General features: G+C 42.6%; 12 protein-coding genes and 1 long non-coding RNA gene across 39 annotated transcripts; 6 read left to right on the forward strand and 7 right to left on the reverse strand.

The window, feature by feature from the left end:
* Positions 1 to 16,304: 16,304 nt before the first annotated feature.
* Positions 16,305 to 26,048, reverse strand: dusp10 (dual specificity phosphatase 10). Of its 2 annotated transcripts, none has more exons than XM_076988141.1 (4): positions 25,800 to 26,048; positions 24,233 to 25,083; positions 20,592 to 20,960; positions 16,305 to 20,255 (listed from the first exon to the last, which is right to left on the reverse strand). In XM_076988141.1, the coding sequence occupies exons 2-4, from the start codon at positions 25,029 to 25,031 to the stop codon at positions 19,990 to 19,992; spliced, it is 1,434 nt and encodes a 477-aa protein (XP_076844256.1). In that variant the 5' UTR covers positions 25,032 to 25,083; positions 25,800 to 26,048; the 3' UTR covers positions 16,305 to 19,989. The 2 variants fall into 2 exon arrangements, with proteins under 2 accessions (XP_076844256.1, XP_076844255.1); XM_076988140.1 differs by having other exon boundaries at positions 25,692 to 26,047.
* A 2,963-nt stretch (positions 26,049 to 29,011) lies between these two features.
* On the reverse strand, positions 29,012 to 41,252 carry taf1a (TATA box binding protein (TBP)-associated factor, RNA polymerase I, A). 2 transcript variants are annotated; one of them, XM_076988088.1, is made up of 11 exons: positions 41,133 to 41,252; positions 38,105 to 38,233; positions 37,798 to 37,961; positions 37,389 to 37,502; positions 35,636 to 35,834; positions 31,607 to 31,731; positions 31,365 to 31,523; positions 31,133 to 31,199; positions 30,645 to 30,768; positions 30,110 to 30,264; positions 29,012 to 29,750 (listed from the first exon to the last, which is right to left on the reverse strand). In XM_076988088.1, exons 2-11 carry the CDS (start codon positions 38,229 to 38,231, stop codon positions 29,641 to 29,643), a joined length of 1,344 nt encoding a protein of 447 aa, XP_076844203.1. In that variant the 5' UTR covers positions 38,232 to 38,233; positions 41,133 to 41,252; the 3' UTR covers positions 29,012 to 29,640. The 2 variants fall into 2 exon arrangements, with proteins under 2 accessions (XP_076844203.1, XP_076844202.1); XM_076988087.1 differs by lacking the exon at positions 41,133 to 41,252 and having other exon boundaries at positions 38,105 to 38,535.
* mia3 (MIA SH3 domain ER export factor 3) lies at positions 39,593 to 60,167 on the forward strand. Of its 8 annotated transcripts, none has more exons than XM_076988082.1 (29): positions 39,593 to 39,802; positions 41,188 to 41,321; positions 41,581 to 41,667; positions 42,801 to 43,049; positions 43,104 to 45,930; positions 46,720 to 47,007; positions 47,080 to 47,213; positions 48,551 to 48,682; positions 48,780 to 48,801; positions 49,067 to 49,155; positions 49,256 to 49,333; positions 49,819 to 49,929; positions 50,042 to 50,113; positions 50,255 to 50,359; positions 50,455 to 50,577; positions 50,679 to 50,778; positions 50,866 to 50,921; positions 51,000 to 51,090; positions 51,717 to 51,855; positions 52,591 to 52,753; positions 54,708 to 54,743; positions 54,835 to 54,902; positions 54,977 to 55,068; positions 55,286 to 55,393; positions 56,113 to 56,175; positions 56,375 to 56,421; positions 57,926 to 57,991; positions 58,380 to 58,674; positions 58,753 to 60,167. In XM_076988082.1, exons 1-29 carry the CDS (start codon positions 39,682 to 39,684, stop codon positions 59,100 to 59,102), a joined length of 6,246 nt encoding a protein of 2,081 aa, XP_076844197.1. In that variant the 5' UTR covers positions 39,593 to 39,681; the 3' UTR covers positions 59,103 to 60,167. The 8 variants fall into 8 exon arrangements, with proteins under 8 accessions (XP_076844197.1, XP_076844195.1, XP_076844199.1 ...); XM_076988081.1 differs by having other exon boundaries at positions 39,594 to 39,802; positions 42,801 to 43,616; positions 43,671 to 45,930; XM_076988085.1 differs by having other exon boundaries at positions 39,594 to 39,802; positions 42,801 to 43,514; positions 43,671 to 45,930.
* Positions 60,168 to 60,435: 268 nt separating this feature from the next.
* On the reverse strand, positions 60,436 to 65,386 carry aida (axin interactor, dorsalization associated). Of its 4 annotated transcripts, none has more exons than XM_076988093.1 (10): positions 65,246 to 65,386; positions 64,593 to 64,659; positions 64,358 to 64,411; positions 63,848 to 63,902; positions 63,241 to 63,304; positions 62,957 to 63,057; positions 62,647 to 62,742; positions 62,375 to 62,497; positions 61,799 to 61,916; positions 60,436 to 61,603 (listed from the first exon to the last, which is right to left on the reverse strand). In XM_076988093.1, exons 1-10 carry the CDS (start codon positions 65,350 to 65,352, stop codon positions 61,507 to 61,509), a joined length of 882 nt encoding a protein of 293 aa, XP_076844208.1. In that variant the 5' UTR covers positions 65,353 to 65,386; the 3' UTR covers positions 60,436 to 61,506. The 4 variants fall into 4 exon arrangements, with proteins under 4 accessions (XP_076844208.1, XP_076844206.1, XP_076844207.1 ...); XM_076988091.1 differs by having other exon boundaries at positions 62,647 to 62,769; XM_076988092.1 differs by having other exon boundaries at positions 60,436 to 61,597; positions 62,647 to 62,769; positions 62,954 to 63,057.
* A 2,456-nt stretch (positions 65,387 to 67,842) lies between these two features.
* Positions 67,843 to 81,154, forward strand: brox (BRO1 domain and CAAX motif containing). Of its 3 annotated transcripts, none has more exons than XM_076988094.1 (13): positions 67,843 to 67,965; positions 72,811 to 72,945; positions 73,089 to 73,195; positions 73,584 to 73,680; positions 73,859 to 73,954; positions 74,067 to 74,139; positions 74,260 to 74,365; positions 74,457 to 74,546; positions 74,738 to 74,823; positions 75,570 to 75,651; positions 75,906 to 76,056; positions 78,763 to 78,922; positions 79,061 to 81,154. In XM_076988094.1, the coding sequence occupies exons 2-13, from the start codon at positions 72,845 to 72,847 to the stop codon at positions 79,151 to 79,153; spliced, it is 1,242 nt and encodes a 413-aa protein (XP_076844209.1). In that variant the 5' UTR covers positions 67,843 to 67,965; positions 72,811 to 72,844; the 3' UTR covers positions 79,154 to 81,154. The 3 variants fall into 3 exon arrangements, with proteins under 3 accessions (XP_076844209.1, XP_076844210.1, XP_076844211.1); XM_076988095.1 differs by having other exon boundaries at positions 67,878 to 67,977; XM_076988096.1 differs by lacking the exon at positions 67,843 to 67,965 and adding an exon at positions 67,975 to 68,103.
* Positions 81,155 to 81,799: 645 nt separating this feature from the next.
* Positions 81,800 to 84,993, forward strand: LOC143489255 (protein FAM177A1). Its single transcript, XM_076988144.1, has 4 exons — positions 81,800 to 82,094; positions 82,182 to 82,248; positions 82,420 to 82,514; positions 82,611 to 84,993. The coding sequence occupies exons 1-4, from the start codon at positions 81,957 to 81,959 to the stop codon at positions 82,743 to 82,745; spliced, it is 435 nt and encodes a 144-aa protein (XP_076844259.1). The 5' UTR covers positions 81,800 to 81,956; the 3' UTR covers positions 82,746 to 84,993.
* Positions 84,994 to 86,201: 1,208 nt separating this feature from the next.
* Positions 86,202 to 88,912, forward strand: LOC143489257 (uncharacterized). The gene is made up of 2 exons (XM_076988148.1): positions 86,202 to 86,456; positions 87,388 to 88,912. The coding sequence occupies exons 1-2, from the start codon at positions 86,327 to 86,329 to the stop codon at positions 87,870 to 87,872; spliced, it is 615 nt and encodes a 204-aa protein (XP_076844263.1). The 5' UTR covers positions 86,202 to 86,326; the 3' UTR covers positions 87,873 to 88,912.
* A 1,450-nt stretch (positions 88,913 to 90,362) lies between these two features.
* Positions 90,363 to 146,619, forward strand: disp1 (dispatched homolog 1 (Drosophila)). 6 transcript variants are annotated; one of them, XM_076988238.1, is made up of 9 exons: positions 126,984 to 127,308; positions 127,795 to 127,845; positions 128,895 to 129,401; positions 138,029 to 138,058; positions 139,696 to 139,819; positions 139,957 to 140,084; positions 141,119 to 141,216; positions 141,309 to 141,406; positions 141,761 to 146,616. In XM_076988238.1, the coding sequence occupies exons 3-9, from the start codon at positions 128,899 to 128,901 to the stop codon at positions 145,406 to 145,408; spliced, it is 4,629 nt and encodes a 1,542-aa protein (XP_076844353.1). In that variant the 5' UTR covers positions 126,984 to 127,308; positions 127,795 to 127,845; positions 128,895 to 128,898; the 3' UTR covers positions 145,409 to 146,616. The 6 variants fall into 6 exon arrangements, with proteins under 6 accessions (XP_076844352.1, XP_076844349.1, XP_076844348.1 ...); XM_076988237.1 differs by lacking the exons at positions 126,984 to 127,308; positions 127,795 to 127,845 and adding an exon at positions 90,363 to 90,514 and having other exon boundaries at positions 141,761 to 146,615; XM_076988234.1 differs by lacking the exons at positions 126,984 to 127,308; positions 127,795 to 127,845 and adding an exon at positions 103,802 to 103,852 and having other exon boundaries at positions 141,761 to 146,617.
* A 986-nt stretch (positions 146,620 to 147,605) lies between these two features.
* On the reverse strand, positions 147,606 to 152,658 carry LOC143489312 (toll-like receptor 5). Of its 3 annotated transcripts, none has more exons than XM_076988239.1 (2): positions 152,496 to 152,658; positions 147,606 to 151,576 (listed from the first exon to the last, which is right to left on the reverse strand). In XM_076988239.1, the coding sequence occupies exons 1-2, from the start codon at positions 152,549 to 152,551 to the stop codon at positions 148,930 to 148,932; spliced, it is 2,703 nt and encodes a 900-aa protein (XP_076844354.1). In that variant the 5' UTR covers positions 152,552 to 152,658; the 3' UTR covers positions 147,606 to 148,929. The 3 variants fall into 3 exon arrangements, with proteins under 3 accessions (XP_076844354.1, XP_076844357.1, XP_076844355.1); XM_076988242.1 differs by lacking the exon at positions 152,496 to 152,658 and adding an exon at positions 151,963 to 152,185; XM_076988240.1 differs by lacking the exon at positions 152,496 to 152,658 and adding an exon at positions 151,995 to 152,184.
* Positions 152,659 to 158,553: 5,895 nt separating this feature from the next.
* On the reverse strand, positions 158,554 to 161,125 carry thbd (thrombomodulin). Its single transcript, XM_076988221.1, has 2 exons — positions 158,971 to 161,125; positions 158,554 to 158,932 (listed from the first exon to the last, which is right to left on the reverse strand). Exon 1 carries the CDS (start codon positions 160,899 to 160,901, stop codon positions 159,273 to 159,275), a length of 1,629 nt encoding a protein of 542 aa, XP_076844336.1. The 5' UTR covers positions 160,902 to 161,125; the 3' UTR covers positions 158,554 to 158,932; positions 158,971 to 159,272.
* Positions 161,126 to 161,293: 168 nt separating this feature from the next.
* LOC143489302 (uncharacterized) lies at positions 161,294 to 198,651 on the forward strand. Of its 6 annotated transcripts, none has more exons than XM_076988226.1 (6): positions 161,294 to 161,368; positions 192,170 to 193,062; positions 193,167 to 193,232; positions 193,319 to 193,354; positions 193,452 to 193,721; positions 193,808 to 198,651. In XM_076988226.1, the coding sequence occupies exons 2-6, from the start codon at positions 192,861 to 192,863 to the stop codon at positions 194,032 to 194,034; spliced, it is 801 nt and encodes a 266-aa protein (XP_076844341.1). In that variant the 5' UTR covers positions 161,294 to 161,368; positions 192,170 to 192,860; the 3' UTR covers positions 194,035 to 198,651. The 6 variants fall into 6 exon arrangements, with proteins under 6 accessions (XP_076844341.1, XP_076844337.1, XP_076844340.1 ...); XM_076988222.1 differs by lacking the exon at positions 161,294 to 161,368 and adding an exon at positions 170,374 to 170,636 and having other exon boundaries at positions 189,838 to 193,062; XM_076988225.1 differs by lacking the exon at positions 161,294 to 161,368 and adding an exon at positions 170,374 to 170,636.
* A 9,289-nt stretch (positions 198,652 to 207,940) lies between these two features.
* LOC143489198 (FH2 domain-containing protein 1-like) lies at positions 207,941 to 211,229 on the reverse strand. The gene is made up of 6 exons (XM_076988049.1): positions 211,135 to 211,229; positions 210,708 to 210,778; positions 209,060 to 209,177; positions 208,782 to 208,946; positions 208,451 to 208,671; positions 207,941 to 207,953 (listed from the first exon to the last, which is right to left on the reverse strand). Exons 1-6 carry the CDS (start codon positions 211,159 to 211,161, stop codon positions 207,941 to 207,943), a joined length of 615 nt encoding a protein of 204 aa, XP_076844164.1. The 5' UTR covers positions 211,162 to 211,229.
* Positions 211,230 to 211,806: 577 nt separating this feature from the next.
* Positions 211,807 to 234,947, reverse strand: LOC143489304 (uncharacterized). The gene is made up of 3 exons (XR_013124644.1): positions 234,925 to 234,947; positions 218,776 to 218,878; positions 211,807 to 211,892 (listed from the first exon to the last, which is right to left on the reverse strand). It is a non-coding gene; the product is annotated as an uncharacterized LOC143489304 (long non-coding RNA).
* Positions 234,948 to 265,440: the final 30,493 nt, after the last annotated feature.

The raw sequence follows: 265,440 nt of genomic DNA on the forward strand, positions 1-265,440 counted from the left end.
TCTCCACCTAGCCCACTGATCTCCACCTAGTCCACTGTCCTCCACCTAGCCCACTGATCTCCACCTAGTCCACTGTTCTCCATCTAGTCCCATTGCTAAATTTCCTTTGGGATCAATAAAGTGTCTGTCTGTCTGTCTGTCCGTCTGTCTGTCTGTCTGGCTCACTGATCTCTACCTAGTCTACTGACCCATATACTGCCAGAGAAACTAAACTTATACTTAGCCTGATTGTGTGATTTGTTTGTGACTTGTGTATTCGTCTGTATAATTTGTTTTTGTGTAATTTGTGTGTTAATAGGCCGCCCAATGGAGGATGGGTTCCCTTTTGAGTCTTGGTCCTCCCAAGGTTTCTTCCTAATCCCCACCATCATAGGGAGTTTTTCCTTGCGACTGTCGCCTTTGGCTTGCTCATTAGGGATTTGGACCCATAGTATTGTTAACCTTGTAAATCCTGTAAAGCGCTTTGTGTTGTGAAAATATATTTGATTTGATTTGATTTGATATTTGAGAAGATCTAAAATCTACAGAAAAGTAAAAGAATAGAATAGAAAAGTAGAAAAGTAATAGAAAAGTATAATTGACCAGTTTAAGATTATTAAGAACCATTCATTAGATTCTTTCTTCACTACACCATTTCCTTTTCTTAAGAAAAGTAAGACAATCAGAATCACACTACAGAGATTCTTCATATTATTTGATGTACAACACTGAAAATCAGGCAGCAACACACATTTTATAGTGTTTGCACTCAAATAAAACAATCTAATAACCGTGTCGAGGTTCTGTCTCGGCCAATCACACAACGTTTATATCCCACACAACAGCTTGACAAGTAATGAGTCTGTTCTCAACAATAACATGCTCGTTTTTCTGTCAGTGTGGAATGTGAGTGTGAGTCAAGCTAATCCAGACCCAACCAATCTGTCTCTAAGTCCACTAAACAACACAGACTCACTCTGGCACACACGGCGTCCAGCAACGGGCTCTTCTATAATAGGCAATGGCGATTTGAATTGTATTTAGAACGGGTGGAAATGACAGTAGTTTTATTGGGTAGATTGGCTGTCCTCAACCCTCCTAGAGGATAAACACGAGCCAAGTCTTCCCAGAGCTGTTTACTGGAGTCAAAGGGAGAGGAGCCATTAGAAAGCTGCCCTGACACTTTAAATGTGTCCAGGCAGCTGTGCAAAGTATAAACCCATTAATCAAAGGTAACACTATTGTTACCAAGCAGTGAGCAGAACGTATTGAATGAGAAGGAACAAGAAGAAGAAGAAGAAGAAGAAGAAGAAGGAGGATGAAGAGAAAACATCGCCACTGCTCACGTCCTGTGCTCACGGCAGGCACGTTTTACTCAAAAGAAGAAATTACCATTTCAAGATAAATTTCATCCCAGTCACTTATGAATACACTTATAAAAGTGTATTGTTGAATTAATTCACGTCCTGACACGATAGTAGTTTTCAATCTGCTCCACAAGATGGCAGCAACGCCTCAATGACATGATCACGCATCGAGAAAGCCCTGAGGGCTCGAGAGCGAAGATTCTTCTGTATTAAGAGATCTTCTCGTGCTGTTCTCCAACTTTGCACTATCATGCTAGCTTGTCATGAAGTAATGCAAGACAAGCAACGTAGCAGGTGGGCCAGTCTATAGTGTGTCATGGATATATTTTTAATTCTCTTAGGCATACAATGCTAATGTCTTTGTTACTGAACAATTTAAAACACCACAGTTGACAAGAGAGTTCGAGTCGATATGACTTCAAGCTCAAGTAGGCATTAAACGAGTCTTTGTTTTTTAAATGCTGCTGGTTTTTCTAACTTAAATTTTCGAGAGCAGTAGGTCACAATAGGTTTATTATTTTTTGCAAATTATTTTTAATATACAAATTTATTTATGTTTTCTGCATTGTCTTGTTGCCATATGAAATAAACCTGTTGACCAAGGATGAGTTTACACATGAGCCAATAATTAGGAGTAGGAATGCCAACACACTTTAATTCAGTGTCATGCACCAAAGCCTAATTTATACTTCTCATGCAACATGATGCAATTGCCATGCAGTCTAGACTAAATAAAAGCCACTCCCCCTGCCCTGACCACCACACCAACAGGGAGCCATTTGAGACTGGTCTCAGACTTGTGTTCAAATACTTTAGACTTGTCCCTCAGAGACATGAGACTTGACTCCAGTTTAAGCTTAAAGGATTAAGGTTTGCCTCAAATGGTCATCAAAATGTAAAACTGAGAACACCTCTCTCCAGAGAAAACTATCACTGAGGATCCCTGGTCAATTCTGTCTTCCAAATGCTTATAACTACAAACCAAAGCAAGACGACATCTTTGATTCAGCAGTGTGTATATCCACTGATTTATTTGTTTTATGTTTTAGCATATGTGTATGTTCATTGGTGATCATTTCGATTTGCCTCTCTCAAGCATAGAAAATTTTGGCCAGGTCTAAATCTTTAGACGAACTAGTCTACTGTCAGTGCTGTCAGGGTACTGGAACCCCAAGGTCCTTGAAATACAACACAGAGCATGCGGTGATCTATTTTTAATGTCTGTGGTTTCGTTCCATAAAACCACTATGCCATCGTCCCTGTGTAAAACTGCCTGTGTAAAAGTGACTGCAAACAGCATAGATATTTAGAAATAAAAACATATTGCTTGTATAAGACTAATCAGTGTTATTAATCAGTGTTATTGATAAGTGTTATTGATCAGTGTTATTAATCAGTGTTATTAATCAAGAAGTATTCTGATATCATACTTTACTAATAATGACTTTTAATAGTGGTCGGAAATTGTAAAATTGTAATTGTAAAAACCTTATGGTTAGATGGTTGTCCAAAAATAAAATCTATTTGTTCATTTTATCCCACCTCGTCTGTAATAATTTGCAATTTGTGTGAACATATCGACTATAAGAAGGTAAAACTAGATTTAGGTAAAATTCAAGAAGGCTATAGAAAGATAGGAATTTGGATAAGAATTGGGATTTTCAAGAAAACCCTCGAAGGATCCACAGTTCTGCACAAGAAGTGTCTGTTCTTTGGCTGCTTGACCTTTGGCCCAAGAATTAGAATCAACCTGCATAATTAGATGTGTGCAGCCATCTGGACACACTCTGGCTGAGACAGCTCAAGGGCGCTAAGGACCAGTGGCCAAAGTCATCTGTCCTGCAGTGACACCAGTGACCCCTGGTGTGGAACAATAAAACTGCAGGGATGACAGCAGGACCCTGGAGCCAGAGCTGCTCACAACAAGGGAAAGGGCTGTGAAAGGAGCAGCCACTTAGGGTAAGGGGGTTACGGTTAGGGGTTAGGGAGTTAGTGTTAGGAGATTAGGGGGTTAGGGCTGGTGTCATTGCCCTCAGACCTCAGGATGGTTAGGGTTAGGGTTAGAGGATTAGGGGTAGAGGATCAGGGAATTAAGTGATTAGGGGTTAGGGTTAGGGGATTAGAGTTAGAGGATTAGGGAATTAAGGGATTAGGGGACTAGGGGGTTAGGGTTAGGACTGGTGTCAGTTCTCAGCATGTTTTGGTGCCTCTTCTTAGTTGTTTTTTAAAGTTATGATGACATCACACAGCTGGGTAATGATGACATCACACAACTGGTAATGATGACATCACACAGCTGGGTTTTCATTTCCACTGGCACATCAGACGCAGTTTACAGTTTTACTTTGGTATATTTAATCCCATTTGGCAGCCCATATTAATTTATTTTTGCATGGAATAAAACTACGTAGAGCAGTTTTACAGTAATTCTATTCCATTTTCATAAAGATAAGTGAAGCAAAGCATTTTCGGGACTAATCAGGATATTGATACTGGTCACAAGCATCTTTGGGAATCTTTCCTAATTCACCCTTCACTACACAAGCACTTTTCAAAGATACCTAGATCTCCAAGATCTCCTGTTGTTCGAATGGCTTGTATTTTGTGATTATTATGAATATATTTTTTGTAAAGAGTCATTTTCCTTTTTTGTGTCTTTTCTACTTTAATTTCCTGAAGTATTAAGAACTACTATAAATGGAGCCCAGTTGTAGCATTCTGAAGTCTTAATGGGACCCGTCATTTAACAACTATGTTATGATGACATTTTAAACCATATGTGTAGAAACGTGAATGCCACTTAATAACAGGATATTGATGCCAGTGAATGGATCGAAAAAGGGAAAAATCTGAGGACTAAAGCTTAGACCAAAGCTTAGACTAAAGTTTAGGCTAAAACTTAGACTAAGCATCTCTTGGCTGGTTACTTACTACTCTATTCAAGAATTTCAGGATAAATTAGCACCTCCAAAATGGCACATGGATTTATAAATAGCTGCTCTAATGTGGTTGTTTCGAATGTCACGCTAAGAATAGACACTGCACAAGTGGTTAGGGCTCAAAAGAACGAGTCTTCACATTACATCTAAAAGCAGAGAGATTTCTAACAGCTATGCAAGGCCAGATATTCATACAAGCTCTCATTTCATTGGAAAAACGCAACCTTTAATCTGCAACCCTGTCTGCAACTACATGTTTACAGTGCAAACAACTGTATTTACAGCACAAGGCAATCAATGCCATAGAGAACATGGTTAAGCTTCTGTACTACACATGATAAAAATCATATTTGTCATTGTAATTTGATATTATTTAAGAGGCACACTATGTTTTCTCAGCCCTTTTACGCAAATTTTAGGCCTTTTTTTAGGGTTACTTCCTCCTGGCATGGTTGTCTGTTAGTTCACCAGCAGCATTTGAGAGTGTGATGTTCTGTCTTCAGTGGGATGACTCCACTGGCCACGTGTTAAACTCTGCAGCTGTTGTTTTTGGAGATGGCTACAGAAATCATGGTAAGTGATTCAAGTGACAGCACACACAGACTTGAGTCTGGGTGTTCAGATCACTCCAGCCCCATCCAAACCAGATGAACACTGACAGAACTGTGCTGATAGTATAGTTTTTATGTGGTTTGTAAATCAAGGAAATCAAGACAGCAGCGGTGCTGGTCTCAGTAAAAGCTGAAAGCTGCCGTAAGATGAAGTGCCATGTGTCTTATTGCTGGGTTAAAACACTTCTAACATTTCTTCTTTTTTTGCTATTGGGGAAAGTCCTTCCTTTGATTCAACCTACAGGTGGAGCCTAGAGGTTTCATAGAGGTTTCCTAGAGGTTTCCTAGAAGTTCCCTTGGGCACAATGTTTTTATGACAGCAAAGGGAAATGTAGAGCATTATTTATACATTTTACAGAAGGGTAGGATTTTTTGTCTAAAAATGATATGTGTGACAGGCACTGAAGAATGCAGAGTACAGCAGAGTAGATTCTAGCAGATTAAACTACAGCAGACTCAACTACAGCAAACTAAACTACAGCATAGTAGACTACAGCAAACTAAACTACAGCAAACTAAACTACAGCAGAGTAGATTACAGCAGACTAAACTACAGTAGACTAAACTACAGAAGAGTAAACTACAGATGGGACATTCAGCCCCGCCCCTGCATGTCAATCAAGTCTCCATCACATGCTGTTGGCCCCTCCTACTCATTTGTTATCCCACCTTCTGTATTACTGTCACCTGTTCCCAGTTTGTTTCCTCATTATCTCCTTTGTATTTATACCCCACGTTTAGTTCAATATCTTGCTAGTTAGTGTTTGTATCCATGCTGTCTGCCTGCTTACTGGTCTGTACTGTAACTATCGTTATTGTTGGGATTGTCTTCTGGTTTTAAGGTAGGCCTTGGATTACTTTACTTTCAGCTTGATTCTGCTAGTCTGTAGTCTACTTGGTATCTATTGTTGTCATTAGTGAAATCAGCTGTGGTTATCTATGGCCCCCTGGATGATATTTAATTACTATTAGAACCGGCCCACAGGCCACAGCCGCCCGCTGGTGTTTTGCACACACAAACACTACATTCCCCACAATGCAACGGTAGCCCGCGAAGTCACTGCAGCGCACAAGCGGCGAGGGTGCGCGCGGGGAAAATTACGTAATCGCAGTGGCTCCGCCCGTGCGCGAGAGTCTCGCGCGCTGTCGATTCGCGAGGTCGTGCACCTCTCGAATTTTGTAACTTCGCGCGCGTCGCGCCTCAGCGCAATGAACAAAGTCATGTTTGCAGGGTTCATACACATTTCTAAGGTGGAATTAACCCTCTATGGTACCTTGTTGCCTCCAGGCAACACAAACTACTTTATCATGCTGAAAGAAAATTAGGCATGCTATATACTTCTCTGTCCACCTTAAGGACTATATGACCCTATATTAACCAATGAAAATGCAAAAAATTGGTCACATGCTCTACAGGTGATCATTTTGCTTCCTTTTTCAGCACATACACACGTCACATGGCACCATTTCTTTCTCTCAGAAAAGTGTGTTTTTCAGCAATTTCCATCCAATTTTACATCTTTAAAAAATCTAAACATTATTTATTGGTTAGTGAAGATGTATTTTCAAGCATTTTACATTAGATGTAATCAAATATATCTCATAAAAATACAAAAAAGTGCATGTTGCCCTGAGGCAACACTGTACTATAATGAAATCACATGGGCACAAATTCTAACTCGAAACAGCTGCAACATTTAGTGCAGGAGTGCAATATTTTTACATTATCTATATAAATTTAATGTATTTTCCAGGAAATTGTTTATCTATTACATTTAGAAGAATTTGTAATTCACATAGTATAGATTTGTACATTTGAATTGAGGAGATGAATCCACAAATTTTCTATGGCAAGTCTAAAAGATCTAGGCTACAGTGCAGGTGGCAATGCCAGTTGACAGTGAGGATGAGGTTTCATATAGTGATGAGGAAGATGAGGTGATAGGTGCAACCCAGCAGTGGGAGAGTGAGAGTGAGGTTGATGATGAGGATGAAAATTACAAACTGAAACGATGCCAAAAGCATCTGCAGCATGGCCAGCAGTACCAGTATGTTTTGATCAGACAGGACACTGGCCTGTTTGGGTGGAACACAAAGTGATATGAAAATACCCAGTTTGTTCAGGAATTATAAAGGTTTACTGCTCATCATGTGCTACCTACCCGTGTGAAGAGGAATTGCTTCCTCACGTTTTACAAACAGTGAGGTGTGAAACAGAGGAAGGAGATGGTGATGTTTATGTGGGTACTTGTATGTTTATGCGGATGGTATGTATGGATGGACATGCTTGTGAATGTAATGAGAAGGAAGGTATTGGTGTTATTTACTGTTTTGAATTTTAAAAAATCCAATGGATTGGATATTTATTTGTATTTCATAAATTGATATGATTACTTAGAAAAAAAATTGTTCCGCAATGATACAATGTTGCCTGAGAGCAACGGCTGAATACATAAACTTACTTATTGTGAAATATGAAATCTATTATGCTTAAAAAAATAATAAAATCTTTTTATTTAAGTATTTGGCAAAAGAAATGTACAATTAGAAGAAATATTCTTAGTTTTTTCTGTATGAAAACATTAAATGTTTAATTTTGTACCTTATGGTACAATGTTGCCTTGAGGCAACAACCTTAAAAATAAGAAATAAATTTTAAAATAATGAAAATGTATATTGATTTTGTTAAAGTGTCCAGTTTTAAGCAAGAAAAACATTACAAATATTTATTTTGCAACTGATATCCTAATGTGTACCATAGAGCACTTGTACGTCACTTTCAAGGTCCATTTCAATATTTCCCAGCACGTTAAACTTAATTAAGTTAAATATTTATACATATACTTGAAATGGTTCGAAAGAAATCTCTTTTTATTCACATTATTTAATGGTTGTTTATTTTCAAAACGCCCAATCTTAATGTCTTCACGTTCTCTCATGTTTCGTCCTGGAATTACAAGAACGTAATACAAGAGAACTATTCAGTCAGACAGATATTTGTTGTGAAACCAAGTAGTTACAATTTCAAGCATTTTCAAGTACTTTAGCCTAAATTCCAGCACTTTTCAAACCTTTATTACTTTATTCATTTAATGTACAGGACATGTTTTCTTTGAAGGAAATTTGTTTTTATCTGTTTGCTTGTTGAAAAATGTTTTTTCTTGAAATTACTGATGGATCCATAAGAAAATATTGCTTTATTCATTTAAGCATTAAATAATATACACTGTGTTAGGTCTTGGTTCAATAGGCTATGAGCAATCATTTCAATATGTTTTAATAAACATTGAACCAGTCCGGCCCTCGGCTTGTAGCAAATTTGGTTTTTTGGCCCTCTGTGTATTTGACTTTGACATCCTTACTGTAGAGGATGGTAGTACTGTAGAGGTGGAGGTACTGTAGTTGTGGTACTGTAGAGGGGTGGTACTGTAGAGGTGGGGGTACTGTAGAGGTGGTACTGTAGTTGTGGGGGTACTGTAGAGGTGGGGGTACTGTAGTTGTGGGGGTACTGTAGAGGTGGAGGTACTGTAGAGGTGGGGGTACTGTAGAGGGGTGGTACTGTAGAGGTGGAGGTACTGTAGAGGTGGGGGTACTGTAGAGGGGTGGTACTGTAGAGGTGGAGGTACTGTAGAGGTGGGGGTACTGTAGAGGTGGGGGTACTGTAGAGGGGTGGTACTGTAGAGGTGGAGGTACTGTAGAGGTGGAGGTACTGTAGAGGTGGGGGTACTGTAGAGGTGGAGGTACTGTAGAGGTGGGGGTACTGTAGAGGGGTGGTACTGTAGAGGTGGGGGTACTGTAGAGGTGGGGGTACTGTAGAGGTGGAGGTACTGTAGAGGTGGGGGTACTGTAGAGGTGGGGGTACTGTAGTTGCGGTACTGTAGAGGTGGGGGTACTGTAGAGGTGGAGGTACTGTAGAAGTGGAGGTACTGTAGTTGCGGTACTGTAGAGGGGTGGTACTGTAGAGGTGGAGGTACTGTAGTTTTTTTGTCGTTAGTTTGACAGTATACAATCCGGGCTGGATAAGGAAGTTTAATTTGATACTGGACAAAACAGAGCCCCGAGTCTCTTTGAATTTTACCGGACTTTGTCACCTGTCTAACACGAGCCCTCGCTGCTCTGCTCCACTCTGTCTGCTACTGTAAGTTGCGAAGCTTTCACTCTCGCAGATTACTAGTCAGTGGTGTAATGTGTCGGACAGGTAGTTTCACCTGCCTCTCCTAGACACAGTTTACGGACTGGTTCAGTGGCTTGCTGGCTAACGTGGTTTTAATTTGACTGCGTGTACAAGTTGCGATGTGTGCCTTAATAAATCTGACAACTCTAGTACTCATTGGATTTCTATATGCTTTGCTCTGTGCGTCTCATATAACGTCTGAGATGCTTTTCTACACGAAATCAGAGCTGCAGAGGTTAAATGCCAAGACTCGCCTCCCTCCCCACGTTTATGAACGATGTGTTATGAGGATAGCCCGACGCCCACGCTACATCCATCGGGGATCCCGTCGTCGCCTGTGTACGTTCGGACATACTGCCGACGATTTTATTCCTTCTATTTACTCAACTTCTCGTCGCAGTTCTGATCAACAAGAGGGCCGAAATCGCGATGTCACTATGAGAAGCCTCCGTCAGCTGGAGTATACATCCCTGAGATCCCCGCTACCTGCTCATGTTAATCAACCTGCTGCAGACTCACCACCAGTCAAGATAGCGCTCGTTAACGCTTTCATACTGAATGACTTCATCGTCTCCCATGGATTGGATTTTCTATTTGTGACTGAAACATGGTTACCTATCAATGACTTAAGCCCACTTGTTGAGATGTCTCCCAGTAACTACATCTACTTCAACACACCTAGAGCCTCTGGTCGAGGTTGAGGTCTTGCAGCTGTTTTTAGAGATCGTTTTAAATGCCGCCTGTTCACGGCGGGAGAGTTCTCAACTTTTGAAGTACAACTGTGTAAAGTGGAGCTGTCATGCTCTGTGCTATGTGCTTTAATATACAGACCCCCAAAGATCAATAAGGACTTTCTTCAGGAATTTTCTGACTTTTTATCAGTTATTTTACCTATGTCAGATAAAATTTTGATTCTTGGTGATTTTAATATCCATGTTTGCTGTCCTTCCAAACCTCTGTCTGCTGAACTTTTACGGCTTTTTGATTCCTTTAAACTGATTCAGTGTATTGCTGGCCCTACACACGAGCTAGGTCACACACTAGACCTTGTTTTGACATACGATTTTTCTGTGTGCAATCCAGAGGTAGCAGATGTATGTTTGTCTGATCACAAACCCATCTTATTTGATGTTACCATTCCCTGTCCTCTTCCTAAGCCGAGTCAGCCTTCATACTATAAACGGGCTATCACACCTCACACAGCCAGTCAGTTTTTAGCTGTCTATCCTACTCTACCTGTAAACCGTAATCAGCCCCGTCGACAGGGGGGGACAACCGGGTCTGTTGTCCCGGGCCCTAGGGCCAGGGGGGCCCATCAAAGAGCCCAGCAATTTATTTTTTATTTAAAGTCTATAATTTTTAAATAATCTTGAAATCTTTCATTAATATAAAATTATGTACTCATAATAAGCTCAATGGTTCAAATATATATGTTTTTTACCTATCTGCATATTTTCCATTAAGTGCATACACCCCCGCCTCCCACTGGAAAATGGTTTGATCCAGCACCGACTGTAGCCGGCCGGTATCGGCCCAACAGCGGGAAATACAGTGGTGGATAGTTAAAGTAAATACAGAAATCTGGAGCGCAGAAAAGAAAGGAAAAACATTTACCTGACGAATTTTAAAGTTGCATTGTGTTCCAGGTTTGAAAAGTGCTGGAATTTAGGGTAAAGTACTTGAAAATGCTTGAAATTGTAACTACTTCGTTTCACAACAAATAGCTGTCTGACTGAACAGTTCTCGTGAAGACGTTAAGATTGGGCGTTTTGAAAATAAACAACCATTAAATAATGTGATAAAAAGCCAATTATTTCGAATCATTTCGAGTATATGTATAAATATTTAACAAGTTTAACGTGGTGGAAAATATTGAAATGGACCTTTAAAGTGACGTACACGTGCATGAATCTTTCTTGTCCCGGGCCCCAGCAAGACTGTCAACGGGCCTGACCGTAATGCTGTGAATTCTTCTCAATGTACTGAAACTGACACTGATATTGATCAGTTAACTACTTTATTTAGTTCTTCATGTACCAAAATTCTGGACTCAATCGCTCCACTAAAACTCCACAAAACTAAAACAAAGTTACAGCCTTGGTTCACTAGTGATGTTTGTGCTCTTAGGCAGAAGTGGAGGAAAGCCGAACGGAAGTGGAAAAAAGACAAGCTTCAAATCGTTGACGCTGGAAATTGTGCTGTTTTAATTCTTTTAGATCTTAGTGCAGCTTTTGACAATGTTGACCATGTTATTTTGCTGGACCGACTGAAGCGTAGTGTTGGCATTCAGGGTACCGTACTAAAATGGTTCATCTCTTACCTGGAAAACAGATCATCTTTTGTTGAAATAGGTCAGTCTTCCTCCTCTTTAACCTCTGTTACTTGTGGGGTGCCCCAGGGTTCTGTCCTGTGACCTGTTCTTTTCTCTTTGTATATGCTGCCCCTTGGATCTATTCTTCAAAAACATCACATCTCATCACTGTTACGCTGATGATACTCAGCTTTACTTTCCACTTAAACCAAGTGATAAGAGAACCCCAGGCAATATATTGGACTGCCTACATGAAATAAAACTTTGGATGTCTGAGAACTTCCTTAAATTAAACGAGGACAAAACAGAGGTTGTTAAATCCTGAACAGGCAACAACCATAGCGAATGAAATGGGGCCGCTACTATCCAACGTGCATAGCGGCGTGAAAAACCTTGGTGTTATCTTTGATTCTGCTCTCACCTTTGAGAAGCAAATAAGCAGCACTGTGAAAAGCAGTTTCTATCACCTGAGAAATACAGCCAAACTTAAGAGCATCCTGCCTTTTAAAACTTCAATCATTCATGCTTTTATCACCTCCCGTATTGATTACTGCAACTCACTGTACCTGGGTATTAGGGCAGTCATGGCCTGGCGGTTAGGGAACTGGTCTTGTGACCGGAGGGTCGTGGGTTCAATTCCCAGACAGGCCATGACTGAGGTGCCCTTGAGCAAGGCACCTAACCCCAACTGCTCCCCGGGCGCCGGGCTAACCCTAACCCTGGATGAACTGATAGTCCTCCTGCAAATAGAGAGAAATGAAAGCTATGACATGGAGAATGGACCTCTGCTATACTTGCTACTGAGAGCATGACCCAGACTTGCGTTTGTTAGACCTCTAAACTCTGTTTTTTCATGTATTTCAAAGGTTAACTCCACATGGGTCTCATTAAACTGTATTCCACTGCATGTATATTAATGTAAAACAAGTTACTCAGACCCCAGTTGAGAGTGTGAATATGTTCCTTGGCAGTGTAGAAAAATATGTAATAATGTTATTAAAACAATGTGTGCAGCATGTCATGAATATGACAATATCGAGAGAAGGAGTCAAAGTGGATGAAACACGAGTGAACCAGGAGCTGGAAAAACAGCCGATTAAATAGTTCGTATTCCTCCAGTTTTCTATGAGGTAGTTTTTATTTTTACATCCTGAGGTCCATCCATCCATAATCTTAACCGCTTAATCACTGGTTCACGGGGGGAGCCTCATGATCCCAATTATAAACAAGGGGCTGGATCTTCAGAGGTTCGAATCTCAAGTCAACTTTGGGGCAGTCATGGCCTGGTGGTAGGGAACTGGTCTTGTGACCGGAGGGTCGTGGGTTTGATTCCCAGGCCTGAGGCCATGACTGAGGTGCCCTTGAGCAAGGCACCTAACCCCAACTGCTCCCCGGGCGCTGGGCTAGGGCTGCCCACCGCTCTGGGCACGTGTGATCCACAGCCCCCTAGATAATCACTAGTGTGTGTGTGTGTGTTCTGACTGCACAGATGGGTTAAAAGCGGAGGACAAATTTCGATTGGGGTGTAAAAATCACAATTGACAAAATATGGCACATTTCATTTCATTTATTAGTCAATCTACTTTGGCACGTCTGCAGCTGGTTCAGAATGCAGCTGCAAGGCTTCTTACTGGTACAAAAAACGGGAAAGCATTACACCTGTACTTGCATCACTACACTGGCTACCGGTAAAATACAGAATCAATTACAAAGTTTTACTATTTGTTTTTAAAGCATTACATGGCCTGGCACCGTGCTACATCTCTGATTTGCTTCACTGCCATTCCACTACTCGATCCCTCCGATCTTCAAACCAGTCACTCCTGGCCGTTCCACGCTCGAGGATGAAGACTAAGGGTGATCGGGCCTTTTCTGTAGCAGCACCGAGACTCTGGAACTGTCTTCCAACCCACATAAAGGAATCCCCTACTGTAGATTAAGTCAAACCTTAAAACATATTTATTCTCTCAGGCGTTTTGTAAAATGCCTGTAGAATTATATATGCTTGATTTTATATTGTTGCTTAACCTCATCTTACTTTATTTTCCTGTACAGCACTTTGGCAGACACTGGCTGTCTTTTTAAATGTGCTATATAAATAAAGTTGATTTGATTTGATTTGACTGTAGAGGTGGGGGTACTGTGGTGGTGGTGGTGGTGGTACTGGTACTTCAGCAATTAAAAAGCACTTTGGACACACACATCTCACAATTTATACTATGACCTCATGTAGATCACTCATTGGAAGGAGGCAGTGGTAACTCCTGAGGTATAAAACTGAAAATAATGTATGAAAAGAAAATGACAGGCCAGGAAAAATTAACTGGGATAGTTGTAAAACCTGAATAAGGTTTCATATGAAATTCTGAGTGATTAGAGAGGTATTTTAGTCTTTTAGTGGAGACTTTCATTTTAAAGTTAATTTGCCCTGTGTATGTGCAATTATAATAATAATAATAATAATCTTTATTTGTATAGCACCTTTCATACATACATGTAACTCAAAGTGCTTTACAGTATAAATAAAAGAAACATTAAAAGGAGATAAGACAAAAAGACAAAAAGAAAATGTTAAAAGAAATTAAAGATAAAAATATTAAAATAACATAAAAAGTAAAAATGTAAAGTAAATAAGATAATAAAAAGTAAAGTAAATAAGATAAAACTATTAAGATAGAGTTTCTTAACTAAAAGCGGATCTAAACAGGAATGTTTTGAGACTGCTCTTAAAACTATGCAGGGATGAAATATGCTGCATAGTTTTAATTCAATTCACAGTGAAGACAAGCAGCAGAGCTCCACCAGGCCTGGTCACCTCAAGTCCCTGTGTCAACTAGAACAGTTTGTAGGATTCTGTCTCGAAATGGCCTCCATGGTCGAATCAGTGCCCAGAAGCCAGCACTAAACATACGGCTAAACGGATGGACACTGGAAAAGTGGCAGAAGGTGGCTTTCTCAGATGAATCTTCAGTTGAATTATACCACAGCCGCCGCAAATACTGCAGGAGACCTACTGGAGCCTGTATGGATCCAAGATTCACCCAGAAAACAGTCAAGTTTGGTGATGGAAAGATCATGGTCTGGGGTTACATTCAGTATGGGGGTGTGCGAAACATTTGCAAGGTGGAAGGCAATATCAATAGCCCAAAATATCAAGAAGTATTAGCTACATCTTACATTCCCAATCATAAAAGGGGTCATATTTTGCAGCAGGATGGTGCTCCATCTCATACATCCATCTCTACATCAAAGTTCCTCAAGGCAAAGAAGATCAAGGTGCTCCAGGACTGGCCAGCCCAATCACCAGACATGAACATCATTGAGCATGTTTGGGGTAGGATGAAAGAGGAAGCTTTGAAGACAAAACCAAAGAATTTTGATGAACTCTGGGAGGCATGTAAGACTGCATTCTTTGCTGTTCTTGATGACTTCATCAATAAATTGTATGAATCATTGTCGAACCGCATTGGATGTGGTCATTCAAGCTCGTGGAAGTCACACAAAATATTAAATATGGCTCTAATGGCACCACAACGTCATTCACCAGTGTTATGAAGCATATATTTGTATATGAAGTGAATTATTTGTTTGATTTTCACCTTACTTTCTGTGGGCGACAACTTTTGTCTTGCCAAAATCTGACCTTTCTGTGTTCATTAAATGATCAATATTTCTGCAGTAAAGCAAATTTATTTTCGTAAATTTAATCTCATTTGGGAGGGTTTCAGCTTTCATATGAGTCATTTCTAAAACCCATCAATGAATTTAAAGTCAGGTTATAAGCTTTTGTTTCCACAACATGGATAAGTAACAGAACTTATGTCAGGGACTGTATGTGTGTGTGTGTGTGTGTGTGTGTGTGTGTGTGTGTGTGTGTGTGTGTGTGTGTGGGAACCACCTCTAGCGTTTCTGCTCTGTGTATTTAGTGGGTGTTTTTCCTAATACGTCCATGAAGTCATCCAGTGTTCAGATCAGCTATTCTAGTGCCGCATACCTGAGTGTTGATGGGACAGAAGTAACACGTCTCTCATCACTCCTAATTAGAAACAACAGTAAAAACTATTTTTGGGCCTTGTTCCTATGGAGAGAATTTGACCGCCGCAAGAGAGGAGTCACTATGAACCCCCACCCCCCCACCCCTCCAAACCAGCCCAGTGGTGGTAAATATAGTCCAATACAACCAGCAGGAAAGTGACATAGGGTTCAGCACCTGCTATAAATAATTTTTAGCAGATTAGGAGATTGGGAGATTGGGTATGAGTTTTGGTTGTGGCTGTGACTTTGTCAGTTCCAGATTGATGAAGCTGGATTGTGATCACGTAAGGCAGCCTAGGGCTAGGGTTAGGTCTAGGCAGGGCCGGAGTGGGACACTTTTTCAGCCCGGGAGTTTCATGCCCAAATCCGGCCCAAAATTATTTTCCCCTCCCAATCGGCCCAAACTAGAGATTGACATGAGCCGGCCCATCGGGAATCCTCCCGAATCTCCCGATTAGCCACTCCGGCTCTGGGTCTAGGACTAGGGCTAGGGCTAAGACTAGGGTTAGGGTTAGGGCTAGAGTGACCAGATTTGGGTTTCTGAAAAGGAGGACACCTTTTACAAATTTATTTTTAGCGGCGTGTGTGTCGATTGTTGACGGGGGGGTGGCTAGGGCAAGGGCTAAGGCTAGGGCTAGCATTAGGGCTAGGGTTACGGCTAAGGCTAGGGCTAGCGTTAAGGTTAGGGCTAAGGCTAGCGATAGGGTTAGGGCTAGCCTTTACTCCTGCTGTAATATAAATAAATGTAAACCTATAAACCATCGCACCCAATAGGTGCAGACAGATCATAGGTCACAGATTCTACCAGACAATACCTGTAAAAATCACAAGAAACTACAACCTGTAAAAATCACACTATAATCCAGTCAAACATTTCTGCTGTTTATTTCCAAACCCACATTAGAAACGACAATGTTTTCACCTTTGATATTAAGGGACAGATCTTGGATCAGCTGTGGAAGGGAAGGATTGTACCAGAGCTGAGAGGTGTGAAAGCCCCTGGGATTATAGCACCTTTACGGCTGTTTAGCTTTTTAACTTTCTTCTTTTTTGAGTCAGTGCAAAAATAAGTTTGATAAATGACAATAGATTTAATGCATAGACAGAAAATAGCAAATAGATATATCTACTCCATCTCATTACATTCATACTGCTGCATGTGTGTGAGATGAATATGAATATATTTTACTCTTTTGTTGTGTCATTCATACAAGGTATTAAATCAACAGAGTGAATAAAACAAACACAGCAGTCCAATTACATAATTACTCCACTAACTGCAAATTACATTTCACTTCAGTTTTGCTTCAGCACAAATATTTGCACCATTTCAGTATATAGGAATATGTTTTACAGAAAAGCTCAGAAGCTGTACATTAATTGAAACATAATAAATGTGCTTTGCGTGTACCTATAGTTATGTTAATGAGGAATACAGTTCTCATAATAGAGCTCAAATTTGGGTAGAAATTTGAGAGGAAGACAGAAAACTTTGGTGCTTTTTGGTTAAGGTCTTAACAATAAATTACCAAATGGTTTTTGTATTTTAGAGGTTTATACGCCCTCAACAAGGTTCAATGTTTAGTATGTCTTATGTTTGCTTACTATTAACAACTAATTTGTGAAAAATGTGGTGATTTTGTGCAAAGGACATTTTGATGTGAGTATTAAAAGAATAAGCTTAATAACACCCAATTTAAGCATTTATCTGGTTTAAAAAAGTTTCAATATTTTGGTTATGTAAACATCATACTTTTAATAAAAAACAATTTTGGAAACAATGCAATTTACTATAGCTGACGGCAAGAAGCACTTTCAGAGAATGTTTTCAGTCAGCTGTAAAACACTTTAAATTCATTCCAAAAGACTGTGTCTTCATACACGACCTTACTTTGAATAAACTGGAACAGAGTTCAAACTGAGAATAGACATTTCTAACATTGTGCTAAGTATTTTTCAATGAAAGTAGCTGAATAGCTCTTTATAAATAGCTCTTTTTAAACAGCTCTAGATGAACAGCTCCCTATAGGGAGTTTTTCCTCGCCACTGTCGCCTTTGGCTTGCTCATTAGGGATCTGGACCAATACGATTGTAAAGCTGCTTTGTGACAACGTTTGTTGTGAAAAGCGCTATATAAATAAATTTGACTTTGACTATAATCAGCTCTCGATAAACAGTTCTAGATACACAGCTCTAGATGAACAGCTGTAGATAAATGGCTCTTTATAAACAGCTCTAGATGAACAGCTGTAGATGAATAGCTGTAGATAAACAGTTCTAGATGAACAACTGTAGATAAATAGCTCTTTATAAACAGGAACAAAAAGCTTATGAAATATAAAATGCATAACACATAAACGCCCTGTTACATAGAAAAATAAGAACGTGTTGCACATGTCAAGAACAATAAAGTCTTCTTTTGTGCACTTTGCATTTGTATATTTTTGACAAGGCCAAGGTTTTATTTCACACCCGTACTTCCAAACTAAATCAGAAATAATTTCAAATAATTCTGACGATAATCTTCATAATGAATGCAAATGTATTCTCAGTTTGTACAACAGCTTAATTGCACTAAGCACAGGGCAAGACTACGGTGCACCCTAGGTGCAGGGCACTTGCAGCTTGGTTTACACTGAAGAATTCAAACAAAGAAAAAAAAGGTTTGTGACAAATTAAGGCATCATTACAGGCACTGTTGTCACTGTGAGTGACTGCAATGTTTGTGTATGCGAAGCTGCATACTATTCATCTTTTAGAGCTAAGGGCCAACATCTACTCCCACTTTACACTCCTGAAACAGTCACTGTCCTGTTTGAACACACCCGTCTGTGTCACAGTCACTGTCCTGTTTGAACACACCCGTCTGTGTCACAGTCACTGTCCTGTTTGAACACACCCGTCTGTGTCACAGTCACTGTCCTGTTTCAACACAGCTCTGTCTCTTTTGGAGACTGTACAGTCAGTTTGAGGTTATGTGAAATCACATCTGTTGGCTCATGTAACATCGGAACTCAACGAAGAGCAAAGAATTACATGGTAACATACTGTGACCTTTTATCCCTATGAAATGAAATGAAATGAATGTTCGATTTATATAGCGCCTTTCAGAATACCCAAGGTGCTTTTTACAATTTAACACAGGTACAAGTCACAGACAACCAATCACACACACCGGCGAGAAGCAGCAGCCAATCACACACAGCGTACTCTCTACCGGGATCCACACCCCCTGGGGGACTGAATGGGGTGCAGGAAGGGGAGAGAGGACAGACCCTAGTGGCAGAGCACCATCCACCACTGGGCATACAAACACACACACATTCATGCACACACACTCAGACAACTGCTTTTTATTGAACAGAGAGACACAGACACACACTCAGGGAGAATTTGTCAGGGACTGCCAATTTACCTAACCTCCATGTCTACACACACACACACACACACACACACACACACACAGTGAATGGTAAAATGGTGAAAACAATCATAAACAGCAGTAATGATCTAATCCAAAATGACACTATATGTCCAAATGCTTTGAACAGTCATGGAACATAAACTTAGTTTATGTGGACTATGAATCTGACTAGCAAGCAAGGGTAAAAATAAAGTGACTGAGACACAAATATACACATTTTACATCTTTCAGGACTTTTTTATCAAAACAAAAATTTGATATGCAGACAAAATAATTAATTTCCATCCAGCTTTTAAAAATAAAAATCTAATAAATATTCATGCCAATGACAGTGTCACCACAAAGCGTAACTGAAATGAATGAACAATGAGAATGATATCAACATATAAACCCTATATATTTATTAATTTATTATATATTTATTATATTTATAATTTTTTGTAAATACAGAGCCAGAGCTGCAAATGTTTTTCTCCCATCACCGATATATACAGATTAATATTAATAAAGACCCTTCGTATTCTACTCAGAAATGATTGCACAGTAAAGCCATTGAAGGCCCATCATGGTCAACTCTTGTATAAAAATAGAGCATAAACACATACACACCAAATAAGTCTTCATCTTTTCGGACAAGCAAAAGACCAGAACCTGGTCAGACCCTGCCCAGACCCTGGTCAGACCCTGGTCAGAACCTTGTCAGACTCTGGTCACAACCTGCCCAGAACCTGGTCAGCACCAATAGCTGAGAGACACAGTATAGGCATAGCACAGTGCTTGTCTCCAACCACAGAGATGGTAGAGCGTGCTGAAAATCTTTAGGGACAAAAGAAGATTCATGCATGTTTCCTTCTTGATTGGATCTCCAAACTCAAGTTCCAACACAGTGAAGGCTGGATGAAGTTCCAACACAGTGAAGGCTGGATGAAGTTCCAACACAGTGAAGGCTGGATGAAGTTCCAACACAGTGAAGGCTGGATGTCTCCAGTATTCCTGGGCCTTCCCATCTAAAAGTGTCTTCCACACTCATAGTCCTTTCTGAAGGCCAGACGTGGACTCTTAAGAGACTCTCTTTTAATGGCATCCGACCCAAGCAGGGTCCAAGGTGTTGGTATTCAGCCTTAACCTCACAGCCCTACAGTCAACATCCTACACGATAGTCTCCACTCCAGTAAGCTTGGGTGTAAGGATGCGAGGGGTAACGCCGTTGTTGAGGTCTTCCTCGAACTCCAGCAGCTGGCCCATGAAGTTGAGGTTGGGAGAGATGATGGGGCGGCGCATCTTCACAAACTTGTAGGCGTCTGTCATGGTCATCCAGGTGTGTTTCATCAGGTAGGCGATGACGATGGTGGCCGAGCGGGATACGCCAGCCTGGCAGTGAATAAGTAGCCCCTTCCCGGCCTGGTGCGCCTCCTCTGTTGATGCAGGGAACAACACGTTCTTTAAAAATATATAATGTGCAGAAAAACATACAAAAAATACAACCAGCACAGGAGCAGAATGTGTAAGTGGTTAAAGGATAAATGAACCCTGAGTGGACCACAGGGCGGTCGTGTCAGTGTCTGCTACAGCCCACACGGCCTCTACGCTTCTCGTACACAGTGGTGCATTATTAATTATCTTAAATTACACTTATCATCCTTTACACAGGCATATTGCAGAGATGAGGACATTATAAACTGACAAAACTGGACTGTAAGACCAATATTGCTCTAAAGGAATGTAGTTCAATCTGAGTACAGGCGCCATACCAATGAACTCAAAGGCCTCTTCAAAGTACTGACGAAGGTTCTGTTTGTTGCTGTCTGTGGCGGGCAAGCGTTTGTAGTTGAAGCCCCCGAGATCGTAGTGGTAGAGCGGAAGGTGAGTGGTGACGTTCAGGATGTATCCGATATTCATCCTCTGCATTTGTTGGAGGTCCTGCGCGTCACGTTCATTGCCCAGGTACAGGAAGGGCAGGATGGGTGTCAGCTCTGCGTTCTCTATGTCAGGGGTGGAGGGTATGGAGTGAGGTAGCGCCCCCGACAGGCTGACAGCAGCACCAGCATCCTGACTCTCCTGCAGATGGAGGGAGTGTTCACACAGGTCCTCATGGCCCTGTCTAAAACTACTGAGACCTCCTGGAACACACACACACACACACACACACACACACGTAAGGAATGGGATACAAAATCAAGCATGACATACAACATTATCATAAACCCATTCAATCCTCAGAGGTTTGGAAAATATTTTTTCAAGTTTGGAAAATTAACACATTAGATCTCACGCTTGTTGTCATAGAAAATAAATTAGTTTTATTCATTCAATTTTTGCAAAATATTTGTGGAGATCATCTGTCAATTTAGGTCACAAATAATAGATAAATAGTCTAGAATGTATTTTTAAAGTCATCGTTCATGGACATGACACAGCTCACTGTTCTCAAATGTTTAAATCAATTTCAGTTTGAACAGCATTCTACATATACCATTAACCACACAGTAAATGCTGTTTCACTTTTACATATACCAATAACCAGTAAATATGCCAATAACCACACAGTAAATAACCAGTAAATATACCAATAACCACACAGTAAATAACCAGTAAATATACCAATAACCACACAGTACATACCGTTTCACTTTTACATATACCAATAACCAGTAAATATGCCAATAACCACACAGTAAATAACCAGTAAATATACCAATAACCACACAGTAAATAACCAGTAACTATACCAATAACCACACAGTAAATACTGTTTATTATAAATACTAAATACTGCCTGTTTCATACTTTCAGAATGAATCACCTAAATATGAAAACTTATTCATAGCTCATTAGGGCACAGAGGTGGGGGGTGTGTAAAAAACATTATTATTGTAAGACAATACCAGGTTTAGTCAGCAGAAAGGTCTGTTCGGAAATGTTAAAATAGCTCATAACGTATTGAAACTGGAGTCTGCAGGAGACATTCAGTTAACATTTGGTTATATAAACATGAAGAAACCCCCTAGAATTCTGCAACTCACAAAAAACTCCCACCAACAAGCCAAGTGAAATGGCACAAAAGACAATGTTTTGTTCCCTCTGTGAACTACGCCGCGTGAGATCACTGTATGGTCTCCCCTAACCATCATCGTCATGGACACCAGCTGAGCGTTATTCATGTTATTCACATTTTCACATTTTTGACTGTTCATGAGTTTTGTTAAAAAAATACAAAATACAAAAATTTATTAAGAAATTAGTAACATGGGTTGTAAGTAATGCCTTTTTATTAAATATTTTAAAGTGGAAATTAATAAAATGGTAAAAAGTTTAAATTGTAAAAAAATATTATTCATGAATCACACATAGTGTGTTATAATATTTCCTTTAATACCATAAACCTTGATTAGTGAACATTCCTGAACACAATCTGTAGGGTGTACATTGTGTCATTAGTACCAGTAGAAAGTAGAAACACTTCTAGCTGTCTCCCAATATCAAGGATCTTACGCCGTGTTGTTCCTCAAACAATAACTTCTCAACGTTAGCCCAGCATGGCTGTTCTTACCTCTGCCTCATACACATTCATTAACCCCCCCCCCCCCCCCCCCATTATAACTCTTTTCCAGCTCTTTGCCTTTCTGACTGTAACACATGCCAAAATGTAAAGATAAATGTTAGTTTACCCACATTCCTAATGAAGTGCTTGTAAAGTACGATGTTCAAGGGTTAGAGTCAATTAGGTGTTAGGGTTAGGTGTTAGGGTTAGAGTCAGGATTTAGGTGTTAGGTTTAGGTGTTAGGGTTAGAGTCAAGGTTAGGTGTTAGGGTTAGTAGCTCTTTGCTCTCTAAAGTAGCTCTTTGACCTATAAAACAAAATAAAATAGCATTTAAAATGACATTCTGCGAGTAAAGGAGCATTTTATAATTGACAGAGTAATTAATAATGTCAGACTGCAATTAAGTGGTTAACATGACAAATGTCAGCATGTGGGCTACTGTGGCCTTTCCTTCCATTAGACTCAAAACATTACTTATATGCAACCTAGATAGTCTATATAATCCTCTGACATGTTAAAGGTTTGATCTTGGTGCAGAACTAACACACCTCCTCAGATTTAGAAGGGAGTGATTACTGCTGTAGCACAAGAGGCCAAAACCCAGTAAGAACAGAGTGAACACAACAGAAGGCCAGTGACAAACACTGCGTTTGCATGCCAGCGAACATATGATGGCCCTAAGAGTCTGGCAGCGTGTCGTCACGGAGACGCGGCGTTCGCCACCGCGGCCAAACGTGAGGGAAATAACAAACATGGCAGAAAACGTGAGACGAGGAGCCTGAACAAAGAACATCACCAAACGTGTACGCCCAAGAACATCACCAAACGTGTACGCCCAAGAACATCACCAAACGTGTACGCCCAAGAACATCACCAAACGTGTACGCCCAAGAACATCACCAAACGTGTACGCCCAAGAACATCACCAAACGTGTACGCCCAAGAACATCACCAAACGTGTACGCCCAAGAACATCACCAAACGTGTACGCCCAAGAACATCACCAAACGTGTACGCCCAAGAACATCACCAAACGTGTACGCCCAAGAACATCACCAAACGTGTACGCCCAAGCCCGACACCACGCCACCCATCACCAGTAAGACCAGCTGAGCAAGATCTGCTCTGTGTTCTGGCAGTCCATATTTAACTTACTGGGAGCGCATAGAAAAAACAAAAAAAAACTTTGAACATTTCCCCAAGTGCCTCGGCAAACCTGGGCCGTAGATGCACAGTCTGTATATGTGACCCTTAAAAGCACAATGTGTTACCTGAAAAGGTGCGAAATCAAACTACCACAAGGGCCGACTGAACTCAGCTCTCAGAGATGTGATCACTGCAGCCCATAAACACACAGTGCAAGATCTTATCAATGACTTACTGTCATGTTTTTAACTTACTCGTAGCATAGAAAATTAAAGGGAAATGTGACAGTATTATTTTTAATCCTTACATGCTCGAGTTACAAGATCACTAGCACCACAGAATAATTTCAGAAACAGACCTAATTACTAAATGAATAAAAAATTGGTTCTTGGTAGCAGAATATCATACATATTAATATATGTATATATTACTTTTAAAAGCATGAAGGGCTGTGATAAACACCTTAAAACAACCAGTGTTGTACTAAGTAGCATCTACAGAGAGAGTAATTGTCATATTTTATGACTACTGTTAGCATGTCTATTTCTCTTTAATAAATAGCGAAAACTACAGGCTAAATTGAGAGGGTATCTGGAGCTCAGTAGGAAAGTGTGTTTAAGTGCAAACTTGCTCCTACGTAACTTCTCAAGCCCAAAGCCAACCACCCCCACCCTCCCAAGATCATAGTCTGAAAGTAGCGCCCACCTCGCAGAACAACAGGGTCTCTCCCCTCCCGCCGCAGAGACTCCAGAACCACGTGGAGGGGCTGGGATAGCGTCAGCCGGCTGGGGTCCACCGTGCTCTCGTCGTAAATGACGATCTCTTTGGAGAAGATCCCCTTAAAGGATTCTTTGCTGTGGCGGCAGGAGATGAGATCCAGCACCGTGATCTTCCCCTGCTGAAGGCGACGGCGACTAATCTTATCCGAGCAGTTGATGTGCACGGCACCCAGGATGTGACTCTTGTTGTAGTCCAAAAAAGGCCTGCAGTCGATGATGAGGGGCACGGGCCCCACGGGGTGACCCATAGGGCAGTGTGTCATCTTCTGGGCCAGCTCGTTTGGGTGGATGACCCGCACGCCGGACCAGGCCGGCGCCGTGCTGAGACTGGGCGCGCTGTGGGTCTCGCTCCGGCCGGCGGCCGGCAGGGGCCCGACGTCTCCATGACTGCCCGAGCTGACTGCGGAGTTCAAGTTGGGGCTGCTTGTACTGACGTGACTCAGGGTCGGGGCCGGGCTGTCCTTCTCGTAGGTCGTCACCGTGCAACAACTAGTACTGCTGCAGCCACAGGTCAGGGAGCGGGCGGACCCGCTGGACGAGGGCATATACGTCAAGGAGGTCAGCTGTACGTTCACCACGGTGGCCCTGCTGATCACGGTGGCCCTGCTGACGGCGCCCACAGTAGCCTCCAGGTAGCTGGTGTCCAGGTGGAGGTGTAGTTCCTGAGGTCGGAGAGGCCTTGGCAACGCCACCACTATTCTGTCGTCGAGGGGAGATGGAGGCATGGGGAGACCACAGGGGAGGGCTGGCAGACCACAGAGAACTCAGGTGTTCAGTCTGGGGGGGGGGGCGAAAAAGTAAGAACTAACGTTTACATATGGCGAAGAAAACGCTTACTCTGAATTCATAACGTAAACTATCAACACTTCTGCACATGTCAATAACCTATAAAAAGCAACTGTAAAATATGCGTCCTCGGACACTGCAGTTCGGTCTACGTGTACACTTCTCCGAAAGGTGTTGCCGTGTGCTGGTTACAGACACGTCCAGGATCTTTTAGATAGGACCAATGTAAAGGTTGTGTGCTTCCCTGCGCATTCGTGAACTACTGAGAGCTGCGAACAGCCTCTTCGCAACGCGGCATGTGGACGTGCTGAGAATCTAATACGAGCAGATCCTGCATCCCCAGATTACATCATTTGTGGTTCATAGTGAAGAAATGCGATATTAACGTACCCGATGTTGTATACAATACATGCGGCAATGCACAAATGTCCATGTTCATTAATAAAAAAAGTTGACTATAGAGCAGGTCTACTGCAACTACTTCATACGGATGGGCAAGAAGCGAAATAAGTCTGTATTGTTGATGATGATGACCGTGTTTCCTCGTAAATAAGTGCTATGAGAGACATAAAGCAGGGGGTGAGGAATTGAAGACATACCTCTATGAAACAGGAGTAGCGGTAGATGAGGGCGGCACTGTGAACGCGGAGCCCGGACTACGGCGGCTGTTCCGCGCCGCGCTCGTTACAGCGGGACACCAAACTCACCTTGGGCGGACTAATGTAGATACGACTCCTCGACAATATTTAAATACGTTTCTTCGGATTTCCAGTTGACGGCTGCCTCCCTTTAGCCAGGACCGGCACCAAGACTTTCACTTTCTGCCTTGATCTGAGAGCAGCTGCAGCCAGGACCAGCAGCGCTCCAGACTGACAGGCGAGGCAGCCAATAGATGTGGTCAGTGATGCAAGAGTCGTAGTGGTCCGTCCCAACATCAGAACCAGCCCAGATAGGGGAGGAGGCTGTGGAGTCAGTGTTGGGGGGCTGTGAGATGCTCAGGGTCCCGTGTGTTGGACCAAAGGGTGATGTCATTGACAACCAATCCAAAAGCTCTGTGGTCAAACCAGGAAAACGAGACACAAGCGTGAACAAACTGGATTGCAAAGGTGTTATACCAAACAGACAAGACCTTCTGATCCACAACAGGACAAAAGATGGTCTTGGTCCAGCAGCCCGTACGATGCCTCCGAGCCTAGAGAAAGCCAAATCTGTGCTCAGAACAGCATAAACCTGACCAGGAGAGAACCGTGTAGGACCGGAGAGACACGCGCTTCACTGAATGAGCTGGACAGTGGAGAGATTCAAATATAAGTTGATTATCGTCTACATCCAAAAGGTTCTAATATTTGCTGTACATATAATTTAGCAATATATCTGATCTTAAATTTTCACGTTTCCCAGAGTTAAAAATACAAACACACACACACACACACACACACACACACACACACACACACACACACACACACACACACACATATATCTATAAGTAACCAGACATAGAGTCCATGTGCTTTGTTCTACTGTAAATAATGCGTTTTGAGATGCCAATTCTCAGTCCCCTGTCATGTTAGAGTTGTTCCTGCCCTCAAACGACAGACTTATTGATTACCCAAGACTTATTGATTACCCAAGCAATCGAATAAGATTTGTTGGCTCACAAAACTGTACCAAAATCTCTGCCGTGAGATTGGTGACAAGGGTGTTAGAGTCTAGTTGCCAGGGCATAGTTTATATGAAATATGAGAACTTTCTGCTGAATTAAATCCTTTTTAGTTTGTAGTTTAGATATATGGAACAACAGACTCTGGAGGTGTGGGAAAAACATTATTTGACTGTTTGAAAATGCATAGTTTTGGGGGAAATGTAATTGGGGTTATGGGCAATATGTTGTTTTAAAATTATGAAAAATGTATTTGAATTTGTGGAAAAAGTGACATTGTGTGGTGTGGTATTCACAACCCACGACACACAGGAAATTAAAAAACCACTTCCTCTCCTGCAGCGGGGGTGCACTTGAAGATGCTTTGAGCATTCTTTACACCTTTTAATTTTTCCTGATAAATTAGTAGAACAAAATAATCCCAACAAGATGCTGCTGACATACACAATTCTGGTTTGGTTGTGTGTCCCTTCCAAACTAAATGATAAATGTCTGATCACATTTAGAAGAATATAGCTAAAGCATGACCTTTCTAATTTGAATCTCAAAGAATTTCTAAAAGTTAAATCAAAAGGCAAAGAAGAAAACTTAATCTTGTAAAAGGATTTCAAAGACACTGCTAGCCAAATATAAACACAATAGAATGAGTTTGGTAATATGTGGTATTGGTAACCAAATCAAGTTTCTCATAAGTGAAAACAAATCCACACCTATCTGAGGGCGTACTCGGTGATTGTGTATGAGTATTAGAGGTGTACAGAACAGACAACACATGAGGACCACAGCAAACAGCACCATCCTGCCCTGAACTTCTGAACTTATTTTGTATGGTCTCAATCTTGGGCTAAACACAGGAACAAATACTCCACTTCAGAGAACTAGTTAAAACACTTGGTACAAGCAAAACTTCACACTTCATTTTGCTCATTCACAAAACGTTTTGAAGTCACACAATAACATCAGTATGTGCATATTGGTTTAGCACTGAAGTTTACACCATTGTCTCTCTGCCTGTCCATCGAACATGGTTCTGTTAACCCTAACCCTAGCTTCCCAAGGTGGTCTGCCACTCTGGTGTAGACAAACATTTTGTAGGGACTTGAAACCATTATACACATTCCATGTTTATTTTATAAAAAGATGTGTAAAAGCATACACATGCTAGAAACAGTATCTTAAGGTTTTCTTCACCTTAAGATCTTAAGGCACTCCACACCTCACATACAAAGGCATCATGGCTCAAGGATGGGGGGGCAACTGGATACTGGACAAATCAACATTACTCCAAAACAGGCCTTGTCCTCGAGCCGAGAAATAAACAGAGTCAGTAAATTAGATGGTTCTATTTTGCTACAAGACGTACAAATGTGGATTATAAATCTATATTCAGATATTTAGAAATGAAAGTGAGATTACCCATTCCTAATTAGATAAATGACAATGAATATTTAAGACACTTCAGTGTTTATCATTATGCTGTGGTTAACAACCTAATATTAGGAAGAGCCTCACCAGCTCCATGACACAACAGGCAGCATTAAACTATTATTATGTGCATGTCTATACACTCTAAGAAGAAATGTGTTAAAATGACACACACTGTGTCGAATTTCAACACATTTAGCAAGTGTGCCTGGAGACACGTTATGTTGATTTAGACACAGTAAGTGCGTCGTCCATTTTTACAGACCAACTTTTTACAAAAGTGTGTTGATCGTGTGTCATCAGCAGGGCCGGAGTGGGCCCCTTTTTCAGTCCAGGAGTTTCATGCCCAAATCCGGCCCAAAATTATTTTCCCTCCCAATCGGCCCAAACTAGAGATTGACATGCGCCGGCCCATCGGGAATCCTCCCGAATCTCCCAATTAGCCACTCCGGCTCTGGTTATCAGGATAATTATGGTTTATTAGAGCAAATTTCCTTTAACAAAACAATGAAGCGTAAAATTAGTAGTCGTTTATTTAAAAGTCGTAGTCGTCATTTTTAAAATAGCAGACCAAATTCATTTTTTAAGTATAAACAGCTTAACGGTACAGGTCAAATGCATTTTCTTCAATATATGAAGCCAAAAGTCCCATACAAGTCTAAACAGCTTTACCAGTAAATGCACTTATAAAACATACAGAAAATCGACACTTTGAATATTCAATAGAATATACTGTAGCATTTAAATTTACAGGTTCACAGAAGGAAGTTTGTGCCCAGGAGACATGACAGCAGCAGCAGCAGCAGCAGCAGCAGCAGCAGGGCACCCCCCCCCCCCAACCATTACATTGTTCTCCTTTAACACATCGTTTCAATTTGGCTTGGCCATTCCTAGATCAACAAGATGTCGCACGATTCTCCGAAACACATTCACAATGACCAACTGATCAGTAGTAAAGATCAATATTGGACACTGGAGAAGGTCAAAGGTTTCACATAACTGATGTAATATATAAACTAATTATTTTTAAAGCTTGAACAAATATGTCTATAGAAAATTTAGCAACAAAGATTGAAAGGTACAGCTATTTAAACTCTGAACACTTTAGTTTATCATTTTTTTACCCATTACATAAAGGACCATTTGAACAGCCTGAATACTTAAGTTATAGACCTTTAAGATACACTTATGCTAGTCATGTTAGGCCCATAATATCAACAAAATCTCAACATTTTGCCCCCAAGTCACACAACAAACAAAAACAAGACTTAAAGTAAAAATAATAAAATAAATGTTAGACACATGAGCAACATTTAATAGCACCAAATAAACTGAATACAGGTCATGAAATAAAACATCTTCAAGCATGCCTTTTTTTTACTGAACAAGGAAACACAGAGTTTATTTCCTAACTTGTCACACTTCCCAGTAGACCTTCACATGTTAGACATCAGTACAACCTAGTGGTCAAATCTAGGAGCACAAAGTCGGGCTGAAGCTCGTCTCTCCTTTTCCTTTTGAAGGAGGAGCGTTTTTGAAACTTGCGTGTGTAGTCTATAGTAGGTGGTTCCTGAGATGGGAAAAGTTCCCTAGTTAGTTTTAAAATGTTAACAAGTTATCACAGATTTAAAAATAACTGATAACATTTCTCAGACATTTTGATCTTTTAATCCATCTAAACACATTATTATTTTTAATAATATAATTTCTTTCTTTCATTATGATGCCTATGAAGCGAAAGTGTTCAACTTAAAACAACAGGAATATTTCAGACAAATATGTTCTCCTTGGAAAATGATGTAGTACTGGTTGTAGGGCTAGTGGAGATGCAGAAGAACAGCGCCCTCTACTGCCTGAAGCATGCACATGTCTAGGTGATGCATTTATTTAGGAAGGTGTTTCAGATGCAAGAGGAACAGTCATACTTACGTTTTGCACCAAGGAGTTTGACTGCTTTGATTTTGAGCTGCACCAGGTCCACGTTCTCTTTAAAATCTTCCATGTAATAGTTCTTCTTGAAATGCAGAGGCAGCCACAGTGATTTCCTCTGCTCCCACTCTCGCTCAATCAGCTGGTTAAGATGTCTGGAGAAACAGAAGCACACAGCAGCCTTGGGTGGAAAAGATCATGTTTGAGGATATACAGCATACAACAACGTGTGTAGATGTGCAGCAAATGCTTATGGAGGCCTACAAAATAAACACCTGATCAAAAACATTATTTTGTACTGTCATTATACCAATACTTAGAGATCATGAACCCAGAACAGCCTAAAATACATGTTATGATGTTATGTTATGGTGTTGTGTTAAGGTTTAGGGGTTAGGGTTAAAGGAACTGTGCAAGCTACGCTATCTGCTGCTCTTTAGCAGTGAGTCAGTTTGTTCCATCTCTTCACAGTGGTATATACATCAAATCCAGAATGCAGCCGTTGATGGAGGAAAGACTCTTCAATCTTACTTACTTCTCTGTGAGCAACTCCAAAACTTTCACCAGGCATTTCCATGCAGACACATCACTCTTCCAGCTGGTATAGTCCAGGAGATTCATGGAAACACCAAGAGCCTCCTGTAGGTCTTCCTGTAACTCTGGAGCAGAAAAAGAGGTTCTAATCTGGAATCACTTATAGCTACTTATAGCACGGGTGCACTATTTTTATGACTCTGAATATCTGTATTCTTTCAAGGAACCTTGAAATCTTATGTAAAACATGTTCTGAATACAATTAAGACACAGGACTATACTGAGTATTTTCCATTTTTGAAGATTTCTCGGGTAGTTTCTTAGTACTGAAGCTCCACACAGTATAATATATAAATAACAGAAAACTGTTTACTAACATGAAAATAGCAAGAACGTTTTAATTGCATGATGCAAGTAATTAAAATTAATCCAAGATTAATTATTGTTAATATGTTAATTATTACAGTGAAACAATAATTTTAAATTTACTTGAGTTTAACAGCAAAGTGCAATATTCCAGCATCAGCTCATGGCTGGAGACCAAAGAGGACAAGACCTGCAACACACACACACACACACACACACACACACACACACACACACACACACACACACACACACACACACACACACACACACACACACACACACACAGAGTTCACTGAGGCTGTTTAGAGTTTCAGAAACTAGAAATCAACTCGTTAACAAGAGTTTGTTCCACCTTTAGAGTTCTGATGAGTTTGTTGTGTGGTGCATTGTGTCTCTTTAGGAACTGGTACAGGTAGACATGAGCGTTGGGGTTTGCAGGATACTCCTCACTGTAAGCATAGTTCTCCAAGACCTTCAACGCCTCTTCTTGATCATTGTAGAATTCAAGCATCTGCCCATGACAGAAGATGATTCATGTCACACACAAAAACATGAGCTCAGAGAGAAATTTAATCCAGCAGGACTTAAACTCACATCAATGTAACTCAGAATGAAAGTGTCCCAAACTCCAGGCTGAGTGAGGATCTCCTGCAGGGTCACGGAGGCTTGTCTGAAGTAGGTGTGTGTCTCTGGGTTACTCACATCACCTTCTGCTCCACCTGGAGTACATGGCAGAATATATTAGCTATCAATCCTCAGCACCCACAGAAGCCACTTCTAATTAGTCAATCTGTGCAGTTCAGTCTTACACATTGCCAACGTTGCATAAATTGAAACATAACAGCCATGAGCTCAAAGACACCAAGACTGCATAACCCCAAGTACTTTGGCCTTATTAAGGAGCAACAGTAAATATACAAAGAGAATACAAGACAGATCACTTAAAATGAATGATTTCCTTTTTAACAGAAATCATCATTGTTATATAAAAACATTTTCTGAAATCTTATTTGAAAAACAAATAATCAAATAATTGATTATTTAAAATTACTTATGTGCTAAATTTTCATGTAACCTTTTTAGTTTTCAGTATTTCGAGATATGTGCAGAACTTCTGTGAATGAAGGATTTAAACATTATTTTGATGAAGCTGGTGTAGGGGGTGTATGTGGTGTAGGGGGTGTATGTGGTGTGGGGGGTGTAGATGGTGTAGGGGGTGTAGATGTTGGGGGTGTAGATGGTGTGGGTGGTGTAGATGGTGTAGGGGGTGTAGATGGTGTAGGGGGTGTAGATGGTGTAGATAGTGTGGGGGTGTGGGGGGTATGTGGTGTGGGTGGTGTAGGGGGTGTATGTGGTGTAGGGGGTGTATGTGGTGTGGGTGGTGTAGGGGGTGTAGATGGTGTGGGTGGTGTAGGGGGTGTAGATGGTGTAGTTGGTGCAGGTGGAGTACAAGTTGGTACAAGTGACTGCTGATCACAAAATAACTGTAGAAGGTTCCCTGGTTATATGAATGGCAAATACAAACCAGGGTTACACACATGAAACAGAAACCAGGTCAAACTCATTTCCTACTGTCCATGGCACAACAGTAGCTCAGAACACAGTTTGCAGTTTATTACTTCTCCTGTGTAGATTCCCTAAAGGATTTTTTTTCCATTCATCCACTCCTTTGAAATACATTTGTATGCAATATAAACTCATTCGGTCCATTACTGAAATGTAAAATTCAATGTCTGCCAATAAAAATGGCTGAAAACTATCAGGCCTGCAGGTGGAGTGTTGGAGGGACAGAGGGGACAGGTGGAGTGTTGAAGGGACAGGTGGAGTGTTGAAGGGACAGGTGGAGTGTTGGATGGGACAGGTGGAGTGTTGGATGGGACAGAGGGGACAGGTGGAGTGTTGGAGGGACAGAGGGGACAGGTGGAGTGTTGGATGGGACAGAGGGGACAGGTGGAGTGTTGGATGGGACAGAGGGGACAGGTGGAGTGTTGGATGGGACGGAGGGGACAGGTGGAGTGTTGGAGGGACGGAGGGGACAGGTGGAGTGTTGGAGGGACGGAGGGGACAGGTGGAGTGCTGGAGGGACAGAGGGGACAGGTGGAGTGCTGAAGGGACAGAGGGGACAGGTGGAGTGCTGAAGGGACAGAGGGGACAGGTGGAGTGCTGAAGGGACAGAGGGGACAGGTGGAGTGTTGAAGGGGACAGGATTAACCCTAACCAGGCAGATTCCAGGAGCCAGTACTGCAGGAACCTTCGTGCAGGAATAATGTTCATGTTCTTCATGAGCGTCTTTCATTAAGGATTTATTTAGCCCTTAATTAAAATTAACGCTAATCTTAATTTTACAGCACACAATGTCACTAGAGAACTGTGATACGTGGCAGTGGATTGGCTGGGGACTGCGAGCCCTGACCAACTCCACATGGAACAGGTGCAGAATGAACTAGTAACCGTACTGTCCTGCGTCAGCGCCTGACATCACTACATCACATCACTAATGTTCTTGTAGATGAACAAAATCCCTGCAGCCATGTTTGAACTTCCAGAGTGAAGAGTGTACAACATTAAAGTACACTGTGTTCCTATTAAGATTTTCCAAAATTACCTGCAATATGAATTGCAGTTATTGTAATTTTCCAGTCATCAACTATTAGAGTACAATTGAAATGTTTCTGAACAAACTGCCAATGATATCAGTATATAAAAATAAACAATAAAACACTCAAAATGCATGTTCCAAAATATTATGCACAGCAGAGTTTAACCTATTCATTTTTATAAAGAACAAAAAAAATTGTCATTTGTGAAATTACAAGCATTAGCAGGTTATTACAAATGATGCTCCAGAGGTTCTCAACAGGGTTGAGTCAGGGGAGCATGGGGGTCACACCATACGTTTGTCCCCTTTTATGCCCATAGCAGCCAGAGATGCAAATGTGTTCTTTGCAGCATGAGACGGTACATTAACACGCATGCATTCTTCTTCTTGAACCATGGCAGGAAGTGCTGTTGGAGACACTCCACATACATTATGGAGGTCATCTTTACCCCTTCAGCGATCCTAAAGGGGCCGACAATCTCTCTCCCCATGATTCCAGCCCATAATATTACTCCACCTCCTCCTTGTTGGTGCCATAGCCTTGTTTGCATGGGGTGTCCATCAACCAGCCATCCTCCACTCCATCCATCCTCCACTCTGGACCATTAAGCGTTGCACAATACTCATCGGTGAACAAAACAGTTTTGAAGTCTTCATGTATTGTTTGGCCCACTGGAGCTGTATCTGCTTGTCTACAGAATGGCTTACGCACAACTGCAAACCTCTGAAGGACCTGCATCTTGTTGTTCAGGGGACGTTGAAGGACCTGCATCTTGTTGTTCAGGGGACGTTGAAGGACCTGCATCTTGTTGTTCAGGGGACGTTGAAGGACCTGCATCTTGTTGTTCAGGGGACGTTGAAGGACCTGCATCTTGTTGTTCGGGGGACGTTGAAGGACCTGCATCTTGTTGTTCGGGGGACGTTGAAGGACCTGCATCTTGTTGTTCGGGGGCCGTTGAAGGACCTGCATCTTGTTGTTCGGGGGCCGTTGAAGGACCTGCATCTTGTTGTTCGGGGGCCGTTGAAGGACCTGCATCTTGTTGTTCGGGGGCCGTTGAAGGACCTGCATCTTGTTGTTCGGGGGCCGTTGAAGGACCTGCATCTTGTTGTTCGGGGGCCGTTGAAGGACCTGCATCTTGTTGTTCGGGGGCCGTTGAAGGACCTGCATCTTGTTGTTCGGGGGACGTTGAAGGACCTGCATCTTGTTGTTCGGGGGACGTTGAAGGACCTGCATCTTGTTGTTCGGGGGACGTTGAAGGACCTGCATCTTGTTGTTCGGGGGACGTTGGAGGCACCAGCAGCTTCATAATCTTGTCTGCTGCTATGACGAGGCATTTTTGCAGCTGCCCCTTTAACCTGACGTAATTCCCTGTTGGAAAGATTCCTCAATTTTCCCTTATCAGCACACACACGTGTGTGCTCTGAATCAGCTACATACTTCTTGATTGTGTGATGATCACGATGAAGTGTCTTGGCAATGTTGATTGTAGTCGTACCTTGACCTAAACACTCCACAATTTGTTGCTTCTCAACATCCTTTTTGGTTCCCATTTTGGCTGAAAATGTAGGCTGCTTAATGTGGGGCAGCCTTCTTAAGTAGTCTTGCCTTTTAATTGCACACACCTGCCAAACTAATTAGCACAGGTGTCTGAAATTGCTTTCAGTGATATGAAGAACCCTGACACACATCACCATCAATGGGTTTAACTGAAAAACAAAACAAATCTTACCTTATCACTCCTAAACACTTTTTGTATAATAATTTGGAACACTGTGTAGAAGTATAAAGACAGGAGCAACTCAACATTACCACTTACACTTTGGGAATAGGACGTTCCACAAATAAGCACAGAAACGGTGTTCAGGCCTGTTTACGTTTTGCTATTGCTCAAAAACAACCCCAGAGTGCTTCAAAGCTCTGCTGCTATGTCTAGTGGAAATACAATCTGCCCCTTTTGACTGCTGCCTGTTTGATCAGTGGCTGTGAGAGTCTACACAAAAGTGAAGGGGCTCACATCCCCTACCTGGTCTGTCCTCACACGACCTCTTCATACACCAGCTGAGGTAATCCAGAAAGCCACAGTATGCGTGGATGAGCTTCAACTGAGGAGATTGTGCTGCAGACTGCCGTCCGTACCTCCAGCTCGCTGCTGCCGACAGCTGCTGTTTGGCCTCATGAACGTGTCCATTCAAAAGCAGATGAAATGAGTGTTCCAGAGAGATCTGGGAACACAAGAACAAACAGGATGGCTTGCTTTATTTGGTATTAAATATAATTTTACAGTTTATAACTGGAATATTTTCCTCATTAGCTTGCTTGTTCGATGATAAGCAGACGTTAACTAATCACCCACTAGTGATATGAACACAGCCATTAGGTTTGTGCACAAGGGTCAGGATCCTGTAGAGCATGGATGTCAAACTCAAATGTGGCCCACCGCGTCATTTTATGTGGCCTATGAGCTCAAAAAGCCTAATTGTCTAAAAAAAAAAAAAATAAGTCAAATACATGCAGTTACCAAAACTACATTTCCCACAATGTTACCCATGAAGTGACGGCATCTCCACACTGCAGTGTTTCCACATAGATGCGATTTTCCCAATAACTGTAATTAATAATAATGATGATAATGATCTTAAAATGTCCAGGAAAAGAAAAATCAATGCAGATGGAAGGATGTGGGAAGAAAGAAGGTAAAGCGAATACATGTTTGTGCTTCAAGGAGAAAAACCGGCGTGTCTTTTGTGTTATGAAGCGGTGGCGTTTGTCAAAAAGTACAATCAACGTTGGCATTTTGAGACCAAACACAGAGCTAAGTAAGTCAAAATTGGGCATCAAGAAAAACAGCAAATTGCCACAGAATTAACTGGCAAACTGCAACCGTAACAGAATGTGATTGCGAAAGCCACAACCACAAACCATGCAGCAGTAAAAGCTGTTTTGTTGTGAAATCTCTGCGCTTCAGTCTTTTTCAGAGGGAGCGTTTTTGAAGCACAATTGCTATTTTCACAGTTATTTGATATTTCAAGTTTAGAACAAAGTAAATGTGATATCTTTGACATTATTCTTTATTCACTTTAGTTTGATCGTTGATTGATGGAGTAATGTGGGTTTCATAACCTAACAAATTAAAATGATTTATGTTCTATTAACAGAGCAACAAGGAAACGTTTTTTCTTTACATCTATGCAAATACATCTGTAATATTTGTATCTTGAATAAGTAATAAATTCAGAGTTATTTAACATAAAGGAGTAGTTACATTTATAAGTTACATATGGCCCTCTGTGGGCAACAATAATGCAGATGGGGCCCGTGGTGAAAATGAGTTTGACACCCCTGCTGTAGAGTACTGGATGTATCAGCAGGTGAAGTTCAGGCTGTATCAGCAGGTGAAGTTCAGGCTGTATCAGCAGGTGAAGTTCAGGCTGTATCAGCAGGTGAAGTTCAGGCTGTATGAGTAGACAGGCTGAAGCTGTTGTACACACACGTCCTGCATTATGAGCCCTAAGAACACTGAACTTACACAACAAAGCTGTGGTTTCTTGTATGAAGTGAGAGGGATGTGTCCTATGAGAATCTCTAATGGTATAACAAAATATTTGACATATTATTCTGTGTATAAATACACTACAACTGAAAGATAAGAATCCTCTTGATAAGTGATTTGCCACTGAGCAAATAAATTACTTGCCACCGATTTACACAACTGAGCTTTTCTAACTGTTAAAGTGGAAAAAATAGGATAATCAAATACCACAAACTTGTAAACATACCTTAGCGTAATTTTTCACCCCAGAGATTTTCATCCGTTCATACAAAGCAGTGAAATCTTCCAATTTGGAGTTGGGATGATGGTAAAGGATCTCAGTACCTATTCTCCAGATAATCTGAAAATTGAGTTAGTATAGAAATACCTCACACTCAAAGTGTAACCAGAAATTCAAACACAGATTAGCTGATAACAGACTCTGCATATGACCTAGTAAAGGTCACAATTATGGTAGATAATTTGTGTCGTTAGGATATAATAAGGTGGACTGACAGTTCAGTGGTTTAGTGCCCACCGTACATCACACCTTTTGCATTGCTGGGTGCAGGACAGATTAAATTTGTCACCCTTCCAACTGTGAGTGTGTATTATCACTTTTTAGGAATAATTTGAATGAATGTCCTTGAATTTACCTCACTAACTGCTGCTCGTTTTTGGGTGGTAGAATCTTCCAGTGACTGACAGTAAGTGGGTAAATATTGGGACGCCTCAGCCCAGCGGTGATGGAGCATGTTTCCTCTCATGGCCTTCAGACATAACCTCATTGATTTATGAAACCCGGTTTCTCTAGAGCGATCTAAAGCACACTGACATTTTAGTGACTGACAAATACACAAAATAAAAACTATGCGGAGAGTACACTGAAAAACTTAACAGCAGTTCAGACACACAGTTGATGGTCACTTGTTAACTGGGACGGTTATACAGGTAGTTACTAACCATTAGTGGGAGACACGTGTAGCAAACTGGGAAGTTTAACTGTCCTCTGAACTCCTTCATCCTCTGAAGACTCAGACTCTTCGTTCAACTGAGGAATATTAAACTCCGCTTCGATATCGTCCATCATTTCTGCTCCAGGACACGAAGAACCAACGTTGGTTTATTTCTTCCTTTATCTCCTACTGGGCCGCGTCCCAAATTCACTTTATAGAAATACTAGTATAATTTAGTATAACGCGTCGGCAGTGATCTCCATTAACTTTATTATTCAGACAAGCCACACGCAACTAAACCGTTATCTCAATCATTATCAAAGTTAATATATGTATATCTTTAAGTTAACATATGTATATCTTTAAGGGAGTAGGGAGCTACTGTCTGGACTAGCCGACACTCAACGATGGCAACACGGCGCCATGAACTTCTTCTTCATTAATCTGTATCTTCTCTCCTACCTAAGGTGCATACTGCCCCCTACCGAATCATGCACACATTGCTCTCTATGTAATGTAGGTTATTATTAGATTAGATTCAACTTTATTGTCATTACACATGTACAAGTACAATGCAACGAAATGTAGTTTAGCATCTAACCAGAAGTGCAATAAAGTAGCAAGTGCAAAATGTACAATATATACAATCTACAGATTTACATTTCGTGCAGTACAATGGCATATGGTTATATGCTGTCATATAACCCCGGGTGCTCCCCGGGTGCCGGGCTAGCGCTGCCCACCACTCTGGGCACGTGTGATCCACAGCCCCCTAGTATTCACTAGTGTGTGTGTTCTAACTGCACAGATGGGTTAATATCCAAATTATGATATCGATGAAGGATAACTGAGAGTGATTCATAAATTCAGCCCTCTTCAAGATAACCTAACTAAACATGCTTCACGGTGTAGTTTGTGAATTTCAACTAATGTCCTCAATAAATTCCATATGCTGAACTCTCTATCTCAGAAATAGTCATACGCCATTTGTTGTATTTCCACCAGTTCCAGGGCAAATCTGCCAATGTTAATTTTAAACCTGCCAAAGTAACCCCATCCTTCCTGTGAGCCAGGAGACAGATAATGATCATTCAAAAGAGTGTTTTCAGGAGGGTAATCCTGAATCTGGTATTTTCAGGAGGGTAATCCTGAATTTGGTGTTTTCAGGGGGGTAATCCTGAATTTGGTGTTTTCAGGGGGGTAATCCTGAATTTGGTGTTTTCAGGGGGGTAATCCTGAATCTGGTGTTTTCAGGAGGGTAATCCTGAATCTGGTGTTTTCTGGGGGGTAATCCTGAATTTGGTGTTTCTGGTGTTTTCAGGGGGTAATCCTGAATCTGGTGTTTTCTGGGGGGTAATCCTGAATCTGGTGTTTTCAGGAGGGTAATCCTGAATCTGGTGTTTTCTGGGGGGTAATCCTGAATCTGGTGTGCCGTTGTCTCTTTAAAAGTTTCTGGATCTTCTGTAACGCGACTCCGTGGTCCTGCCCGACCGGAGCTCTTATCCCCGCCCGCGGCGCTGCTGACGTGTCGGCTCCGCTCGGCGTGTCCGTGCTCAGGCTGCTGCCTCTCAATAACCTGCCAGCATGGCTCGAATAATTTCACATCTTTTTCTTTTTGTTGCGTTTCTCCATGTATGTTCTTCAAAAACGTCGTTGGACCGGCGGTTTTCCGACTTTAAAAGATGCGCCGACGAGGAATGTAGTAGTGAGTGTCCAGTTAAGGGGCATCGGGGTAACTTCGCTCTGTTGAATCGGGCTCGGCGCCACCGCATTAAGAGCTGAAGTACAGCGCTTTAATCCCGCGACCCGTTGCGGTCCACACGGCGGGACGACGCTGGCGGTAGTGGGTATCGGTTATAACGAGACTTGTACCGAACAACAACAACTACCGGCTAGCTCACCTAGCCATGTAGCTAACAAACAAACCGGGGGAGACGGTGCTGTAACGGAGCAGGACGTGTCGGCCCGCGGTTCTGCTCTTGAGGACAACACCGGTTCCTCTACACGGCCGAACTTCCCGTTCTAACGTCGTAGCTTTATAATGTACCGAGACAGCACCGGAACCTCGTTTTAATCTAACTCGCTGACTAGTCCGTTAGACATGTAGTTACCCAGATAGGACATGTACTATTACCCGGATTAGACATGTACTATTACCCGGATTAGACATGTACTATTACCCGGATTAGACATGTACTATTACCCGGATTAGACATGTACTATTACCCAGATTAGTCATGTACTATTACCCGGATTAGTCATGTACTATTACCCGGATTAGTCATGTACTATTACCCGGATTAGTCATGTACTATTACCCGGCTTAGTAATGTACTATTACCCGGTTTAGACATGTACTATTACCCGGATTAGTCATGTACTATTACCCGGATTAGACATGTACTATTACCCGGATTAGACATGTACTATTACCCGGATTAGACATGTACTATTATCCGGCTTAGACATGTACTATTATCCGGCTTAGACATGTACTATTACCCGGCTTAGACATGTACTATTACCCGGATTAGTCATGTACTATTACCCGGATTAGTCATGTACTATTACCCAGATTAGTCATGTACTATTACCCGGATTAGTCATGTACTATTACCCGGATTAGTCATGTACTATTACCCGGATTAGTCATGTACTATTACCCGGATTAGGCATGTACTATTACCCGGATTAGGCATGTACTATTACCCGGATTAGACATGTACTATTACTTGCTTTACACATGTACAGTTACCCTGTTTAGGTATTAACTATTACCCGGTATAGTCATGTACAGTTACCTGGTTTAGGTATGAACTATTACCTGGTTTAGACATGTATTATTGTATCAGCTGTCATCTGTGCATAATTAAGTACCTAACGCCGACTATATTACTTAACGTGTTTATGAAGCAAAATGAAATACAAAATGTGCACTCATCACTTTTCACTCTTAATCTGGTTACTAGATTTACTAGATTTTACTAGATTTTTCAGCTAATGTTCCCAGGCCTGCCTATAAGAAAGTAACTTACCTTATAACTGAGTCGAAAAACATTTTCATCCTAATGTTTTTTGTTCTTCTTTTAGTGCTTCTTTGTCGGGGAAAAGCATCCAGGGATTTCTCTGGACCAGACTGTCGGTTTCTGCCTTTTAAAAAAGGAGAAACTATATATGTGTACTATAAACTCTCAGGCCAGAGGTCGGATATGTGGGCAGGAAGTGTGAGTATGACTGATGTTATCTCGTGGACTATGAGCAATCATTAACAATGTCCACCAGAAATCCTACCACCATATGTAACTGGCCAGACTGCTCTGCAGTATGGTTTTCTCTTGCAAGATAATAATGGTTTTCTCTTGCAAATAATTTACTGTGCAATGACATAATAAATGAAAATTATTCAAATTAATTCAATTATTATTAAAATATTTCTCAAAAACACAGATCATTTGTAAAATAACCCATAACTTTTTTCTGTAGGTTGGCAGTAGCTTTGGCTATTTCCCAAAGGACTTTCTTAACATCAATCACATATATACAGAAGAAGAAGTAGAAGTGCTTGCAGAGGTAAATGTGTTTTGGTGATGTTCATTCATATACTTAAGTGTGTCTGGGTCAGAGGTAAATGTGTTTTGGTGATATCCATTCATATACTTAAGTGTGTCTGGGTCAGAGGTAAATGTGTTTTGGTGATATCCATTCATATACTTAAGTGTGTCTGGGTCAGAGGTAAATGTGTTTTGGTGATATCCATTCATATACTTAAGTGTGTCTGGGTCAGAGGTAAATGGGTTTTGTTGATATCCATTCATATAGGCTACCTAATTGTGTCTGGGTCAGTTCTACATATGCTAACCTGTGAGTGTCAAAAGCTATATGAAAATGCACAACAACCAGTTTGATTACAATGGGGTTGGATTTAGACTTTTTTTTGTCATTGCTCATTTTTAAATCAGCTTAACAATATTCAGAATTTCTCACAAATCAGTACATTTTACAGCTGATATATTTTTATCAAATTAAGTTATGCATAAATCCATGACCACAGTTTTTGACAGTTACTTAACTGACCATTTCTTTTTTTAGATGTGAAGCTTGTCATGAATTATATAACTCTGACTCACACATTCACTCAAGTTTAGCAGCATTGTCCACAAGATGGCACTACAGATCAACACAATGTCTATGTTTACTGTCTTAAGTCAACGTTTTCTTCATTTTACTAAGCAAAAGGACCTGATTAAACCATGTTTAACTTCTAAGGCGGAGAGTTTTCAGTATTGCTGTTACGTATCTACATTTTAAGAAGTCACTTCTAGCCTAATGATATATAGTTGCCTTTTCACATAGATACTAATAATATGTCTTGACAGAAGTAACAATGCTTCAGTATGCTTAGAATAGTTCCAAGGGGAGAGCATCATTAGTAATTTGAGCTAACTTGTTTTAATGATCTAGAGTTAGGGTTAGTCCACTGCATAGACTCCTGTGGACATGCAAGATATGTGATTTCTAGGAACTTTGAAAATCACATTAAATTAGAAGAAAATAGCTTCTATGTTTTAAATCTGCCCAAGGGGAAGGGAACTGATCCAGCATGTTTACTTACACTGTTATGCTGGTGTTTCATATCAAGGACACTGTAGCCATCTTATTTGATCAAAGCAATTTGGTAATATTTTTCTTTCAATGTTTTTCAGGAAACTGACTTTGTCTGCTTTGACACTGGACAGGATAAATTTGAAAGTTATAATATTGATTTGTTATTAAACAACTCACTGTTATTAAATGAAGGCGATAAACAAAATGAGGAGTCAGAAGAAAGAGCTTCAAGTGAAGAAACTGAGGTTACTGCTACAGATGAGACAGTGGATCAACGTCAAACTGATACAGTTGAGGTTACTGCTACAGATGAGACAGTGGATCAGCCTCAAACTGATACAGTTGAGGTTACTGCTACAGATGTGGAGACAGTGGATCAGCCTCAAACTGATACAGTTGAGGTTACTGCTACAGATGAGACAGTGGATCAGCCTCAAACTGATACAGTTGAGGTTACTGCTACAGATGTGGAGACAGTGGATCAGCCTCAAACTGATACAGTTGAGGTTACTGCTACAAATGAGACAGTGGATCAGCCTCAAACTGATACAGTTGAGGTTACTGCTACAGATGAGACAGTGGATCAACATCAAACTGATACAGTTGAGGTTACTGCTACAAATGAGACAGTGGATCAACGTCTAACTGATACAGCTGAGGTTACTGCTACAGATGAGACAGTGGATCAGCCTCAAACTGATACAGCTGAGGTTACTGCTACAGATGAGACAGTGGATCAACGTCTAACTGATACAGCTGAGGTTACTGCTGTAGATGAGACAGTGGATCAGCGTCAAACTGATACAGTTGAGGTTACTGCTACAGATGAGACAGTGGATCAGCGTCAAACTGATACAGTTGAGGTTACTGCTACAGATGAGACAGTGGATCAGCGTCAAACTGATACAGCTGAGGTTACTGCTACAGATGTGGAGACAGTGGATCAGCCTCAAACTGATACAGCTGAGGTTACTGCTACAGATGAGACAGTGGATCAGCCTCAAACTCATACAGCTGAGGTTACTGCTACAGATGTGGAGACAGTGGATCAGCCTCAAACTGATGAAGCTGACGGGGACACTACAGATTCTGAACCATTGCATATAGAAATTGAAGCTGAGAAGGAAGATTATACAGAAGATATCAGTGATGTCAGAAGTGCTGAGCATATTCAACTGGCACTTGAAACAACAGCTTCAGATGCAAAGGATAAAGTGTCTGATGTTGTAAAAGACACCACTGAAAGACACGAGACGATAGCTGAAGGTACAGATTCAGATCTAGAGGAAACATTAACCGATGGCATTCCAGATGAGCCTTTATCTAAAGACGATAGTGTTTTACAGAAAAGTGACCATGTTACACAAGTGGAAGCCATGCCTGATCTTAAAACAACTCTAGGCACAACATTTGATGCTGTTGTTTCTGATAATGAAGACACAATGAAAATAACTCCCTCTTACAATGAACAAGAAAACAATAAATTTGTTGAACAACACAGTGAACAAATGGAAGAAGGTCTGAAGCAGCCAGCCCTGCTTTCTTTTGAGGACCACATGACTGATCCAGCAGAGTCAAAGGGTGAGGATGTCTCCCTACAAACAGAGAAAGAGGCCATGAAGGCAGCTAGGGACAGTATGTGGTCATCCTTAGGAGACACCGTTTTTAAAATTGTGAGTGGAGGCGTGAGAACAGATTTACCTGAAGATCCTATAGATGATGATGATGATGAGGATGACGGGGAGGAGGAAGAGGATGAAACTGAGACAGACACAGGTGAGGGTCAGGAGGAGGAAGAGGAACTAAAACAGTCCTTTAATGATTTAGAAAAGGAGGACCCCAATTCATCAAATGTCACTCAATATATTGAAGTTCCTGAGCAGGATTCCAGAGTATTAAAACATAAGAATGAATCAGAAAAGAATGAGATCAATGGCAAATCAGAGCTCTCGGAAAATATGTTAGGTTTGCATGAAACAGAGAATAGGAACAGTGAAAAATCTGAGATCTCAAAAAAGACTTTGCATTTGGATGAGGCGGAGATTGAAGACAAAGACAGATCAAAGCTCTCAGAAAATACATCAGGTTTGGCTGACACGGAGAATGGGAAGAGTGAAAAACACGACCTCTCAATAGAGAATCTGGATTCAAATGGGAGAGACACTGAGACAACAGAACTTTCAAGAAAGACATTAGATTTGGACGAGCCACCTTCCGATGATGCTATTGCTGAATCTGAACGTGATGCGCCAGTCCAAAAGGTAGAAGGTAAAAAACTGGACAAACCACTCAAAACAGTTTTAGATGCAATCACAAACATAGAGTTACACAAATCTGAGGATCTCCTCAAAGCACATGCTCAAAACTCACCTCAACTTGATGAGAAGAGAGATGAACAGATTGACACAGACATCCATTTATTTGAAGACACACTGAAAACAGAAAGTAAATCTGAAGCTGATGATGACACTGATGTTTATTACAACAATGAGAATATTGAAGAGTTATTAGAGGATGAAAATGCTGTACTCTCCACCAAAACTGAGAGTACAGATGATGGAGAAGAATCCATGGAAAACAGCAAAGTTGGAACTGAATTGGAAACCACAAAATTGGCCCCGCCTATACAACCAACTGGAAATCAACCCAAACAAACAAATGAAAGAATAAAAAAAGAAACTAGTGGAAAGACAAAATCTTTAGACCCTTCAGTCTCGACACTTAATGAAGACACTGATACACAGTCTTCTGAGGTTGATGGTGCAGATGAAATTAAACAGGATCGTTCTCCCAGCGAAGAACCTGAGTACAGTGATGATGTGCTAAGACTCACACTGTTAAGAAACCACTTTACGGATGATGAGATGCAACGTCTTCAGCGGTACCTGGACCTGAAAGACCTCTTCAGAACCGAGGCAATGTTCAGTGAGTTGGATCAGAGGCTAAGATCTACCAGGGAGTCCGAATCAGAGACTGGTGAGGACATGGAGAGGAAACTGGAGAGCATCATTGAGGTTTCTGAAAACTCCATCCTTCATGAAATAGAGAAAATGCTGGATACCCGGGAACAGAAGGACCTTGGTCATCCAGTGGACCCGAATATGTTTGATGATGAAGCTGCCATCTTGGATGATTTTCAGGAGTTTATATTCTATCTACACCAGAAATACTCTGCAGTCAGTGATAGTGTCCCCCTGGTTGAGGAGAGTCATTCTCACTCAGAAATGGGTAAGGCAAGTCCTCATAGTTAACCCATATCTAATCACACTTAAATTACAAGGTACTTAAGTTGACATTTTGTCAATTTTGATTTTCACCTTAATTGAAATTTGTCCTCCGCATTTACCCATCTGTACAGTTAACACACATACACGTGATTACTAGGGGGCTGTGGATCACACGTGCCCAGAGCAGTGGGCAGCCCTAGTTCAGCGCCCGGGGAGCAATTGGGGTTAGGTGCCTTGCTCAATGGCACCTCAGTCATGATTCATTTTGATCAATCCAGTACAGTTTAATATTTAAGCACTTGGTCATGAGGCACAGGTGTGAGCTTGAAAGGTGTGTTTGGTGGTCTTTTGCACTAGATTGCAGGTGCTTGTTATAACACCTGCTGTTGGCTATGGTGGCATAATAATCAGACAGGTCACATGGTATGAGTGGCATTTTCACCTCTAGAAAGTGAAATGGACAGTTATTCTGTATATGGAGTTGACAGCATTGGTGCTTTTATTTAACAAATAGCATGTTAATATAAATTCTCATGTCTTATTGTTAATAGCGGTCTTCTTATTTGAACCCTGGATACTGGATTAAAAGACAATTAAAAAGGAACACAGCTAACATCTCAGTTTACATTCCCTCTTTCTAAGATTTGGAGAACTAGCAGGTCTATGTGGGTGTATGTGTTGCATGTTTTCCAATGGATTAGAAAGCTAATCCTCATTTGCTTGATCAATATGATAATCACAGATTTTGTGAGAGTGTGCTCACTACTCACACTGACATTTTTTGTTCCAGAGAAGCCTCTTGCATCTGAGGAGGATTCAGCAAAAAGTATCCCTGTTCCTGAAGTTACTGAAACTCCTAAGGTCCATAAGATGTCTGAGCAGATTTCCAGTATAAATGGTCAGGAGAATGACCCTCATAGCCAAGACATGAGCCTGGAGGAGGATGGTGGGCACTTCAACAAAAATAAAGACATTCAATCAGGCTTTAAAGACACAGAGGAGATTCAGAGGGGACCACAAGCTATTTTGGAGAATCCTGTGGACATGGCATTTGGCTTTGAGATGCAGCCATCTTCAGGTTGGTGTTTGTTTTATATTTGCGTTGCAATTTTGACTTCTTTATCTAGTGTTTTCTATTTGTAATTTTCAGGTTCATTGGAGTCACCAAGGACTACTGATTTCTTTGACAATGCAAGCTATGATCAAGGGAGTGCTTCAACCTTAGATCACGCTTGGGACTTGCTTGTTCGTGGCTATGGATTCCTAGGGGTTTATTCAGATACTGTGAGTAAACATGTTATGCTACTCTGTTTTATTATTACAAGTCCAGTAATTTGTGTGCTTTAAGAATGGATCGGAACCGTAAGTACGGGTGAGTGAGCCGTAAATGCCGTGAGTCTAAATGAGCCGTTCACATATAGACGATGCGGTGCGACTTTTGGCGCAGATGCGACGCCGTTTGTCCGGCGGCCTTTGTGACTTCGGCCGTGACGCTGCGATGACGCTGCGCGGTGTTGACGTGTTCCTGAGCGCAGGTTGAAGTTCAGACTGACAGGCGAGCGCGGGTCGTTTTGGGCCCAGACGTGTTTATATTAACACCGTTTAACTGCGTTATGTGTTTATATTAACACCGTTTAACTGCGTTATGTGTTTATATTAACACCGTTTAACTGCGTTAGGTGCGAACACGTCGCTCTTTAGTTGCCCACGTTTACAGGTCCGTGACACTACACCGGTGTAGCGGCTAAGCTAGCGCTCTAGCTCCTGGGCTAGTTAGGCTAGCAGCTCGGTGAGTCTCCGGGTGTTTGATATGAAGGAGCTGGGCTAGCGGCGCCGTTCACCCGCCTACACCGGAGCCCTCACAGACGGGACATGGACCCTGACGCGCCTCGTCCTTCTGAACCACCCGGAGCACTTCACCCGGGGACTACCGTAGACGTCGTGTTCATGTGGGGTTTTCAGGAAGTAAGATCATGTAGTGGTTTCCTAGCCCTGCTCCCTGTGTCTGATGGTCATGGCTGAGGTCAGAAATCATCTTCTTGTTTGAGGAAGCGCACAGAAACCGGTGTAGATGGAGTAGGTTCCTCATGAGTGAAGACACGATGCAGCTCTGGATCTAACCTACGTGTGCTAATGTTGGAGTTGACCCTAACACCGTGTCTTACTGCCATCTATCTGCTGAGATAGATGGTTTACTTCAAAGGAAAATGTATATGTGTTTCCTCATTGCGATTGCCTCTTCTCTAAGATGCATGTTTAGGGTTAGTTTACCAACATTTGTTAAGCAATCTAAGGTCACAACATGTAGTTAGACATGAGTGCATCAGGCGCAGGAACCCTAATGTAATGTTTATTTTTTACAGGATTTTTTTATGATGGCTGTCTTACAGTATTTCCTCATGTTCCTTTGAAGTTATTTTATGATTTGGGTGGATTTAATTAGAATTGTACAGGTAGTTTAGATATTTGGCTTAAAAGTAAAAATATCTCCCTGTGTAAAAATACAACAATGAAGAGTATAGTAATTAGAAGCGTTTTTATATGTGGTGTAACATGAATGGCCCTGTTCATTAAGGTTAATGTTTGTAAAGGTTGTGTGGTCTTTGTGGTTCTTTCTCCAGCTGATCGCTGCTTTGCCGGACGAGTGGCGGCCCGGACCCACGTTCCACGGGCTTCCCTGGCACCCTGTGCTCGTCACAGCCTTTGTGGGAATCCTCACGGCTCTAATGATCATCTGGAGGACCGTTCTTACTGTGAGATGTTCTTTTAAGGTCACTATTATTCTTATCCTGTTCTAATAGAAAGGTGAACCTAACATACTTGCTCTCTCTCTCTCTCTCTTAACCCCAGGTCAAAAGCAGAACATATCTATGTAAGTGTCTCTGCAGTTTCTGAATTTGTGTTAGAACAGTACAGAGTTTTACCAACTGTTTTACCAAGCCTTACCTAACCCTACTGTTTTACCAAACCCTAACCCTACTGTTTTACCAAACCCTAACCCTACTGTTTTACCAAACCCTAACCCTACTGTTTTACCAAACCCTAACCCTACTGTTTTACCAAACCCTAACCCTACTGTTTTATCCCACCTTCTTGCTTGTTAGTCTTATGCCTGATGTCTTGTTCTTGTTTGCCAGTAACTGAAAAGCAGCTTGCTGAGAGGATTCAACAGCTTATCAGTGAGAAATCGGATGTCCTTCTCAAAATAACTGAACTGAACAATATGGTAAAAATGTCCTTTTCTTTCAAACTTTGAGTTTTGGACACTAAGGTCAGTAGAGATTTAGTAAATGGACTTGATCAATTTTGAGTTTTTGTCCCTTTAGATCAAGCAACATGAGGAAGAGATAAAGACTTCAGAAAACTCCCAGTCCTCTCTGCAGGAGCAGTATGAAGATCTTAAGGTTAATCTTCACATTTGTTTGTTTGTGGAAGTGACGTAAGCCCTGAGTGAGCAACTGCGTTTACATGCACACCAATGTTCAATATCAGGGGGACTAATTCTGCTATGTGAACTAAGATTGAATCAGCACAGTCAGATTCACCCCTCAAGGTGATTTATGTTCCATTCTTCCAGACCAAGACCATTAGTTGAACTAAGCTTGGATGATGTAAACAGCACAGTCTGACATAAGGTCTGAGCCTAAACTCGGCCAGATTAAAACGCAGTTCATGTCATTTTCACATGTGTGTAAATGCTGTAAACAGGTGTTTACATTTGGAAAGTCAGACTATAGCACTGTATATGTGAATCATCCAGTTCCTTAGGTTGATTAAGAGTTTACTATTGTGTGCATGTGGATGTAGTTTCTTGGTCATATAACTTCTATCCCAACCCTGTACCCCGACCCCGGAACCCCAACCCTGTACACTTTGTTTTGCTTTGCAGGGCCATTACCAAGAGCTCCTTCAACAGAGGGAGGAGCTGTCTGCTGATATTTCTCATCTTGGCCAGAAAATTTCAGATGCACAGGAAGAAAAGAAAACTCTTAATGAAAAGGTTGTTTTTTCTTCCATGTGTTATCTTTCTGCTTTTTAAAATCTTTCATTTAGGAACATTTGTTCTGTAACTGGTCATTTTGAGCATGTTTGTTCGTATGTTTTTATTAAAGATGATCATAATGCAGCAGAGAATTGAGAAGTACCAGAGTACACTAAAGATGTACGACGAAGATCACACAAAGGTTCACGTCGCAGATAAAACCTTGTATTCATTCATTTTGATCAGTTTCTCTTGTACATGATACACCTCCATTTGAATCATAGTTCTCTTTTTTACATGTAATATGCTATAATTTTATTCTGGTCTCTTATCATGAATTTAGGTTCAGGTCCTTATGGATGAGGCTAAACTCAGGGAAGATGCCCTTAAAGCTCAAGTGCTCTCTTTTGAAAAGGACAATGGTGCCTTGAAGGAACAGAAGAAATCTGTACGTAATAACACCAGGACAGCGGCACGTTTCATTGCGTGCATGTCATGACCCTTTATGTACTTTGTCCTGTACTTTATACTTTATCCTTGCAGCTGTTGCGTGATGCCAAAAATTGGAAAGACAAGCACGAGAAGCTGAGTGAGGAGATGGAAGTCTACCATAAAACGCAGAAGGACTTGGAGGACTCCCTTGTGCACAAGGAAAATGAGATCGACGTGAGTTCAGTGGTTTGCTTGAACTCTATCCTACATGTCATTAGATAGCCATGTTCACCCATTATAGGCGTGTCATTTAAAGCACACGGTGTCTGCTGTAGGTGCTGTCTAGCTGCATCGCACAGCTCAAGGGCCTTGAGGGGTGTGACATGCCAGACCTTCAGAAGGGAGATGCTAAAGTAGGCAATGGAGAAATGGCTGGTGAGTGATTCTGAATTGACCCAACACCCCCCCCCCCCCCCCCCCCCCATGTGTTCTAAACTGATATTTGAACCTTTTTCCTTTCAGACAAGAGTGGTGACCCCATTAAAATGCGTCTGAAACAGATGATGGACGTTTCAAGGGTGAGTATAGAACTATATTTTTACAGGATTGATTTTTGTACGTTGTGTTTAAGATTGTTTTTGTTTTGTGTTCCTCAGATCAAGGCCACTCTCTCTGTCATTGAGGATGAACGCAATCGCTATTTTGAGAACTTGTTGACAGAACAGAAAGCGAGACAGGAGCTGGAAGGTAAGTTCATTATATTGTTCATTATATCGACATTATATTGTTCATTATATTGTTCATTATATCGACATATTGTTCATTATATCGACATTATATTGTTCGTTATATTGTTCATTATATTGTTCATTATATCGACATTATATTGTACATTATATTGTTCATTATATCGACATTATATTGTTCATTATATCAACGTTATATTGTTCGTTATATTGTTCGTTATATTGTTCGTTATATTGTTCGTTATATTGTTCATTATATTGTTCATTATATCGACATATTGTTCATTATATCGACATTATATTGTTCATTATATGTTCATTATATCGACATTATATTGTTCATTATATCGACATTATATTGTTCATTATATTGTTCATTTTATCGACATTATATTGTTCATTATATTGTTCATTATATCGACCATTATATCGACCATTATATCGACATTATATCGACATTATATTGTTCATTATATTGTTCATTATATCGACATTATATTGTTCATTATATTGTTCATTATATTGTTCATTATATCGACATTATATTGTTCATTATATCGACTGGTGTGAGCTGCTGTTTGGTCCTGAGCTTCTTCAACTAACATGTTGCACTTTCCATTTTTTCAGAACAATTTCAGAAGGTCGTACATGACCAAACAAATCTCAAAAATGAGAAAATTCACCTGGAAAGTCAGTACAAAAACCTCCAACAGAGGCTGGAAATTACAACTGAATTGTATCAACAGAAAGAAAATGCACTACAGCAGTAAGTGTCACCTGGAGATTTTTCAAGTGTGATGTACTTACAATGAATATAGATTAAAGTTGCATTATTGTACATTACAATCAGCACATTTTACATTTTGTTTCACCGTATGTGTAGTGAACCTGAGTCGAAATACGAGTGAGTCCGAATGTGTAAAAATGAGCTAGAGTTGGAAAGATTTTGTTGTACGAATCATTACCTGATGTATCATCTAAATCAGGGGTGCCCCATGTATTCAGCTTGCGAGCTACTGATAAGATGACCAAGTCAGAAAGATTTACCTATTTATTTTTTAGCGGCGTGTCTCGATCGGTTTTTTTTTTTGGGGGGGTTGCGTGTGTCAAACCCTAGACGTCAGATTGGCTACCATGTATGTCAATCGAAATACAACTGTCAGTGCAGATGGACGACAGCCTGCCATTCATCCACTACTTTATAATGTTATGCGATCTACACACACTTCGCGATCCACCGGTAGATCGCAATCAACGTAATGGGCACCCCTGATCTAGACCCTAAACCCTAAACCCTAACCCTGGTCATAAGGAAAAGCCTCTGTGTAAATTGCCCCATAGACACACGCACTATATATACTATATATATTTTTTCACATATGCACGTACAGCAGGAGCGTGTGTGTGGTGAGCGTGTGTGTGTGTGTGTGTTGGGACGTGCTGTGCTGCTGGGATGCTCAGTGTGTACGTTGGACGCTCAGTGTGTACGTTGGCCTGGCAGGAAGCTGACCCAGGAAGAGCTGGAGAGGCGTCAGAAGGAGAGCAAACTCACCGAGGTGGACGGCCGCGCCCTGCAAGCCGAGGAAGAGCTGAGAGACCTCAGACAGAAAGTGAAGGACATGCAGGAAGAAATGCAGCAAAATGAGCGAACCCTTAAAGCAGAGGTGAGACCCTAAACCCTAAGGCAGATGTAAGGCCCCTTCTGGTTTCTTCTGTGTGGTTAAGCGCTCAAATCAAATCAAATTTTATTTATATAGCGATTTTTACAACAGTTGTTGTCACAAAGCAGCTTTACAAGTGCCGAGTCCTAGCCCCCAGTGAGCAAGCCAAAGGCGACAGTGGCAAGGAAAAACTCCCTAGTTTTTTGCATGAGGAAGAAACCTTGAGAGGAACCAAGACTCAGGGGGGGAACCCATCCTCCTCTGGCCGACACCGGTCACCATGACAACAACAACAGTATAGACAGAATGTAGACAGAATGTAAAAGATGCAATAATGTCCATTTAGACAGAATATAAAAGATGTAATAATGTCCATCATGGTGTAGGCATCCGGTTAGGCAGGAGGTGGCCGGCCCAGGATGGATCGCTTGTCTCTCCTCATCTCATTATTCCTCGAGCAGGCGGGCAGCCATGTGGAGAAATGAAACAGGGAAAATTAGCTCTGTATGAGGACATGTACAGGACAGGTAAAATTATAAACATTTCTGGAGTGTGGCAGCAACTCCGGCACTAAGTTAAATTATTACAGCCTAGCTAAAAAAGGCAGAACCAGAAGGTAACATAGGCTTGGGGGCATTCTGAGACAATGGCATCCGTCCACTGCACTGTCAACAAACTTGAGTGACCACGAGCAGTGACAGGATGACAGCACCAGCACCCCAGTCTACCATAAAACCCTTCGTCTATGAACCCCTGGATCTGTACCTTTATCTAAGGGGGATATTAATTATCAAACGCTAGACTAAATAAGTGGGTTCTCAACCTAGATTTAAAGATTGTGAGTCCCGGACACATTTAGGAAGATTATTCCAAAGCTGGGGGGCCTTATAAGAAAAGGCTCTTCCCCCTGCTGTTACCTTGTTAATTTGTGGAACTAATAACAGACCAGCACCCTGTGATCTTAGTTGACGTGGGGGTTCATAGTAGGAAATAAGTTCCTGGAGGTATTCAGGAGCAAGCCCGTGTAGTGCTTTATATGCTAATAATAGAATTTTTAAATCAATACGAAATTTAACTGGGAGCCAATGCAGGGCTGATAGGACTGGTCTAATATGCTGAAATTTTCTAGTTCTGGTCAGAACTCTAGCTGCGGCATTTTGAACTATTTGAAGTTTATTTAGATTCCTATTTGAACATCCTGACAGTAGTGAATTGCAGTAGTCTAGTCTAGAGCTAACAAAGGCGTGCACCAATTTTTCTGCATCATCCTGTGATAATGCATTTCTTAATTTGGCAATATTGCGGAGATGTAGAAAAGCTATCCTAGTAGTATTATCTATATATTTATCAAATGATAGGTCGGAGTCGAGTATGACGCCTAGGTTTTTGGCTACTGTGCCAGGTGTAATGGGATAGTCTGCAAGATTAAGCATTAAATTTGGAATTTTCTGTCTTGCGGCCTTAGGGCCCACAAGGAGAACTTCTGTTTTGTCCTCATTTAATTGTAGGAAGTTTAGAGACATCCAGCATTTAATATCTCTTACACAGGCCTAAATTTTTCCTAAACTGAGTTTGTCATCGGGTTTGGCTGATATGTAAAGTTGAGTGTCATCCGCATAGCAGTGAAAATTGACACCATGTTTGTTTATAACTGTGCCCAATGGTAGCATATATAATGTAAATAATAGTGGTCCTAAGATGGAGCCTTGCGGGACCCCATATTTAACCATTGTACGTTTGGATGAAATATTATTGAGCTCTACAAACTGATAGCGATTTGTTAAGTAAGACTGAAACCATGAAAGGGCTGTTCCTGAGACTCCAACCCAGCGTTCTAACCTTTCTAGCAAGATCCTATGATCAATTGTGTCGAAAGCTGCACTAAGATGAAGAAGCACGATTACAGCACGATTACAGCTCATGTACTCATATTTGTCCAATAAATGTTTTTAAATAGATTGCTGTCCAGGAGAAGAAGGCTCATGAGAACTGGGTAAGACATGCAGGTTAATGGTGTATTTGGCTGTTACATCATTAGTGTCAAATTCTGAATTTGGATGTTTGTGCCTGTTTGCCCCCCTCAGTTAAAAGCTCGTTCCTCTGAGCGCGCACTGATTGAAGAAAGGAGAGAAAGTGCAAACCTGCGTCAGAAGTAAGTGTGTGCAGATTTGTCCAAGTCATGCGGCCTTGGTGGGTTTGATCTCATGGGCTGGTTTTGTTCCTCAGGATTGTGGAGTGCAGTGACAAAATGGCTGACTTGGAGCATGCTCTGTACAAGCCCGGTCCGTCAGACCGCCACACAAACCCTCTACGGATAGGTAGGAGCTCCACCCGCCCTGTAGTAGTTCTGCGTGTGGTTGGTTTGGACTTCAGTTTTCTTGCACGTCTGGAGAGCTGTAGGCTGTGCATGAGTGTTTTCATTGAAACAAAAACATGAAGCAGGTTTCATCATAATCCGCTTGCTACTCTATTAATAGTTTTAATCAGGTGTGACTGATGTTTGTTGACGACATTGTGCTGGTGTGATCTAAACAGGTGATTCATATGGGCCTTCCCCTGTGAGTGGGGGTGCGCCGTCTCCACCTTTAATGATGGAAGGACGTCCCCCGTCTGCACCTGTGGGACGAAGAAACGACTCTTTTGGTGAGTTGTGCTGGTCTGTGTCGCCAGTAGCTCACCCTTCCTCCTTTCGGGTTCCTCCCTGAACCCTGACGCGTCTCTTGATGGTCTTGTACTAGGGTTAGGGTTCTTGATGGTCTTGTACTAGGGTTAGGGTTCTTGATGGTCTTGTGCTCCCTTGAGTGTCCACCTTTTATCGGTCTTTTCCTTTCATGGTTCCACTTTTATCCACCAGTGGCTTCATCCCTCCTTCCTTCCCCTCACCATAATTCTGTTGTCAAAACGTCTGATCTATTCCATGTTGTCTCTTCCTGTTCTTGGTGCAGGAACTGTAATCGTGTTTGTAATAGTACAGGTGTTTCTGAACACCTGAGTGCTCATCTTTATTTCGGCCTTTTTGCTGTACTGTCTTATTCCGTCTTTGTTGCCAAACAAAATTGTTAATCTCCAGCCTTCTTCCAGCCTTTACACTTGGTGTATATTTAACACACATTTACATGATCTCAGTGATGTGTTTACAGTTAACAGCTATGCATGTATTAATTGCATGGTCTATACATGACAAACATTATTTTAGAACTTGACGTAAGTTTGGATTTGCTTATGTAATATGAATTTGTGAGAAATGCTGTGCCAGCGATTGTGTGGTTTTGAGATGGTGTTCAGATGGTTGAGATGGTGTTCAGATCCTGGTTCTCTGTTGATCACTACACAGCACTTCCATCTTTTTATCTTTGTGGCAGGACCCCGACCTACTGACACTGGACGCTTCTCTGACCTTGGACACCCAGTACCTTCTCGACCAGGTAAACTGTGTCCCTGCTGTTTAGGGGTTGGAGTTGTGGTTTGTGTAAAGACACAAACAGTTGTGTGTCCTTAACTGTTTGGTGTAACTGCTACTGGCTGCTAAATTTCCTTTGGGATCAATAAAGTATGTATCTATCTATCTATCTATCTATCTATCTAAAGTAAAAGTAAGTTGAATTAATCATGTTGTCCTTTCAGAAATGTTTCCTCCTCGCACCTCCTCCCCCTGCGCCCAGGACGGCTCGGTGAGTCCCCGCCCTCACGGTCAGGGTTACCAGGGCTTTGAGGCCTTTCTGTATTTTGAACAAATTTTAAGCCTTCATCACCAGACGTGTGGACTCGAGTCACATGACTTGGACTCGAGTCCGACTCGAGTCACTAAACTGATGACTTTTGACTTGACAACATCACTGAAGATTTGCGACTTGACTTAGACTTTACCTTTACTGACTTGGACTTGGAATCGGACTTGAGCTTTAAGACTTGAAAAGACTTGAAATCCCTATTTTAACTAGGCTGACCAGATTTGGGTTTCTGAAAAGGAGGACACCTTTTACAAATTAATTTTTTAGCGGCGTGTGTGTCGATTGTTGACGGGGGGGGGTTAGCGTGTGTCAAACCCTAGACGTCAGATTGACTACCATGTATGTCAATCAAAATACAACCATCAGTGCAGATGGACGATAGCCTGTCATTCATACAATACTTTTTTAATGTCATGCGATCTACCCACACTTACTTCACAAAATCCCGGACGATTTTGAAATTCCCCCCGGACATTTTTTAGGTCTCAAAAGTAGGATATGTCAGGGAAAAAGAGGACGTCTGGTCACCCTAATTTTAACATAATAAATAAGTAATATAAAATCACATAACTGGATCATTTTGTATTAAATGGTGCCGTAAAATGTAAACTGCTCAGCTCAGTTTATCCGTAACCAATCGGGGAGAGGGGGGGGGGGGGGGGGGGGCAGCAGCGTTGAATTTGTGCGGAGAGGACAAGCAACATGCTCCCAAAAATGATCCTGTTCAATTATGAAGATTATGATGTTGTGAATAAAAGAAGAACTGCTACATGCAAGACATGTGGAGTCAGGATAAGAGATGGAGATGCAACCACTTCAAACTTTGTTCGACATTTGAGGCTGCACAAACAAAAGCAAGTCTCTGTATATTTCGCATAATGCTATAACGGTTAGCTAGCTAGCTGGGATGTGATAACTCAGGGGTCGGAAATTAACTTTTACCAGGGTCCACATGAGCAACTTGACTTGTGTGAGCGGTCCGCGCCAACGATAATTTGAAAGCGGGGACGGGGGTGACACGGACAGACGGACGAAAGTCACTGAGGCGAGGGGAGGGGGGGGCTGTAGGTGACGACGACATCTCACTCAAGCGAACCGAAACACTCAAACGTTAGTTAGTCTGACTAACTTAATATCCTACTAATCAACTGTATCAATTGTGTTAAATATTGAAATTACATCTGGTGACGTGACTAGGACTTGAAGTTTAAGACTTGGGACTTGACTCGAGACTCGCTTGTATTGACTTGGGACTTGACTCGAGACTTGATTGTGAAGACTTGAGACTTACTTGTTACTTGCAACTTAGTGACTTGTTCACATGTCTGTTCATCACCATTCATCTCACTATAGCAGTATTTGCAGGTAATCAGGACTTTCCCCTTGTAGTCATTAAATGTAAATCTCTTCCCGTTTATGCTCCTGTTGTGTTTGCATATAATAGCAGACAGGCCAAGTAGATGCAAAGCCTGAGGAGTCAAAGTCGGCCTGTACCGATAGGCCAGAGGCCGTGAGTACAGTGTTAGGGTGCTGGGGTGTGCGGCAGCTGTGTGGAGGGGTGTACTCTGCTTCTCTGTGGCAGGCTGCTGATTTTGTGGATGCCTCTGTAAACTCATGTAGATGTTAACACACATCTGTACACCTGATGGTCGTACCGTTTTGACTGGGCTGCACGGCACACCTAACACGTTATGTGCACTGGTTGTTCCTGTTCCCTCCGTCAAGAGTTTTTATATTCTTCCCAATCATGGTGCAAGTCTGCATTTCCTGATGTGTGGGATCCCTAACACACAGCGTGGGTGCACATGTGCATGGCTGATGGTGTTTTCCTGAGCTCAGCTTGAGCCGTGAGTCCAGGCTGAGGAAGAGTCCTAACCCTTTACTGTCTCTGGTTTTAGTTTCAACTCTCCAGGTCCCAAAACCAGGGATCATTTCTGCCTTCTCCTATCAGGGAGTCTCCTGCCCCTTCTTCAAATCTTCCTCCAAAAGCTTATGGCTCTCAGCCCATAGTTGGATCACTTGCACCTCCGTCTAACGGACCACTTCCTCCAATGAGCCGACCGCCCAATGGCCATCCGCCCATGATTGGTTCTGGGCCTCCTCTTGGTCCTGACCCCAGGTTCAGACCTCCTCACATGGACTCCTACGCGCTGCCTCCCCTTCGCCCCTTTGGACCCGTCCCTCCAGCTTTTGGTAAGAAATGTCCATCCACTCCACTCAGAGTGCCTGACTAAGCTTGCTGCAGAATCTCACCCGTGCCCCTCTCTTTAGCACGTGGGCTGCCGCTGAGAGACCTCCCTCCCATGGGACCTCCACCGCTGAGAGACCTCCCTCCCATGGGACCTCCACGACCGTTTGGCATGCATGACTTCCCGCCGGACTTTACTGGACCTCGCGACTTGCCTTTCCCACCTCGGCCATTTGCCCCTGGTTCTCTACCCCCTGGAGCCTTGCTGCCCCCTCCGTTCAGTAGCAGGGAGATGCGTGGACCTCTTCCACTCGTATCTCACCCCCCTGGTGACAATGAGGACATCACGCAGGCTTCTCGTCATGCCACAGAAGGCCCAACGCCTCAGGGGGCCACCCAGGACACAACCACCTCTGCAGTGGCTGAACCTTGAGCTAGTGGCTATCAGCAACCAGTAAACAAAGCTCACTACTGGACTTTATCCTTTATTTTTCTATGTTGAACAGCATTTGAAAAACCTTAAATATAATTGACATTACAGCACCAGTAAAAGTCTCAACTTTGTCATGGTTTTTCAACCACATCTTGGTCAGAAGCACAGGGTTCTGTCACTCTTGGTCCAGGCTACTGTGCAATAACATTTCTGTTTTGTTTAGGTGGTAGTGTGTGTGAGGGTTTCTGCTTTTCCTTTATTAGTTTGTGAAAAGGAAAATAACTTTCCTATGGAAACGTTTTAACTTTTTTTGAATGTAAAAACAAAATTTGGCCATATTGTAATGCAGGTGATGTGATTTACTCACTCAGCGCTTTCGCTTCAGTGATTGGACTTGTTATGGATAAATTGTGTGAAATTTTAGAGACTGAATAACTTATTTTAATACATGCCTTGGTTTAATTGAAGATCGCTAGAACCAACTATTGAAATTGTGATGCCCTTGACTGGAAAGAATCTGAAGCCTTCTGCCTGTTTAATGAACAAATGCTCCAGCAGTCTGTTGCTTTCCTTCTTTACAAATGGAATGTTAATTGGTCAATGCATTGAAATGTTAACCAAAATGTGGTTAACAATGAATTATTCATCAGGTCACCTATTTTTGTAATGTTTAATTTAGCATATTCGTTTGATTTCTTTTCCTAGTGAAAAGACACACTTGCTGTCATATTGACAAAATATTTGTCCTCATCTGTGTGTACAATAAAATTATCATGAATCAGAAATGCAGTGCAGCGTGCGAGAGGGTGTGCAGAGGCCTTTACACCAGTTTCTTTCAAAGACATTATTATACAGCGTAGCAATGACCTCACAAAATATTCTTGTACCAGAGCTCATGATATGATTCTGGCTTATCGAAGACAAACTATCAAATGTTATTTTCTGGGAGCATTGTTTTCATGACTGCCACATTAACGTAAATATATTCAGGGAATTAGAAGTGTCTTGGTCAGGAAAACCTGTAGTGAAATGGTATTATTAAATAAAGATTATTGGTTGTGATTATGTAGTGTGTAAATATCTAATTATCCTAAAGTGCTGTTTTCAGCATGTTTCTGTTCTAGATTACAAAGTTACTTCCTTACATGCGTGAATTCGTCATTTGAGGCCAACATTTAATGTTCATATTGAACTCAGAATTTATTCCCATGGCACTATATTCACAATATGATGCAGTATCGAATATTGTGAGTATTGAATATGCAAATACACATTCGATTACTTACTGCTTGTAAACTCCGCCCACTGGTACATTATTGGGTGAATACATTAGTGTCATCAAGCAGCATCATTTATTGTAAATTAAAGCACTCTGAACACTCATGACAGGCATGATTTGAATAATTAAAACTTGTATGAAATACAGAAAAGCAATACATGCACACTGTGCTCACAATGTGTTTCATCATAGACCGCACATCATTATGTCTTGTGTTTTAGAAAATTTTAAAGTACTGAAGTAAGAAAAAGCTAAATGTTAAGATACTTTGAACAAAAAAGTTCACCAAAATAGGTTTGTTAGTTCTGCAATTACTCAAATCAGATAATTATACCCTCAATTGAAGGTGTAATTAAATTACTAACTAATTAACTAATTAAAAGGTATAAATATGTATGAGTAAACAGAAGAAGTCAAAGAAACTTGGAAACATCAACTTAAAATGTAGTGTGAAAAATTATCAAAGGGGCAGTTTCACTGAAATGGGCTCAAGCCCAGATTTGTTCTGACCAAATATTCTGCAGTCATAAAATAGTGTTAATGCAATTTCCATTTTAATATTAAATAGCTGGTATGCAGTTCTATAGCTACACATACGTATATGCAGTGTAGGCTTCTATTGGGAAGTTCAAAAGTGTTTAGTTATTTAGGGTTTGTTGTAATATGAACAGATAAATACTTGCTTACAACAGTTTCTGTTTGAACTCCAAGGACATGTCTCTTCCACAGTGTTAACCCACCACGGGCCATCAGCACTAGGTCATGAGGACACATAGCCAGCACTAAGCTTGGACACCGTGTTAGCCCAACGGCCAAATATAAAAACACCAATGTCCTCTTTGGTTATTCGGCTGTGGCTTTGAAGGACCAAGAGTGTGCTGCTCAAAGCACATGCAGAAGAAATGTGCAGAACACGTACTCTGACTTACGTGTTTATTAGACGTTCACTCGGGTGAAGTGCTGATCCAATCTGAACCCTACGTCTGAACTTCCAAAGCTTAGGTCTGGGATCCGCACTAAGATATTGCTGAGAATGTAGAGGTGATGCACTCTAACCACATAAACAGGTTGATAAATGGGAAATGCGTTCCTTCATGTCAGTGCCATGTTGGCCTGTGTGCTTGCTCAGTCTTTGTGCAGAGTCTGGTGCAGGTGAAGGTAGAGTGGTTTCTTCGTGAGAAGGTTGAGCTTCTTCCTCTTGAAGTCAGTTGGCTTTCTGTACCTTAGATTACAGTTTATGTTCTGATTCAACAACAGCTATTAAAGGAATGTCATTGTAATCAAGAAGTCAGCTATACAGATACTGTTATGAAAACAAGTATTTCAGCGTAGATGTGCACATCTAGGTAATATATAGAGTTATTGTACAGGGCAACACATTTTGAATGTACAATTGTTTGTCTTTTGCAATACTCACAGCTCTATCACAATGGGACCAGGTTTGATCTCATCCATCTCCATGAAAGCAAAACACTTAGTACTTGTGAACCTCTTCTTGGGTTTGTAGTGTTTAAATTCAAAGAAAATAGCTGCACCTACAACAAGAAGCAAACTTTCTGTCACAGTAACCATACAGGAAGGAAGGTCTGAGAGCAGAAGTAATTTTTCTAAATATTTGTGATGATTGATTAGACTCAGGGTTGCCAACTTTTGACGTTCGCTTGGAGTGAGATTTTAACCTGGAGGAGGTGGTGAGTGTAAATTGTTGAGCGGGGGGGACGTAAAATGGACACAAATTAAGTATTATATCGCGATCTGTCGATCGCCGGTGGTTGGCGCCAGAGCGAACTTTCGGCGTGAGATATCGGAAGTGTGGCGTGAGAGCATGTGAAAACGGTCAAATGCGTGTGTCTCACGCTCAATACGTGAGAGTTGGCAACCCTGTAGACTACACTTTTATACGTTATGCTTAACATCTTTATACTTTAATAAACAAAAAACATAAGAGAAGAAATCAGTGTTAAATATTGTCAGTGTTAACTATTATTCTGACCTTTTGGTAGTTTCTCAAGATGTTTCTGGATTTCCACATCAACACTGAAATGAATGTAAGTGTCTTCTTTGTGTGTTGCCACTGGTGTGTCCTGAACAGGGTTCAAATCAACACCATTCAAGTCTGTGGTAGAAAAAAAAACCTATATTCACATTTCAAAGTACGGGAAGCATATTTAACCAGCTGTTTCATCAGCTGTAATTTCATAAAATGTGAAGAAAGAAATCCCACATTTGTCTTGTAAAGTAAAACCTCAAGAATAACAGATCTACCTTTCACACTTATCGTGACGTAAGGGTCGATACACTGTCCAGCATCCTTCAGACCGATCTTCTCGATGTTCAAGGTGAGTAGTGTCATCCCAGGCTCTGATGGAAGCCGTGGTAATAAGGTACCTGTTCGTTACCAAATGAACATCACCAAATTCTGAATGTAAATAAAGAATTGAATGCAAAATGTTTTTTCTGGCAGCTAACAAATGCAATAATTTTCAGTGTCATTAAGTATTTATAGAATTTTCTTTGCTTTGCACCAGCTGTTAATTCGGACAAGTACTAACTGACACTAAAAGAAACAGACCACCTGGCACAGGTGTGTTGAAGGACTGTGAGGAGCCAATCCCAGCGGCCACATCCACCTCCTCATCAAGCAGGTTCTCTTCCTCACCTGGGGCGAGGATTTTCCTAAGATTGGGAAATGCAGAAACAGTTTGGACTCAGACAACAGCTGTTGTAAAAACCGCTATATAAATAAATCTGACTTTGACTTGAATAACATTGACAATGACAACCCCATCACTATACCTCCAGAATACCTAGAGAAAACCATTTAACCATTCACAAAAATGTGACAAAATTGACATTTACCTCAAAGGCACTGGCTGAACATCAAAAGGGAAGTCTTTGTTGTAAGTGAGAATATTTGTGATGACTAAAATAGACAGAATACAGCATGTGAAACAAAAATGCAAAACAAAATGTGTGTTTTATAACATTTTACATTAATAGGAGACAATCCAACTGATACGAAAGCCCTACATACACACAACAGAACAGTTCATCTTTGATCATGACTCCATTCACAGTATTTACATCTGTTCCTTTGTTTCATCACACTGTAAATTAACCAACATAACATACCAAATAATGTATTGAAATGATTATTATACTATTATAATTTTTGATAGGTGCATCTTGAAAGTTGAATGTATCAGAGATGAATAGTCAGCTTCTGAATATTCATATGAATATATTTATGTTAAATGCATTTTATAGAAACTGTAACATGGATACCTACAAAAAAAATAGTACAGACTTTGCAATGAAAAAATGAGTCAATGAACATAAAGTTAGTAAATCAACAAAGACATAATGTTTGTGTTCTGAAGAAATGTCAGTGAATACCACGGGCTCTTGTAGAACAGTGCAGGCTTGTATGCACCTTGTTTCTTGCTGTTGAAAATAAAATACTTACTAGGGTCCAGTTTCTTCATGTCCTCTAACTTAAACTCTTCATGGCACTGAGTGCTCTAACAAAGTAAAACAGAAGAAAGATGGTAAATTATTTTAGCATACTTCTAGTTTCAACATCTAATGTTGTCTGTCATAGCTGTGAAATATTCATCTGGTCAGTAAGATGTCCTGCCCCACAGGGCTACAGGGCCACAGGGTCGCTCTACACCTCCACACCTCTATACTGCAAAAACATATTAGGAAATCATTTGTTTCTGAATAGTGTGTAGCCAAAATGAATGTAAATAAATCCAAACCAAAGTAAAGGCATTTAATATTCAAGTCAAATTATTTCATATCCACCATGGCATATAGCACTCTGGGATACCCTCCCAATTTCTACCAAAACTAAACATGTGTGCTGCACCACACTGTGTCCTCCTATCCGTCCCCTCCTCTGTTATGTCATTATATTTGTGATGTGATGCTAACTTTTGGAAGCCCTGTCGTTTTGTTACTGAAGCAACACTACCTGTAAAGATGTGCTTCGCATTTCAAGACATGTTGCAATCTTTCCCAGGGTTTTCTATGAATAGGAAAAAATATATCAGTATAAAAATAAACTTTGAGAACAGATCTAATATTGTTGCTTCCCTTTTTGTGATTTACATTGCAGATCATCATTTGACTATGAATTGGTCAGTTGCTTTTATTTAATTTCTTATATTTCATTCAGACTCGAAAGAATATATGACTGAAACGCTTACCTTTTGTTCTTCTGTGAAATCATGAGAATTTGAGGACTGGACCTCTTTCTGCAATTGTCTTGCAAGTCTGTCAAACATACAAATAAAAAATTTACGCACACGATGGTTTAGTAGCATTGCCAAGGCTGCCAAAATACCGTTACTGTCTTTTAATTTTGAATATTCATATTTTGAATATTTGAAAGATGTTATATGTAGAACTAATTTTTCCATTTTATATATATTCTATTTTATATATAAACTAAACTCATGCGAGCACAATGTTTAATGACTGTAAGCATCTGATTGTGCAAAGGACCACAAAAGAAATAAGATTAGACGGGGAGGCTCCGCCCACAGGGGAGGGCGTGGCCGCAATTCAGCGATATCTAAGGGGAGAGGGCGGTTATACGGGCTCCGTTCATGTTCGTCAGTGTAGATCAACACGAGATGGGCGTTTTAACGTATCACAATGTTACTTCGTAAGTGATGCTGTTCGTAAGTCGTAACTTCGTTATCGATGTGCAGCTACAAGTTATTATGTTACTTCAAACCGACCGCGAGTTGACAAGACGCACGACGCACAGGATATAAGAAGATATAAGAGTCTACATTAGCGCCCGTCGGAACCACCAGCATGTAGAACACTGCTCCAAGTTCTGGTGCTCACTTACATTTGGTACTCATCTATCGCCTCCACCAACTGCCCCCACGAATCAAAGTCCGTGCCCTTTTTAAAACTGGCATGCCATTTCTGGACGGTCTTGGTGACATCTGACATCTTTTCAGGTTAAACTTGCAGGAGACGTTTCAAGTTAACATTGCTGGTGATAATCCTAGTCCCACCCCGCACTGTTGTGGATCATCTGGGCGTCCAGCAGCTGCAGATGAACCGGTGACCCAGCCCTTGTGTGAATGCAACCCAACACACTACACGACATCATCGGAAGTCCTACTGCTTTCATCGAAGTTATGTACAAGTTAAAAGTCTCAGGACGTATATGCTCCGTCTTGACTCTTTTGTATATTTTCTCCCACGCTGTGAACTACATATACAGGTTTAATCCGTTAATTTTGAAGGCACGATGTCTCGTTCGGGTCAAAAAGAAATAGTTGTAGCTGCCGTGCATAATATGGCTTGCAATTTTAAAATAAAAGTCCTCAGTGACCTGCAAAAAAGTCCGTTACTGGTTGCTAATGTTCGTTTATAATTCGTTTTTTAACAAATGTAGGAGAGACTACGTGAGTATCGTAGCCAACTTCCAGCTGACATCTACATTCATTAAAACCTTTATTTGCAGTAAGTTCCAACAAAGTTTGTGAAGATCAGGCTCTTGTGAACATGTAAGTAATAGATAAGCTGTAGCACGATGTTGACGTTGTGGAGATCTGAGTTATTATATCAGCCTTCTCATAAAATTATTTGCTTTAAAGGAAAGAGGTAATTGAATCTATTAAGGATCCTTAGCATTCCATGTAATTAAAGCTCCTCACTTTCCCCGCTGTCTTCTGAAGTGAACAGCTGTGGTTTTTAAACCATTGTGTCGTGTTCTACCAAGGAAAACCACCATGCGACTTGTCTCTATGCCGTTTATTGCAGAACTGAACATGACTCACCTCTGCCCCTAGAGGCATACATTGGTACAGCTTATAACGTATAGCTAGTCTAACATCAGCCATAGGCTTACACCACACATTGATAGGCTGGTTTATGACATAGTACTTCTAACTCTTCCCCACTGTCTCCTGTAGATGTCTCATTGTTGTTGTATGAATAGGTCTGAACAAGTGCTGAATATCAGCTGAAGTCAATAAAGAGCATTTTCTTTCTTTTCTTAATTTTTTTGATGGTCTTCTGCTCTAAAGATACCAGGTACAGTGCACTCTGTTTGGCACGGTCCCATTCAGTCTATTCATATGTGCCATGACTTAATGTGGGATAGATATGACTGCACCTGTCTGTGAAGTGAGGTCTGAGGTCAGCACTGAGTGCGTCTTGAACTCACCGCTAGGAGGCGCCTATGTTTGTTCATTTTCGTGGTGACTGGATACCACACCAAATTAAAACCTGTTTTAAATATTAAAAGCTAAAAACCACTAATTTACTGCAATTTAATATCAGCCGAATGAAGACAGGACGTAAGAGCACGCTGTAGTTTGAACTGATTTAGCAGCGTCTATGACAGGCCATTTTAACATAAAATGGGCTTCCCCCCACTTACATTCCAGATATCTGTAACTACATTACAGATATCTGTATATTTAATTTAAGATATCTCTAATTATATTTTAACTAGTCAAAAAGTCAATTACAGATATCTCGTTTTTTGTTCTGACTAGTCATTATTCTAATTAAAGATATCTTAAACATACTAATTATTTAAGATATCTTAAACATATTTTTAGATATCTGAAACTAAGATTTGACTAGTGCAAATTAAATATCAGATATCTTGAAAGAAAGGAAGAAACAAAGTTAGGGATATCCAGAACTGTATTTTTGACTTGTCAAAAGTAATTTAAACAGTCCCACCAGGATTTCGCGGGCCTTTTTTGTGATTGTTGCGGGCTAAAATGTTTGATGTTGCGGGTGTTTTTCAAAAAAATTGCGATGGAAGTTGCATCCATCGCATCCATAATGTGTTGTGAAACACATTAGTCTTAACGAGACAAGTGAACACACACACACACACACACACACACACACCAACGGACGTACATATAAAGACACGGACAACATTAACACACGCTCGAAGGGAGGGGTTCGGGGCTGTAGCGTGACAATGTCTTGTTCGTTAATGAAATGTTTTGAAATTTGTGTTTTTAGGCCCAATGGTCAAACTATTATGTACAATTTACAGTTATTTGTTATTGTATTTTGCACATTTTCAGTCAAAATAAATGTTCTATTGATGCCAAAGGATATACAAGACATTTTGAAAAAAACATGGCATGGATTTATTGCGTTTTGCGAAAAAACGAATTGTTTCTTTAAAATAAATCTTTAAATATTAAAATCTTGATTTGATTTGTTTGTGTTTTTTTAACCTTAGTATGGTATTTGAAAGTTTGAAACAGAAAACAGTGGTTTTCAGCCTACCACTTTCTTGCTAAAGAAAACACATTTTTACTCAAATTGATCAAAATGGATTTATAGCGTTTTGGAACCAAACTCTTCATATCCAGAATGTAATTACAGATAGTCAGACGAAGCCCATTTTATGTTAAAACATCCCTCCATACAGCGTCTTCTCCATCGACGGATCTGCGCGCCGTGGCTGGTTTGACGTAATCGGTGACGTAGGCGGACGTGTTTATTTCCGGGTTTGGATTATCGGGAAGGTTTGACACTTCGCTCGAAGATTTGACGTTTACAGACGCGTCTGTGTCTCCGGTGGGTCGCGCTGTGAGTCGGGCTGTGAGTCCGGGGAGGAACGAGCCGCTCCGTGTGGCTTTAGCTAGCGGGTCTGTCTGGGGTTCATGTTCCGTATTCACCGCTAACGACCGTAGTGAGCTCGAGCGGCGCTAACAGGTAGCCGATGAGCTAACGCTAACGTGCTAACGAGCTAACGTGCTAACGAGCTAACGCTAACGTGCTAACGAGCTAACGCTAAAGAGCTAACGTGCTAACGCTACATGATAAACGTGTTTACTAAAGGTGTATCGTCTGAATAACTAGTTAATGTGGGTAACGTGGAGTAGATCAGCGAGCCCGTATGAACACCTAGTTAGTTAATCTATTAGAATAGGCCACGTTCACGTTCCTCCTTCTACATGGTCAGTTGGATTATCTAGATTAGTTGGATTATCTATATTAGTTGGATTATCTAGATTAGTTGGATTATATAGATTCGATAAATTAGATAGATTGTCTAGATTAGCTACATTAGCTAGCTAGGATAATTACTTGGCAAAACGAGCAGATGCATTTGTCTGTTACAACAATACATAATAAGATGTACACATAGCGGTCTAAATAAAACTCGAGTAAATAAGCTTGATACAGGAGAAATCCTGCAGTGTTAGGTTTATACTGCAGTGTTATTTCATGATATCTGTACTAATATACACTTTCTTGTCATGAAGGTTGTGTCCTGGTACCTGTACTAATATGAACTATTGTCATGAAGGTTGTGTCCCAGTACCTGTACTAATATAAACTCTCTTGTCATGAAGGTTGTGTCCTGGTACCTGTACTAATATAAACTACTGTCGTGAAGGTTGTGTCCCAGTACCTGTACTAATATAAACTCTCTTGTCATGAAGGTTGTGTCCCGGTACCTGTACTAATATAAACTCTCTTGTCATGAAGGTTGTGTCCTGGTACCTGTACTAATATAAACTACTGTCGTGAAGGTTGTGTCCCAGTACCTGTACTAATATAAACTCTCTTGTCATGAAGGTTTGTCCCGGTACCTGTACTAATATAAACTCTCTTGTCATGAAGGTTGTGTCCCAGTACCTGTACTAATATAAACTCTTGTCATGAAGGTTGTGTCCTGGTACCTGTACTAATATAAACTCTTGTCATGAAGGTTGTGTCCCAGTACCTGTACTAATATAAACTGTTGTCATGAAGGTTGTGTCCTGGTACCTGTACTAATATAAACTCTCTTGTCATGAAGGTTGTGTCCTGGTACCTGTACTAACATAAACTCTCTTGTCATGAAGGTTGTGTCCCAGTACCTGTACTAATATAAATTCTCTTGTCATGAAGGTTGTGTCCCAGTACCTGTACTAATATAAACTCTCTTGTCATGAAGGTTGTGTCCCAGTACCTGTACTAATATAAACTCTCTTGTCATAAAGGTTGTGTCCTGGTACCTGTACTAATATAAACTCTCTTGTCATGAAGGTTGTGTCCCAGTACCTGTACTAATATAAACTCTCTTGTCATGAAGGTTGTGTCCCAGTACCTGTACTAATATAAACTCTCTTGTCATGAAGGTTGTGTCCTGGTACCTGTACTAATATAAACTCTCTTGTCATGAAGGTTGTGTCCCAGTACCTGTACTAATATAAACTCTCTTGTCATGAAGGTTGTGTCCCAGTACCTGTACTAATATAAACTCTCTTGTCATAAAGGTTGTGTCCCGGTACCTGTACTAATATAAACTCTCTTGTCATGAAGGTTGTGTCCCGGTACCTGTACTAATATAAACTCTCTTGTCATGAAGGTTGTGTCCCGGTACCTGTACTAATATAAACTCTCTTGTCATGAAGGTTGTGTCCCGGTACCTGTACTAATATAAACTCTCTTGTCATGAAGGTTGTGTCCCGGTACCTGTACTAATATAAACTCTCTTGTCATGAAGGTTGTGTCCCGGTACCTGTACTAATATAAACTCTCTTGTCATGAAGGTTGTGTCCCGGTACCTGTACTAATATAAACTCTCTTGTCATGAAGGTTGTGTCCCGGTACCTGTACTAATATAAACTCTCTTGTCATGAAGGTTGTGTCCCAGTACCTGTACTAATATAAACTGTTGTCATGAAAGTTGTGTCCCGGTACCTGTACTAATATAAACTCTTGTCATGAAGGTTGTGTCCCGGTACCTGTACTAATATAAACTCTCTTGTCATGAAGGTTGTGTCCCGGTACCTGTACTAATATAAACTCTCTTGTCATGAAGGTTGTGTCCCGGTACCTGTACTAATATAAACTCTCTTGTCATGAAGGTTGTGTCCCGGTACCTGTACTAATATAAACTCTCTCGTCATGAAGGTTGTGTCCCAGTACCTGTACTAATATAAACTGTTGTCATGAAAGTTGTGTCCTGGTACCTGTACTAATATAAACTCTCTTGTCATGAAGGTTGTGTCCCGGTACCTGTACTAATATAAACTCTCTTGTCATGAAGGTTGTGTCCTGGTACCTGTACTAATATAAACTCTCTTGTCATGAAGGTTGTGTCCCGGTACCTGTACTAATATAAACTCTCTTGTCATGAAGGTTGTGTCCTGGTACCTGTACTAATATAAACTCTCTTGTCATGAAGGTTGTGTCCTGGTACCTGTACTAATATAAACTCTCTTGTCATGAAGGTTGTGTCCTGGTACCTGTACTAGTATAAACTCTCTTGTCATGAAGGTTGTGTCCCGGTACCTGTACTAATATAAACTATTGTCATGAAGGTTGTGTCCTGGTACCTGTACTAATATAAACTCTCTTGTCATGAAGGTTGTGTCCCAGTACCTGTACTAATATAAACTCTCTTGTCATGAAGGTTGTGTCCCAGTACCTGTACTAATATAAACTCTCTTGTCATGAAGGTTGTGTCCTGGTACCTGTACTAATATAAACTCTCTTGTCATGAAGGTTGTGTCCCAGTACCTGTACTAATATAAACTCTCTTGTCATGAAGGTTGTGTCCCAGTACCTGTACTAATATAAACTCTCTTGTCATAAAGGTTGTGTCCCGGTACCTGTACTAATATAAACTCTCTTGTCATGAAGGTTGTGTCCCGGTACCTGTACTAATATAAACTCTCTTGTCATGAAGGTTGTGTCCCGGTACCTGTACTAATATAAACTCTCTTGTCATGAAGGTTGTGTCCCGGTACCTGTACTAATATAAACTCTCTTGTCATGAAGGTTGTGTCCCGGTACCTGTACTAATATAAACTCTCTTGTCATGAAGGTTGTGTCCCGGTACCTGTACTAATATAAACTCTCTTGTCATGAAGGTTGTGTCCCGGTACCTGTACTAATATAAACTCTCTTGTCATGAAGGTTGTGTCCCGGTACCTGTACTAATATAAACTCTCTTGTCATGAAGGTTGTGTCCCAGTACCTGTACTAATATAAACTGTTGTCATGAAAGTTGTGTCCCGGTACCTGTACTAATATAAACTCTTGTCATGAAGGTTGTGTCCCGGTACCTGTACTAATATAAACTCTCTTGTCATGAAGGTTGTGTCCCGGTACCTGTACTAATATAAACTCTCTTGTCATGAAGGTTGTGTCCCGGTACCTGTACTAATATAAACTCTCTTGTCATGAAGGTTGTGTCCCGGTACCTGTACTAATATAAACTCTCTCGTCATGAAGGTTGTGTCCCAGTACCTGTACTAATATAAACTGTTGTCATGAAAGTTGTGTCCTGGTACCTGTACTAATATAAACTCTCTTGTCATGAAGGTTGTGTCCCGGTACCTGTACTAATATAAACTCTCTTGTCATGAAGGTTGTGTCCTGGTACCTGTACTAATATAAACTCTCTTGTCATGAAGGTTGTGTCCCGGTACCTGTACTAATATAAACTCTCTTGTCATGAAGGTTGTGTCCTGGTACCTGTACTAATATAAACTCTCTTGTCATGAAGGTTGTGTCCTGGTACCTGTACTAATATAAACTCTCTTGTCATGAAGGTTGTGTCCTGGTACCTGTACTAGTATAAACTCTCTTGTCATGAAGGTTGTGTCCCGGTACCTGTACTAATATAAACTATTGTCATGAAGGTTGTGTCCTGGTACCTGTACTAATATAAACTCTCTTGTCATGAAGGTTGTGTCCCAGTACCTGTACTAATATAAACTCTCTTGTCATGAAGGTTGTGTCCCGGTACCTGTACTAATATAAACTCTCTTGTCATGAAGGTTGTGTCCCGGTACCTGTACTAATATAAACTCTCTTGTCATGAAGGTTGTGTCCCGGTACCTGTACTAATATAAACTCTCTTGTCATGAAGGTTGTGTCCCGGTACCTGTACTAATATAAACTCTCTTGTCATGAAGGTTGTGTCCTGGTACCTGTACTAATATAAACTCTCTTGTCATGAAGGTTGTGTCCTGGTACCTGTACTAATATAAACTCTCTTGTCATGAAGGTTGTGTCCCAGTACCTGTACTAATATAAACTATTGTCATGAAGGTTGTGTCCCGGTACCTGTACTAATATAAACTGTTGTCATGAAGGTTGTGTCCCAGTACCTGTACTAATATAAACTCTCTTGTCATGAAGGTTGTGTCCCGGTACCTGTACTAATATAAACTCTCTTGTCATGAAGGTTGTGTCCCAGTACCTGTACTAATATAAACTCTCTTGTCATGAAGGTTGTGTCCCAGTACCTGTACTAATATAAACTCTCTTGTCATGAAGGTTGTGTCCTGGTACCTGTACTAATATAAACTCTCTTGTCATGAAGGTTGTGTCCTGGTACCTGTACTAATATAAACTCTCTTGTCATGAAGGTTGTGTCCTGGTACCTGTACTAATATAAACTCTCTTGTCATGAAGGTTGTGTCCTGGTACCTGTACATCCCACTGCAGTATGGCGCACTGGTTCCACCGAAACCCCCTGAAGGCGACAGCTCCCGTCTCATTCAACCTGTACGGAGTCGCCGCCAGTCCCTCTGCCAGTAAAATCTGCAAGTAAGCTTTACTAAGCAATAGATTCTGTCAGTTTGAATGTCTTACAATGTAAAACCCGTACGTGCTTTCTGACATGCCTGCTATTTTTGTATAACTTCATAGGTACGGAGAACTGCTGATGCTTCTGTTTGTTTGTGTTACAGTGACCTCAGAACTACAAGGGCTAGACTTTTGGATATGTTCACAGATGCTACTTGCACTCCAGAGATCATGAAAAAAGCCAGTGATGAATATTTTTCCCTTTTACAGGGTTTGTTTAGATTCTTTTTCATACCTGTTACTAATTGTGTAGGAAATCTAATGTGATATAATTCTATATTTAACACAGACACCAAATTGCAAATAAGTATTCAGATTGAAATATTATACCGTGCACCAACTTATTGGAACATTGTGAGTTTCCTTCTGCGTCTGATTTGATGTCATGATTACTGAATTAATTAATTAGTTAATGAAATTCATTAATTCATGATAACTGGTTTTCAAGGTAGAACCTAGTCTGATGTCACTTGTGTGCCAGTACTACTGAATAATAATAATAATAATAAAAATAATTATGTATATTCAGCGATGTGAGTAATAATGTTTTGTGTTGCTGATATCAGGCTGTTTCTGCTCTCACTGTTTGGCCTGCACAGGGTTCATCGTGTCTCTAGATGGCACCACACAGGAGAACAAGCTGCGTTTCATTCAGAACTTCAAGTGGACTGACACTCTGCAGGGAAACACAGCAACGTAATGAACACAGGAACATAATCCTCACAGTCACAAACACAAGTGTGGCATGTTAACCTGAAGCACGCATATGCGTTACTAAATTAACAGGGAATAAATGTACCACACAGGAACTTATGATTCACTTGTGTACTATGTCAGTTGTGTGTAAATTACTTTACTTTTTTTTTAAATTTAGTTCACAGCAAGATGCAGTGTTTGAACTAGTATCCATGGGATTTAACATTGCTATTTGGCACACCAAATTTGCATCACGGCTTGCTGGGAAGGAAAAGTGGGTACACTGATTTCGTTCACTTTAAGCTGCTTGTGAAAACTGTTAATTTGATTTTAATGTTTGAACCACAAGGTCCCATTGTGAGAACAAAATGTCGTTTTTATTGTAGTATCACTGAAGATGAAGCAAAAGATGTTCATAAGAGTCTCAAAATCGCTGCTGGCATTTTCAAATATCTAAAGGTAAATGTTATTACAGACAGTGTCCATGACACTGACTTGTATTGTGTAGTCTGGTTGAAGGGATGTGGTAACAGCTGGAGATGGTGTGAGATGGTGTGTGAAACCACGTCTTTCTTCTAGGAGACTCAGATACCTCGCCTCATCTCTCCAGTGGAGAAGGGGAGAGACCTGGAGCCCCGGGTCATAGACACCTACATTGTCCAGAGTCAAGCAGAGGCCCAAGAAGGTGTGGGAGATGCATGTACCTTCACCTTCCTGTCCGCTCTGGCTGACCATCAAACGAGCTCCTTGTCTCATGTTCTGCCCTTCTTCTTCAGTGACCATCGCCCGTGCCATTGAACTGAAGCACAATGCGGGCCTTATAGCAGCTTTGGCATTTGAGACGGCAAACTTCTACCAAAAGGCTGGTGAGTTTGGCCCAAATGTGCCTCTGTAGAAGCACATGAGTCTGTCTGGTTCCTGAACTGCACCCTGAGCCCCCTCCTGCCTCTTCGATGCTTCTTATTGACTCTGAAGAATCAGCCTTGTGTGAACTTCATTATTGTACTGCATACATGTTGACTGGTTACAATGAACAACGTGTCCCCGGTTCCTCTAGATCACACTCTGAACACACTGGACCCAGAATACAGCAGCAAGTGGAGAAAGTGCCTGCAGTTGAAGCAGCACTTTTACACAGCGTATGTAAGTCCTCATCTGGGTCAAACATGATGGATTCAACTGAGATTTGGGTTTTTAACATTATTGATTGAATGCATTTGGTAGAACAGGAAGTGTGATGGACCCAAATGCTCAACCACTTCTTGCAGACATATTCAGATTTTATTATAGCATATGATGCACGTATACATTAGCACATATTTGTATGTACACACATAACTACAGATGAGTATACAATAATACTGATTGTATAGATATTCAGAACCCAAAGGTACTGATTACTAAAAATTACAGGAGACATACAGGAGTAGTTGTAACTGCATTGGCCTATACTTTTAGCATCACAGTCTTTAGTTTAGCATCACAGGTATTGCCGCTATTTCTACTATTATTTGTATTTTATTAATCAACTAAATGGACCGGAACCACCAGAAATAGGACTTGCACCATGACTTGTGCTTGCTTGAAAATTGTAGTGGTTGTTGAGTAAAATTGTGGGTTATTTCAGTAATATATTCTTTATATACAAACTACAGAGGTGCTTTTAGTACTTTTAATGTTCACACACTAACCCTATTAATGTTTGATATCTACTTTTATTTGATTTGAATAATGGTGCATTTGATAGGTTGATGTGTCGGAATAGTATTTGAAATGTTGCAATATTGACATTTTAGTTTTTATAAGAAATGTTCTTAAGAATAAAACCTGCTTGACTTCACAATGATCGTTGAGGGGAAAACCTGCATCCTGATTCTTGATTTCCACAGGCACACTGCTACAACGGACAGACGCTCCTCGCTAGTGACAAATGTGGTGAAGCCATTCGTTCACTACAGGAGGCTGAGAAATGTGAGTGTGTACAGAAGAGGATTATAAGACCTGATGGTTCTGTACATGGAGATTGTGTTGGACAAAAACATTGAACTTTTCTTTATCTTTTTGTTTGTTTGTTTTTGTAAAAACACTTTTTGACAAATAATGATTGCCATAACCTGCATACAGAATGGGGGATGAACTCTTCTCCCTTGTGTGTTCATGAATGTCCCTGTGAGGTCCTGTTGTGCTGGGATGACACAGTTGGTGCTTCTGTCTCTCTACTGCAGGCTATTCGCGTGCGGAGGCTCTATGTAAAGAATACCGCCAGACCAAAGGGCCAGGCAGCACCGCCAAGCCCTCTGAGCAGCTCTTCTTCACCAAGCTCGGCAGTCTGATCAAAAACACGCTGGAGAAGTGTCAGAGGGAAAATGGTTTCATGTAAGAGTGTATGCGTATAGACACACAAGCATTTTCCATTTTAGGTCAATTAAGATTACCAAAATTATTTATATTTGTCAAATAAAACAGAAAATGTTTATTCTGATTTCATGTCAGACAGTGTATGTAACCCTAATGTATGGTGTATGTAAACGCATACATACATAAATGTGTGTGTATCTGTAAACGCATCTCTCTCATACACATATATATTACATACTATATAGTATATTGCCAAAAATATTTGCTCACCTTCCTTGACTCACATATGAGCTTAAGTGACATCCCACTCCAAATCCATAGGGTTCAATATGACATTGGTCCACCCTTGGCAGCTAGAACAACTTCAACTCTTCTGGCAAGGCTGTCCACAAGGTTTAGGAGTGTTTATGGGGATTTTTGACCATTCTTCCAGAAGCACATTTGTGAGGTCACATACTGAAGTTGGACGTGAAGGCTCGGCTCTCAGTCTCTGCTCTAATTCATACCAAAGTTCTTTTGTCAGGTTGAGGTCAGGACAGGCCAGTCTAGTTCATCCACACCAGACTCTGCCATTAATGTTTTTATGGACTTTGCTTTGTGCTCTGGTGCACAGTCATGTTGGAAGAGGAAGGGGCCAGCTCCAAACTGTTCCCACAAAGTTGGGAGCATGGAATTGTCCAAAATGTCTTGTGGAAAAACAACCCCACACCATAATCCCCCCTCCACTAAACTTTACACTTGGCACAATGCAGTCAGACAACCGTTCTCCTGGCAACCGCCAAACCCAGACTCATCCATCAGATTGCCTGATGGAGAAGCGTGATTCGTCACTCCAGAGAACGTGTCTCTACTGCTCTAGAGTCCAGTGGCGGTGTGCTTTACACCACTGCAACCGTGAAAACCTATTCCATGAAGCTCTCTGCGCACTGTTCTCAGAGCTAATCTGAAGGCCACATTGGGCAGTCATGGCCTGGTGGTAGGGAACTGGTCTTGTGACCGGAGGGTTGTGGGTTCGATTCCCAGACCTGAGGCCATGACTGAGGTGCCCTTGAGCAAGGCACCTAACCCCAACTGCTCCCCGGGCGCCAGGCTAGGGCTGCTCACCGCTCTGGGCACGTGTGCACTACAACACCCTAGTAAACACTAGTGTATGTGTGTGTTCTAACTGCACAGATGGGTTAAAAGTGGAGGACAAATTTCGTTTGCGGTGAAAATCACACATGACAAAATATGGCACATAATAATAATAATAATAATAATAATAATAATAATAATAAAGTTTGGATGTCTGTAGTGACTCTGCAGAAAGTTGGTGACCTCTTCGCACTATGTGTTTCAGCATCCGCTGACCCGCTCCATCAGTTTACGTGTCCTACCACTTCATGGCCGAGTTGCTGTTGTTCCCAAACACTTCCATGTTCTTATAATACAGGTGATATTTAGGAGCGAGGAAGTTTCACGACTGTATTTGTTGCACAGGTGGCATCATATCACAGTACCACGCTGGAATTCACTGAGCTCCTGAGAGTGACACATTCTTTCACAAATGTTTGTGAAAACAGTCTGCATCTCCTAGGTGCTTAATTTTATACCCCTGTGGTCATGGAAGTGATTGAAACACCTGATTCTGATCATTTGGATGGGTGAGTGAATACTTTTAGCAATATAGTGTGTGTGTATTTTCCATCCATATATAGATCACACACACAATATATTGCCAGTATTTGCTCACACATCTGGGTCTGGCCCCTTAATTCCAGTAAAAGTTACTCTGAATGCTTCAGCATACCATGGCATCGTGACCTCACAAATGCACTTCTGGAAGAATGTTCAAACCTCTCCATAAACACTCCTAAATCTTGTGAACAGCCTTCCTAGAAGAGTTGAAGCTGTTCTAGCTGCAAAAGGTGGAACAATGTCATATTGAACCCTATGGATTAGGAATGGGATGGGAGCAGTCATGGTCTGGTAGTAGGGAACTGGTCTTGTGACCGGAGGGTTGTGGGTTCAATTCCCAGGTCTGAGGCCATGACTGAGGTGCCCTTGAGCAAGGCACCTAACCCCAACTGCTCCCTGGGCGCTGGGCTAGGGCTGCCCACCGCTCTAGGCACGTGTGCACCACAGCCCCCTAGTAATCACTAGTGTGTGTGTGTGTGTGTGTTCTAACTGCACAGAGGGGTTAAATGCGGAGGACAAATTTCGATTGCGGTGAAAAATCACAATTGGCAAATATAGCACATTTCATTTTTACATGTCACTTAAGCTCATATGAGAGTCAAAGAAGTTGAGCGAATACTTTTGGCCATGGAGTGTATATGTTGTGTTAGGACCTTGTCTAGTACTCCAGACCATAACAGGGTGTGTATAGGGACAGGGACACTGGGCACAAGGGTTCCAGTATTTACAAAGTCGGTGTATTACTATGTACAATATGGTATTTGCATAGAGAGAACACATGAGGTAGATACCCTACTGGTTTTAGAGCTATAAAGCAGTAAGAGACTGTTAATACTGTGAATTAGTTATGGATAATTCAAAGTTAATTAAACATTCATTCTCAATTATTCATTCATTTATTAAAATTCTATCATAGAAACCACTTGACCCAAGTGAGCAGTCTTCTGCAGTGTTTTGAAACTTGGAGAATGTCTTGGACTAACTATAAGGTCTATAAAATGTTGATGTAAGCTTATTTGAACCTGATGACATAAAGGTGTTTGACAGATACTTCCATAAAGTGCCAGCAGAAGCTCCAGTTCTGGAGCTGAAGGCCACGTACGGTCTGGCGGAGCCGCTTGTCTTCGAGCTCCCTGCCCTGAGCAGCCAGTGCACACCAGACGTCTACAGCACCTTTGATCTCACCAGAGGGCCGAAAGACGACAAGGTAGAAGTTGAGCAGCTTTACCCTTAATTACCCCAAAGGCACCAGGACCAGACGCTCTGGCGAACTGTACATCAAACGTGTGATTAGGTGAATCCTCAATCTGTTAACATATCAAATGTGAAATATGATTTTTCTTAGGCGAAGGCGAACCCCAGACCAGAGGAAGAGATTAAGCCCATGAAGGAACCTGATCTCAGGCCTCAGAGAGACACAGGATGTGTCATGTCTTAAACCCTGGAGTCGTCTGCATCTCTGCCTGTGCTCTTTAGTGAGGGAGTCCAGAACATTTTCCTTTTCTTTAAAGCTCAACGTGAATAATCTTTTCCCCAGTGTTTCCAATCAGACAAGCTCACAAGCAGAGCTGGAACACCATATATTACAGTAATGAGTAGTTTTCGTTCATTATTCTAGATTTATTATTCTGGATTTTCCTTTTCTGGATTTTGCAGGTACTCTTGTACTTAAAACAGGACACCGTTTTACTTTCAGGGCATGTTTAGCTAAACAAAATACTCCTCTGACTTTGAAATGTTGTGCTGGACAGTGGAGTGGGAATCTCAGCTGGTGTCTGGAGATTCTGTGGAGTGCTGGACGATACGGCTGTGCCAATGCGTTTCTTTTCATTTAAAGTAATTTGTTTACTCTACAATACTGTTGAACTATGTTATGCTCAGACAGTTTCATACACATGTAATCTGCCTGACTATCGGGTTCCACTGGAAACTAGATCACTACTCTGCTGATCTCTCCTGAAACTCCAACCGGTCTTCTAGGGATTATATTGGTGTTCTAATGATTTTTTTTCTGTAGAGTAACGCGGTGGAATTGGGCATCCATCTTGCTGGTCTTTGCGCAAACTGATCTCAATAAAACAAATATACAGTGTTTTAATGCTCACATTGAATTGTCAGGTTAATTGCTCTTTGCTTCTTTTTAATTTGTAAGTGAAATAATGAAAACCCAAGTAATACTTTAACATCAGCAGTTCTTTGAACAAAACAGGTACTGTACTGTATGTATAGCATGTAGTACTGGCAGAATCCTTCTAAAGAGGACATGCAGTTAATTTTGATAACATCTGCTGTATGACATTAAATATGTGCTGTTGGTTTCAGTACTGCTCTAGTACTCTACTATAGCTGTCATTTGGGTCATTACCTGGGATCTTAGCTCACCTGCTAAGTGGTGCACTAGCTAGCTCACATTTGTCCTGTACAAAGATGCTCTGTAATGGCTGTTTAAGATGCTCTACGATCGCTCTTTAAGATGCTCCTGCCTCCACATATTTACAATTTTGGTTGATTGTAATGTTGACAGCAAATGTGTGAAGTTCCACCACATCTGTGTTAGATGTCAACTTTGTGAGGAAATTTGTTTTGGGTTTGCATGTTAACAAAAATGAGCTAATAAGGTAAAATCTTACATATCTTCAGCTATGCTTGTGATGTTTGACATGTAGAGAGGATAAAGGTGACCGTGCGGTACATACTGTGTCAGACACTGTACATTATATGATGTGTCAGTATCTGTCTTGGTGAAATGCATCCAGTGATTGAAGTTTCCTTTTATCTGATCTATGTTTTCATCTGTTTTCAAACTCTGGGGTGAAGGTTCAGTTTGAGAATATGTCTGGGATTCCAAGGAACTAGTATGACTAGTTTAGAAGAGGAAAGGCCTGCAGGAAGTGTATTAGGACGTAAGTACTGAAACTATGTATTGAATTGCTCACTTATTTAAAATAATGGATTTGTCTGATGTGATGTTTCAAATACAGTTATGCATACATGCTAGTAAATGTTACAGCTATTAACCATATTCACCACTATAAAGTTTGCACATTCTAACAAGATGAACACTGAAGTAATGGGAACCTACACCTGTATGGATAAACTATTCCATTACACACACGTCTCCTAAATGCAGAGTGAAAATGCAAGAACTTCATTTTCTTGTTGAAAACTTTTGAGAACCTAGTTTTGTGGGTAGTATGTATTTTCAGATGGTCATAATTTCATTTACACTACAGGGTGTTTGATTAAACATCTAGTCAACATATAAACATGGTGTTCTTCATCATATGTACTTGCACTTTGTTCTGTCTGTCGCTCCCAAGCATTTAATGCTTTCCTCCATTAAAATGTTTGTCAGAGTATTTTCCAGTTTTGTCTTGTATTCTATTTTATTGTATCTCAGCATATTCAGTAGTATTAAAGGTTCTTAATGTTCAAAAGAGAGCATTCTTCACACGATTCTTCACATGATTCTGTTGCCTACATGAATATTTACTTCCTTAATGCAATTGCACTTGGTGAATGGGTTAGTGTTGGTGAATAGGGTTAGGGTTTGAGTTTGTGTCGGGGTAATCATACCTGATTCCTCTATCCATGGATTTGGCCAGGAAAGTGTACATGGGTACCAGATTATATGACATGGAAGTTTAATGTTCATACCCAGCTCAGTAAATGGCTGTATTTCACTAACACTAATCCTAAACCCTAACCCTGTACTTCACCAACACTAACACTAAACCATTAGTAGTAGCATGTTTAGTAGTAGCGTGTTTCAGTGCTTCATTCACACAGGCTTCGTGACTATAGGACCCTGGGTGTAATATATCACTCTGGTGTGTAAGTAGTTCATTGGAAAGACACATGATGAAGTTTTGCTGATTGTCACAGTGATAAATAAACAACAACCTCAGGCACATAAGTGGGTTGCTCATTCATTTTATACATTTTAATTTCACTCTCATAACTACAGACTTAAAAAACACCAATTTTCAGTTCATACGTTTGCACTGGTTGTTCATCTTTCACAATCACACATTCCTATGTAAAGGCCACAGCCCTTTGTAAACAGACACGGTGAAGAACAAACTAGTGTTGTGACATTTTCCTCAACACTGCCTTGTGAAACACCTCCAGAACAGGAGGAACAACATTTTATTATAGAACATACTATTTTCGGGGAGGAAATTAAGTATCCACACGAGAGGCTGAAGATGATTTAACACGCTCCTGCTGTGCTACACGACATGGAATTAAGTAATAATGCTGAATCTCAGCAGAAGAAAGTCATCCATTTTACCAGTGGAGAGACACTCGAGGAAGATGAGGTTGAAGAAGATCTAGACGACGAAGCACCTAAACAATCGTTCAGTAAGGCCAGCATGGTTAGTACAACAACGCAACAACACATTTATCAAAACATTTTTTATTGATTTAAGATAGTCATACATTGGTGTGTTGGGTTACTTCAGACAAACATGAATTGGAGACAACATTCTTGGTGTTGGGCAAGACAGGCAGTGTTAAAGTCGTTTCAGAGTAAGTCAAGTCCTGTCCATATGTTGTGACTAAGGTATTCCCAGAGGTGTAACATAACATTATAACTAATTATGACCTTTGTGTTTTATCGTACCAGTGCTTACACCAGCATTTCTAATGTATGTATTAATTATTATTATGTGAATTTCGTGATTTACTTTTTCCCAACAGCGTGTGATTTCCTTGGTGGTAAATTAGCTGGGTTGCTTGGACTTAGTCTTGCAAAATACCAGTATGCTATTGATGAGTATGACCGTAACCACAAGGTATGACATTTAATGTTCTACTGCTAATGTGCTGAAAACCATTACTTAAAAATGTTACATTAGCTATGTTTCAAATAAATATGTCCCTCCATGCAGATTAAAATGGAGAAAGATCAAACTCTTCTCACTGATGCAGGGGGCACTGGCTATGGAGCCACGTCTAGTCAAACCTCTCCAGAGAAACAACAAACAGCGGGCTTTCAGAATCACAACTACATGCATGATGAGTAAACATGTTGGAACTGCACATGTGTCTATCAAATGATTTACTGATGAATTATATAATCATGGCCATAACTACAGCCTACTAAGGTGTTTTGACACCTTTTATGTATAGTTAGTATAACTTAGTATAACCTAACCCTAGCTAATTTATGGTAATGTATTGTGGATGTATAACAACAAAGCAGTTTGAAGTGGCACAGACAGAAACCTTTCAGGAACATCTCTGGAATGTGTTATGTGTCCATGGAAAAAAGTAGAAATCTAAAAAAAAAAGTGATTTATTTCCATTAGAGTCTAAATGCACCCTGTGTTCTGCACAACACAAACACCACCCCACTTCTAGCTGAGAATACACCACTTCTGTCCTATTAAGCTTTCAGCACAACTTTGTATTGTATATGATCGATCTCTGCAGTAAGACCTTTTAATATTCTGAATACATTTTAATTTTACAAAACCATCAAGAACTGTGACGAAGCACATAAACATTCAGGCTGCACAACAATGCAAGAACACTTATTTTGTCTTTTTCCCCCAGCTAGGATTAAAGTAGTAACATTTGGTATGTTGTATTACATCAGACTTACATCAGTCTTGGTGTTGGAGAAGACATGTGCTAAAGTCATTTCAGAGGAAGTCAAGCTTCTGTTAATATTTTGTGACTAAGATATTCCCAGAGGTGTAACATAACATTATAACTAATTATGACCTTTGTGTTTTAAGATGCCAATGCTGTTACATTCATTCCGTGTTAATGAGTAATCCTAAGTCATAAATTAAGATGTATTGTTGTGCTCAGTCCCACACAAGGATTACTGCAGCTGCGTAAGCCAAAATAGAATCAATAGAAGAAGGACGATCACTGAACACTGACGAAAAGAGATTTAAGAGAACTGATCACTTATCTGTTTATTGCATACAAAATAAATGAGCAAACAGTGTAGTGCCCGTTGACCAACCAAATTTCCCCAGAACTCTTCCTGACCATATGACCCCAAAAAACAATCTTTAGCAAAAATCGAGAATTTTCTCAAGAATGCACATATCCAACACTCCATTACAGATTAAGAGTTTCAGTATTTGTTAAACAGATCTTCCACCAAGCCGATATTGTACATTTTGCCAAAGGTACATACAAATGGAACCAGTACTCCAGGCTGTCCAACTGTAGCAGGTGACAAAAGCAGTTAGCAGTGAGCAGTTCAGTATTGCTCATTCAATGAGCACTGGACATACAAAAAAGCTCTAGCCATGTCAGTTTGGCCATTTTCAAAGTTGCTAAGGTCCTTTTACATTTTTCTTGCTTTCAAAGGTGATAGGTGATTCTAGTGCTTTGGAAGGCATTAATGGAAATATCTGACCATCTGTGTACACTTAGAGCACCACACAGGCCCCCCCATGTGAACAATGTGGTACAGTGAAGAGTGTCTGGTACAGTGAAGAGTGTCTGGAACTGTGAAGAGTGTCTGGAACAGTGAAGAATGTCTGGAACAGTGAAGAGTGTCTGGAAGAGTGAAGAGTGTCTGGAACAGTGAAGAGTGTCTGGAACAGTGAAGAATGTCTGGAACAGTGAAGAGTGTCTGGGATAGTGAAGAGTGTCTGGAACTGTGAAGAGTGTCTGGTACAGTGAAGAATGTCTGGAACAGTGAACAGTGTCTGGGATAGTGAAGCGTGTCTGGAACAGTGAAGAGTGTCTGGTGTTCATACAGCTTCTCTGCGCTGCTCTCTCACTCTTATGTGCTATGGGGGTTTTTTTTCCTGTTCACAGAGTGTTGTCCTGTTGAGAGAATAATCTGAGACCATATTTTTTTGTTTCCTCCTAGCATTATCTCTCAATGTTTTCCCCCCTAATCTCTGGAGATGGCAGCGCGTTTATGACGCTGCAGCCGTCCCTGGGATTGCGGTGCTTTATTCTATTCTATTCTATTCTATTCTATTCTATTCTATTCTGAGCAACCTTGAAGAGCATAAGAGCAGTACCAGCTCACCAGTAGAGGGACTCAGTCTTCCAGTACCCACGAGCAATGGGAGTGGTGGATTTCTGGTACAGTTTATGGTTTAATTAAGCATAACATAACTTCTCCTATTTTCATTGGCTCAGTCTGCTAAAACAAATTAACTTGGCAGTAACTGTTACTTTAACAGTTTTAGTGTATGTAGCTAAAAAGTGTTTATTACGTCCATTATTATTATTTGTGCAACAACAAACTTTGAAATGAAATGAAATGTGCCATTTTGTCAATTGTGATTTTTACACCCCAATCGAAATTTGTCCTCCGCTTTTAACCCATCTGTGCAGTTAGAACACACACACAAACACACACACACTAATGATTACTAGGGGGCTGTGGATCACACGTGCCCAGAGCGGTGGGCAGCCCTAGCCCGGCGCCCAGGGAGCAGTTGGGGTTAGGTGCCTTGCTCAAGGGCACCTCAGTCATGGCCTGTCTGGGAATCGAACCCACTTTGTTATCTCATGCTATTTTATCATGTTTAAATATGACTGCTAAACATTACATAATACATTTTTTTTATAATGTGAATAGGTTGGTTGTAGGTGAATAGGTTAAGAGAGAAATTAGAGATTAATTTCAAACAGGTCAAAGGACAACTGTAAGAATTTTCTACAAGCAGAAGCAGAATCTCTCTCTGTACATAAACACCTGTGGTCTAAATGATACATATCACTGTAACATTTGTTATCTTGTTTATTCATCATAATTATAAAGGACATCCAGCTATGTCTTTGGCATCTTACCACATCCATCTCCGGCATCACCGCATCACACGAACATCCTCTTTCCCATAATTCAGCATATATATACTTTGATAACTTCTCGATAAACTGTGCTTGTTTCTTGGAACGGTTGATTCTGTGTCTTTCATATTGAGAATTAATGCACCCTGGGGCCCAGAAGGGAGAACAACCAGCACAAGTCAAGGTGGGACCGTCGGGCTAACCTCAGACAAACATTAATTGTTTGCTTCTAAAGCTAACCCTAACACTACCTAACCAGGCTTAACCCTTCTGTCTTCTAACCCTAACCCGTCTGTCTGCTTCTGTGCTTGATCAGTTTAACAGTGGTAGTAGATGCATAGTCTTGTCGCATAAAGTTAAGCAGTCCCGTCAAGGATCAGTGACTGTTTTGTAACCCTAGCCCTAACCCTAACCTTGTCATTGTAAAACTATTTTCACAATTATTTTTAATCTCTAAAACATCCTCTTCAAAATGCAGATTATAAATATATAAATAAATATATATATATTTATTTTTATTTATATATTTATAATCTGTATAATTATAATAAATATATAAATTATACTTATATAAATATAATATAAATTATATAAATATAATTCTAAAATGCATCTAAATATATCAGATTAAATGCTAACATTCCAAATGCATGAATTTTGCTTTCTGATATTTTCATTATAAAACATCGTCTGCCCTTTGGCATAAATCGTTTCTTGACCCTGCCTCAAACGTGCGTAAAAATAATGCGCACGCATGCGCAATAGATTAGCTAGCTAGCAAACAAGCTAGCGGGCTGGGTTGTTACAGGCTAGTCGACCAATAATAACAATGGAGGAAAGATTAATAGCAGCGGTTGCTGATTATCCGGAGTTGTACAATTCTACTCTAAATTCATACAAAGACGCAGACAGAAAAGCGAAGGCGTGGAGAGCTGTGAGTTTGCAAGTTGAAATACCTGGTAAGTGTGAAGGCTGCGCTGCCCTGGCTAACGTTAGCTTAGCTTAGCTTAGCTACCAATTTACCATCGTGTAATATTCCACATCCAGCCGTGTAGGTGCGGCGTAGTGTGGGTCAGTTCTCACCGTTATCATGGCTACACATCCGCAATATGCGAATCTTTTTAACTTTAGGCTATTTCTATAGGATGAGTTAGCTAATTAGCATGTTAGCTAGCTACTGTAGTTATGCTAACAGAAGTTGTACCGGTTTTGAAGCCAGTTTGCAAACACAAGTCCGCGTGATGGACGGTGTTGAGTTGTGTTCATCATGGACGGTGTTGAGTTGTGTTCATCATGGACGGTGTTGAGTTGTGTTCATCATGGACGGTGTTGAGTTGTGTTCATCATGGACGGTGTTGAGTTGTGTTCATCATGGACGGTGTTGAGTTGTGTTCATCATGGACGGTGTTGAGTTGTGTTCATCATGGACGGTGTTGAGTTGTGTTCATCATGGACGGTGTTGAGTTGTGCTCATCATGGACGGTGTTGAGTTGTGCTCATCATGGACGGTGTTGAGTTGTGCTCATCATGGACGGTGTTGAGTTGTGCTCATCATGGACGTTGTTGAGTTGTGCTCATCATGGACGGTGTTGAGTTGTGCTCGTCCGTGGACGGTGTTGAGTTGTGCTCGTCCGTGGACGGTGTTGAGTTGTGCTCGTCCGTGGACGGTGTTGAGTTGTGCTCGTCCGTGGACGGTGTTGAGTTGTGCTCGTCCGTGGACAGTGTAGTGGACAAAACCACCATTTTCCGTTAGTTACTAACTATTGATTTGCATTTACTACTTTTCTCTTTTTAATTGTTACAGCTTGGTAACAGTGAGCCAGTCTACAGTTTTAAACATTGTCAATTCATTTATCCTTCATTCCTCTGTGTGATTTTTCTTTTGAATAGAAGAGGACTGTCGCCGGAAATGGAAAAGTTTGCGGGACATGTTCATCAAAGACAAGCGTTCAGAACAGCGCAGGAGAGCGTCAGGAACCACTCACCGGAGCTGGAAATACAGCTGGCAAATGTCGTTCCTCACACCGTTCATACAGTCCCGCTCCTCACAGCCAAGTCTGTCTGCTGAGGACCAAGAAGATGAGAGGGATGAAGAAGACAAGGAAGAGGAGCGAACAGTGGATGGAAACTCTTCCTTTGTTGTCCATGAGATTGAAGGAGAACACAGCATGCTAGATGGGTCTTCACATTATCCCCCATCTGGCTCTCAAGGACCTGGGCGAAAGAGGAAATGGCAGATGGAGGGACCAGAGGACTTGGAGGACGAGATGTTCCTCTTCAGCTTGCTGCCGTATTTGCGGAGGTTGCCATATGCCAAAAAGAGTGCTGTCAAATTGAAAATTCACCAGCTGTTGTATGAAGCAGAATTTCAATAATTTCTATAATAGCTCAGTATTTTTATATCTTTTATTGATATTTAAGTAGAATTCGCTGCATTTTTATTATGGGAAATTCCATGTCAACCTAAAGATAAGAGGTTTTCGCCACCATTCATCCTAAAGCTCAAAGCCACAGGAATATATAAAGGCATCATTGGGTATTTGTCAAAAATATTCATTGGAGGCAAAGAAAAATGTAAATTTGCAGCAAACAAAAATAGGACTTTAGAAATCTCATGAATAAACCATGTCTCAGTAATGTCATGTGTGTGCCCTAGATGTGAACCACACTCGCGTCTAGTCTTAAACACGAAACCAAAACGACAACGAAATATCTGTAGTGCAACATACTCTTAATATTAATGAAATGTTTAACAAGCTGTTTTGTCTTTTCAAATGGTTATTTACAGACATGATGGATGGTTCATATTGATGGCTAAGCTGGTTATCTATAAACTTTTATTTTGTATCCAGTTCTCATAGAATGAATTGAAGTTGTGATACTGTGTTGATTGAAGTTATTGTCAAATTGTTTAATTAGGTAAAAAGGTAGAGAAATGGTAATGCTTAAAAACAGAAGTTAAAGTATCTTAAGGGGAATTAAGAACTTTTGATTTTTAAACTAAGCCATTTGTCATGTTTGTAAATCGATTACAAAAGCCAAATATTTCAGGAATGAAAAAAATCAGTTAAATATTTAGTGAAATATTTTTTATTTTGTTGCCCCGAGTTTCACTGCTAGAAATACATTTAGTCCAAATCAGCACCACATGTATGGAATAGTTAAAGAACAATAACACAATGTTTCTGGAATTGAGTCCAAGACCATATTTGAACACGACTGTTACAAATATTGCTACACTTTTCTTTGCATTCAATATGTGCTTTTACAATGTCTTTGACTCTGTGTCTTCTGACGCAGTGGTCAGCGGTGGGTGCGACTGAACCACAGTGACATGGAATGAGTCTCAAATGTATCTATGCTTGTCAATGTTTGTTTCATCAGAGTTTTATTAAAACAAACATGTCAAAAGGAATCTTTCCCCCTGTCTCTACCATTAATCATTGTATAATTTAAGTTCTGGATCTAAAGGGAACAATGTTTCTCTGGGATATTGGTGCTAATATATGCAGTTTTCTTTGGCACAATTTTTAATTTGTCTCTAAAGGGCACCAACGGCACTTTTAGCCGAACAAACATTGTACAGGATATACATGGCAAAAGTATGGAAACAATCCTTTGTTTAAATAAACATTAATTCTTATCCCAAAAGATAATGGACATTTATAAATGTAATAAAACAAAAGTGTTTCAGGTAACTTAAAATTCTACATTTATCAAATGAACCTATTTTAGATTTGAATACATCCTAATGTATATAAGGCATCCTTTCATGAAGTTGAATCAGGTGTGGCACTCTAGACCTTTAGAAATGAATCTAGAACCACACTCTTCTAGAGTCCATGCTTTTGCTCATACTAAACTCCCAGTATATCTGAACCAGGTGTTTTCAGGGCCTTTTTGAACAGACTTATAAATCTGCTAGAATGTAATTTTCTCACATCCAAATGTATCCCTTAGGAATTTGAAACGTGAGAACTGGTACGTACAGAGGCGTTTTCTATACTACATCTTGCAGTTTCTCCTCTCTATAAATAGTTCTGGCAAATTAACAGTTAAATGTGCATATTTTTTGTTAATCTTCAATAGGTCCTCTGTTACTTAAAAGGAATAAAAACAAATACACATCTTAATACACATAAATACAAAAATACAATACAAATACACATCTTAATACACATAAATACAAAAATACAATACAAATACACATAAAAAACAAATACAGATCCTCACAACCTGTTCCACATATTTATATATACGTTTTATGTAATAAATAAAAAAGTTAGTTGCTAGGCCAGTTTGTACAAATGCGATAAGTATCCACACGGACAATTTCAATCGCCCCTCTCATAGGTGATGTGTAAGTAAACCCCCCTCCATCTCGGGTCACCTCGCTTTGTTTCTTTGTCCCATCTGCATTTATAATTTTTTTCCTTGCTGGGAAAACAAACCTGTGTGATTCGAGTAGTTATACAGAACAAATGTCCTGACAGTCCGACAACTTTCCTCGTCAACTTACCACATACACGAATATGTCCCCCCCACTTTTTCAAAAGTCCCCCCACTTTTTACGGTTAAAACCAAATATTTAAATAGCGTTGATCCATGTCCCCCCACTTTTTATTACAAAATTACGTCCATGTACACGAATTATAACAACCACAGATAATTTTCCATATAAATATAAAGTGTTTGCCGAATTTATAATAATTTGTTTTTCTGTATCTCTCTCTCAGTCTGTGTGTGTAGGGGGTGGTGGTGGTTACTGCCCTATATTACTGGTGTATTAAATCACTTTATAATAGGATAAGGAGAGTTTTCACATGTGGTGCATTATCACTGTGTCCCAGTATCAGCGCTGTTAATGTACTGGGAGAATCTGCGCAGATCTCGACGGTTTGCGCCGCATGAACCTCCTCTGACTTCCTGTAATGTTGAGCAGCTCCGCTCGGCTGCAAAACGCTCCAGCACAACTGGCCAAGGCCAATTTTCGGGATCTTTCTGCCGTGTAAGCGAGGTAAGATACCACAGCCTTTCCATGATTATTCTGATCATTTAAACACAGGTGGCGCAGTAACTCCTTTAACCATTAAGCGAACAGTTATTTCTGCCCATGCAATATTCACCCTTCATAGTTTGTATCCAAATATTACAGCCACCAGCAGACTCCGCTAAAACAACTTCAGGATAATGTGTTGCGCAGAGAGATTTGTAGCTCAACAACTAATAAATGAGATGAGACTGTGATGTAGCATAGCCGGACTGTGATACGCCGCTGTGTTGTATTCGCGCAGCTGTCTGGGACGAGACTGTGTTTGAGCGCTGAGCGGCTGTGGTTCTCTGTGGTCCGCTGTGGTCCGCTGTGGTTCTCAGTGGTTCTCTGTGGTCCGCTGTGGTCCGCTGTGGTTCTCAGTGGTTCTCTGTGGTCCGCTGTGGTTCTCTGTGGTCCGCTGTGGTTCTCAGTGGTTCTCTGTGGTCCGCTGTGGTTCTCTGTGGTCCGCTGTGGTTCTCTGTGGTCAGCTGTGGTCCTCTGTGGTTCGCTGTGGTTTGAGGGACATCACTGTGCAGGAATACGATGGATATGTGTCAGCCTGCCAGTTTATGTTCCAGTTGTGCACTTTCCCTGACCACGGTGTTATGGAGCAGTCCTTGGCATTATTATTATTATTAGTTTTATAATTGACATTTGATAGTTATAATACTACTGTAGCCTACAAATTGTGTAAATCGCCTGTCTACCAAATGTTGTAAGTTTTTTCCATTTAAGTTTTTTTTTCACGGCCTCAAATGCACACACGGCGCATATTTTCATTAAAAAGTGAAGGTTGGCATACAGATTGATGAAGTAATTTGTCTTGTTCTGACACACATCCACTCTCCAATGTGAACATTTCTGATATGCCAAGCAGTTGGCAGTATGCACTGTAAAGAAATGCTTCATTTGGGATCTTGGGATGCCATCATTTAGAAACAAAAACATTTTGAGCCTTGAAATGACCCATCAAGGGATTCTCTATTTGAATGCTGTGCCATTCAGCATGGTGTCTATTGGTACTGTGTTTTAATCCAGGAGTAAGACTAGGACTAGGCCTAATTCATGTGTGGGTAACAATCCTGGGAGTGTTCAGGGGAACTTAATAAACAAATGGAAAACATCATTGTTACAGGAGTTGAATTGTAGTTTGGGGAATGTATTTAGGTTTTTGGAGAATGTGTCTTTATGACAGGACTGGGTGAACTAACCGTGTGTGTGTGTGTGTGTGTGTGTGTGCGCGCGTGTGTGTGTGCGTGTGTGCGTGTGTGCGTGTGTGTGTGTGTGTGCACGTTTCAATAATACATTTACACAGTGTTGGACATGAACCCATTGAAGATCTATGACTTCAAGGGAGTCTCACGGGAGGAAATATGTGTATATCTTTATCATCTTAGCAGAATATGAATGATTATTTTGCTAACTTTAACCAATATTTATTATCGGTCATCTAGTCACTGCAGGTACATTAAGAAAGGACCCTTTATTATTATTGGAGGCAAAGAAAACTCCTCTGTGTTTGGCAGAGAGCATTATTATTTTGTGTTGGGTTCTGTCCACATTTTGGAAGCAGTTTAGTGCTTGAGAGTCCTGGTACTTTTAGAAGTGCAGTTACAAAAAACATGAAAGGTTAATGAAAGGTTCAGAGCCATCCACGCAGTTCAATTTATAGCTCTAGAAATGAATTTTACCATTGCTCTGGATCAGCCATTGTTCTGGATCAGCTCGCCTTTGTTTTCCAGCACCTGAGTACCTTGGTGATTAATTCATTTATTTCATCTGTGTCAGCAGTTGCAGGACCAAGATCATGTGGTGTAGCTTGGATGGTCTTCAAAAGCAGGTTCAGGCATGTTCTCCGTGCTCACAAATTTCAAGAACGCGAGTTTCATAAGCGAGTGATTTTTCAGCCGTGCATCACTGACCCCGGCAGTGTGTGATAAAATACTTAAATTCAATTAAAAGAGGAGTTGGAATTCTCACAGATACTTGAGTCAAATTTTGTAAAGTTAAGTTAAACTTGGATATACTATTCTGTCTTAGTCTGTGGTTTTAATGCTGTAATTGCAAATATTAGTTTATTGCACAGTGATTAGTCAAGATAATTTTACAGGACAAAAAAAAACATTTTCTCTAAACCATTATATTTATGTCAGTGTTTAACTGATGAAAACCATAGAACATTACTCTTAGAATTTTCTGGTGATTCACTAGGGGGCGGCAACTTGCTAAAATGCAGCTGAGTTTATGCTTTCCAGCACTAGATTTAGGAAGAGTGAACACGAGAGGCAAAATATGTTACCATGGTGATTCTTGGGCTTTACATATTTTGAAATACTTTAATTTCTCCATAATGATTACTGTTAAATACTGAACTATAATCTCTCCACATTCTTGGTCTTTTTCCCGTGTTTTCACATATCCATTTGTATATGTAGTTTCATAAGTATGAATGTTCTCTTTCTATCCCAATAATGAAACTGCCTTCAATAAAACATGCTAACGAAAATGCTTCCTACTTAATCCTAACACTAACCCCACTCTTAGCTTTGGGCTCTGAGATTTTTCTCAAAAGTCAAATGTCATTTGCAGTTGTGGCTTGTTTGAGAAAGATATAAGCATGACGATTTCATAATTTATATTGCGAGCACTATGTCACCCATTAGTCATACTGTAATAGGAAGACAATAGGAAGCGCTTTACTCTTTAATATTAAATTAGATCATATTCCCACATTCTACAGTGTTTTATATAAAATATGCACATTTGACTTTAAATGGCCTACAATAGTGGATTTTCTGTCTAAAGCTTAGACAAGCGTAGGCAAGTCTAATTGTTCTTTAAACACAGCAACATGGTGTCTTGGTGGTTAGCACGTTTGCCTCTCAGCATTGGGGTCTTGGGTTCAAGTCCCTATCTGAGTGGAGTTTCCATGTTCTCCCCGTGTCTGTGTGGGTTTCCTCCGAGGTCTCCGGTTTCCTTCCACAGTCCAAAAACATGGAGTTTAGGTAAATTGGCATTCCCTGATTCCCTGACAAATTCTCCCTGACTGTGTGTCTGTGTCTCTCTGTTCAATAAAAGCAGTTGTGTGAGTGTGTGTGTATGAATGTGTGTGTGTTTGTATGCCCAGTGGTGGATGGTGCTCTGTCACTAGGGTCTGTCCTCTCTCCCCTTCCTGCACCCCATTCAGTCCCCCAGGGGGTGTGGATCCCGGTTGAGAGAACGCTGTGTGTGAAACTGTGTCACCTATTGTCGCCGGTGTGTGATTGGTGTAAGACTTGTACCTGTGTTAAAACTGTAAAGTGACCTTGGGTATCTTGAAAGGTGCTATATAAACTGAACATTCATTCAAACTGTGTCTCTTCTATTCAGAACCACACAACAGAGTAGAACCACACATCAGAGTAGAACCACACATCAGAGTAGAACCACACAACAGAGTAGAACCACACATCAGAGTAGAACCACACAACAGAGTAGAACCACACATCAGAGTAGAACCACACATCAGAGTAGAACCACACAACAGAGTAGAACCACACAACAGAGTAGAACCACACAACAGAACCACACAACAGAGTAGAACCACACATCAGAGTAGAACCACACACCAGAGTAGAACCACACATCAGAGTAGAACCACACAACAGAGTAGAACCACACAACAGAGTAGAACCACACATCAGAGTAGAACCACACAACAGAGTAGAACCACACATCAGAGTAGAACCACACAACAGAGTAGAACCACACATCAGAGTAGAACCACACAACAGAGTAGAACCACACAACAGAGTAGAACCACACAACAGAGTAGAATCACACATCAGAGTAGAACCACACAACAGAGTAGAACCACACAACAGAGTAGAATCACACATCAGAGTAGAACCACACAACAGAGTAGAATCACACAACAGAGTAGAACCACACAACAGAGTAGAACCACACAACAGAGTAGAACCACACATCAGAGTAGAACCACACAACAGAGTAGAACCACACATCAGAGTAGAACCACACAACAGAGTAGAATCACACATCAGAGTAGAACCACACATCAGAGTAGAACCACACATCAGAGTAGAACCACACAACAGAGTAGAACCACACAACAGAGTAGAACCACACATCAGGGTGATTCTCATGAAATCAGACATATGAGGTGGCATTAAGGATTGTGATGAACAGGTAAATCCTATCAATTTGGGAAACACTGGTTCATAAACATCTCATCATAGGCTATATTGGAAGTGATTAAAAGAAGACATTGTAATATTTTAAATTATATATTTTTTATAATTTAGTGTGAAATTCTCAGTACCGCAACGCGTCCATTGCTGAATCTCGGCTCTTCAACTATACGATTTTTATATTTAAAATAAATAAATAATAAAAAACTTAAATGTATCTCATAAAGTAAATTGTTACAGTCAATAAAAATGTATTACTTGGAATTCATTGGTAAAAGAAAAGAAAATATTTAGAAAAAGAACTTTGGTCACAGCCAATGTTCTCAGCCTCCGCAACAATTTTCAAGCACCATTTAAGACCACAAGGAACAGAAAAAAACCAGCCATTTTGAGGAGGGGAACACCTTTTACTGTAACACCCAAGATGACTACCAAGTAAGCCCTTCATTTTATACCTCTCCAGATAAATGTTAAAAACTTGGTTGTCAGCAAGCATACACAACTTTTTGTTTCTCATTACCGAAACAGCAAGTTTTCTATGTTTAAATTTTTTTATTTTTGTTGAGTTTAGGGAATTTTAAAGGTTTTTGAAATCTAAATACAAAAAGCTAACAAAAGTTTAGCTAGGCATCATAGTGGCCCCACAGAGATCAAAGAAGGTTAAGGTCACTCATACTCCGCAACAGCCTTCTCATACACCGCAACAATTTAAGACCTGTTGCGGTGGAGAGATTCACTATTGCGGTAATGAGAAATGAATGTTTTAAGTAATATATATATATATATATATATATATATATATATATATATATATATATATATATATATATTGTTTCACAAAAAAGCCTTTATTTACTTATATATATATATAACTTATCTATTACTTATAAGATGCAATGTCAGGGTTGCCAACTTTTCAAGATCACTTGGAATGAGATTTGAACCTGGAGGGGTGTAGGTGGCGAGTGTAAATTGTTAAGGGGGGGGGGGGATTATATCGCCGTATTATATCGCCGAGCGTGTAAAGACAGTCAAATGCGTGTGTCTCATGCTCAATGCGTGAGAGTTGGCAACCCTGCAATGTTATTTCCTTCCAGAAAAGAATCTATTCATTATAAAACTGCACTCGCAAAAACTAGGCTGGCTAAGTTCAGAGAGAAAATCTACAACAATCCTGAGCTACTTGAGGAGTACAGACGGAAAGAGAGAGAGAGGTTCGGTGACGGGGAGATAATAGGAAAACACACACACAGGTGGAGACAACTGTGAAAGACGGGCGTGTACATGAGGCTGAGGCAGATGTGCGCTCACACATGCACACATATAATGAACTCCAAGGCTTTTGAGGGGACGGTGTGGACAAACACTGGCCAGTGGCCCGGGGCTTTGTCCACGTTTTTCCCAGCACATGTCCCCTCAATTTTAACTGCACCATATTTAACTGGTCCAGCCATTTGCCCCACGGAGGGTGTGTTAGTTTGGATGAATGTGTGTCTTTGTCCTTGTCTCTTTTTGTATAGGTAGATGAATGAGAATGAGTGTTGGGGGGGGGGGGGTGTACATGTATGGATGTACATGTGCGTGTAGGTGTATATATGTGTGAGGGTCTATATATGAGGGTGTGTGTGTATGTGTGTGTATCTGGTTGTGTGTATGTGAATATATAATGAGGGTGTATATAAGGGGGTGTGTATATGTATGTAAGGGTGTATATATGGGGGTGAATGTAAATGAGTTTGAGTGTATGAGTGAGGACGGCTGGTTCTGGGTTGGGGCTTGTCATGCCCGGTCCTCTCCCGGCTGCTCCCATGTGGTTACTTCTCCCACCCAGATGGGGGACGCCTTGGGGTTTCGGGGCCTGGCTTGGTGCTCCGGTGTGGCGGTTGGCCCGCTCCCCTGGGCGGTTGTGGTCCGGGGCGGCTCGGGGCTCCTCGGTGGGAGGGGGGCCCTGCCGGGTGATGGGTGGCTCTCAGGGGCGTGTGGCGCTGGGGCCTTGCTACTGGCCCATGGTGGGGAGGGGGGCATCCTGGGAGGGGGGGGGGGGGGGGGGGCTCTGTTTCCTCTGCTTCCCTTGGGCCTGCGCTCCTTGGTTGGGGGGTTGCTCTCCGGGGTCTCCCCCTCCCATCCCAGTGTGCGGGGCATGCGGGGGTCACTGGGAAGTGCGGCCCTGGAACTCCACTGATCCTGGGGGGCCGTGGGTGGGTGGGATTCCCAGGTCTTTCTCTGCCTGCCTCTGGTCTCTGGGGGAGTGTTGTCGCAGCTTTCTACCCTCGCTAGTAAGTGCATTCCGTACATTTATCCTATGTTGCACTAACAAACACACACACTCACACATACACATACATCACAGTCATTTGTGCTATATGTCTTGGGTATACTTTCTGCTCTTCTTTGCAGTGGTCATTTGAGCTGGTTGTTTTGTTATTTTGCCTACCCTTCTGTCTTTTCCCTATTTATTTTCTCTCCCCCTCTTTTCTCTTCTCCTCTTTTCTATATTCTATCTTCTTATGGTCCACCTAACCCCAATTATTGTTATCACTATTGCACTGTATTATACAGAATTGTTGTCATTTGATCTGTACATAAAAACAAATTTGTCCTCCAAAGATGGGGGGTGGAGGTGGGACACAAAAAAAAAACTTACTAAGAATTTTCAATAGCAAATGCCACATTTTGTTCAATATTACTACTACATACAAAACTCTCATTACCGAAACATTGACTCTCTTTTCCGAAACACCATTCTCTTTACCGCAACACACATTTATTTACTCATTATTTTACTGTTATAAAACAAATTCTAGTTTATAATGGTATTTGGATGAATTGTATTTCTTCATACGTCATTTGTACTAAATAAGTAATTATACATGTAATTTTTCAGTTAAATATCCTGAAAAGACAGGACATGAATCGTGAAATCTGTTGCGGTAATGAGACAAATCATAAAATTGAAAAAAATGGGAAATTTATAAACATAATATTTTCTGGGTTATATACACATATTAGCACAACTGTTAATAATATCTATTTAAAAAGTAACAAATGTGTCACTTTTAAACCATATCTGTTCTGCGTTATCATGTTGCGGTACTGAGAATTTGTGTGCTCTGACTGACTAAAATGGTGCAAAATATACAAAAAATAATAATAATAATTAAAAAAAAAAAGTGTTTCTAAGAAGTTCAAACCCTAATCTTACATAACAAAAAGAAATTTTGTATTCAAATGCCTTTTGAATTTTTTCAAGTGTGAACCGTTTTAAATCTGGTTTTCATGAGAATCGCTGATCAGAGTAGAACCACACAACAGAGTAGAACCACACAACAGAGTAGAATCACACATCAGAGTAGAACCACACAACAGAGTAGAACCACACAACAGAGTAGAACCACACATCAGAGTAGAACCACACAACAGAGTAGAACCACACATCAGAGTAGAACCACACACCAGAGTAGAACCACACACCAGAGTAGAACCACACATCAGAGTAGAACCACACATCAGAGTAGAACCACACACCAGAGTAGAACCACACATCAGAGTAGAACCACACAACAGCGGGTTTAAAGTAGCCATAAGTAGTAGCAGAACCATATGGAAGATTTTATACACTGAACCTTCCACTTGATGTAGAATTCAGATTGAACGCTGCCCAAACGATGGGTGTAGCCTTTTAGGAAGTATGGTGTGTTCACACATTATCAATGTTCTTGTTGGCTAGAGAATACCTGCAACACTAGCATTACAATAATTTTACAAGTAGCTAGACAACATGGCTAACATCTCTGGCTTAAAAATGTATTCATGAATACCTATGTGCAAATTCTAGAAACTGGTCTTCATGTATTCATAATGCAAATATTTTGAGCCTTTAGCAGTTACACGCCAGACTGTATTGCATGACAAACGAAACCACAGTATTATTGCTCAGATGATAAAGAACTAGAGGACATTTCTTTTATAACATTTATTTGTTTAGTCAGTCATTTTTGTTGAGCTTGTAGGTTTTTGAACCTGTTTGAATTATCTGGGTTAGGGTGAATTATCTAGCCATTAGACTTTTGCATGAATGGTTCCTAATGAGATACCATGTAGTGGCTACCAAGTGTGTTAATAGAGTAGTTTTGGTGAATTGACATCAAGTAAAGCCTTCCAAAATAAGAGCGGTCCACTCACACAGATCCAATTGCATTTAAAAGTGTGGGGTTTTGTTTTGTATTTTGTTAATAAGGTTTTGGCTAACACCTAATCCCTAACCCTAGGGTTAACTCTAACCCATAATCCTATCCCTAATCCTAACCCTAGGGTTAACCCTAATCCTTAATCCTATCCCTAATCCCTAATCCCTAACTCTAAGATCATGTAAATGTTCCTCTTCACTACTAAAGACTAAAGTTGAACTATTTTGTAAATGTGCACAGAATTACTGGAAGTTACTGCACATGAAACATTGCATATTACTGAATATTAAACCCACACTGCACCTGTAAAGCATGATGGAGGAAACATAATGATTAACCCTAACCCCTAACCCTTTCACTCTGCTCTCAGCTATTTGACCTGGCCTCTCAGGCATCACACAGTTTGGTCTGTTGATTTGCCCAGCCCTCACTGTCTCCGCCTCTAGTCCAGCTGTCACTGTTTGTATATTTGATATACGGGGATGCTGAAGGGAAACAGGTGTTGTGTATTAGTTCCACAGTTTTACACCCCCCCCACCCCCAAAATGTGGAGTCAGTAGTTGTCAGACCACATTGTATTGTAATGACTATTTAATGGATGATTTTTCACAATCTTTCATCCTCACACCCTTTCAGAAAGAAGTAAAAATAAAGAAATAATAAAGTTCTACAAGTTTTTGTTTCTTTGAACCTTTGGAAAGTTCTCCTATTTATGCCCTTTTACGTTCAAGCTTCCCAGCTTTGTCATCGTCAGCCTGTATGTGTGGAGTCAGAGGGCAACGCAGAGTTTTAAAATACGGGTGATGATTCTCATTGTGCTAAATGTTTACAGATAAGTCATGGAAGTGTGAAGTGAAGTGACATTTAAGGAACCTTCCAGTTTGAACCATCTGTGAATAGACAAAAGTCATAGAGAGGGGTTTCATTGGTGGTTATAACACAACTGTTCTTGTCTCTATGTCTCAACTTCAGCATGCCATAGCAGTGCAGATTGTTCTCTGATGTGATTCAAGTTAAAACTTTAATTTGAAATGATTAAAATATTTGAAATGGCTTTTCTCTTAAAGTAAAGGAAGGACTCTAGAGAGCCACTCCAAACGTAGGCAGACACGGCATTCTACTGACACGGCATTCTACTGACGCGGCATTCTACTGACGCGGCATTGTACTGACGCTGCATTGTACTGACGCTGCATTGTACTGACGCTGCATTGTACTGACGCTGCATTCTACTGACACGGGATTGTAGTGATGCGACATTCTACTGACACGGCATTCTACTGACGCTGCATTCTACTGACGCTGCATTCTACTGACGCTGCATTCTACTGACGCTGCATTCTACTGACACGGCATTGTACTGACGCGACATTCTACTGACGTGGCATTGTACTGACGCAACATTCTACTGACATGGCATTGTAGTGATGCGGCGTTCTACTGACGCAGCATCTGTGCAACGCAGCATCCACTGACGCAGCATCTACTCATGTGGTTCTAGAAGTCACATTCAGGGTTGTCACATAGACCGGTTGTCCAGTCTCTTGGGGAAGCTAACTTAATAAAAAATATTGTTCCAACTGGTACCAAAAGACCTTTTCACCAAAAAATAGCTTTTTTCTGGAGAGCTAAATGCTAAGTGGTAGAATTAACCCAACAACTTTACTTTCAAAGATTGGGCAAAGAATCTGCTAAACATGCATGCAGAAGTCAACTCTGCAGGTCACGTTGAGATGTATTACAGGTGTTGTTTAAAGCAAAACTGAGTAACTGGTAATTCAGTCAGGTGAATTCGCCTTTTACAGCAACTCTTCAGTATTCCATAAAATGGTTCAACTCTGTTGTAACCTGCTCTCCAAGCCTTTGATTTCACCATCTGAAACCTCTCTTTCCTCACTTCAGCTTTTAGAATTAATCATGTTTTTGAGTAATGGCTTCAAGAAACATGGCTCCACTCATGGTCTGGCCATTTTTTGCTATGCAGCGTCCAAGAGTCTGAACCCTTAATTCAATAAGAGATAAATTGAAAAAATGTGCAGATTTTAGCCATATTTGCTGGCCAGAGCCTTTTGGCCTTTTGCATGGTGCTGTAAATCTTCCTTGACGTCCATCTGCTGAGCTTCAGAACAGCTTCATGAGCCTGACACAAACCAGAGGAGATGCGATCGCTGGGAAGCTTGTACGCTGAGCCTTATGCTGAGCCTAGATCCAGACCAAACATACAGCTTCTAAGAGTTTGTTGAATTGGTCACCATGTTGAAGAATGGCTGGAATCAGTTTGTAAAGGTCAGAGTAAGGCCTTGGAATTTTCATTTTGTCCCATCATGAAGTTTCCTTTCAGAGCTTTCGTTTTGGGGATGGTCTTGATGTTCACTAATGATTCTGGAAGAGGTTAACTGTTTACATAAAAGTATATGTAATTTTATAGTTGTGATACAGCTGTGGCAATACTAAACTTGTACAGTTTGAAATATCAAAACTAGAAACTTTGACATATGTCAGACCTTGTGCATATAAGCTTATGTTAAAGTAATAATGTTAAAGGAAGTACAATTCTATACTAGTGGAATTGTCTGTAGATCTATCAGATCAAGCCATGGGCAGTGCTGGCTCTTGTGTTTTTAATGTAATCTTTTTAGAATAGCATTTATTTATTACAATTTTTAAAGAAACCTTTGTAAACATTTCTACCACCCAGCCCTATTAGAGAGTTAATGGTTAAATAGCAAGGTACAATAATATAAAACCTAAAAGACTTGCTTAACTTACTATAAACGTAATTTACACCTAAAACAATAAATGTCAAAGCTTTCAGTAACAATGATTGTCATTTAAAATACTGTTTATGCTCTATTGCCCATTTTCCCTGAATACCAAACTATATGTAGTGGTCCATAAACTGTACTTCATCTACAAAACAACATTAAAAAATGTTATTGGCGACGTGGTTGAGATCCACTTAGGGATCCATTTGTGTCCAAACTGACCAGGGTTTTAACTTCCCTGCCCTTTTCCCCCACTATGTAGAAACAAAGACGTCTCATAAGTGAAGGTGATTCTAGCAGCTCCTTCCCCCGCACTGTGCTCTCTCATACTTGGCAGTCAGACAGGAACCTTACCTCATTCCCTCTGACGCAACCTCTCATCAACTGATGGTGCCAGACCATTTGTGAGTCCTTTTACCACATCTCCTCACGACATCCTAAAAACTCCAGAGGGAGGGTGTAGACCAAAGAACTGGCACTAATTGACCATTTTCTTGTCATAATCTGCTTTCACAATGTGAATGTTCATTCTTATTGCTGTTCCCGCCTTATTTTGGCATGTAGTGTGTTGAGTAGCCCAAAACGCATTCAAGCAAGTACTATTACTATTACTATTACTATTACTTCAGTGAAGTTACTCAGTGGAGTAGTAGCATTTTTATAGTGGGGGTGTAACGAGGCTGGTGACTGTAAAGGTGAAGCGCCTGCACAAATCGTACCGATTCAGCTTATTTAGGTCCTTTTCTCTTATTTTTCTGGATACTTTTGGTGTAAAATGACATCCTAGATTAGCACCAGTGTAACAGTAAACTTTGTGAATAAATATGAATGAGTTAAATGTATCTCTTGAATAACAAATATACTGTATATTGGTATAAGTAAAAGTGAAAAGTATATTTGTGTCAGTTATTAGCATAAAGCTTTTCATATGTTTAAATTGAATATTTTAAAAAATAATTACTGGTAATTAGTTTATCAAACATGATCCATATACACTATATTGCTAAAAGTATTCACTCACCCATCCAAATGATCAGAATCAGGTGTTTCAATCACTTCCATGACCACAGGGGTATAAAATTAAGCACCTAGGAGATGCAGACTGTTTTCACAAACATTTGTGAAAGAATGTGTCGCTCTCAGGAGCTCAGTGAATTCCAACGTGGTACTGTGATAGGATGCCACCTGTGCAACAAATCCAGTCGTGAAACTTCCTCGCTCCTAAATATCACCTGTATTATAAGAACATGGAAGTGTTTGGGAACGACAGCAACTCAGCCATGAAGTGGTAGGACACGTAAACTGATGGAGCGGGTCAGCGGATGCTGAAACACATAGTGCGAAGAGGTCACCAACTTTCTGCAGAGTCACTACAGACATCCAAACTTCATGTGGCCTTCAGATTAGCTTAAGAACAGTGCGCAGAGAGCTTCATTGAATGGGTTTCCATGATCGAGCAGCTGGATCCAAGCCATACATCACCAAGTGCAATGCAAAGCGTCAGATGCAGTGGTGTAAAGCACACCGCCACTGGACTCTAGAGCAGTGCAGGTGCGTTCTCTGGAGTGACGAATCACGCTTCTCCATCTGGCAATCTGATGGACGAGTTTGTGTTTAGTGGTTGCCAGGAGAACGGTACTTGTCTGACTGCACCGTGCCAAGTGTAAAGTTTGGTTGGGGGGGGGGATTGTGGTGTGGGGTTGTTTTTCAGGAGCTGGGCTTGGCCCCTTAGTTCCAGTGAAAGGAAGTTTGAATGCTTCAGCATACCAAGACATTTTGGACAATTCCATGCTCCCAACTTTGTGGGAACAGTTTGGAGCTGACCCCTTCCTCTTCCAACATGAAGAGGAACACAAAGCAAGGTCCATAAAGACATGGATGGCGGAGTCTGGTGTGGATTAACTTGACTGGCCTACACAGAGTCCTGACCTGATAGAACAACTTTGGTATGAATTAGAGCAGAGACTGGGAGCCAGGCCTTCACGTCCAACATCAGTATGTGACCTCACAAATGTGCTTCTGGAAGAATGGTCAAAAATCCCCATAAACACACTCCTAAACCTTGTGGACAGCCTTGCCAGAAGAGTTGAAGTTCTAGCTGCAAAGGGTGGACCAACGTCATATTGAACCCTATGGATTAGGAATGGGATGTCACTTAAGCTCATATGAGAGTCAAAGAAGGTGAGCGAATATTTTTGGCAATATAGTGCACAAACGCCTATGCATTATATTAACAAATGATACAACGAGGCTGCAGTTATAACATTTGTTTATTTGGCCAACCTGCAGTCCCTTCAGTTTCATATTGAATCTGGTCTTTGTCACTCATGTCATGTCACACAAATCACCTCACTGCTCCTGCACTGTAAACATTTGACATCTTTAAACGAGAAGGCCTGGATACTGTCCTCTCTGAATGGTGGATATGAGTAAGTATGAAATTTAAATTTTTTCTGTAGCGTTCGTTTTTTGAGATGTGAATGACACTCCAGCAGTGGTCAGTAATTTAAACAACAGACTTTTAATTAATTGCTGAAATTAACCATGTTGCATACAACATTGATAATAGTGTATCTACCAACAATAGTTCTGTTCTTTCATTTTATTTTTATTCCTTGTCAAAAAACAGAATCTGCATTGTTTTTGTAATGATAATTGTTTTTGTAATGATCATTGTTTTTGTAATGATCATTTAAATCACATTTTTGAAGTTCTGGATCATTGCCTCTTCCTGGCTTGGCACTTTAAAAACGTCACTTAGCAACATGTATCTAATCAAAGAGATTTGTGAAGTGTGCAGAGTGGTATGTGGGTAAGGCATGTGTTGAGCACAAACGCACATGTAGGTGTGAAACCTTTTATTAAATGTCATTTTCCTGCGTTCTGGCCTCATTGGGTTAGGATTAGATGTTAGGGTTTGGATATATGTTTCATTTTGTATCAAGGTTACATAACCTTTTGGAGAACTGACCTTCTAAATGGTTGTCGGTGGGCATGGCCTTCTTCTTGTGGAAGGGTTAGAGTTCAGAGAGAACATTAAGTCCATGTGCTGTTGTAGTCCTGTAACGTTTGTTGTGATTTTGGGTTTTTTGCTTAGCAATTAACACATGCTTTGTTTATTCTTTTAACATAATACAGTATTCCTATAACATAATACAGTATTCTTTTAACATAATACAGAAGTAAAATGTAACCACTGTTTAATATAGAAGTGAAATGTAACCACTGTCTAAGATGTGTCCGAGCTGTGAACCCTAGGGAGAGGGTGTTGAGCAAACCACACTGTAGAGTAAGACCTAAAAAGCAGAAGGTGTAGGCCTGATTGTGCCGACGTTGAGGAAATATGAATTTACAGCATCTTCATGGATGGTGGCCTCTTTCCGGCCTATCAGTCCATCGGCAGGGACCATAAGTCTATCAGGGAAAAGTGTTGGGGGTGCAGAAAGAAGAAGTGTGGTACGTGTGGATGACATTACCATGTAAGGTATAGAAGAGTGAACGGAGGGGTGGAGAAAACAGTATATAACGACTGCGTCTAATCATACTCTTTGAGAATTCTCTGATGCACAGGTAGTGTTGGTGTCTCTGAGATTCTCCCGAGATATATCTCTGTTTTAATAAAGGCCTTTTTGTTATTGCTATAATTTTGGTATGGTGGTTCCTGCTATCTCCTTCCCACAAACGAACACGCTGGGCTAAGGTGGTAGGTAGAAGTTTAAAGCCCCCAACATGTTCCTCACATCAATCAACAGTTTTTTAAACAGCAGAAATAGTTAAATTCTGTATAGTGGCAAAAAATCGTAAATAGAGTTTCAGCAACAGTGAAGTAGACATCTAAAGTGAGGTGTGTGTCCCGGTTCCACTCTCAACCCTCCGATACCTTGTACTTGGTAATTGATTTTACCAATGCAGCTGTGGTTCGTTTACTGTTGTGCATGCTCTGATTCCATGTGGCATCTTTCTGGCAACTTGTACGTTTCCCTCAAAACAAGTAAAATGAATTGATGAAAATAAACCTGACATTTCTTATATAGAAACTGGTAATGATAAAATAAGAGAATCATGGTACTCAAGTAGTTCACAAACTTTCAAGCAGCACTGTATATATCCAGAGAAACTGGGCTCCTTCATCAACAGTGCAATCAAATCAAAGTGCTTCAAGCAAAGTCAAGCTGATGACCTCTGTTTGAAACATCCTGTATCTCTGGAAATTTGGTGTGCATGGTGTGCAGGCTAACCCTAACTAACCCTAACTGTTTCATTTTTGTATTGAAAATGTGTTGCTTTCTAATTTTATTAGAACATTTCATGAGGTTTTACCACTGCACACCTCTAACGTTCTCCCTCTCTGACTTGTTTCCAGTTCATAATTTAGTGCTTGCTGTTCTCTGTAGTTTGAAACGTTGGTTATTTTAAGGTAAATTTAACAGTTATGCTATACTTAACATTGCTGATCAGTCTGTTTATCATTAATTGTATAGGCAGTATATACTAAAGCCGTAAAGCAAGGAATTTGTCTTTTGAAATTCTATGAGCCTGAAAGTCTTCTTTAGAAATTACTACTGTTAGTCCAAACAGACTTCACACATGTAGTTGGCATACCCCATTCTGTGTACAAAACATTCTGGGCTAGAATGCATGTGAACGGCCTTAATATACCTTAAGGATAAAAAACTCTTGGGAGACTGCGAAGAGGACAAATGGAATATATTACCACAACAGGATTTGCCAACTTTGGACAGAAACATAGAAACATAGAAAACGTGGTCTATATCATTGGTGAATTCCATTAGAGTTGCACTGGTTGCACCACTACAGTGCTGTCCTTTGTCCTTTGTTTTGACCTTAGCCCTGACGTTTCCTCCTGTCAAACCCTAGTAATGTGACTGTTCTGTAATGTGGACCACATGTTGCATCATTATTTGCAGATGAGAAAAATCTAAATGTAACTGTAATGTAAACGTAATTGTAGTTTCACTTTAATTTTATGAAACCAAAAGTAAAATATCATAGTGAAACCCAAACATTTAGTATAAATGATCAATTTTCTCCCAATCCATTTTTCTCTCTCTCTCTCTCTCTCTCTCTCTCTCTCTCTCTCTCTCTCTCTCTCTCTCTCTCTCTCTCTCTCTCTCATTTATTATTATTGGTGTGCTTAGAATCTTATTGAAATTTTTTTCTAGGATGAATTCTGTGAACAAATGCAAAGCACGTGACTTTGTAAGTCTCTGTGGATAAGAGCAATTGCTAAATTGAAAAAATGTAAATATAAAGTAAGGCATTTAAATAGAAGCATGCAATGGTGATTTCATCTCAAACTATTTATTGAACCAAAAGCCAACAGCAATGGTGTGTGAACCCCAACAAAGAAGATCTCAATATCTCAAAAGTCTCAATATCTTGTCACGTGGCCTTGAGCATCAATTACATCAATTACTGACGCTGTTCCCAAATTGGTGTATTGTCTGCTGAGACATCTCACTCTTCTTGAAGGTCCCTCAGGTCATTGAGGTTCTGGGGTTCAGAGTTTGAGCCTCTACACGGTGACTCAGCAGATCCTGCTGGTTTTCTATGTGATTCAGGTCTGGAGAAGGTGCAGGTCACTCCATTTGAGGAACCCCAGTATCCAGCAGCCGTTCTCTAATGATGTGACCTCTGTCACGGAGGAGCCGTGACGCTTACGCAAGCACACAACACCCAGCCATTCAGCTGCCCTCCACCACCATATGTACAATACAAGTATGGACATTGGTTTCATGATAGTCTAAGTTGATAACCAAATGAAGACACAATGATTTATGACATAACTTTTTATTGAGTAATATTTATCAGCTTACCAAGGGAGAACCTGCACAGAAAATGCAAAAGTTATATAATGTCTGTAATGAAATGTGGGAATTTTATTTGAGTAATTAAACTAATGAAAACATTTACCAGTGATTGTATGCAGAGGAAGGCAGTAGGGGTGGGAATCGTTTACTATCTCACGATTCGATTCCGATTTTGGGGGCCACGATTCAATTAAAAAATCTATTTTCGATTCAAAACAATTTTCGATTCAACGATTCAACGATTTGATTTATAAAAATGTCTCAGAATCAGAAAAAGTTTTATTGCCATTGTCAATGAACAGGGTTCGCAGACTAGGAATTTGTTTTGTCATTAAGGTGCAACAAAAAACAAGTAATAATAAGGGAATATAAATAGAATGAATAAAGTGAATAAAAGATGAATAAAAGTACAAAGGGCATAAAAATACAGGGGCAGAATGTGCAACAACAGTACTATGTACAGCAGTGCATGTGGAGTAGTGCATGTGGAATAGTGCATTCCAAGTAAAGTGACGAAGGCAGGTTGTGCGGGATAAGTAACATGATTATGTGCTGTTCTTGAGTCCAATGGCAGAGGGAAAGAAACTATTCTTGTGGCGGGAGGTTCTGGTCCGAATGGACCGGAGCCTCCTGCCCGAGGGGAGTGGATCGAATAGTCCGTGTGCGGGGTGAGAAGGATCTGCTATGATCTGATCCACTCTCCCCACAGTCCTGGAGACATACAGTTCTTGGAGAGATGGGAGGCTGCAGCCTATCACCTTCTCCGCGGAGCGCACGATGCGCTGCAGCCTTTGTCTGTCCCTGGCAGCGGCCCCGGTTTACCACACCGTGATGGAGGAGCTGAGGATGGACTCAATGATGGCCGTGTAGAACTGTACCATCAGCTGGGCCGGCAGTTTGGCTTTCCTCAGCTGCCGCAGAAAGTACATTCTCTGCTGGGCCTTCTTGATGAGGGAGCTGATGTTCGGCTCCCACTTGAGGTCCTGGGTGATGGTGGTACCAAGGAACCGGTAATAGTCCACAGTGGTGATGGGGGTGTCGGTAAGGATGAGTGGGGACAGGGGGCTTGTGGCTTTCCTGAAGTCCACAATCATCTCCACTGTCTTCTGTGCGTTGAGCACCAAGTTGCTGTTGCTGCACCAGGTCATCAGCTGGTCCACCTCCATCCTGTAGGCAGACTCATCACCGTCAGAGATGAGTCCAATGAGGGTGGTGTCGTCCGCAAACGTAATCAATTTGACAGAGTCATGGATGGAGGTGCAGCAGTTTGTATACAGCAGGGGTCACCAACGTGAGATTCCAACGTGGGTCACCAGCCCTGGGGAGATCCTGTGCTTAAAGTCTGCGTGTTCGAGACAGTCTTCCCCAGCTGTACTCACTGACTTCGGTCCGTGAGGAAGTCTGTGATCCACCTGCAGGTGGAGTCGGGCACATTAAGCAGAGAGAGCTTGTCCTGAAGCAGAGTGGGAAGGATAGTGTTGAATGCAGAGCTGAAATCCACAAACAGGATCCTAACGTAGGTTCCTGGGGAGTCCAGCTGCTGCAGGATGAAGTGGAGGGCCAGGTTTATGGCATCATCTACGGACCTGTTGATGGACTTGAGGTGGGATAATACCAGACGTTCAAAGGACTTCAAAGTCAATCAATCAATCAAAGTTTATTTGTATAGCGCTTTTAACAACTCAAGTTGTCGCAAAGCAGCTTTACAGGGTTTACAAGGTTAACAATACTATGGGTCCAGAACCCTAATGAGCAAGCCAAAGGCGACAGTGGCGAGGAAAAACTCCCTATGATGGTGGGGAATAGGAAGAAACCTCGGGAGAACCAAGACTCAAAAGGGAACCCATCCTCCATTGGGCGGCCCGTTAACACACAAATACACAAGTCACACATAATTCACACAATCAGACTAGGTAAAAGGTAGAATTGAAAGTTCTGGGTTTTGATATTGTCACTGTAAATGTCTGTTGATGAATGCCAGGCTTTCATTCCGTGTCGGAGCAGTGATGCTGGTATTGTAGGCTCCGACTGCAGTGTTACTCCCCAGGTGAACCCCGGTATCAGCACATCCACCGGCAGCCAGACCATCCCCCAGGTGCCTGCAGGTGCCTGTATCCAATAGTCTTGGGTAGAGCCATGCAAGAAGATAGATAATACAGACTGAGTGGACATGAATTTAAACCACCATTGATTTAAATGTACGTAGCTCACGTGCCAGTGATCAGCATGTGGCTCCGGCAGACTAATCTATAGAGGGATAACTAAAGGGAGAGGTTCAGAGGTGACCACAGGCATGAGGGCTCACTGAGACATTGCTTTCCAGTCAAGTCATAGTCACAAATAGAGTGATGCCAAGACACAGCTGGATGACAGCATCAACATCTCAGATCACCAGAAATCTCAACGTCTGGGGGCCCCCAAGCCCCTACACCTTACAAGGGGAATATCAGCCCAATTGCTTCTAACAGCTTTAGGCCCAAGAATCAGTACCTCAGTCTTGTCAGAATTTAGTTTAAGAAAATTAGACGCCATCCAGTTTTTAATATCCTGGACGCAGTTCTCAATCTTGAGAGTTGTGGTGGTATCATCTGGATTAGAAGATATATACAACCGAGTATCATCTGCGTAGCAATGGAAGCTAATACCATGCCTACGAATGATAGTGCCCAGTGGTAGCATATATAATGAGAATAATATGGGGCCCAGTACAGATCCTTGTGGGACACCATACTTTACTTTAGAATGCTCAGAGCATTCATTATTTACTAGCACAAATTGGTAACGATCTGTCAGGTAGGACCTGAACCAGGAGAGTGCTTGACCTCTTATGCCAATGAGTGTCTCCAGTCTATTAAGTAGAATATTGTGATCAATGGTGTCAAAAGCAGCACTGAGGTCTAGCAGTATGAGAAACGAAATGTGTCCTTTATCAGAGGATATTAAGAGATCATTCAGTACTTTAGTTAGTGCTGTTTCAGTGCTGTTTCAGCTCTAAATCCAGACTGAAATAACTCTAAGACATGTTCTGTCTGTAAGAAGGAAGAGAGTTGTGAAGAAACTACTTTCTCTAAAATTTTGGATATGAATGACAGATTAGAAATTGGCCTATAGTTGGACAGTTCTTGGGGGTTAAGACCAGGTTTTTTAATTAGCGGCTTGATGACTGCAAGTTTAAATGAACTGGGAACGTAGCCCAGGCTCAGAGAATAATTTATTATAGTAAGCAACGGTTCTACATTGCTGTGCAGTAATTCTTTAAGTAGATGGGTTGGTACAGCATCTAGTATGCATGTGGAGGGTTTAGCAGATTTCACCAGTGAAATAAGCTCCTCACGACCAATTGGGGAGAAGGACTCTAACAGGGCATCAGAGCTGACCAGACAGCTGTCAAGGTGCATTGGCATGTTGACAGGCTCTGAGATAGCACTACTAATGTTTTCCCTAATTTTATCAATCTTATCATTAAAGAATTTCATAAAATTGTTACTGCTACACTCTAGTGGAATAAGAGAATTGTTTTGTTCATGACTCCTCGTAAGGCTGGAAACAGTTTTAAAAAGGAGTCCTGAATTGTTTTTATGTTTTTCTATTAAGGCCGATAAGTATAAGGACTTTGCCATATGGAGGGCATGCTTATATTAAATAAGGCTGCTTTTCCATGATAGTCTATACACTTCTAACTTCATATTTCGCCATTTACGTTCCAGGATCCGTGCGGCTCGTTTGAGGCTACACGTGTGCTCATTGTACCATGGCGCTATTCTTCTCTCCGTGGCTCTCTTATATCGTAGTGGTGCAACTTTGTCTAAAGCTGTACGAAGGGAAGTCTCGACGTGCTCGGTGAAATGCTCTAGTCCTTCCGGAGCTACAAGTGGATCAGTGTTTGTCAGACCCGGTAAAATATCAGTGAGCGCGGCTATGGTGCTGGGTGTTATAGCTCGTTTAATTTGATAGCGGGGTGGCCGATGAACACAGTCAGTTAAACACAACTCGTATGTTATGAGGCTGTGGTCAGAAACAGCCTCACTCTGAGGAAGAATTGCTAAACTGGATATGTCAATACCAAATGACAAGACCAAGTCTAAAGTATGACTACAGTTATGCGTAGGACCCACCACATTCTGAGTGATACCCATTGAATCAAGAATTGCTTGAAAATTAATGCTAAAAGAGTCACACCGATTTTCAAAATGGATATTAAAATCACCCACTATAATCACCTTATCGGCTGATAGCACTACATGAGACAGGAAGTCTGAAAACTCCTGCAAGAACTCAGAGTATGAACCAGGGGGGCAGTAAATAGTAATTAACATAAACGACTGTGACACTTTGTTGCTTGTTAAATTTGAAACATTTGATACAGTGAGGATGAGGTGTTCAAAAGAATTAAACTTGAAGCCAAATTTTTGAGAAATGCCTATATCAGAGTCATATATTGTGGCGACCCCACCTCCTCGACCATTTGGACGGGGGTTATGGACATATCTATAGCCAGAGGGAGAAGCTTCATTTAGGGCCATATAGTCGTCTGGTCGGGTCCAGGTTTCCGTCAAGCAAAGCATGCATAGATCATGATCGGTAATAGGGATGCAAATTATCGATTAATTCATTAATCGTTAGTTGATTGATCTTATCGATCGACTTTCGATTAATCGATAAGCGGCGTTTTCCACCTGAATTTCAGTGTTTCAATAGGGCTTTTAAAAATATTAGCTAAATATACTGCTCAAAAAAATTAAGGGAACACTAAAATAACACATCCTAGATCTCAATAAAAATCTTTGAAATCAGTTGAAAATCTCTCATTTCTACCCGTTGTCGGTTCCATTTGCACAAGAGCAGTTGAAATTGATTCACAATCAGTGTTGTTTCCTATCTGAACACGAAGTGTGGATGACTTGGAGTTACATTGTGTTGTTTAAGTGTTCCCTTTATTTTTTGAGCAGTGTAGTTAAAACACTTTGGTCAAAAAGTATATATTATATTATGATAATTATATTGTATTATATGATATATTGCTCATGTAATTATGCATTAGGAATTTTTTATGGTATAACAAAATACATTCTTTCATTTAAAAAAGGAATAAATTAAGGACTGGCTCCGTTCTTGCATTTGAAACATTAGACATTTTTAAAAATGTAAAAAAAAAAATTTAAAGAAGAAATTAAATAGAGAGCCAAACAGAATATTATTGAGCCCATGTTTGGACAATGTTTCTAGCTTTGTAGTGAACACATGCTGTAACGCGACCGGAGAGTGCCCAAGTTTCCACAACATCATTGAGCTTGTCAGTTAAACTGTCAGCGGCGTGTCTATCCGACATGTTCGTCGTAATCGACACTGCAGATTTTAGCTGCCAGTTCTCGTCAGTGTAGTGGCACGTCACGGTAATGTAACTTTCTGTTGTTAGAGTCGTCCAACAATCTGTTGTAAGGGCTACAGCAGTAGTGGTAGCTAGCTTTGTTTTAGCTCACTCTTCATTTTTCATAGCGAGCTTCGAAAACGCTCGCCTTCCCAGTGTAGCTGTGATTTTAGGTTGACCAGGTGCACTGGTGATATGCAGGACAGCTGCATGCACGGTGTTCAAATGATAATTGAGTGAGCTAGTGGAACTGTTGTACTTCAATACCGCATTACACAGAGAACATTTGACTTCTTAGCCTAAATTAACAATGTTGAAATTGTAGCGACTACTACTCCTCGCAGCGAGTTCCCTAACAGACAGGCACTTGGCCCTTTAAGTGACACTGGGAGAGCGGCGCCTGCGCGCGCCAGGGGAGGGGAAGAGAACAGTGCTATCGTTTGAGTTGCGTGGAAAATAAAGTTTCCCTCCTCGGGATTTTCTGGATTACGCAGTTTCTGCCTCGTTTCCCGAACCCGCTTCAAAATGGTCCCACACCGCACGTCTTTTCGCCCGCTTCATTTTGTTTTCCACTCTGGTCTTTCGCGACACGTGTTCACCTCTCGTTCTTACACTCTGTTCAAGTTACTACAGGAGCGCTCTCTAACGATTAATCGTGATTAATACATTTTGATCGAGTAACGTCTTAATCGACAATTAATCGAAAGTCGATTAATCATTTGCATCCCTAATCGGTAATCATTTCATTAACAAGCAAATGCTTTAGATGACAGGGATCTAATATTTAGTAGTCCTAGTTTCAGATTTAAACTGCTCTCTGAGGGAGCATAGTTGAATTTAACATTTGATTAAATTTTGTCTACTAACTTTACGAGAATTATTTTTTGGTACTCGAGGAACAGACACAGTTTCAATCTGGTGTGACCTAGGTGACGTCTCTTTGCAGCTCGCAGACAGTCGGTTTAGCCTGTTTGTCTGCTGCCTGGCCTCGGCTCTGGTTTGTCAATCCCCATTAACTACACCTACACTACCACTATTAAGCCTAGCAGATATGCTACGAGAAATGAGAGCAGCACCCTCCCAAGAGAGGTGAATGCCGTCTCGCTTCAAAAGGCCAGGCCTGCCCTCAAAACGTGTCCAATTATCTATATAACCCACTTTGTTATCTGAGCACCATTTAGACATCCAGCGGTGTAACGCCCATAACCTGCTGTAGGTTTCAGCGCCACGCCGAACTGGAATGGGACCAGAGCATATTACGGCATCTGACATCGTCCCCGCTAACTCGCACACCTCTTTAACATTATCCTTGGTGATCTCAGACTGTCTCAATCCCACATCATTGGTGCCGACGTGTATAACTATCTTAGAATATTTACGTTTAGCCAGCACCTTTAAATTAGCCCTGATGTCAGGCGCTCTAGCCCCCGGGATACACTTGACTATGGCCGCTGGTGTCTCTAAACTAGTCGCTACGTTCACGTGTCTGAGCTGTGAATCTCCTATCACCAGAGCTCTTTTAACAGGTCGCTCAGTCGGTGTATTACTGAGTGGGGCAAACCTGTTTGACACGGCAACCTGAGAAGGACGGTGCTCAGCCCTACGGTTATGCCGCCGAGACGTCACCCATTCGCCCCGCTGCGAGGGCTCTAATGCCGGAGCTGAGGGCTCGCTAGCTACAGCTGTGCAACTTCATGACTACGGACGTCAGGGCCACAGGCCTGTAGTCATTAAGTCCTGTGGCGTGTGGTTTCTTGGGGACAGGGACGATGATGGAGGACTTGAAACAGGCTGGGACATGGCATGACTCCAGGGAAGAGTTGAAGATTCCCGTGAAGACTGGAGCCAGCTCATTAGCACAGTGTCTCAAGGTGGCAGAGGACACAGAGTCAGGGCCCGAAGCCTTGTGTGGATTAAGCCTCTTAAACAGCCTGTTCACATCCCCCTCCTGAACTGAGAGGGCAGCAGGGGCAGGTGGGCAATCCAGAGTGATTGAGTGTATTGTGGTGTGGGGGAAGGAGGATGGAGGGTGTGAATCCATGACTAGAAGGCAGCCATGTTGTCTTGTTGAGAAAAAGAATGGGTTCTGTAGAGAGCTTTTATTGGTTGGGTTTCCCGCCAAAAATCCAGGAAGTGACATCACACCACTCTGGGCTAGGACTATAAATGGCCTGATGTGAATTGTTTGGGAAGTGAGGTTTTTCTGTGGTGGGAGAGCAGGTAATGCTAAAAGTAGAAATCATCTGGATGATTGAACTGACAATTGATTTGAGTCTTTTGTGAACTATCACATTTTGTTTTTTGTATGTCTTAGTTTGTTCCTGTAAATAGATTTCTTGCCTCTATATGGGGATTAAATAAACGCCACTACTTCTTTACACCCTACTTGAATCAGACCCTGTGACTCTCAAAGCAATGCTCCGTAAATTCATTTCATAGACTGGCACTGACTGGGACCAGTGGCTTCCCTACCTTCTCTTTGCATATAGGGAGGTGCCACAGGCATCTACAGGATTTTCCCCCTTCGAGTTGCTGTATGGACGTCATATAAGGGGCCCATTAGACCTTGTGAAAGAACAGTGGGAGGAGCCTAAGTCCACCGGAGAGAATGTGGTGGCATATGTGATAAAGATGAGAGAGAAGCTGGAGGAGATGACAGCACTGGCCCAGGATCATCTGTGGAAGGCACAGTGCAGCCAAAGAACCTGGTATGACCGGAAGGTTCACATGCGAGAGTTCAAACCAGGACAAGAGGTGTTACTGCTTCTACCTACTAGAGACAGTAAGCTACTGGCAAGATGGCATGGACCGTACAAAACCACTAAAAAGGTTGGTCCAGTAACATATGAAGTCAGAAGTTTCACATCAACCTTCTGAAAGAATATCACAGAGGGACTGAAACAGTTCAGCAACTCATGGTAAGGGTAGTGAGAGAAGAGGAAGAGCTTGTCTCTGTCTCACTTGTCGACAGAGCAACAAGAGCAGGTGGAGGATCTTCTAGACCCAGCACTCTTCACAGAGAAGCCTGGACATACCACAATGGTCCAACACAACATCCATCTGAAGGAGAACACACCAGCTCGTCAGAAGTGCTACAGAGTTCCAGAGAGGCTGTTACCAGTGTTGCAGGATGAGCTCAAAACAATGAAAGAGATGGGCGTGATTGAACCCTCGAGTAGTGAGTGGTGCAGCCCGATAGTGCTGGTACCAAAAAAGGATGGAACAGTGCGGTTCTGCATTGACTTCAGGCTGGTCAACACTCTGTCCAAGTTTGACCCATACCCAATGCCACGAGTGGATGACATGGTTGAAAGACTGGGTAGAGCCAATCACTACAATTGACCTGAGTAAAGGATACTGGCAGGTGCCGCTATCACCAGAGTCAAGAGAGATAACTGCGTTTAAAACACCATATGATGTGACCTGCATGAGCTGGAGCATGATGAAATATGGCCTGTGTTGTTCATACAGAGGCACAGTGACTGGATTAAAGATGTTATTCAAGTATTATGGGTTTGTCAAAGTGTAGAGCAGTTCTGTATTGGCTAGACACACCTGCCCACACATTTACATTTACGGCATTTAGCAGACGCTCTTATCCAGAGCAACTTACAAAAGTGCTAAGTGTTTAGTCACAATATGCATCTCTATCTAGTATAAATAGGTTTAAGTCCAAACTACTCGAGCTCAAGCACTGCCATAAACAGTTGCCAGTGCTGATACCTAGAAAGAAGACAACAAAATATAAGATTAGACACAGAGCAATACCCAGCAAGACTGAAATACCTACAAGACTACATGCAGTATGAGTGCAATAATTAGCAAGTGTTCCCGGAGATAAAGTTCAATTACGATTTATACCAATGCTTCAGTAGATTAGTGCTTATAAGACCATCACCATCACCACCACCACCACCACCACCAGAGGTGGGTAGAGTATTCAAATATTTTACTCAAGTAAAAGTACTGTTACTTGAACCAAATGTTACTCAAGTAAAAGTATGCATCCAAAAATTTACTTGAGTAAAAGTAAAAAAGTACTTTGATTAAAAGTTACTCAAGTAGTGAGTAAATGCATGAGTACTGTCTCGTGTCAAAAAATGACATCATGGGAAATTGAATGACTGGAAACAATGACTTTTAATGATAAAAATAATTCATTATAAATAAATATAATATATAAAAATTATTTATTATAAATAGTATGTATTTTTGTTTGTTCCTAATTATTAAGCCTGTGTAACTTTAATGTGTTCCACAAAGGCACTAACTGATGAGACTGTCAGCCAATACATGTAGCTACAAATTGACGCCAACTGAATAAATGTGTAGCAAATTTAATCATCATATATTGCTAGTGTGTACACTCGGAGTGAGAACTGGTAGTATTGCACTGCGTTACATTTAATAATTACATCATACAAACGTTATGCCTCAGAGCTATAACATTACACAAAATTATACATACGGCAAACTTATCGCAAATTATCAAATTTGATGTTGAGTTCTTGTAGGCTGAAATGTCCACTCATTTGGCAGACATAACTGACAACCGCATTATATAACTGTCCTTTTTATGTGAGGCCAGGGATGCTCGGTAGGTTTTTCTGTCACCATACTTTCTTGCTACCGGTGGAGAAAGTGTGTGTATGTGATCACGTGACTGACCGGCTTCATTTGATTGGTCACTCATACTCAGGTGATGAGACGTTGGTCAGTCTTTTTACTGAAAAGATGAACTATTTACAAAACGAAAGTAACGGTAGCGCGCGGCGCAAATCCGATTGTAACGGAGTAAAAGTCGCGTTTTTCTTAGCACATATTTACTCAAGTAAAAGTAGAAGTCTTTCATATTAAAACTACTCTTACAAGTACATTTTTGTCCAAAAAGCTACTTGAGTAAATGTAACGGAGTAAATGTAACGCGTTCCTACCCACCTCTGGCCACCATCACCACCATCACCACCAAAGGCTCGTCTGGTGACAACAGTGACTGATGCACAGCGCCTCCTTGACGTCTACAACATCGTTGGCGGCATCATTTCTGCTCAGAGTGAATTGACTTCCATCAGTGAACAGCACTGAGGTTCACTGGACCCTCGCCCAGCGTAGATGCTCCCTGGTCCATGCAGGACGATGACGCCTGTCTGCTGGTGTGATGCAGGTTGTCTAGCACACAGACTGCTCCGATGTAAACCGTTTAGATTGGTCTGACGTGACACTTGGGTGCCCTTCAATGTGCTTGAAGTTGTGTGGCATTCATCATCCGGTTCTGCAGGGCACAGTCCACAATGAAGTGGTCATCAGTGTGGGATGTGGCCACACACACTTTTACACCTTCCTGTGACTCTTCCAGTCTCTGTATCTCTGTTTCAACCTGCTGATGACACACTGTGACACTAAACTCCGTGGTCACTTCTGTCTGAGAATATGCTGTTTGACACCTGGTGAAGGTGAGGTGCTGTTGATTAAGTGTTTGCTTCATCTTGGTCTTCTTGGCATAATGAGGACTGTTTCTAATCTACCAATTCTGTTTGAGCCAGAACATGTATTGGTCGAGTCATAGAACACCTGCTGTGAATTAACATCACTTGAACTTTGAGTGAAAGTATTCTTTGGTCAGATGAAAGAAAAATGGAGATGAAAATGATTGTGTAATTCAGAAAACAGCCGATCCACTACTTTGATGTGGTAGTAGATCTGAAATGTTAGAGGGATAGAGTGTTTAAGGTTAGGGTGAGAGACTGCGACACTATCTCTCACCCTTTGCTTTTCCTTTTCTATCTCAGTTTGAGTTTTTTACACTCTGCATTTTTATGCAGCGTTTTCATGAGCAATTAACTTGTTTTTGGTGCTAAAGCAAGTCATGCTCGTGTCAGATGACTGAGTTTTTATTAAAGTGACGCATCTTTCTTCCACAGCTGAAGTATTTCTCCTCTAATTGGACAGGTGTACCACAGGCTAGAGGCCTGAACATGCAGAACAGATGACAGGTCTGATTTCCTAAATCAAAATATCTAAGCAAACATGTGTGTTGACCATTTAGCCTGAGCAGGTGATTATAATCAGTGGCATTATGGCATGCTCACATATCCAGAGGGCATCATACCCTTTAATCAGTTTCAGTTGTTAAACGTAATGGTCACCTCAGGCTTAATGAGAGGATCGAGAAATAAATTTTTGACTCATCCTTACCAGATTTCAAACATATTGAGTCACACTGTGGTATTGGGGGGGGGGGTTAAAGACTGGATTGCAGCCAGATGCTACAGAAGTTCAGTATTCTGCAACAAGTTGCTCTTTAGCCTAATCTGGGGGATTGGGGGGGGGGGGGTGTTTTATGAGTGAATTCATAGGATTCTGCATCCTGGAGTTTGGTGCCAGGAAGGAGAAATGTGTCCCTGACCTCTCATTACAAAAAGGGTTCCCTCATCCTTCCAGTCTAAAGCTGGGAAGAACAAATATTTAGCAGCCTCATAACAAAGACTGACTGAGCACTGAATAGGACACTAAGTGCATTTCATTCATGAGTGCTTCAAAAGCAGAATCACTCTGCCCCCCTCCCCCAAAAAGTTCAAAATCGTGTACTTACAAAGTTGAATCTGAGAAATCTGTGTGTTGTTGCCGTCATGACGGGGTTTCGTTAGAGATGTGCTAAAGAGGCACTCAAACACACTTTGTTTAGACCTCAGTAGTGTTTGAAAACCTGCTAAAGATAATTATAGTTATTCACATTCTTTCATCTCTTCACATGGTGGTGCTCACTCAGTTGTCTGGAGCATTTCTGCCTTTATGAACAGTAGGAAGTAACATCAAATGTTTTTCTTTCACTGTTTCACTAAAGTCTACTTAGCTATAGTATCATCATTGACTTATTTAAGTGTGTAAAGTGTTACCATAATATTTATTGGAGTGGAATGACTGGGTGTTCACAACTGACCCCTTCTGACCGCATTGGCTTGCTCATTGGGGGCTAGGACTCGACACTTGTAAAGCTGCTTTGTGACAACAACTGTTGTAAAAAGCGCTATATAAATAAAATTTGATTGATTGTTTGATTGATTGATTGATTGTTGAACTGTTAGCTGGTTATTGAACAGGGCACATTTATCAATGTAGGTATCAAGGTAGGGGTAATTCTAGGGTTATGGCCAGGGTTAGGTTGGGGTAGGGGTAATTTTAGGGTTATGGTCAGGGTTAGGTTGGGGTAGGTGTAGTTTTAGGGTTATGGCCAGGGTTAGGTAGGGGTAATTTTAGGGTTATGGTCAGGGTTAGGTTGGGGTAGGTGTAGTTTTAGGGTTATAGCCAGGGTTAGGTTGGGGTAGGTGTAGTTTTAGGGTTATGGCCAGGGTTCGGTTGGGGTAGGGGTAATTTTAGGGTTATGGTCAGGGTTAGGTTGGGGTTTAGGGATAGGTTTATGGCCAGATTTAAACCTTAAAAAACTGATGGCCATCAAATATAGAAATAAAAAACCTGCTTAAGGCAACTTATTTTTTATTAACTAATTTCACTAATTTTCAATTTACCACTGCAGTACTTGAAATTATTTAATTAATTTTTTTATTTAATTTAATTTTTTTTTATTTTATTTAATGAACGTGTCTTACCTTTAATGCAAAGTTTGTTTTAAGTGGTGCAAAGATAATAGATATAGGTAAATCCATAGACTAATTTATAGTTTATATTATATATAAACTAATTATATTTATATATTATATATAAACTAATATTTAGTTTATAATCTAGATGTGGGGCAGTCATGGCCTGGCGGTTAGGGAACTGGACTTGTGACCGGAGGGTCGTGGGTTCGATTCCCAGACAGGCCATGACTGGGGTGCCCTTGAGCAAGGCACCTAACCCCAACTGCTCCCCGGGCGCCGGGCTAGGGCTGCCCACCGCTCTGGGCACGTGTGATCCACAGCCCCTAGTAATCACTAGTGTGTGTGTGTGTTCTGACTGCACAGATGGGTTAAAAGCGGAGGACAAATTTCGATTGGGGTGTAAAAATCACAATTGACAAAATATGGCACATTTCATTTTCACATTTCATTTCAGATATTTTCGATAGTACATTTCTAAATTGGAAAGTAAGATTGATATTCAGATTGTGGATCATGATTGAGTGTTAAAAGGTGATGTGGATTTAGGGGATGAATGTAGCTGGTATTGCTGTGTCTACTGTATTTACATGTTGAATGTCTTGTTTTTTTGATGGAATGCCAAATACCCTCTGGCATCTCTCCCGCACCAAAGCGTTCTTAAGATCTCTAGTTAAACCTAAATTACATGAGTCTTAGACATTAATTGTGTTTCATTACGTATCCCTTTATGATATGTCATTGGTAACCAGCCAAGTAAGTGCTCTACATAACTTAAGTATATTTACTGATTATTGCTCATGCGCTAACATCACGTAACAAAATGTCTTCTCACTGCATTAATGAGTTAAAGTAATGAAGGCGAAGTCCGTTGTTAGACTGTCGCCCCCCCTCTGTAATCTTGTTCAGTGTTCTGCATGTTGAACAGCTGTTGGCATACTGCGTCCCACAGGGGGTGTGACACCGGCCAGACCCTCCATCCCTACCCGGGTCCTCTTAGTGAAGGACTCTTCATTAAAATTGGCCCTTGTGCCCCCAGCCCATCACACACGCACACAACAGCCTGTGTGTCCTGGACCTGCTGGGTGAGAAGGCACAGAGTGATGATTGTGTTGGCTCGAAGAAAGAAAGAAAAAAAAAAACCAAGAAGAAAACTGCGCCCCCCGCAGGCCTCTGGTTGTAACAGTGCGGGTGCTGTAGAATTTAGCTTTAATTTGAGAGTTCATCATCCACATTCTGCCTGTGTGACAGAAGTCCTCTATTTAGCAGTTTGTGTTTGAAAAATTCCTTTTTAATGTTAGAGTAAAATTGTCCCTTCACACACAGTTTTGATTTTCACCTGTAGGTTATTTTGAATTATTAGAGATATACAGTAGTCTCGGAGGTGTACAGTAGTATGTAGTATGTATTAGAGGTGTACAGTAGTATCCATAATTTGGAGCATTACTGAGATTTTTACCATTTCTTGGATAAACTTTCATTTTATGAATTTATATGTTGATAATACCAAACAATTTTTGGCACATTATATTGATCAGAATGTTTTTTATTGAATATATTAAAAATGGAAGATATATTTTTAATTTAGTGTTAAAAATAACCTAACCTAAGCCCAATTATAATTATATAATAATTTTATAATTTTGTAAGCTTTCTTAGTCATTGCATGGAGAATCGAAAAAGTGCTGTTTAAGCCTGTCTAACCCCTAACCTAACCACTAACACTAAACCTAACCTAATCCTAATCCCTAACACTAACCTAACCCCTAACCACTAACCCTAACCGCAATGTTTTCACATCAACATGCTAATTTTGTGTGATTGTCTTTCACTGTAGTCTGGATATGGAACAGCTTTTCCCCTGTCTGTCCACCCTGTCTGTCCACCCTGTCTGTCCACCCTACCTAGTGAACTCTGCAGAGCCAGTGGCACCAGGAAAAATTTTACATGCACTCTTCAAAAGTCTAGAGCCCTGTGTTTGATGGCCACATTCCCATTCTCAGTCCTGCTCTGTCACATGTACTCCCAGTCTCCACCCAGCCACGCCCAACTCTCCTCCCCCTCACTGCCACGCCCAACTCCCCTCCCCCTCACTGCCACGCCCAACTCTCCTCCCCCTCACTGCCACGCCCAACTCTCCTCCCCCTCACTGCCACGCCCACGGACGTCATTTGGGGGGGGGAGATGTCCCCTCCAATTTTTCAAAAGCCGGTTTTGGTCCCCCCCAGTTTTTACGGTTAAAACCAAATATTTAAATAGGGACGAGGAAAAATCCCTATTTAAATATTTGGGAGGAAAAATCCCTATTTAAATATTACAGGAAAAATTTTACATGCACTCTTCAAAAGTCTAGAGCCCTGTGTTTGATGGCCACATTCCCATTCTCAGTCCTGCTCTGTCACATGTACTCCCAGTCTCCACCCAGCCACGCCCAACTCTCCTCCCCCTCACTGCCACGCCCAACTCCCCTCCCCCTCACTGCCACGCCCAACTCCCCTCCCCCTCACTGCCACGCCCAACTCCCCTCCCCCTCACTGCCACGCCCAACTCCCCTCCCCCTCACTGCCACGCCCAACTCCCCTCCCCCTCACTGCCACGCCCAACTCCCCTCCCCCTCACTGCCACGCCCAACTCCCCTCCCCCTCACTGCCACGCCCAACTCCCCTCCCCCTCACTGCCACGCCCAACTCTCCTCCCCCTCACTGCCACGCCCAACTCCCCTCCCCCTCACTGCCACGCCCAACTCCCCTCCCCCTCACTGCCACGCCCAACTCCCCTCCCCCTCACTGCCACGCCCAACTCTCCTCCCCCTCACTGCCACGCCCAACTCTCCTCCCCCTCACTGCCACGCCCAACTCCCCTCCCCCTCACTGCCACGCCCAACTCTCCTCCCCCTCACTGCCACGCCCAACTCTCCTCCCCCTCACTGCCACGCCCAACTCCCCTCCCCCTCACTGCCACGCCCAACTCCCCTCCCCCTCACTGCCACGCCCAACTCTCCTCCCCCTCACTGCCACGCCCAACTCTCCTCCCCCTCACTGCCACGCCCAACTCTCCTCCCCTTCACTGCCACGCCCAACTCCCCTCCCCCTCACTGCCACGCCCAACTCCCCTCCCCTTCACTGCCACGCCCAACTCTCCTCCCCTTGACTGCCACGCCCACCTCCCCTCCCCCTCACTGCCACGCCCAACTCCCCTCCCCTTCACTGCCACGCCCACCTCCCCTCCCCCTCACTGCCACGCCCACCTCCCCTCCCCCTCACTGCCACACTCAAGACGGGAACAGGCTGGGATTCCTGGGCCCCTCTGTTTGTTGATCTCCAGCCAGGTCTCAGATAGATTCTGGATGGTCAGTGTAGTGTTTGGGCACTTCCTCAAAGGCTGAGCTGAATTGTTGAACAAACGCTAAAACTGGGCTGAAAGAGATGGCCCCACCCAGATTCCCTCCTCTCCAACCCTGCCTGACTGCTCTGTCTGTCCTATTTCTACCATTTTGGCGGGTCCAAGATCAAACAGGACATGCGTCTTGTGTGCCCCTGGGTTGGAGGGAGCTCTCTATATTACTGAACAGGCCATTTTTTTGTGGTAGGCATTATTAAAATTAAAGTATTTCGGCTGTGTTTGGACATTTCTATTTTGTGAATGAATATAGTTGTGAATGAACGATAGTTGTGCATACAGTGACTCCACGTTCATTACTGTTCATCTGTTCATCACTGTTGGTGAACGTCCAGATGCCATCAGGCACCACATGTACTCCAGTATCATCAACTCCAGTATATGATTGTACATTAGACATATTTACATCTGCATATTTACATATTTATATGTACATTAGACATATTTACATCTGCATATTTACATATTTATATGTACATTAGACATATTTACATCTGCTTTTTGTTAATTCATTTTTCTCCTCAGAATTATCAGTTATTAACTATAAAGCAGAGGTCACTAACAGACGGACGCAGTCCTGTCCGGACCCAAACGCAGTCCTGTCCGGACCCAATCTCATTCCTGATTAACTCTGCAAATTTCTATTTCCGTGGTCCGCAACCAATGGACCTTGGTCCGGATACGTACCCAAATGCCATCCCATTAAAAATATTTTTTAACGAGAATTAATTTTAAACCGGAGCATCAGAGCTATCTGCCAAATTTGGCCTGCAGAAAAATATAGTTGATTAGCTCTGCTATAAAGCATATACCGGCAGCATATGGTGTAACAGCAACTATGTCCTGAGTTTCTTCATCCTGCAAATAATGTAATTATTTAGTTTTGAAGATCAGCTACAGAGACTGATGTTTCATATATTGTCCTAAAAATGTGGGTCTTTATCTTTATAACCTTTATAAGGAAATGTACATTTAAAACAACTAGTGTGGTATTGAAAAGAGAAACGCCTCTTAAGGACAACAGATTTCTGTTTATTAATTACTGATTTAAATTGCCTCTGTGCTGTACTCAGTCACCATAACTTCCACTTCCACTGTTCCCTGTGCAGTCATGTGTGGAACTTGATGACTAGCATGGCTAGCATAACTGGGCTAGCATGGCCCAGCCTGGGGTTGTCTGTCTTCACCCCAGAGAAGCGTTGCAGTGATTTGGTTACCCAGTTATTCTAAAAATGCAGACACGGAAGTCACAAAGCAACATCTTATGGAAAGTCCCCCCCCCCCTTTCTCATTTAGTAACAACATTTAGTTTCAACATCTGTACACTTTAGGCAGTATGTAGGCCTAATGCATTTTCAAAATGCTTCTTCCATATCTCCACTCTGCAGATCTCAGAAGGAGAACCCTTAGTCCTAATTCTTTTTAAACTTTGCTTTAGTGTTGCTGGTTGACCCTGTCAGACTGATGAGAATCAGAATCAGAAATACTTTATTGATCACAGGGGGAAATTGCACTTATTACAGTAGCAACCTATATAGGCATAAGCACTCCAAAGAAGTAATTACAGCAAGAAAGAAATCTAAAAATATAAGAACTTATAATACAATTAAAGAATAAATAAAAAATAATTTATAAAATTATATTACAAAATATAAAATATTACTGTTACTGAAAGGGGGCTTTCATCCCCTTACAGGACCCTGTCCACTGGGACTTTGATTAGGGCCTTCACCCCCTTACAGAACCCTGTCCACTGGGGCTTTGATTAGGGCATTCACCCCCTTACAGAACCCCGTCCATGGGGGCTCCTTGTTCATTTGGAGAGTCCTTCCTCAACCCTAATGGCCATGTTGCATATTTGATTCTAATTTGTTGTTGTTGATATATGGCAAGCCATTCCTATGTCATATATACATTTTTGAAAATTGTTCATTCAAATAAAACTATTGTCGTTTCTATAAGATACAGTGCAGCAAACCAAACTGGACGTCACACAACATCCTTTAGTACAGAAAGTAATATTTAGGTTGTTCCAAAGTAGAAGATAATTTTCATGTCACAATGTTAATCAAATGAATCTCAACCTGTAATAATGCACTTTTTAGTCAATACATATTTATTACTGAAATGTGCCTTATTTGTCAATTGTGATTTTTCACCACAATCAAAATTTGTCCTCCGCATTTACCCATTTGTGCAGTTAACACACACACACACTAGTGATTACTAGGGGGCTGTAGTGCACACACACACACACACACACACTAGTGATTACTAGGGGTCTGTGGATCACACGTGCCCAGAGCGGTGGGCAGCCCTATCCCGGCGCCCGGGGAGCAGTTGGGGTTAGGTGCCTTACTCAAGGGCACCTCAGTCATGGCCTCAGGTCTGGGAATCGAACCCACGACCCTCCGGTCACAAGACCAGTTCCCTACCACCAGACCATGACTGACTGCCCTAGGACTCTTTTCAAGTCCTGTTTGTTCCTGTGGCATTTTTGTACAAACCCTTATCAACCCATTTATATTAAAAGTTAATATAAGGGCAAGAAACCTAGTTAGCAAAATTCTATAACAAGAATTTGGGCTAACATATGTTCAGTTAAGTTTTTGAACATGTTACTCAAAACCAGTGCAAACATTGTGAAATTGTTCATATGTAATTATTAAATGAATCCATCAGTACTATTTGATCTGGCCCAGACACCGACAAACTCAAATAACTTGAAGAGAATGTAAGAGGAAAACAGTAGTGAAATCTCAACAAAGGAACAATCTATCCACAGTACTTTAATTTACTTTGAACTATATATAATTTGGACAAGCCCAGTCCCTCTTAAAAGACAAACCAGAAAATGTATGTCGGACGTTTTTGTTAAGGACCTCTGTCCAAAACGGAATATTCCTATGCAATCCTTATATATTACATCGCAGTTTGTACTAACTCCGTATGTGGGTGTATAAATGTAAAATGGTCCAGCTGCTCCAGAGCCGCTCTAGATGAACGGAAGTTCAGACCTCCGCGGAACTGTAGCGGCTGTCGTCCAATCAAATGCCGGCGGCGGGGGCTTCTCTCCCGGGGAAGGTTGTCGGGGCTCTTCGCGCTGCGCCTGGTTCACTACTCGACCTTCTCAAGAAAAGTCTGCGCTTCGTGCTGCGTTTCTTTTGACTGTTGCGGATGTGGAATTTATCGCAAAAGTGGCGGATATAGATACAGGCGGAGAATCGCAGGAAAAACACTCCCAACCGACGGAAACGCTGTGAGTTTGTGGGCAGCACAGATCCAGGCACAGCGGAGCGACTCCTCACGATCGTCGTTGTTCTCAGAAAATGTGGAGAAACGTGTTTATATCTTGGAGCTAAACGTTCAAGTGCGATAGAAAAGCGCTGGGGAGACGAGTCTGTCCAACGGAGGGTAGATGTGTGGCTTTAGGAAGTTTGTGTAAGTTTTGTGTAAGTTTAGTTCAATCTCGTCCAGATCGGGTTGGTAAACACGTATCAAACAGTTAAGGTCCGTCTTCACACACGATTATTATGATGAAAACTCACTTTCAAACGTTATCTATATCTACATATCTATATTGAAATAGTAGTTCAGTGTGTCGTATCAATAAGTTACACATGTTCGTAATGTTTGTTTTTTCGTAACTTTTTACTTTCCACTATGGGATGTAATGTGGAATGTGCAGCGAGTTCTCATTAGATAAGGAGCAGCTCCCTTCAGCTCGTCTGGTCTTCCCACCGGATACTTATTTTTTATATTGCCTGGGTTTCCAAAATTACTGTCTAGTTTTAATTAAAGGGATGTGGTTATAACTCCTGCCAAGGAGCTGGCTGCCTTATTCTTAATTTCACTATAGTAAATATAGAATGAATATTACTGTTTCCAGCCTGTTTATGGTCATTCTTGTTTGTCTTTATATTTTAGGTGGATTTTTTCTTTACTTTAGAGTTGTCCTCTGCATTTTTCTACATCATGGTGTGTTGCTTTTGTTAAGTATTTGGGAGCTCTCTTTTCCCTGTTTTTGCTGAGCAGGTTTAATCATATATATATATATATATATATATATATATATATATATATATATACCGATATCCTAGTGTGTGTGTGTGTGTGTGTGTGTGTGTGTGTGTGTGTATAGGATATCGGTTCATTTATTTGTGCCTCTTTAACGCTACCTTCTTCTTTGCCGCAGCGATGTGTGTTAGCTGGGGATGTTTTTAGAGGCAGTTGTTTTCCTGTCTCAGTAGTGATGCTGTCACTCAAGTTTCAGCTATGGTCATATTCACAGTAGAGCACATGTAGCCCCACCACCTTAAAGAAATGCGAACACATCCAGTTTTGTTTGTTTAAGAAGGTATTTTGGATTATAGGTGTACCGCATATACGCAAGCTGGTCAGCATGGAGCAGCCTGCTTGCCTCTTTATCAAATAAAAGCTTCATACACTGCAGAGAGCTCTAGATGTTGTGGAAACGTTTGAGAGTTTGAGTCTGTGTTGCTGGGTCTTCTGCTATATATATATATATATATATATATATATATATATATATATATATATTAGTTCCCCAGATGTTACTGCTTTAATACAAAAAATTGAAATCAAGAAATGTATATTTAAAAACATTTAAATATGTTCAGGTAACTTAACATTTACAATCTACATGACACTTTTCCCTCCCTCAAAACTACTGCTGCCCAACAAATTTGTTAATCATTAACTGTAATAATTTAATATGGAAATATGTAATATTGATATTTTTCCTTGCAAGGTGAGTACAGGGCCCTACTAAACATATTTACAGTGATATATATATATATATATATATATATATATATATATATATATACACACGTACAGAGAAATAAACAGACATCTTTCTGTTAGCTCAGTCTGGATCTGCTCCCAGTCTCTTCCACCATTGGGCCTTTTGTTTGTAGTAACTAATGAACTGTTTCCACTTAAGGTTGCATGTTGTTTTCTGTGAGAAGTTCTGCATGACTGACGTGTTTCTCCTGTGTGTTCAGGGTCATGGCTATGTGTGAGGCTCCATCTGACCTTCTGCCACACGGTGGTGTGTGTGTGTCTGGGCCTCCACCCTCCTCTGCCATCGACTTCACTAGCTGTGCTGCTGACGCTGCCCTAGATGCGGATGGGGAAGAGGAACTGGGACCCATATTTCCCAGTATGGTGCCTCCACAGACCAAAGAGCCGATGTCGTCAGCGCTGACAGGGCACAACGGTGGCATCAAGCAAAATGGCTCCCTCCTCCCACCATCCTGCTCTTCCTCATCCTCATCCTTGGCATCTTCGTCACACATCTCGGACCGTCCGAGGCTGGTCAAGCTACTTCCCCATTCTCTCCCGGCCTCGTGTGTCCACTGCAGCGGGACCCAGCAGGATGGAGGCCTCTTCCAGGGGCCCCTGCCTTCGAGGGCCCACATGGGCTCCTGCTGTGTGCAGGGTGCCCCCAGTTTCATGCACCACTGCTGGCAGGAGCACTTCCAGAACCAGCCCAACATGGCCACACTAAGGTAACGGGTCTCTGGTTCACTCAGACCATTTCCAGCCGCTTTGTCTTGATAACTGAAAAGATAAAGACACACAGGATCATGTTAAATATTAATTACATCTCCATCACTCGTCGTTTTGCTTGATTAAGAGGGAGAAGAGTGTGAGCCCTGACCTACACAACCATCAAGTTAATCAGTCCCCCTGTGAACCATTCTCTTGATTCAACATTCACATGCCTGCAAGTTGGTCGCATCATTCATCTTGGCCTGCGTGTTGGTTGATGTTTTAAGACTGATGTATGCACACACGTTTATTCAAGGCTGTACTACCAGACCCTGAAGCACCTGCCATGCAGCAGTCTAACATTCACACACCAAACAGAGCAAGATGGAGTTTCTGCCAGCACCTCTCTGTTGTCTGAGCCTCTGCTTCACCTTTCCACCTCTGCTCCACCTCTGTTCCTCTGCTCCACCTCTGTTCCTCTGCTCCACCTCTGTTCCTCTGCTCCACCTCTGTTCCTCTGCTCCACCTCTGTTCCTCTGCCCCACCTCTGTTCCTCTGCCCCACCTCTGTTCCTCTGCCCCACCTCTGTTCCTCTGCCCCACCTCTGTTCCTCTGCCCCACCTCTGTTCCTCTGCCCCACCTCTGTTCCTCTGCCCCACCTCTGTTCCTCTGCTCCACCTCTGTTCCTCTGCTCCACCTCTGTTCCTCTGCTCCACCTCTGTTCCTCTGCTCCACCTCTGTTCCTCTGCTCCACCTCTGTTCCTCTGCCCCACCTCTGTTCCTCTGCCCCACCTCTGTTCCTCTGCCCCACCTCTGTTCCTCTGCCCCACCTCTGTTCCTCTGCCCCACCTCTGTTCCTCTGCTCCACCTCTGTTCCTCTGCCCCACCTCTGTTCCTCTGCCCCACCTCTGTTCCTCTGCCCCACCTCTGTTCCTCTGCTCCACCTCTGTTCCTCTGCTCCACCTCTGTTCCTCTGCTCCACCTCTGTTCCTCTGCCCCACCTCTGTTCCTCTGCCCCACCTCTGTTCCTCTGCCCCACCTCTGTTCCTCTGCCCCACCTCTGTTCCTCTGCCCCACCTCTGTTCCTCTGCTCCACCTCTGTTCCTCTGCCCCACCTCTGTTCCTCTGCCCCACCTCTGTTCCTCTGCCCCACCTCTGTTCCTCTGCTCCACCTCTGTTCCTCTGCTCCACCTCTGTGCTTTTGCTTCTCTTCTTTGCCTTTTTCTGACCTTTTTTTTCTTCGGTTTTTTGGAGCTCATAAATGTAACTGTCAACATTTTACAACCCAGAATCAAATGAGTTCACTCTAGAAAGGGACAAACGTGTCTGCTGTAAGGAGTGTTGAGAATGTGCAGCCAGTGTTCAGAGACGTCTCTGTGACAGCTGCAAGCCCTGACCAGCCAGGCTGCCGCAAAATGCTCTTTGTGCTCTGGGTTTCATGGTGTCAGGTTGAGAGTCTTTAGTATCAGAAGCAACTGCTGTTCCTCTCTCAGTTGGACCGCTTCATCCTAATGCGTGGTCAGCAGCAGTGTAATTCACATGCCTGGCTCATCCTGGTTATTCGTTATTGTCTGTTGGAATTTCCCTTTTATGGTTAATTAATGCATCAGCGATTTTCAGCACTATTCCCTGTTCATGTTTAGACGCGCCTCTTTTGGAGTGAGAGGTGTATTTAGGACAAAGGTGTGTTTTGAAGAAAGCAAGCCCCATGGTGGTGTTAGCTTTGAGCTTTTTGCCTTAGGTAGTTAAGGGTTTAGCTATAAATGCCAAAAGGTGTGTGTAAGCAGTACACACTAGACCACAGTGGGCTGATGATAACCTGCCCAGCGTATCGTATAGTGCGTCTGAGAGGAAGGAGCACATTCCGAGGTGCCCAGTGAAGATCAAAGATCCTCATTCTGTTAAAGATGGATCAAAGGCCGAGTCTGAACATGACTCTGGCATTACTTCAATCCTCAGAAAACTTGTGGCATGGATCCCTCTCTCTCTCTCTGTCTCTCTCTCTCTCTCTCTCTCTGTCTGTGTCTGTCTGTCTGTGTCTGTCTGTCTCTCCCTCTCTCTCTGTCTCTCTCTCTCTCTCTGTCTGTGTCTGTCTGTCTGTCTCTCTCTCTCTGTGTCTTTTTACCTTTAACCTCATAAGGTTGGAGGGATAAGTGGACAGTTGCATTATATTATCTTGTATGAGTTTGTCCTCTTGTAAAAATGTTGCAGCATATACAACTAGGCCTCCCTGACTTCTTCCTCAGTGGATTATGTCAGCAGGTGGTGTTTCCTGTGTCCACTCTGTCTCTCACCTGCTGTCTCAGGCTTCTCATTTTTGCACTTTTATTTCTTTACTTTCTTGGTTTTTTTCCGGTTCTTTTTCATGCACTCTGTGACCTTGTCAACCCTCTCAAATCATCTCCTGCCTCTTCCCTTTCCCTGGGGAGCACATGTGAACTTGGTTACTTTCAGCACTTCATAAGCCACGTGTCCCGCGGAGACACCTGGGAGATGTGAAGATGCTGTCTGGCAGAGCACTTGTGCCTGAGCTTACGAACACCACAACTGGATACTGTAACCTAACGTGACCTAAAGAATCATAAGCAGTTGTGAAGATAGTGTGAGCAGATATGAGTGAGCTGGTGTTTGTGTTGGTTCATATGTGCTGGGAATCTTCCATTAGATGTTTATCAATATTTCCTGAGTCAGACCAAGGGCACGTTCATGTTTGATGGGATGGATGTGAAATCTCGGCCAATGTGGAGCATTCTGAAGTTTGTATGCAAACAGTGTGAGACGCACCCTGGGTGTATTACACTGTGTGTTTGCCCCTGTCTGAACATGCGTGAGCTCAAGGCTTGTTTGTCTCTTTTACTTACTGGAACTAAAGTTCACTCTTCCTTCCTTCTTTGTCCTCATTTTGTGTGATTCAGACCTTTCTTCTCCTCTTGTGTCTGCTTTAGACATTTTTCTTTAGAGTCAGGTTTATCACTATTATTTCTGTATATCTCTATTCATTATCTGTAATCAGCATGCAGTCATTCACTCTAAGTGCTGTTTCTTCCTGTGAGTGTAGTGCAGTTTATCAGCTGTGAGTGGGAGGGGCCCTCAGTGGAAATAGTGAACAGCAGGATGTGGGTCTGTGGGAGGGGCTTCAGCACTGGTGAACAGCAGGATGTGGGTCTGTGGGAGGGGCTTCAGCACTGGTGAACAGCAGGATGTGGGTCTGTGGGAGGGGCTTCAGCACTAATGAAATTGGGATGCAGTTGATGTTTCGCAGCTGCTTAGTAAACTGAAATGTAATGTTCAGCTACAGCCTTATTACTCCATGCGTACCTGTCCGTACCTGACCCTACCTGTCCGTACCTGAACAGATTTTTTTTTCATGTTGATGTATTCAGGCAAGTGGAAAAATTCTCAAATCCCTTATATAAAGCTTTTTTTTTTTGGTTTTTGTTACCAGTCAATAATATAGATATGTCTTGGGAAGTTGGTAATATAGACATCTCTTGGACAGCTTGTAAGTGTTTGCTAAGAGGGTTGACATCTAGACTGCATGCCTGGAATCCAAAAACCATATTTCATGACAAAATATGTGGAATGTCCGGCGGCTTCTTCACCACTGTGAACTGGTGGAGTTTGGCTTCAACACTCCTGCTCCTAGCATGTGGACTTGGTCATATTCACTTTGGGATTCTTGCAAGAGAATCTGAAAATAAGTTCTGTGGTAGGATAAAAACTTTTTTATCTGTCATTGGCTAATTTCATCATAAAGTCCCTTAAAGAAACTTGCCATGTCACAGACCCAGAAAGCTTCACAAGCTAAACCAGTAAGAAGGTAACGACCCCCCCCCCCCCCCCCAGCCATAGCTGCTCACCATGTTCTAGATTAATTAACCCATGACCTGTAAATTAATTAACCCATGACCTGTAAGCATTTACATCTTTTGAAGAGTAACATGTCTTTCCAAATGGATGGGAAATTTTAAATGGGAACATGTCCTGGTGAACATGGTGAAGGACTCTTCAGTACTGCATCTGTAGTGTTGGGTAATGGGTAGAGTACACACACCATATTTAATTTGAGAGTGCTTAGCATGCATTAGATGGTCTAATATTCAAAGATTTGCACCATTTCTCAGTCCTTGTTGTTAGTTGGTGACACGGAAAACAAGGGAAAAAACAGGGTAAAAAAATCAAACCTTTGCAGAGGATCATTTAGCCTTGATTTTAGATTCCTTAAGATGAACATCAAACATTATGTACAAAGTCCAACCGCCGTATTCAGCCAAGTCGATGCAGCTTTTGACAACTTTTCAAAAACATGCTTTCTTGTGAAGGCCTGGTGGACAGTGATCTTTCTTGTGAAGGCCTGGTGGACAGTGATCTTTCTCGTGAAGGCCTGGTGGACAGTGATCTTTCTCGTGAAGGCCTGGTGGACAGTGATCTTTCTCATGAAGGCCTGGTGGACAGTGATCTTTCTCGTGAAGGCCTGGTGGACAGTGATCTTTCTCGTGAAGGCCTGGTGGACAGTGATCTTTCTCGTGAAGGCCTCGTGGACAGTGATTTCAATAATCTTTTTAATCTTGTTCTTTTCCACCTCTGAATCCAAAACTCATACATGGCGAGCGACTGACAACACAGACGAGCTATAAATCATCTGATAAATTTCCCTTCTAGCACTGCTGATTCAGCCAGTAAAGCAAATCTGGTTCTCGTTATTTGTTATTGCTTAGAATAAGGGGTACTTGTTGTAGAAGGTTAATCATTGGCTGTGTCTACGTTTCTCCTGATTACACCAAGATGCACTACTAATGGGACTTACCTTGTGCGGGATATGCAGATGCTTCAAAGAGTTGTAAGAACATCTGGTCGTTGTATTAACGTGTCCCCTGAACTTTAAAAGGGATTTATGGCCCCAGAAGTTTCCCTGTGGTGAAACATTCCTGCCAATGGCTTTTGTTCATCTGTGCCTCCCAATACCATGGCAACCACTAATTATAGCATTCCACGGATTCTCTTTAAAGACGAGAAGGATGAAAATTACAGGCACCTCCATCATTTTGGAATAATCCACCAGGATTGATGTCTTGCTGTCAAAATGGCATGGAACATGGTGCTTTCACAGGCGTGTGTGTTGGGGTGAGTGTGTGTGTGTTGGGGTGAGTGTGTGTGTGTTGGCGTGATTGTGTGTGCTAGGGTGAGTGTGTGTGTGTGGGTGAGTGTGTGTGTGTGTGTGTGTGTGTGTGTGTGTGTGTTAGGGTTGTTATGGTATGGTGTGATTGTGTGTTGGGGTGAGTGTGTGTGTGTTGGTGTGATTGTGTGTGTGTGTGTGTGTGTGTGTGTGTGTGTGTGTGTGTGTTGGCGTGATTGTGTGTGCTAGGGTGAGTGTGTGTGTGTGTGTGTGTGTGTGTGTGTGTGTGTTAGGGTTGTTATGGTGTGTGTTAGGATGGGTGGGTGTGTTAGGGTGTGTGTGTAAATGTGCCATATTTTGTCAATTGTGATACACCCCAAACGAAATTTGTCCTCCGCTTTTAACCCATCTGTGCAGTCAGAACACACACACACTAGTGATTACTAGGGGCCTGTAGATCACACTTGCCAAGAGCGGTGGGCAGCCCTAGCCCTGGCGCCCGGGGAGCAGTTGGGGTTAGGTGCCTTGCTCAAGGGCACCTCAGTCATGGCCTGTCTGGGAATCGAACCCATGACCCTCCGGTCACAAGACCAGTTCCCTAACCGCCAGGCCATGACTGCCCCCTATGACTGTGTGTGTGTTTTGGGGTGTGTGTGTGTGTTAGGGTGTGTGTTTTGGGGTGTGTGTGTGTGTTGGGGTGTGTGTGTTTTGGGGTGTGTGTTGGGGTGTGGGTGTGTGTTGGGGGGTGTTTTGGGGTGTGTGTGTGTGTTGGGGTGTGTGTGTGTGTTGGGATGTGTGTGTGTGTTGGGGTGTGTTGGGGTGTGTGGGGGTGGGGTGTGTGTGTTGGGGTGTGTGTGTGTGTGTGTTGGGGTGTGTGTGTGTGTGTGTGTTGGGGTGTGTGTGTGTGTTGGGGTGTGTGTTGGGGTGTGTGTGTGTGTGTGTGTGTTGGGGTGTGTGTGTGTGTGTTGGGGTGTGTGTGTGTGTGAGGGTGTGTGTGTGTGTTGGGGTGTGTGTGTGTTGGTGTGTGTGTGTGTTGGGGTGTGTGTTAACACTGAGTAAGTAAGTATACTCATATGAGGAAACATTAGCTCCTTCCTTCTTGCCATCTGTTGACATCTGTCTGCATCCTGGTTGGAGTTGGAGTTGGAGTTGGAGTTAGATGGCGTGTCTGATTCTCTGAATCAGACTCACACCCACTGAATTTGTATTGTCTGTGCCTCAGAGACACTGATGAAAATCCCAGACTAACATAACAGCTGAGAGTTTGTGTGTGTGTGTGTGTGTGTGTGTGTGTGTGTGTGTGTGTGTGTGTGTGTGTGTGTGTGTGTGTGTCCTGTTCTTCCACTGCTCTGTGCAGGAAACAGTGTAGTGTACTACTGTCTCTAGGGTTAGGGTAGGGTTAGGGTATGGTTAGGGTATGGTTAGAGTAGGGTAGGGTATGGTTAGAGTAGGGTTAGGGTAGGGTTAGAGTAGGGTTAGAGTAGGGTTAGGGTTAGTGTAGGGTAGGGTATGGTTAGAGTAGGGTTAGGTTAGGGTAGGGTAGAGTTAGTGTAGAGTTAATGTGGGTGCATAAATCTTCATTTAAGATATAATTGCAAGTGCTTCAACATTTGTTCTAAAAATATTCAGTGTTGAATATTTTCCTGTTATTAGATGGTTGGGAACTATTGGCTATATTCAGGAATTTTTTTGTTTTTTGTGTTTACTCTCCCCATTAACTGTATGATTTGTCTTTACAAATTGTTATCACAGTGTTCATATTATACACATCATATCATGAAGTTACTGGTAATACTCATCCTTACTGTTAAAGAATGTTTGCCAAATTCAGCTGACAGAGAAATCTTTATGATTTCAACCGTAATGTTTCTTTTCATCTGTCTCTGATGCACATACTGGAATGTTTATCCTTTGTTTAGTGGTACTTCCGATAACATGTGGCTCCTGCTAGCTCATATGGTTCTGTTCCTACCGAGCTCTTCAACTCGTGTAGTGTAATGAATATACACTTGTAATGAATATACACTTACTAGATAATGAGGGATGTCTTTGCTCTCTATTAGTCATAGGGTTATGCAGGAGGTGTCTATTGCCTCTGGGGAATGTCAGACTGAAAAGAATGAACTCTACTATAGAATAAACTAAATTATGAAAATGCGTTTTTCTGAACAGAGACGGAAGCTGTGGGTCTTTGATTTCCTGTTGGTGTGACTCCAAAATAAAACTCTCCCTCTCTCCACCCCTCTTCCCCCTCCCTCTCTCACTCTCTCCACCCCTCTTCCCCCTCCCTCTCTCCACCCCTCTTCCCCCTCCCTCTCTCCACCCCTCTTCCCCCTCCCTCTCTCCACCCCTCTTCCCCCTCCCTCTCTCCACACCTCTTCCCCCTCCCTCTCTCCACCCCTCTTCCCCCTCCCTCTCTCACTCTCTCCACCCCTCTTCCCCCTCCCTCTCTCACTCTCTCCCCCTCCCTCTCTCCCTCTCTCCACCCCTCTTCCCCCTCCCTCTCTCACTCTCTCCCCCTCCCTCTCTCCCTCTCTCCACCCCTCTTCCCCCTCCCTCTCTCACTCTCTCCACACCTCTTCCCCCTCCCTCTCTCCCTCTCTCCACCCCTCTTCCCCCTCCCTCTCTCACTCTCTCCACCCCTCTTCCCCCTCCCTCTCTTACTCTCTCCACCCCTCTTCCCCCTCCCTCTCTCCCTCTCTCCACACCTCTTCCCCCTCCCTCTCTCCCTCTCTCCACCCCTCTTCCCCCTCCCTCTCTCACTCTCCACCCCTCTTCCCCCTCCCTCTCTCCACACCTCTTCCCCCTCCCTCTCTCCCTCTCTCCACCCCTCTTCCCCCTCCCTCTCTCCCTCTCTCCACACCTCTTCCCCCTCCCTCTCTCACTCTCTCCACACCTCTTCCCCCTCCCTCTCTCACTCTCTCCACCCCTCTTCCCCCTCCCTCTCTCACTCTCCACCCCTCTTCCCCCTCCCTCTCTCCACACCTCTTCCCCCTCCCTCTCTCCCTCTCTCCACCCCTCTTCCCCCTCCCTCTCTCCCTCTCTCCACACCTCTTCCCCCTCCCTCTCTCCCTCTCTCCACCCCTCTTCCCCCTCCCTCTCTCCCTCTCTCCACACCTCTTCCCCCTCCCTCTCTCACTCTCTCCACCCCTCTTCCCCCTCCCTCTCTCACTCTCTCCCCCTCCCTCTCTCCCTCTCTCCACCCCTCTTCCCCCTCCCTCTCTTACTCTCTCCACCCCTCTTCCCCCTCCCTCTCTCCCTCTCTCCACCCCTCTTCCCCCTCCCTCTCTCTCCTCTCTCTCTCTCTCCCTCCCTCCCTCTCTCACTCTCTCCACCCCTCTTCCCCCTCCCTCTCTCTCCCTCCCTCCCACTCCCTCTCACTCTCTCCCCCTCCCTCACTCTCTCCTCTCTCTCTCTCTCCCTCCCTCCCTCTCTCTCTCTCTCCACCCCTCTTCCCCCTCCCTCTCTCACTCTCTCCCCCTCCCTCACTCTCTCCCTCTCTCTCTCTACCCCTCCCTTGTCCTCCAGCCCTGCGAGACCGTTTCGTTTCCCCAGAAGGTAAGCTCTGTCAGTTTTGCTTTTTTACCTGTTTAACTTCTCTCTAGTACAACCAAACTCTCTTCATGCTCTTGTGCCGAGGTTAGTGTGTCCCCCCCTTAGGTTAGTGTCCCCCCCCCCTTAGGTTAGTGTGTCCCCCCCTTAGGTTAGTGTCCCCCCCCCTTAGGTTAGTGTGTCCCCCCCTTAGGTTAGTGTGTCCCCCCCTTAGGTTAGTGTGTCCCCCCTTGTCCCCCCCTTAGGTTAGTGTGTCCCCCCCTTAGGTTAGTGTGTCCCCCCTTAGGTTAGTGTGTCCCCCCCCTTAGGTTAGTGTCCCCCCCCCCCCCTTAGGTTAGTGTGTCCCCCCTTAGGTTAGTGTCCCCCCCCCCTTAGGTTAGTGTGTCCCCCCCTTAGGTTAGTGTGTCCCCCCTTGTCCCCCCCTTAGGTTAGTGTGTCCCCCCCTTAGGTTAGTGTGTCCCCCCTTAGGTTAGTGTGTCCCCCCCCTTAGGTTAGTGTCCCCCCCCCCCCCCTTAGGTTAGTGTGTCCCCCCCTTAGGTTAGTGTCCCCCCCCCCTTAGGTTAGTGTGTCCCCCCCTTAGGTTAGTGTGTCCCCCCCTTAGGTTAGTGTGTCCCCCCCTTAGGTTAGTGTGTCCCCCCTTGTCCCCCCCTTAGGTTAGTGTGTCCCCCCCTTTTGTCTCTGCCTGTTGGTTGTTGTTTGCGTGTTATGCATTAGACTTGAGTGAAGTGATTTTATTAGTCCTTTCTAAGCCTGAAACATTAGTCCCATAATTTCTTTCAAACAGCTGTGCTAAGCACATTAGCACCACAGATGTAATACCAGACTCCTCCCCATCATCTCCTATACATCTGAGAACACTGGAGCTAGTTATGCCTCATTTACTACATAGAGCTTAAGGTCATATGTTGAGATAAATCAGAAATACTGCCAGTTATGTAACTGTTAGTGATCATCTAAATCTAAATGCAGTGTATAAATGTACATGTAATGAATTTAAATGCTGTGTATAAATTTAAATGTAGTAAATATAAATCTAAATGCTGTGTATAAATCTAAATGCATTGTATACACCTGCTGCTGGAATCACCAACTTATCAAATAATCACCTAATAGCACTAAATACTTTAACATTGTATTGAGTGTAGACGTCCTTGGGGTTCACAAACCCAAAAATACCAAGCACTTGCACTTTCTCCCTTACAAGGGATTCCCTCACACCAGCCCCGCCCCCTCCCTCACACTAGACCCGCCCCCTCCCTCACACTAGACCCGCCCCCTCCCTCACACTAGACCCGCCCCCTCCCTCACACCAGCCCCGCCCCCTCCCTCACACCAGCCCCGCCCCCTCCCTCACACCAGCCCCGCCCCCTCCCTCACACCAGCCCCGCCCCCTCCCTCACACCAGCCCCGCCCCCTCCCTCACACCAGTCCCGCCCCCTCCCCTCACACCAGTGTGTGAGAAGCCTGAGTGGGTCAAGATGATCATGTCCAGTCAACAAAACTGTTTACTTCATAGTTTAAATTATTTTCAGACTAAATCCACTAAAGCATGCCTTAATTCATTTAGCCTTTCCTGGGTTTTCTTTGTCCTAAATTAAGCATTGACGTGATGGAGACATGACTGTGTCTTTTTGTGCTTTCAGCTATGCGGAGCTGATTGCAGACTGGCCTGTGGTTGTGCTGGGTGTGTGTACAGTGCTCATTGTGATATGTACCTTAGTCGGCATTCTGGTGCCGGATCTGCCCGACTTCTCAGATCCTTTACTGGTAAGACGTGCAATAATATTTGCTCAGACAAATGTAATAATGAGGACGTAGTTGTTGTTATAGCTTTGAAAGATGAAAAATGATGCACCAAAACTCATCTTTTTACTTCCCTTTTGCTTTTTTTGTTTGATTTTTAGGGCTTTGAACCAAGGGGCACTACAATAGGTCAACGACTTGTCACATGGAACAACATGGTGAAGAACACGGGTTATAAAGCAACCTTGGCCAATTACCCCTTTAAATATGCAGATGAGCAGGCCAAAAGGTAACAAAGTCCTTATCCGGCGGAGTGAATGTCCTACTGCGTAATGAGAGATATTAAGCTAATGACATCACAATGAAGCTAATGACATCACAATGAAGCGAATGGTTAGGGCAGTCATTAATGAGAATGGCCTTATCGTCACAGTTCAAAAAGAGGCGTGGCATGTGTGTCCTTTTGTTTGTTCTTTTTTTCACCCCAAGCAGCTCATCTTCCCAGCTGACTCTACTCACTCAGAGTTGCATTAGATCATGCAAGAATCCATATGGGGGAATGAGACGTCAGGTCTCTGTGCGATTCAGCTCTGTCCCAGGACGCAGCTGCTCTTTGGTGGAGACCCTGATTAAAGAGGCGTTCTCTCTGAAGAACTGGATGCAGCTTTTGCTCTGAAGTGCTGTCAGCAGCCCTCTTGCTCACTTCAGTGATGATTGTTTCAGTAGTAAATGTCTTAATTGCAACAATATGATGTTAAAATTTGAATTATTTTTTTATTAGTTAAATTAAACTTAAATTGGGCAGGCATTTGAAACATTCTATTTGTAACAAGACTTTATTTGTCATGTTTTTGACTCATTAATGGCAAAATGACATGAGATTTTTAGAACACAACATTAAACGTCTGCCTCCTGAAAATGGTGAAATCTTTGTAAACACTGCAGATCTTTGCAGTATTCTGTTCACTTTGTAAAAGGAACGGTGAGAGCTAATATTAAAATAAGACAGTTCACTGGTTCTTAGATCTGCTCTTTTCTCTTTATTGTTAGTCTTAATCCTTCCTAATTGGTCGCCGCCTTGCAAGGCCTACTGGCCTGTGGGAAATGCCTGTGACTATTATATACTTATTCTGCCACAGACATAAAGCTTCAGCACCAAATACAGTAGTGTGCTGTAAAATGGCTGAAGTTCATTGTGTATATTCAGAGTTCACAGATGATTGTTTTGGATGTGCCAGTGCAGCAGGGTTAGGGTTAGCCCGTCATGTTTGTCTTTTTACACTGATGCACAGATGTTGATGTTTGAGTTCTTTGATGTTGTAGTCACCAAGCGGACAGGTGGTCTGAGGATCACTACGACCGAGAGAAAAGACAAGCAGAATGGGACTTCAGTAAAGATAGTTTCTTCTGTGATGTACCAGGTAGGAGATGTTTAACCTCATATTATTACATAAATATATATTAAATATAATGTAAGTACTTTTTAAAATAATGCCAAACTCTTTCATAACAGGGGACAGCTACTCTAGAATTGTATTTGCTTCTGCTGAAGGGAAGAACTTGTGGAATATACAAGCTATAAAATCTATGTGCAATTTTGACAATACCAGGGTATGTAATGTCTTTTTTTTTGGTCATTAATGCTTAATTCAGTTTGAAATATGTTTAGGTATTTTCTGAAATTGTCTGACATTTGTTTTTATGGCCATGAAACCTTCTAAAGCATTATAACACAAATCAGTGGCATCATGATTTGCTTTGGGTGAAATGCGTCATTTCAGTTTGTTTCAAAGTGAACTGAACAGACCTTGACCACCCTAAGTATCTGATACCATTCACTTAAAATGAGATAAAACTTGCAATTGAGGTTTTGTTACTCATGGTGTATTGTGCTTGTAACTTGTAAAAAAATATATATTTTAGTTAAATGTAATATTTAAAAATGGCCTGGTGGTGTGTTCTCAGGTTCGCTCACATCCCCATTACTGGAGTTTGTGTCAGCGTACCACCGCTGCCTCCTGTTGCCCTAGCTGGACTCTGGGGAACTACATAGCTGTGCTCACCAACAAGTCATCCTGCCAAAAGATCACAGAGCGAGATGTGTCTCAGACCCTGAAGGTCCTACGATCCTGTGCCAGGTACTATTACAATGGCACCTTGGGTCCTGAGTGTTGGGATATGTCTGCACGCAGGAAGGATCAGCTCAAGTGTGCCAGTGTCCCCAGGAAGTGCACCAAACACAATGCTGTATATCACATTCTTCACTTCTTAGTGGACAAAGATTTTCTCAACCCAAAGTTGATGGATTTCCTTCCACCTGCTCTCAAGTACAGTATGTTGTTTTCTCCCACGGAGAAAGGAGAAAGTATGATGAATATTTACCTGGACAACTTTGAGAACTGGAACTCCTCAGATGGTGTCACTACTGTTGCTGGCATAGAGTTTGGCATCAAACATAATTTGTTCCAGGAATACCTTCTTACAGATACTGTGTATCCTGCAATAGCAATTGTGATTGTGATAGTAGTTATGTGTATATACACAAAATCAATTTTTATCACTATAATGACCATGTTTGCCATTATCAGCTCCCTAATTGTATCATATGTCCTTTATCGCGTGGTTTTCAACTTTGAATTTTTCCCTTTCATGAATCTCACAGCACTAATTATTCTTGTTGGAATTGGTGCTGATGATGCCTTTGTGTTGTGTGATGTCTGGAACTACACAAAAATTGACAAGCCAAACTCTGAGCTCTCTGAAACGGTGAACATCACACTTCAGCATGCAGCTTTGTCGATGTTTGTAACTAGCTTCACCACAGCTGCGGCCTTCTATGCTAATTACGTCAGCAACATTACAGCCATCCGCTGCTTTGGTGTCTATGCTGGCACAGCCATCTTGGTCAATTATGTCCTGATGGTAACCTGGCTGCCAGCTGTAGTGGTGCTGCATGAGCGATATTTGCTGAATCTCTTCATGTGCTTCAGGTCACCACATCATCATACCTCCAGCACCACACAGTCCTTTCTCACAGTCCTGTATCAGAAGGTCAACAAGTGCTTGTTTGCTATTTCAGAGACCTCCCGCATGTTTTTTGAGAAAGTTCTGCCGTGCGTCGTACTGAAGCTGCGTTACTTGTGGCTCTTCTGGTTTCTGGCCATCACAGCTGCTGGTGCGTATATCGTCTGTGTCAATCCTAAAATGAAATTGCCTTCCTTGGAGCTGTCAGAATTTCAGGTGTTTCGCTCCACGCATCCCTTTGAACGTTATGATGCGGAATACAAAAAACTGTTCATGTTTGAGCGTGTGCACCATGGGGAAGATCTTCACATGCCAATCACCATTATATGGGGTGTTACTCCAGTAGACAATGGAGATCCCCTGAACCCCAAAAATAAAGGCAAACTGACGCTTGATACTAGCTTTAACATTGCCAGCCCTGACAGCCAAGTATGGATTCTCAACTTCTGTCAGAAGTTGAGGAACCAAAGCTTTGTATTCCAATCTGATGAACAAGACTTCACCAGCTGCTTTATGGAGACTTTCAAGCAGTGGATGGAGAACCAGGACTGTGACGAGGCCCGCGTCTACCCATGTTGCAGTCAGTCAACATTCCCTTACAAACAGGATGTATTTGAGTTGTGCATCAAGAGGGCCATTATGGAGTTGGATCGCAGCACAATCTACCATTTGGACAGCAAGACACCCGGGCCAAGATTTGACATTAATGATACAATTCGTGCCATTGTGCTTGAATTTCAGAGTACTTATCACTTTACGCTAGCATATGAGAAAATGCACCAGTTTTACCGTGAGGTGGATGCCTGGATCCAGGAGGAGTTGAAGAACGCCCCAGACGGGTTGAGCTATGGTTGGTTTGTAAGCAACTTGGAGTTCTTTGACCTACAGGACAGCCTATCAGATGGTTCTCTTATTGCCATGGCACTGTCAGTGGTGGTTGCTTTCAGTGTTATGCTTCTGACAACCTGGAACGTAATCATTAGTATTTATGCCATCATCTCAATTGCTGGGACCATTTTTGTTACTGTGGGGTCATTGGTGCTTCTGGGTTGGGAATTGAACGTATTAGAATCTGTGACCATCTCGGTGGCTGTAGGACTTTCTGTGGACTTTGCAGTGCATTATGGGGTAGCATATCGCCTCGCTCCAGAACCTGATAGGGAGGGTAAAGTCATTTTCTCCCTGAGCAGGATGGGCTCGGCCATTGCTATGGCTGCACTTACCACCTTTGTTGCTGGAGCAATGATGATGCCATCAACAGTATTGGCCTACACTCAGCTAGGCACGTTTCTCATGTTAATTATGTGCATCAGTTGGGCCTTTGCTACATTTTTCTTCCAGTGTATGTGTCGGTGTCTTGGTCCTCAGGGCACGTGTGGACAGATCCCCACTCCTAAGACGCTTCAGTGTCATGCTTTTGAAGAAGATATATCCAACTCCACTTCCAGCCATGGCCAAGCAAAACACTGCCAGTCAAGCAAGTATCAGTCAGATACCAGGAGACAGGAGGTTGAATATGAACTTCAGCCTTTGGCATCAAATGTTAGAAATAGTGAAAGGAAGGAGGACCAGGAAGCATGTGCTCAGCTACCCAATGGGAGTGTCGGCCAACACCCACTCTGCTTTCCACCTAAAAACCAAAGTGAGCCTGACAGGGAAGACGTTGAGACTGACAATAATGCTCCAAGCACAGATCCTGCAAATTTGAATCTGTACTCGTATAATGCTGCCTGCACCTGTGGGGATTCTCAACACATAATGACCACACAGTGGACCCTTCGCCATCCATGTGTTCAGGCTAGAGTCTCCCCATGTTCAGCTTCCCAGTTTCATTTAAGAGGTCATGTAGCCAAAGGTCAGAGTATCTTCTCCACACTCGATGCAGTGCGTATGGCCAACTGTCGCATGAACTGTGTCCAGTGTGCAGCTGTCCGCTTTCACCAGTGTTCCCAGCCTCAAAGCTCAGTACCAGCAACCCTTAAATGCCATGGCTGCTACCTTCAGGGATACAGTGTGCACACCTCACATCTCCAGTCGCAGTCTTGTCTACCTGATTCTTCAGGAGATTTGTCTCCATTACCTAGCCCTAACCCTAGCCCTAACCCTAGCCCTTGTAACCCCAGTCTCTCTTCTTCTGAGGGCATAAAATCTCCATCTTGCATGCAGTTCCCCGCAGTTCAGTGCTGCACAATACCTCAAACACCCAGAGACTGCATGACTAGTAATGAAATGCAGATGTCCAGGGATAAAACAAAGAATCCCATGACATGTAACCACATAAACATGACAAAGGACACTTCAGTTTCTGGGCAGTGCCACCATGACAAGCTTTTGACTGTTCCTACAGCTTTGGACAGAAGTGTCCAATACAAACGGCATCACAGAGACACAAATGAGAAGGCTAACTCTACAAATGAGAAGGCTAACTCTACAATTGAGAAGGCTAACTCTACAAATGAAAAATCCAGCTACTTAAAAAGGACGTTGAAAGTGAAGTGCAACTCAGTGGAATTTCAAAAGCCAAATGCTGAAGTTAATGTTCCAGCACTTGATCATAATTCACAGCAGTCATCAGAAAGTTTATGTTGAAGGTTTGAATGAAAAGGAACATGAGAAACAATAGATTTTATGAGAGTATACAGAAATTATTTTATGAAGCCATGTGTGGTGTTCCTCAAATTAAATATGCAAAATTACATAATTTGCCTACTGTCTTTTCTGTTGTATTCCAGTCACTGTATTTTTAAATGGTTCTCTGTGACCATCGACTTACATTTTGCTCTCAAATGCAGAGAACCTGGATTTCTTTAATTCGGATAATGCAGCTTTCTGCATTACATCCATCAGTATCACAGTACTATAGTACCATCAAATGTAATACTGGCTGCTTTATACAAAACACCTGTCTTAGAAAAAATTTAATATTTAGAGTCCAGTTGATCTGTTGCACAGTGCAGTTTATGCAGGTCATTTTGAGCAGTTTATCATCTTGATCAACTCTGCTGGGTCAAGTGCATCATTAACTCTGTACTGTAGACAGTGTAGCACCTGTAGTGTGACTTCCAAACACTGAAAGATCGTCTCCAAGCTCATCTGGGTCTTGTACGGCTGAGCAGCTCATTTCAAACTCAACACAAAGCAATAAGACTGTCAGCTTTTTGAGAAGTTAATCATCTTTATTTATATAGCACCTTTCATACATAGTGTACATGCAACTCAAAGTGCTTTAGTTCAGTCTCGTTGGGTACAAGATGTTATATTCCTCTCTTCAGGACCAAATGTGTGTTTTCATATCAATATACTCTTGGAATTATGAGTGATTGGAGCAGCCCATAATACTATTTGGAGGGCCCAAATTGCTTTTATTTATTTGTTTTAAGTATAAGGGCAGGCACATAATTCCACTTTGGTTTCCAGAAGCAGCAAAGTAGAGAATAGATTAATGTTAAAAATTTATTAATTCAGTGTTTCAGGCGTCTGTCCACCGTGGCATTTTACTAGACAGGCTTAAGTTCTTACCTGGTTTTAAACTTTTCATCATGTCATTACTAATGTCATATGTGTCCAGGACTAAAAAGTGCAATAAGGTGTATGTGGTATGATTTTGAGTGCATACCACCTCTTTGACTTGTAATAATGTTTTTCAATTTTACACCGATGATGCACATTTTGGGCAGTTTGAAGGTGTGGTCACGGACTGGTGTGGTCATAAAGGTCTAGTTGACCAGGACATCCTTGTTTAATTATGATGAAGCAAAAGTACTGATGTTTTTTATTTTTACCTTCATTTATAACTCTTTTCAGTAAAACCAAAATGTATGAATTTTATTATTAAATTAAAAATTTTTATTATTCATTATTAAATTATTTAAAGCAATTTACATTGATATTTTTCTTTCATGTAAACTATTATATATATACTATATATATATTGTTTACATGAATATATACTAGATAAAGTGCCTGTTGGTACATTCATGAGCAAATCTGTTGGCAGTAGCATTTCTGTTACCAACCACAAGAGGGCAACCTATGACAATCTTATTGCTGTTGAACCTCAACTAGTGTGCTGATGGAAATAGGCCTTTAAATACCTTTAAAAAATTTTTTTTACCTGTGTCATAATAATAATAATTATTATTATTTGAAGGACACAATGGTAAGGTTAAATATACAGATCCAAGTCCCTTATTATGTACCACTGTCATAACCTCTAGAGTTCAAGATACCATGTTAAATATAATTTTGTAGACTCACCTCCTGTGGATACATTTAACCTGCTTGCACTTACTGACACGGAGGTATCAGTGAAATTGCTGATACTGTCCCAGTAGATTGGAAAGTTTAACTGTAGAAAGAGAGCATACATAGTCCAGTAGGTCTGAGGGATAATTTTTATCATTGTTTTTAGTGGGAACATTTTATCAGCTCAGACTAATGCTTCGGGAATTTACTAAAGGCTTGATGTAGTGGGTAAGGCTTGCATAAGAGATTAGCTAACACTAACCTTTGACCTGACTCCTATGGTTCTCTAAATAGAGAGTGCTCATACAAGTGCAGGTATGATTCACTACATCCACATAGTCTATTTCTGGTTAACCCTTACCGTCTGAGGGTTAGGGTTTGGGTGTTTAGGGTTAACCCTTACCCAGTCTGTAGAGGTTTTGGGTGTTTAGGGTTAACCCTTACCCAGTCTGTAGAGAGTTAGGGTTTGGGTGTTTAGGGTTAACCCTTACCCAGTCTGTAGAGGGTTAGGGTTTGGGTGGATTTTTTTTTGGGGGGGGGGTCTCCTCTGAGCTTCTCTTTCCTCCCCCGTCTTAGTTATTGTCATATGTTTGTATATAGTGTAAATATGAAGCAAGTCTACTGGTGGTTGGGAGTGACTGCCATTTTTGGCAGAATTTGGTTTGCTTAGGTAAGGGAGTCTGTAGTTTTGTGTCTTTTGAATTTTTTTGTCTTCTGACTAAACAATAAAAATTAAAGCAATTGGAGATGTAGATAGTATAATCACCTATTATGATTATAGATCACTGTTAAGACTTTCATATTGGTTACAATTATATATGCAAGTATATTTAAAATTCAAATTTATCTTTAGTTTTCCTATTACTTCAGTTTATCTATTTAAGTGTGGGTGTTATTGTCTACTTCCTGTTGTGCTTCCTGGAGTTGTAGTAATAATCAGTATTACCCATTGTTTTAGGGTCACGTGTTGCGCCTTTTGCCCTGAGGAAATGTTGCCTCTGCTTTTTCAGGACTAAGAGGATATTATCTAAGACAGGAAGAGACAGCTAACCAGTGAAAGTGCTGAGCAGAAGTGTTATGAGCTAATATCTGCGTGCAGCAGAAGCATTCTGAGTGATGATTGGTTCATGTTCTTTTATTTACATATATCATCTAACGTCCCTTCGCCTGTCGTAATAGGGACCTTACTTCACTCAAATCAACGCAATGAAACCAGTTTTGACCACTTTAGCTTGTTACATCTGGTTAATACTGTGTGGGTTTTGCACTCTGTCTACCCTGAAGACATTTGTGTAAATGCAGTTGCACATCCTCAAACGTTTATGCTGTTGTGCGGTAAATGAAGCCCTAGATTAAAGCTGTTTCTGGGTAATATTGAGTGGAAATAATAGGAAGTATGACTCAATTATTTAGACTTCAAATCTCAAAGCAGTTTGCCTGAAATAGCAAAAAGATTATATAATGAGTCAAAAACCTTTTAACTAAAGGACAGTTTAATAACAAGTGAAACCTAAAGTGATGCACTTTATTGATTTACAAGGGATTTCTAGGGTTGGGGTTCTCATAATAATTTGATTTTTAATGTTAAAAGTATAGTTGTCGAATTAAAAAAATGTTTAAGTTTTTGAATGCTGTTTGCAAATTAGTAATTTTATTGTAATCATTAAAAAAACCAACATGAATAAGGTTAACTGCAATCAAGACTTGACCAAAGATGTACTATTCATTAACAAACATTACTACTACATACATATAGACTACTATAACTATACACACACACACACACACACACACACACACACACATAAATGATTTCTGCTGTTTGTAATAATTATCACTGACTCACTGATGCAAGTTCCATTGGATTACATAGCAGTAACTGCTTCTTGATGTGGTGCATTGTGGGTTGTTTCAACATTTTTTCTCTCTTTTTTTACCTTTGTGTCTTTAAGAACAGTCTGTGTAAGATGGTTGAAGAACCATTCTATGTCTTGGTTATCATCTGGCCATCTGAGATATCTCCTGGTCTGAACGTAGGTTCTGATGGCTTCGTACTTCATTAACCTGTATTGTGGTATATCTTCCACAAGAAGCACCACCAAGACATCTCGTACCTCCTCCAGCATTTTGCTCTGGGCCAGAGTGAAGGCCTCTAAGCACCAGCCGTCCTTCAAGAACTCTCTGGATACCACACACAATGTTTTCTTACTTTTCCAGACCGCGCTATGCATGTTGGATAAGTGGTCTTCCCCTGGCATGAAGTCTCGTGCCTCAAAACAGCAGCGGAATTTATTCTGATCTGAGAACTGTGTGTCTAGGTTCTTCAGTAGTACATTCTCCACCCATCTGAAGTCTTTTGAGCTGAAGCACAGATAGATGTCGTACATGAAGCCATCATTACCCGGTAATGTTTTATCTCCCTCCACAAATGTGATGATCACCTTTCTGTAAAGCTTGAAACACCAGCCACGCATTCGGATATAAAGGACGGCTCCAGTGGTGGTACACACGACAAGGATCATGCAGCAAATGAAAAATGTGAGCCTTAGATTCTCAGCATTCACCTCGTCCTCCTCATCTTCACACAGTACAGATTGCACAAGAGGAATGCCGTGCTGTTCTTCAGGAAAGTCACACGTCAAACCCTCAACAGGCGTATAAAATGTCACATTTGTCTGATTTATCCATAATTGAAAGTCCCTGAGACCGCAATCACAAATGAAACGGTTCCTGTACAAACTGATTATGGTGACGGTACTAAAGACACGTGGGTCAATGGATCCAAGGTGATTGTAGGCCAGGTTCAGTACTCTCAGACTTTGAGGAAATATTCCATTTGGTAAATGGGTCAAGGAGTTGAAAGATAAATCTAAGAAGTATAAAGAAATGAGTCCCTTAAAAATATCTTTAGGGAGTGAAGACATATAGTTTTCCTGAAGAGAAAGTTCTTGTAACTGGTGAAGATTGTCAAACACATCGAGACACATTCCTTCTGACCAGATGTTGTGCAAGCCTGTCACAGACAGATCAAGAACTTGTAAACTGTTTGAAGGTGGCACTACATAGTTCCTATTATGTTTACACCATGAAAAAACATTTCCTTCAATGAAGACCTTTTCAATTCTAGGAAAATCCACTTGTATACTATATAGTTCCTCAGCATTCTGTAATCTGTTAAACCCCAAATACATTTCGGTGGCATTTTTTGCAATGCTTGGAAGATTAATTAATGATTTAATTTTGTTGTTAACCAAGATAAGCACTTTAAGGCTGGGCAGCGTTGCCATTTCATAGACATTATGTAAGGAATTTTCTGTGAGGTTCAAGCAAAGCAGATTTTGCAGACCATTAAATGATTTTGGCATAAGCAATCTTATATTATTGTAAGATAAATCAAGAATTTCAAGGTTCGGTAAATTGTCAAATGTTGTAGAATAAATTTTATCGAGGAGGTTATATGACAGGTTAAGCATCTTTAAATGTGGCACTCCTAAAAAGGCATTTGTTTCAATATAGTTGATTGAATTAGAGGCCACTGAGATTTGTTCCAAATCTTGCAAATAACTAAACAATGAATTTGACAAAGCAAAAATATGAGCTCCAGACAGATCCAACATTGTAATGCCACTGTTTGCCAGTTCCCTGAAGGTATTTTTTTGTGGGTCTTTCATATTTTGGTACCACACTGATTTACCCATGCCAGCACTTTTTTTAAGAATGAGATTGTGAATTTTGGTTCCACTGATTGCTTTAAAGAACAGTTCGGCGATGTCGACACTGAAGGTGTTGTGAGACAGATCAAGCACAGTCATAGACATGTTCCTGAACGGGTTTCCACACTTGGCCCATTCAGGCCAAAACGAATTCATGTCATGCATTTTGATCTCTGTTAATTTAAGAAGCGTAAAATGTTTGCCTTGAAAACCAAACAAATCTGCCTCACATATGCTGTTAATCCAGTTACGCGAGAGGTCCAGCACATGGAATTTGCTCATGTTGAAGAAGAAAAGGCCAGGCTGGATTTTTCGGATTTCGTTATCATATAGTACAAGTTTCTCCAGAGACACCAGTGGTCTCAGGTAGTCACCCGAGAGAATAGAGCCATTTAAATTACACTGTGTAAGAATAAGTGTTTGAAGCTTCAATAATCCATTGAGTGCTCCTGTCTCCATTTGTAGGAAGTGATTGAAGCTCAGATCCAGCTTGGTGAGATTGGACAGTCTGCTGAATGCATTGTTCTTTAACAAAAGTCTTGTTTCTTGCTGCTGCAGGATAATGACTTGGAGACCTTCTAAACCAAAGAAGGATTTCTCACCTATTTCACTAATATTATTTAAACTTAAATCCACATAAGTTACATAATCAGGTAGACCTGGCACATGATGAAGATGCCTCCAGCCACAGTAGGCTCCATCTCCTCGTATAATGCACACTGAAGCACCTTCTGCAAGCAGCAGACAAATCCAGAGATGATGAAGGAGCAGAGTGAAGCTGGTTGACATGTTGATACTCCTGGAAAGAAATGGAAGCTCACATTGAAACCTGGTTGCCCTGTGAATTACTTGTGCATGTCAGATACTAACAGTTACCCAGGTACAGATACAGGTACGAGAACAGCTGTATGAATAGCAGCTTAAATCAGCATAGCCTGTATTTGTTTGTTTGCATGTTTGTGTAGATTTTGATATGACTAAAATAATTCCTGGTTTTCAGAATCCCTTTGATGGTCTAAAAATCTGCATATACTAGCCAGCGTTTAACTACATCAAATAAGGATTGTTTGTTCTGTAATGTCCCAACATCAAACTAAAAAGATTACTAAACTATGCTAAACACTATACCAAACAGGGTTAGGGTTGCAATATCTACATTCAAATTGTAATGTACAGGTAGCACACCTCTTTGGAAGTTCAGGTAGGTTAGTTCTTACCAAGCTAGTTGCTGTTCTCCTCAACAGTCTACTAAGCTTTGCTTTTACTGGTTGTAAGAAAAATGTTGCCAGTTGTTCTTAATAAGTCATAACTGATAACCGTGAGATACACATGAGGCTTCCAGAGATAGATTTAGATTCCTTTTGGCTGTGTTTGGTTTTGTTGGGTATATGTGCTCCAACATTGTGAAATCCTCCTCCCCACCATGGCTATTCGTTTTTTTTTTTTTTTTTTTTGCTTACACATGTTTCGCAATGGCCTTTTGTAACACGATATCTGGGGTGCTTACAACGGCAAAGTATTTTATTAAAGTCGGTCAAAATCATCATCATCAATCATGTTTTGTTAATTTGACATCTGAATTGCAAATGATTCTTGCGGTTTCTAAGGGGATTGTTTTCTTTGATGTCACCTGTTGAGCCGATCAGTCTGTTTTAAAACCCACGTAGCTGTCGACCATTGGGCTGCATGTCAAGCTCTCCTCGTGCAGGAAAACTTACTTCAAAACAGGAGATTTTCCTCTTAACTGGAATCGATTCCTTAAAGTTCCGCCCATATGAGTAAACCCACTGGCCCATGTCCAGGCAATGTGCAAATTTTATTGAACGTCTCCGTAACGTAGCAACACGAGACACGAAGCAAATGATATTTACTCATGGTAGGTTTGTGGAATTAGGACCAGCTGCTGAAGACGTCAGGAGTAAAGAGAACAGAATGAACAATGCCTGTCCCAAAGTGAGCAAGTAGTTCAAACGTAGTTTGGACTTGCAGAAAATTTGTGACATTGGATAAGTGACATAGTGACTTATACCCATGATTAATTCAATTTAACATGAGCTAAAAAAATTATAACAACTCATGAGTTGTTACGAACTCTCATAAGCATTTAACAAAAAGCCTGTAGTACCCAGAGACAAAAAACGCTGGTCATTCCTAAAGTGTAAAAAAGAAAAATGTGTAGAACACATGCAGCTCTGCAAACAGTAATTGCTAATCAATGTTTACTTCCCCAGTTTGCTAAACAATAGTCAATAACAGACCTAATCAATGTTTGTTTCCCCTTTTTGCTAATCAATAGTCAATTACAGCCCTAATCAATAATGTTTACTTCCCTTTTTTGCTAATCAATAGTCAATTACAGCCCTAATCAGTTATGTTTACTTCCCCTTTTTTGCTAATCAATAGTCAATAACAGCCCAAATCAGTTATGTTTACTTCCCCTTTTTGCTAATCAAGTCAATAACAGCCCTAATCAATGTTGATTTCCCCTTTTTGCTAATCAATAGTCAATTACAGCCCTAATCAGTTATGTTTACTTCCCCTTTTTTGCTAATCAATAGTCAATAACTGCCTTAATCAAAATGTTTGTCCCCTTTTTATTCCGTACCACTGTGACTGGAATTTCCACAACCACAATTTCCACAAACTGTCCATTAAAAATACTGAAATTAGGTTGACTGGTCAGAGCAAAATGCTGCATCATCAGTTGTAAAAAATGTTAAATGCATATATGAAGTCTAAAACTGTTTGAATTTTCCATCTAAGATGTTTTGCCATTTTACATGTGGCCACATGCTAAATGATCACAAATTAGAAAGAGTAGAGCAGTAGGCTCTTTCAGTATGCAAGTGTGCAGTATACACAACCTCCTATGTCTACCATCTTACCAGAAACATGTGACTTTATCTTTACAGTTGAACAGCCCCTGACGTCCCAACTTCAGGACACAAATGCTCAAATTAATGCTGAGACATATAGACACAGTAGCAGCCCCTTTATTTTACTATTAAGTTGTTCTAAAACTCATTACTTGGAGTTGTCTGTAACCACAAGATTTTCATTTGTAGATTTTTGGTTCTAGATTTCTTGTAAACAGACAACTCCCCCTCATTCTGCCATTTTTTTCCTCTCAGCTTCGAACATCTCCACTGCGCCTGCGCTAGGAATCATGGGACAGAGCGGCCGCATCCTTCACATCATCTCCCCCTGCAGTCAGTCACTGGAAGGGACTGTTTTAAGGAATAGTTTCTGGCAACTACCATGTTATAAATACATAGCTGTAATTTAATACTTTTACAGTATTATACTGCTGGTGATAAACAGTTCAACACCTTTTTAATGGGTTGCACATCCTTTCCTGACAGGTGTACAGATATTTGTAAACAAGAAGATGTTCTGGCTTGTTAAGACAGCAGGCGTCCTCAGTCTCATTACAATGAAAATGTGGAAATTCTAACATGTGGAAAAAACACAATAAAAAAATCCAACAAAGGTATCATTTATGTAGAAGCACTTACACAGGCAATTACAGAGACATGTCTAAGTCAACTTGACTTTACCACTATTAAAACTATACTGTCAAAATAACAAAACGCAATAGCTACCAAGCAGAAGAATCAAGAAAATAAAATCTCGTCATTTGGTGGCAAGATAAACGCAACTGTGACTCTGTATATCACACATGGTGGTCAGCAAGCTAGTTAGTACATACTAATACAGTCGAGAGAGGCCAGTGTGGCTGGCTAACTAGTAGTATGCTAACTAAAACAGTAAAGAAGTTAACCCTAACTCTAGGTGATGTGCGGTATTAAATATGTCATTATAAGAATGTGCTTTGGAAAAAACTGTTCATTAGCAGAGGATTAGGGTTAAGGCTAGAGTTGGATAATCCTCAATGAGCCTTCTGTAAGGATGCTGTCAGAGGGGTTACTTCTGGAAATCACAAAGGGTGTGTGGTTACACCTGCTGTCAGTATAATGTCAACATGCAAACCGTTTAACACACCCATTGTCCTATTGAGACAGCCAGCAAGGTTTTGAAATACCCACTACTACGACTTGTAGAGACTAACTTAACAAAAAGTGCAGTGGAAAAACTATTCAAATATGAAAAAGTTATAAACAATCTTTATAGACTATCTGAGTTAATCACTTTAATTTCACCAGTAGATCCTCCCTTTAAATATGACCAAGCATCATTTAAGGTTTTCTAGTCTTTGCTTAGTTTGTTTTCCCCTGGCATCTAATTTGAAATCAGTTTCAGTTCAGGAAATGTCGTTGGCTCATGTCTACGTCCGGAAAAGTTACATCGATACATACTCACTGAAGGACACAGTGACATCACCATCTGCTGGTTATTTTTTAGTTGTTGTCATAAGGAGTCTACTTTTAAACTAGACATATACACCAGATATTGAGACGCACCTGTAAATTAGAAAACTAAAGTCTTTTTAGAAGTAATTCTGTTTTGCTTTTATTCATGTTGTAGTGAATATAAATAATTATATAGTTAATATTTTAGGACTAATGTTTATTGTGTCTGTTAGAAACTATATTAAACAGCTTTATGATAGATATTGATGAAGACGACATTTTACCAAATTACCAATTAACCCCATTTTATACTTTTAAAACAAGATCCTCAGAACATTGTCACACTGAAGGAGACAGTAGTAGTAATAAAAGTATTGAAGGACGCAATAAATTTACCGTAGTAATCACAACAGGGTGCCTTCTAAATAGGTTATTTGTCGTACAGCCTAAAAGACTGAAGATTCTCTGCTTCACCACCAGAGGGGGATGTTTGAACAATAACGAAATAAGATAGAAATGGAAGACTTGTAAACGTAAACTTGTTTATATCTTTGACACATTTGATGAACACAAGATGAGAAGGTCTGAAGGCATAATTGCCCCTAGGGTTCCCCAGTGGATGCTTTCATACTCCAGTATGCTGGATTTTAAATAATGGCTGTGTGAGCTGTGGTTTGTCTTCATTCATTTATGTCTGTGTAGGGTGTGCTGCATATGGCCACTAGCACTTATAGTTAAACATTTCAGGAACCCAAAAAGTAGCTGGACTCTTCACTTAGCTCAGTAGGATACAGACTGAATGACTTTGTCCATTATGAAGTGTCTACATTGTTGCTGTAGAATGTTAGATTCGGTAAAGAGGAGTAAATATGTGTGTTTTAACTTCAGAATTCATGTCTGTATCTGTTGCAGTTGGCCGCAATATCATGAATAAAGACAAGTGAAAATGTTCTACTGAATTCATTCATTCAAATATGACTGTCACCATGATTCATGGGATTTTTTTCTGGAATTTGCGTCACACTGGCGTAGGGTTCGTTTTTGTCTCAGCAGTACATGGAGTATAGCCAAGCCAGACATTTGCAGACATTTAATCAAACTTTTTAGCAGGCCCTTTTGGAGCTTACCGCCGAGGTACCTTACTTCCTGAGGTACAGTCACCACTCCATCATAATTTGAAGTATTCTTTGGTCATTCATGACTGTAATATTGGTTTATCAGGGCCTTTGCTAATGAAGGTTCACCATCTCTTAATACATCTCTGATTCTTTTCAACAATGTGCCACAGTGTCTCTCATTCACTTCTTCTGATTTTTTTCTCACATTCTCACATCTTGATTTGCTGTCATTCATACTTAATCATCACACACCCAAGACCATTTGGATGATTCAGAGTCATGGAGAAAGTTCTGTGGTCGGATGAGACCAAAATAGAACTCTTTGCTCTTAATTTCACTCGTCATGTTTGGAAGACAAAGAATGATGAATACATCCCAAAAACACCATCACTACTGTGAATCATGGGGGTGGAAGCGTCATGCGTTGGGGGTGTTTTTCTACACATGGGACAGGACGACTGCACTGTATTAAGGAGAGGATGACGGGGGCCATGTACTGCGAGATTTTGGGGAACAACCTCCTTCCCTCAGTTAGAGCACTGAAGATGGGTCATGGCTGGGTCTTTCATCATGACAATGACCAAAAGCACACAGCCAGGATAACCAAGATGTGGCTCAGTAAGAAGCATATCAATGTTCTGTAGTGGCCTATCCAGTCTTTAGACCTAAACCCTATAGAAACCTTGATTAACATTGATTTTTATGTGCTCAAATGCTTATTTGCTGCAGTAACACAAATAAATTATTTAAAAATCATGGAGGGGTCTGAAATTTTAATCTTGGGTGCATGTCCACTGTGAGAGACATAATCTATAAAAACAATTCTGGAAATCACAATGTATGATTTTTGATTGATTGATTGATGAATCAATCAATCAATCAATCAATCAAAAATCATACATTGTGATTTCCAGAATTTTTTTTATAGATTATGTCTCTCACAGTGGACATGCACCCAAGATTAAAATTTCAGACCCCTCCATGATTTCTAAGTGGGAGAACTTGTGAAGTCGCAGGGTGTTCAAATACTTATTTTCCTTTCCTTACAAACTTACTTTGTTTAAATACCACTTAACAAAATCCTCAATTTACACGATTACATGATTTTTAGCCTAAAAACATGGACAGTGACTTAGATTTAGAAGATTGTGTTTGGCCATTATACCCAGGTGAGATATTTCTTCATGACCACACTGCAGAGTTGCTGGTTTCTGATAAGACATTATTTTTGTACATTGCATTCTAACAAATGAAGATTTTTTGGGTCACTCTCTGGTTCAAGAGTCCAGGGAGAGGGAGACGTATGCAGAGCTTTAGCCAAGTGTACTGATGATTGGCATATGATTTATCTGTCTGATCTTGTGTCTGAATGGTGTTTATTTGTGTACATGGCCAGTCCCTCAACATATATAAGGACTGGCAAAATGTTCAAACTAGTGTTTGGTGAAGTGACGAACTGGATGCTTGTGCTGCTTTCTCTGACACTCAGAGCACTCGTAACTATTCTTACAGAGAGATCTCAGAGCGCTCGTAACTATTCTTACAGAGAGATCTCAGAGTGCTTGTAACTATTCTTACAGAGAGATCTCAGAGCACTCGTAACTATTCTTACAGAGAGATCTCAGAGCTCGTAACTATTCTTACAGAGAGATCTCAGAGCGCTCGTAACTATTCTTACAGAGAGATCTCAGAGCGCTCGTAACTATTCTTACAGAGAGATCTCAGAGTGCTCATAACTATTCTTACAGAGAGATCTCAGAGTGCTCGTAACTATTCTTACAGAGAGATCTCAGAGCACTCGTAACTATTCTTACAGAGAGATCTCAGAGCTCGTAACTATTCTTACAGAGAGATCTCAGAGCGCTCGTAACTATTCTTACAGAGAGATCTCAGAGTGCTTGTAACTATTCTTACAGAGAGATCTCAGAGCTCGTAACTATTCTTAGAAAGATCTCAGAGTGCTCATAACTATTCTTACAGAGAGATCCCCGAGCGCTCGTAATTATTCTTACAGAGAGATCTCAGAGCTCGTAACTATTCTTAGAAAGATCTCAGAGTGCTCATAACTATTCTTACAGAGAGATCTCAGAGCGCTTGTAACTATTCTTACAGAGATCTCAGATTGCTCGTAACTATTTTTACAGAGAGATCTCCAAGCGTTCATAACTATTCTTACAGAGAGATCCTGGTTGTTGCAACAGAGAACATGCAGTGTTGAAGCTCTGTCATCCCTGCTGGTCATGACTGCTGTATAACAACATTTAAACTCATTAATAACATTAAAACAGTTAAAATAACAAACAAAATTGCTATTCATGTTACTAAGATGAATAAATCAGTGGGTCTCATTCAATAAAACTGTTCTATAATGAAAAGACTCAAATTTGAGGTATACAGAAAACTCTAAAACACAAATTCTAAAACATATGACTTATCATGCAGGTGCCCTGCTGCACATCAAACAAACCATTCTTAAATGCTGTTGGCTTATTTAAAATAATGTATTTACAATCATTTGGTCTGTCATGTAGCTTTACAGTTTCAGTAAAAAAACATTTATATGTAGACTAAATATTTGCTTCACAACATTTGGAGCCACAACTGGAGATTTGTGCAGCCATTTCATTTGGAATATATTTATAAACTTAATATAAAATAAGATTACCTCCAGGTGCCAGATTAATGTGACCTAGGGTTAACCTTAACCCTAACCCAGATTAATGTGACCTAGGGTTAACCCTAACCCTAACCCAGATAAATGTGACCTAGGGTTTACTCTAACCCAGATAAATAACCTTTCATGATGTGAATCCAAGTTGTAAATTCATTTCTATTGCAGAGAAAAAATAAAGTACTGTGTAATGTGTTAGTCAAAGACCAGACAGGATTTGTGTTTTTGTCTATAAAGTCTAGAGTAAGAGGCCTCAACTCCTTCCAGTGTTTAAGAAACTTCAGTACCAGAGATATTATACTGCTGTTCCAAAATCCCAACTGTGTCTAACACAAGAGAACTATTCACGCAGTCCATATCAAACTCTAAACCTAATCTTTCTCTTCACACTTGGTCTCAAATCTTAGATGTTTTGTTTGAGACAAATTGTTTGGAGTATGTTTCACTTGTCACTTGTTGCAAACTGTGCATATCTTCACTGCGCAATTTGTAGCTATCTATTTTCCCACAATGCTTCATAATGCGATGAATGAGACAGACCATCAGCACAATGACCACAATGATGCATGCAGTTATTCCAAGAAGACTTCCAGCTGAGATGAACGACGGCCCCTCAGTTGGAGACCTGGTTGTAGGTGAGAAAGTGTCAAAAGTTGTCAGGGTACTTGATCCATCTACAGTGTCCTTTTGAACACACTGTGTATTCTCAACGAGTTTAAAGCCTTCAGTGCAAGAACAAATATAACCGCCAGGAGTGTTGTTGCAATTTTGGTCACAATAAAACATTTCACATTCATCTATGTCGATGCAAAAATATTTTGTTGCCCTCTCTTCTAGAATGAAACCACGTGGACAGTCACACTGAAATGGGTTGTTAGGGTCACAGGACACAGCAGGACATTCCCAATCTTGACAATGAAGTGAACATTTATCTCTGTTCTCTGGTGATACTTTGTATCCCTCCCCACATATACAGTAATAACTGCCTTCCGTGTTAACGCAATCATGTTCACATGGTGCAGATACACATTCATCATAATCTTCACAAGTGTCCTTTCCCTTCTTGAAGCCATCTCTACATTCACACTCAAAGCCTCCGTCAGTGTTGACACAGTAGGAATGTTCTTCTGGGCAGAGTCTATCATCAGCACATTCGTTGATGTCCTTACATGTCTTTCTGTCTTCACTGAGTTTAAATCCAGAGTTACAATGACACTCGTGGTCATCTCCAATCACTGAACATTTGTGTGAACATCCTGCTTTTTGACAAGGGTCATCTGGTACTTTATAACAGCTTATTGCATTACTCTGAAGTCTGAAGCCAGGTGGACATGTGCACATGTTTACATTATTCTTCGTGATGCAGCTATGGTCACAACCACCATTATACATGTCACAGATCCAAGGTGCTTCATACCATTTACCACCTACACAGATGAGTTTTGTTCCCAAATCCTGGCGTGTTGCATAAGTGCTATTGGGAACTTCAGTGAGGTCCTCTCTTGAAAATCCTAAAGGGGTTTTGTATAAAACTGGTGATCCGGACTTAAACCGTTCGCACTTAACAGTATTATTGTGCTCACACAAATATCCTTGAATTGCATCATTACAATGTCTTTCTGTCCACTTTAGATCATCTTTTGATTGTGACACGCATCGCTGGGAGCATACCTTTTCAGCACTTTTCCAATTTGTGAAATTAGTTATTTTATCTCCCGTTATCCATGCGTATCCTTTCAGATCAAGCGACGTGTCAGCGCAGTTCTCTCCCGTGTGTCGTAAACCAATCCAAAAGTGTCCTTGAACACCAGTCAATAGATCTGAAAGTACGTCGTCGGCCACAGTGCTCCGTACGGTCATTAAATATCCTCCCTTCTGCTGGCAAGATTTCTGGGCTGAATTGAAGTCCACAGTTTCTGTATAAACAGTAAAACATTTCGCACCAACGCAGTAACCGTTAGTTGGCTTCCCCCCCAGAACTCTCACAAGTGCAAACGCCATGACTACGCCTATAAAGTTCTTCATATCTCTGTGAAGGAAATGTCGTTGTCTAGTTAGATATTAGGCTTACGCTTTACAACGCTACGTTTTCGCCTTTCACCGTTCTGTCTATTCGTACACACGGCTCCTGTGTTTCTACCGCTGCTTTTATAGCAATTGCCATGTCTGAAAAACTGGGAGGAAGTTCGGTTGAACTGGCGCAGCTCCCGAATCGTCAGGCAACTTTCTCCATGTCGGGCATTTCGCAGCTACACAACACCCCACAGGACCGACCGCGTTATTCCCCACAAACCCGGCACTGCTAGTCATTTGAGAATTATTCGTTAGAATTATGAGTATATATTATCTCCCTGCAAACGTGCACGACTTTTAATAGCAGGAAAGTCAGATAATAGGAAAGAAGAATGAAGATGGTGCTGAGATTCGTGTCATGTATGCACGGGCGAGTCCACGTGTCGGACCATCTGCCGAACTACTTCATCCACAAATAGGTACATGAAACATGAAACATGAACATGAAATGGATCTTACAGAAAACCTGTTACACCGCGCATATGTCTTATCGATTCAGATCACAGAAATACTGTAAACCCGCGAAAAACGGCACAAGGTTTATTATTTATAAGAAAAAAAAAAATGTGTTTTATTGCCATCAGAACGAACAATTGCCTTCGAGCAAACGATTACACAGTCAAGAATATAATGACGAGGAAAGATGACTTGAATAGCATTTTCTGCACAGTTGTGATTCAAATTGCTTTACATAGGCAGAATAACTGAAATAAAACGCTTGTCACAATTTTTACAAAGTAAGCATAAATAAAAACATTTTAATTATTATTAAATAATATTAATAAAAATCACAGACTCTATTGCAGTTCATGCAAAAGCTATTCCACTAGAATTTAAGGCCTTTTGGTATACAACTTTGTAATTTGGTGCAATTGTTATATTTTAGCAGTCAGCAAAGGTTTGCTGATTCTGGAAAATGTTCTTTATACCTAAGAACTGCAGTGATCATACGGAAGGAAACTGAGTAATGTCTTGTGACACAGGAACAGGAACAGGAAAGTTTAATGGAATCACTTGAAACCTGGAATATAAGAACAGAGATTGGCACCAGTGGAAGCAGACGGGGTGGGCCACTGTGGGCTGTGATTGAACATCACATCATGCTTTGTGAGGGCCACATTGTATCAGACTTTCCACAGTTACATTGTGACGGGTATCCTCCATGAAGTAAAAATAGTATGTGGCCCTGATTGATGGGGTTGAGGTGGTGGTCAAGTATTCATGTGGTGATGCCACTGATGTGATGAAAAAGCCGGGAAGCACTCTGCGACTTTTCTGAATGTAGTTTCGCTTAGGAAATGGCTACATCTGAGGATGATGATGGCTTCATCTGAGGATGATGATGGCTACATCTGAGGACGAGTTATGCAGAGAGTTTATCACACAGAAAACTGCTTCTCCAATTTGGTCATCTTGTTTCTTTTCCATCTTTGTTTTTTTCCCCTATATTTTCAGATTTTTTTCTTATTGCTGCTGTTTATTTCTGCAAAGTTATTTCTGGCTTGTTTGTGCTCTACAATTGTGTTATGTTCTAGAATGGTGTTAGTTATGTTCTAGAATGGTGCTTGGACATGGAGATACACTCATAACTGAACTATCACGACTTTCATGTATGTTGAGTTATTGAACAAACCTAGAGAAATACATAAGTGTGCTTAGGTCAAAACTCCTTCCTGACATCAAAGAAAAAATATAGGGAGGATATTGTTCTTTGCTGCCTGGAAACATTAGATACAGCACTGTTGTTAAAATAACACCATGTGCAAGATACTGGGTTAAAAAAACAGATTTACGTCCTCACAAACTCCCATCAAATCAGGGGATGTAAGTATTTCCATGGACTAATGAGGTTGTATAGATTCTGCATTCATTTGAGGCTCTAGGCTGGTTGCTCAAAATCTTTCTTGTGATAAGAAAATAATTTTCCTTTCAGCAGATTGATATATTGTTGTCTGTTCTGTAGATTGTTTTCCTAGACATAAAAATCCATTTGTTCATTTCACAAAGACAAATTGGAAAGAAATTGTCTTGATGTAACATATATGTATCTCTGTGTTGTTTTCAACTGGAATCTCATTGTGTAATCTCAATGATTTATTGCACTCAACCAGTTGAATAAAGGCTGTCTGCTGGTTTGCTGTGGTTAACCAGGCTTACTGTAGAAAAACAAGAATGTGCTGGAACACGACGTTACCGACAGATCCTAGCTCTCCCAGAGCTCATCTGCAGGGTTTTAAAGTGACAGAGGAAGACATACAATGCTTGTGGCTAACATAAATGTTTGAACATTTAGAAGGATTCATTGTAACAATCAGAACCATCCAGAAGTGTAAACAAGTGTAAACTGTTTTACTCTGAAAGTGTAATGAGTTCTCAATAGTGTGAAATACTTGAACATTTTATGGCCCACAATAATGTACGCACAATCCTGTAAGTTAAAGTTGGCATCCTGCACCAAACCTCTTTGTGCTGCCTGAAGAAGACTCCCCATTTATTTAAACATTTATTTTAAACAAATTTAAATAATTAATTTTCAAATAAATTTACATTTCATTAAATCTTAACAAATTTGCTAAATGTAGTGACATATATTAATAAATTAAACATATAATCTATTAAAATAGACTTATACATTATTTAGAGATTTATACCTATGGAAGATTATGAGTAGATTATTAAAACCATTGGATAGATTAATGAATAGATTAACAACAACAAAAAAACTATACCACAACAAACAACTCATACAAATAAATAAACCTCCTCCTAGCTCAGACTTACACAGTTTTCAGTTAGGCTGCAAGCATATTATCTGGAACATGCTTGGGTAGCCTGACTATGTAATGACACTTGTTTTCTTGTGTAGGTGTAATATGTATCAGCCAAGCTCAGCACAGCTTATCAGATATTCTGTCCAGTTACTGCCCTTCCTCCTGATGTGAGTCTATGACTATGAAAGCATTAGAAAGTCATTAGGTTTGTCATTAGAAAAATAATGGAAGAGGAAATTGGTGAACATACATCATTTTCTTATCAGAGCTTGTTACACATTGTCTTCAGTCTTTGATATATAATCTTTTTTACTTGCTTTGAAAGTTTCAGAATCTTGACTGTGAGCAAGAATACAACCCTGTTCACTTCTTTCCTTTAAAACGATTATTTTGGTGGTTGAATTCTGACGTCAAACATATTTTTCGTTTGTGCTCACCCCTTCCCACCCAGTACGACGTAGTAATAAAATCCTGAACATATATTCCAGGGCTTTGAACTGCGACTAAAATGGTCTCAATCGCGACCATAAATATTAATTTGCGAGTAATATAATTAGTTCACTCGCCAGTGGCGACAGGTGATACTACGACATTATTGTTTATGGGTGAGGATTTTTTGTAATTGGAAAAAATATCCACCATTTTCTTTTGAGTTTGTATGTTAAAAGTTAATCGATAATCTGTAGCTCCACTCACTTCTTCGTCTCTGCCCACCATCAAATGCGGGAATCAGATCACGTGACTCGCAAAGCAGCGGAGCGGAGCTGAAACTTTGGCAAAAATATCGCATTTTTTCACACAGTCTACATCTCTGTCGGACCCTAAGAGGCAATCATTCTTTATTACAGTACATGATTTTAAATTAATTTTAATGGGATCAAAAGTCATTCGTATACATACTAGGAAACTGCGGTAAAGTTGGTTTCACGGATTTCATGTTCGCATATTCGGAATACTTTCTTCAATTACTTTAAGACGGTATTAGCAAAAGTGCCAAAATATGCAAATTCTTATATCTGGAAACTAAGACAGACACCTACAACTTTGTTTACGGCAGGAATAGACGTATTTTAAATTGTAGACATATTATTTTACATGTACTACTGTCACGGCTGCAACGTCTAAGGCACCGTCTGCAAATTACCTTAACACGGACGCAAGTGGCGGTCGCAAAGGCCCCAGAGCACTGCGCACCCTGTTATTTATTTCAATAGCTTTTAAACGGTCCATCATAAGACCACCAAACACGTTGTATTGCATTAAGTGCATCCTAAACAACAATCTACAACTCAGAGATGGGTATTTATACCTTGCACCAATTTTGTGGTGTTTCAGTTTTTCGTCCATGTTAAGGTACCACTGTAGCAGTCACGGACGTAATTTGGGGGGGGGGGGGGGGGGGACATGTCCCCCCACTTTTTCAAAAGCCGGTTTTGGTCCCCCCCAGTTTTTACGGTTAAAACCAAATATTTAAATAGCGACGAATCCATGTCCCCCCCACTTTTGAAATCAAAATTACGTCCATGGTAGCAGTGACAGTAGTAGGCTACATCTAAAATAACATATCTACAATTTAAAATATATCTATTCCTGAGGTAAACAAAGTTGTAGGTGTTTGTTTTGGTCATATTTTGGCACTTTTGCTGATACTGTCAAAGTTATTGAAGAAACATTTCCAAATGTGCGACTGTGAAACCAACGTAAAACTTTACCGCAGTTACAAGGAAGAGAAAGACATCAGGCATTTTGGACGAGAGAGATCCTAATAACAGATGACCTAATGTGAAAGCTGCAATGCTTATTAGTTTGTATATTATTATGATGCCTAGAAAAAGTTATTGACATTTGATATTAATTATTGACGTTATTGACATTGATATCAGTTATTGACGTTATTGAAGTTATTGACATTGATATTAGTTATTGATGTTATTGAAGTTATTGACATTTGATATTAATTATTGACGTTATTGAAATTATTGACATTGATATCAGTTATTGACGTCATTGAAGTTATTGACATTGATATCAGTTATTGATGTTATTGAAGTTATTGACATTGATATTAGTTATTGACGTTATTGAAGTTATTGACATTGATATCAGTTATTGAAGTTATTGACATTGATATCAGTTATTGATGTTATTGAAGTTATTTACATTGATATCAGTTATTGACGTCATTGAAGTTATTGACATTGATATTAGTTATTGACATTATTGAAGTTATTGACATTGATATCAGTTATTGATGTTATTGAAGTTATTGACATTGATATTTCCCTTTTAGGAGCCACTAGCTCCTTGAGTAATGTTTTTGTCTGGTGCTCTGTATTCCAGAGACTGTTCTATGATAAAACACTTTGGTTAAATAATTCAAATCCAGCATTGATTTGGGTTTGTCTTATGCATCTTTTGCAAATAGTTACATTTTATCTCAATGGCAAGTATTATTTACATTTACATTTATGGCATTTGGCAGACGCTCTTATCCAGAGCGACTTACATTTTTATCTCATTTTTATACAAGTGAGCAATTGAGGATTAAGGGCCTTGCTCAGGGGCACCTCAGTCATGTCCTCAGGTCTGGGAATCGAACCCACGACCCTCTAGTCACAAGACCAGTTCCCTAACCACCAGGCCATGACTGCCCTGTCACAGTTAGGAATAGGGCTAGGGTGTGGATATATATATTTCTGATATAAGTTTAAGAGCACAATAACATCACTTTTTTGAAAGTGGGAAATCCAAGCAATTCTACACTAACACAATACCATACCTTCTACACACTACACACTACCATACTGCCACACTACCATACTACACTCTATCATACTACAACACTGAAACACTACCATACTACAAACGTCCATACTGCCACACTTCCACACAACCATGCTACACACTACCATACTACACACTTCCATACTATACACAACCATACTACCACACTACCACATTACGACACTATCACACCAACCACACTTCCACACCCTAGCCCTATTCCTAACTGTGACAGAGGGATCTTGCAAACAGTTTTGTGCATTCTACCTAGGGTTAGGCTTAAGCTACCATACAGTTCTAAGTTCTATATGGTTCTGTATGAGCAAAACACTCTTGGAAAGCTTAGAGGTGTACAGTATATGTAGTAACAGAGTTATATATATATATATATATATATATATATATATATATATATATATATATATATATATATATATATATATATATATATATAAACTCATGTCATGTTATATAGCCAGGCTGTCATGGATGCCCCTTTGGGGTTTTACTAGTGTTGAAGTCTATATAATAGGGCTGTATTCAACTAAGGATCTTCATAGTCGAATCTGATTCGTCAGCTTTTCCCTTTAGTGGGATCCCGTTCTCATTCAGGACTTTTTTCCTCTTCAAAGTAAAAACCTAAAACACTCAGATAAATGAATAAACACGGTAGGTTGGCTTTATTCAGCTTTTATTTATTTACTTATTTATTTTTTATGAAACGTTAGAGAACATTAACCGTCAGTGCGCATTGCGCATATCGAACTGTCAAACAGGCACTGTGCAAAATGTCAAAAATATTTTAAATAAAATATGCCTGCCTGAAAATATAAAAAAAATTCTACACAACAACAAAAAAGTATAAGGAAAGATTCAAGTAACGGGGTTTAAAAGTAAACAACATCAAAAAATGTTTATAGGCCTACTTGCCGGAACGCACCGCAACGAGACGACATGACCAAAACAACAAAAAGTTTTTTTTTCGTGTTTTAAATGGTATGCCATGTTGGTTGTTGTCGTGCGAAATGAAAGACGTTGATGACATAACTTGCACTTTACTTTGTTTGATTCATCTTTATCTTTTTCAAAATACTTTTGAAGTTTTTTAGTAGCCATTATAATCTCGGCAAATGCTGCGTATTGTGTTGCGTGTTCAGCTCCGCTCGTTTGGATTGTGCAACAGCAGGGTGTGATTTATTAATGTGTAGTAAGGAAGATGCCTATTGTTAATGCGCAAACATCATTTAAAAATATTTATTAACAGAAATTAGGATGATTTTATTTGACAAAAGGCTATATATAACGAAAACAAGACATTTCATGTAACAACTAATGCTTAGCAGCATCCTTGGGCACCGCCATGCAGTTAGAATGGTACATTCGACTATGACGTTCATAGTCGACTAGGGGGTATATTCGACTATAGTCGAATCAGCAACTATTGCAGGTCACCCCTACTATATAAAGATTGATATAATGGCATAAGAGCATAAGAGCTTTGTTAAAGATCATTGAGCTATGTTAAATATCAGTGAGTTATGTTAAATATCAGTGAGTTATTTTAAAGATCTGTTAGCTATGTTAAAGATCAGTGAGTTATGTTAAATATCAGTGAGCCTCTGTCTCATTCTTTTGTTAAACTATATATATCCAGTTCCTTTAAGGATCCTGCATGTTTCTCTAGTGTGTGCTGTTTCCGTTCATTATAAGTCGTGGTTAAACTCTGACATCCTTCTTCCTCTGCACCCACATTCCTCCCCACTTAAAGTCATTTGACCCTGAAAATCAATAGCACATTAGTTCAATAAAGTTCACAAGAGGCCTCCTTGAGAAATACACAAGGGAAGATTTATAGTATGGATGAGACGGAACCAGTATATTACAATATACTCTATGCTGAAAATGTTTAAAACCCTTACCATATATTTTCAAAATAACATTTGAAAAGTTGCTTAATACACCTTAACACACCCTCGTAGTTATGACATCCTTGACAGTAACTACAGCTCATTACCTAATGAACATGTGTTACATAATGAACGAGTGTTATCTAATTAATATTCTACCTAATGAACATGTTACCTAATTAACATTTTCAGCATTTGGTAGACACTTTTGTCAAGTGCAACTTGCAGTGTGTATTCACTGGGAACCATTCCCTTTGGCCTTCACATGAATGTATTTGAATTTAAAATCACATAGGCTGGGAATTCAAATTTTACAAATGCCCAGAACTGATGGAATTCCCTGGGAATGAGATAATCATCACTGACCAGTGACCTCTGTCTGGCTCTGTCATTGTCTGGGTCAGACTGAGTAAGCGTGAATCAGCTGTATGCCAGCTAGTCGTGCCGTTGCAAGTGGAACCCGTTGCACATGCTGTTGCCATTAAACCACAAACTATGTAATCATGATTAAAAGACAATCATTAAAATACAATCATTAAATATTTAGAGTATGACTCATTGACACAGAGTGACACAGGGTGTGTAAGTCACAGTGTTCATACACTTGACTCAAATGACAACATTTTCTCTCATATATACACTATATTGCCAAAAGTATTCGCTTCCTTGACTCAGTTGTATTAGCTTAAGGGTCCACCCTTTGCAGCTAGAACAGCTTCAACTCTTATGGGAAGGCTGCCCACAAAGTGTGCATTAATGTGTGTGTGTTTTTGACCATTCTTCCAGAAGTGCATTTGTGAGGTCACATAGTGATGTTGGATGAGAAGGCCTGGCTCTCAGTCTCTGCTCTAATTCATTCCAAAGGTGTTCTATTGGGTTGTGGTCAGGACTCTATGCAGGCCAGCCAAATTCATCCACACCAGACTCTGCTGTCCATGTCTTTATGGACCTTGCTTTGTGCACTGGTGCCCAGTCATGTTGGAAGAGGAAGGGGCCAGCTCCAAACTGTTCCCACAAAGTTGGGAGCATGGAATTGTCCAAAATGTCTTGGTATGCTGCTGAAGCATTCAGAGTTCCTTTCACTGGAACTAAGGGGCCAAGCCCAGGTTGGATGCAGCTGCTCAACCATGGAAATCTATTCCATGAAGCTCTCTATGCTCTCTGTAAATTTTATACACCAGTGGCCATGGGGAAGTGATTTGATAATTTGGATTTATATATATACCCTTTCAGTGCCTCTCTAGGGACATGTAGGTTTTTGAAATAATGACATTGTTTTGGACATGATTTGCCATTCAGGTTTTATTTACAGCATCTGCACTATTTGCATGGCCAATATTGTGTGTGACTTATGGCATAAAATGACAAAATGGTTCACTGAGTTCATTAACATTTCCAGCTTATTGTTAAGCTGATGAAAAGAGGCCAGTGGCTGTTCAGCATGACATCCTCTTCCCACCCTCAGAGACTGTGGAGGTTTAAGAGCGATGTAAGCTACTTCCTAGTTCTGAGTTTCTGGCACTTGTGGGCTTCTGCAGTTTATTTAGAACTGTATGAAAACATTCCATAAACTCAATCTTTCACATTCATATTCAACATTTGACCAAACTAAATATCAGTTATGCACACAGACACATATTTCATGGTGCATCTTTGGGGAACTTGCTCTGGAATTTACATTTTGTGAATGTATTTTATGAATTCTTGCTTACTGAGAAGAAAAACAAGTTTTAACCTCAAAGGGTGATTGATAACAAATGTTTGGGAGTCTTGCACTGTTGTGAATTTTGTCTTCATATTCTGGTGGTGTTAAACAGTTCCAGATGTTGAACTTGCGTCACTCACACACACACACACACACACACACACACACACACACACACACACACACACACACACACACACACACACACACACACACACACACATACACACACCTGCCTCACAAAGTCCTTCAGACAGTGCTGGATACTAAAGGAGCCAAACCTACAATCAATTCTTAGAAACACTAAGAGTTTTAATTGCAGCTATTTATTCCATGCTTTTATTTGGAAAAGGTTGGGGTTAGGTTGTTGAGGTGTAAGTGTTAGGGTGTTGAGGTGTAAGTGTTAGGATGTTATGGTGTAAGTGTTAGGATGTTGAGGTGTTTGCATGTTGCCTGTTTATGCAACAACACAATTCTTTGATGACATACATTTGGATGTTTCATCTCAGTTGGAAGTGAGGTAAGTCACACGTACATTTATAAAGTATATTTCTAAAGTACATTTATAAAGTATATTTCCACCTTGTATTCTTTCCTTCTACATTTGATTTCTGCAATCAATTCGTTAAGTATATCCATTCTTAAAAAATGTATAAAGAGATTCTGAAATATCCTGGCAAACAATGTTTTCTTTGAAATGCATTAACTTTGAAAGTTAAAGAGAAAAATACCACCCCACCCCCAGAAAGAAATAGAAGAAATATGCAATACTTATGTACTGGGTTAATCATAATTCTGATTAACAATTAATAAATGTTTTCAGCAGGACAGTACTCCATGCTACACAGCTAGTAGTAGTAGTAATACTAATGTAAAATAATAATAATAATGTAGGCCTACTGAATGATGATAGTGTAGCTCATCTTTTCTCATAATGTAATCTTATCTGTAAGCTTGCACAGTCTAATGAAGCACAAACAACTATTCTGATAAGGATCTATGTATTCTAATTGTTCCTTTTGAGGTTAGTTTAAACAAGCCTTAAATAATCTGCTTAATGCATGTTGATGCTTTCTTGAGAGTAAACCAACATGGAAATCATGGTTTAAAATAATCTATGACAAGCATATGTAAATGGTCACCTTATCCAGTAGTATTAAACAAAGCATAAGATAAAAAAATAAGTTTTTATTCTACAACTATTAGCTCCATTAACAAAGGCTTTCTCAACCCATTGCTATAATTATCTCCAAGTCCAAACCTTCTTCATGTCAACTTGATCCTGCATCAACTCTACTTCTGAAGCAGTATCTCTCTGATATCACTATCCCCATTTCTCATCTCATTAATCTCTCACTCACTTTTGGCTACGTTCCTGCTATTACTCCTGTTATCAGTAGCGAACCATGACCATTAAACCTGGTTTAGGTTAGGAGTTTCCTCTCCTAATTAACTGCAATAAAGAAAAAAAAATGAGACAGTTTTAGAAACACAATAAACAATAATATCTTTACTAGATAACCTCTTAAGCAAAATAAGGTTCCAAACAAAATAAGAGAGTTCACAGCTCCATGTTCCTCGGGAGCGGAATATGTAAACAACACGCACGAGGACATCAAAGGAATGAATCGAAACTAGCTAGCAGTAGTGCTAACGACAGCTAGCGTCGCCACAGCGGGTGGAAATTATCATACAGATAAGCCCGCCCACTAAGAGGGAAGATATGGTTGGTCAAATTTGCTGTCATTTGAAACTGGTATTGCTGAATTATAACTGCCAGGCCCTCTGTAAATGAACAGCGGGCATCACAGTCCTGATAGAGGGAGTCACAGGCTCACAGGCTTCCACTTAACCCCTCACCCTCCAACACAGATTGATTAGACACGGTTGAATAATTTATTTGCTTATATTTTTGTAATGGTTTAGATGTCAACAGTCAAACTCTAAGTAGATAAAATTGGATAAATTATATTATATATATTTATGTTGTCACGTTGTGGGGGGGCCCCCTACCGGTCACCCCCGGTTACAGCGGCAGCGGTCCTGTTTTTGGTCACGTGATGTTCGTCCCTCAGGTGGGCGGGACCCGTGATCCGTCTCACCTGAGGGTCGTTTGTTCGTCTATATACGTCTTGTCTTTGTACCAGTTGACTGCTGGTTATTATTTCCTTCATTTGGAACAATGCACGGGTTTTTGGTTTGCACACTTTCTATTAAACCATCCTCTTTCCCTGAGACTTGGCGTGATCGCTTCCTTTTTGAGTTGCTCACCCTGCCCGTCACAGAATAACCAGCCACCCTTCGGAAGCCGCCAGTCTCCTTTGCTTTCTCCTTCGTTCGTGGTCATGTCTCGTGGTAAGTGTTTGTCTACGTGCTGTGTGTTTGTCGTGTATTGTCTGAGAGAGTGTTGAGTCTGTCCCCACTCGTCCCGCCGTGTTTAAATGTTGTTTGTGTTTAAACCCGTAAATTACACGGCGGTGACTAGAGCTGGGGACTGGTAGACTCCGCTCTCGCCCAGCGAAACTACCGGTGCCTCACATTGCGCACGTCCGTTGTCCGTTATCGTCTGTGTGTGTGTGTGTGTGTATGTACGTTGTAGTGCTTTGTTTTAATAACGACGCGGACGTGAGCGAATGTGTGTGTGCCGTGGTGTGTGTTTCGCTGGTGGTGTTCGTGTGTGTAAGTAGTCGGGTCCACCGGTGCGTGCCGCACGCTAGACCGCTTTAGACGCGAGGGTCTCTCGGTGCCTTTTGCCTCGCTCCCCCTGATATCCCGTGGTGACGGGGGTGAGCGACTGCGAGCCCGAGAGACGCGTCGCTGTGGGCGTGACGCGCAAGCCGCTCGCGTATAGCTCTCTCTCTCTAAAGATCTGCGGATCCCTTTGGGAAAACGGTGAGAGAGAGAGCTGGAGTGGGCACGTCACGCTCCACAGAGCGCGCGCATCGGTGGGTCCTGTCCGTTTGTTTGTGTTCTGTCTTTGTGTGTTCGTTTTGTCCTAGAGTGTAGCGTGCTTTGTTTTATGTAATTCCTCTCTTGCACCCCTCTTCACGGTGTGTGGGGAGGGGCCCATTAGAGGTCCCGTGCCACTGGATGTGGCACGGAGGGCATCCTGGGTGCGTGTATGTTGTATGTTGTGTCTGTGTTTTTGTTTTGTTATTCCCCAGAGGGCCCCCCCCTAAATATGTTTTTGGGGGGGAGCTATGGGGTTCCTGAGCCACGACATGTGGCTCAGAAGGCACTGCTCCATCAGGAGACCTGACCGGTTGGGAGGGACCCCTGAGCAAAGAGGAGCCCCTGTACCCCTTTGTAGGCGGAGGATGCCTGGGGTGTAAGGACAGGGTGTCTCCTCATGCCAAGAAGGGGTCCCTTCCCCCCTGTGTAAAAGGGGGGTCAGTGGTCGGAGCAGTGCGCGTTTTGTGTTGTGTGTTGTCTGTGTGCGTGTGTGTGTGATGTGTTGCAGGTCGCTCCTGGTGATGGACTGCGGTACTCCCGGACCTAGTGGGGTCTCCAGGAGGAGACCCTCTCCTTCGAGCTCGGGGTGACCAGCGTGTCCCTGATGCGGATTGCCAGGGCCCTGGTCTCTGGCGCTCCTGGGTTGGGTGGAGGAGTCCACCTTGAGATGAGGGGCCCCGGGGAGGGGTTCACTCCCCAGGAGTCTGGGGTGACCCCTAGCGAAAGGGCAGGGGTCAGCTCCGAGCGAGGAGGTAGGTTCAGGAGGTGGTTGGTAGAAGCCGTGGCCGCACCCCAGTGTGGCGGCCTGCACACATCTACATCTGTGACGTTCGTTGGGCCATGTGCTCCCGGTCCGCACTCAGCGGTGGGGCTTAAGCGGCCTAATGGCCGGTTAGGGCGCGAGGGCCCTGTGACCGACCGGGGCGTGGTTATCGTCTTGTTGACGGCCCGGTCGGTTCAGGGTCCCGCCCAGGAGGCGAGCTAACCTATGTGTTTTATGTTTTCAGCTCCAGGACTGCAGGGAACGGGTCCCTGCCTGGTCTGCGTCCTGTGACGAGGAGCTTATGTGTTTTGTGTTTTGTGTTTCAGCTCAGGACGGCAGGGAACGGGTCCCTGTCTTGTCCCCGCCCTCCCGCCCCTTTGTTGTGTTTTGTGTGCTGCCGCTGTAAGCCGCACATCCGGAGGGGAGTGCGGCTTTGGTGGGGGGGTCTGTCACGTTGTAGGGGGGCCCCCTACTGGTCGCCCCCGGTTACAGCGGCAGCGGTCCTGTTTTTGGTCACGTGATGTTCGTCCCTCAGGTGGGCGGGACCCGTGATCCGTCTCACCTGAGGGTCGTTTGTTCGTCTATATACGTCTTGTCTTTGTACCAGTTGACTGCTGGTTATTATTTCCTTCATTTGGAACAATGCACGGGTTTTTGGTTTGCACACTTTCTATAAAACCATCCTCTTTCCCTGAGACTTGGTGTGATCGCTTCCTTTTTGAGTTGCTCACCCTGCCCGTGTGACGGACGTATTACGCCAGCATAATGGACGCGCAGTAACAGCGCGACGAAGTGTGTGTCAGATGAAGGACACAGACAACTCTCTTCCCGGGCAGTCGGACTTTATTTCTGCACACAATCAGCAGTAACACCACTTAGATGCGGCTTTCGTACCCTCTCTCTCTGGCGATGTTCTAAAATTCTGCCAGAATGCACATACCCTCGATATGTACTCATGTCCACATACACACTTGAACGCTACGCCACCGAAGTGACGGTAGACATTACTACTCAGACATGAAAAGAAAATACAACGCTACGTGATCGTATAGTGATTTAAGACAACGTGCCGTTCTTTTTACATAGCTCCGTTGACTAGCCCGGAATGGATAATATTTCAAGGAATAATTGTGAAACAAAATACAGACACTTTACAACATACCTGCACACAATCAGCAGTAACACCACTTAGATGCGGCTTTCGTACCCTCTCTCTGGCAATAAAAACATTTGTCTAGTGAGTGATTTCAATGGCGGAGTCCGCTAGCATAGCGTGGTTAAGTCTCGAAGGTTTTAAACAATCAAAACGCTTCGCTACACAGAAAAATCTCATATTGGTTCGATGCTACTAATGTTAAAGAAGAGCATGTATTAAACCTATAAGTTATTAAATTATTATCTGACTTGAAATGGTGAAATCATTTCTGGCGCTCATTTTCACGACTCACCTCTGGCGATGTTCTAAAATTCTGCCAGAATGCGGAAAGCCAGAGGAACAAAACGCGCGAAAGTAGTTACGTAGCTGACTGGCAGGATGTTGTTATTGTATAACAGAAGTATACAACTTGTAATGAACAATGAAATGTTAGAAAGAAAAGAAACAATTAGATTTGACGGACTGACACCTTGCAATTTTGGCTGAATTAATTCATAAATCGCTAGGCACATTTTTAACTCTGTTACACCCGTCACAACCATTACAATTTTAAGCATTTTAAAGTAGGCTACGTTATTCAAAATTCCAGCACTTTTCAAACGTGGAACACAGTGCAACATTAAAATTATTCAGGTAAATGTTCCTTCCCCTGTTTTTGAGGGGTGTTTCTTTACACTACCACATATCGTTACGGAGAACACTGCAAAAAATGACTTGTAAAACGTGCTCGTGCTCGCAGCGTGCGGAGTCGAGCGCTACGGTCAGACGCAAAAGTAGAACTGAGCCAAGAAGAAAGCAAAAATATATATTTTTACTAGGGAAAATAAAAATAGTAATGCACAGTTACGTGGATAAGTAACTTTAATCTGATTACTAGACTGGAAATAGTAGCGCGTTATATTACTCGTCATCCACGTGTCATAATGAGAAGCAGGATTGTTCTGCCTGCTCTTCACTATTGCTTGTGAATTGCATGCATTAACATATGTTGGTTTAGGATCACAATATCTCCTTAATGAATGAGCTGACCTTGTGTTTATAGACCCACGTGCTTCGTGGTTTCCACTGTGACTGTGTAAAACTGAAAGTTGAGAGAACTTAAAATAACAACATACAAAAAACTTTGACATTTGTTGCAGAAATGATGAATTTATGAATTTTTGGAATTACTCAAGAAAGAATTCTGCTTCCACGTCTCACTTGATCCGTACACATAAATTCTACAGCACAAATGTGACATCTTTTGCTCACACCAGTTTCCTCTCCTGCATTGATTGAAGTTTAATGAGGACATAAACACAGACGTTCATTCTGCACGTTGTGGCCTTTTTATTCTGTACCACCAGGCCTCATAAAATATAGACAAAGAATTTATATTGACCTGGTGGAAGTTTCTGGTTTTTATTATTTCCTGTCCAAGCTTTATGAGATCTCTTAACAGTGGCTTTTGGGTAGGCCTCGGTATGCTACACAGTAGTAGTAGAAGACACCATTTGAGGTTAGCATTACTGTATTTATTGCATTTTTGTACATTTCCTGTGAACCTGAGGTCCTTGAAAATGAAATCATGACTACTGTTTGATATGTAATTCCTTCAGTGTACCAGTGGAAATCCTGGTAACTGGGAAACAAGTAGCTGTTTTTGCGATTGTTTCTGTAAGGGGGACTGTTTAAGTTTAGGTTAGTGTTAGGGTTAGGATTAGGGTTGTGAATGCACTCAAACAGGGTTCATACTGGCCCATCAGTATAGTTGTCAATTAATTTCCAGGATTCCAGGGTTAATTTTCAGGGTTCCATTACTTTGAACACACAACATATGTACATACATCTCATACATACTGTACACCTCTCTCTCATACCCACTCCACACACACACACAAACATACATACATACATCTCTCACACATACTGTACACCTCTCTCTCATACCCACTCCACACACACACAAACATACGTACATACATCTCACACATACTGTACACTTCTCCCCCATACTCACTCCACACACACACAAACATACGTACATACATCTCACACATACTGTACACTTCTCCCCCATACCCACTCCACACATACACAAACATACGTACATACATCTCACACATACTGTACACCTCTCTCTCATACCCACTCCACACACACACAAATATACGTACATACATCTCTCACACATACTGTACACCTCTCTCTCATACCCACTCCACACACACACAAATATACGTACATACATCTCACACATACTGTACACCTCTCTCTCATACCCACTCCACACACACACAAACATACGTACATACATCTCACACATACTGTACACTTCTCCCCATACCCACTCCACACACACAAATATACGTACATACATCTCACACATACTGTACACTTCTCCCCATACCCACTCCACACACACAAACATACGTACATACATCTCACACATACTGTACACTTCTCCCCCATACCCACTCCACACATACACAAACATACGTACATACATCTCACACACATACTGTACACTTCTCCCCCATACCCACTCCACACATACACAAACATACGTACATACATCTCTCACACATACTGTACACCTCTCTCCCATACCCACTCCACTCACACACAAACATATGTACATGCATCTCTCACACATACTGTACACCTCTCCCCCACACCCCAGTTCTCAAGCCATTTGTGTCCCCCCCACCTATGAAATCAAAATTGCGTCCATGGGCACGGGAGAAGAAGTCTATCTGTGAGCGTGTGTGCTGTGCTGAAGACGCTTCCTTCCACTCGCTGAACTGAACTGCTGCTGCAGCGCATCTGGTGTTAAAGGAAGAGAGAGGTCGGGTGTGTGCGAGGTGGTGGCTCATTTCAGGGCATTGTTTTTAATAGCTCAGGTTTTCAAAAGATCATTTCAAACCGTCTTCAGTAAAATGTTAACAATAATTATTATTATTATCTTTTAATAATAACTTTTAATAATAATAATAATATTATTATTATAAATAATAATGACTTTTTTAAGTTTCAAAAGGGCACTTTAGTTCATGAAGGGCAGAGTTGGTGGTGCTTTAGCACCACCTGATGTCTATGTGTGCACGCCTATGGACCGGTATGACGAGGGAGATTTGAAGGTGATATGTCAACTGAAATGTGAACTACAAGAATTATATAATAAAAGCAGAATATTCACTGCTTAGGCTCAGAACAAACTAGGTAGGTACTTTATTGATCGTGAAGGAAATTTAGCAGGAAATTTAATTACCACGAAAATTGAGGGAAAAATGTAAAATTATTAGCGAGACAGTTAAAACAACAAGATAAAAACAATACTATTCTATCAATCAGACAGGGAGATAAAATAATCACATCCCCGAAAGAAATTAACACAGTTTTTAAACACTATTACAAAGATCATTATACTTCAATAGGCTCATATAACCCTGAAGATTTAAACTTTTTTTTCCAGAAGGTAAAATTACCAAAACTCCCCTTAGAGGAAAAAGATTGTTTACATGCTCCTATAACACAAGTGTTACGCTTCCCTCTACAACCCCTCTTGTTTTGGTTTGTTATATTTCATGGTTTCCCCCTTGTGTACTCTTATTTTGAAATTCATCATTGAGTCTGGTTTCAATGTTTTTCGTTCCCTCCTTCTTGTTTGTAACCCCGCCCCTCATTAGCATTCCCAGGTGTTTGTACTTAGTTTTCCTTGGTTTGTCCTGTATTTAATCCCTGGTTTCTGTATAGTCTGTGCTAGTCATTGTTGGTGTTGGAAACAGCGCTGTGTTTCCTGTTTCAGTCCTGAGGTTCATGTAAGTAAGTCTACTTTTGTTGTTTTAGTCCTTTATATTAGTGATGGGCGAATGAAGTTTTTTTAAGCTTTAGGGCTTTCCATGGAATTGGGCCGAAAATGATTCGGAGCTTCGGAGCTTTAGTCAAAGTAATAACAGTGGCGACATCTAGTGATGATGTGGTGCTACTGCAGGCGCTTAACAGTGAGTTGTAGCAGCGGTATTTCCTATGTAATGTCAGTGGCACAACTGGTTAAGCACGTCTTGTAATGTGTGAAGCTCCGGTTCGAAACCTGCTTAAATTATTAAATAATGTTTATTATTATTTTTTAAATAATAATAATAATAATAATAATAATTATAAACTCTACTTCAGAAATATAAAAATGCTGTTTCTATGAGTAACACGAACAAAAGATTTAGGAAAGATTTTTATTAAGAAATAAAACTTTCAACAATTGTTGGTTTCAGTCTGCTCCTTTTTTGGCTAACTAGTTCTCCAGCTTTAGAAAATATACGCTCACATGGTACAGATGATGCTGGTATGCACAAATATTTTACAGAAAGTTGACACAAGTTTGGATAAATTGCCTTTCGTGCAGCCTAGTATTTTAGCGGGTCCTCTTCTCGAGCCAGATATGGCTCTTTCAAATATCTACAAAACAGAAAAAAGCCGATGAATGACAAAAAAAAAAGCATTATTCTGAAGCAGATTCAACAATAATTTTAACATGTAATACCTGTGGATCTCAACTGTGGCACTGGCAGATGCACTAGTAGCATGTTGATGGGACTGAACATGATTGTCCAACAAAGCCCACAAACTCATTGATGGTCCTGGTTCAGGTGCACTTGCCGTGGATGTTTCCTGGCCTTTTTGGTCAATGAGTCCAGCACACTCCCGTGTTAGCCTGTCAACGGCGATGTGTGCATTTGTAGAATTAGTGAATGCTATCTTTTTGTATCTGGGATCCAGTAGTGTTGCCAAAGAAAGGGAGGTGAGTTTTTCCAATCCATTAAATTTATCATTTAAATTTATGCGCAAGTTGTTGGCCAGAGTGCCAGCAATGCCTGAACCCATTCTCGCACATTGCGCTGCAACCAAGTGCTTCAACATTTTACTTATAGGAATTGCTTTAGAGCCGGACACTCTTCTCTCCCCTGACAGTTCAACAGTTGCCTGATTAAAAGGTTGCAGTAGAACCAGGCACTGATTGATACTGACATAATCATCTGCAGTGAAAGGTGTAATGTCTGTGACCAGTGATGCTAGGGCAGCCCCCAGTGGTTCTCTTTGCTCATATAGCCGTTGAAGCATTGAATATGTGCTGTTCCACCGTGTGTCCACTTCTTGGATCAACTTCATTTGTGGCAATCCCATGTTCATTTGAACAGCACTCAACTTCTCCTTTGCAGTAGTGCTGGATTTAAAGTGTCCCACTATTTTGCGGGCCCTACTCCGAATGGATTCCAGTTCAGCAGTTTGACCAAGGGACTTTTTCACGATCATATTCAGCATGTGAGCAAAACAATTAATGTCGCAGGTTTAGTTGGTTGACACTTGCAACAATGTTGTGGGCACCATCCGTAACCATGCCACAGACCTTTTCCCTGATTCCCCACTCAGCCATCACATTTGCAGTAACCTCAGCGATATGAACTACAGAATGGCTCATTGGGAAATACTGTACCCCTAAGAGTACAGTTGCCAGATCCATGTTCTCTGTGACAAAATGGCATGTTATTCCAAGATAAGCATCCATATTAATGGAGGTCCACATATCTGCTGTCAAGCTGACATTTTGTACTTCAGCTAAAGCATTTTCTTTGGCTGTGATGTATCTGGCATCCACCATTGCCGTAACAGCTTTGTGGCTTGGAATGGTATAGGAAGGGTCAAGGAGTTTGATAAAATTCCTAAACCCTTCATCCTCAACCATTGAGAGGCTGGCCATCCTTGATTATCATGTCCACTAAGGCCTCATCCAATCTGTGCTTTCTGGATACTGTGTATGAAAAATATGAGAATAAGTTTCTACATACAGAGTCTATAGCAGCTAAGTCATTTGATATATTATACATACTCATCAGCTGACCATCAGGACCTCCAGCATTTTCAGTGGAATTACTTCGCTCGTTAGAATGCCGAGAACGCAAGTGCCTCAACATAGATGACGTGTTGTTGTTGTAACTCTTGGGTACAAATCAAACACCGTACCTGTAATAATAGAAATCGGAAATAGAATAGAAATTGAATGGATCTTTTAATTGAACGGTTTAGTTGTGAAGCGTTTGTTTGCTAGAGATGGGTCTAACATAGTATAATTAATTTGTGGAGAAAGACTGGTTAACAACTGGCTTTTTTTTGTTATTATTTTTTCATGCAATGACACTCAGTAATGTTAGGTGGGGGGGCAGAGACCAGACCAAGTTACAAAATATAATTAGTTTATTATTATTATTATTATTATTATTATTATTATTATTATTATTTTAAGGTCAATAATGATTACAAACTCTGTATTCTAACCCGGGTCTCTGGCACAACAGTGAGAAGCGCTGACTCTGAGCTAACAAATCAGCTTACATCAGAATGAGCAGAAGGAGCCGACTTGTTTAATATAGTGTGTATTTGTAATAAGAAGAAATAATAATAATTTAATTTGTAAAACGCTTTTCTCAAACAAGACTCAAAGCGCTAACAATGACAGAAAAACAAATACATAAACATAACAAAAAACAAAAATCAACAAAACACGAACATCTATCTCTGTACAACGCGAAGTAATGCCAGTGTCCACAGTTGTCATGCTGACATGGGTCGGTGCGGAGGTGTGGGGCAGGAGCAAAATAGTCCAACACAGGTGAAGCCCACACAGGTTCCCAATGAACCCGATCGGGCAGAGGGGCATGATTATTAAATGTCTGTCACTGGATAGGCACAAAACATAAAAACACAGGGAATATAATTACCTTATTAGGTTGAATGAGATCAAATTGATCCCAAACCATGGATCTTCGTTTGCCTGAAGTAGCCATCTAAATCAAAATACTGCACCTCACTAAACTCACTAAACTCCTCACAAACCAACATTGTTAAGGCCTAATGGTGCGTCTTAAATACTGTGTTTAGTGCCAACCTACTCAACAGCTGATTTGACAGCTTTTAATTCCTGAACCAATGAATCACGCTCAATCACTTTGAAACGCAATCGACCAATGAACCTCGGACTGAATCAATGATAACGTTTGAAGCTTTTAACGTCATCGATCACGTGACCCTCGCCTTTTGAATCAAGCTCCGAATCTTTGCCTCGAATCAATCGGTTTAGAATCAACAATACAAGCTCTGAATCTTGCGTTTCATTTGCCCATCACTACTTTATATAGTTTTATTAAATGAGTGGTGATGGCAAACTGAGGCTTACTGAATCAGTGAAGCCTTTTTCCTAACTGTATCGAAGAAAGATTAATTATTTGGAGCTTCATAACACCGTGGACTTTAGTGTAGTGATGGCAGACGAGGCCTGATTGGTGTATGGCACATTTCCCCAAACTGTGTGGACACGGTGTTGAAACAGTGTTGCTGTATCACTTAATGGCGACATCTACTGGATTTAAAGAGTCATTGCAGGTAACTTCAATAAAAACAGGAAACGGACTGAACAAGGTTCATTCACAAGTTTCTATTTAGAAACATCAGCTGCTTTAAAATATTTGGGCTCAGGCGATTGCGCCGTTTACATACAATTTCTCCTGCTTTTGAAAAGACCCTTTCACAGGGCACTGATGACGGCGTACATAGATATTTCATTGCCAGTTTATATAAAGCAGGGTAATGAAGTCTGTGTTTCCCAGTATTTTAATGGATCCTGTGATCAGAGATGTACCTTTGTACCTCAATAATTGAATCAGTGGTGACATTTGATTTGGACTGGCTGTCCTTGACGTCCATGTCCAGCTGCTGCCACAGGTTGTCATCTGATGAATAAATTTAATGTCTACATTTTTTTAATCTACATTTACTAATTACGTATTTCTAATCACATGGAATGATTTGCAAGAATAATACAATACAAATAAACACAATTAACAATCATGAAATACCTGAACTGGGAGCAGACGTTTGAGTTGAAGGTCCAGCTTGGTCATCTTCTATTTGTGTTAGTACAGCCTTTCTCATTTCTGCTGCGCACTCCGGTTATAATCATTTCACTGCTTCATTGGCTTTTGACGCACTTAAGAATGCCATCGTCTTGAACCGAGGGTCCAGCAGTGTTTGTATTGTCATTACACTTAATGACTCCAGGTTGAACAGTGTTTCTAGCAGTCTTTTTTTTAAGGTTTTCCACAAGATTAATAGCAATTTCCGTGGTTACATTTAATGCATTTCGTTGCAGTGAGTGGTGCAACATTTTAAGCATTGGGATTACTTTTGATCCAGACACTCTTTTTTTTCCTCAGAGAGCTCCACTGTTGCTTGATTAAATGGAGCAAGCACACGGAGTGTCTCCTCTATGATTTTGTAATCTTCTGTAGTTAGCTGAGGTATATCACTTTTTAAAGAGGCCAGGGATACCAACACCGACTCCTTCTGTTCCACAATGCGTTCCAGCATTATATTTGTGCTGTTCCATCTAGTTGACACCTCAGTCATTCATTTCTTCACTGGTCCTCCCATCTGTAGCTGAACTTGTGCCAGCTTCTCTTTTGCTGTAGTACTGGTTCTAAAGTATGTTACTATCTGCCTTGCTTTATTTCGGACATCAGTGAGTGTCTCAATTTGGTCGCATGATTTTCGAACTTTTAAATGTAAAGAATGCGCTATGCAAATCGTGTGCCTGATTTGGAGCTTTTTGACACATGAAATCATGTTTGCAGCTGCATCTGTGACCAGACATGTCACTTTCTCTGCAATGGTCCACTCCTCTATTAAGTTTGATTTTACTTGGGCCATATTTTCAGCCGTGTGCTGCTGAGGAAAGTGTTCCACTCCCAGCATTGATGTACACAATGTGTGGTTCTCACTGTCCACATAGTGACAAGTCACGGCCAGGTAGGCCTCCGTGTCGATGGGTGTCCAGGTAGGCCTCCGTGTCGATGGATGTTCACATGTCCGACGCTAGGCTAGGCTAACTGTAACTGCACTCTTCAGTTCTTTTTTTTTTTACTTGCTCCTTTTTCTCCTCATACCTCTGGCTAATCATGGTCTTGATAGCCTAACATTAATAGCACAAATGGAGTACATTAATGAATGACAGAACATGCATATACGTTGTTAATGTGTATTACACCCAATCATCAGTTTGTTTCACGTACCTTTCTGATTGGCAGAACATATGAGGGCTCCAGGAGTTGGAGCAGCTCTTGTCTTCCGGCTGACAGTCTGTAATTATCATATTCACTCTCCAATCTCCTGCTTTCTGGAAGCACCAGGGTTGATCACGTGCGTGTCAACTGGTTCTTCCTTCTCATGCCGGAGTTCTGTCGAATTTTCCTACCCATCGAAAATTCCTACCTAGGCTTACTGCGCATGCGCAAGTCACAATTACGTCATGATTTTGGTGGCTTAATGATTTGACATTTAGGCTGTCAATTTCCTAACTATAGTGTTAACTTAATGCTGGTTTATAATGACACACAGGATAAAAATATGTTCATACAAAGATGTAAACAATCCAATTTCCTTGTATTAATATTAATAATACATGAATAAAACTTTTAATTTAAAGATTATCCTACCTTTTTAAACGCTGATTTGCACTACATTATGACGTTTCCATAAGGTAAACAAACTTTACAGAGATACGTTTACAAATACGGTTACAGTAAGACGGCTCCTGGGAGCTAATCCTACATTTCACCTACAAAAGAAATAAAAGTTAAATGTAATAAAGGTAAAAGTAAAACAATTAAAATATCCTTGATAAAGAAATTAGAATAACCCTAAAGAAAAATATCAACAGTGAAAACGAGAGCTGAATAATCATTTACCTTATTCTCAGTGATGAGATCAAAATGATCCCACACGGGAGAGAATTTTCTCTTCCTTGGTTGATCCATTGTATTTAATGACAAGCCAAAAAACCAATTCAACGCAAAGAACACAAACTTCATCCAACAAAACCCACAAACGTGTAGATACATTTTCTCCCTTATAAATACAATTTGGCGCGTTCACAACCAAACGATACAGGAACTGTGTTGGTCACGTGGTTTTCCTTAACGTGATCCACAAACCGACACGGTTTCACCTTGTTTGCTCGGCACATGCTCCGAGGTTTGTGTTGTCAGACCCATCACTATCTTAAGGTTGGTTAGCAAGAGCAGAAAGTGGAGGGTGGATTTTGGAAACTGCAGTTTCACTGTTTGAATGAGGATCATTGCCTGAGTGGATAGTGGCCCACATTTGGTTTGGACATTGGAAAAAGCATGAATTGACCAGTTACCGGCAGACAGTAGAGCGTGCTTGGGAGGTCCAGCGTTGGAGCTTTAGCACCTGTAGCCATTAACAAGAAGGTACGAGATCATTCGCTTTTATTTGTTGTTGAAACTAGCTTAAACTAGGCTTTTTAAAAAGAATCAAATCAAAGTTTATTTGTATAGCGCTTTTCACAACACATGTTGTCTCAAAGCAGCTTTACAAGATTTACCAGATTAACAATACTATGGGTCCAGAACCCTAATGATCAAGCCAAAGGTGACAGTGGCGAGAAAAAACTCCCTAGATGGTGGGGAATAGGAAGAAACCTCAGGAGAATTAAGACTCAAAAGGGAACCCGTCCTCCATTGGGCAGCCCGTTAACACACAAATTGCACAAAATACAAACAAATACACAAGTCACACACAAATCACACAATCAGACTAAGTAAAAGGTAAAAAAAAAAGTTCTGGGTTTTGATATTGTCACTGTAAATGTCTGTTGATGAACGCCAGGCTTTCATTCCGTGTCAGGGGCAGTGATGCTGGTATGGTAGGCTCCAACTGCAGTGTTACTCCCCAGGTGAACCTCGGAGAAGAAAGATACGTGATGTGGTAAATATGTAACAGATTAATCAAAGGCCAAAGTAAACAGAAGTTTTTAGTCGGGATTTAAACGTTGAGACCAGGCTGAGTCCTAAATAGAGGCAGGAAGATTATTCCACAATTGTGGAGCTTTAAAAGAAAAGGCTCTTCCACCTGCTGTGATCTTTTTGATCTTAGGAACAGTTAATAACCCTGCGAGCGAAGTGAACGTGCTGGGTTATATTGTTCAATAAGTTCACCAAGATGGTCTGGTGCTAAGCCATGCAGTGTTTTATATGTTAATAAAAGTATTTTATAGTCAATACAGAATCTAATTGGCAGCCAGTGTAATGACGATAGTACGGGACTAATGTGATCATAATTTTTTTAGTTTTTGTTAACTCGTGCTGCTGGAGTTTGTTTATCGATTTACCAGAACATCCAGCTAGGAGACTGTTGCAATAATCAAGACAAGAGGATATGAATGGATAGATTAGCTTTTCCGCATCTCTAGTATTTAATGTTTCTAATTTTAGCAATGTTGCGTAAGTGAAAGAACGCTACCCTAGTTATATTATTAATGTGTGTATCGAACGAGAGATCTGGATCTATTGTGACGCCCAAGTCCTTTACCTCTGCGCTGGGGGTTATAGTAAAAGAATGTAGATTCAATGCTACATTACGTATCTTAAGAAAAAGTAGTATCAATCAATCAATCAATCAATCAAATTTTATTTATATAGCGCTTTTTACAACAGTTGTTGTCACAAAGCAGCTTTACAAGTGCCGAGTCCTAGCCCCCAGTGAGCAAGCCAAGGGCGACAGTGGCAAGGAAAAACTCCCTAGTTTTTTTTGCATGAGGAAGAAACCTTGAGAGGAACCAAGACTCAGGGGGGGAGCCCATCCTCCTCTGGCCGACACCGGTCACCATGACAACAACAACAATATAGACAAAGAAGAGAATGAAAAGGAAAAATATGTAATAATGTCCATCATGATGTATGCATCCGGTTAGGCAGGAGGTGGCTGGCCCAGGATGGATTGCTGGTCTCCTCATCTCATTATTCCTCAAGCAGGCGGGCAGCCATGTGGAGAAATGAAACAGGGAAAATTAGCTCTGTATGAGGACATATACAAGACAGGTGAAATTATAAACATTTCCGGAGTGTGGCAGCAACTCCGGCATTTAGTTAAATTATTACAGCCTAGCTAAAAAGGCAGAACCAGAAGGTAACATAGGCTTGGGGGCATTCTGAGACAATGGCATCCGTCCACTGCACTGTCAACAAACTTGAGTGACCACGAGCAGTGACAGGACGACAGCACCAGCGCCCCAGTCTACCATAAAACCCTTCGTCTATGAACCCCTGGATCTGTACTTTTATCTAAGGGGGGATATTAATTATCAAACGCTAAACTAAATAAGTGGGTTTTTAACCTAGACTTAAAGATTGTGACTGTGTCGGAGTCCCGGAAGCATTTAGGAAGATTATTCCAAAGCTGGGGGGCCTTACAAGAAAAGGCTCTTCCCCCTGCTGTTACCTTGTTAATTTTTGGAACTAATAAAAGACCAGCACCCTGTGATCTTAGTGGGCGTGGGGGTTCGTAATAGGAAATAAGTTCCTGGAGGTATTCAGGAGCAAGCCCGTGCAGTGCTTTATAAGTTAATAAAAGAATTTTAAAGTCAATACGGAATTTAACTGGGAGCCAATGCAGGGCTGATAGGACTGGACTGATATGCTGAAATTTTCTAGTTCTGGTCAGAACCCTGGCTGCGGCATTTTGAACTATTTGAAGTTTATTTGGATTACTATTTGAACATCCTGACAGTAGTGCATTGCAGTAGTCTAATCTAGAGCTAACAAAGGCGTGCACCAATTTTTCCGCATCATCCTGTGATAATGCATTTCTTAATTTAGCAATGTTACGGAGATGTAGAAAAGCTATCCTAGTAGTATTATCTATGTATTTATCAAATGATGGGTCAGAGTCGAGTATGACGCCTAGGTTTTTGGCTACTGTGCCAGGTGTAATGGGGTAGCCTGCGAGATTAAGCATTAGATCTGGAATTTTCTGTTTTGAGGCCTTAGGGCCCAGAAGGAGAACTTCTGTTTTGTCCTCATTTAATTGTAGGAAGTTTAGAGACATCCAGCATTTAATATCTCTTACACAGGCCTCAATTTTTCTTAAACTGAGTTTGTCATCAGGTTTGGCTGATATGTAAAGTTGAGTGTCATCTGCATAGTAGTTATGCATTACAGCTCCATTTAGATTTGGGTGACCCACAGAAGCTGGAGAACACTGCTGTGATACAGGTACAAGCTGGGTTAGTTTTGGTAGCCGTTAGCTTTTACACCTAGGGTTGTTTTGACTAATGGCGTGCTTGTGTATGTTGCAAAGTGCTGGTGCCTGTGGGGACAATAGCCACTGTTTTTCTTTTGTTTTTGGGTACCTTGTTTTTATTTTCCTGTTTCCTTTGTACTGTTTTGTTTGGGTCTCTTGTTTTAATAATCTGAGTATATTGGGTTGCCAAAAATCATATATGTATATCAAGTTCCTTTTATTTGTCTCCCAAGGGAGAAATTTTTCTTAGACAGAGGGCATACTGCTGTACAACACACAACATAAATGGACAAACACCATGTGAACACACAACATATCATAAAAAGTGCATTTGGTGCGTGACAGTTGTCATTACAAAAAACCAGACACACGGAGGTACAGTCAAACCTTGGTGGTGTTTAGCCTCTTGATTGACAGTGGTACAAAAGAATATTTGTACCTATTATGCCTGCTTAACAGAACCCTATACCTCCTACCTGAATTCATGAGCTGGTACTCAGAAGACAGCACATGTGTATTATCTAATACAATGTTCATTGCCTGTCTATATAATTCCTGCTCCAACAGCTCCTGCGGGCTAGAAAGGGTAGGAATGCCCATAATTTTACCTGCAGTCTTAACCAGACTGAGAGTTTGAGTTTTTGATTTAACTGTTAAATTACAAAACCAGCCAGTAATACCATATCTCAGGATGGATTCAACAGCAGCTTTGTAGAAAATCAGTGTAATATTTTTACAGACCCCAAATAGTCTTAATTGACGCAGAAAATAGAGACTCTGATGAATTCTGGAACAAACGCTAGCCACCTGTGTTCTCCAGCTCAGGTCACTATCTATGTGTTAGGGTCAGAGGTGCCTGTTAACAGACTCAGGAAGACCATACAGGGTTGCCAACTCTCACGCATTGAGCGTGAGACACACGCATTTGACCGTTTTCACACGCTCTCACGCCACACTTCCGATATCTCACGCCGAAAAAAAATTTTATTTACCTCAGAGCCACATATGATTCAATACGTTACTAGTTCGCTAGCTCTGGCGCCATCCACCGGCGATATAACACTGAATCTGTGTCCATTTTACGTTCGCCCCCCCCCCCCCCCCCCCCGCTCAACAAAATACACTCGCCACCGGCTCCAGGTTAAAATCTCACTCCAAGCGAACGTCAAAAGTTGGCAACCCTGGACCATATCATCAGAATATTTTATCATAAATTGGTTTGCCTCCTTACTAACAGTCATTTGTATAGAGTGAACAAGAACGGAGAACTGACACTCCCCTGGGGAGCACCGGTGCTACATACAGTTATGTCAGATAGACCACAACGAGTGAGGTTTAATCGTGCGCTATCAGACAAAAAAGAATAATACCACTTAATTAAAAATGGATTCACATTTGCCTGAACTAGCTTGCTGAGATGTGGCTGTATAAGATTAAAAGCTGAACTAAAATCGATTAAAAGTAATCTGGCGTATGCATTTGGACATTCAATGTGTTTCAGGATCAAATGCATTAGTCACTATGGCATCACTTGTACTATGGTTCTTTGTATAGGCAAACTGAAATGTATCAAGTAGTGGCTCCACTTGAGATTTAATCTTTTCAAGCATAAGCCTTTCAAATGATTTAAAAACATTTGATGTAAGTGTCACTGGTCTATAATCCTTATCTTCCCGTGGGCTGGCCTTTTTAGGGACTGGAATAATAAGAGATTTTTTCCAGAGTACTGGCACAGTATGAATATCTATGGAAAGCTGAAATGGTTTATGCCAAACGGGTGACAACTCTTCAGCAAGAAGGCCGACATACGGTCTGGGCCCGTTGCCTTGTTGGTACGTATGGCCTTCAAGACTTTGGTCACTGCTTGTTGTTCAATTAAAATTCTATCCCTGTCTGTCACACATTACATTATCTAAAACTGCAGTACAATTGCTCCTAATTCCTGTATCGAAGCGCATATAAAAATTAAGTTCATTTGCCCTAGCTATTTCATTAGGGGCAGACAGAGGTTTCCTTTTTTCATTCATATTTGTCTGATTGAAACCCACAGATCCTTTGTGTTGGATGTAGCCAAGTTCTGTTGTGCCTTATCCTTGGCCCACAGCCGGGCTGCTCTTAAATGGGCATTGATGTCCTTCTGAGCCATTTGGACCCCTATGGAATCACCAGAGAAAAAAGCAGCTTTCTTCCTCCTTATACATTCCCTGATATCCTTATTAATATATGGTTTATTGTTTGGATATCTTTTAACAATTTTTTGAAAAATGGAGTCAACACAAAATGTAATATAATCTGTGATTACTTCCGTAGCCCTATCTATGTCTGCCCCCTCCAGGAGGATATCCCAGTCTGTACAGAGGAAACAGCCTTTCAGCTCTTCCTTCTTTTCATTTGTCCAGACCTTTACTGTTTTCATTTCCGGCTTACAAGACTTAAAAACTGACCGATATGTTGGGAGCAGGTAAATAACATTGTGATCAGAATTACAGAGAGGGGGTCTGGCTTTGGCTATATAGGCATTCTTAATATTGCCGTAGCACTCGTCCAGTATATTATTTTTCCTGGTTTTGCATTTGACATATTGATAAAAACCAGGAAGATTGTTTACCAATTTGCAGTGATTGAGGTCACCTAGTATAAATATAGGTGCATCAGGTTTGCCCTCCACCAAACGGTGCACCCATTCAGTAATTTGTTTAGCCGCCCTGTTAGCATTCCCCCTTGGTGGAATATGTACAGAATATTGGTAAACTCCCTTGGCAGGTAGTATGGCCGCAGGGTAACGCACAACAGTTCTAAATACGGAGTGCATACTTTCGCTCTAATTGCGATGTTCTGACACCAACTGTCACATATATAAACGCACACACCCCCCCCCCCCCCCTTTTACTTTGCCCGAGTTCACGTCTCTGTCCAGCCTCACGTGGGAGAAACCATCAATTTGTATGGTGTTATCTGGTATGTCATCTCCAAACCACGTTTCGGTGAAAACCATTAGACCAGACACTCGAAACTCACAACAAGCTCCAACCTGCTGACTCAGATCGTCCAACTTATTCCTGAGGGAATGGGCATTGCAGAGGATCACCGGCGGTAGCGGCAGTTTGTTTGCTCTCCGGACGCGCTGTCTAATGCCGCCTCTCCGTCCCCTCTTCCTGGGTTTCCTCCGCCCGCTATGACTTGTATCACTGGACAATAGTAACTCCCTTGGTACATTGTCCAGCAAGCCGATTGGCGGTGAGAGACCAGTGAGCCGTAGTTGGAGCAACTCCGATGAGCTGTAGGTTTGCTGGCTCCCGCTCGCAGTCTCAACGGCACCGCCCCGAGTAGTCCAGTGAGACAGCACTAGCCATGCTAATGCTACAAACATGATCCTATTTCGTTTTCCTTCCCCCGTCCGCCGTTCAGGTTTAAAGAACCCAGCAGTGCATAAAAAATCCAACGCTCTAACAGCCCAACATGAACCAACATTGGGCTGAAAGACAACAAACACCCCTACCACAAAGACAAACAGCAGCAAATACCCTCCTCCATGTTGCCTGCTGAGCAGCGCCATCATTGAAGCTAAAGGGTACTCTGTTCCCTCCTGGCTAACTAGTGTGGCCTTACATGATGAACGACAGTAGCCTACCTCCGTGTACTGTACATATTTAACCATAATTTGGAGAAGTACTTGTGCTGTGTAGGTGGCTTGGAAGTGTACAGTGTGCAGCTGAAAGTGAACTTTTTTTGGTGTGCAAGTAGTATATATCCTACACTACCCAACACCTTTTTGAGTGATTTATGTCCCTTGAGTGACGCGTTTGATTGACAGATCACCCCCCCCCCCCCCCCCCCACAAGGGGGAAGTCTGGGGTGGGGGCGTCCCCCCACAGATCACACCCCCGCCACACCTCACCTGTTGGTGCATGATGCCTTGACGTCGGTCACACTGTTTAGTCAGACACGAGACATTTAAATATGTAGATGTTGAGGCGTTGTTCTTTAAAATGGTATATATAGTTGGTGTTGCGTGCCTGGAGTGCTTGTTGTGTGCTAGCGTGTTCTTTTGCAGGTGTTCCACTGGAGGGCGAATTTGGAGACGAAATGGAAGACAGGTGCTGCTGATGACGGAACAACGGGATTGGCTGTTCAGTAATTGGTTCCCCGTTTTAAGGAGACTGTCTTTCGTATGGGTTTGTCAGTTCACCACGCGGTCCTCTTTAACCAATGCATTACAGTGGGGTTTTGAATTGTGGTTTTGTGTATGTTCGGGTTAATGCCGATTTGAGATATTACTCCCTACTACGGTCGTTGAGAGCTAGATAGGTGTTTTAACGCACCTTACGAGATGTTACATTGCCAAGGCCGTGTAGAGTAGGTCTCTGGTTTCTGATTTGTGTTTGTACGTTTACTGCTGACTTGAGATATAGCTACTCCATACTCGAGGCGCTAAGAGCTGCTTAGGTGTTTTAATGCGCCTTATGAGTTATTACAGACATATCAGACCTTGTGGGTCCATGTTCTTTTCTACGTAGTTGTTTCATTTGTATTTTTGGTTTGGGTAAGTGCCTATTTTAATCGTCGTTTTCTCCTGTTTTGGTGAGAGAATAGGGACGATTGAATTGTGTTTTTGTTTCTTTCTTTTGGTTTAGGGTAGTTAAAGCGGGGGAGGGCTTTAGCTTGTTCTGGTTGTTATTTTGGCACGAGCCCGTTCGATGTTGTCTGAGTTAATTCATTTGTATGATGTATGATTGTACTTGGAAATGGAATATGGACATTACAACACAAATAAGATAAAAGAACCATGTATGAATGAACCTTGCTGTGTGATGTTTTGGTTATTTATGTTGCTTCCTTTTAGAACGAGCTATCTTGCACAAAGGACCGTAACAGTTGGCCCCCACGACCCTCAGTGTGACGACTCCATTCAGACACCATTTTGGACAATGGACTCCCACATTCTCAGTAAGTATGTTTTGTTACAGACTTTTACCTATTTATAGTATGTAGTACTATTTCTGTGCTGTAATCATGTTCTTGCTTACTTAACAGGGGTTTTTGTTGTGTAGGTACACCAGAGCATGAAACAATACGAGCCATTAGAAACATTGAAGGACTATCACAACTTTGTGACGGTATGTTTCTTCTTATTCTAAAATTGTCTTTTAATATTTGTTGTTGTTGTTGTTGTTAAGCATTATTATTTCTCATATTTCTACAGAAACTGTGAACACGTCGGGGTATTTGAACCCTCTTGGTGAGTTATTTGACCATTTAATATTGGGTAATCGTGTCATAACTGTCTGTGTGTGTATAACACAACGACTTCTAATTTGTGTGTTTGTGTTCTGTAGTGGGGCTGACGCGGTTGGTTGAAGCAACTAACATCTTAACGCCGCTGGGGTTCGACGCTGTCCCCAGCACATCGGCCTCATACCCCAAGGACATCACGACCGGTGACATCCATCACGCGTCTACAACATTTAACCCGTGTTTAACAAGCAGTCCTGGGGTCGTCCCAAAAGACCCTAGAGGTTCCGATCCACGTGGAAAACATGTTAATTTTGGCACCGACGGCTCGTGTAGAAAGCGGTTTACGTTGGAAGACAACTACAAAACAATCAGTAATGAAACACAAATTAAATCACTATTGTGATCATAACACTGTGTTGTATGCACGCTTGTCTAATAACTTGAAATCTTTTCACAGATTTGTGCAATGACGATCTGTCAGTGTATGAGGTCTGCGCTGATCCTGATCTGGGGGTCATTGGTTGGTCTGACGAGTTACTAAAGACGTGGAACGATAACAGTTTTTCAGTAAAGGAGGACGACGTTGTTGCTGTTTGGCCGGACGATTGTGGTCTAAACGCCGTCCCAGCTGTTGGACTGGATAATGGACTAAACGCTGTCGCCACAGCCGTGCGGCATGATTGACTAGATGCTGCCTTGCCGGAGTCAAGAGACGTTTGGGATGAACTAAAACCCAACCAGGAGCATGAGCGGCAATATCAGGTTGGGCGATATGTTAATTCTGACAATGCTGGGGAACTCACAACATTGGTGAGACAGATGTCGCAGGAGATCACGAGAATCTCCATCGAGCAACGCAGACAGGCCGCTCTAAATCGCAGATGCGATAACGTTATTCAGAGGCAGGTTGCGCGTATTGAAGCTTTGCACAAAGACGCGCAACGCAGAGAATGTTGTAAACGATGGGGTTAAAGATGTGTTGAAACAGGTTGAACGTGTTGTGGTTTTGTGTAAAGACAATACAGATAATTCAATTTTAAAGAAATTCATGAAATGTGTAAGGACCATGTTACACACAGTAAAAAAGTGGTAGACCTAATGTTTAGTTTGAACAGGTTTTTACAACTCAAATTATCCTCGTTGCAACCTGTTGCTGGTCCCCCTTCTTCCAGATAAGCATAATTTTTATCGATAAAATACCAGGGGCTTACACATTGTTGTTTTCAGAAAAGTAACTTTAGCATTGTTCAGGACGTGTGAAGTAAATCAACTCATCAGCACAAGCTCGAAAGTACTGGCGTTATTTAAAATCTTTGCGGTAAAACAATTTGTTTGCGGGGGGCTAAACAGTCATGGTGTTTGGGTGAAACAATCAGCGCGATAGTGCTCAAATGCGATCAAAATGCTGATCAAATGCTATGTCTAAACGACGAGTATGAGACTGCTGTTGACGAACTTGTTAATAACCAACAAGACGATGTAGCCACCAATGTCAGCAATGTGCACAGTCTTTTACAAACCACATTAGATAATCGGTTAACAGCCAGCAAAATGATATAGGTGTGATGGTGACGATGTGGGTCAATCGCCTGATTTTTTTTTTTTTTTGTGTAATGACGCCTTGTATGAAGTGTGGGGTCATTTGTCACTAAGCGATCAAATACGTTGTCTTAATGACGAGTATATGTACGCTATAACGACCCTAGAAAGTGACATGCAAAATAACACGCAACACATAAACACAGAACAGACGGGGTGTGGTGTGCAGGTCCAAGGCCGTCCAACAATTGACCCGACAGCACCTAACTTTGGTTTGTCTACGGGTAACATAGCAGAATTGGAGAGAGATGGCGGTGTTGTAAATGATTATACAGTTGTGCCTAGAACTAGGTTTAACAGCATTGTTACACAGGTCATTGAATTTACGCGATGCCCCAACCACAGACCTGGCGTCATATGCGGCCTATATACACAACGTGTTGTCAAATTGTGGCATTCTCCAGGACGCTGGCTGGCGATGGTAGCGTTATCGACATTACCCTAAGAGGGAGTAGTTTAACATCTGATGTAAATGCGGTGTTGTCTTCAAGAGATGGTTATAGCGTAGATCGGTTTTCAGATGCTATGGAAAGGGTTATGCAGAGTAACAATTGCATTAAAACGGATGATAGTTTGTTGTTGACAGTCTCGATAGCCATGGGTAAAAATGGTGGTGTTCGTCGCAAGCTGCGCGACCTGGTACACGATCAGGTGATCAAGAAGAACAGACTAAATCTTTTCTGCCCAACAAACGTGTCATAACATGTTTTGCGATCTGTGTAGCTTTTTCTAAACCCACACGCACTACACGTTAGATTCTATAACTGAACAGATACAAACACCGGCTATACACGCGACCATAGAGTTGGGTTTGGTGACATTGGGCGTTTTGAAAACAAGTATGGCGTTAAAATAGTCGTTTTCCACAAGTCTCCTTCGGGTGACTTGGAGAAATATCAAACAAATGACCAACCCCACACAAAGACAATGTTCCTGTACCTCCATGACGGTCATTATTACTTAGTCAAAAATTTGAAAGCGTTCATGGGTGTGCCATATGTTTGTAGGTTTTGTTATACGGGATACACCAACGCCAGAGATCACAGCTGTAAATATAGCCACAAATACCCCAGACAAGTTAAATATTGTGACGACTGTTCACGTTACTGTAAGTCCGCATATTATGAACAGCATAAGAAACAGAAACAACTGTCTATTGCAGATGCGATGGTGTCTTCATGCAATGTAAAAAAGTATTGCAAAAAATGTGGACGACGTTATCACATTAGTTTAACAAAGCCTAAACCCCACTAGTGTGTCGGGCCGTTGTTCATTGCGGTGAAGATTTAATTTCAGACACCATTCATCAGTGTTGCATACAGCCGAGCAAATTTAAAGAGCCTAGCGACTCCTACATATTTTTTGACTTTGAGACACGTTTTGAAAACAGAAAGCATGAGGCAAATTTTGTCTGTGCTATCACATTTGACCGTGTTGAATTCACAGCAGAAGGGTCTGACTGCATAGACCGCCTCATCAAAAAGTTTAGAAACCCAAAATATGGGGGTTACACATGGCTGGCACACAATGCGGCCGGTTTTGACAATTTCCTATTATTGGAAAATTTTTCTAGAGTGGGGATTGCTGTGAAAATCACTGATGGGGTGTAGACTAATTTCCATGTATGATGAAGCATACAAACGGCGCTACATAGACTCATTCTTTCATACCGATGCGTCTGGCTAAAACCACATCGGCTTTTAATCTAACTTGCTCTGACAGGGTATTTCCCACACAAATTCAATTTAAAACAAAATGAGAACTATGTGGGCCCATACCCTGGAAAGAGTTTTTACAGATATGACTCAATGAGTGACAAAGACAGAAAAGAGTTTGACGAATGGTACAACACGGTCTCTGATTGCGTGTTTGACTTTAAAAAGGAGTTGTATGTTTACAGCAGGAACGATGTTTTACTGCGGGAAGCGTGCATCAAGTGTCGCGATCAGTTCATCCAGTGTACAAAACTGGACCTGTTTAATTACACAACATTTGGCATTATGCTGTATGTCCGTGTACAAGACATTATTTTAACCCAAAGACACGCTAACGCTGACACAACAATGCATACGTTAATCAACACAAGACATTCTCTAACGCGTCTATCGAATGGCTTGAGTATGTCAGGTGTGTAAGAGATGTTGACGTGCACCACACCCTAACCCACGGGGAAATGAAGTTTGGCACATATGTGGACGGGTATTATGAAAAAGATGGTGTGCGAAAAGTCTTAGAATTTAACGGATGTATGCATCATGGTCACGAATGTCGTTACAATCCAAACCAGGTACATCCTATGTCTAAGGTGTTGTATGGTGATTTGCGGAAACGGTTTGACACCAAGGTAGAGACACTTGTTCACGCATATGGTATAGATGTGGAGGTATGTGGGAATGCCAGTGGACCGCGACTAAGAGGTGTGATCCGGGTGTCGCGCCCGAAAGACTGAAGCCAAGAGATGCGCTCTTTGGTGGTCGAACAAATGCATATAATTTGCAGTACAAAGCAAAGGCTGGTGAGAATTTGATATTTGTACTTCACCAGTCTATATCCATTCTGCCAGGCCCAGAAGAAATATCCTGTAGGGCACCCTGAAATATTTTTCAAAATAATTAAAGCCAAACTGGCACAGACGCATTATTTTACAAACGGCGTCTAATGAGCTAATTTTAACACTGTGCGAGGTCGCTCTTAACACGGTTAATGGTACAATACCTCTCGCATCAACACAATATCGCAGCCTAAAGAAGAAGAGGTCTGAAATTAAATTTATTGCTGATAAAAAGGTTGGTGTTTCATGGAAAAAGAAAATAATTAATCAGAAAGGGGGGTTTTCTTCTACCGTTGTTGAGTGTTGCTTTACTGTTTATAACGAGTTTGAGAACTGCCAAAATAAGCCGGAGAGATGGAGTTCGCTGAAAAAATGTTTTTGGTGCCACAACACCAGTTGGATAAGTTAAAGAACGAGAACAACCAGGGGTCTATCAGACAATTTGTAGAAAATGACCGACATGTCGATTAGAAATATTTTGGCTAGGAGGGATCTTGATGCCCATGAGAAGGCCAAACTTTACAGAACTGTTACAGAGATACTTATCCATTGTTAAAACATGGTAATATGGAGACCAACATATTAACGTTGTCATTACAGCCTGCGGATGTTGTTAATAAAGAAACGTGTGTTGTTGATCAGACGGGTGACCTTCAATAATCGACGATGTTCTAAAAAATGTACCATCGGGAAGCAGACAATGTTCAGTATGTTTTAGATAAAATGTCTAAATCAAAAGAGGCGTCTTCCTGGAACGAATCAGGCGAATTTGTCTTAAATGGACACGCTGTTCCTGGGTCACACATACTGGACTTGCTGAAAAGTGTCACCGGACCACATAATGTTAGCGATAATCGCAGACCATTTCTAAAGGCTTTTGCTGTTTTAAACATACCTCTTTCCACCATACCAAACAAGCATGTCAGGCAAAAAATTAATTTGTTGAAAAAGCCTGCCGACTATGCGACACCAAGAGATGTTTTATAACAGTCTGTTAAGAGTGAAACCCCCAATTTTGTTTCACCCCTTCTAGATAGAAGTGTTTGGTTAAACTTCTAAAATGTTATATATTTTTATTTGATTGTTTACATGATGAAATGATTCATATTGTCAATTGTTTATTGTTTCTAAATAAATAAGTTTAAAGGGTTGTTTAAATCTTTGTTTTTATTTGACATCTTGCATAACAGTGCTCTTGTTACACAAACATAGAACCTTTTTGAACATGTTGCACACACAAACCTTCTGTTCTTACAAACACATGGAAACAGACGTTTCACAAAGTTTGAAACCATATCATTTTTTTACCAAATTAAAACTTTGGCCATCACCTTAACTGCACCGTCTAGCCATGTAGTTTAGAAAAAACAGTGTTTGCCGCATGTGGTTGATGTAAAGTCTTGTACTTGTCTGGTAGAATACAGCGTTGTCGTGCATGTTTTAAGAAAATTGCCAATCATTTTAGGGAATTTGTCAGTCGGGTGCATTTCCAAAACTGTCAAAAAAACACCCCACACGATCTTCGCTTATGTAGACAGCAAGCCAGTGTTCACCAGGAAGATCAGACGGGTGTGTATTAATAATCACCATAGCCGGTAATTTCCTTATGACATTCGGAGGTAATTGGTCACATGCCAACACGCCAAGAAAATGTGTGTGTGTGATAGCCACTTTACCCATTACAGCAGACAGCTCTAAAGTATTCATCAGTAAAAATCCACTAAAACCTGCCTACGGTTCGATACTTCAATGATGCTATCAAAAACCGCATACACAACCAAATTTACAGTGTGTGGGAGTGGTTCTCTGAAACGAGTCTCCAGCCTGATATTACCCGATTTGACCAAAGACACGTGTTGACCACACTCTTCATCAGGTGTTAGATTAAATGCATACAGTGTGTACCCCTGTAGGAATTCCTGTCTATCAATAGGCAGTGCTTGGTTTTTCAGATGTCTTCCTGACGCAAGTGCCAGCTGGAAGAATTTGCGAATGGCGGAGCCGGTACGGTAATCGGGCTGATGTGGTTTACCTGGAAATTGTTGACCGTCTAAATAGACGGCAATAAATTCCAAGTTGTAATGTTTAAATGCGAAAGGGTTTTTATTATAAGTACCAGTGAACGCGTCATTATCAACCATCGCTATTATCATAGACTTTGGTAGAGTCCCCAAAAACAAATTTTCCTGGTTAGAAACACGCGTTCCGGCGGGTATTGAAAAAATGTAGACATACTCTGTCAATAGGGTATTTGGCAGTTGTTGACAATGCCTGAGCATGACCCAACCGCACAGCTGGTGACACCGATACTTTTTTGACAAATAATGATGCTGTGAGAATGTTTTGTTTACTTTGTATGCTAGTGCAGCATGCCGCATTAGACAGAAATCATCTTTACTACGTGTCATGTGTATTTTTATATCCACACCATTCAGCATCAATTTCTCCTGAAAAAATGTCACTATGAATTGGTGTCAATAGTTCCACCACGTTACTAGCATTTGTGAATGCGGCCCTCTGTCAATCCAAGATTGTCCCCGGCAGGGTCTGTTTCATCCATATATCCGGCGGTGTCCAGATAAGAGTCCTGCAGAGAACACTGTTTCCAGGGTGTCCCGACCATAGTTAGCCAGACAATCTATCATGCAGCGGTATGGGTAAGTACTCGAAGTGTGCGATACCAGCCTGTCGCCTACGGACACGTCGACCTGCGAAAATATTGTGGCTCCTGGATAGTTTATCAACCCCACAGCGGCTCCATCATCAATATCTCTTCCGTCAGGTTTTGTGATTTTAAGTCGGAGGTACAATACAGTGTTATTTAGATCCACATAATCTTCACCGTGCCCCGCTATAAAAAAACTCCAATGGCGCGGTGTCAGAAATTGCAGAGAGAGGCGGAATTTTGATATAGGTGTTTTTCTCGATAGCTGAAACAAATCCAATTCTGATTTAATACACTCTTCACACATGCGATGAAGTAGGGCCATGATCAGAAAATGGTGTTAACAGTCTTTTTACAGGATGGTGTTGACTGTCTCCCCTTGCTCTTTCTTTTCGACACTGTGTTTTTTCACCTCACGCTTGGTTTTCTTAGCCGGGCGGCCACGCCTCTTACCAGGGGGCCGTTTCAGATTTTCGAGCTATCACCAACATGCCTGATCCATCTTGATTATGCGCCATCATGCACGTCAGACCGTTACTGACAACGTCGCTTACAATGTTTTTAGCAGCTGTTTTTAGATGTGGTTTGACTATATTAAACCCCGATTTGATCAGAGGTATGGCCATTCTGAATAAATTTCTAAAAATCCCGCCGAAACCAGCGCCATACATTGTCGGGCTGCCTGTATAGCCGGGCATGTGACCCCCAGCCTGATTTTGATATTAAGAAATCGTTCAGGATCCATAGCTGGTCTGTTGAACGGATCCATTTCAAAATCTATTTGCTTGTTTTACAGGTCTAAAATGCAGTTTCACAACCACCTTCCCATAGGAAAAATTTACGTGCTGGTTCTGATCAGTTTTCACCTCTATATCTGTGTCTTTGTTATAGAAACGTAGTGTGGCTTGTTGTATCTAATTGTGACAACATCGTGGTTGTTCCCCGATATGTACACATCTTAACGGGTCCAAAATGGTCTCTGTTTTTTATATATAATAATAATATTATTATTATTATTAAGTTTATTTTTATAGCGCCTTTCACAAATCCAAGGTCACCCTACATGGACATGGTCATACATAAGCAACTTAATAAAAGAATTGGTTAAAATTTGAATGCTGTCTCTTACCTTTTCATATTGTAGCTATGATTTGTTGCCTTGCTTGTATGGAACCTGGCTTAGGCTGCGCATTAATTTGTCCTGGTTCTGGGTCTGCTGGTTGCTCCACCGCCTCTAACAATGGCACGGTATACCTGTGCGCAACATTGTGCAGGACCACACATGCCCTCACTATACAACAGGGGCGGACTGGCATACATTGCTACTGGGGATTTCCCCGGTGGGCCGATGGGTTAGTGGGCCGGTGGGCCGCCGGCCGCCGGTGGTTTAACTCGGCCCGTGGAGGAGCCACTGCCGCGCACTGCGGCCCCGGCCCGTAGTCACGCTGCTGTTTAACGGTGTTATTACCTCCCCCGCTCCAGTCAGACTAACCTGCGCGGCCGCGGACTCAGCCTGTAAACACATGAACGAGTTGGACCGGGCCACGGACTGGGCCAGCTGATGCGGGCTGACGGTATGCAGCGGAGATCAGAAAAAAACAACTTGTCCCAGAAAATCCGGGCCGGACTACGAAAACATACAGCAGTTTAAATTGTAGATAACATGTTATTTTAAATGTACTGCTGTCGCCTCTGCAACGTCTAAAGCACCATGTACAAATTACCTTAACACGATTAACACGGACGTGGCGGTCTTAAAGGTTCCAGAGCACAGCACACAGTTTTTTTTAAAGCTATTGAAATTCTTGGATTAAAACTAACCACCAAATATAGGTAAGAGGAAGAAATACCCACGTTAGAGTTGTAGGTTGTTCTTTGGATGCACTTTGAGTAAAACAACTTTGGGCGAACGTAAGGGGGGGGGCTGGGTGGCGAACATAATATGTTACCGGAGGGGTTTAAAATGGACACAGCGATAAAAAAAAAAAAAACAGATTTAAAGTGTGCAGGAACAGTCTGAATCGTGGTTTGAACTAACCTAGGTTTTTTGCCGGGACCGAATATTAAAAAGAAGAATAACCGGGACAGCCCGGTAAAACCGGGACAGGTGGCAACACTAATACTCACGCACATACAGATTTTATATATATATATATATTAGTTGGCCAGTCTTTCAGGAACTCCCGGGCCACTTTTTCTCCCCAGTCCGCCCCTGCTATACAACACACCTTCTCTGGCCAATACAGGAGCATCCCCCGGTCCTGTCCAGCCAGCGCCACCGGCTTTTCAGCTGCCCAATCGCCCTCTCCACGACTGACCGGGTGCGAGAATGGAGAGAATTGTATCTCCGCTCCCGGTCAGGATTACAAAGGGGGGTCATCAGCCACTTCTTAATTTAACAATTACCCATGTTTAAAATTTATTATTCTAAGCTGGAAATGTCAAATGCTTTTATTTAAATGCTTTAAATTTGTTGTGTTTACCAAGAAGCCACTCATCATGCACTCTGCCAGCTTGTAGTCTTATCCCAACCATGCTGTTTGTACAAATCATTGGGTTGATCCAGGCCGCAGTGCCACTACATTAGTAATTAGTAATGCACATTTTTGCATCAGATTATTTGCATGTTTATGAGCATGTGCTTTCTATTCACATAAGCAAATTCCTCCTCAGATGGTGCCTTTATAGAAATGTGTGTGCAGTCGATCGCTCAGATTACATTAGGGAAACCGGCTATCGATGCAAATTGCCATACCATATGGGAACCTTACATACCTAGCTGACATGCAGATGATCCCATCCAAAACAGCTGGCATGGCACGGCTCAAAGATGACTGGGATATCCCCGACCGGTCTGCCAGTTCTCTTTGAAACGAGCCAGTCGCCAGGAAGCCGAGCGTTGTCAGACCTGTAAAGTAACTGGCAATGCGCGACTCCTCACATTTCTCTCTCCAAAACTGGACCCGACTCAGCATGGAGTTCCAAGAGGACAGCTCTTGGAAATCTGAAACGGTTTATAAGCCAGTCATCATCATGGGCCAAAAAATCATAATGATCATGGAAAACGCGCTCTCGGCGAATTTGGCCATTAGCAATATCTTCCAGTAATGCCAACACTGCCATCTCCCAAGAACTCCAGTGCAACAATTAATGCATGTTTATATAATCTAGGCTAAGTGGAAACACGTTGAATGATTATTTCAGTAAGGCAATGAAATTGTCTAATTAATTTACTTTATTTTACCCAGTAAGGGAAGTTGCCATGTCTGCTCCCAGACCATCACGGGACCGACAAGCATGGACGGGCCATGAGGGGACGGGCCAATATACATTTGTCCAATCATGTGTGAATTATGTTCATCCAATCATATTCATTTAGTCACCTCATGTTCACCTTGTGAAAATCTTGTGTGGTTATGGATTATGAGTATAAAAGATGAGTTCCAAGAGGGGAATTAGCTCTCTGTTGCAGATGCCTTGTGTGTCTGTAACTGAGATCTCTGGATTAATCCATACTTGCTTAAATTAATTTTACTTTATTACCTTACCCAACTGCTTCTGACTTTTATTGTGCTCACCATTTAAGGTTTTCATAATTTCAACCACACTACAATGTGTGCGTAAGGGATATGTTAATAGTTGTAATTTCAATGCATCACCTCTAAGTGTCGCTAAATGATGAAAAAACATTAGAAACATACGTATGCCTGAAGTGAAAGTGCCATGAGGGTAGGTACTTTCTCACGTTCAAGTCACATTTAGGACATCTGATCTGATTTGCGTGAAACGTAGCGTGCGCATGTTTTTGTACGTACGTACCGTTGGTACATGAGGCCCCTGGTGTCCTGAGTTTGCTTTCTAGGTATTTGTTTATGTTGAGTTTTCTGCATCTTTTCTGTAATTTTCCTGTACCGTGTGCAATGTTTTTGTTTTTTTTTTCATCTCTTTTCTCACATTGTTTTTGGCGGCAGTTTCAGTTCTCCATTAATTTTGTGGTTTGGCACTTCACCCGTTTCTGTTAAACACCCTCGCGTTGTTTTTACTACCGTTCAAACCACTGCATGATATTACAGTTGTGATCAAATTTATTCAACCCCCACTGAAATAAAGTGTTTTGGCCAGTTTGACATTGATTTTGATCATTTCAGTCATCTTATTTACAATTATATCAAAGAGGCACTTATAAATTAGACAAACATAACATAATATTTATGATGGAATAACCACAAATGTCTTTACTGTGCTCACATCATTATCAGTTTTATTCAACCCCCTAGTGACATTATTTTTTAGTACTTAGTACAACATCCTTTTCCAGTTATGACAGCTTTCAAGCGTGAAGCATAGCTTGACACAAGTGTCTTGCAGCGACCTATGGGTATCTTAGCCCATTCTTCATGGGCAAAAGCCTCCAGTTCAGTCACATTCTTAGGCTTGCGCACTGCAACTGCCTTCTTTAGGTCCCACCAGAGGTTCTCAATTGGATTTAAGTCTGGTGATTGCGATGGCCACTCTAGAATGTTCCAGCCTTTCATGTTCAACCATGCTCTAGTGGACTTGGATGTGTGCTTCGGATCATTGTCCTGTTGGAAGGTCCAACGTCTCCCAAGCCGCAGGTTTGTGACTGACTCCATCACATTTTCCTCCAAGATCTTCTGGTACTGAAGGGAATTCATGGTACCCTGCACACGTTGAAGCTTTCCTGTACCATTAGAAGCAAAACAGCCCCAAAGCATAATTGACCCCCCGCCATGCTTCACAGTAGGCAAGGTGTTCTTTTGTTCATAAGCCTGGTTCTTCCTTCTCCAAACATAGCGCTGGTCCATTGTCCCAAACAGTTCTAATTTAATTTCATCTGACCACAGTACACTGTTCCAAAACCTTTGTGGCTTGTCCACATGACTTTTGGCATACTGCAGTCGACTTTTCTTGTTCTTTGGAGTCAGCAAGGGGGTGCGTCTGGGCGTTCTGGCATGGAGGTCTTCGTTATGCAGTGCGCGCCTTATTGTCTGAGCTGAAACTTCAGTGCCCACATCTGACAGGTCTTTTTTCAGTTCCTTAGCAGTCGCGCGGGGATTTTTCTCCACATTACGCTTCAGGTAGCGCACAGCAGTCGCGGTCAGGATCTTCTTTCTGCCACGACCAGGTAACGTTTCCACTGTGCCCTTTAACTTGAACTTGCGAATGATACTTCCGATAGTGTCTCTTGGAATATTTAACAACTTCGCAATCTTTTTATATCCATTGCCATTCTTGTGAAGAGCAATAACCTCTTCTCTTGTCTTCTGGGACCATTCTCTTGCCTTCACCATGCTTGGAAACACACCAGTAGATGTCTAGAAGGAGCTGAGTATCACAGTCCTTTTAAATCTGCCTAATTGGTGCTTATCATGCTTGATTGCTGCTCGTTGACATCCACAGATGTTTTCAATACCTGATGGAAAACACTGGAATGAACCTCTGTTCTTAGGAGTGGTAGTCGTAAAGGGGTTGAATAATTGTGTCAATGAAGAAATCACAAAAAGGCCATTTAATACTTTGACAAAAAAAATTGATGCTATCTTAGTTGCATTTAGTTCTTTAACAAGTCCTTGTAAGATTTCATTATGAACACAATTACAAATGTGCACTGAATTCCATAAAACCCTTCGCAGCATTGGGGGTTGAATAAATTTGATCACAACTGTACCTATGTAAATACCTTTTGATTCATGTATGTAAATGTTTTGGGTATGCAAATATTGTGGATTACATATGTAATTACTTAGGGTTAGGGTTTTTATATGTGTATGTAGAAATCTTCCCCATGAGTCCTTCCCACTCGTACATTAATCCACAACAGGCCTATTTAAGGAGTTTGGACTTCACTGGTAAATCAATGCCCCAGTGACTTGACTATACCGCCTAGGGACAAAAGAGCCCTAGAAACTTTGCTAACATGAACTTAATTCACAAATGACACACATGCTTTTACTAAATAAGCATCTCATGTGGTTTAAAATATAAAGTAAGTTTATTAATACATAGTATAGAAATCCTAAAATAGTTTTTAAAAAAGGACATTTGAGAAGTATGTTTTGACATTTAAGGTGCACTTGCTGCTGAATGAAATGGTCTAGGTCTGAGATTCAGAACTTCAGGCTAATGAGAATATCAGACCTCAAACTATACATGACATACACGACAATACTGGATAAAATGTTTACATTTATAGTTGTTTTGTGTATTATTAGAATTTATTAATTTATTTAATAAATTTATTAATTTATTTATTTATTTGTATTTTGAGGAAGTACGTATCATTTAAGATTTACACTATATTTGTTTTTACATTTACTGAATAGATTCTTGAACATGTGGTTGTCTCTGCCGATACTTTGTGGATACAGCTGCGTATGACCTGAATGGTTTAGGTGTCTCCTACTTCCAGACTGGTTTGAATGGTTTGTCCCAACACACTTGGTTAGGCAATGGCAGATTTCTCAGAAAACCTGCTCATGTTCTTTGTAATATGACTAGAAGCAGGTGGCAAACTAACCTTTCCTGCTTTACCAGGGTTCGGGTTAGGGTTGATGTTGCTACCATGCATGGACTGTGGGTTCATTCTGCTTTGTGACAGTCTGAGGGATGCAGTACAATTCAGTGGAGGCACTTTTGGAGTGTTTGCCCTAGTACTGTGGCTGACTGAGAGGTTACTGCTGGCAACAGCTCTGCGAGTAGTGGAGGCAACAGTGTTTCGAGCAAAGCTGGGGACGTCATTGCGGAAAGAATTTAGGCTGGTTAGCCCAGAACTCTTCCCACCTGGTTGAGCTAGAGCACGCACTGTGAAACGACACATCTTCTCCACAGTCACTGATTTATGCTGAATTACCGATTTCCTTAAAGATGAACTCTGCATTGGAGGAAGAAGGTGGGTGGATGACATCTGTGGTGATGGAGCAGGGAGGGTGGATGACCTCTGTGGTGATGGAGCGGGGTGGGTGGATGACCTCTGTGGTGATGGAGCGGGGTGGGTGGATGACCTCTGTGGTGATGGAGCGGGGTGGGTGGATGACCTCTGTGGTGATGGAGCGGGGTGGGTGGATGACGTCTGTGGTGGTGATGGAGCGGGGTGGGTGGATGACGTCTGTGGTGGTGATGGAGCGGGGTGGGTGGATGACGTCTGTGGTGGTGATGGAGCGGGGTGGGTGGATGACGTCTGTGGTGGTGATGGAGCGGGGTGGGTGGATGACGTCTGTGGTGGTGATGGAGCGGGGTGGGTGGATGACCTCTGTGGTGATGGAGAGGGGAGGGTGGATGACCTCTGTGGTGATAGAGCAGGTCCAGTGGGGTTAGGGCATTTGGATGCCTCAGAGTACATATGTACTGCTCTGCTAGCGGTCTGAGGGATTCGAGCGAGAGAGACGTCTCTTCTCCTGTTCTCACCCTCAGAAGGTGTGAGAATCCGCACTGGAGGAAAGAGAGGAGGCTCAGGGGATGGGGAGGAAGAGGAGGGGTTTACAAAAAGGGGCAGTCTTGGATTAACAGGAGGCTTATGTGATGTTTTATGGGAGGGAGAAGAAAAGAGAACTGGATTAGTGAACAATTTTCTGTGAGATTTTGTTGGAGTTTTTCTGGATGACATGCAAACCTCTGTCTTTTTTTCTCCCATGATGATGTGAGTTTCAATGTGGGATCTAGATTCTTTTATACTGCATACTGATACATGATTGTTGTGTTTGGATGTTTGCTTGTTGGACTCTGAAGAGTCCTTGATTGTTTTTACATCGGACGTGTCATTGTGTGACGCTGCAGATGAGGTATTGACCTCAGGCACACATGCACTGAGCTCGTTACTGTCGTTTGTGGCAGTACTGTTTTCTCTTTCATTCTCTGAGTGTTTGAGGCACATGCTTCTCTCACCCATATGTGCCTTGGGTCCCGTCTGCATTGTATTTGAGGTTTTCTCTTGGGTTCCCAGCAAACTTGTGAGTCTTGAATTTTTGCTTTCCGCCATCCATTTGCCACATTGATGATCCACCTTATTATTCATTTTGAAAGCCGTTCCAGTGATGTCTTCTGGGCTAGATTTCTGGAGACTGCCATTGCCATGGTCTTCAAGAGCAGGCATCTGTGTGTGTGCTTCTACATGTTCATCCATCTGGCCCGAGCTTGTGTGTGTGTGCGCAGCTGCAGAAGATTGCAGCTCACTTTTGGAGTCTGTCCATCTATGAGTCGGGGAATGTGTATCTGCAGAGTTGGGACTGACGTCACTGGGCTGTTGCCATGAGCAGCGTAGGCTGAACCTTCCAAAAGTAAAAGGACTTTGAAGACTCTGGGGGTGTGGCTTAAACAGCTGCACAAGCTCCTCCTCCTTCAGGGCTGCTTGCACATCAGTCTCAGTGCTACATTTAGACCCAAATACTCCAGGCACCATGTCTCCATCTGCCCAGGAACGGCGCTTCTGCTCCAACCCCCTCGCACGCTTCATCTGAGACTCCTCCCTGCACTCGCACTCCACATTCTCCTGAATCACAGGAGGAATGTTCTTCTATAGTTTTTCTCTCACTATCTGTACACAGTGTAGAGGCTCAAGGTTTTCTAAAGACATTTCTAAGCAAAATAATGTGTGTTTACTTGTACAGCTTTTGTGAACTTGGAACAGAAGTGTTGGAAAATGTGGAAACGGTCATCCAGTATGAATGTATCTTTATCTTCACAGAAGAAATCAATCAGGTCGTCTTCATCCTTCTGTAGTTCAGTCCTGATCCTATTAATGTCTTCTAGAGCAGCACCACTGTTCTGTAGCACACAGACCCACACATGCATGATTGGACAGATACATACATACTTGAGAAACATCCGTTTCATTTGTTAAAGATTACACCAGAATAAATTCTCTCCAGTACACACACCTGCAGGAACATGTGAAGTTGATCTTGTAGCTCTGGGTGAGCCTGAGTATTCTGTTCCACACGTTTAGTTCTCATGCTCAGACACTCCCACTCCACAGTCAAGTCCTCTACACTCACCCTGGAGACACATTAGCTAGGATTTATAACAGCAATGACTTTATTCATGACAAGAGTTGACATTTTTGATATCTATGATGATTACTATAACATAGAGGTGTCCAAATGCAGCCTGCGTTCAAATTTTCACCAGCCCATAGCCTCTGTTGAGGACAGAATTTTATATTTCACCAGAAGATGGCAGTAGACTCAAAAGAGCTGTTTAAGCAGCAGATTTGGTAATAATGGTAATAATTTTGTTGTGATTTTCCTGTGATGTAAGTTGGTTGTTTTGATCAGTGGTACTTCTAGGAGGCCATTGGCCAAGTTTCTTTCTTTTTTGTTTTGTAATGTTAAAATCCTTTCAATATACACAGATATTTCAGCTGATAAAACTGATATTTTTATGATTGACAGCTATCTGATGAATTAAAAAGACAGTTGCTCATTAAGAGCATGATATTATTATTAATAATAATAATAACACCTTACATTAGCAGATTTCAAGGAGCTACAAAAGTTAAAACATAATTATACAACAACATACCTGTAGAAACATCAAAAAAGGTATGTTTTGAGTCCTTTCTTAAAAGAATCCGTGGTCAGAGTCTTGGTTCTCCTGAGGTTTCTTCCTAATCCCCACCATCATAGGGAGTTTTTCCTCGCCACTGTCACCTTTGGCTTGCTCATTAGGGTTCTGGACCCATAGTATTGTTAACCTTTTAAATACTGTAAAGCGCTTTGTGACAACATGTGTTGTGAAAAGCGCTATACAAATAAACTTTGATTTGATTTGATTCAGAGGTATCCTCAAATGGCCCGGGAGAGCATTCCACAGGCGAGGGGCAGAAAGCCAGATCGCCCATGGTAGTTACATTGATAAGCATGAGTCTCAGTGAAAGTTTTCTGTCATCTAGAAGTTCTACTCCTCTAGGGTTAGTGCTGGGATAAATGCTTAAAACAGGATTTTTCACAACAGAGCAAACTGAGAAAACCAAACAAACTAGAAAACTAGATGTTTAATGTACATATGTTTAGTGTACACGTGTTTATTGTTTATTTGGTTGTGTGATTGTGCAGCTGAAAGTCTATAAGCTACATTGTTGAGCTGCAATCAAAATCAATCAACTTTTATTTATATAGCGCTTTTTACAACAGTTGTTGTCACAAAGCAGGTTTACAAGTGTCCGAGTCCAAGCCCCCAGTGAGCAAGCCAAGGGTGACAGTGGCAAAGTAAAACTCCTTAAGAGCATGAGGAAGAAACCTTGAGAGGAACCAAGACTCAGGGGGGAACCCATCCTCCTCTGGCCTATGCCTGTCACCATGACAACAGTTAAAGAAACAGAAAAAAACTATTTGTTTTAGGTTTTAAATGTTTGAGGATTGTTGAGCTGTGTTTAGATTTTAAATGTGGGTGAAAGCAGTTTGGTTTTTATTCCTTATTTTTGCTCTCCTGACGTCAAATGCAAAACAAAGAAAAGTGTGTTTGAGTGTGTTCTGAGTTAGGTATTGATTATTAGTTGATCTAATGTGAGTTCTTGGGGTTTCTCACCGTGCAGCTCTCTCAACATGCTGGAGCCTCTCAGGAAACTTTAGCAGCCACTCATCCTTTTTCTTCGCCTCCTGATGACACACACACACACACACAGTAGCCAAGTGCACACAGACCCAAACTGAGGGTAAATGCATTTAACCAGTACGTTCAAAATTTAATCTGCAGATTAATGTTTTAGAAACTTCCTTGATTTGAGTTCTGCCCTGCTTTGAGCCAGTTATATGATGGTGGTTTAAACTCAAATAGCTCATGAATGCTCTAGAATGACTAATGCTTGCCTGGGTCTCTGTCCCAAATTATGACTGGGCTTTACGTACAATGAATACTTTCACCCACCATAGGGTTAAGGTTACCCCTAATCCTAACCCTAGGTTAACCCTAACCCTAATCCTAACCCTAGGTTAACCCTAACCCTTTTACTCACCATAGCAACAAAGTGCAGCAGGTTCATGCCGGGCTTATTCGCTTTGGTGTCAGCTAATGACAGCAGAGAAGAGAGTTTAAATCCAGCAGCGTTCCCCCCATAGCCACCCTGACAGAGAGGGACAGTCTCACTCACTGCATGTAGTGACATTTCAGATCGAATTAATAACTCATAGGAGACTTATAAATTATGAGTATTTCATAGAATTGAGAGAGAGAAAGAGAGAAAATAGCCTCACTGAGTTCATGATATTTCCTGCTTCAAGCACCAGGTGTAGGACACAGTGGAGCTCCACACAACTCAGCAACTCTACAAAGTTAAAAAACAAAGCATGCATTGTAGTTTTCTATAATATGACAGCTGTGGCCCAACAGACTGTATGATGGTAGGACAACTCAAGAAGACTGAAGGAGAGAATAAAGAGACCGACAGCGAGTGAAAGAAAACGAGAGCGCAGTGATCACCTCTGGCAGCATAACGAACAGTACAGATGTTCTGCTTCAAGGATGAACACAATGGAGAAAATTCCTCTTTCAGTAGCAAAGCCTCTATTCGCAGATCAAAGCTACAAGTGTAGACACACACACAAATTTAAAAGTAATACTTTCAATTGTCCTGTGTGTGTGTGTGTGTGTGTGTGTGTGTGTGTGTGTTTGTGTAAACATACTGTACCTCGATATAAGTGTAAGGTGGTACATGAAGGAATCGACCGTACACAACTGTCCTGGATCTCCTCTGTATGCATGTAACATCTCCACCTGCCGACCAACCAGTACATTTTTAATCTACTGAGATTAACACTAAGCCAGTACACTAGCAGAGGTGGAAAGAGTACTGAAAAATTGTAATTGAGTAAAAGTATCATTACTTTGCTTAAAATCTACTCAGAGTAAAAGTAAAATTACCCATTTCAAAATTTACTCGAGTAAAAGTACAAAATTACTTCATTTAAAATGTAATTTGAGTAAAATAACTCCTGCCGACGCTGCTTCCTGCCGACGCTGTTGCGGAGCGAATTTTGATTGTTTCTCTAAACAATCAAAAGTTTGATAATCTGTTTACATACTAATCTTTACTTTTTTGCCTCCCTAGACAACTATTACAGGTAGTGCTTCCACTATCAAGACAGTTGACTACTCTCTTCGACTGGAAACATCTTCGACATTTCGACATCTTAACCGAAGCTAAGTATTTCATCATGTCTGAGTCGCTTGTTGCTTGTGTTGTGTGGCATGTATAGCTACTCTTCTTCCGTCAGTAGTGATAATAATAATTTTATTTGTGTGAAGTGTAGGTTAGTTATTAGTATGACGGAGAAGATTTCGAGGAGCGCATCCGGGCTTTAGAAAGTCCTAGAGAGTTTGTAGCAGCTAGCGCAGCTAGCGTAGCGGCTAGCGCAGCTAGCATAGCAGGCCCGGGTTGCACAGCTGTAGCTAGCGAGCCCTCAGCTCCGGCATTAGAGCCCTCGTGGCATAACCGTAGGGCTGAGCACCGTCTTTCTCAGGTTCTCGTGTCAAACAGGTTTGCCCCACTCAGTAATACACCGACTGAGCGACCTGTTAAAAGAGCTCTGGTGATAGGAGATTCACAGCTCAGACACGTGAACGTAGCGACTAGTTTAGAGACACCAGCGGCCATAGTCAAGTGTATCCTGGGGGCTAGAGTGCCTGACATCAGGGCTAATCTTAAGGTGCTGGCTAAACGTAAATATTCTAAGATAGTTATACACGTCGGCACCAATGATGTGGGATTGAGACAGTCTGAGATCACCAAGGATAATGTTAGAGGTGTGTGAGTTAGCGGGGACGATGTCAGATGCCGTAATATGCTCTGGTCCCATTCCAGTTCGGCGTGGCGCTGAAACCTACAGCAGGTTATGGGCGTTACACCACTGGATGTCTAAATGGTGCTCAGATAACAAAGTGGGTTATATAGATAATTGGACACGTTTTGAGGGCAGGCCTGGCCTTTTGAAGCGAGACGGCATTCACCCCTCTTGGGAGGGTGCTGCTCTCATTTCTCGTAGCATATCTGCTAGGCTTAATAGTGGTAGTGTAGGTGTAGTTAATGGGGATTGACAAACCAGAGCCGAGGCCAGGCAGCAGACAAACAGGCTAAACCAACTGTCTGCGAGCTGCAAAGAGACGTCACCTAGGTCACACCAGATTGAAACTGTGTCTGTTCCTCGAGTACCAAAAAATAATTCTCGTAAAGTTAGTAGACAAAATTTAATCAATGTTAAATTCAACTATGCTCCCTCAGAGAGCAGTTTAAATCTGAAACTAGGACTACTAAATATTAGATCCCTGTCATCTAAAGCATTGCTTGTTAATGAAATGATTACCGATCATGATCTATGCATGCTTTGCTTGACGGAAACCTGGACCCGACCAGACGACTATATGGCCCTAAATGAAGCTTCTCCCTCTGGCTATAGATATGTCCATAACCCCCGTCCAAATGGTCGAGGAGGTGGGGTCGCCACAATATATGACTGATATAGGCATTTCTCAAAAATTTGGCTTCAAGTTTAATTCTTTTGAACACCTCATCCTCACTGTATCAAATGTTTCAAATTTAACAAGCAACAAAGTGTCACAGTCGTTTATGTTAATTACTATTTACCGCCCCCCTGGTTCATACTCTGAGTTCTTGCAGGAGTTTTCAGACTTCCTGTCTCATGTAGTGCTATCAGCCGATAAGGTGATTATAGTGGGTGATTTTAATATCCATTTTGAAAATATTTGTGACTCTTTTAGCATTCATTTTCAAGCAATTCTTGATTCAATGGGTATCACTCAGAATGTGGTGGGTCCTACGCATAACTGTAGTCATACTTTAGACTTGGTCTTGTCATTTGGTATTGACATATCCAGTTTAGCAATTCTTCCTCAGAGTGAGGCTGTTTCTGGCCACAGCCTCATAACGTACGAGTTGTGTTTAACTGACTGTGTTCATCGGCCACCCTGCTATCAAATTAAACGAGCTATAACACCCAGCACCATAGCCGCGCTCACTGATATTTTACCGCGTCTGACAAACACTGATTCATTTGTAGCTCCGGAAGGACTAGAGCGTTTCACCGAGCACGTCGAGACTTCCCTTCGTACAGCTTTAGACAAAGTTGCACCACTACGATATAAGAGAGCCACAGAGAGAAGAATAGCGCCATGGTACAATGAGCACACGCGTAGCCTCAAACGAGCCGCGCGGATCCTGGAACGTAAATGGCGAAATATGAAGTTAGAAGTGTATAGACTATCATGGAAAAGCAGCCTTATTGAATATAAGCATGCCCTCCATACGGCAAAGTCCTTATACTTATCGGCCTTAATAGAAAAACATAAAAACAATTCAGGACTCCTTTTTAAAACTGTTTCCAGCCTTACGAGGAGTCATGAACAAAACAATTCTCTTATTCCACTAGAGTGTAGCAGTAACAATTTTATGAAATTCTTTAATGATAAGATTGATAAAATTAGGGAAAACATTAGTAGTGCTATCTCAGAGCCTGTCAACATGCCAATGCACCTTGACAGCTGTCTGGTCAGCTCTGATGCCCTGTTAGAGTCCTTCTCCCCAATTGGTCGTGAGGAGCTTATTTCACTGGTGAAATCTGCTAAACCCTCCACATGCATACTAGATGCTGTACCAACACATCTACTTAAAGAATTACTGCACAGCAATGTAGAACTGTTGCTTACTATAATAAATTATTCTCTGAGCCTGGGCTACGTTCCCAGTTCATTTAAACTTGCAGTCATCAAGCCGCTAATTAAAAAACCTGGTCTTAACCCCCAAGAACTGTCCAACTATAGGCCAATTTCTAATCTGTCATTCATATCCAAAATTTTAGAGAAAGTAGTTTCTTCACAACTCTCTTCCTTCTTACAGACAGAACATGTCATAGAGTTATTTCAGTCTGGATTTAGAGCTCATCACAGCACTGAAACAGCACTAACTAAAGTACTGAATGATCTCTTAATATCCTCTGATAAAGGACACATTTCGTTTCTCATACTGCTAGACCTCAGTGCTGCTTTTGACACCATTGATCATAATATTGTACTTAATAGACTGGAGACACTCATTGGCATAAGAGGTCAAGCACTCTCCTGGTTCAGGTCCTACCTGACAGATCGTTACCAATTTGTGCTAGTAAATAACGAATGCTCTGAGCATTCTAAAGTAAAGTATGGTGTCCCACAAGGATCTGTACTGGGCCCCATATTATTCTCATTATATATGCTACCACTGGGCACTATCATTCGTAGGCATGGTATTAGCTTCCATTGCTACGCAGATGATACTCAGTTGTATATATCTTCTAATCCAGATGATACCACCACAACTCTCAAGATTGAGAACTGCGTCCAGGATATTAAAAACTGGATGGCGTCTAATTTTCTTAAACTAAATTCTGACAAGACAGGTACTGATTCTTGGGCCTAAAGCTGTTAGAAGCAATTGGGCTGATATTCCCCTTACCCTAGATCAGGGTTTTTCAAACTATGGGTCGCGACCCTTGGATGGGTCGCGAGCCAAAAAAAAAGGGTCGCAAAAAAATAAATGTTAATATATTTAATAAATTATTATATTAATGGATTATACTTTCGCGAGTGACCGTAGCGCGCGACAGCGCGAACGGCGGAGGCGTTAATACTTGGCGATCGATCGCGATATAATACTTAAACTCAAACCCCCCCCCCCCCCCCCCCCCGTCAACAACTTGGCTGGGTCGCGTGAAAAATCATGGACAAAATGTGGGTCACCAGAAAAAAAGTTTGAAAAACACTGCCCTAGATGGTTTTTCAGTAACACCAAAATCTACTGCAAAAAGTTTAGGTGTCACTATTGATTCTGATCTTTCATTTGACACACATGTATGCAATGTCACTAAGGCTGCCTTTTTCCATTTACGTAATATTGCCAAGCTGAGACACTTACTTTCATTAGCTGATGCAGAGAAGCTAGTTCATGCTTTTGTCTTGTCGAGATTGGACTACTGTAAGTCTTCTAATTGGATGCTCTAAACAGTCCATAAAGAAGCTACAACTTGTACAAAATGCCGCAGCTAGAGTCCTAACCAAGGCTAGGAAATTCGATCATATTAGTCCCACTCTCGCCGCACTACACTGGCTGCCGATTAAATATCGCATTGAATTTAAAGTTCTCCTGTTAACCTATAAGGTGTTAAATGGTCTTGCCCCACAATATCTGAGTGAACTCATTGATTACTACAACCCATCTCGCCCTTTGCGCTCTCAAAATGCTGGATTTCTCCTAGTTCCAAAAATTAGTAAAACTACAGCCGGAGGCAGAGCTTTTTCTTTTAAAGCCCCTCAATTATGGAATAGCCTTCCAGCTCCAATCCAAGATTCTGACACAGTTCCAATCTTTAAATCTAGACTTAAGACTCACCTGTTTAGTCAAGCCTTCAGCTAAAATTCCCCTTGTAAGGTGTAGGGGCTTGGGGGCCCCCAGACATTGAGATTTCTGGTGATCTGAGATGTTGATGCTGTCATCCAGCTGTGTCTTGGCATCACACTATTTGTGACTATGACTTGACTGGAAAGCAATGTCTCAGTGAGCCCTCATGCCTGTGGTCACCTCTGAACCCCTCCCTTTAGTTATGCTGCTATAGATTAGTCTGCCGGAGCCACATGCTGATCACTGGCACATGAGCTACGTACATTTAAATCAATGGTGGTTTAAATTCATGTCCACTCAGTCTGTATTGTCTATCTTCTTGCATGGCTCTACCCAAGACGATTGGATACAGGCACCTGCAGGCACCTGGGGGATGGTCTGGCTGCCGGTGGATGTGCTGATGCCGGGGTTCACCTGGGGAGTAACACTGCAGTCGGAGCCTACAATACCAGCATCACTGCTCAGACACGGAATGAAAGCCTGGCATTCATCAACAGACATTTACAGTGACAATATAAAAAACCCAGAACTTTCAATTCTACCTTTTACCTAGTCTGATTGTGTGAATTGTGTGTGACTTGTGTATTTGTGTGTTAACGGGCCGCCCAATGGAGGATGGGTTCCCTTTTGAGTCTTGGTTCTCCCGAAGTTTCTTCCTATTCCCCACCATCATAGGGAGTTTTTCCTCGCCACTGTCGCCTTTGGCTTGCTCATTAGGGTTCTGGACCCATAGTATTGTTAACCTTGTAAACCCTGTAAAGCTGCTTTGCGACAACTTGAGTTGTTAAAAGCGCTATACAAATAAACTTTGATTGATTGATTGATAAAAGTTACTTAGTTACTTTCAGTTATTTAATGCATGGATGAATCATGAACCAAATTCAGCACAAGTTGTTTTAATCGATTTCAAAGCATATTTAAGTGCACATCCACACTTGCAAAAAGATCATCTGGGCTCAGGAACATACTTCCTCACAGCACAAGGACAGTCACAACCTGTACCATAAAGTGCAAACAATTTTCAGTCCTATTGTCCAACGGACAACACTATGATAAGAATAAAATTAAAAAATTTAAATTACAAATTATTCAAAAAACAAAATGCACACAAAATTAAGAGCCCACAAGATGCCACAAATCAAACTAAATTGCAACAGGGTTCCACTACTCACAATAAAATGCCCACAGGATCCCACATCAAAAATTAAAAAATGCTCATAGGATCCCACAATTTAAAAGTAAGTGCTCACAGGATCCAACTATTCAAAATACAGTGCCCACCGGATCCCACTATTCACAATAAAATGCCCACAGGTTGCCACAACTCAAAATAAAATATAAAATGACCACAGGATCCCACACATCTCAAAATAAAACAAAATGCGCACAGGATTCCACTATTTAAAACGCTCACAGGATCCAACTATTCAAAATACAGTGCCCACAGGATTCCACTTTTCACAATAAAATGTCCACAGGATCCCACAGAACCTGATAGATAGAAGATTTAAAGATAGAACAGTCTCATCCTTTTGGAAAAAAGTGCACCAGATTACGACCTGATTATGAGACAGTGGAAAGGGCGCGCGCAAGGCAAGGCCACGCAATTGGCCTTCAGTTCTGGGACTCAGAAGTTTAAATTTCTGCCCGCATTAAATTTTTCACCATCAATACTTTTGTAATGTCAGGGCGTTCAAATGTAGTGAAGTAAAACTACTTGGGTCAAAATGTACTCAAGTAAAAATTACATATTTCAAAAACTACTCAGAAAATTACAAATTACTCATAAAAAGTACTCAATTACAGTAATGTGAGTAAATGTAATTAGATACTTTCCACCCCTGTACACTAGTTATTTAGTCCACTAGGATCAACACTAACCCAGTACACTAGTTATTTAGTCTCCTAAGATTAACACTAACTCAGTATACTAGTTATTTAGTCTACTAAGATCAACAATCAAGATCTTTATTTTGAACATTTCTTTAGAAGTGTGATACATGGCATATTTCAGCAGGTTTCAGGGTTGGGGAGAGTTATGGACAAGATTATGGTTTCAAGGATACGGTTAGGGTTTCAGGGTTAAAGGTTACATAGGTAGGGGTCAGGATTACAGCGTTAGGGGTTAAGGGTTTCAGGGTTAGGGGTTTCAGGGTTCGAGGATGGGGTTTCAGGGTTAGGGTTTAGAGTTAATTATCAGTTCGTTTTTACCTCTGCAGATTCTGGCAGAAGCTTGAGCAGGTCCCTGAGGGCCTCTGACCCAAATGCAGCACTGTTGCCATGGAGAATATCCTCTATGATGGACTTGTGAGACCTAAAGAGATATTGATGCTCTTATATCTACTAATAAATTACATGACATGATTTCACGTGACCGCTTGTGTGTAACATCTATCAATTTGCACCTGTTGTCACTCAAACTGCTGATGCTAGATTAGTTTCTGCTGGCCTGCAAAATAATATTATTGTACTCGGACGCCACTGTCCCTTTTAATTAAATGAAATTATCATTCATGTTATGTTTTTACTAAAAGTTAGGGTTAGCTGTACATGTATCTACAGTGGTAGCTAATTAGGGTTAGTTAGCTGGCCACATATCATTTATATCCAAGATCATAAAAAAAGCTGTTGCCCAGCAATTATGCCTATATCTGCATAGGAATCACATATTTGAAATCAGAATCAGGTTTATTGGCCAAGTGTGTTCGCACACACAAGGAATTTGTTTCTGTCTGTTCGTGTCTCCCGTGTGCTAACAGTTCACAGATATTTTACATATAATTTACAATACACAATAAACAAGAGTATACATGGTATACGTAGTCTAAGGACATAACATAACAGTGTGCTTTAAAGTGGTCACATAACAATGTAAAAACAGTATATATAATAACTAATGTAACAAGCAGTGCAACCATGAATGATCATGAATGATCATGGATAAGGTGCAATAGTGCAGTGGTTTTAGAATAAGAGTGCTAATGGTTGTTTATGGTGTATATGGTCTGGGTGATGGGTGTCTGGTGATCAGTTGTTGATGAAGGTGATGGCCTGTGGGTAGAAGCTGTTCTTGTGTCTGACAGTCTTAGTGGACAGAGTTCTGTAGCGTCTGCCAGATCGGAGGAGCTGAAACGTGGTGATCTGGATGTGAGGAGTCTGTGATGATTTTCTCTGCCCGTTTCCTGGTTCTTGAGCAGTACAAGTCCTGGATGGAGGGCAGAGAAGCACCGATGACCTTCTCAGCAGTCCGCACTGTTCTCTGCAGTCTGTTCCTATCCTGCTTTGTGGCTGCTCCAAACCACACTGTGATGGATGTGCACAGGATGGACTCAGTGACTGCAGTGTAGAGCTGGATCAGCAGCTCCTGAGGCAGATCTAACTTCCTCAGCTGGCGTAGGAAGTACAACCTCTGCTGGGCCTTTTTGAGGATGGAGGTGATGTTGGGCTCCCACTTCAGGTCATGTGAGATGGTGGTGCCCAGGAACCTGAAGGTCTCTACAGTAGACACGGGGATGTTGAAGATTGTGAGGGGCAGCAGTGCTGGGGGGTGTCTCCTGAAGTCCACTCTCATCTCTACAGTCTTGAGCGTGTTCAGCTCCAGGTTGTTCTGACTGCACCAGTACATCAGTCGTTCGACTTCCTGTCTGAATGAGTCCGATGACTGTAGTGTCGTCAGCAAACTTCAGAAGTTTAACAGACGGGTCGTTAGATGTGCAGTCATTGGTGTAGAGAGAGAAGAGAAGTGGGGAGAGCACACATCCATGAGGAGCACCAGTGCTGGTAGTCTGTGTGGAGGACATGACTTTTCCCAGCTGCACCTGCTGTTTCCTGTCTGTCAGGAAGCTGGTGATCCACTGACACATGGCAGGAGAGACATTGAGCTGGGAGAGCTTGGTGGACAGAATGCCTGGGATGATGGTGTTGAACGCCGAGCTGAAATCAAGAAACAGAATTCTTGCGTACGCCCCTGAGCAGTCCAGGTGTTGCAGGATGAAATGCAGACCCATGTTAATTGCATCATCCACTGACCTGTTTGCCCAGTAGGCAAACTGCAGGGGGTCCAGCAGGTGTCCTGTGACATCTTTCAGGTGGGCCAGCACCAGTCGTTCAAAGGACTTCATGACCACAGACGTAAGAGCAACGGGCCTGTAGTCATTCAGTCCTGTGATGGAGGGTTTCTTGGGGACTGGGATGATGGTGGAGCGTTTGAAGCAGGAGGGAACTTCACACAGCTCCAACGATCTATTGAATATCATTGTGAAGATTGGAGCCAATTGTTCAGCACAGATCTTAAGGCAGGAAGGTGAGACACCGTCTGGGCCAGGTGCCTTCCTGGTCTTTTGTTTCTGAAACAGTCGGCTCACGTCAGCCTCACATATTGTGAGTACAGCTTGAGTGGTGGTGGGGGGGAGAGATGGAGTAGGTATTGTAGGTGGTGGGGTGAATGTAGATGGTGCTTGAAGGAATATTATGTCTTCTTATACTCATGATTAACTCAAGACCTTGTGAACATTGTGTCCTTTCCTATGTTCTCTGTGACCCTTGTCACCTTATTTTACCCCCCGTCTCATTGTATGTGAAAGGTCCCTTCACCCTGTATGTGAAAGGTCTTAATATGCCAACGCAGGCTTATCATTTCCTCTCAGGTATTGTGCTTCCTGTCCACTATGCGACATGCAGAAGAATTATGCTCAGTTTGCAGAATATGCTTGCTTGTGAGAAGAAAGTGTTATTTCCATATAGGGTAGGATTTATTACCTATGTTAGAATAGCAATATTGAGCCCACCCTGCTGCTTGCGTGCAAAGGGCTGGTCTGTGTATGTATAAATGAGAGGAGCGCCCTCTCATCTTTGAACATTTGAGATACAGCCTGCCTGTGTGAATAAACTCCTCCTATTTACAAGAGAGTTGTTTGTTCCTCAATTGTTCCGGGAGATCCCTGCCACACACTTCTCTGCAGAGTGTTACACTCAATTGAAGATTAGTACCAGGTGATCCTCCGTGACCCTCCGCTCATTGCTGAACGCAAGAAGGTGCTTTCTACTGAGAAAGAGACATACCTTTACAAGTGGTGACCCCGACGTGATCCCTTCTCTCAGGTAAGACATAAATTTGATTTTTTGACTGCCTGATTGACGGGATCACTAATTACGAGGAAGCGAGTCTGACCTTCCCCAGGGGAAGGAGACCGAGAAGTTCTCGAGAAACCATCGGTTTTCTCTTGAGAAACGTAGTTACAAGTAAAATAATTTGTTGAATTAAACTAGACTTGCATTTCCTGAAGGAAATACTATAGGGCTTGAAAAGGTGTGTCCCCTCTGCTCCATCTGCCCCTCTGCTCCATTTGCCCCTCTGCTCCCTCTGCTCCATCTGCCCCTCTGCTCTATCTGCCCCATTTGCCCCTCTCTCTCATCTGCCCCTCTGCTCCATCTTCCCCATCAGCCCCTCTGCTCCATCTGCCCCATTTGCTCCTCTCACTCATCTGCCCCTCTGCTCTATCTGCCCCTCTGCTCCATCTGCCCCTCTGCTCTATCTGCCCCATTTGCCCCTCTCCCTCATCTGCCCCTCTGCTCTATCTGCCCCATTTGCCCATCTCCCTCATCTGCCCCATCTGCTCCTCTGCCCTTCTGCTCTATCTGCTCCATCTGCCCCTCTGCTCTATCTGCCCCATTTGCCCATCTCCCTCATCTGCCCCTCTGCTCTATCTGCCCCATTTGCCTATCTCCCTCATCTGCCCCTCTGCTCTATCTGCCCCATTTGCCCATCTCCCTCATCTGCCCCTCTGCTCTATCTGCCCCATTTGCCTATCTCCCTCATCTGCCCCTCTGCTCTATCTGCCCCTCTGCTCCATCTGCCCCTCTGCTCTATCTGCCCCATCTGCTCCTCTGCCCTTCTGCTCTATCTGCTCTTCTGCTCTATCTGCTCCATCTGCCCCTCTGCTCTATCTGCCCCATTTGCCCCTCTGCTCTATCTGCCCCATTTGCCCATCTCCCTCATCTGCCCCTCTGCTCTATCTGCCCCATCTGCTCCTCTGCCCTTCTGCTCTATCTGCTCCATCTGCCCCTCTGCTCTATCTGCCCCATTTGCCCATCTCCCTCATCTGCCCCTCTGCTCTATCTGCCCCATTTGCCCATCTCCCTCATCTGCCCCTCTGCTCTATCTGCCCCATTTGCCGCTCTGCTCCATCTGCCCCTCTGTTCCATCTGCCCCATCTGCTCCATCTGCCCCATCTGCCCCTCTGCTCCTTCTGCCCCATCTGCATGTATGTATGTGTGTGTGTCTGTGTGGTGTATATGTGTTTGACTGTGTGGAGTGGGTATGAGAGAGATGCAGGTGTGTGCGCGTGCGTGTGTGGGGGAGGGGGAGAGACATTCAAAAATAACTGACACTCTGTCTGCCACTCTGAGTGGAGAAGCCTTGTTTAATGTGATTTGCACCCTCCGAACAAACGGTCGTAGTTCGGGACCCATTTAACTTATCGCTTCACCGAAGAGATTGTGTGAGAGAGGACCCCTTGCTGATGATTGTGATGTATTTTTGTGTGGTTTGACCCAAAAATGTGACAAGTTAAATTTTTGACAAGTAAAAATTTATGACAAGTTAAAAACACACAAAAATCTCAACAAAGCTGATTCTGATTCTCATACATTTATATGGGGGCCAATGGGGCAGTTTTCTGTGTCTAGTGCCAAACAAATGCTCATAACTCTAAAACTAAATTCATCAAATGATTAGATATCTCTGCATACCAGAAAGGACAAGTTTCTCTCCCATTTAAAGTTTAAATTGAGCTTCTAGGTCAAGGTGTAAGGATTTTACAGCAGTTTATCCAAGAAAGTTTTGATCATTTTTTAGGCCAGCTCACACTCTAACTGGCAGTGTAGATTTGAAATTCTGAACATTCCACCATTCATTTTAATAGGGCCATTTTTCATTTTTAAACTCAATTCTATTAAAATCTATAACTCTAATCGACTCCAAAAATGGATAGCACACCACACAGAGCCGAGACCTTCGAAACGCAGTTCGAACGGAGTCTGTACGTTAAGCGCTTCGGGCCGCATTAATTGCAGAAATTTGGAGAAAACGAAAAAGGAATAACAATATAGGGCTTGTCAAGCCCTATAATTACACGTCTGCAAACCAGAAGTGCTGGTTTTTTGTCGGTCCGATTGTCTGTCTGTGTAAAGTATAAGTATATCACCGCCGTGTGATAAGTATATTACTGTACATCATGGGTACGTCATTCCCTAAGCCTGAACTCAATGAAACCCCTGCACAATGGATGAATAGATGCGGACTCGCGTACTGTGTTACACCGTATCTAGATCATTTAGCTGGATGGACAGAGTCCGTCCCGCAGATACAGTCCTACCCGAGACAGGGTACGTTCGATGCCGGTTATCTGTCTAGTGCTTACCGTATGATACACGAATCGTTGGGCGATCCCGAATGGGATTATCCTTATATGGAGGAATGTTATAAATGCTGGTATGATATGAGAGAGCCCTGGAATGAGGCAAAGAAAATATTTGTTCCAAACTCTGTGTTAAAAGCCATTCCTAAACCTAAAGTGAGTCAACGCGAAACTTAAATCAAAAGTTAAACCGAGTGTCGGTTGTGATTCGTTACATACATCTGTCAGTGCGTCTGCACCAAGCGCCCCGCTGCCTCCGCCGTATGGGAAGCAGGAGGATAAGCCTGTTAAAAAGGCTGAAACACCTGTTAAACCCGTCACCACTCTCTATCCCAATATCAGCGCAATAAATGTTGCGACACCGGCTGTACAGCGTAAAGCTGCAGTTCGTCAGCCCCCACCTCCGAAAACAATGAAGCAAGACAGCTCTGATTCTGATTCTGATTCCGACTCAGAACCAGAATATGACTCTGGCGATCGCCCCGATCCACCGCCCTGGCCACCGCGCGCCCCCGTTAACATGGGCATGGCATGGGCAACCAGTTCAGCGGGAGTTGAAATTACTCCCCCCGATGTTACAGCTTTGCTGGGGATCTTAAAAATCCTGCCCGATCCGAATTTGGACCCCGTAAGGTTCACTCAGACGTTGATTCGGTTAACCCGTAATCAGCAATTGGGCGGACCAGATTACCGGTTTATACTGTCCCAAGCCATGGGAGATGAGTATGATGAAGACCATCTTATCGATGGGGTGCCCCAGTTACACCCTAAACACGATATACCCGTTAATAGAAAGAAAAAAACGAAGGAGTATAGCTTTGAAAAGGGCAGAGCAGTGACCCGTAGCCAGGTTGAAAAAAAAAAAATAAAAGGATGAAGCCGAGGCATCATCCTCAGTTCCAGCTACACCCGAGCGCTGTGTACAGATATGCGAGATTGAAACAAAATACATTTGGAGCGACCCCCAGGAAGTTGCGAGAATGGGAAAAAAGTTATGTGATTATTTATGTGAAAAAAGACGAAAAAGGGGAGATCTCACACAAGTGACTAATTGTAAACAGGAGCTGAAAGAGCCTATTAGTAAGTTTTGGAGGAGGTTTGTTGATACGTGGATACATATGGGAAATGTTAACATATGTTAATCTGAACGCGCCGAATGCTTTGTTTGTGAATACATTCATAGCCAATTGCAGACCCGAGGCGATCGAGGTTTTGAAAACTCACTTGGCCGATCGCGGGTCCTCGGTGCTTGGTGAGATTGAGAAGAAATTGCGAGTTGGAATCTGATGGCATGTTTGAAAACAAAACTAATAAAGCATGTTTGAGTGTGCAAGCAGGTATGCCCATGCGACAACCAGGTCCATCCCGGAGAAAGAAGGGAGGGGGCCGTAGTCATGGTAACGCTCAGCAACGAGCACCAGTAAACCGCAGACCGGGTAAGTGTCATTATTGTAAGAAAGAGGGACATTGGCAGGAAGAGTGCAGAAAACGGCTGCGAGATGAAGAACAGGTTGTTCCATCCTGGCAGCCCACTCCTCCCCCTCGCCAAACACCATATGGGACAAACCCCCCTGCTCTCCCTCCTGCTCCACCCTGTGTGGCGCCCCCTCCGCGTGACCGATGGGTTCCAGATGAAACCAGCCCATACCGCCGGTAGGGCTGCCCACAGGGCCAAGAGCCTGCTCCGGGTATCCAGGTTAATCATGCATGCTTTACTAGCACAAGTACTTCGCCCTTAAACTCAGACCTACCTGTTATAACTTTGGTAGTTAATAATCAGCTATACCCTTTTCTAGTGGATACCGGAGCTACATTGTCATCTCTGGGCTCTACATACGAGGGACCGTTGTCCTCTCGGTCAATTTGCTCTGTGGGAATTGATGGACAACCTTTTGATTCATTTTTTACACCCCCACTGATGTGTCTGCTTAATGAGGATCAGCTTAGATTTCAGCATAATTTTGTATATATGCCACAGTGTCCATTTAATCTGTTAGGACGTGACTTGATGAGTAAACTGGGTCTGTGCCTCTCTTTCAGCGGATCCCGCCTGACAGTGTCAACCTCCGAGACTTCCGCACTGCATATAGCCAACTCAACTTTCAAAAACCACAGCTGTGTTTCGGTCCCCCTTTCCTCCCCGGAACTAGAAGCGGTTCCTAATTCTGTCTGGGCATTACACCGGAATGTTGTTGGTTTCGTTAACTATCCCATATGAAGCTGCTATTAAATACAACACTAACAGTACCCCATATCTGAGGAAAAGGCTTTGGGCATTGACGCTGTTCTGTCCGACCTCCTTGCCAAGGGAGTAATCACACCATGTCACAGCCCGTACAACACACCAGTCAACCCAGTTCCTAAACCAGATGGGTCGTGGAGATTCACTCAAGATTTGAGGCGAATTAACGAAATTGTCGTCCCACGAGCTCCTATTGTACCTGATGTCCCAGCTATTATGTCCTCTATTCCACATCATCATACGCATTTTAGTGTCATAGATATTTGTTCTGCTTTCTTTAGCATCCCCTTTGAACCAGACACACAACCTCTGTTAGCCTTTACCCACAGGGGGCAGCAATACACATGGACCAGGCTGCCACAAGGCTTCATTGACTCACCAGCTGTTTTCTCTGCAGCAGTACGAGATGCATTGAGTGACCTCATCCTGCCCCCTGGCTCTGTGATCCTCCAATATGCAGATGATTTATTAATATCGTCCCCGAACGAGGCTGATTGTCGTGAGGCGACTGTCCGACTGCTGATCCACCTGGCTGAACATGGATTCAAGGTATCCAAAGACAAATTACAGTTCTGTCAAACTACTGTGCTAGAAATTCTGAAACCCTTAAATGGTGAGCACAATGAAAGTCAGAAGCAGTTGGGTTAGATAATAAAGTACAATGATTTATTTCAACAAAGCATGGATTAACCCCTGAGATCTCCATTACAAACACGCCAGGTATCTGTCACAGAGAGAGCTAATTCCCCCTTCCGAGCTCTCATCTTTTATACTTTTAATCATCAATACACACGGTGTCCACGAGGTGAACACGAGGTGATCAACCAAATGTGATTGGACAATACATGAAATAATTAACACTGATTTGACAGATGCGTATGACGCATGTCCCCTCCACGCTCAGCATCCTCGTGATGTCCCGGCAGACTGAGTGTCGCCGTAGTCCCTTCCAAGTAGAGATTAGGCGTCTCCAGCGAGGTCAGTTTAGGAACACCAGAGGAACATCAGATTAGGCCTCAGCCGAGGCCAGAGAACACACACATACACATCTGAGGCCTACTGAAGTCACGAGAATGGCTTCAGTGCCATGATTAACACACGTATATGTAAAAAGATCTCTAACCCCTATATCTAATGTGTTTAATGTATACTAAGAAAGCCTGACATAAATGGAAATCACCAAATTTCCACCACATTACCTGGGCCATGACTTATCGCAGGGTTGCAGATCCCTGTCTGAGGACCGAGTGGCAATTGTTGCCGCTGCTCCTAAACCCCACACAAAGCAGAACATTATGGCTTTCCTGGGACTTGTCAATTACTGCCGTCAGTGGATACCGGACTGTTCTCACTATGACAAAATGTTGCGTGCTGCTTATTCCCACAGCGATCCTCCACGACAGACTATTCAGTGGACAAGCAACATGGAAGAGGCTTTCAAGAACCTCAAGTCCTCTTTGATCAGGGCCCCCGCCCTTGGGCTGCCTAACTACGAACTGCCATTCCACCTATGGGTGACAGAAGAGGGGGGGGTCGCCTCTGCGGTGTTGGCTCAGGAGCACGGGGGGGGGGGGTATGAGGCCTTGTGCGTTTCTCTCTAAAACGCTAGATAACACTGCCTGTGGTTTGCCTTCCTGCCTCAGGGCTATTGCTGCCTGCGCCGTTATGGTGACAGATGCAGAAAAAATTGTGTTGTCGCATCCTCTTATCCTGCACACCACCCACCAGGTACAATATGTTCTTAGACATCTCACTGTGCGACCACATACTTCCCTTGACAATGTGGCTTCGGCCCTTTCACGTCTGCTCTCTATATGCCCCCCTCATGAGGATGGGGAACATGAATGTCTACCTCACATCAGTTTCGAAACCAGCATCAGACCTGACCTCAAATCAACACCTTTGTCTAAAGGTCGCCACCTCTTTGTTGATGGCTCGTGTTCAAAACCTGCTGATGGTGTTTTTCTGTGTTCCTATGCAGTGTGCGAACTTCCGGAGCGGGTCCTAGAAGCACACAGTTTGCCGTTCAACTCTGCACAAGCTGCTGAGTTATTCGCTCTGACCCGAGCATGCCAGTTAGCTGCTGATGACGACGTCACCATTTATACTGATTCACGTTATGCCTTCGGGGTAGCACATGACTTTGGAGGTATTTGGCAGGGACGTGGTTTTCTGTCCACAGATGGTAAACCGATTTCACATCATTCCCTTGTGAATGATCTCATTGCTGCCTCACATTTACCATCATCTCTGGCCATTGTTAAAGTTCGTGCACACCAGACTAATGACGTGTTTGAGACTAGGGGAAACAACTTGGCAGACCGCGCAGCTAAGGCCGCGTCCTCTGCGCCCCTCTGCCCCAGTTTGAATGTTGCTGCTGTTTCTCAGGCAGCCTCTACTAGTGCATTGTTGCCTGGCGTATCCATCTCTGTTGTTCAGGCTTCTGCCACGTCAGATGATGTCTCTTTTTGGGCCACTATGGGTGCCAAATCAGGTGAGCTTTCCGTTCCTATCACCGACGACACAGGTCGTTTGTGTCTTCCGTGACACTGCATTCCTTTTCTCGTTCCCGATTTTCACGGTGTTTCTCATCGCGAACGAAGAGGGGTGATAAGTGATATGGAGAAATTATTTTGCATAAAGAACCTAAGAGAAGATGTGTCCATAATTTTGGATAGATGTTTGATTTGCGCACGTAATAACATATCAAAACCTAAGGCGTCACACCAAACGTTACCTAAACCAGAAACTCCATTCCAAGAATGGCAGATTGATTTTACACATATGCCTAAGCGAGGCCCATACAAGTATCTCCTGGTCATGGTGGATAAGTTCTCCAGATGGATTGAAGCATTCCCATGCACCAAGGAAAATGCACAAACTGTGGTTACTAAATTACAACAAGAAATCATCCCTAGATATGGCATTCCTTTGGGAATAGACTCTGATAAAGGAACTCCCTTTACTTCCAAAGTAACTCAGCTCTTAGTGAAGGAGCTCCAAATTAAATGGGCATTTCATATCCCATACCACCCTCAGTCGTCTGGAATGGTAGAGAGAACTAATCGAATCATAAAAAATAAATTGAGGAAGGCAATGCAAAACTGCAACACCCAGGACTGGGTAAAAATCCTTCCCATAGTGCTGGCCGAAATTCGGATAACAGGCGTAAAATCTCTCGATAATCTCTCGCCGTATGAGGTTGTTTTGGGCAGACCATTCCCCATCCCTTGGAGAAAAGGGATGGCTTCAGTCGGAATTACGGACCTAGATGTACACCTGAGTGAGTACAGTCATGGGCTCATGACCACATTGAATGATTATTGGGAAAGGATCAACCATCTTATGGCAGATCCACCTAAGACACACACTCACAAATTTCGTGTAGGAGAACAGGTTCTAGTGAAAAGATTCGAGCGAAAATGCTTCTCAGAAGCTATCTATAGCGAGCCTACGACTGTCCTCGCTGTTACCCGAACCGCCGTACTAACTGAATTATTTCCACAGTGGATCCATGCTACCCACGTGAAGAAAGCTCCTGAAATGACCTACTAACCATCTGGTAGAAGTCACTCGGGTTCATGTATATATGCTTGCATGATTGTATTCTGTTCCACCTCATCCTTCTGTGTTTACAGGTACTAATGATTGAGTGGGTTTTTCTTCCCCCATGGACAGTCGCCTTTCCTCCAGGAACTGAAATCCTCCTATCCACTGCCGAGGACTACCCGACAGAGGAACCACCACCAGCTCCCGTCCCTGAGGATGTCAAAGATGTGACACTTCTGTACATTGGTGCTAGTATCCTGAGGTTGGAACCCTCACAAGTACCAGGTGTAGATTTTTCATATTTTTATTGGGCAGACCTTCCCTCGGAAGGCCCTCTAGAGGTCACGTGCATCAGACGCTGTGTATGTATACCCCGTTTGCCTGATGGCTCGAGGAAGCCCCCCCATATGGGGATGCCATTTGACCCTAACGATTAACTTGAACTGCCTTAACTTGAACTGCTGTAATAATGTTTCCGGTTTTCCCCATGATAATGTTTTTTGGCAGTATGCGAATTGGACCGCCCGACAAACCACTAATGAGTCATGCTATGTGTGTCACATTATGCCCACCAGTACTTCCACATCTTCCGTAAGACCCGACATCCCCACGGAGACTGACACACTTGTGGCAATAAAAGCTGGCTGCTTAGCAGATTGTTGTTTAGAGTATGAATCGACCCTGTGGTGTGGTAGACATAACAATCATGAGCTGACTTGTCAGAAAAGGACTAGAGCTCGAAAAATTGACTTGTATACAACTTGGCAGTCACCCGACAGTACCCTCGTGCGTGTTCAAGCTTTTAAGGCTTTGATGGGGCCTAATTCTGTCTTCCCGTATTGTTTTCAGAGGAACTGTAGTAACCCCGTAGGTAAAGTGCATAAAAATCATTGTAGAATTATTGTAAGGGAAGATTGCTCGTTGAACTGCTCTGTTAACGGCTCTGCGGTAGCCCCCGACTACCGAGGGACCATGAGGGTAGATAAATACATGGATTGGGTCTGGGTCTGCGGATATAATGTTTACTTATCCCTCCCCTATAGCTGGGAGGGGCGATGTGCCTTCATGAAACTACGAGGCTCAGTAACAATGGTCTCTAGTAGTCCCCTTAAGCCAGCACGTCGAATTAGAAGAGTGAAGCGATATTCCAGTCAAGGTTTTCCCCCGCCCGAGCATCAGCTTGAGCCGTACATGACCAGGTTCTGGACCAGTTTTTTCCCGCAGGTCGGGGTGGCCCGAATCTGGAACCATGTAGAAGAAACTCATTACCGACTAGCAACGTATATAAACGCTACTAACCAAGCTGTCATAGGAGTTAAGGCTGAGCTTACTGCCTTAAGATTAACCACGATTCAGAATCGTATGGCTTTAGATATTTTGCTTGCTGCACAAGGTGGAGTTTGTGCCTTAGTTGGTGATCAATGTTGTACGTACATCCCCGCTAACGAATCAATTACCACCGCCGTGGAGAAAATGAAGCAGGTAGCAAAGGATCTGACGGATGATGAGACCGGAAGTAATTCCTGTCTCAAATGTCTATGTGGGGAACATTGTTTGGATGGATGACTATGGCAAAAATATATATTGCTATGGCCATTCCTATTGTTGTTGTTTTGCTGTTGCTGTGCTGTGGTCCCTGTCTTTTCAGGTGTCTGATGAATAGGATGTGGGCTATGGCTGATGCCTTGACACAAGCTCGACCCCATGAGATGAAGCATCCGCTCCTGAAAGTCTAGCAGACCAGTTATTATCTATGCATTTGCAAAATGTATTAAAGTGTTGTGATATTATTGCATTTAATCACAAAAGAGGGGAATTGAAGGAATATTATGTCTTCTTATACTCATGATTAACTCAAGACCTTGTGAACATTGTGTCCTTTCCTATGTTCTCTGTGACCCTTGTCACCTTATTTTACCCCCAAATTCTAGTTCACTTTTCTAGTGAAAAGTTCCAATCTGGTTTTAGGCCCTATCACAGTACTGAAACATTAGTCAAAGTAACAAATGTTCTTCTCCTTGCTTCTGATCAAGGCTATGTATCACTGTCAGTGCTTCTTGATCTTGGTGCAGCTTTCGACACAATTGATCATAGGATCTTGCTAAAGCGGTTAGAATGCTGGGTTGGAGTCTCTGGCACAGCCCTTTCATGGTTTTACTCTTACTTAACAAATCGTTATCAGTTTGTAGAGCTCAATAATATTCCATCCAAATGCACAAAAGCTAAATATGGGGTCCCGCAAGGCTCCATTTTAGGACCACTATTATTTACATTATATATGCTACCATTGGGCGCAGTTATAAACAAACATGGTGTCAATTTTCATTGCTATGCAGATGATACGCAACTTTACATATCAGCCAAACCTGATGACAAACTCAGTTTAGGAAAAATTGAGGCCTGTGTAAGAGATATTAAATGCTGGATGTCTCTAAACTTCCTCCAACTCAATGAGGACAAAACAGAAGTTCTCCTTCTGGGGCCTAAGGCCTCAAGACAGAAAATTCCAGATCTAAATGCTTAATCTCACAGACTACCCCATTACACCTGGCACATTAGCGAAAAACCTAGGCGTCATACTCGACTCTGACCCATCATTTGATAAATACATAGATAATACTACTAGGATAGCTTTTCTACATCTCCACAACATTGCCAAGTTAAGAAATGCATAATCACAGGATGATGCAGAAAAATTTGTGCACGCCTTTGTTAGCTCTAGATTAGACTACTGTAACGCACTACTGTCAGGATGTTCAAATAGGAATCTAAATAAACTTCAAATAGTTCAAAATGCAGCAGCCAGAGTTCTGACCAGAACTAGAAAATTTCAGCATATCAGTCCAGTCCTATCAGCCCTGCATTGGCTCCCAGTTAAATTCCGTATTGATTTTAAAATTATTTTATTAACTTATAAAGCACTGCACGGGCTTGCTCCTGAATACCTTCAGGAACTTATTTCCTATTATGAACCCCCACGTCCACTAAGATCACAGGGTGCTGGTCTTTTATTAGTTCCAAAAATTAATAAGGTAACAGCAGGGGGAAGAGCCTTTTCTTGTAAAGGCCCCCAGCTTTGGAACAACCTTCCAAAATGCGTCCGGGACTCTTACACAGTCACAATCTTTAAGTGTAGGTTGAAAACCCACTTATTTAGTTTAGTGTTTGATAATTAATATCCCACCTTAGATAAAGGTACAGATCCAGGGGTTCATAGACGAAGGGTTTTATGGTAGTCTGGGGCACTGGTGCGGTCATCCTGTCACTGCTCGTGGTCACTCAAGTTTGTTGACAGTGCAGTGGATGGATGCCATTGTCTCAGAATGCCCCCAAGCCTGTGGTACCTTCTGGTTCTGCCTTTTTTAGCTAGGCTGTAACAATTTAACTTAATGCCGGAGTTGCTGCCACACTCCAGAAATGTTTATAATTTCACCTGTCCTGTATATGTCCTCATACAGAGCTAATTTTCCCTGTTTTATTTTCTGCACATGGCTGTCCGCCTGCTTGAGGAATAATGAGATGAGGAGAGACAAGCAATCCATCCTGGACCAGCCACCTCCTGCCTAACCGGAAGCTTACACCAAGATGGACATTATTACATCTTTTTCCTTTTCTTTATTTCTTTGCTAAATTGTTGTTATGGTGACCAGTGTTGGCCAGAGGAGGATGGGTCCCCCCCCTGAGTCACCTCAAGGTTTCTTCCTCATGCAAGAAACTAGGGAGTTTTTCCTTGCCACTGTTGCCCTTTGCTTGCTCACTGGGGGCTAGGACTCGGCACTTGTAAAGCTGCTTTGTGACAACAACTGTTGTAAAAAGCGCTATATAAATAAAATTTGATTGATTGAACTTTAACCTCAGTAACTTGTTTGCAGTTCTGGTCATCTAGCTACATATCTGCAGTTCAGTACTGAAGAGAGGCACAAACAGTACCAGTGAAATGACAAAATTAAAAAGCAATATAAATTTCATACATTTTAATTAATTAAAAAAGACATATATAGACAGACAAACGACTGTCAGGTGGGGGCTTGCTAATAGGCCCCGCCCACCTGAGGGACGAACACAACGCAACAACAGCAGGACAACTGCCGCTGTGGACGGGGGCAGGGGCGGACTGGAATACATTGCTACTGGGGATTTCCCCGGTGGGCCAATGGGTTAGTGGGCCGCCGGTGGTTTAACTCGGCCCGTGGAGGAGCCATTGATGCGCACTGCGGCCCCGGCCCGTAGTCATGCTGCTGTTTAACAGTGTTATTACCTCCCCTGCTCCAGTCAGACTGACCTGCGGACTGGGTCAGAAAATCCGGGCCGGACTATGAAAACATACAGCAGTTTAAATTGTAGATAACATGTTATTTTAAATGTACTGCTGTCGCCTCTGCAACGTCTAAGGCACCATGTACAAATGACCTTAACACGGTTAACACGGACTCAAGTGGCGGTCTTAAAGGTTCCAGGTTTTTTTTTTTTTTTAAGCTTGAAATTCTTAGATTAAAACTAACCACCACAAATAGGTAAGAGGAAGAAATACCCACGTTAGAGTTGTAGGTCATTCTTTAGGATGCACTTTGTGTAAAACAACTTGTTTGGTGGTCTTATGATGGACTATTTAAAAGCCACTATGTGGCTTTGTAATCATATTATTGCTTGAATTAATATTGTCCATATGACAATAAATGCAGTCATATACACTACGTGCCATGTATAGATTCATATACAGTATATATATATATATATATTTATATATATATATATATATACACACACACACACACACACACACATATATATATACATACTGCTCAGAAAAATAAATGGAACACTAAAATAACACATCCTAGATCTCAATTAATAAAAATCTTTAAATCAGTTGAAAATCTCGCATTTCTACCTGTTGTCTTCCATTTGCACAAGAGCAGATTAAATTGATTCACAATCAGTGTTTTTTCCTATCTGAACATGAAGTGTGGATGACTTGGAGTTACATTGTGTTGTTTAAGTGTTCCCTTTATTTTTTTGAGCAGTGTATATATATATATATTAGTGGGCCAGTCTGTCAGGAACTCCTGGGCCAATTTTCCTCCCCAGTCCGCCCCTGGACGGAGGCGACCGGCAAGGGGCCTGCCATACCCATGACAACACCATACTTACTTTTTAAACCGTTTAAGGAAAATCATGGGTCAGGGTCATGCTCCTTTTAGAATCAAGAATCTGAAGAAAGAAAAGGAAAGTCTAACTTGTGTGATATTCAAATCCTCATAGGCTGTAATTCAGAAACAACAATGACCTTTAAAAATATTTAACCACATTTCATAATGACTAGACTTTATTCAAAGACTAAATTTCATGTAAAACTTGGAAGGTGTGTAAATAATACATTGTATTGAAGACACTATACAAATAATGGATTGTATTCGAGAAATGGCACGGCAATCCTGCTACGTTGACCTTCTGCCGACCGAGATTCGAGCTGGTACTGTTTTTATTCTCAAATCTGCTGGCTTGTCTCGTGGTCAAGGTCGATTGGCAGAAACAGCATAGGGTAGAAATACCACTTGCAACTGAGTGAGTCAAGATAAGGCACTAGGGATATAGGTGTAGTATAGATATAGAGCCCGCTAGGGGGTGCTAGAGGAGAGGAGTGAAGGGGAGAGAAGAAGTGTAGCGGGAGTACATGGAGAGAGAATAAAGGAAAATAACTCTAGTTAGCGCTTTCGCATCCCACTTCCAATCTACTAAACTGCTTCTGCCGGACACTGCGCGCAGAAGTCCCGGGATTTTTGCCAGCCGGTCGGATGGGTCAGGGCACATCCTGGGGATGCCCCGACGCGTCTCAAAGCGTTGCGGAGCGTCTAGCCCCCCACAAGGCGGGCAATGAATTATTGAAAAACGGGCATTTTTCGCGCGATACGCAGTTTGGCCACAGTGTGGAGCACATCCAAGTAAATTGGAAGTGGGATCGGTAAGTAACAAAAAGCCCCCTTCTAATTTATTCTATTATGTAGATTATTATGGGATGCCCGTTCAATTAGATTGCAAGTGGGATGTTTTGTGATTACCGATCCCACTTCCAATCTATTTCTGCTATTATGGGATGCCTATTCAAATAGATTGCTATTGGGATGTTTTGTGATTACCGATCCCACTTCCAATCTATTTCTGCTATTATGGGATGCCTATTCAAATAGATTGCTATTGGGATGTTTTGTGATTACCGATCCCACTTCCAATCTATTTCCATTATTATGGGATGTCTATTCAAATAGATTGCTATTGGGATGTTTTGTGATTACCGATCCCACTTCCAATCTATTTCCATTATTATGGGATGCCTATTCAAATAGATTGCAAGTGGGATGTTTTGTGATTACCGATCCCACTTCCAATCTATTTCTAGTATTATGGGATGCCTATTCAAATAGATTGCTATTGGGATGTTTTGTGATTACCAATCCCACTTCCAATCTATTTCCATTATTATGGGATGTCTATTCAAATAGATTGCTAATGGGATGTTTTGTGATTACCAATCCCACTTCCAATCTATTTCTGCTATTATGGGATGCCTATTCAAATAGATTGCTATTGGGATGTTTTGTGATTACCGATCCCACTTCCAATCTATTTCCACTATTATGGGATGCCTATTCAAATAAATTGCAAATGGAATATTTGGCCACTACCCACCCAGGTGGGCGTGTACAAGTTCAGGAATTATGGGTAGGAGCACAGAAAGAGAACCGAATGTCGTAGGGGTCCGAAACTTGGTGGGGGGGTAGTGTGGGACCCCTCAAACAACATATTGAAGCCCCGCCCCAAAAATGGGCATGGCCGGAAGTAGGTGTTCCCATTGGTCGATCGGCTTGAAACTTGATAGGGGGGTAGTGTGGGACCCCTAAAACAACAATATAAAGCCCCGCCCCCCAAAAGTGGGCGTGGCCGGAAGTAGGTGTTCCCATGGTCCGATCGGCTCGAGACTTGATGGGGGAGTAGTGTGGGGACCCTAAAACAACATATTTTAGCCCCGTCCCCAAAAGTAGGCGTGGCCGGAAGTTGGTGTTCCCAATGGCCAATCGGCTCGAAAATTTGCAGGGAAGTTCCGGTAGATAGCACAAACAACATATTAAAAGCTCGTGTTTGTAGATGGTCGAGAAGTCGAAAAACGAACCAGGAAGTGGAGCAGGAAGTGACTTTCCCGGGGTCGTAGGGTCATGAAATTTCATAGCGGATGTCTGGGAGGGCTTTGGAACAACATACTGTAAGCACGGGTCCGAAAGCCAAGCGGAATTTTCACACCATTAACCCAAACTATCGCATCCCACTTCCAATCTATTTCCAATATGTCAGATAGATTGGAATTGAATGCCATAAAAATACATTGATTTCTAAGTTTGTTTGATTTTTTATCACTAAAACACTTCAAAAAGTGTTTTATTCATGTTCATTTATTCATGTTCCCCATGTCTGGTTTATGCAAGCTGAGTGTTCAGAGTTGTCAGATTTTGCTGTCCAATACCCTACTATTTTTGTGACTTGAATAAATTGGAAGTGGGATCTCCAGATCTCAGCTTTGGAACATGATAGCACGATTCTTTTACCACTCCTCCCTAAGTTTGAGTCCCCCTGACTCCCTGTGTGAGCTTGGTGAAGTTTGCAGACAGTAAAAATTTTGGCTCAAAAAAACTCAATTTTGACTTTCTGCAATCTTCTCCAAACTCACACAGTGAGTCAGGCAGACCTAAACTTAGTGCTGAGCGTTGAAATGCGTCGCCGGAAGTAGGTGTTCCCATGGGCCGATTGGCTTGAGACTTGAGAGGGGGGTAGTGTGGGGCCCCTAAAACAACATATTTAAGCCCCGCCCCCTAAAAGTGGGCATGGCCGGAAGTAGGTGTTCCCATGGGCCAATCGGCTCAAAACTTTGCAGGGAAGTTCTATTAGAGACCACAAACAACATACTAAAAGCTCGTGTCCGTAGGTGGTCGGGAAGTCGAAAAACGAACCTGGAAGTGGAACAGGAAGTGACTTTCCCAATGTCGTAGGGTCATGAAATTTCATAGGGGATGTCTGGGAGGGCACTGGAACAACATACTGTAAGCACGGGTCCGAAAGCCAAGCGGAATTTTCACACCACTAACCCAAACTATCGCATCCCACTTCCAATCTATTTCCATGTGTCAAATAGACTGGAATTGGAATGCCATAAAAATACATTGATTTCTAAGTTTGTTTGATTTTTTAATCACTAAAACACTTCAAAAAGTGTTTTATTCATGTTCATTTATTCATGTTCCCCATGTCTGGTTTATGCAAGCTGAGTGTTCAGAGTTGTCAGATTTTGCTGTCCAATACCCTACTATTTTTGTGACTTGAATAAATTGGAAGTGGGATCTCCAGATCTCAGCTTTGGAACATGATAGCACGATTCTTTTACCACTCCTCCCTAAGTTTGAGTCCCCCTGACTCCCTGTGTGAGTTTGGTGAAGTTTGCAGACAGTCAAAATTTTGGCTCAAAAAAACTCAATTTTGACTTTCTGCAATCTTCTCCAAACTCACACAGTGAGTCAGGCAGACCTAAACTTAGTGCTGAGCGTTGAAATGCGTCGCCGGAAGTAGGTGTTCCCAAGGGCCGATTGGCTTGAGACTTGAGAGGGGGGTAGTGTGGGGCCCCTAAAACAACATATTTAAGCCCCGCCCCCTAAAAGTGGGCGTGGCCGGAAGTAGGTGTTCCCATGGGCCAATCGGCTCAAAACTTTGCAGGGAAGTTCTATTAGGGACCACAAACAACATACTAAAAGCTCGTGTCCGTAGGTGGTCGGGAAGTCGAAAAACGAACCTGGAAGTGGAACAGGAAGTGACTTTCCCAAGGTCGTAGGGTCATGAAATTTCATAGGGGATGTCTGGGAGGGCACTGGAACAACATACTGTAAGCACGGGTCCGAAAGCCAAGCGGAATTTTCACACCACTAACCCAAACTATCGCATCCCACTTCCAATCTATTTCCATGTGTCAAATAGACTGGAATTGGAATGCCATAAAAATACATTGATTTCTAAGTTTGTTTGATTTTTTAATCACTAAAACACTTCAAAAAGTGTTTTATTCATGTTCATTTATTCATGTTCCCCATGTCTGGTTTATGCAAGCTGAGTGTTCAGAGTTGTCAGATTTTGCTGTCCAATACCCTACTATTTTTGTGACTTGAATAAATTGGAAGTGGGATCTCCAGATCTCAGCTTTGGAACATGATAGCACGATTCTTTTACCACTCCTCCCTAAGTTTGAGTCCCCCTGACTCCCTGTGTGAGTTTGGTGAAGTTTGCAGACAGTCAAAATTTTGGCTCAAAAAAACTCAATTTTGACTTTCTGCAATCTTCTCCAAACTCACACAGTGAGTCAGGCAGACCTAAACTTAGTGCTGAGCGTTGAAATGCGTCGCCGGAAGTAGGTGTTCCCATGGGCCGATTGGCTTGAGACTTGATAGAGTGGTAGTGTGGGGCCCCTAAAACAACATCTTTAAGCCCCGCCCCCTAAAAGTGGGCGTGGCCGGAAGTAGGTGTTCCCATGGGCCAATCGGCTCAAAACTTTGCAGGGAAGTTCTATTAGGGACCACAAACAACATACTAAAAGCTCGTGTCCGTAGGTGGTCGGGAAGTCGAAAAACGAACCTGGAAGTGGAACAGGAAGTGACTTTCCCAAGGTCGTAGGGTCATGAAATTTCATAGGGGATGTCTCGGAGGGCACTGGAACAACATACTGTAAGCACGGGTCCGAAAGCCAAGTGGAATTTTCACACCACTAACCCAAACTCTATCGCATCCCACTTCCAATCTATTTCCATGTGTCAAATAGACTGGAATTGGAATGCCATAAAAATACATTGATTTCTAAGTTTGTTTGATTTTTTAATCACTAAAACACTTCAAAAAGTGTTTTATTCATGTTCATTTATTCATGTTCCCCATGTCTGGTTTATGCAAGCTGAGTGTTCAGAGTTGTCAGATTTTGCTGTCCAATACCCTACTATTTTTGTGACTTGAATAAATTGGAAGTGGGATCTCCAGATCTCAGCTTTGGAACATGATAGCACGATTCTTTTACCACTCCTCCCTAAGTTTGAGTCCCCCTGACTCCCTGTGTGAGTTTGGTGAAGTTTGCAGACAGTCAAAATTTTGGCTCAAAAAAACTCAATTTTGACTTTCTGCAATCTTCTCCAAACTCACACAGTGAGTCAGGCAGACCTAAACTTAGTGCTGAGCGTTGAAATGCGTCGCCGGAAGTAGGTGTTCCCAAGGGCCGATTGGCTTGAGACTTGAGAGGGGGGTAGTGTGGGGCCCCTAAAACAACATATTTAAGCCCCGCCCCCTAAAAGTGGGCGTGGCCGGAAGTAGGTGTTCCCATGGGCCAATCGGCTCAAAACTTTGCAGGGAAGTTCTATTAGGGACCACAAACAACATACTAAAAGCTCGTGTCCGTAGGTGGTCGGGAAGTCGAAAAACGAACCTGGAAGTGGAACAGGAAGTGACTTTCCCAAGGTCGTAGGGTCATGAAATTTCATAGGGGATGTCTGGGAGGGCACTGGAACAACATACTGTAAGCACGGGTCCGAAAGCCAAGCGGAATTTTCACACCACTAACCCAAACTATCGCATCCCACTTCCAATCTATTTCCATGTGTCAAATAGACTGGAATTGGAATGCCATAAAAATACATTGATTTCTAAGTTTGTTTGATTTTTTAATCACTAAAACACTTCAAAAAGTGTTTTATTCATGTTCATTTATTCATGTTCCCCATGTCTGGTTTATGCAAGCTGAGTGTTCAGAGTTGTCAGATTTTGCTGTCCAATACCCTACTATTTTTGTGACTTGAATAAATTGGAAGTGGGATCTCCAGATCTCAGCTTTGGAACATGATAGCACGATTCTTTTACCACTCCTCCCTAAGTTTGAGTCCCCCTGACTCCCTGTGTGAGTTTGGTGAAGTTTGCAGACAGTCAAAATTTTGGCTCAAAAAAACTCAATTTTGACTTTCTGCAATCTTCTCCAAACTCACACAGTGAGTCAGGCAGACCTAAACTTAGTGCTGAGCGTTGAAATGCGTCGCCGGAAGTAGGTGTTCCCATGGGCCGATTGGCTTGAGACTTGAGAGGGGGGTAGTGTGGGGCCCCTAAAAAACCATCTTTAAGCCCCGCCCCCTAAAAGTGGGCGTGGCCGGAAGTAGGTGTTCCCATGGGCCAATCGGCTCAAAACTTTGCAGGGAAGTTCTATTAGGGACCACAAACAACATACTAAAAGCTCGTGTCCGTAGGTGGTCGGGAAGTCGAAAAACGAACCTGGAAGTGGAACAGGAAGTGACTTTCCCAAGGTCGTAGGGTCATGAAATTTCATAGGGGATGTCTCGGAGGGCACTGGAACAACATACTGTAAGCACGGGTCCGAAAGCCAAGTGGAATTTTCACACCACTAACCCAAACTCTATCGCATCCCACTTCCAATCTATTTCCATGTGTCAAATAGACTGGAATTGGAATGCCATAAAAATACATTGATTTCTAAGTTTGTTTGATTTTTTAATCACTAAAACACTTCAAAAAGTGTTTTATTCATGTTCATTTATTCATGTTCCCCATGTCTGGTTTATGCAAGCTGAGTGTTCAGAGTTGTCAGATTTTGCTGTCCAATACCCTACTATTTTTGTGACTTGAATAAATTGGAAGTGGGATCTCCAGATCTCAGCTTTGGAACATGATAGCACGATTCTTTTACCACTCCTCCCTAAGTTTGAGTCCCCCTGACTCCCTGTGTGAGTTTGGTGAAGTTTGCAGACAGTCAAAATTTTGGCTCAAAAAAACTCAATTTTGACTTTCTGCAATCTTCTCCAAACTCACACAGTGAGTCAGGCAGACCTAAACTTAGTGCTGAGCGTTGAAATGCGTGGCCGGAAGTAGGTGTTCCCATGGGCCGATTGGCTTGAGACTTGATAGGGGGGTAGTGGGGGGCCCCTAAAAATCCATCTTTAAGCCCCGCCCCCTAAAAGTGGGCGTGGCCGGAAGTAGGTGTTCCCATGGGCCAATCGGCTCAAAACTTTGCAGGGAAGTTCTATTAGGGACCACAAACAACACACTAAAAGCTCGTGTCCGTAGGTGGTCGGGAAGTCGAAAAACGAACCTGGAAGTGGAACAGGAAGTGACTTTCCCGAGGTCGTAGGGTCATGAAATTTCATAGGGGATGTCTGGGAGGGCACTGGAGCAACATACTGTAAGCACGAGTCTGAAAGCCAAGCGGAATTTTCACGGAATTTTCCACTTCCAATCTATTTGAATGGGATCCCACTTCCAATCTATTTCCATATGTCAAGTAGATTGGAATTGGGATGCCATTCAAATACATTGACTTAAAGTATTTTAATTTAAATAAATGACTGCAACACTTCAAAAACCATTTATTCATGTTCCCCATGTCTGGTTTATGCAAGCTGAGTGGTCAGAGTTTTGAAATTCCACTGTCCAATACCCCACTATTTTGATGACTTGAATAAATTGGAACATGATAGCACGATTCTTTTACCACTCCTCCCTCTCTAAGTTTGAGTCCCCCTGACTCCCTGTGTGAGTTTGGTGAAGTTTGCAGAAAGTCAAAATTTTGGCTCAAAAAAACTCAATTTTGACTTTCTGCAATCTTCTCCAAACTCACACAGTGAGTCAGGCAGACCTAAACTTAGTGCTGAGTGTTGAAATGCGTGGCCGGAAGTAGGTGTTCCCATGGGCCGATTGGCTTGAGACTTGATAGGGGGGTAGTGGGGGGCCCCTAAAACAACATATTTAAGCCCCGCCCCCTAAAAGTGGGCGTGGCCGGAAGTAGGTGTTCCCATGGGCCAATCGGCTCAAAACTTTGCAGGGAAGTTCTATTAGGGACCACAAACAACACACTAAAAGCTCGTGTCCGTAGGGTTAGGGTTAGGGTTAGGGTTAGGGTTAGGGTTAGGGTTAGGGTTAGGTTAGGGTTAGGGTAGGGGTCAATATTGTGAAAATGGTATTTTGCCATAGACATATGATGAAGAGGGTACAGATTAGATACACGTCCTTGACCCTAACTTTTCCTATAGGTTTTAGCATGGACATGTCCATGATATATCATGAACTTGTCCGCAGATAGGGGGCGCTGTGGTCAACTTTCCTGGACACTTTGCTAATAGGACAACTTAATAATAATAACCTTTTACACACTAACCCACTAGGACTGATATATAATAAGAGTATGTTACACACTAACCCACCTATAGCGCCACATAGTGGCCATTCATCTATGGCTTATACCTCAGGGTAGGAAGGGGCTAGGAGGACGGGGGTTGCTGTGGGGGGGTCCTCGGGACCCCCTCGGGGCAGGGGTAGAGTCTTGGACCCCCACCCCAAAGTTGCCCCATCGGGTTAGGGTCTATAATTTTAAAGTGTCTTACGCTAGTTTTTCCACTAGTGTCATAGTGGTATGAATGGGTATCAACGGGGCTTCGGTTCCTCTGGCGCCCCCTAGCGGGGGCCTTTGAAAGGGGCCCCGGGGGCCCTCCTTTGGGGCGGGGTTAAGCTCAGGGACCAGGATGGTTCCAAGTTCCATCCGGGTTAGGGTCCCTAACATGAAGGTGTCTTTCCCTTATTAGCAAAGTGGTATGAATGGAATCTAATGGAGATAGCGCCACCTAGCGGCAGGTTGAGCTAAGGGGTTTAACTCGGGGTAGGAAGGGGCTAGGAGGACGGGGGTTGCTGTGGGGGAGTCCTCGGGACCCCCTCGGGGCAGGGGTAGAGTCTTGGACCCCCACCCCAAAGTTGCCCCATCGGGTTAGGGTCTATAATTTTAAAGTGTCTTACGCTAGTTTTTCCACTAGTGTCAAAGTGGTATGAGTGGGTTTCAATAGGGGCTTCGGTTCCTCCGGCGCCCCCTAGCGGGGGCCTTGGAAAGGGGCCCTGGGGGCCCTCCTTTGGGGCGTGGTTAAGCTCAGGGACCAGGATGGTTCCAAGTTCCATCCGGGTTAGGGTCCCTAACATGAAGGTGTCTTTCCCTTATTAGCAAAGTGGTATGAATGGAATCTAATGGAGATAGCGCCACCTAGCGGCAGGTTGAACTAAGGGGTTTAACTCGGGGTAGGAAGGGGCTAGGAGGACGGGGGTTGCTGTGGGGGGGTCCTCGGGACCCCCTCGGGGCTGGGGTAGAGTCTAAGACCCACACCTCAAAGTAGCCATATCAGGTTAGGTTCCGCATCGTCAAGGTGTCTCTAAGTCTTTTTTCCCTCCCATAGGTTTATATTGCCTTGTGTCCAAATTTCAAACGTCCGCCGCGCCCACGCCGTTCGACCTAGGGCTCCGCGGCTCGGATATGTCCGTCGTGGCCGGAGACCGGTCGAGAATCTATAATTGGGTGGGGCTACGCGGTACGGTTGCCCCGCCCGAACCCCAAACGAGTCGCAGCTGACCTTTGCGACCCGGGCCTAAAAAAAAGCCCTTTTTTGGCTGCCGTTCGGCGCCCTTTTGGCGTAGGGGTACGAAACTCGGTGAGCCCCTTCAGGGCATGGCCCCGACCGACACTCTGTGGTTCGGCGCGTCTCGGCCCGACGGTCGGCCCGCAGCGCCCCCTGGCCTACTGCATTTTTTCCTCCATTAGGTCTACATTGCCTGCCATTCAAATTTAAAACGTCAGCCACGCCCAAGCTGTTCGACCCAGGGCTCTGCGGCTTCGATATGTCCGTCGTGGCTCGGTACCGGACGATAATCTATGATCGGGTGGGGCTACGCCGTACGGTTGCCCCGCCCGAACCCCGAACGTGTTGCGGTTGACCCGTGTGACCCGGGCCTAAAAAAAAGCACATTTTCAGCTGCCTTTCGGCCCCCTTTGCACGTAGGGGTACGAAACTCGGTGAGCCTCTTTAGGGCACGGTCCCGACCGACACTCTCCGATTCGGTGCGTTTCGGCGTGGCGGTTGGCCCGCGGCCAACCCTAACCCTAGGTTGTTAGGCCTACATTGACTGGCATACGATTTTGAAACGCCAGCCACGCCCACGCCGTTCGACCCAGGGGTCCGCGGCTTCGATATGTCGGTCCTGGCGGGCGGCCCATCGAGAATCTATGATTCGGTGGCGCTGCGCCGCACGGTCGGCCGGCGGCAATCCTCAACGTGCGTTTTCTCTCTTCTAACACCCTCTAAGTCCCACAGGACATTTTTCGGCTTTGAAAAGTTGCTGGGTGCGCGCCCGTTCGAGCCGGGGGTCCGAAATTCGGTGGGCCCCATTGGGGTATAGCCCCGACCGACACTCTACGGTTCGGCGACGTTCGGCGCCGCGGTCGGCCCGCCGTGCGCCGTTTTTCACCACAGTAAGTGTCTATTGACTTGAATTGAAACTTTAAACGTTTGGCCCCGCCCATGCCGTTGTTGCCAGGGGTCCGAGACTTCGATATGTCGGGCGCGGGGCGGGGGGGAAAGAGAATCTATAGTTTGGTGCGGCTGCGTTCGGCGGTTGGACTTGGAGAGCCCTTCGAAATTTGAATTTTTCTTGCTAACAGTGAGAAAAAATTAGCATCGGGTTAGTGTCTTAATCGTGTATTTGGACTCTCATATCACCAAAGTGTCTTTGAGTACTATTACGCCACATAGTGGCCGTTTGAAGTAAGGGGTATAACTCGGGGTAGGAAGGGGGTAGGACGACGGGGGTCGCTGCGGGGGGGTCCTCCCGACCCCCTCGGGGCAGCCCCAGAGTCTGGGACCCCCGCCCCAAAGTTGCCCCATCGGGTTAGGGTCTATATTTTTAAAGTGTCTTACGCTAGTTTTTCCACTAGTGTCAAAGTGGTATGAATGGGTTTCAATGGGGCTTCGGTTCCTCTGGCGCCCCCTAGCGGGGGCCTTGGAAAGGGGCCCTGGGGGCCCTCCTTTGGGGCGTGGTTAAGCTCAGGGACCAGGATGGTTCCAAGTTTCATCCGGGTTAGGGTCCCTAACATGAAGGTGTCTTTCCCTTATTAGCAAAGTGGTATGAATGGAATCTAATGGAGATAGCGCCACCTAGCGGCAGGTTGAACTAAGGGGTTTAACTCGGGGTAGGAAGGGGCTAGGAGGACGGGGGTTGCTGTGGGGGGGTCCTCGGGACCCCCTCGGGGCAGGGGTAGAGTCTTGGACCCCCACCCCAAAGTTGCCCCATCGGGTTAGGGTCTATAATTTTAAAGTGTCTTACGCTAGTTTTTCCACTAGTGTCAAAGTGGTATGAGTGGGTTTCAATAGGGGCTTCGGTTCCTCCGGCGCCCCCTAGCGGGGGCCTTGGAAAGGGGCCCTGGGGGCCCTCCTTTGGGGCGTGGTTAAGCTCAGGGACCAGGATGGTTCCAAGTTCCATCCGGGTTAGGGTCCCTAACATGAAGGTGTCTTTCCCTTATTAGCAAAGTGGTATGAATGGAATCTAATGGAGATAGCGCCACCTAGCGGCAGGTTGAACTAAGGGGTTTAACTCGGGGTAGGAAGGGGCTAGGAGGACGGGGGTTGCTGTGGGGGGGTCCTCGGGACCCCCTCGGGGCAGGGGTAGAGTCTGGGACCCACACCTCAAAGTAGCCATATCAGGTTAGGGTCCGCATCGTCAAGGTGTCTCTAAGTCTTTTTTCCCTCCCATAGGTTTATATTGCCTTGTGTCCAAATTTCAAACGTCCGCCGCGCCCACGCCGTTCGACCTAGGGCTCCGCGGCTCGGATATGTCCGTCGTGGCCGGAGACCGGTCGAGAATCTATAATTGGGTGGGGCTACGCCGTACGGTTGCCCCGCCCGAACCCCAAACGAGTCGCAGCTGACCTTTGCGACCCGGGCCTAAAAAAAAGCCCTTTTTTGGCTGCCGTTCGGCCCCCTTTTGGCGTAGGGGTACGAAACTCGGTGAGCCCCTTCAGGGCATGGCCCCGACCGACACTCTGTGGTTCGGCGCGTCTCGGCCCGACGGTCGGCCCGCAGCGCCCCCTGGCCTACTGCATTTTTTCCTCCATTAGGTCTACATTGCCTGCCATTCAAATTTAAAACGTCAGCCACGCCCAAGCTGTTCGACCCAGGGCTCTGCGGCTTCGATATGTCCGTCGTGGCTCGGTACCGGACGATAATCTATGATCGGGTGGGGCTACGCCGTACGGTTGCCCCGCCCGAACCCCGAACGTGTTGCGGTTGACCCGTGTGACCCGGGCCTAAAAAAAAGCACATTTTCAGCTGCCTTTCGGCCCCCTTTGCACGTAGGGGTACGAAACTCGGTGAGCCTCTTTAGGGCACGGTCCCGACCGACACTCTCCGATTCGGTGCGTTTCGGCGTGGCGGTTGGCCCGCGGCCAACCCTAACCCTAGGTTGTTAGGCCTACATTGACTGGCATACGATTTTGAAACGCCAGCCACGCCCACGCCGTTCGACCCAGGGGTCCGCGGCTTCGATATGTCGGTCCTGGCGGGCGGCCCATCGAGAATCTATGATTCGGTGGCGCTGCGCCGCACGGTCGGCCGGCGGCAATCCTCAACGTGCGTTTTCTCTCTTCTAACACCCTCTAAGTCCCACAGGACATTTTTCGGCTTCGAAAAGTTGCTGGGTGCGCGCCCGTTCGAGCCGGGGGTCCGAAATTCGGTGGGCCCCATCGGGGTATAGCCCCGAACGACACTCTACGGTTCGGCGACGTTCGGCGCCGCGGTTGGCCCGCCGTGCGCCGTTTTTCACCACAGTAAGTGTCTATTGACTTGAATTGAAACTTTAAACGTTTGGCCACGCCCATGCCGTTGTTGCCAGGGGTCCGAGACTTCGATATGTCGGGCGCGGGGCGGGGGGGAAAGAGAATCTATAGTTTGGTGCGGCTGCATTCGGCGGTTGGACTTGGAGAGCCCTTCGAAATTTGAATTTTTCTTGCTAACAGTGAGAAAAAATTAGCATCGGGTTAGTGTCTTCATCGTGTATTTGGACTCTCATATCACCAAAGTGTCTTTGAGTACTATTACGCCACATAGTGGCCGTTCGAAGTAAGGGGTATAACTCGGGGTAGGAAGGGGGTAGGACGACGGGGGTCGCTGCGGGGGGGTCCTCCCGACCCCCTCGGGGCAGCCCCAGAGTCTGGGACCCCCACCCCAAAGTTGCCCCATCGGGTTAGGGTCTATATTTTTAAAGTGTCTTACGCTAGTTTTTCCACTAGTGTCAAAGTGGTATGAATGGGTTTCAATGGGGCTTCGGTTCCTCTGGCGCCCCCTAGCGGGGGCCTTGGAAAGGGGCCCTGGGGGCCCTCCTTTGGGGCGTGGTTAAGCTCAGGGACCAGGATGGTTCCAAGTTCCATCCGGGTTAGGGTCTTTATCATGAAGATGTCTTCAAAGACACCTATATGATATGGGATTTTAATGGGTGTGACGCCCCCTGGTGGACATCCAACTCGGGGTCGTAACTCGGGCCCTGGGGGGGGTAGGACCATGGGGGTCGCTGTGCGGGGGTACGGTGCACCCCCTCGGGGCAGGGGTAGAGTCTTGGACCCATACCCCAAAGTTGCCCCATCGGGTTAGGGTCTATATTTTTTAAGTGTCTTACACTAGTTTTTCACTATTGTCAAAGTGGTATGAATGGGTTTCAATGGGCGGGGCTCCTTGTCTATTGCACCCCCTGGTGGAGATCAAACTCGGGGTCATATCTCGGGCCCTGGGGGGGGTAGGACCACGGGGTTTGCTCTGCGGGGGTACAGTGCACCCCCTCAGGGCAGGGGTAGAGTCTGGTACCCCCACCCCAAAGTTGCCCCATCGGGTTAGGGTCTTTATCATGAAGGTGTCTTCAGAGACACTTTTATGATATTTGAATGGGATCCAATGGAGATGGCGCCACCTAGCGGAGGTCCCACCGGGTCCCTGGGGGCCCTTTTTGGGGGCGTGGTCAAGCTTTGAGGCCCCTAGGTTAGGGTCCTTATCATGAAGGTGTCTTACACATAGCGGTGAAAGTGGTATCAGGTTGCGGGGCTAGGGTGCACCTTTTTGGGGGAAGATTTTTGACTCGGAGGGGTAGCTATGGAAGTCCGTTCAACCCCCGTTTTTTTTCTAAGTTCCAATTTTGGTTAGGGTCAATATCATGAAGGTGTCCTTCCCATAGCGGTGAAAGTGGTATCGGCTTGCGGGCCCAGGGTGCACCTTCTTGGGGGAACATTTTTGGCTCGGAGGGGGTGGGTATGGAAGTCCACCCACCCTCTAGCGCCACCTAGGTCTGCCCAGTCTCGGGCTCACAACTCGGGCTAGGAAGGGGCCAGGACCATGGGGGTCACTGCCCGGGGGTATGGTGCACCCCCTCGGGGCAGCCCCAGAGTCTGGGACCCCCACCCCAAAGTTGCCCCATCGGGTTAGGATCTATATTTTTAAAGAGTCTCACACTAGTTTTTCACTATTGTCAAAGTGGTATGAATGGGTTTCAATGGGCGGGAGCTCCTGCACTATAGCGCCACCTAGGGCTGCCCAGTCTCGGGCTCACAACTCGGGCTAGGAAGGGGCTAGGACCATGGGGGTCACTGCCCGGGGGTCCTGGGGACCCACTCGGGGCAGCCCCAGAGTCTGGGACCCCCACCTCAAAGTCGACATCTCGGGTTAGGGTCTTGATCATGAAGGTGTCTTTAGGGACGTCTTCATGATATTTGAATGGGGGCCAATGGGGACTGCGCCACCTAGAGGACGTAACACCGGGCCCCTGGGGGCCCTTTTTGGGGGCGTGGTCAAGGTTCGAGGCCCCTAGGTTAGGGTCAATATCATGAAGGCGTCTTTCCCATAGCGGTGAAAGTGGTATCGGCTTGCGGGCCCAGGGTGCACCTTTTTGGGGGAAGATTTTTGACTCGGAGGGGTAGCTATGGAAGTCCGTTCAACCCCCGTTTTTTTTCTAAGTTCCAATTTTGGTTAGGGTCAATATCATGAAGGTGTCTTTCCCATAGCGGTGAAAGTGGTATCGGCTTGCGGGCCCAGGGTGCACCTTCTTGGGGGAACATTTTTGGCTTGGAGGGGGTGGGTATGGAAGTCCACCCACCCTCTAGCGCCACCTAGGTCTGCCCAGTCTCGGGCTCACAACTCGGGCTAGGAAGGGGCCACGACCATGGGGGTCACTGCCCGGGGGTCCTGGGGACCCACTCGGGGCAGCCCCAGAGTCTCATACCCCCTCCCCAAAGTTGCCCCATCGGGTTAGGGTCTATATTTTTAAAGAGTCTTACACTAGTTTTTCACTATTGTCAAAGTGGTATGAATGGGTTTCAATGGGCGGGGCTCCTTGACTATTGCGCCCCCTGGTGGAGCTCAAACTTGGGGTCATAACTCGGGCCCTGGGGGGGGTACGACGACGGGGTTTACTCTGCGGGGGTATGGTGCACCCCCTCGGGGCAGGGGTAGAGTCTCAGACCCCCTCCCCAAAGTTGCCCCATCGGGTTAGGGTCTATATTTTTTAAGAGTCTTACACTAGTTTTTCAATATTGTCAAAGTGGTATGAATGGGTTTCAATGGGCGGGGCTCCTTGACTATTGCGCCCCCTGGTGGAGCTCAAACTTGGGGTCATAACTCGGGCCCTGGGGGGGGTACGACGACGGGGTTTGCTCTGCGGGGGTATGGTGCACCCCCTCGGGGCAGGGGTAGAGCCTCATACCCCCTCCCCAAAGTTGCCCCATCGGGTTAGGGTCTATATTTTTAAAGAGTCTTACACTAGTTTTTCACTATTGTCAAAGTGGTATGAATGGGTTTCAATGGGCGGGGCTCCTTGACTATTGCGCCCCCTGGTGGAGCTCAAACTTGGGGTCATAACTCGGGCCCTGGGGGGGGTACGACGACGGGGTTTACTCTGCGGGGGTATGGTGCACCCCCTCGGGGCAGGGGTAGAGTCTCAGACCCCCTCCCCAAAGTTGCCCCATCGGGTTAGGGTCTATATTTTTAAAGAGTCTTACACTAGTTTTTCACTATTGTCAAAGTGGTATGAATGGGTTTCAATGGGCGGGGCTCCTTGACTATTGCGCCCCCTGGTGGAGCTCAAACTTGGGGTCATAACTCGGGCCCTGGGGGGGGTACGACGACGGGGTTTACTCTGCGGGGGTATGGTGCACCCCCTCGGGGCAGGGGTAGAGTCTCAGACCCCCTCCCCAAAGTTGCCCCATCGGGTTAGGGTCTATATTTTTAAAGAGTCTTACACTAGTTTTTCACTATTGTCAAAGTGGTATGAATGGGTTTCAATGGGCGGGGCTCCTTGACTATTGCGCCCCCTTGTGGAGCTCAAACTTGGGGTCATAACTCGGGCCCTGGGGGGGTACGACGACGGGGTTTACTCTGCGGGGGTATGGTGCACCCCCTCGGGGCAGGGGTAGAGTCTCATACCCCCTCCCCAAAGTTGCCCCATCGGGTTAGGGTCTATATTTTTAAAGAGTCTTACACTAGTTTTTCACTATTGTCAAAGTGGTATGAATGGGTTTCAATGGGCGGGGCTCCTTGACTATTGCGCCCCCTGGTGGAGCTCAAACTTGGGGTCATAACTCGGGCCCTGGGGGGGGTACGACGACGGGGTTTACTCTGCGGGGGTATGGTGCACCCCCTCGGGGCAGGGGTAGAGTCTCAGACCCCCTCCCCAAAGTTGCCCCATCGGGTTAGGGTCTATATTTTTAAAGAGTCTTACACTAGTTTTTCAATATTGTCAAAGTGGTATGAATGGGTTTCAATGGGCGGGGCTCCTTGACTATTGCGCCCCCTGGTGGAGCTCAAACTTGGGGTCATAACTCGGGCCCTGGGGGGGGTACGACGACGGGGTTTACTCTGCGGGGGTATGGTGCACCCCCTCGGGGCAGGGGTAGAGTCTCAGACCCCCTCCCCAAAGTTGCCCCATCGGGTTAGGGTCTATATTTTTAAAGAGTCTTACACTAGTTTTTCAATATTGTCAAAGTGGTATGAATGGGTTTCAATGGGCGGGGCTCCTTGACTATTGCGCCCCCTGGTGGAGCTCAAACTTGGGGTCATAACTCGGGCCCTGGGGGGGGTACGACGACGGGGTTTACTCTGCGGGGGTATGGTGCACCCCCTCGGGGCAGGGGTAGAGTCTCAGACCCCCTCCCCAAAGTTGCCCCATCGGGTTAGGGTCTATATTTTTAAAGAGTCTTACACTAGTTTTTCAATATTGTCAAAGTGGTATGAATGGGTTTCAATGGGCGGGGCTCCTTGACTATTGCGCCCCCTGGTGGAGCTCAAACTTGGGGTCATAACTCGGGCCCTGGGGGGGGTACGACGACGGGGTTTACTCTGCGGGGGTATGGTGCACCCCCTCGGGGCAGGGGTAGAGTCTCAGACCCCCTCCCCAAAGTTGCCCCATCGGGTTAGGGTCTATATTTTTAAAGAGTCTTACACTAGTTTTTCACTATTGTCAAAGTGGTATGAATGGGTTTCAATGGGCGGGGCTCCTTGACTATTGCGCCCCCTTGTGGAGCTCAAACTTGGGGTCATAACTCGGGCCCTGGGGGGGTACGACGACGGGGTTTACTCTGCGGGGGTATGGTGCACCCCCTCGGGGCAGGGGTAGAGTCTCATACCCCCTCCCCAAAGTTGCCCCATCGGGTTAGGGTCTATATTTTTAAAGAGTCTTACACTAGTTTTTCACTATTGTCAAAGTGGTATGAATGGGTTTCAATGGGCGGGGCTCCTTGACTATTGCGCCCCCTGGTGGAGCTCAAACTTGGGGTCATAACTCGGGCCCTGGGGGGGGTACGACGACGGGGTTTACTCTGCGGGGGTATGGTGCACCCCCTCGGGGCAGGGGTAGAGTCTCAGACCCCCTCCCCAAAGTTGCCCCATCGGGTTAGGGTCTATATTTTTAAAGAGTCTTACACTAGTTTTTCAATATTGTCAAAGTGGTATGAATGGGTTTCAATGGGCGGGGCTCCTTGACTATTGCGCCCCCTGGTGGAGCTCAAACTTGGGGTCATAACTCGGGCCCTGGGGGGGGTACGACGACGGGGTTTACTCTGCGGGGGTATGGTGCACCCCCTCGGGGCAGGGGTAGAGTCTCAGACCCCCTCCCCAAAGTTGCCCCATCGGGTTAGGGTCTATATTTTTAAAGAGTCTTACACTAGTTTTTCAATATTGTCAAAGTGGTATGAATGGGTTTCAATGGGCGGGGCTCCTTGACTATTGCGCCCCCTGGTGGAGCTCAAACTTGGGGTCATAACTCGGGCCCTGGGGGGGGTACGACGACGGGGTTTACTCTGCGGGGGTATGGTGCACCCCCTCGGGGCAGGGGTAGAGTCTCAGACCCCCTCCCCAAAGTTGCCCCATCGGGTTAGGGTCTATATTTTTAAAGAGTCTTACACTAGTTTTTCAATATTGTCAAAGTGGTATGAATGGGTTTCAATGGGCGGGGCTCCTTGACTATTGCGCCCCCTGGTGGAGCTCAAACTTGGGGTCATAACTCGGGCCCTGGGGGGGGTACGACGACGGGGTTTACTCTGCGGGGGTATGGTGCACCCCCTCGGGGCAGGGGTAGAGTCTCAGACCCCCTCCCCAAAGTTGCCCCATCGGGTTAGGGTCTATATTTTTAAAGAGTCTTACACTAGTTTTTCAATATTGTCAAAGTGGTATGAATGGGTTTCAATGGGCGGGGCTCCTTGACTATTGCGCCCCCTGGTGGAGCTCAAACTTGGGGTCATAACTCGGGCCCTGGGGGGGGTACGACGACGGGGTTTGCTCTGCGGGGGTATGGTGCACCCCCTCGGGGCAGGGGTAGAGCCTCATACCCCCACCCCAAAGTAGGCATGTCGGGTTAGGGTCCATATTATCAAGGTGTCTTTCCATTATCAGCAAAGTGGTATGAATGGAATCTAATGGAGGTGACTAATAAGTGCCTAACAATGAACTAATAAACAATTAATAAGCTGATAATAGGCTAATAATAAACTAATAAGTGCCTAATAATTAACTAATAATTTAATAATAAGCTAATATTAGCCTAATAATGAACGAATAGATAATTAATAAGCTAATATTAGGCTATTAATGAACTAATAAGTGACTAATAATGAACCAATAAACAAATATTAGGCTAATAATAGGCTAATAAATTGCTAATAAGTCACTAATAACTCAAGCTAGAAAGGGGTACATAAACGGGGGTCATTGAGGGGGGGTCTGGTGGACCCCCTCAAGGCATGGGTAGAGTCTGGGACCCCCCACCCCAAAGTTGTGCCCCGGGTTAGGCTCGATATAATCAAGGTGGTATATCCGTATTATGAAAGTGTCTTAGAGTCTCCTGTTAAGCCCTGGGGCACAACTCGGGGTCTGCCGACTGGGGTCACTAGGAGGCGGGCCCACCCCCTCGGGTAGGGGTAAAATCTGGTTCCCCGACCCCAAAGTTGTGCCCCGGGATAGGGTCGATATAATCAAGGTGGTATACCCGTATTATGAAAGTGTCTTAGGGTCTCCTGTTAAGGCCTGGGGCACAACTCGGGGTCTGCCGAGTGGGGTCACTAGGAGGCGGGCCCACCCCCTCGGGTAGGGGTAAAATCTGGTTCCCCGACCCCAAAGTTGTGCCCCGGGATAGGGTCGATATAATCAAGGTGGTATACCCGTATTATGAAAGTGTCTTAGGGTCTCCTGTTAAGGCCTGGGGCACAACTCGGGGTCTGCCGAGTGGGGTCACTAGGAGGCGGGCCCACCCCCTCGGGTAGGGGTAAAATCTGGTTCCCCGACCCCAAAGTTGTGCCCCGGGATAGGGTCGATATAATCAAGGTGGTATATCCGTATTATGAAAGTGTCTTAGAGTCTCCTGTTAAGCCCTGGGGCACAACTCGGGGTCTGCCGAGTGGGGTCACTAGGAGGCGGGCCCACCCCCTCGGGTAGGGGTAAAATCTGGTTCCCCGACCCCAAAGTTGTGCCCCGGGATAGGGTCGATATAATCAAGGTGGTATATCCGTATTATGAAAGTGTCTTAGAGTCTCCTGTTAAGCCCTGGGGCACAACTCGGGGTCTGCCGACTGGGGTCACTAGGAGGCGGGCCCACCCCCTCGGGTAGGGGTAAAATCTGGTTCCCCGACCCCAAAGTTGTGCCCCGGGATAGGGTCGATATAATCAAGGTGGTATACCCGTATTATGAAAGTGTCTTAGGGTCTCCTGTTAAGGCCTGGGGCACAACTCGGGGTCTGCCGAGTGGGGTCACTAGGAGGCGGGCCCACCCCCTCGGGTAGGGGTAAAATCTGGTTCCCCGACCCCAAAGTTGTGCCCCGGGATAGGGTCGATATAATCAAGGTGGTATACCCGTATTATGAAAGTGTCTTAGGGTCTCCTGTTAAGGCCTGGGGCACAACTCGGGGTCTGCCGAGTGGGGTCACTAGGAGGCGGGCCCACCCCCTCGGGTAGGGGTAAAATCTGGTTCCCCGACCCCAAAGTTGTGCCCCGGGATAGGGTCGATATAATCAAGGTGGTATATCCGTATTATGAAAGTGTCTTAGAGTCTCCTGTTAAGCCCTGGGGCACAACTCGGGGTCTGCCGAGTGGGGTCACTAGGAGGCGGGCCCACCCCCTCGGGTAGGGGTAAAGTTCGGTTCCCTGACCCCAAAGTTGTGCCTCGGGTTAGGCTCGATATCATTGAGGTGTCTTTCCATTATTAGCAAAGTGGTATGAATGGAATCAAATGGAGGTGACTAATAAGTGCCTAATAATGAATTAATAAATAATAATAAGCTAATAATAGGCTAATAATGAAATAATAAATGATTAATAAGCTAATATTAGCCTAATAATGAACGAATAAGTCTCTAATAATGAACTAATAATTTATTAATAAGCTAATATTAGGCTAATAATGAACTAATAAGTGTCTAATAATGAACTAATAATTTATTAATAAGCTAATATTAGGCTAATTGTGAACTAATAAGTGCCTAATAATTAACTAATAATTTAATAATAAGCTAATATTAGCCTAATAATGAACTAATAAGTCTCTAATAATGAACTAATAATTTATTAATAAGCTAATATTAGGCTAATAATGAAATAATAAGTGCCTAATAATGAACTAATAATTTATTAATAATCTAATATGTGTCTAATAATGAACGAATAATTTAATAATAAGCTAATATTAGCCAAATAATGAACTAATAAGTCTCTAATAATGAACTAATAATTTATTAATAATCTAATATTAGGCTAATAATGAACTAATAAGTGTCTAATAATGAACTAATAATTTATTAATAATCTAATATTAGGCTAATAATGAACTAATAAGTGCCTAATAATGAACTAATACTTTATTAATAAGCTAATATTAGCCTAATAATGAACTAATAAGTGCCTAATAATGAACCAAATAAACTAATATTAGGCTAATAATATGCTAATAAATTGCTAATAAGTCACTAATAACTCATGTAAGAAAGGTGTTACATAGATGGGGGTTACTGCGGGGGGGTCCTCTGGACCCCCTCGGGGCAGGGGTAGAGTCTGGGACCCCCACCTCAAAATAGACATTTCAGGTTAGGGTCCATATCATCAATGTGTCTCAGACATCAATATGATATGAATGCAAAAAGTGACTAATAGTGAGCTAATAAACCCATACTATTGAGCTAATAGTTGGATATCAAAGAACTAATAAGTGACTAATAAGCTAATAATTGACTAATAATGAGTTGATAAGTGACTAAGTAGTTAATAAGTGACTAATGTATAACCCTAAAAACCCACTTCTATGCTATTTCCATTCATACCACTTTGCTAATATCATTCGTACAGTTCATACCACTTTGATGATACTCAAATTGGTTCTTATGGATAACCCTAAAAACCCACTTTGGTGATACCAGTCATACCACTTTGATGATACGTGAATTGGTTGTTGTGGATAACCCTAAAAACCCACTTCTACGCTATTTCCATTCATACCACTTTGGTAATACCATTCATACCATTCATACCACTTTGCTGATACATTCATACCATTACCAGGTGAGGGTCCATATCATTAAGGTGTCTTTCCTGTATTGGCAAAGTGGTATGAATGGAACCTAATGGAGATAGCGCCACATAGTGGCCGTTCGAAGTAAGGGGTATAACTCGGGGTAGGAAGGGGGTTGGATGACAGGGGTCACTGCGGGGGGGTCCGGTGGACCCCCTCAGGGTAGGGGTAGAGTCTGGGACCCCCACCTCAAAATAGACATTTCAGGTTATTGTCCATATCATCAAGGTGTCTTTCCTTTATTAGCAAAGTGGTATGAATGGAACCTAATGGAGATAGCGCCACATAGTGGCCATTCGAAAAAAGGAGTATAACTCGGGGTAGGAAGGGGGTAGGTGGGTGGGGGTCACTGCGGGGGGGTCCTCCCAACCCCCTCGGGGTAGGGGTAGAGTCTGGGACCCCCAACTCAAAATAGACATTTCAGGTTAGGGTCCATATCATCAAGGTGTTTTCCCTTATTGACAAAGTGGTATGAATGAAATCTAATGGAGATAGCGCCACATAGTGGCCGTTCGAACTAAGGGGTATAACTCGGGGTAGGAAGGGGGTTGGATGATGGGGGTCACTGCGGGGGGGTCCTACGGACCCCCTCGGGGCAGGGGTAGAGTCTGGGTTAGGGTTAGGGTTAGGGTTAGGGTTAGGGTTAGGGTTAGGGTTAGGGTTAGGGTTAGGGTTAGGGTTAGGGTTAGGGTTAGGGTTAGGGTTAGGGTTAGGGTTAGGGTTAGGGTTAGGGTTAGGGTTAGGGTTAGGGTTAGGGTTAGGGTTAGGGTTAGGGTTAGGGTTAGGGTTAGGGTTAGGGTTAGGGTTAGGGTTAGGGTTAGGGTTAGGGTTAGGGTTAGGGTTAGGGTTAGGGTTAGGGTTAGGGTTAGGGTTAGGGTTAGGGTTAGGGTTAGGGTTAGGGTTAGGGTTAGGGTTAGGGTTAGGGTTAGGGTTAGGGTTAGGGTTAGGGTTAGGGTTAGGGTTAGGGTTAGGGTTAGGGTTAGGGTTAGGGTTAGGGTTAGGGTTAGGGTTAGGGTTAGGGTTAGGGTTAGGGTTAGGGTTAGGGTTAGGGTTAGGGTTAGGGTTAGGGTTAGGGTTAGGGTTAGGGTTAGGGTTAGGGTTAGGGTTAGGGTTAGGGTTAGGGTTAGGGTTAGGGTTAGGGTTAGGGTTAGGGTTAGGGTTAGGGTTAGGGTTAGGGTTAGGGTTAGGGTTAGGGTTAGGGTTAGGGTTAGGGTTAGGGTTAGGGTTAGGGTTAGGGTTAGGGTTAGGGTTAGGGTTAGGGTTAGGGTTAGGGTTAGGGTTAGGGTTAGGGTTAGGGTTAGGGTTAGGGTTAGGGTTAGGGTTAGGGTTAGGGTTAGGGTTAGGGTTAGGGTTAGGGTTAGGGTTAGGGTTAGGGTTAGGGTTAGGGTTAGGGTTAGGGTTAGGGTTAGGGTTAGGGTTAGGGTTAGGGTTAGGGTTAGGGTTAGGGTTAGGGTTAGGGTTAGGGTTAGGGTTAGGGTTAGGGTTAGGGTTAGGGTTAGGGTTAGGGTTAGGGTTAGGGTTAGGGTTAGGGTTAGGGTTAGGGTTAGGGTTAGGGTTAGGGTTAGGGTTAGGGTTAGGGTTAGGGTTAGGGTTAGGGTTAGGGTTAGGGTTAGGGTTAGGGTTAGGGTTAGGGTTAGGGTTAGGGTTAGGGTTAGGGTTAGGGTTAGGGTTAGGGTTAGGGTTAGGGTTAGGGTTAGGGTTAGGGTTAGGGTTAGGGTTAGGGTTAGGGTTAGGGTTAGGGTTAGGGTTAGGGTTAGGGTTAGGGTTAGGGTTAGGGTTAGGGTTAGGGTTAGGGTTAGGGTTAGGGTTAGGGTTAGGGTTAGGGTTAGGGTTAGGGTTAGGGTTAGGGTTAGGGTTAGGGTTAGGGTTAGGGTTAGGGTTAGGGTTAGGGTTAGGGTTAGGGTTAGGGTTAGGGTTAGGGTTAGGGTTAGGGTTAGGGTTAGGGTTAGGGTTAGGGTTAGGGTTAGGGTTAGGGTTAGGGTTAGGGTTAGGGTTAGGGTTAGGGTTAGGGTTAGGGTTAGGGTTAGGGTTAGGGTTAGGGTTAGGGTTAGGGTTAGGGTTAGGGTTAGGGTTAGGGTTAGGGTTAGGGTTAGGGTTAGGGTTAGGGTTAGGGTTAGGGTTAGGGTTAGGGTTAGGGTTAGGGTTAGGGTTAGGGTTAGGGTTAGGGTTAGGGTTAGGGTTAGGGTTAGGGTTAGGGTTAGGGTTAGGGTTAGGGTTAGGGTTAGGGTTAGGGTTAGGGTTAGGGTTAGGGTTAGGGTTAGGGTTAGGGTTAGGGTTAGGGTTAGGGTTAGGGTTAGGGTTAGGGTTAGGGTTAGGGTTAGGGTTAGGGTTAGGGTTAGGGTTAGGGTTAGGGTTAGGGTTAGGGTTAGGGTTAGGGTTAGGGTTAGGGTTAGGGTTAGGGTTAGGGTTAGGGTTAGGGTTAGGGTTAGGGTTAGGGTTAGGGTTAGGGTTAGGGTTAGGGTTAGGGTTAGGGTTAGGGTTAGGGTTAGGGTTAGGGTTAGGGTTAGGGTTAGGGTTAGGGTTAGGGTTAGGGTTAGGGTTAGGGTTAGGGTTAGGGTTAGGGTTAGGGTTAGGGTTAGGGTTAGGGTTAGGGTTAGGGTTAGGGTTAGGGTTAGGGTTAGGGTTAGGGTTAGGGTTAGGGTTAGGGTTAGGGTTAGGGTTAGGGTTAGGGTTAGGGTTAGGGTTAGGGTTAGGGTTAGGGTTAGGGTTAGGGTTAGGGTTAGGGTTAGGGTTAGGGTTAGGGTTAGGGTTAGGGTTAGGGTTAGGGTTAGGGTTAGGGTTAGGGTTAGGGTTAGGGTTAGGGTTAGGGTTAGGGTTAGGGTTAGGGTTAGGGTTAGGGTTAGGGTTAGGGTTAGGGTTAGGGTTAGGGTTAGGGTTAGGGTTAGGGTTAGGGTTAGGGTTAGGGTTAGGGTTAGGGTTAGGGTTAGGGTTAGGGTTAGGGTTAGGGTTAGGGTTAGGGTTAGGGTTAGGGTTAGGGTTAGGGTTAGGGTTAGGGTTAGGGTTAGGGTTAGGGTTAGGGTTAGGGTTAGGGTTAGGGTTAGGGTTAGGGTTAGGGTTAGGGTTAGGGTTAGGGTTAGGGTTAGGGTTAGGGTTAGGGTTAGGGTTAGGGTTAGGGTTAGGGTTAGGGTTAGGGTTAGGGTTAGGGTTAGGGTTAGGGTTAGGGTTAGGGTTAGGGTTAGGGTTAGGGTTAGGGTTAGGGTTAGGGTTAGGGTTAGGGTTAGGGTTAGGGTTAGGGTTAGGGTTAGGGTTAGGGTTAGGGTTAGGGTTAGGGTTAGGGTTAGGGTTAGGGTTAGGGTTAGGGTTAGGGTTAGGGTTAGGGTTAGGGTTAGGGTTAGGGTTAGGGTTAGGGTTAGGGTTAGGGTTAGGGTTAGGGTTAGGGTTAGGGTTAGGGTTAGGGTTAGGGTTAGGGTTAGGGTTAGGGTTAGGGTTAGGGTTAGGGTTAGGGTTAGGGTTAGGGTTAGGGTTAGGGTTAGGGTTAGGGTTAGGGTTAGGGTTAGGGTTAGGGTTAGGGTTAGGGTTAGGGTTAGGGTTAGGGTTAGGGTTAGGGTTAGGGTTAGGGTTAGGGTTAGGGTTAGGGTTAGGGTTAGGGTTAGGGTTAGGGTTAGGGTTAGGGTTAGGGTTAGGGTTAGGGTTAGGGTTAGGGTTAGGGTTAGGGTTAGGGTTAGGGTTAGGGTTAGGGTTAGGGTTAGGGTTAGGGTTAGGGTTAGGGTTAGGGTTAGGGTTAGGGTTAGGGTTAGGGTTAGGGTTAGGGTTAGGGTTAGGGTTAGGGTTAGGGTTAGGGTTAGGGTTAGGGTTAGGGTTAGGGTTAGGGTTAGGGTTAGGGTTAGGGTTAGGGTTAGGGTTAGGGTTAGGGTTAGGGTTAGGGTTAGGGTTAGGGTTAGGGTTAGGGTTAGGGTTAGGGTTAGGGTTAGGGTTAGGGTTAGGGTTAGGGTTAGGGTTAGGGTTAGGGTTAGGGTTAGGGTTAGGGTTAGGGTTAGGGTTAGGGTTAGGGTTAGGGTTAGGGTTAGGGTTAGGGTTAGGGTTAGGGTTAGGGTTAGGGTTAGGGTTAGGGTTAGGGTTAGGGTTAGGGTTAGGGTTAGGGTTAGGGTTAGGGTTAGGGTTAGGGTTAGGGTTAGGGTTAGGGTTAGGGTTAGGGTTAGGGTTAGGGTTAGGGTTAGGGTTAGGGTTAGGGTTAGGGTTAGGGTTAGGGTTAGGGTTAGGGTTAGGGTTAGGGTTAGGGTTAGGGTTAGGGTTAGGGTTAGGGTTAGGGTTAGGGTTAGGGTTAGGGTTAGGGTTAGGGTTAGGGTTAGGGTTAGGGTTAGGGTTAGGGTTAGGGTTAGGGTTAGGGTTAGGGTTAGGGTTAGGGTTAGGGTTAGGGTTAGGGTTAGGGTTAGGGTTAGGGTTAGGGTTAGGGTTAGGGTTAGGGTTAGGGTTAGGGTTAGGGTTAGGGTTAGGGTTAGGGTTAGGGTTAGGGTTAGGGTTAGGGTTAGGGTTAGGGTTAGGGTTAGGGTTAGGGTTAGGGTTAGGGTTAGGGTTAGGGTTAGGGTTAGGGTTAGGGTTAGGGTTAGGGTTAGGGTTAGGGTTAGGGTTAGGGTTAGGGTTAGGGTTAGGGTTAGGGTTAGGGTTAGGGTTAGGGTTAGGGTTAGGGTTAGGGTTAGGGTTAGGGTTAGGGTTAGGGTTAGGGTTAGGGTTAGGGTTAGGGTTAGGGTTAGGGTTAGGGTTAGGGTTAGGGTTAGGGTTAGGGTTAGGGTTAGGGTTAGGGTTAGGGTTAGGGTTAGGGTTAGGGTTAGGGTTAGGGTTAGGGTTAGGGTTAGGGTTAGGGTTAGGGTTAGGGTTAGGGTTAGGGTTAGGGTTAGGGTTAGGGTTAGGGTTAGGGTTAGGGTTAGGGTTAGGGTTAGGGTTAGGGTTAGGGTTAGGGTTAGGGTTAGGGTTAGGGTTAGGGTTAGGGTTAGGGTTAGGGTTAGGGTTAGGGTTAGGGTTAGGGTTAGGGTTAGGGTTAGGGTTAGGGTTAGGGTTAGGGTTAGGGTTAGGGTTAGGGTTAGGGTTAGGGTTAGGGTTAGGGTTAGGGTTAGGGTTAGGGTTAGGGTTAGGGTTAGGGTTAGGGTTAGGGTTAGGGTTAGGGTTAGGGTTAGGGTTAGGGTTAGGGTTAGGGTTAGGGTTAGGGTTAGGGTTAGGGTTAGGGTTAGGGTTAGGGTTAGGGTTAGGGTTAGGGTTAGGGTTAGGGTTAGGGTTAGGGTTAGGGTTAGGGTTAGGGTTAGGGTTAGGGTTAGGGTTAGGGTTAGGGTTAGGGTTAGGGTTAGGGTTAGGGTTAGGGTTAGGGTTAGGGTTAGGGTTAGGGTTAGGGTTAGGGTTAGGGTTAGGGTTAGGGTTAGGGTTAGGGTTAGGGTTAGGGTTAGGGTTAGGGTTAGGGTTAGGGTTAGGGTTAGGGTTAGGGTTAGGGTTAGGGTTAGGGTTAGGGTTAGGGTTAGGGTTAGGGTTAGGGTTAGGGTTAGGGTTAGGGTTAGGGTTAGGGTTAGGGTTAGGGTTAGGGTTAGGGTTAGGGTTAGGGTTAGGGTTAGGGTTAGGGTTAGGGTTAGGGTTAGGGTTAGGGTTAGGGTTAGGGTTAGGGTTAGGGTTAGGGTTAGGGTTAGGGTTAGGGTTAGGGTTAGGGTTAGGGTTAGGGTTAGGGTTAGGGTTAGGGTTAGGGTTAGGGTTAGGGTTAGGGTTAGGGTTAGGGTTAGGGTTAGGGTTAGGGTTAGGGTTAGGGTTAGGGTTAGGGTTAGGGTTAGGGTTAGGGTTAGGGTTAGGGTTAGGGTTAGGGTTAGGGTTAGGGTTAGGGTTAGGGTTAGGGTTAGGGTTAGGGTTAGGGTTAGGGTTAGGGTTAGGGTTAGGGTTAGGGTTAGGGTTAGGGTTAGGGTTAGGGTTAGGGTTAGGGTTAGGGTTAGGGTTAGGGTTAGGGTTAGGGTTAGGGTTAGGGTTAGGGTTAGGGTTAGGGTTAGGGTTAGGGTTAGGGTTAGGGTTAGGGTTAGGGTTAGGGTTAGGGTTAGGGTTAGGGTTAGGGTTAGGGTTAGGGTTAGGGTTAGGGTTAGGGTTAGGGTTAGGGTTAGGGTTAGGGTTAGGGTTAGGGTTAGGGTTAGGGTTAGGGTTAGGGTTAGGGTTAGGGTTAGGGTTAGGGTTAGGGTTAGGGTTAGGGTTAGGGTTAGGGTTAGGGTTAGGGTTAGGGTTAGGGTTAGGGTTAGGGTTAGGGTTAGGGTTAGGGTTAGGGTTAGGGTTAGGGTTAGGGTTAGGGTTAGGGTTAGGGTTAGGGTTAGGGTTAGGGTTAGGGTTAGGGTTAGGGTTAGGGTTAGGGTTAGGGTTAGGGTTAGGGTTAGGGTTAGGGTTAGGGTTAGGGTTAGGGTTAGGGTTAGGGTTAGGGTTAGGGTTAGGGTTAGGGTTAGGGTTAGGGTTAGGGTTAGGGTTAGGGTTAGGGTTAGGGTTAGGGTTAGGGTTAGGGTTAGGGTTAGGGTTAGGGTTAGGGTTAGGGTTAGGGTTAGGGTTAGGGTTAGGGTTAGGGTTAGGGTTAGGGTTAGGGTTAGGGTTAGGGTTAGGGTTAGGGTTAGGGTTAGGGTTAGGGTTAGGGTTAGGGTTAGGGTTAGGGTTAGGGTTAGGGTTAGGGTTAGGGTTAGGGTTAGGGTTAGGGTTAGGGTTAGGGTTAGGGTTAGGGTTAGGGTTAGGGTTAGGGTTAGGGTTAGGGTTAGGGTTAGGGTTAGGGTTAGGGTTAGGGTTAGGGTTAGGGTTAGGGTTAGGGTTAGGGTTAGGGTTAGGGTTAGGGTTAGGGTTAGGGTTAGGGTTAGGGTTAGGGTTAGGGTTAGGGTTAGGGTTAGGGTTAGGGTTAGGGTTAGGGTTAGGGTTAGGGTTAGGGTTAGGGTTAGGGTTAGGGTTAGGGTTAGGGTTAGGGTTAGGGTTAGGGTTAGGGTTAGGGTTAGGGTTAGGGTTAGGGTTAGGGTTAGGGTTAGGGTTAGGGTTAGGGTTAGGGTTAGGGTTAGGGTTAGGGTTAGGGTTAGGGTTAGGGTTAGGGTTAGGGTTAGGGTTAGGGTTAGGGTTAGGGTTAGGGTTAGGGTTAGGGTTAGGGTTAGGGTTAGGGTTAGGGTTAGGGTTAGGGTTAGGGTTAGGGTTAGGGTTAGGGTTAGGGTTAGGGTTAGGGTTAGGGTTAGGGTTAGGGTTAGGGTTAGGGTTAGGGTTAGGGTTAGGGTTAGGGTTAGGGTTAGGGTTAGGGTTAGGGTTAGGGTTAGGGTTAGGGTTAGGGTTAGGGTTAGGGTTAGGGTTAGGGTTAGGGTTAGGGTTAGGGTTAGGGTTAGGGTTAGGGTTAGGGTTAGGGTTAGGGTTAGGGTTAGGGTTAGGGTTAGGGTTAGGGTTAGGGTTAGGGTTAGGGTTAGGGTTAGGGTTAGGGTTAGGGTTAGGGTTAGGGTTAGGGTTAGGGTTAGGGTTAGGGTTAGGGTTAGGGTTAGGGTTAGGGTTAGGGTTAGGGTTAGGGTTAGGGTTAGGGTTAGGGTTAGGGTTAGGGTTAGGGTTAGGGTTAGGGTTAGGGTTAGGGTTAGGGTTAGGGTTAGGGTTAGGGTTAGGGTTAGGGTTAGGGTTAGGGGGTGGGTAGGGGTTAGGGGTAGGGTTAGGGTTTGGGTAGGGGTAGGGTGGGGGTAGGGGTAGGGGTAGGGGGAAGGGGGTAGGGGGAGGGTTAGGGGGTTGGGGTTGGGGGTTGAGGGTTAGGGGGTAGGGGTAGGGGGAGGGGGTAGGGGGTAGGGGGTGGGAGGTGGGGGTAGGGGGAGGGGGTGGGGGTAGGGTGAGGGGGTGGGGGTGGGGAGGGGAGGGGAGGGGGAGGGGTGGGGGTTGGGGGGGTTGGGGGTGGGGTGGGGGTGGGGGAGGGGGTGGGGGAGGGGTAGGGGGTGGGTTAGGGGGGTGTGAGCGACGGGGACAGCGACCGGGGGGGGGGGGTGTGTGTGCTGTCACGTTACAAGTTACATCCCGTTAAAGTTACGTTAAAGTTAAAGTTAACGTTAAAGTTAAAGTTAAAGTTACGGTTAAAGTTAACAGTTAAAGTTAAAGTTTAAAGTTACAGTTAAGTACCAAGTTCAAGTTACAGTTAAAGTTAAAGTTAACGTTAAAGTTAATAGTTAAAGTTAAAGTTACAAGTTAAAGTTACCAGTTAAAGTTAAAGTTCAAAGTTCAAGTTCAAGTTAAAGTTAACCGTTACAGTTAAAGTTACAAAGTTAAAGTTAAAGTTCAACGTTCAAGTTAAAAGTTACCGTTACGTAAAGTTCAAGTTACAAGTTACAGTTAAAGTTCCAGTTACAGTTAACAGTTAAAGTTCAAGTTAAAGTTAACCGTCTAAAGTTCAAGTTACGTTAAAGTTAAAAGTTCACCGTTAAAGTTAAAGTTAAAGTTAAAAGTTCAAGTCAACGTTAACAGTTAAAGTTACAAGTTAACGTCCAGTTACCAGTTAACAGTTAAAGTTAACAGTTAACGTTCAACAGTTAAAGTTAAAGTTCACAGTTAAAGTTAACGTTCAAAGTTACAGCTTAAAAGTTAAAGTTCAAAGTTACAGTTAAAGTTAAAGTTAAGTACGTTAAAGTTCCACCGTTAACGTTAACGTTACCAGTTAAAGTTTACAAAGTTAACGTTAAACGTAAGTTCACAGTTCACCGTTACACAGTTAACGTTCAAGTTAAAGTTACAAGTTCAACGTTACCAGTTCACGTTAAAGTTACA

Source organism: Brachyhypopomus gauderio, unplaced genomic scaffold (assembly GCF_052324685.1).
Source record: "Brachyhypopomus gauderio isolate BG-103 unplaced genomic scaffold, BGAUD_0.2 sc60, whole genome shotgun sequence".
Lineage (NCBI taxonomy): Eukaryota > Metazoa > Chordata > Actinopteri > Gymnotiformes > Hypopomidae > Brachyhypopomus > Brachyhypopomus gauderio.

Coding starts and splice junctions, on each gene's coding strand:
- dusp10 (XM_076988141.1), bottom strand. CDS start 25,031: ATGCCTCCATCTCCCCTCGACGACAGAATAGTGGTGGCGTTGCCAAGG. Junction 20,961..24,232: donor AGACCCTGTTGTTCTGCGAG/GTGGGCGCTACT, acceptor TGTGTGTTCCAG/GAGGTCTCAGTAGTTTTAGA. Junction 20,256..20,591: donor AGAGGCCTTTGAGTTCATTG/GTATGGCGCCTG, acceptor CTGCATCAACAG/AGGAGGCGCACCAGGCCGGG.
- aida (XM_076988090.1), bottom strand. CDS start 65,352: ATGTCAGATGTCACCAAGACCGTCCAGAAATGGCATGCCAGTTTTAAA. Junction 61,917..62,374: donor TCTTGAGAAACTACCAAAAG/GTCAGAATAATA, acceptor TTCTTGTTGTAG/GTGCAGCTATTTTCTTTGAA. Junction 61,604..61,798: donor GGTCCCATTGTGATAGAGCT/GTGAGTATTGCA, acceptor CTGTAATCTAAG/GTACAGAAAGCCAACTGACT.
- mia3 (XM_076988079.1), top strand. CDS start 39,682: ATGGCTCGAATAATTTCACATCTTTTTCTTTTTGTTGCGTTTCTCCAT. Junction 41,668..42,800: donor AAGTAGAAGTGCTTGCAGAG/GTAAATGTGTTT, acceptor AATGTTTTTCAG/GAAACTGACTTTGTCTGCTT. Junction 49,334..49,818: donor AGCAGTATGAAGATCTTAAG/GTTAATCTTCAC, acceptor TTTGCTTTGCAG/GGCCATTACCAAGAGCTCCT.
- LOC143489255 (XM_076988144.1), top strand. CDS start 81,957: ATGGAATTAAGTAATAATGCTGAATCTCAGCAGAAGAAAGTCATCCAT. Junction 82,249..82,419: donor AGTGTTAAAGTCGTTTCAGA/GTAAGTCAAGTC, acceptor TTTTCCCAACAG/CGTGTGATTTCCTTGGTGGT. Junction 82,515..82,610: donor AGTATGACCGTAACCACAAG/GTATGACATTTA, acceptor CCCTCCATGCAG/ATTAAAATGGAGAAAGATCA.
- LOC143489198 (XM_076988049.1), bottom strand. CDS start 211,161: ATGAACCTGCTGCACTTTGTTGCTATG. Junction 209,178..210,707: donor CATGTTGAGAGAGCTGCACG/GTGAGAAACCCC, acceptor ATGTGTCTCCAG/GGTGAGTGTAGAGGACTTGA. Junction 208,672..208,781: donor AGTTCACAAAAGCTGTACAA/GTAAACACACAT, acceptor CCTGTGATTCAG/GAGAATGTGGAGTGCGAGTG.
- LOC143489302 (XM_076988226.1), top strand. CDS start 192,861: ATGGAATATGGACATTACAACACAAATAAGATAAAAGAACCATGTATG. Junction 193,063..193,166: donor AATGGACTCCCACATTCTCA/GTAAGTATGTTT, acceptor TTTGTTGTGTAG/GTACACCAGAGCATGAAACA. Junction 193,722..193,807: donor AGACAACTACAAAACAATCA/GTAATGAAACAC, acceptor ATCTTTTCACAG/ATTTGTGCAATGACGATCTG.
- brox (XM_076988094.1), top strand. CDS start 72,845: ATGGCGCACTGGTTCCACCGAAACCCCCTGAAGGCGACAGCTCCCGTC. Junction 74,140..74,259: donor GCATTTTCAAATATCTAAAG/GTAAATGTTATT, acceptor TCTTTCTTCTAG/GAGACTCAGATACCTCGCCT. Junction 74,547..74,737: donor AAACTTCTACCAAAAGGCTG/GTGAGTTTGGCC, acceptor CGGTTCCTCTAG/ATCACACTCTGAACACACTG.
- LOC143489257 (XM_076988148.1), top strand. CDS start 86,327: ATGGAGGAAAGATTAATAGCAGCGGTTGCTGATTATCCGGAGTTGTAC. Junction 86,457..87,387: donor TTTGCAAGTTGAAATACCTG/GTAAGTGTGAAG, acceptor TCTTTTGAATAG/AAGAGGACTGTCGCCGGAAA.
- thbd (XM_076988221.1), bottom strand. CDS start 160,901: ATGAAGAACTTTATAGGCGTAGTCATGGCGTTTGCACTTGTGAGAGTT.
- disp1 (XM_076988233.1), top strand. CDS start 126,867: ATGAACGGAAGTTCAGACCTCCGCGGAACTGTAGCGGCTGTCGTCCAA. Junction 127,127..128,894: donor TCCCAACCGACGGAAACGCT/GTGAGTTTGTGG, acceptor CTGTGTGTTCAG/GGTCATGGCTATGTGTGAGG. Junction 138,059..139,695: donor CCGTTTCGTTTCCCCAGAAG/GTAAGCTCTGTC, acceptor TTGTGCTTTCAG/CTATGCGGAGCTGATTGCAG.
- LOC143489312 (XM_076988239.1), bottom strand. CDS start 152,551: ATGGGCGGAACTTTAAGGAATCGATTCCAGTTAAGAGGAAAATCTCCT. Junction 151,577..152,495: donor GGAAAATCTCCTGTTTTGAA/GTAAGTTTTCCT, acceptor ATTTCTTTCCAG/GAGTATCAACATGTCAACCA.
- taf1a (XM_076988088.1), bottom strand. CDS start 38,231: ATGATGGACGATATCGAAGCGGAGTTTAATATTCCTCAGTTGAACGAA. Junction 31,524..31,606: donor TCATTCTGAGTTACATTGAT/GTGAGTTTAAGT, acceptor TGTCATGGGCAG/ATGCTTGAATTCTACAATGA. Junction 31,200..31,364: donor AACTCATCAGAACTCTAAAG/GTGGAACAAACT, acceptor TGTGTGTTGCAG/GTCTTGTCCTCTTTGGTCTC.